Source organism: Cyanistes caeruleus, chromosome 2, assembly GCF_971803275.1.
Source record: "Cyanistes caeruleus chromosome 2, bCyaCae1.hap1.1, whole genome shotgun sequence".
NCBI classification, from domain to species: Eukaryota; Metazoa; Chordata; class Aves; order Passeriformes; family Paridae; genus Cyanistes; species Cyanistes caeruleus.
The window spans coordinates 52,135,813-52,424,170 of NC_141702.1; the positions used below are offsets into that span (position 1 = coordinate 52,135,813).

General features: G+C 41.1%; 4 protein-coding genes, 3 long non-coding RNA genes, 1 other non-coding gene and 1 pseudogene across 37 annotated transcripts in view; 5 read left to right on the forward strand and 4 right to left on the reverse strand.

Moving 5' to 3' along the window:
- Nucleotides 1-21,196: 21,196 nt before the first annotated feature.
- Nucleotides 21,197-154,520, reverse strand: LOC111927223 (uncharacterized). 4 transcript variants are annotated; one of them, XR_015283184.1, is made up of 5 exons: nucleotides 154,314-154,520; nucleotides 141,870-142,032; nucleotides 138,169-138,300; nucleotides 97,296-97,348; nucleotides 21,197-24,882 (listed from the first exon to the last, which is right to left on the reverse strand). It is a non-coding gene; the product is annotated as an uncharacterized LOC111927223 (long non-coding RNA). The 4 variants fall into 4 exon arrangements; XR_015283183.1 differs by lacking the exon at nucleotides 21,197-24,882 and adding an exon at nucleotides 92,969-96,502; XR_015283182.1 differs by lacking the exons at nucleotides 21,197-24,882; nucleotides 97,296-97,348; nucleotides 154,314-154,520 and adding exons at nucleotides 135,554-137,040; nucleotides 152,382-152,572; nucleotides 152,905-153,676.
- On the forward strand, nucleotides 48,997-52,155 carry LOC147654808 (uncharacterized). The gene is made up of 2 exons (XR_015282540.1): nucleotides 48,997-49,358; nucleotides 51,049-52,155. It is a non-coding gene; the product is annotated as an uncharacterized LOC147654808 (long non-coding RNA).
- Nucleotides 98,403-102,777, reverse strand: LOC147654809 (uncharacterized). Its single transcript, XR_015283185.1, has 3 exons — nucleotides 102,644-102,777; nucleotides 101,373-101,466; nucleotides 98,403-99,659 (listed from the first exon to the last, which is right to left on the reverse strand). It is a non-coding gene; the product is annotated as an uncharacterized LOC147654809 (long non-coding RNA).
- A 2,129-nt stretch (nucleotides 154,521-156,649) lies between the features above and the next one.
- HEY2 (hes related family bHLH transcription factor with YRPW motif 2) lies at nucleotides 156,650-168,175 on the forward strand. The gene is made up of 5 exons (XM_086876977.1): nucleotides 156,650-156,955; nucleotides 158,110-158,188; nucleotides 158,293-158,376; nucleotides 161,009-161,090; nucleotides 165,935-168,175. The coding sequence occupies exons 1-5, from the start codon at nucleotides 156,873-156,875 to the stop codon at nucleotides 166,612-166,614; spliced, it is 1,008 nt and encodes a 335-aa protein (XP_086733103.1). The 5' UTR covers nucleotides 156,650-156,872; the 3' UTR covers nucleotides 166,615-168,175.
- Nucleotides 168,176-179,177: 11,002 nt separating this feature from the next.
- Nucleotides 179,178-179,249, reverse strand: TRNAE-CUC (transfer RNA glutamic acid (anticodon CUC)). The gene has a single exon. It is a non-coding gene; the product is annotated as a tRNA-Glu (tRNA).
- A 243-nt stretch (nucleotides 179,250-179,492) lies between these two features.
- Nucleotides 179,493-262,306, forward strand: NCOA7 (nuclear receptor coactivator 7). Of its 23 annotated transcripts, none has more exons than XM_086876982.1 (16): nucleotides 179,493-179,603; nucleotides 204,410-204,541; nucleotides 224,211-224,464; nucleotides 238,442-238,521; nucleotides 239,349-239,456; nucleotides 240,220-240,318; nucleotides 241,319-241,444; nucleotides 243,583-243,767; nucleotides 245,156-246,222; nucleotides 247,558-247,726; nucleotides 254,028-254,175; nucleotides 257,409-257,537; nucleotides 257,665-257,817; nucleotides 258,337-258,432; nucleotides 259,072-259,145; nucleotides 260,026-262,306. In XM_086876982.1, exons 2-16 carry the CDS (start codon nucleotides 204,492-204,494, stop codon nucleotides 260,159-260,161), a joined length of 2,874 nt encoding a protein of 957 aa, XP_086733108.1. In that variant the 5' UTR covers nucleotides 179,493-179,603; nucleotides 204,410-204,491; the 3' UTR covers nucleotides 260,162-262,306. The 23 variants fall into 23 exon arrangements, with proteins under 23 accessions (XP_086733108.1, XP_086733121.1, XP_086733114.1 ...); XM_086876995.1 differs by having other exon boundaries at nucleotides 179,519-179,603; nucleotides 245,156-245,808; XM_086876988.1 differs by having other exon boundaries at nucleotides 179,519-179,603; nucleotides 245,189-246,222.
- A 2,158-nt stretch (nucleotides 262,307-264,464) lies between these two features.
- HINT3 (histidine triad nucleotide binding protein 3) lies at nucleotides 264,465-272,482 on the forward strand. Of its 3 annotated transcripts, XR_015283188.1 has the most exons (7): nucleotides 264,490-264,670; nucleotides 265,062-265,179; nucleotides 266,446-266,515; nucleotides 267,282-267,408; nucleotides 269,309-269,764; nucleotides 270,469-270,529; nucleotides 270,640-271,036. XR_015283188.1 is itself a non-coding variant. In XM_023924052.2 (5 exons), exons 1-5 carry the CDS (start codon nucleotides 264,533-264,535, stop codon nucleotides 269,354-269,356), a joined length of 501 nt encoding a protein of 166 aa, XP_023779820.2. In that variant the 5' UTR covers nucleotides 264,465-264,532; the 3' UTR covers nucleotides 269,357-272,482. The 3 variants fall into 3 exon arrangements, 1 of the variants encoding a protein (XP_023779820.2); XR_015283187.1 differs by having other exon boundaries at nucleotides 264,469-264,670; nucleotides 270,469-272,482; XM_023924052.2 differs by having other exon boundaries at nucleotides 264,465-264,670; nucleotides 269,309-272,482.
- A 2,236-nt stretch (nucleotides 272,483-274,718) lies between these two features.
- Nucleotides 274,719-276,070, reverse strand: LOC147654810 (actin-binding Rho-activating protein pseudogene; annotated as a pseudogene). The gene has a single exon (XR_015283189.1). The product of XR_015283189.1 is annotated as an actin-binding Rho-activating protein pseudogene (transcript).
- Nucleotides 276,071-276,598: 528 nt separating this feature from the next.
- TRMT11 (tRNA methyltransferase 11) overlaps nucleotides 276,599-288,358 on the forward strand; it is a 27,159-nt gene continuing 15,399 nt past the window's right edge. The window contains exons 1-7 of one of the 2 annotated variants that reach the window (XM_086876999.1): nucleotides 276,599-277,065; nucleotides 280,803-280,868; nucleotides 281,611-281,684; nucleotides 282,902-282,983; nucleotides 283,081-283,173; nucleotides 284,234-284,368; nucleotides 286,022-286,178. In XM_086876999.1, coding sequence (XP_086733125.1) covers nucleotides 276,841-277,065; nucleotides 280,803-280,868; nucleotides 281,611-281,684; nucleotides 282,902-282,983; nucleotides 283,081-283,173; nucleotides 284,234-284,368; nucleotides 286,022-286,178 — 832 coding nt within the window. In that variant the 5' untranslated portion in view covers nucleotides 276,599-276,840. Of the gene's footprint in view, nucleotides 277,066-279,010; nucleotides 279,289-280,802; nucleotides 280,869-281,610; nucleotides 281,685-282,901; nucleotides 282,984-283,080; nucleotides 283,174-284,233; nucleotides 284,369-286,021; nucleotides 286,179-288,358 lie in introns of those variants that run through there. The other variant, XM_086877000.1, reaches the window with a different exon arrangement.

The following is a 288,358-nucleotide window of genomic DNA, read 5'->3' on the forward strand; positions in this document are numbered from 1 at the left end:
CTTGGACAACCAAAAATTTCTGCTGCACATGAAAACCAATGAGCAAATGATGCTTCTTGTCACCTCTGAAAAAAAATACCAATAAGGGGAATATTGGGAATATTATGTGCTAATAACAGAATACCTATGTTCTTCTAAGCTGTAACGTACATCTTTGGTCCAAAACCTGTCAAATAAATATAGTCCATCTGTCAATATAGTTGTCATGCAGGGTTGACACTGGGAGTCCAACTGGTAGAAAATAAGCTCTGTGCATGCTAAGTGGCAGCTTTGTTTATGGTGAAAGTTTAGCTAAAAAGAGTTGGGAAAAAAAAATGTCCCAATACAAATTTATTATCCAAACAACTGTATTTACTGTAGAGTTTAAAGCCATTTTGGCATGGTTCTGTGAATAGGATTCAAATCCACATGGAAAAAAGTTCAAGACAAAAAATAGTGACTTTAGAGAATACATTGGGAGTGTAAAGTCATTGTCTTCCTTCAAGCTGTGGTTTCTCACGGCCTTCTGGAGCAAACTAGTAACCTGAAATCTGAAAAAAAAATAAAAATCTGTGTACTTGAAACATGTATCTGAACACTTGGGGGTACTCTGTCCTTTGTGCCAAGATTTTTTTTCACATGTGCTGTATGAGAATTGATTGTCTTTGTGATTTTTATCCTAGCTGAAACAAATGCACATGTTGCTCTTATTTGTATGAATAGCTAATCCATTTTAATATGATGTTTTGACACTTGTACATGACTTTTGCAAGTTAAAAGAGATGATTTGCATCTGTCATTCCTTCCCTTCTGTACATTTTCCTCTATGTTAAATGTTATTTATGTTAAAGATAAAAGGGAAATATATCCTTGTGCTAATGATAATGACATGATTTTTTATAAGGGCTGGTACAGTACCAGTAACCCCAACTGGCTTCCCTTTTGGGATGACCCTCTACAAAATCACCAGTGTATGAAATTCCTTTAGGCATTTTGTCTCTCTTCCTCAGCTTGCCTCAAAATGCCTTCTTTCTGGAACACTCTGTGTAGAGCTTAGGATAAGGGCAACTTTTTGGTACAAGGAATAGTCAGGGAGATTTGTGGTACTCTTGGTATTTTTTCTTGCCAAAAGGCAAGCATCAGAAGGGCACAAAGTGGCAATGAGGAGCAGTACTTTTCTGCTTTATTTGTGCATGTCTAAATAATTTATCTGAATATTGACTGTTATCTCTGAAAACAAACAGATGCCTCAGCAAATATCCCATAAGCTGGCCCATTGGTCATCAGAAAGAACCAAAGAAAAGAATTCACTTGGCTCCACTTTACACACCTAATTTTGGTGTCATTGCCAGATTCAAAGTAGGAGCCTGAAGTGGGTGCTGTGAATCATTGGCTGGAGAAGCAACTTTCATTCCACTGATTGTAAATGGAAGTCTGTGGAGAGTTTACTTTGGGCAAGACTTGGGTTTCTTCTCTAAAGAAATCAACAGTTCTATTGAGTGCAAACCCAAAGTCCAAGACTTGTAGTCAAGATGCTCTTAGGAGAAGAGGATAATCTTTTGCTGTAACAGATTGGAGAACATGGAAATAAGAGTAGTGAAACTCTAAGCTTTGAGGGAAAAAAGTAAATCTCCTATGGAAACTGAATATTTTCCTGATTATTTCCATCTGCTCTACACCCTGGCTATCCCATGCGATTTTAACCGATTAGCAGGGAGGAAGAAAATAATTTTCCAGAAATATTTTGCTGCACTCATGCAATAAGTACGTTCCGGTTCAAAATTGCTTCATATGTAAAAGCCAGGTCCTTTTACAGTATGTGTATGAAAAGAATTATCTAAACAGGGGCTGTGTACATTGTAGCTGCCAAGGTGCTGGCCACAGGAATACTCTGTGACATAGACTTGGCAAGAATGGGATTAACTTTGTTAACTTGGCCAAATTCCAGAATAAGTAACAAGAGTTGGATAACCTAATTTTCTCTCCATTTTAGCAGGAGATACTGAGTGTGATGCTGCTGCTTTATATAAAGGTAGTTGTTCTCTTTATACAGGGCGGATATAGAATATTGCCCTCTTGACTTCACATTTACCCCATCACTCCAGAAGTAGAAACGAAAATTAATTGTACCAGGCAACCACATCTTTACTTGGCTCTTCTAACTCTTTCCTAGTGCTGCTTAATAGCTGCTTTCTCTCAGTCACATGAGGGGAATATCCCCATACCCTCAGCAGGTTCCTATCTGTAATACTTCACCGACTTTCGGTGAATTGTCTGCTTGCTTTGCTGAAAGTGTCTCAGGAAAAGTTTGTCCCAGGACCATAAAGTCAGAGAAATAATGCGGAGTGTACTGAAACTCACAACTATTACCCACTCTACTCAATCAGGGGTCTCCATTTAAATTTTCCTTGGTTCTCTTGGGAAGCGCATGGCATCCTCTCCTTGCAGGGTGAGTGCTGAAGCAAAGAATTGATGTCAAAAAAGCTAAGTAGCTGTGACTGACAATAAGGGACTGCTGATGTCATGGTAGAAAGGCCTAGATGTCTACAAGAGAGATCTGGGGTTCTTTAGGCAAAAGGTCTGTTCCCAATGCACTCCCTACATGGCCTTTGTGGAGGCAAAGGCTCCATGTGAACAGCACACGCTATTGACACTGTCAGCTGCCTCAAGAGAGCTGCTGGATAAAGGGAGCTGGACTCAAACAAGGGAGACTCTGCGTTGGTCTCTGATTAGAATCAGTGCTTGAGACAATGCTGGTCTTGCAGAGAAGGCATTGACATGGAGTTAGGATTCCTAGGAGATGGAAATGACTTTTTCTCCCAGGGCTAACACTCCCACTAACTGGAGACATGAGACCTCGCCCTTGCTACAAATTTGACTTGATATCAGGCTCATTACTCAAGTTTTCTTCATTCAGGCAGTGTGACAGGCAGCAGAATACTGGCCAAACATCAAGCAATGGACATAGCTGCACCCTGCAGCGAAGATCCAGAACTCACTTGTCACTGTCTCTATACAAAAATACTTCTAAGATGTAGTATCATGTGTTTGTTAAAATGTTATGTAAATGGTGTAACATTTATATACATTACATTAGTGTATGTAGTAACCACTACACTGCAGAAATAGCAGACTACCAAAATATCCCCATCATTGCTGCTGAAGCTCCTCCTGCAGGCATTTCTAGCTAAAGTTACAGGTCACTTTGGGCTAACTAGGTTGTAGACCACCTGCTTTCGTTGACCTGTCAACATCAACAGTAAGAAGCACATTACTCAGCTTCTTTGCTTAATTCAGGGTTGATAGCAGCTGACAGGCTCCCTATTGGAAGCCATGTACCATTTTCCTGAGCAGGAAAGCCCCAGGTTATGCCCCAACTGGTGTTGTAATGAGCTGGGGGGTAAACACACCCGAGATGAAAACACAAAGCTGTGCTATTTGAAATCCAAATTGCCATTTCATGTCGAGTTACAGCACAGCATGGACAGGATCATTGTGCCTGCCCATGGGCCGCTGCTCTCTCCAGACCCCTCTGCCCTGGGGGAAGTGCACTCATCCCAGGGCAGGTCAGCAGCTGGTTCTGCTCCCTCCTCCTGTTAAACACTCCTGAAGGGAAGCGCTGTGCTCCTGCCAAGCCTCCCACACAAAGCATGCACCTGAACCTGAGCACACACCTGAGCTCAGCTGCTCTGTGCTGATGGCTACTCTGGGATCAGCAGCTGGGAAAGCCGGGGGAAAGCTCAGGGAGCTGGAATCGTGCAAGAGTCTGTTCTGAGTGGTCCAGTTAAGCTTCACGTTGACAGGGAGATTTTTAAAGTATTTTTTTTAATATTATGACTAAGAAGTACAGTGGTACAAGTTTACTTAACAAAGTGAAAGAAAAAGAGGGGTTCTGTTTTAGCATTAATGATGATGTGTCACAATTTAGCATGAAACTTTCCTAAACTTTCTCTGACATGAAACTAGGTATTGCAGAATAATCTCTATTTTAAATGCAGGCTCTAAAAACTTGGAAATGGCTCTAAACCAGTATGTTCTAGAGTATGTTACAGGCTTGCAGTAAAAAGCTTCTGCCATTACTGTAGGCATTTCTTAATATTAATTCAGTCTACACTCAGTCGAGGCTTTCATTGATATCAGTGGAAATTTTCCTGCAAAGTGATTTTGCAAAGCCTGTAAAAGGCTCTTTCATGTGATTCATTTTTAGTTACACCCTCCTCTCCAAAAAAATCTGCTAATTTCATCTTTGCCTTCATAAACCCTTAGTACTTCTCAATGCTGCTTAAACAGGGATCTAGATGAAAGTACTTTGTGGAATATGGCTTTTTTCAGGGTTAGTAGAACTGTTAAAATTCCAGCCTTTCCATTTTAAAAATGGCATTTCTTTGCAGGCTCATACCAAGTACCAATACACACATGCAAGTACATGGGAAAACAAATGAAACAAACCCCCAAAACTCAAACCAGAAAACAATGCAGGGAAAATGAACTGGATTGGAGATTTGAAAAAGGCCATAGACTAAGCCTGTCAGTTAATGTCCATTTATTCTCCCATCCATTTTCATTCATGTATTCTATTTGTTGTTCAGGCTGTATCCACTTATTCTATTTAATTAAATTGGATATTTTCTTCCAAAATGTTCCATGTGCCAAAAACTAACGAGAGCCAAAGATTTCAGCTATGGACAGAAAGATCCTATTTTCAATGGAACATATTCACCTTCTATTGGAAAGCCATTACAGCAGCCTTCCAGTACTTAAAGGGGGGGCTACAGGAAAGATGGGAAGAGACTCTTTATCAGAGATTGTAGGGGTAAAATGAGAGGCAATGTTTTTAAACTGAAAGATGATATAATTAGATTAGACTAGATTAAATTAGATTAGATTAGATTAGATATTAGGAATAAATTCCTTCCTCTGAGGGTGATGAAGCACTGGGCTGCCCAACCTCCCCCAGCCTCTCCTCCAAAGTCCCATGCCACAGCCCACAGCCAGTTTGGTGCCCTTTGCTGAACTGGCTGCAGGATGTTCCTGTCTCTCATGCAGAGGGGAGCCTGGGACTGGACCCAGCAGTCATCAGCACTGAGCAGAAACAAAGGATCACCTCCCTCAACCTGCTGGTGATGCTGCCTAAAGCAGCTCTGCACAAGGTCAATACCTACACAGGCAGATATAGAAAGCAAAGAATCTTTTGTACTGTTTGCAACACAAGTGAAATAACTCAGGAAGGGCAGAAAAGGTAAAGATGAAAGATGACTTCAACAACAAGACAGGGCAGGATTTCTGGAAAAAGATGCAAAACTGCATTTTCATAAAAAATGCATTTGGAATACTGCACTTCAGAAGAAAAGAAGTGATATGTAAGAGGGATGCTGTGGCAAGACTGAGACACACTGATTTTATTCTGATTCAGCATGATATTACAGGAGATCAAAGAGTGAAACTCTAAGGAAACTGAGATGACATTCGCTACAGCTGCAAAATTCACCAGTGTTTACATGGAAAATAAGGGCCAGCAAATGAGGGAGCAAATTCAAAGCAAAAATGTATAAAGCAAACCTGAAAAATCAAGAAATAAGAAAAGTGTATTTTCTACATATAAACAAGAAAAATACATGACTTTCCTTGTGAGTTTTACATGGGTGTATCAATTTTTTTCTGCTTCTTTTCCTGCTTTCATATAATAACATCTTCTGGGTCATCCCATTCGACTGTTTATGGGGTGTTTGCACTGAAGAGGTGTTCATAATAAATAAATATACAGGGTTGATTAAAATCCTCTTTCTCAAACTTCTGAATCATTGCTTAGAGAAATCTTACAATATTTTTTTCATTCATACATACATTTTCCATTCATACATATAAATCTTCAGGAAGAAAAATACAGTAATGTGAAAAATGGACATATGTAAGCAAACATATTTAACAAATATTTTAATGTTGATTCAACCATTATTTTCTCTCTTTGCCTCAGACTATGTAGAGTAAAGGAAGATGACAAATCTCTTCATCTCACTATACAGTGATCACTTCCAACTACGTCTCTGATGTCCTCCAAAAGAAGGCCAAATCCTATTAAGGCTTAGATAACTGAAAATCAATTAGAAGTATATAGGAGTTATTGAAATTGCTGGTAGAATCACCACACAAATTACAGAAGCTGAGAGTTCTCCTAGGACAGCTTGCCTACTTTCCATGAGATTTAACACTTTAACCAACTGTCAATGTCAATTACTTGCTGTTGCACCAACATAAAAACTGTTGGAACACTGTGTATGTGCGAGGCCACTGGGAGAAGTAAGGTCAGAAATTATATAGCAGATGTCCCTTATGAGGACAAAGCTTCTTTAAAGGGAAATGACTTGCTTGGGGTTAGGTAAAAATCAAGGGCAGGCCAGCTTCACTGCTGGTTGGGCCTGTGTGCAAGCCTCAGACACATATTTCTTGCTGAAGCAGCTCCTCAGCTATGGTCTAGAGACTCTTGCAGACTTTCTGATTCAACCAGTATGGTTACCCATGACAATTTCATTAAACTATTTCTGTACAGACTTTTGCTTGTTAGTCTTTCCCCTGGTAGAAGTCTGTATGTTCTGTGCTCCACTCCTAAAACAAACAACATGCAGATAAATATGGTGCAAAGCACTTACCACAACTGAAAAATAAACTTCTAACCACAGTGAGGGAGAGGAAAAGAGCTGGGTGTTTTGTGGTCCCCAAAGGAAATTGAAATCTGCTTTTTGGTGGAGACATACTTCAAAAGATAAAACCAACCAAATGGGGAAAATGTCTCTTTTTCTCGAATGTGTGTGCAGCAGCACATATTAATGGTTGCCAAAAGTTAAATGGGAAGCACTATTGATATTATTGTCTGTTTGTTATTAAATAAAAATCATTCGAGCTTTGTTCTCTTCTCTAGTGGATTAAAGAAAGACATCACCCTGAATCAATTGTGATCAGGTTTCCTTTTAGCATATCATGCCTTGTTGCAATACGCTTCAGACAGTGGCTGCTGCAAAACATTTTGTTTAGTGCCATGTTTATTATTGTTTTTCTAGTAGACTAATGGTCCCAAACATATTTTTTTTCCTAAAATTCCAATGGTCTGCTATAGTTTAAAAGAAAACAGATGATAAAATCTTCCTTTTAATTTTTATGTCTTTAAGTGATTTCATAAGTAAATTGAAATAATTCTTTAGAAGGAAAGAAAGAGAGGAGACAGGAGGAAAGAGAGAAAGAGAGAAAGAGAAAGAATGAGCAATGAAAGAATGACAAAATGAGAGAAGAAGGGAAGGGGAAGGGGAAGGGGAAGGGGAAGGGGAAGGGGAAGGGGAAGGGGAAGGGGAAGGGGAAGGGGAAGGGGAAGGGAAGGGAAAACATGTATAATTTGTGTAGTTAATGAGCTGGTTTGTTTTAAATGAAGATGACTAGTATTTTGTAGACTAGTATTTGTATAAACTTTCAGAAAGTCACAGAATCATTGAATATGCTGAGTTGGAAGGAACCCACAAGGATCATCAAGTCCAAGCCCTGGCCCTGCTTGTGCATCCCCAGAAGCCCTCTAAGAAAATAATTTATATATGTTATTGAAGCAGACATTTCCATGTCTCCACAGACTTGGGAATGATTTATGTCCTTTTCTATTGGCAATAATACAGTAGGCTTTTGACCACTAGTGAGCAGAGCTGGCTTGAGCTGGTGACCTGGAGATGAAATGTTTACTGCCAATCTCCTGGGCAACCATCTCCCCCTACAGGCACCTTTCAATAAATCTGCCCTTCCTTATTTTCAAAGGACACTTTGGAAATGTGCCATTTGAATCTATTGAGAATACTTCCAAAAATCTTTTTGTTTAAGGCTTGTTTATGTAAGTATTTTGTGTAAGACAGGCAAAGTTTCTTTCCTTAAATTTTAAGTAACTTGCAGATTTTACATGGTTTTATTCCATTCATTTCTCAATGTCTATTGCCTGTGGCAGGGCACTTTGCTGGCGAGCATTCCCGCATTAGACACTGGTTAGGCACACAAATCCCAGCTGTCATCTCTGCTCCTGGGAGGAACCAAAAACGCCCTACATGCTCCCTTCCAGCTCACTCTACCACATTGCCTTACACACCCCAGGTACCTCCACCTCTGCAAAACCTTTATTAAAACTGAATTTTAAGATAAAAAAGAATGATGGCATTATAGTCCTGATTTAAACTAAATCCTGGTCCTGATTTAAACTAAGTATCATTTTAGATAACGAGTATGAGAGTAAATTACTCCACCACAGCCCAGCACACATATGCAGTATTATATGTAGAAGCAGAGAAAATAGTACCTGACACATAGCTGTGTTCTTGGAGATTAGCCTAAAATCTCCATGTTAAATATTCCCAGAAGGCAATGCTTATTATTCCCATCAGTTTCATTCAAAGACATGCCCATCTCTTTGAGAAACTATCATATGAAAACTATGGCTCCTGTTCTCCATGCCTTACTCAGGCCTTTGTGAAACTAGAATTTTTATCTAGGTCAAGGAACTCAAAGCAGGACAAAATAAATTAAAATTTCATATAATGAAACACTCAGAATGGAAGTTAAGTGTAGGGGTTTTTTACATTATTTTTGTTACTCTAAGTGCTAAGAGGCTATGTCCACCATATTGGTAAATGCTGTATTGTAATATTCACAATGGATAGTTTCTCTCTTTATATTTCCATATGTGCAGAGTAAATTATGTCACTCTGCCTTCAGATTTTTACTGGTTTGTATCTTTTAAAGGCATGGATGAAATACTTAACTGGGGTGCAGAGTCAGATACCTTGTGTTTTGAATTTCAGCTACAATTTTAGTAAGCTTGTATTCTGTAACAAACGTAACAAATTCATTTTATAGGAGTGATCCACTCACAGCTTTTTCTCTTGAATCTTCTGTTCCACAGATGTCTAAATCAGACCAGTGTAACTCAGCATGTCTACGCTGAGCGCAGCAGCAATGCTCCTTCTGCCATGCGTCGTGAGCTAATCCCTTGGTGGAACAGATAAGACACTTCTCCTCTATGCTACAAACTTTGGCTCCCATTGCATTTCCTTTGCCAGGTCAGGACCTGTGGTCTGGTCTCATCATATCACTGCATCAGACTTACCCACAGCCACATCTTGGTGTCCTGGTCAAGCTTGTCTGGGCTGACGCAGCTCATCAGCCACTCGTGCACATGCCTACTCCGCACTTAGAGAACTTGGGCTTGGCTGGTGCCTGAAAATAAAAAAAAAATTATTTTATTTTCATTGCTAACAACCACCAGAGTGGTTCCTCTCTGAGGAAGGCAGGATCTCATTTTGAGGACATTTAAACTAGATCTTTAAAAAGATCTGACATTTCACCTCACATTCCTGTTGAGACGGATGCAGCCTCCCATGGGGAAGAGGAGAGAGCTTTTGTTCTCCAAAGCCTCTTGGTAACCTGGTGCTCCTTACTTGCAGCTGGAGGCTAAAATTGCTAGCCCAAGACAGCCAAACTCAAAACTTACCAACCGAAGTTAAGAGCACTGTTGCTAAAACAGGCAAGGGTTTGTACCCTATTGTGAGTAGGAACTCAGAGGGACCAAGGAGCAAGAGAACCAGGAGAACTGGGAAGAAGGGAAGGGATGAGGTAGAGCAAAGGGTGCTTGTTTTGTTGCCAGCAAGTGGAGACCAGGGAGAGCACCTGGCAAATGGGAAGTAATTTGGATGATCTGATTTTCCTGGAAAACTCCTTCTCCCTCTTAAGAAAGTGGGTGGTGATCTTCACCAGCATTATTATATGCCAGAAATATATGGCATAATAGCTACCTTTGTGAATTCTTTCTGGCTTCTTTGTGGCTTTCTTCCCCTGCAAGGGGAGCCATCAGCACAATAGAGGATCTACTACAGTTTGGGTGCTGCTTTCAGGAGGTTACAAAGCCAGCAGTGGTCTGGAGCATATTGTTTTTAGTATATGAATTGGATTTCTTGGTTTTGGAATAAGCAAATGTACCTAATGCCTTTGATAATAAATATTGAAATGGAGATAAGTGGAATACATGCAAACAAAAATTTTCATTATTAACTGCATAAGGATTGTTTCCATAGTGCCAGGTGACCAATCAATGAGCCAACTGCAACTCTTGATCAAGGTCCCATTTTGAATGAAATTTGTCAAACTTGGAGGACTTTTGCAGGTACAATAAACTGTGAATGCTGCTGAAGGAGAGAGTAGGGGACAGAGAGCAAGGAGGCAATGAAGAGCCCTGAACAGCTCTAAAATGGAGAAGATATACAAGTTGTTGATCAAGAAAACAAAGAGTAATATGGGAAGAAATTTCCACAGGGAAAGTGCACAGAAATCTGAAACACTAAAGATGAATGGATGGATTACAGGCAATTCTTCATCTTGACATGCCCATTTTCATATATGACAACACAGCCCAAGGAAAAAAAACAAAGAAAATCAAGGAGAACATGACTTGCAGTTACTGGGAGTAGTTTTTAGCTACAGTGAGATGGCAGTAAAACAGCAACACAATAAGAACTTTTAAAAATGAAATGTCTTAAATGCAGTGTGCCATGAAGAAGAGCAACAAAATGTGCTGGGATGCCAGCTTTGAAAGAAAGCAATGAATTTGAGAGGAGAATCAGGTATTTCATGGAACTGCCTGTGTATATCATGATCAGATGAGGAGTTGAGCAATGTAAAGAGCTTCTTGCTCCAAGCCAGATTTAAGAGGCTGGGGTTGTTAGAAATCACGTACTTGATTGCTCAACAATGCTCTTGTAATTAGAAGAGTAAAGACAACTCTATGGAACAAGAAAAAAAATGAGAATTTTATTCTCCCCAATGGGATGGTGAAAACTGATGAAGCAGAGCTTGCATTCCTTCTCACAGGGCATTCATATATGCTCTATTACAGTGTGGGACTGCAAAAACTTTTGAGGCATCCTCACAGACCCATCAACGATGATTCTCAAAGATGGTGATGGAACGGATTTAATTTTGAATAAGAGAGTTTGGAATCAGTCACATTCACAAGGAATATGAGGAACTCCTCTGATCAGATAACTCAGCAGGGATTGCTAAGCATGGAAGATACCTGAAGGATTTTAAGTGAGCTGCACTTGTGACAAACCATTTCTTTTCCACTTTTGCCTTTCTTTTTTTGAGCAGCATTACAATTGCTTCAGATTTTGCTAAGTAAAGAACAGGTCTGATTTGAGAGGCTATTAGAACCAAGACTTCCTACCAAGAAAAGGCACAATTTTTAAGAACCATCTTTGTGTTCAATCCTCAGAATTTAATAGATAATTTCCTTGGCTCCAAATTTAGATGTTTCTAGCAGTGCAGTAAGCAGACACCTAAGATTCCTCCTTTCTGCAGGGCACTTTTGATATTTTTTGGCAAGAAGAAAAAGGATTGATAAGACAGCAGAAAAAAGAACCTGAAATTTTAGGCAGAAGCTTGGGAAAAAAACAGCAGGGAAATATTTCTCTCCTAGCTGGACAAATCTGGTCAGGGCCTCAAGAGGAATTGCTAAGGTTTCCAAGATGGTAAACAGGAAGCATTAACTTTGTTCTTACTTTGTGTCCACCCATGACATTTGTATATTAAGACTGTACGATTCTGGCTGATTGTCTTGCTCTTCTATCCCCATGTATTCTATAAGATGTCTGTGGATTTTTTTGTATGTAGCCTTTTGTAGGTGGTTGAGTATAAGACAATACCAGACTCTTCCAGGGTGAAATAGATAATATTGGTTACCTATTAGCACTTTCTCCCTGCATCCAGTAGACACAGCAAAGTTCTGTGCAGTGACCAAGATGGAAAGGGTCTCTGATCCAGCACCACATGCGCCGTGGGTTTTCCAGAGAGGTGAGAAGGCTGCTGAGCAGCTTTGGAAAGAGCAGGCTGCTGCTAGAAACTTTACATATCTCCAAGAATGGATCCAAGAATCACAGAAGAGCAAAGCTGCAAAGTACCAGAGGGAATCATCTATGCCTTCCTTTTACTCGGAGGTAGGATGACATTTGCCAAGACAATCAGAATGGGAGGATTATCTTACTTCTTCCAAAAATCTCTGGTGAAGGAAGACTTCTACTCACTCTGGTACCACCTGTTTCAATGTTTCTTTAATAAGAATTATTTTTTCCTAATGCATAATTTAAATGTCCTTTACTTAATCTGATTATTTCTTGTCCTAAGACTAGTGAACATAATGAACCACAAATTAATCTTTTTTATAACTGTTTACACATTAGAAAACTGCCACCATGTTGTCCCTCATTTTCAAGCCTTCTAGACTAAACAAACTCACTTCCTCTGACCATTCTCATCGGTCAAATTTCCCCACCCTCAGCTCCTTCTTCCTTCTATTCTTCTTAGTACATACTTCACATGGGGTAGTGTCCTGGGGTCCCAAGGTCACTCCACTTCCCTAGGTAAGGTTTGAACTACTTCTCTTCAGAGGAACAGGAGGCAATAACCTCCTACATTTTACAAATGAAAGTTCTGAAGCTGCACTCCAGAAGTCTTCCTTCTTCTCTGTTACACTGTACATCTGCAATAAGTGAAAATAAAATGCAGGTGTGTATTCCAAGGTCCTCCTTCACCTTGCTGGTGGATGTAAGGATCTTGGTGAACTCTCCTCAAACTGAACTGTAACTGCATAATATATATTGGTCAAATTAACGTTTTGTTTTGGTTTTTTTTTTGACTAATCTTCAGTTTTGGTTGAGGAACAGAACTCTACTGTAAAAATATTTTTGCCTCCAGATGGGACAAGATGATAGAATGACACAGATAGACTTGTAGTACTTTGACAAAGTCAGTCATTCTTGTACTATGTAGAATCATAGAACTATTAAGGTTGGAAAATATCTCCAGAATCATCAGATCAAATCTTTGTACAAATACCAGCATGCCCACTGAACCATATCATGCAGTACCACATCTGCTTGGTTTTCTAACACTTCCCAAAAGGCTGACTCCACCACTTCCTAGGGAAGCCTTTTTCCATGCTTATTATTTTACTACCCTGTCCTATGCACCACCATCATAAACATGCTGCCTGGATTTGCAGTGATTTTTATTTTTTTTCCTGTTCTGTTCAGCAGTAAATTTAACAAAGAAAAATGCAGTCTGTCAGTCAGTTAAGACAGGAATGACATGAAATGTGGACTTCAATTTTCAGAAAGCTCATGTGTCAAAGAGCAAGAAATGGCCACTGATCTTTCAGAGTAACTAAGTATCACCACAAGAAAAGAAAAAGGATTTCCACAAAGAAAAGCCCATAAAAAAATCTGTGGTCTTTATGCAGCTCACCAGGCTACTTTTAAAGAGGTTTTTTTGGTAAAGGTTTCTCTATTGGAAAAATTCAGACAATTACACTCTAACGTAGGAAGCAAGTTCAAGACATAGCTACAAGGAAAGATCCTCAAGGAATATTTTTCAGAACATCATCAGGCAGTCTTATATCAATTACTTGGCTATCTCAGCAGAGTATTTTTTGCATTAAGAATAAAAGCACTCCCAATAAGTACAGGGATAATAATGACAGATATTTTTAAAGCAAACTGTTTACCAGAAACAGCCTATGAGAAAATCACATAATAGGCAAAACTGCCCCTCAGGCAGTTGCTGTGGATTGAAAGAGACTCTGAAGTTTTGGGTGGGTTATTTTTGTACTATTCTGTTCCTTTATTATCCAGGACGAAACTGAGAGATCCAAGAAAAAAGTTGTATTTTTTTTTTTACTTTTTGAGACCTCAAAGGACACCTTGTCTTCCCATTTAATGGAAGATTTTTTTGCCAAGTAATTTGTTTCAGACTATCATAGGTATTACAGAAGTTATCTTACCTATGGCAAACAGTTTGGGTTGGTTGTTCAGTTACTGACTGTCAAAGCCTAACAAAATGACAGCCCTGAAGGGGCTGGTAGACACAGAGGCAGAGGAAGAGAGAAGAAACTCTTTTTAAGTCTTGGGGTAAAAACAGGAAGTGTTTGACATTCTGCTCTGGCATCTGTGTAGTGTCCATTGCTGTTAGTTTAATTTTGGACATTTTGGTTCAATGAATTTTAAAAAAGGGAGGGAGGGAGGGAGGGAGGGAGGGAGGGAGGGAGGGAGGGAGGGAGGGAGGGAGGGAGGGAGGGAGGGAGGGAGGGAGGGAGGGAGGGAGGGAGGGAGGGAGGGGAGAGAAATACTCTAAGAGAGTATATTGAAGTAGTAGGAAAGTACCCCAGAAATGACAGGAAAACCTGTTTTAAAAGCAGCATATTAAAATGCACAGGATGGTGCCCACTAACTGCAGTTGATACTGGGTCTTGTCCTGAGCACACAGATGCAAATTTTACTTTGTGTGTGACCTGCAAAATTTCAAACAACGTGAACTAACTCACCCCAGCAACACATTGATGGAGGAAGAGGGGGTTTTGCCTCTTGTTCATAATTAGCTGCTTCGAGAACCTTCAGTAATTTTGGGTTTAGCTCTACAACATTGAAACCAGTAATAGTTTTGTCATTGCCATTAGTAATAAGAGAGGGGTAGAATGATTATTCCATAGTTCTGAACTTGGGCAATGCCTATGTGTAATAGGTACATTAAACAGGATAGAAAGAGGACAATCTGAAAGCAGTAAATTATTGAGTGCTATCTAATCCTGCACAATTGCCTTTTATTAGAAGCACTTTTTGGAAACTCAGGTATTTGTGACCTACTATGTAAAGGCATTAATTTAAAAGACATGAGAGTTGAGAGACTAAAGATAAGACCTTCAAAGGAGGTTGTATAGTTTTTTCCTCTGTACAAGTTGCTCTATGAAAGCAAAACTTACGCAGTTTCATGAGTTGAGTCTTTTTGAAGTCAAAGACATTTTCCACATTTTTCTGTGTTAGTCTTTTATATGTGTTATCATGATGTTTCTCATGGATGTTATTTATTAGTAGACAAGCTGCCCCCCCCAAAATGTTCTCCTAAAGAGACCAGCTCACCCAGTAGGAGCCCAGTAAATTCACCTATTTTTTCTAGAACCCCACATGTACATCATCACTGTTTTATCAGAAATTCACATTTGCATGTAGAATAGCAAGGGTGTGAACCTGAGTTCCAATGCTATGTTCAGGTTTCCTTCCACACTCATTAAATTTGCACAAAGGCAACACTGGTGTTCAGACTTAGACAATTCTGTTTTCACCACAGACATAATACAGTTACTAAGATTTAAGGTAATGTTATTGAGAGACATTTAACACCAACTGATTTAAAACAGGGTATGAAGGGACTACTAGGCTTTCATGCATTTTTAAATGCAGTTCATAGCCTTTTCTCTATGAAGAAACACAATGAAAATATAAATTATTCCCCCAGGGAGAGATATAAACAAAGAAATTTGGCTTGAGTATTAATTACAATGGTAAGATTAAAAAATAATTAGTGTTTGTAAATCAAGGGTGAGGTTTCATGACTGGCTTTGCCCAGTGTGTGAGCAAACCTGTGCCAGAACCATGGTCCCTCCATCAATACCTTCTGTTGGGCTGTTCTGGGGCTGTTCAGCCTGGAGAAGAGAAAGTTGTGTGGAAACCTCATAGTAACCTTCCAGTATCTGAAGGGGGCCTAGAGGGGAAAGCAGAGAGGGACCCTTCATTGGGATCTGTAGTGACAGGACAAGGATTTGGGTACAAACTGAAAAAGGAGGAATTTAAGTTAGAAATTAGGAGGAAATTTTTTACTGTGAGGGTGGTGAGACACTGAGCAGGTTGCCCAGGGACGCTGTGGGTGCCCCAAGCCTGGCAGTGTTCAAGCCAGGGTGGACAAGGCCTTGAGCAACGTGGTCTAGTGGGAGGTGTCCCTGCCCAAGGCAAGGGGCTTGGGACTTGGTGATCTTTAAGGGCCATTCCAACTCCGTAACATTCTGTGATTCTATAAAATCCCTTTGGGACTGCTGGTCTTCTCCATGTATCATGATTCTAATGTGCTTATTCTGGGTGTCTTTCAGAACATCAAGGTCATAAAGTCCAAAACATTGTGTTTGGCTTCTAAAGGATAACAGTGGGTTTCTGGGGGTTTTTTTTGTGTTTTGTAAGGAAGTTTGGGGGGTTTTTTAGTTGGCTGTTTGGTTTTGTGGCTTTGTTTTGGATTTTGGGTGTTGGTTTGCTTGGTTTTTTTAAAGAAGCTTGTTAAAAAGAAGCTAGAAGATGGTGCTAAGAATGTGATAGGGATAATAGTGCAGAACTGAGTGCTGAAATCTTGCTGTTGGTTCCTTATTTGTCATCTATTAGGTAAGCCTTGAAAAATGTTAACAGGAAGCTAAAATGATTAAATAGCAAAATTGGGCTCTTTATTATAGACAAAAGATATTCTTCTGAAAAGATGAAGTTGTATCCAGGCAAGGAACATACACTGTAATATGCATTCTAGCAGATGGAATACAAAAACATAAGTAAGCCAAAAAAGAACAAGAAGTAAATGCTGAAGGACTCAAAACCAAGACAAAATTATTCTAGCCTATCAGGAAGGTGCAAAATGCCCTCTAGAGAGTATGGAAGCTAAATTCCATATCATTGTGTGATGTAGTGGTCTCCTTTTAAAAATGATATATGAAAACTGTGAAAGTGCAATAAAGATGAGAATGGAGCAAAACATCTTCTCCAAGAGGAACAACTGAGTAGCAGTAGTAGCCCTGAAAAAGAGGCAACTCGAGTTGAGGTATGATAGATCTCTACAAAATCATGAGTGGTTTAAAGGGTGATTTAATTTTATATTGTCTACTGCCAAACACAAGATAGAAGCCATCATACAAAGGCTGTAAGATCCAGGGTTGGAGTAAACTAAAGGGGATGTTTTTTCATGGGACAAAGATCTACAGCTTTCTTGTCTGAGGAAAGAGTTCATATGGGCACAGACTGGAGAAGTAGTAGGAGCAAAGATCCATTGAAGGCTGTTGAGCAAACAAATTGCATCAGGTTCTACTCACTCTAAAAAAAGCTGGACATGGCAGAGGACTTAAAGAGGGAAGAACCATACATTCTTGTCCTGTCCTTATTTAGCCTTTATCACCCATTTATGGGCACTTAGGGAGATGGAAGACCAGGTAAAAGGGACATTTTCTCTCAACTACTACAGACATTCCTGTGGCTGCTCCCACATCCCATGCCTGTAGAGTCATATGAAAGTACTCCAGACAGACAAAGAATTTTTTATTTTTAATTTTTATATTTTGCTACACTAGGTAAAGTGCCTCTTCTTGGATTTGTAAGATGCAGAGATCTGCTTATCTTTTCTTATTGTGATTCTTGAAAAATAAGTTGATCCTTCTTCCATTTTCAAGCAGTTCACAGGGCCATAGGGTCTTGGACAAATACTAATTCCTAGTTCTTCCTAAGTACTTTCCTCATGTTTTCTTGCCAGGCTTTTGAAGGGATTGGGATGGGGGGGTGGGTGTATCACATTGTTTTTGAATTTCTCAGGAGACCAATTTTCTGTTTTGAAAATTTTCCAGTTCCAATTGACAAATGATATTCTATCCACTATCATTTTAACACATAAGCCTGTCTTCTGCTATTAGTTTCTTAGCAGTTAAGCCCTAAAGATCCTAACAGCATAGTTCAAGAGGTTGTTTGAATGTGTTCCTCCTCTGAATGAAGGTTGAGTGTGTGCACACATGGCTACGTAGCTCCTCAGGAGAATATGCACTTCCGCTCTTGCAGTAGCAGCTGGTTAGTGCAGAAACATCTGTAAAAAATGTCAAGGTTGTAGACTGTGAGATAGCCCTCTGCCATTCTATATTTTAAAAATAATTTATACTCAAAATTCTGTGTATTAAAGACATTTTTCTCACAGGTTGTCTGAACAGAAAATACCAACTACTCAAACGGTGTCAGTCAGGATGTGTATTTTAGGCTAGATTTGTCAACAGCTCATAAAATCTAATTCCTAAGCCTGATGAATTATATTGTGGAAAAACACCAATGAGTTAACTTGGTACACATGTGTAGGCAGAGTACTACTAATGTACACTGCAGGTAGGTCATGAAGAATACAACATGACTATAGTGGCAAATAAATGGAAAGGGCTTTTAAAAAAATTAAAAAGGATTCCAACTTCACATAGTGGTTCAGGTGGTTTTGTTTTCCCTTTGCTCTTGTGTGTGTGCATGAACGTATATTTCATCAGTGCTGGAGGAATTATTTTTTAAAACAGAATACTATAAGCCATCAATAAAAGAACATGTATTTTCCAGGAAAAAAATGAAGATGTGTAGAGCTTTAAATGAGGGTGCCCTGCCTTTCCTTCTCTAGCACTAAAACCCTTGCTAAGAATATCAGAGTTTTGCCACAGAGGCAATGACAGTATAAACTAGGTAGAGTCAGTAAAAGCCTATGCATGCAGTTAGTTGACATCAGCAAGAGGTATCATGCTGAAAAGATGTGCAAATAACATGTATAAGATTGCACAGACATCTGGTAGAGAGAAAATTTTTTACTGAAACCCAGTACTGACACAGACACTAAGTTTGCTGTCTTCAGAGCTATAAAAATGCACTCATATGGTTATGCTGAGCATGTGGCTGCTCAAGGAAGATGTTTCTCAAGGACTCGCAGGAAAGGGAAAACACAAGCAGGACTGCTTTCGTATTTCCATGTTTAGTGGTTTACAGCAGCGGAATTCAGGGTCTGCGATCTATTATAGTGGGAGGGAGTATGTAAGTCATAGCATCATCTGGTTTAAAAGGCCCATAGCTGTTATTCTTTTCCATCTAGGATCAGACAAAGCGGCATGAGGCTCCACATAATTAAGAGCAACTATCCCACAGTGGCAAGGAAAGCAGAAAAGGTTTCATTGGGAAGGAGGACTGACTACAGTACTTTAAAGACATGATTATAAACAGAAGAAGCAAACCAGAGCATGTTTAACAGGAAAATAGCACTCTGACCCTCCCTGGATTAAATGCTATCAATCAAGTTTAAATTTAGCTCCTACATGGTCCCACATGAAGAAAAGGCAGTAGGGGCAAGGAAAGCTTAACGCCTGAGAATATTTGTATTGCCTGGCAAGGAAAACGAGCCTAAAGTCAACAAAGAACAGCCTGTAAAAACAAATAGTCCTGATGAGAACAGCACTGCCACCCGAAAGCTCATTAGCAGCCAGAAACAGAAGAATTGTCTCTGTGCTCTTTCTTTGCTGACTGCCCCCAGCCCAGCGCTACCGCAGTGCTTCTGACTCAGCTGCTGCCTCCCTCCTGGCATAACCCCTGAGCACTTGCCAGCACCCACACAATGCATGCCCTCAGCATGAAGCGTGTTTCCCCAGGGTGGGCTGGGCTGGTCTATGGTGGGAGGAAGGAATGGAAAAAAAGCAGGAGATATCTGAGGGTTTTTTTAAAATAATAGTAATGTATACATACAAGTATAGTAATTGTCTTTATCTGTTCTGAGATAAACCAGCAGAGGGAAATTTTGGGTGTAAAATGATGAGAAGAAACGCTGTCATGCCCACCAGCAAGCACATGGGATTTCAGAAATCATGTGAATTCCAAACCCAACGTCCCATCTGTCATCGCCTATTCACTGCTGGTGGAGTCACAGCTGCAGGGCAATGAGACGCTCCATTTCCTCCTGGTGCATGGGAAAACACAACCATGCATTTGGACAGAGCTGAAATGTCTGGTGATCAGTAAGGAGCACCAAATACATTTTTTGTGTATGGCTCTTGAGAGCCAAGACGTAATTTTAAAAAACTTGCACTTAGGTACCTGGAAAAAAAGCAGTTCAATAATATCAGAGCCCATTTTGAGCCACTTTGAGATTTTTGTGCCTGTAGGTTTTACACTGGTCACAAGACTGTTCTGTAGATTAAGTTAATCTTAATATGACAGAGTTTAAGGTCTCCTAGGAGACAAAGTTACATCTCCAAGTGTTATAAAGGAGGTTCAACACTGCAGTTTTATTTGCAAGTGCCATTTTTTCCTTTTCTCTGTTCAGACCACCAAGCTGCAGATAAATGGACAGAAAGGAAAAAGAAAAAAAAAAAGAACCATGAGGGAAGTTCCTCAAATGTAGCAAGTTGAAAGAGGATATCAGTCATGCACAACAATCTGATTACTTTCCTGCATTCACTGCAGCACCTTTCAGCTTCCCCATCCTGCTGCACTCTTTGACTCCTTTCCTCTTCCAAACCTGCAGATGCACATCAAGCAGCAGGGCAGTGCCTTGGTGCCCTGACTACTGGTATGTATTTGGATACCTGAATATGTGACCACACACAGTGTGTTTATAGGTTTGTCTGTTTGTCTTTTTGTTGTTTATGTATTTGTCTGTCTGCTTGTGGAAACTGAGGTCAGTAGATGCATTGCCGACACCAAATGCATTGGCCAAGTCACTATGTATTGCCCCATGACAGAAACCACTGGATTGTGTATAACTTGGAATATGTGGCAGAGCTAGACCCTGTGCAGTAGGAGGGTTCAGACATGTTGCTTGCAAAATCAGGAGCAAAGTTCCAGTCAATTCAGCAGAGAAGTCCTTGCTCCAAGCCTGACTCTCCAGTTCCTTACCTGTTACCATCCTCTCAGGATGCAATGGGAAGATGATGTTCAAGACTAAAAGTCCTGCATTTAAAGCCCCTGTATTTGTATAATACACTAATACACAGCTTTGAGTTGGGTTCACTTCCTGATGTCTGTATCTTTTTTTTGTCCAGTTATATACATTCAAAGTAGAAAGGATATCCATCAAAGCAGAGGACTCATATGCCATATACATGAATTTGAAAATAAATTTTAGCACTCAATTTAAGAAAAAGCAGTAGAATTTAACCACTTGAAAAACACATTTAAAATGAAATAGTAAGAACATAGATTGATCTTCTGCATGCAGTTTTCATTTTTTAGAAGACATTGAGCTACAACAGTAAAATTACGATTATGCAGGTAAAGTATCTAGTTTTTCAGACATAGAATAAGAATGTCTGGTTTTCAAGAATTTTTAATTACAGGCATAAATCTACCACTTCAGATCTTTGATTTAATAACTCTGTAATCTCCAATTGGATTTTCTGAAGAGTAACTTTACCCTATAGATTCGGCTGTTAAACCAATTTCTTCCTCACTCTTTTCATGTTCTGTTGGGTTTTTGGTATTGCCCTCACTTGCAATTGGAACTGTAGCAGAATTGCATTTTCTTTTGCAGGAATTTTGGGAAAATTCAAAACAGACACAAGTACGTATTATGCTTTTTATATTGAGATTACTTTTAATGCATAAGAAAGAAAAAAACCTATATCTACAATATTAATTAATTTGTTCATGAAACAACCTGCCTCACAATATTTGCATACTCTTGCATCAGGTTTAGAACAACATTTCCATAAAAATGAATTTGAGGCTCTTCCCCTAGAAAATGATAATAAACATAAAATATGAAATTAACAGGGAAGAAAGGTTGAAGTTTCCCTATTTTTCTGTGAAGAATGTGGGAAAATCACGGACACTTTTAGACTGACATATTATTTTCCAGAAGTATTTAAAATAAAGTCCCATTCGAATCCCATAATAAACACCCTGTCCTTGTATGTTTTAGTGGAAGGAATGCTGGCAAAAGTCTTTGAAAAGTCACACAAGTGGTGAAATGTCCATAGGTAAAAGCATTGAGTGAATCCATATTCTCCTTTCCAGCTCTGCAGCATGACAGGTATTTACTTTCAGAAAAGTGCTCTTTTGACTCGGTAAATATGAGCATGAGGAGGGAAGAAAAAGGTTCCATCTACATGTCGAGTTTACTCCAGCTTCTGCATGTGTTCACCCTTGATTGCTCAATAGAGGCTGTGAGCAAACGTGCTGGCTCATCTCAATGCTGGTGGCAAAAAGGGTGACAAATGCAGAAAAGCATCTCCATTTTTTCAGGGTTGTGACCGAGCTCTGACTGTCCTGGGTTGGGCAGGCACTGCAAGGTATGGTGTGGAACCACAAGAAGCACCCCCCGCCTCTCTGGTTTCGTGACATTGCAGGGTGCCCCCTAGAGAGCTTTACTTTTCTCTCTGCCTGAAGACTGAATGGGAACAGAGGAAAAAAAAAGGGCAGAAATCTCAGAAAACTGGTGGCAGGCATTCAGGATCTCACATGGTTTTACCAATGTTAACCAGCCTTCAGACAGGCCTGCCAATAGAAGCCTTTGAAGGTCTGTTTGGGTGGAGGTGTGCCTCCATGGGGTGCCTGAGACCAGCTGCAGGAGCTGAGCTGGTGGGTCTTGACCTTCCTCTTCATCCTTCTCCCAAGGGCCTGAGCAAGGCTGCCTGACTGCCCTCAGGAGCTGGGTGGCTTCGGGAGCGTTTCTTGTATCAAACCCTTGTCACAGGTCAGCTGCTTCCCCCAGTTGTACTTCCTCTAAAAATACCCATGTCTTATGGCTTCTGTAGTCACATAACTTCATGTCTCCCTTACTCCTTCCCCAGAGGAATGAAGAATGTTGAGCTGCTGGCAGCTAAATTGTATTTAAAGACATTTTTATTTTCTGAATCATATTCAGTGTGATGCTTGTTTTAATTATATTTTATGCCGAGTGCTGTAAGATGCATGCATGAAAGCCTGTCCATAAATAAACATGTCTTTAAAAGTCCTTATTTATTTTCCTTGAGTCAAGTCCTGCTCCTCTACCGATGTGCACAAAAACTGGGATATATGGTCTGCAAAGCCCAACCACGGAACCCAGACACCACACGATGCCAAACAGCTTCTTTGCACCACTTGTGTGTGGGCTCACCTGTGCTGTGCCACCAGGGGACACCTCCCCTGGATGGCCACTCCTGGGGCCCAAAATGGCCATGACTGCCTGGGGAAATCAGCTACTGTGCCTTCTGGAGAGGCAAGCACTCTCCCAAAGCCTCTCTTAGGGCAGTTGTGGGGTGAAAGAGAAGAAACTCACCAGGAGGTGCTGTGACCTGGCTGTGCCCCTTCTCGGGGCTCAGACCCCCTCAGGGCACCTGTGGGAGGAGGGAATGTCACCTGCCACTGGCAAAGGGTTGGCTCAGCAGCGGGGGATCAAACAGCGATGGCAGGCGTGGGCCTGCCCATCAAAGAACCCTTTTGAGGCCAATAAAGAAAGGATTCACGTTCTGTTCCTGGCTGGATTCTGTGGATGAGGCGAGGCTGAGAACAGGCCTGTGAACAGCGTGGGTTGGAGGGCGGCCAGGGGAGGCTGTCCTGCCAGCTTTCACAGGACCTCTCGCTGCCACCGGTCACCCGCACGCGGCCTCAAGCCCAGCTCCTGCTGCCCGGCCATGGCAGCCCTCCCCTGCCCCGCACCCCAGCACTGCCGGCAGAGCCCCTCCTCGCTCAGCTCTGCCAAACCAGATGTCTCCTGACGGGAGAAAATAATCTGGGATCAAGGACAGGAAACTGGATCCGCACACGCAGGCGAGATGAGAAACTCATGTTTTGTGGCAACCCCCCTCAATCAAAGTGCTCCACCTCCCTTTCCCACCTCCAAGCAATGAGAAATCAAAATGAAAGGAATGGAATAAAAGCAGGTACACCTTACTTAATTTTTTTCTAACCTTTGTGTGGGGAAAAAAAGGGAAAAGAGAGGAAATCATCTAACCGCGGGTTTTTTTCTGGCATCAGCATGCTCTGCTGCTCCCATTCCCATGACAGCTCCTATGCCCTCACCACGGACATGTGAGACTGTCCAATTACCTAGGGTTTTATGGAGAAGTGTCCCATACAGAAAGCCACTGGCAAAGACCAAGGAGAGTAGGGCAGCAGCCCTTTATGGCTACAAGCCCCAGACACCGTCCGCCTCTTGCTCCTGCCCCTCACGCATCTGCGTTTCAACACCCCTGTGATCCCTCACACTGCTGCTGCAGCCCTCGCTGCCTGGAAATGTTTCGAGTGACTGAATGTGTTGCTTAGAAGAGGAAAATGGCCTTTGATATGTTTCCCGAAAAGAGGTAATTAAAGAAAAGCAGCCCACAAGCCTTCTGAACTGGCTGTCCGTCTGGAAAGCGGCTCCCAGTCAGCCCTGCACAGAGCGGTGGCCAACCGCTGGGAATGAGTGGAACCATCTGGTTCTGCTGCCCTCTGTCCCCATTGCCCTCGGGGGGTGTTTAACAGGGATGTGTTTGCTACACCAGCACCATTGCCTTAGCAACACAACCAAAGTGTTTGTCAACATGCAAGCAACATGAATGACGGCGCCTTGTCCGGAGAGTCTGTGTTGCATGTGTGGTTCTTCTTCACAAAAGCCAGTTTCACCACTCGCCTCACAAAAGAGCCTGAGCGGGAAACTGGGAGATGGGAGGGAAACTTTCCTGGGAGTCAAAAGCATATTTTTCTTCTAATTGTGTAGGAACTGCCTTGGCCTTTTGGAATAAGTGGCGTCTAAACTAATAAATAGTACCAGTCTAAAGCTGATGAGAAATAGCTACATTTAACAAGTGTTTGCTACTTTTAAGTAGTAACAGATCTTCTGCAGAAGTGCTGGGAGCCCGCTATGACCTGGCACCGGACTGCATCAGCCTTCTGAGGGCCTATTTCCTTCAACCTTTACTGAATTGAGTCTAAGGAAACTGCTTATATCTCCCTATTGTACTGCTGTCAGTAGGTTTAAATGGAAATCTTTTCACTGAAATCCTTTTTCTCATCAGCCACTTTTTCCCAGATCAGATGTCAATACAGTCTTTATTGGGAAAGTGCAGAGTCCTGCCTGAAGAATGTTGTGTTCTTTTAATGAACAACGCAGTTTACTTTTCATGCCCTCCTGTTCTCAGGAAAAAAAACATCAGATTCCTTAATGCTATCACTTATGACACTTTCCTCTTCTTCTCTCCTTTTCTTCTTCTGGTTCATGTCAAAGTGTGTGTTCTCCCATGACCAATTCTTCTTGACGCACATCTCTGCCAACTAACAGTGCAGTTGCTCTCTGTAAAAGAGATTGCAGAATAAACTCTTCACCAAAAAGGTACAAATACGTGAAACCTTTCCATTACCTGGAAGAAAAATGTCACAATGGATGAACTCTGCAAAACTTCATTCCTTATGCAAGGCATATCCCAGTATTTCCTCATTCAGTGAATAAATCTAAAGTTGATGGATCTAGAGGGAGAAAATAGAAGTTGAGACAAAATTCATCAACTACATGGAAAGATAAAATCCTAAAAGTGTTTTCGCACTTTTAACCTAGTCCAGGTGGCTCCTAAACTTAGAGAAACTTTATATCCTAAAAACAGGCAGTCAAGTTCCAACTGACTTCTAAGAGTGATCAAGCTCTTCAGAGATGCTCAATCTAAAAGTTTTCTTAGAAGAGTCTCAAATATCTGCTATGACCAAACTACTTAAAGACAGCATCACTGATTTTCAGGGTTAGTTTTCTTTGGTTTGGTTTTTATCAATCCCTTTAAATAATAACTTCACAATGAGATTATACAGCTAGACAGTGGATGACCTGAGCTTGGCTTTTTTCCTTTCAAATCCCTGTATCCTATGAGGCTGTTCTGACTGCCAGACTATATCTTAGTGTGAAAGGGGCTCTCTCTACCTTTTATGTTGGTGCTGGATTCAGAACACAGGAAAAAACAAAGAGCAATTGGAGAACAGCTGCTGGTTGCTGCATCAAAAATTGTATTTTATGGAATGGATTTCCAAGGCAGACCCTCTTTTCTCTAGCTGTAGTTGTAGGCTAACTTTAGGTGATCCTTTTTTTGGGTACCACAGGGTGGGGAAGCCAAGGTGCTACTCAAAAGTATCTTGCAGCAAGGCTGATGTTGAATATGCACAGTATGGGGAGTCTGAGGGACCACACAGGAATTTTGAAATTCCTGTGTTGTAGAAAATATAGGCATTATGAGGCTCAGATTTTTATGCATGTAAGGACAGGACTTATGTATGATAGGACAGGACCCAGTTATAATGGGCTAACCCCAAGGGCAGTTTAATATCTTCTGTGAGGATGAGTGACCCACCAGCATTGCCTGTTTTTATCTGTCTGTGGTTTTATCACTCAGCCATAGAGCTTTCTTCCCCCACCTTCCAGACTGATACAGACCTGTGGCTCCCAATGAAGTCACCAAGAGCCAGGAATCTTGTGCATAAACAGCTCCTTTCCTGCAAAGAGCCCTGAGTCTCTCTGGGTCCTCTAAACACTCCTCCAGAAGTTTCTAGCGTCGCTGTAATTTTACACTGTAAACTCCCTACAGTGGAGCAGAGAGCTGAGCTGAATGCAGAGGGAGAGAGGTCAGAAGAAAAGACTGTCAGTAGTATTTCTTGGTAGTCACCAGAGTGTGACATGAGATGTTCCCCATACTGTCCACACCAACATCTGTGTACATGAAACATAAAGAGTTGCAGCCACAGAGGGAGGCATGTTTTATGTGATGCACTTCTGGTTGGAGTATGCTATTCTGGATGACTTCAGTGCATTTTCACAAGCAAACAATGTTCTTGTGTTTGTATTAAAATGTTAATTCTTCTTTTTCAAGTTTTAAGCTACAGTTTTAAAGATATATGAGAAAGACCTTGCCCCCTGCAGATGTGTATCAATCTACAAAAGATGTAATATGACTTGCCAGTAGGGCTGGTGTAGATTCTTTGATGCTTAAGCATGGGAATTTATGAAGCGTATTTAATGTTCTCCCACGTGGTCTAGTAGAAATAATGTCAAAAGAGGGATTGAAAATGGGATTTTGGTAAATATGAGTACAAAGGAGACTCAGGTTTTCAGGACCACCAAATTATATAAACACATCTCAAAAACTGCTGCAGTCAGAAAGTACTGTAGAAATGTTGAGGGGAAGTGTTGAAGAAAGGAAGAGCTGTGTATCATGAAATGATGGCACTGATATAGGATGAAACAAGAAGAGTAACACAAAGTCTTTTGATGCATCCAATTTATTGAGGCTGAAAAATAAGGTGTTATCAAGGCGTGGAGAAAGCACAGTTTCAAAAATGTTTTACCCTTCATATGAGTGGGCAATCTAGAGGTAATAGAGCAGCTGGAAATTTCCAATCATTATCTTTCAACTGAAAAATAGAATGATAAGTATATAGCTGCATGTAAAAAGTGTATTATTCTAAAAATGTGAGCATTTTGTAAAACAAAAACAAGGTAAAAACCACAAGCATTGTTATGGTTGGGACAAAAATATTTGCTAATCAATACTTGAATACTTTTAGGCCAAAAGTGCTATATCAGCAAAAGAATATTTTCTTTCAATTTTAAAGTTTTAAAACTTGGTGAATGTACTGGAAAGCTGCCACTAGATTTTATTAAATCTTGTATAGGATTCCAGGCTAAATAGAAGGAGGTGAAAATAATGAAAATGCCATCATGTTCTATTTGTCAGTCTTGCTTTTAGTGGTATTTGTCAGTGGTGTATATAAACTGAGTACATCTGCATTTCTTGCTTTGTCCAAATGTTTTTCCACAGACAAGGTGCAAGTAGAAATCATACTTTTGGATGAGCTGGCATGTGCTTCAGGAGCTTTGCTTCTGTAACTGAAGCATTGTAAGAGAAGAACCAGATCATTAAAGGTTAATATAATTTTGTTTTCTGTGTGCAAAGGATGACTAGGGCTGACACTAGCCATGACTCACCATGAGAAAGATAAAGAAGCATTTTGCTCATTCTCTCAAGGGAAAGACAAGGAGAAGTAAAGCCTGAACTAGGAATGGAAGTGCTGCTAGAGAGATGAGTCAAACCAAGAACAAGATGTTGTCACTATGTGATCAAGAAACAAATTTATTATGAGTCCTCAAGAACAGTAGCTGAAGATACCTCTTTGATCAGAGAAGTACCTCTCTGCTGTCTCCATACCCTACACTTTTTTGCCTGGATTTTCAGCTTCTCTGTGCACTTTATTTTTCTGAATGAAGCTATTTTCTCAGTAAAATGTTCTGTCACTGAGACACCAATTCTACTCTCTGTATCACAGTTTTGAACTTCTGAAGCTACAAATAATTTTAAAATATAACAAAAAAATCCTTGTCTTAAAATCCTTTTCTTAAAATATAATAGAAAATCCTTATCTGAATTTCTGATGCTTTTTCTGAAATGTTAACAGGTTTTATCTCTGTAAAAATCCTTTTTGGTCACACCAGAATTACTTCCTGCATCAGCTACTGTAATTCTCATTTTAATGGACTCCTTAAGTCGTACTCACTGAACTTCAAAGTGCCTAGAAAACTGCAGTCAGACCACATGGTATCTGCTAAGAAGCTTCATCTCTCTTAACTTTATTCACTTACTATCTCTCTGCTCACAGAATTCAAATCGGCTTCTAATTCTTTTAATTCACTTTTGCCTCACTCTGTATTCAGCTCTTGGCCTAAACACAATTCAGTTCTCCTCTTCCAAATTTTGCCTTTATTATCATTCACACAGATCAATTTCCATGAAATACCTACAAGCTAAAGTTAGGAAAGTGGAACTTTTCAAGAGTTTTCTGTGAATTTTCCCAGCTGAAGAGGCAGAAGTTAGCATTTGGCCTTTGAAGAAAGATTTCTAGTTTGAAAAGGAGGCTACCAAAATACCCTACCTTTTTTAATTCTTTCCTGAATTTTTTGTAATTCCCAGGCATAGAAAAAAAATCAGATAAACACAGTGTTTGAACTCAAGCACTCCTTTGCCTATGTCTTTCCCTTTCTTTTACTGGGCCATTATCTTGTAGAAGCATAGGAATTAGGTCTTACTTTCATCTTGCTTTTATTTCTTGCTTTTATTTTAACACTCCCAAGCTTTTTAGACACTGTATTCCTAGTTTAGGGTTGTCCTCAAAACAGATGTCCACTTTTTGTGCTCCCAGGAGAAAGTTCTATCTTAGCAAAATTGGTTTTCTCTTTTGCCAGGTGGAAGTAAACCCGTATACAATAAAATCTGTCTTTTTTTTTTCCATATGCTGTCTTAACCCTCTCATTTGTACCACACCTATTCTTGCACAGTAATTACTGCCTCAGCTTCTAATGCATGGCATAATGAAGACTGCTATAACCAATCAAATCATTCTTTTTAACTAGTAAGTATCTATAATCAAGAGATTGATTTCTGGGTGAACCACTTAACAGTGGGCTCTTACATTTGCTAATGTTCATGAAACTATAGCGCTAAATTCTTATTCTTGGTTTCATTGCTCCGGCACATCAACCATATGTGGTTGGAAAACTTTAAACTTCAGAAGAGTAAGGGAAAGAAAGTTTCCTTTTGCCTCTCAAGAAAATGCATTGTTTAATTCATTCAAATACAAATGGAATGCACATTCTAAGCCACTAGGATGTGCTTAATTTCTTAAAGATGTTTTTTCATCTGATGAAGTATCATCTGACCCAATAAACCAGCTCTAGCCTGGGTTTGTAGGTTCACAAAACATAAGCATTGCCCAACAAACTTCCCACTTCCTTTTCTTTTGGTTTCTGTATGAAAGAGTCCCTTTCAGGGGAAATGTAGAATGATATTTTCAGATATCCAGACAATATAAGACCAGACCACAGAATTAAAGTATTTTCTTTGTCTTAAGATAGTTTTCTTCTCTAAGTATGAATAAACATTTGGATCAGATCAATTGTTTCCTTTGAATTATAGTAAAAGAAATTTAAGTGGTTAAGCATACAGTTTACTGGTATTATTATAAAAGGCTAACATTTTCATCTGATCAGTCTTTAGATTTTATGTTGATTAAAACACATTCTAAAAATTACTGCTTATAAGGAAGGTCACAATGTGCTTGGAGTTTTATGTAAAATGTCAAGTGAACTAATAAAATGTCCTTTATGTAGGCAGTGCAAATGCTGTAATTTATAAAAAATACCCCTAAAAAGACACATTATCTTAAATTTTATTTTAAATTTTACGTAGAAAACAGAAAACCATTCAAGTGACAAAGAAATGCTGTTATTTGAAACAATAGCATGTTTATTTTAATGCACTGTGACTGGACAAACAGTGCTTTCCTAATAATGCAGGTAAGTTAAATTGCTTTGTTGCTTCCATTGTCATGCAGCTCTTGTGTCATCGGCCGTGGAAATAATGAATGCTCAAATGCATCTCACCACTTGTGTAGCTTTTTTCTTTTTTATTAGACAAAGGTGTATCCCTGACAAAAATGCCCAGGAGGTACTGGCCTGGGGAGACCAAAGGGATCCCAAAATTTTAGAATTTTTCATTTATAAAAAAAATAATTTAATATAATTCATTCTCAAAATACAGGCCCTGATTTTTAAAATCATCACTCTAATGTTTCAATGAGTTTGTACCTGATTTAAGTAGATAACAAGAAGGAGAGTCCCTAAAATCAAGGTATCTGAACTCAAGAAACATTTTTGAGATCTAAATGGTGAGGCAACCTTTCTACTAATTTGTGCTTCTCTGTATCATCAAACTAATGTGCCCTCTTGTCTACATCAAACACACTTTTATGTTGCCATCAACCTAAAAATCATACAATGTAAAAATAATGACCTATAGAACTGTATATTAGACATCATTACTTATTCATCATGGCCCATATTGCTCAGTTTTTTTATTAAAAAATAAACATTTTGTATCTAACTTTTGGCATGAAGAGCTTGGCCTCTGTCTGGAAGCCTGTCTTCGATGATGGCACTATGCACAACCCTGTGGAAAATATAAGAATCACCCCAGTAACAAGAGCTGGGGTTATGCTTCTTCTTATCACAGTGCTCCAGACCCAAGAAAATATGGGGCTTTCAATAAAGCAGGAACTCCAGAACAAGGACAAGTCTCCTACCTCTGTGCCTTAGTAGACCTAAAAAGGATCAAAAAGTCACAATGTGGCCAGAGTCTGGGGGAATTTAGCCTTCATTTCACCTCCTTGCTTCCTCACCAGCCCTGGGAAGGAGAGTTCTGTGGCTGGATGGGACCCCCAAATGTCTCTCCTCGTCCCATCCTAACTCATGCAAGAAGAACAGACAACTTGAAAGGACAGAAGCATAATGACTACAATTGCCTTCCCTCAGGAAAAGCTTTCTGTTATCTCCTGCCTCTCTGCTTGTGCCTGGTTCGTTCTTCCTCTGGAGGCAGAAATAAGAGAGATGAACCATAACAAAGAGCTCCTCTTGGCCACCTTAGAACTGTTTGAGATCTAAATCAAGAGCAAGCCACCTCAGGTCCTCAGGAAAACATGGTAAAAGCTGGCACCAGTGTGCATGGGGTTGGTTCTGGCAAAAGCTTCCATATGGGTAAGAGGTGCCTACTCCAGCAGGGCTGACTGGCCCACGTGCTATTGGTTTTCTGTGCTCACAAGGACCAAATGTTGCTTTAAAAGTGGCAGAGGAATGAAGAGCATTTAAAATAAGCTAATTTAAAGCCTGGGCTTTTGCTGAGCTTTTATAATCTGCTATTTACTGAAAATATCTCTGTGTGTGAGATCTTTTCCCCTAAGAACATATGTCCTTCCTGCTTGCTCAGACTCTGATCCTAATCTCAATTGTTTGATGTCATAATCTGTAGTATGGGAATGCAGAGAATTGCCTGCAAAAAAGACCCAGTGCTAATTGAGAGAAGGTGCCTTCTGGGGCTTTTCTGTGTGAAATAGTTTCAGGAATTATTGGAAAAAAGCATATTAATCAATTTTGCAGATGATTTGCAGTGGGAAAAGATCACAAAACACTTAAAGGCTGGGGATAATACAGAACACAGTTTTCATGAAACAAAGGAAAACCCTAACATCACTTGGAGCATACTGGACATTTAGATCACTTCCCACAGCTACCCAGCCAAAATTTTTGAAAGCATTTTGAAAACCAGCATACATGAGAGAATGAGTCAATGACAATGAAAGAAATACACTCATGCCCTAGCCACTGGAAGCACCAGGAAGAAACAGAAGTGTTTTCAGTATCCAATCTCACTCTCCTAAACTCCAGAAAAGATAATATCAGCAAAATTAGTGCTGTGGTACCGTGTTGCTATTCTAGCAAACAGGATGCCATAATAGCAATCTGATATCCTGTTCAAACACATTGCATTGTGAGTGCCATTTTCTTTTTGCTGACAGTAACAATGAGCATCTGTAGAGTGCCTTTTAATGTCAACCCCCATAGCAAGATTTAGTCTTCACCCTCAGAGAAGATAATTTTTTCTAACAAACTCAAAACAGTTTTTCCTTATATTCACCAGCAATTCCAGCAATGTAAACAAATCTCTGTGTGACTGCAGAAATGCAATTTCCCTGTGTATGTTGCAAAGATCAGTAATTTGAAGCTTCCAGCAAGTCACATCAAACATCATGGATTTTCATCAACATGCAAATATTAAATACACTTGCTAATTTTGTTTGTTACCCATTAATTGCTTTAGATAGTATTAGCATCATCTTGACAGGGTGCTTAGAGTTGGAAGAGTCCAAGCATAAGTAAGCACAGCAACAGGATTGGTAAAACATGCTTTGAGAAACCATCTCAGGCCTCCAGACAAATTCATCTGAACATTTTCATATTGCCTTTGATTTACAAAATATGGAATCATTAATATAACTTTTTCTGTCTGTTTTAATATTTTTATGCCATTATCTCATTATCTTTTTTTTTTTTGACTGCTCACATTTCAGAAATTGATAAAGCACGGCCCTAGTAATTGCTGTGATTTCACTGTGGAAAACAGAAAATGTGCATTACACAGTATGCTTTACACAGGTCTTTTGATTAATAGTCTTATCATCCGGGGGGATGAACAAAAGAATGAGACTCAAGTGATCTCATCCTATTATGGGGTTCCTAGTCAAGCTATTTTACATTTTGCTTAAGTGTCCTGACTTGTAAAAGGAGAACTAAAAACCAATTTGCCTTAAAGAGATATTATATGGGAGATAATTGATAATGTCTGTACACTGCTTTGAACATCTAAAGAGCAACATGTGAATGATAAGTGCTGCTTTCTCTTTCATTTTTTAGTCTATGTCTCTCAGCTTTTACCTCTCTTCTCTGAACTCTTTCTACAGTTATTTTACATTTCTACTATTGATAAATCCTGAGTCAGCTTCTTGAGTCAGTCTTATTGGACCTGGAAAAATTCTCCTGTGGGACCATGTTGCTTTTTCTTTTGTATTCCTTGAATACAGAATAAAGGTGAGATGAAACCTTTGCCTTATAATAGTTTTCTCCTGATTTCTCCTCTTTTCTCTGAATCATTTATTATTATTTCTTTTCTGACTGTTCATATGCAAGAGTTTTCTGAATATACAGTATGTAGGACCATTCAGAAAAATCAAGTCAGTTCTAGCTTATGCATTTGCAAGACTCAGAGAATTTTGCATTCCTAGTGTGTAAGAAGATTTCCTCATAAGTTAATTATGGTAAACAAGAAGGAGGAGGCCAAATGAAGAAAGGCGGAATGTTTTGTTTTCTAATGAATTTCACGCAGACGTAGCAGTTTCTCTCGTGCTGGCTTAAAACAAGGAGCACGCAAGTGGTATGAACAACACTGTCAGCAGCAACCTCATTTGCCTAACCTCAGTGCATTAAAAAAAAAAAAAAAAGAGATGAAGCTTTTTGGAATGCAAATATTATTGTGAAATGGAGGGAAAAAGAGGAAAGGGAAAAAATATAGGTTACACATGGCTGCTTTTAATGGAAATAGTATGATGTCGTTTCTCCCTTTCTTCACGGTTTGAAGTCAGCGATCCCCAGAGAGAAAAATTCTGAAGTTGTAATGAAAAGGGATCATTTCAGAACACATAACAGGCAGTTCCCTCTTCTTTTATGTACTAGGGAGAGAGAATGTTTCCATTGTATGTGGCTTTTTGATATATGACTTTGAAAAGAATACTCAATCCTTCCATGAAAAGGTTGAATATTCTTCTTTGCTTAGTTCTCATTCCTGAATTACATTGAAATCCCACTCCCTGGTTATTCATAACTTGCTAAAGTTTCCCTGTGAGGCTTAAAATTGCAGCGGTCTAGTCAAGTGAAGACATTTTAAAAAGAAATACCAAGCTAAAATAAATAATGCATTGCAGAATAAACAATATCTGAGACATAGCAGAGGGAGAATCAACACCATCCTTCCCTTTTTCTTTCCCTCATGGTGACTACAGAAAAATTTATGCCAGTAGAAGGTTTTGCTTACATTAAATTGTGAGGCCATTTGTTGGTGCAATGCATTTCAAACTCAAAAAGTACTGGAAGGCTGAATTTGAGACATTCACACTGTGTAATAATTGCTCCACTTAACAATTAAATCTTAAGCAGTTCTGTTACTGGATTGTTCTTTCGAAGCCTGGCCTGGAAACCAATCCAATAGTCCTATAACAGTGTCAAAAGGAAAACCGGAGCTTCAACAAATCTGTGTTGGATGTTTTTCACTGTAGTTCTTCCTGAGCTGCCAACACAGTTAAATGTTCCACAGTATGAAGGATTTCTAAGGACAACTGGATTAAAAATAGATTTGAAACAACAAAAGGTGTTGCAAGCAGAGGTGTGTGTGGAAGTAGGGCAATATGACAATATCTATAAATATCAGCTGAAATTTTTAATCCTCTTTTAATTAGACTTCTTAGAATTAATTTCACATGCTAAAACTTGAAGTAAGGAGTCAGACATGATGCTGCTGCACATTTTCCAGCTGACTGATTAGATGTTTTCTTTGCAAGTGTTGTGTTCTACTAACCTGAAGAGTACCCTGCTCATCTTCCCTGACATTAGACTAAGAAAAATGTTAGTAACCTAAATATGTATCCACGTATACTTTGTAGAAAGGGCTTGCCAGTTGTTTATGTGCTTGTTTTGGATTCTCTCTTTGATTTCTTCTTTCTATTGACCTGAAAAGGAATTTAGGTGACCAGCCAAAACTTACCTATTATTTCAATGTTAATTCATGGAAGAATTGTATCTCATCAGATCTCATGGGACTTGGAATACTGCTTAAAAAGTGTTCTCAAATAATATTAAAAGAATACATACCTCACCAAAAAATCTGGGTATGGTGTGAACTCAGTGTTTGATGGCAGGGATATAGATTTCATTCAACAACACCAGGGAGCACAGGGAGTCACGGGAGTGACTGCCTACAAAAGTTCTAGTCCACAGGCTAAATGACTTTTATGAGCACACATCTCTTTTAATGGATCTGAGTAGTTTTGTGAGATTTAACTTGTCTTTTAAATAAAGTATGCAGGACTTAAAGTTTTAACTGACGTGCCCAGGCAACTTACATCTACATTAAATATTTCGGGATTTTCCAGCAGTACCTTGTGGTATTCATTTTCCATTTCTGTAATAAAAAAGACAGTGAATTTTACTAAGTAAGGCACATAGGTTTAACTCATCCAGTAGGACTTAATTCAGGGTAAGTTGTTAACTTTTTATTGTATGTGTTGAAAAATATTAATTTCACAGTAAATAGTTTCGTGAATTCCTGCTTAGAAATGCAACCCTCTCCTTTCCAGCACACGCTGTAGCTTCTGTAATTTCTCTTTTGGGCAGGATTCAGCTGACCTAATCCAAGACATAAAAGGTTAGCACCTTGCCTTAGTTAATTGTCTTTACAAATTCTAGAGACACAGGTAATCCCATTTTAAAGCAGACATTTCAGATAGGTGCACTGAATTACTTTCCTCAGGTGTGGCTATTCCTCCTTCCAAAGGAGCAGAGGTGGCAAATGTGGACAAGACACTCAACTTGAAGAGAGATCAAATGAATTCCAAAACAATGAAATCCATATTCTATATTTTCTTGGAGCAGAATCTTGTTCAGAGAAGTTTCATGGAAGATGATAACTAACTCCAGGCTTTTTTGAGAAGAGTGTCTACTGGAACAACATTGTTTTGCATAATAGAGATGATCTTTTCCCTTTAGTCTCCATTTTTTTTTCATCTCATAAACCCCTCTGAATGCATTCTGATGGTGTCCAAAGTGCCCAAAGCAAGTTGAGGAAGGGTGGTATAGACACAGGCAGCCTGAGCAGAGACAGCAGCTCAGAGGGAAGAGCCTGGAATTTAGGTGAGGCTCACATGCTGCTGTGCCAGCGAGGGCAGCAGTGGAATGATGGAATTTCACAGCTGAGACTGAGAATGACTGGGACACCAGAATGATCCTGGGTGTGACAAGACTATAGTGGGAATGACTTGGATTATCAGTTTTGAGGGAAAGGACTTGTGTAGGACTACTGTTTCCCTATATCACTTTACACTCTGGCCACAAACACATGAAACTCACCAATAGCACAGGTTTAATTCATCCCCAGACAGTAAAATGGTATGTTTTTGCAAGACTCCACTTAGCCTGATATACTTCAGGGATGGATCTGTACTTTATATAATGTATTTTCTTGCGTGGTTTCTACAACCAGTTCATTTTGGTCACTGTGGTTTGAAGATAGACTTGACCAAATCCAAATCTGTGTCACAGCCATTTTAATCACAGTGTAATTATAGATTACAGCATTTTTAAATAGACCATATTCATGTCTAAAATCCAAAAGGCTCATGCATGAAAATCTGCAGCAATCGAGTGCTTAAGCATCATTCAATAAAATCAGCTGGCAGTTGGGTAATGAAAATTTTAATCAACACGCTCTGGTAACCAGTAACCTTACACTGAATGCCAGCTGAACATTTAAACTGAAAATGCAAAGCAGAGAAGCACAACAACTCGATTACCAACTTCCTATCTATAAAGAAAATATTGTTTCAAGTGAGCTGTTCTGATGATCAAGTATACCACAGGAATGTGTCAGCAATTAGAGCATGCTACATAGAACACTTTTTTTCGACTTCTCCTTATCTAGCATCTTCTAAACACTAAGGAGAGATGTATCTTTTGGCCCCAGACTATATGTACAAAAAAATGCTGGAAACCAACTTTAAATAATTACTCCTTAAGGAATGCATATACTCACTCTGTGATCTTCCATCTCAAGTAATACTTGTTTTATGGAAGAAAGATGCAGAGAGAACTGAAATAAATCATACCTTTTGAGCTAAAACTTGAAGCTGATGACTAGGTAACAAAAATCAGTTCAAAAGTCACCTGTAGTATAGACAAAATTGATGTCTGCTCCCCCATACATGAGGGTTTGTGCTAGGCAGGGTCTGATTTTTCCATCCATGGTCAAAAAAAGAACAGAGGTGCAGGAAGAGACCAGGTGGAGCAAAATAGGTACATCAAGATAGGGGGTGCTAGAATTGACAGCAGAAACTGCCTTGCTTTTCAGCACCATCTTCCTCCTGGCTTTCCAAGCCTCTGACACTGGCAAAGCTTTGCTGCCCTGTTACAAGCAAGATTTGTAGCAACTATTTTGAGGTGTGTAGTGGAGCTGGGTTTAGCAGGATGATGGTAAGAGAGCAGAAAGGAAAGAGGAAGAAATAATTCCTTAGGAACAAAATACTCTGGGGCACCCTGTTAGCACAGTGCCTGATAAATGGTGCAACTTTATGCCAGGTTAAATACTGAGCACCTGTACATGCTGGAGGTGCTTCACCTTTGTAGCACTTTGTTGGAGTGCTAGAGAACACCTTTGTTCTAGGTCCAGTGACCGTGCCTTTGGCAGCTGCAGAACAAAAATTGTGATCTATAGCAATTATTTAGTGCATGTATGACACATTGAACTGGAAATTTGGAATGATTCGCTTGCAACTTAATTAGGACTGGAAGCCAGTTGTTATGCCACTCCCATATTTATTCTATGTAATCACTTATGTATTTCCACAGCAGATCTGTCTTCATAATTCACTGAGTAGCCTAGTGCTTCACTGACCATGCTCCTGAATTCTTTTAATATAACACAACTTGAGCATATGTTTGCCACCTGTCAAAAGTCCGGGACACTTTGAAATGATAGTCAGGATACTTGAACAGCACTAACTTCGGATTCTGAGTCAACCAAAAAGGTAGCAATTCAATAATTCTTCCCTAAAGACAGAGATACAAAAGCAAATACTTGAACTCCACCAAAGGCAACAAGAAAATCCTAGTGCAAATGCTTTTATATAAGCTTTTATATTTGCCATTATTTGTGTCCCACGCTTCATGACTTTATGAAGCTTAACAGTGTGCATGATTTTAGACATGAGAGGATTTTAATATGTGAACAGGCTTGCAGATGAGAGAACAAACAGATGGCAGGTATGCCATTGTAGCAACTGTGAACTGTGGGTATTTCACATTTTTACCACAACAGTGCTGAAGTGCTGGGAGATGTTCCAGATTACCTCACTAGCTCATCACAATTACATTTTTAAAAACTTGGGGAAGATGACATGAGCCTGGGGCAGTAGGCAAGAAAGAGGGGAAAGAGACAGATGGGAAGGGAACATAGAGACAGCAAGAGAGACAATGAAAAAAGAAAGAAAAAGAAAGAAAAAGAAAGAAGCCTCAGAACTGTTCTTTCACTTTTCAAATGTTTTTCAAAAAGTATCAAGATGTATTGAGCCCTAAGGCAACAGCCTAAAAGCTCATCTAAGTTGTACGTGGAGAAAACAGGAATAATACCACAGGTTTCAACCATGATTTACAATAACATGAATGAAAGCTGATTCTGGCAGAGCTCCATCTACTTAATGAAAAACTTGTTGAAGAGGAAAAAAAAAGTCTGAAAAAATACTGATAGAAGATTAGCAAGAACTAGCATGAACATGATTACAGCATTTGTATATCTGTCATTGAACACCATCTGATTAATAACAAATATTTTGTTTCCAGTTTTTTTAATTGCACTATTCTCATTTTGAATCTCCAAAGCCATGATTATCTGCAAGTTCCTTGTAGATGTCCCAACACATAAAAATTTTGGACATGGATTCGAAATCTTCCGCTGTTATTCAAGGACAGTATCTTTGCATGGTGGTGTAGCAGAAAATACAAAGGTGGCAACATGGAAAGTGGAGCCCAAGGGACACTAATAAACACTTTGCTTCTCAGCCCCTTGTTGCTCTATCAGTGTTTGCCTCTAACCCAGCATTTCAGTTTTGAACACTTCAAAGAAAACATGCGAGGAAATCAGTTACTTGATTATCTCCTCTTTTGTATCATTCCTTCTGAGGCTCAGACCTCTGCTTAAGAAGGCAAATAGCAACATTATATCCTCAAAGGCACAGAAATAAGAGCTGAAAAGCCATCTCACATCACTTAACACAGACTCTGCCAAGGAGAATTGCTCCCTACAGTATATTTATAAGTGTTTCCTACTATGCAGCTCTAAATGACCAAAGTGATCAGGCTTCCGTTGTCTCCCTAGGGAGGTTTCACCACAGCCTATTCATGCATGCTGTTTGGAGAGGAAGAGACAGTGATCTCATTGTGTATCACATCTCAGGGTTTCTACAGAGAGGTTGGCTCCATGCTGCACCTGGAGCAATCTGAAACATTTTGATGATGCAGTGGTGAAATTTCCTGTTCACTTGTCATTGTGAACCTGATGGGCAGCACCACCATCAGCCAAGTGCAACTGAGCCAAATTCCTAGTCAGCTCTGCTTGAAATAGATTCCATGCTAGGATATGACCCTCAAGTGAAAACATCTTGCTACTCTGCTTGGCTTCAATTCTTCTCCCTTGGAAGACCATGGACAAGGGACAAAGCTCTTTGGGAGAGTGGCTACAGTGTGCAGTCACACTACTGTGTGTGCTGATTATCATAAGTAAACAACAACAACAACAGGTGTCAGAATTCGATATGTAGAGTTCTTCTAATAAATTGACATGATATATAGCTGGGGCCAGAGCCAGGAAATTCCTAACTCCCTGCTTATGAAAGAAGTGGAATTAGGGTACTAGCTATTTTCAAGAGATAATGAATTATACATTGTGATACAAGGTCTGATTCTGAGCTAACTCTCCCTATCTGCTAGGGTAACTCAGCTGGTTCCTGTGGGGCTCTGCTTGACTAACATCAGTGCAATGGAGCAAGCTGACTACATTTGTAAGCTGTGAATTTTTGGTAGCATATACAGTGCCTGTAGCATTCCTTTCTGAGAAACAGCACAGATGTTGGTAGGATGCTGGCACCAAGTATTAACCACAGTGGTATAAAATATTTGAAACCACTAAGTGGCTCGTCTTTCTTCTATTGGATTAAATATGGTCTAAAAAATTCTCTTTGTAATTTATTTAAGCTGCTACTTTTTGCCAGGCAGATAAAAAGAACCTTAGCTTAATAACATATATTGTTATGACACTAGGGTGTTTTGAGAAGTACCTTTAAGGAAAATGGCACAGGGAGAAGATGTTATTTAGAGGTTATTTATTCTGGAATCAACCTCCCTGAACTCCTGGTAACAGTTTCTAAAACATTTCTGTAGCTTCAAGGATGAAATGCTCAGGATTTTCATAAGCTGCTTCCTAGTGCTGGTGAAACACTGGCGTCACATTAGTTCCAGCCCTCTGCATTTCTCAGAAGTACATATTTTCAGAAGAGCTGATTCTGTCTCCTGTGATGTAAGTGAAGATTTCCTGCAAACTTCAGCAGCAGCAGATAGAGGCAAATGCTGAGCACAAAGTCTCACCCTTGGTGACTTGCCCGTATTGCAGCTAACTTTTAGGAAAGCCAACATCACAGCAAGTGTGTTGGCTGTTTCAAAACTACTTTGCTTCTTTCATTTGTACATAAGATCTATAAATAAATTCAGGCATTTTTGTTCCAATAAGCTCTATTCATAATGACACTATCCTTAAATAGCAGGAATGCACTATAGTAATATAATGAATTCTTTTCTGTGTTTTGTTTGCAAGTTGATTAAGTGCAATCACAGTGGCTTAGTTCAGAATTCTTCCTTTATGGAATACATTTAAAAATAAAACAAAACACAGTCACCCATGAAGGACTTCATAAAATGTCCCGGCTGTGAAAGGCAGTCAGCAATCTGTGCAAGTCACGTTCAAAACCTTTGTTTGACAAACTTTCCCAGAAGATTGGCAAAATGTTAAATAGCAACTGTACATGGAATTAGAAAATGAACAGAATCAGCTGACCTGAGAAAGATCTGAACTTGTAGTTCTTCCCACAGCCAATTCTATCATACAATTTTTTTCAGAAACATTATGTTGATAAAATCTCCCAGGCTCTGAATATTTACTGCTCAGTCATTTATTGTCCTTTTTAATAAACAGGTCAGGGGAGGTATTTGTGAACATGGCATATTTTTTTCCAAAATCATCAGGCAGCCAATATTTTTCAGTACAATAGCCTACTTGTCTTGGGCAATTTTTTCGTTCTGAACAGGGGCATAAATGTTTCAAGATTAGCAGGACAAATGACTTATTTATGTTTATCCCTCTTTCTGTTGTACCATTTCTTTAAATACCCTTTATTCCATTCAGCTATCCTTACCTCCATTAGCTGTTGCAGATAGTCTGACTTGTGCATGGATTATTTTAGTTTTATTAAAGAATGTCAGACTCTGAGTGTCCCACTACAGTAATAAGACCACCTTAATGCACAGATTGCCTCTTCTTGCAGGTTAGTGCAGTGCAAAGACATGGATACGCTCCCTTGGGTGATATATTCAAAGCTGCCTACAAATTAGCTACTTACAGCAGGCAAGACCCTCATAGCTATTTGAACTTCTTTAGCATTAGTTCAAGCATGAGCTCTGTATTTCTATACTCATCAAAGTCTGCCTGTTTCAAGCCTTTTCACTTTGACTTTTCTAAACAAATTAGCAATATTTTTGTCCTCTTGCCGTTTGCATTACTTTTGGCAGTGTTTAGTGTTCTTGCCCTCCCTCTGTCCCCCATAGGACACCTGTACCACCCCGTGATCCCTGGAATGCAGCAGGGCCTGTGACGCGCTGGTGGAGATGAGAATGCCAGAACAGGAAACTTGGCTGTGGCAGGACACTGCAAACGCTCCTGGGTGCATTGGCTAATGCTGTGAAAGGATGGGATGTCAGAGTAAAGCATTTTGTTATTCTTAATGACTTCCTCCTGGAACAAGGACTCAGGGAACCTTAGATGGAATGAGCAGCTCTGTAGTTTGCCCTGAGCACCACTGGACTTGATTCATACATGCTATTGTGGAACAGGCACTCTGTAACAGGAATCAAATTAGGCTCACATCCAACAGCCTAGCAGAACCAATAAAAACACTCAATATCTATGTCATGATGCCTAATTTCAAAAGGTAATAATGAAAAAATGTGTTTAAAACTATGTAGGATTACATAGAAAAGGAAACCTCCAACTTTTGAAGAGTAAAGTCTTTGCAGATGGCATGCAGATAATTCAGAGATAGCTGTCCTGGTTTTGGCTGGGATAATTTTTTTCCTAATAGCTGTTTGTGTTGTGGATTTAGGATGAAAATAACATTGATAACACACTGATGTTTTAGTTGCTGCTAGGCAGTGCTTTCACAGAGTCAAGGAAATTTTAGCTTCTCATACTGACAGAGAGGAATCTTTGGGGGACACAACCAAGGACAGCTGACCCTCACTGGCCAAAGGGACATTCCATACAGTCTGGCATCATGCTCAACATATAGAGCTTGGGGGTGCTGGCCAGGGAGTGGCTGCTCCTGCTTGGGGACCAGCTGGTGAGCAACAATTGTGTTGTGCATCACAAAATGTGCAATATGTTTTGCATATTCGTCTATTACTATTACTATTACTGTTACTCTTACTGTTACTATTATTATTTTCTTTTCCATTCCTTCTCTGTCACATTAAACTGTCTTTATCTCAACACAAAAGTTTCACCTTTTTTTTCCAGTTCTGTCCTCCAGCCCAGTGAAAGGAATGAGTGAATGGCTGTGCAGTACTCAGCTGCCTGCTGGCTTATACCGCAATGATTGTGCATTAGAGGCACATGGAGCAAATACATGCCACATCCTTAAAAAAAATCACAAATAGACCAGAAGAAAGCAGGTGTGACGGCAACTGAATGAGGAAAATCTCAGAGATCAGAAGATGTCTCTAAGAAAACATCATTAGATCTGGAAGGTTAAATGGAATTCACCCAAAGGCCGAAATTTTGAGAAACTACTTGCAAAAGACATGTACGTGCTCAATAAATCATTTTTAAAACATGTTAGGAAGAGGCATCTTGCCAGGGAATCTGTAGGGCAAGAGATTATTCAGTCATAAAGGCCAAACAACATCCTCCTTAAGAAGACCAGTACAAAATTACATTTCCACTGCAACACCTTGGGAATGTTATTACACTAGGATCCTTCTTTGTACAGGGTGCAGCAGACTATTTGCTTCAAATTGGTGCTAAAAATTACATGAAACTGCAGGAAGACTTTGTCACAGCCACTGGCAGGTGGAATTTGACACAGATAAATGCAAACTCCATTCCTCACACCTACTAGGATATGTTCTGAGTTGGTGCTAATGTTGAGGTATAAAGTATTTATCTCATAACAAACAGATATGAGAAATTATCATCTTAGTGCTCAGTACTGTTCTGCTGAGGCCTTTTTCTTTGTTCTGGTCTTTTTATGTCAGAAAAGACAAAGAGAGGAGGAACAAAGATGATTGGCAGTGCAGAGTGGCTCCAACACAAGACCCAAATAGTTTAGAAACACTCTTACACCTGAAAAAGTAATGAGGGATGGCATTACAACAGACATCTCAAAGGACACAGAGCTCAGGATGATAATTGGAAAGGCTCTTCCAGTGCAGGAACTGGAAGGTGTCAAGTAAAGGCAGAGCTTCCAAAACAAAATTCCACATAGCTGACCTGTGGATTTCTTTGACACAGGATGCTTTGGGCAATCAAAGTTTATACAGGTTCAAAACCAATTGGACAAAGTTAAGAAAATTCTCTCAGGGCATTTATTAAATATTATTATATCTATATATCTATATGTCCATATATAGCTATATCTATATATCTATATATATATACCCATATATATATACATATTATAGCTAATAAATATTTATTAAATGTAAAAATGCAACTTTTTTTTTGAGAAAAATTAATCACTGGAAGCTAGGAGAACATCAGGTGATGTACCACTGCATACTTATTTTGCTCTTATACTTTCCCTACACGCCTTCTACCCATGGCTGTCAAAGGCAAGATCCTGGGCAAGGCAGGCCTTTGATTTGGTTTTATTTGATCCCTACTTTCTTATTGCTTTTTGGGACAGTTTGTGTGCACAGGAGATCTCCCCCCGTGCTACTGCTGGCACTGCAGCTATGTTGTTGCAGGTGGTTTTCAGGGCTGTCTCCCCTCAGTGTTCTTACTGAAGAATTTCTTCTGCCTGTTAACAACAGACTGGAGCCTAAACACAGCCCAGGAGGGTGATCCCTTCCTCCCTCCCCACCTCTGCCCTGCTGCTCTTTGACACGGCACACCTGTGTCAGTGGAGCAGATTTGGAAGACAAACAGCATGGGGAGGGGGCATTCGTTTTTCAGTAGCTTAATACAGAGAGACACCAAGATAAATGGAACTGGTTTCCAGTGTTTCCCTGGAGGTGTAGAAAGCTCATAGAGATGAGCAGTCTTTACAGAGTAAGCACAACTATTGTTTTATGACTCAATACAGTTAGATTTTCGTTAATTTATTTTTTATGTTTAAAAAGCTCCTTAGGGAAGCCTGTGAAGCATAATACACATGATTTTTCAGCTTGTTGTGATATCTGAGTTTCTACACCAGAATGTCACTGGGTTTTTCTAGAGGTGCTTTATTTCCCACTCAGATGAGAAGCAGACAGGTTGGTTGCAATTGGTTACCCAGCCTGGCAGTTTTCCATTCAGCCATACCAAACTGGAAAGCCAGCTGTTAATGCTAAACCCAAACATCAAACCCACCCCTGATGGGTGCTAGAACCTGGGCATGAGGAAGGGAAGCATGAGGGAGGAAAGTGGTACAAGTTTGTGCAATCTGAAAGGTCAGAGAGGCAAGACACAGAGAAAGGATGGCCTTGAGTAGGGTGGGCAGATGCAAATTTCTAATCCAAGGGATTAAGAATGTTTTCACTTGTGTTGCTTTTCTCACAAAGATGGTTATTCTCATTTACAGCTATAAAAGAGATCTGCCAGAGGTGGGGACCTCTGGAAACCTGTCTGAACTGGTGCATGCATGGACAAGAAGGTGGATAGAAGAAACACACTGTGGGAAAACCTCTAATGACTGATATATTTCCTAGCAGTCAGCAGGTTTGAATTAGGTAAGAAATACTGAATGTAGATACATGATGACACCACAGCTATCCAAACCACATAGCCAACAAAATAACTGTCCACAACAAGAGAGCAGAGAAAAAGGGAAGTTTTCTGCTGTGTTTTGTGGATTAACACCCTGCAGAGCAAATGGTAGGCTGGCAATATGGATTGTTTTTATTCCTTCTCCAGCCTGTATCTTTCAATTACTGTGTCTCACCATTATTCAAGGCTAAACTTCTTTCAGCAGATTATTGGTACTTGAGTACAGACTTTTTGTTACAAACATCGAGGATTATGAGATCTGTTCATGAAGAACACAGCAGTACAAATAATAATACAACTGTAGGTAGAAAAATAAATTTTAAACTACCTTTAAAAAAATTAAATAATAATTATATAAATTATATTTATTTTTAAAATTTATTTTTATAATTAGATAAAATTATATAAGGGGATGGTGATGCAAAGGGACTGAATATCTTATATTGAAAACTTACAGTGTCTGATTCCAGACTTGGAAAGAAATTGCCTGTTAGAAGAAAAATACCTATTACTGTATCATTCAAGGAATTCAAAAGTGGGATAGGCAGCCAATGAAGACATTTCAATGCGAGTGTTTATAGGAAAAAGTAATATTACCTTGCCTGATTTGCAAACACCCTCATTTAAAATTCTCTGACATTCAGTGTTAGCAGATTGACATTGATTTCAGTATTCAGCTCAGCTAGAAAAGGCTTCTGCTATATATAACACAAATGGTACAGAAGGTGCTGCTCTCAGCAGGCAAACGTAAAGCCAGATGAAAGAGTAATGATACAGAAGTACAGCCTCGGTGATCACAGCTAATAATGAAAGCATTTGACTTCAACCAAAATTTTAAGGGAAGAAACTTTCTACCAGTACAAATAGTGGTGATGCAGGTGGACCATATCTAATAGTTCTAACTGCAGAAAATGATTTTGATGCATCTGCACATGTCTGCCAGTTTGGCAATGGAAAATCTTAGATTGTGTGTGAGAAACAGAGAACACGGTTCCCCTTCAGCAATACAGTGAAATAAGCACAGATGAGACTTTAGACATGCTCAGGTCTAAAGAAAGTAGGAAGCTGACTCTGTGATAGACAAAGCACATCCATTCCCAAACTTTATCTTTTTTTGATAATTTGTAGTGAGCACTGCAGAGCATACTGACCATGCATGTTGTCAGCCAACATCACAGCATTGGAACAGACAAACACAACCCAAATGATTTCATTTTCCTTGGCTCTGCCAGTGTGTGCACCCAGAACTCTGCAAGAAGCAAGACTTTCTTCTGCATTGATAAATACCAGATTTACTGAAGTTTTCCTACTGCAGAAAGAGTACCAGCTAAGGCTTCCGGGATAGATTTCTCTCTTTTGAGGGGAGCCTGGGGACATAATATATTGAACAAGCTTAAAAATGAAAATAAAGTGTTGCAAGTATTTTCCTTGACATGTCAGTGGAAAGTTGCTGAGCTGGTGTTAATCTGCAAAAATTATTCTGATTTTTCCGAAAGAAGGAGAAAAGTGTGTTCCTGTTGTGGAGAGCTGTGACTCTTTTACAGCATACCTCCAAAAGCCTGTCTACTCTACTCATTTATAATGCAGCCCAGGTCTCCTCCTACACATCATGGGAGAACAGACAAGTATTTATTCCACTTGTACTTGCTTAAAGTAGAGGAAATGGTACAATTTCGTAAGTGTTTTTTTTTTTGTTTTGTTTTTTTTTTTAATATGTATTGGATGAAAAAAAATAGACCCAGACCTTTCTTTAAATGGATTTGTGCGTCAGCTTCTAAATTCCACCAGGGATGGTAGTGGCAAAGCAAATTAGAAAATTGAAAAAGCAGTAGGTGAACAGGAGTTCATACAAAGAAGGTTGGGAAAATATCCAAGCAAGCGGCATCAGCAAGAGAGTTTATAATTTAATTAAATTATGAAAAGAGTAATGGGTCAAGTGATGAAAACAACAATACAGCCTTTCAAGGCAATAAGTATTAGAGAAGCCATCTTCCAACTCACAAAAAAATCAGTCCTTCATTCCAGTAACACAGGAGCAATTGTAAATTCTGTTGATTAAGTTTGCATGCAGTGAGATATTAGATTTGCTCTGAGCTCTGCAATGCCTACTTTAGCAACTGTTCCACAAGTGCACAGTGAATATTCTGAATAATTTTATGCCAATAGGATGCCTATGGACCACAAGTGTGAGTTGGGGTCACCGTACAAAAGTGAATTATGAAAATGTTAGGATTGTCCAAAAGTTTCATTTTTCTTGGTCTTTTTACAGCATTAAGATACAGGGTGTCAAATTTTACAAATTTGTAACAAAATTTGTAAAAAGGTTACAAATTTTACAGAGGCCAATAATCTCTGTATAGACACCACAGAAGCTAAACAATCTCTTATTTCTAATGGCACCTTAGACTGAGCCCATTCTGTAGCTATTCCTTCCCTGTCACTTACCTTGTTTTCCCCTTCATCCCCCATGAGCAGTAGCTTGCTCCTGATTGCTCCATACAGAGTTTTAGGAGTAGTTTCTTTTGGTATTCAAAATAGTTTTCCATTTTCTGAGTTGCTTTATACCTGTTGTTTGTTTTGCTTTATACAGCTAAATTTTGTCACATCACCACAGCTTTGGAGAAAGTATGCAAGAAGAAAGCAAGTGAACTTTTAGTGTATGTACAACAGCATTGCCTGATCTGAGGTTTTAACGAAGCTTAAGTGTCAAGCCCTCTTCCAATGCCATCTTAAAAGGCTACCAGTGGTGCAGAGATTCATTGGAGTTTTATTATCCTGCTCACAGTAATAATACTATTACTGCACATTATGATTAATAGAATTACTCAGCTATTTGGTTAATAAGCCTTTAGTCACTTTGCGTGTTAGCAAGATGGCGCTGACTGTCCAAATCACTGAGATATTTGTGATCAAATATAAATTAAATGTTTGTGTTTGATACAATACAAACATTTTTATATGTTTGTATAAAATCACTTGTAAAACCTAAGCAATTGCCAGCAGTTTGTGTATGAGATAGTAATAATAATAACGTGATACAATGAGGATTTTGAGCTTGGAAACTCTATTTTTAGAAGAAAGCAGTAGGATAGATCTAATTAGACTGTGCCAAAACAGGAAAGAGATAGGGATACTAACAGCAAATATCTTCTCCTATAGCACACTGACTTGAAATCTGGGATTTAATTAAGGAAACCAACTCATCATTGAATGAAGCAAATGAACCTCCAACAGAAGATGAACTGATTTTGTGTGTAACAGTCATGGGAGATGTTTTGTTTTGTGTCCACATGGTAATGCTGGGCCATTAAGCTTCCCTAAACCTTCTTTGGGTTTGCAGTGCTATCGCAGAGATATGAAAAAAGGAAATAACCCTGTACTGATCTTTCTCACATCTGCAGCCCTATAAACCTTGTCACTGTCTTTGGCAACCCTTGGTTGGTGACTACTGGTGATGAAAAGACCTTGAAGAATAGTTATCTAACCACCTGACCAAACCATCTTAGTTAGATCAGCTAAAATATAATAATAATGATGGTGATAATGATGATGATGATAATAAATAAATAAAGAAATAATAGAAATAGAAATAGAAATAATAGAAATAGAAATAGAAATAATAGAAATAGAAATAGAAATAGAAATAGAAATAGAAATAGAAATAGAAATAGAAATAGAAATAGAAATAGAAATAGAAATAGAAATAGAAATAGAAATAGAAATAATAACATACCAGCAGTAGTGGTTTAATTTATATCATTATTTTGTTACATTTTAGCTACAGTGTTAAAATGTTTTATTATATAAAATTATATATATAATACAATTATATATAATTATATTTTGATCATGTAATGCAAGAGGCTGCATTATGTTCTTCAAGTGTTGTAATAAGCTGAATTGTTAAAATCCTTCACATTTTTACTATATCTGGACTGCAGTGGTTGATAGAGAAAGCTGCTAAGACAGAAGAACAAGACATTCCCACATGAAGAAATATGAACAAGTAGCAGAGGACTGTGTTTGGTGCACGAAAGAGCTACAAACACTGAACAGATAAAGTGAGGCTTATTATCTCTTACTTTGTGCTTCAGGAGTTTGAATATGCTAAGAGACTCAAGAGTTGAAGTGCTGTAGCAGGAGTAATCTGGAGAGCAAGAAACATTGCCTAAGTGCCAGGGCTGCCAGGCTGTCACATTCCTACCTGGGCTGGCTCTCAGACAGAAGTGTGGCCAGAGATCTGCAAGTGTCTTGAATACTGTGCATACCCCCAACAAACTCCAAAAATGTTATTACTCCAAAGGTTGGTAATTTTTAATTTTTTTTATTTTTTTTATTTTTTGTAACTAAAATTTCAATCACTGTAGTTAATATCCAAGGTTTAGGGTGACTTCTTTTGCCTGTAATTATAAGATGTCCAGGCTGGAAATATATTACTTGAGGAATGGGGGTGGGGCAGAGTGTCTATTTTTTCCTCTAAATTCTTAAGTTTCCTGTTGCTTAGTGCTAAATACTGAGCAAGGTGGGAGCCAGTATCTTCTGTAGTTTGAGAACAAGTAACTTTTCTCATGGTGAGAGTTTTCCACAGCTTTCCCATGAAAGCAAGCAAGCATCTTTCCATGGGTAAATGGGTGCAGTTCCTCTCAAGTCAGTGAAAATCTGGCTTTAAGGAATTGTTTAGCAAATGTTTCTTGTTTTGAGTATTTTCCTTTTTTAGACCACTTGTCACGACTGGTCAGTCAAACACTTCCAGCAAGCCAGGAACACTCTGTTACAGAGCCACTGATACAAATACCCTTGTCCCAGCTAATGCAATATTAAATGCAAAAGAACTTTACAGTTCTGTGATACGTTTTCAAGTCTGAAAGAAGCTCATTTTTGTTAAGGAACATGCCAGGGGTCTGGAAACTGTTATCATATGAGACTTAAAAATATGTTGTACAACAAAGATCTTGACTTTTCAGAGTTTGGGATGTTTTGGAGAGTGGCCTAGTACTTGCCTGGTTTTTTGTTTTTGGATCAACTACCCTTTGTTTGGTGGGACTTCTTTCATTTCTAAAGCTACTTCCAGTTCCATCATTTTTTCTTTGAACCTTCCCACTTTTCTAAGACCCCAAGTTATGTTATGTGCTCCCGACTAAATTCAGGATATATGTGTGGAGCCAAGCCTGTTCTCCCACATGCTGCTGTAAAAAGGTCAGCTTTTTGTCATTCACTTCTCCCCTTCCTTTTCTGTTTCAACACGAATCACTTCATTGGCAGGCTATAATTTATAGTTTCCTCCCTGTAATATAAGTGCAAATGGTTCATTTTACTGACATAAATTATATGCAAAGGACATGCTTAAAGTTGATCAGGCTTATGAGCCTGCTCTTACATCCTTAATTTGTACCTTATACAAGAAGAGAAATAACAAATGGAAAAAGAATGGCATAAGGGAGTGTGACAATTAAAATAGGTGGGAAGAGAGGAGGGATATGTCATTCTTGGACGTATTTTCCTTGGAAACTTAATTAACTCTAGATGAATCCCACAAAAAATAAAATAATTTGCAATTTTTCTCTCAATGTGTTAACTCTGTATTTATGGTGAAATAAAAGAGAAATAAGTATATAGCCTTCAATAATTATACAACCACCCTTCTGGACATGAAATTAAAGAAGAGGAAAGAAAACCAGTCAAAAGACCCTAAACAAAAAGAAGTGAAATTTATAAAATGAGAAGAACTGTATTGAAATTTGGGATAGGGAGCCAGCAGTAGTGCAGCAACATGTCTGGGTAAAGCAGGAAACCCCAAATCCAGTGAGCTGCTTTGTAACTTAAGATGCTGATCTCAGTGCCTGTAACACTAGTAATGTGTCATTTCTGGAAGCTAGGATGACACAAAACCTGTGTGGGAAGGAGGGAAAGCAACCTGCAATGTGGGATTGTTTGCCTTTTAATGAAGGATAGCTGAGAAGTTAATTGTACCTACGGTTTTTTTATGAATGCAGGTAACCTGATCCTGTGAAATCTATGGATGAAGTTCACCCTTCAGCTTCCTGTGAAGCTTGGCATGGGGGCTGCTATTGTGTACAGAATCACAGGAGACATCAGTGCCTGGGAGGCAGCAGCCAGCCCTTGTTTGCTTTCATCAGTCAGCTCCAGAGCTGTGATTAGGGCTCTCCCCAAATCATTCATGCTTTCCATAGGAATAACCAGCATCACTATATGATACATCTTTCTGCTAGTAGATTAGCTACTCTATTACTTGAAATTCAATTCTCTTATTTTAGGTATTGCTTGGAATCTTCAACTCATGTGCTTTAAGGAAAAGCAGTTACTGTATTCCCCCCCTACCAAAGTGAATGCCCTGGTGTTTGATTTGACTGTCCTGTTTAGTGCCAATGTAAGTAACTCCAGTCCTGTTGGAACAAGAATCTTGGAGATCTGTGTGAGAAACCTCACAGAGGGAAACCCTAGGGACTACTTCTAACAAAAGCATAATTTGCTTCACAACATCATCTAGGGGGTTTTTTGTAACCCAACTGAATCCTTAATTAACCTAAAAATACCTTTGGCAACTCCTTCCCAGATGTTTTAAAACAACAGGGAGAAAAATCTAAATTGTCTTGCTTTCCAAACACCAAATTAGAAAGTGGTGGGTCATTTAACAAATAACCACCACAACAATAAGAAAGAAATTAGTGCTAATTATAAGCATTCTATACAATAATTTTCTCTGAAATAATGTTCCCAAATATCTATTGGAAATCTGGCGCCTTCTCCAGACATAATGGACTCAGTTTGCTCCCTGGTGTTCATACCCTTCCATTCAGGTTGGTGGCCATGAGATTTATGACATGAATGTACTCTGCCTTTTCCCATCATACCTCAGAACTATGAAACTGCAGAATATATTCAAAAATGTACCCACAACAGAACCTGCCTGCTTAGTTGCCAGAGTTAGAAAAACACTCCCAATGTAGACAGAACAACAATTAGCACAACCTGTCTTGCAGCAGCCTGCATTTGAAGGACTCTTATTAAGCAGAGGAATCTGAAAATTTGACTTAAAGTTGTGGAAAACAAATAAAGTATTTTTCTGCTCTTCAAGTTTATTCCTGTTGGAAAAAAGCCAAATGGTGCTTCTTATGAGCAGTTCCCTCCCAAGTGACCCCAGCCTGCTGATTGCACCTGTTTTGCCCTACAGCATGATGATGAAGCACAGTTTCTCTTTTCTGAAGAAATTCCTAAAAATCCCTCCTACTAATGCTGTTTAAACATGAAAACTGGACAGTTATTTTCCTGCAATTTCTAAAATTTCACACTCCCAGCAATAGGCACAACACATCTGGGTTTCCAAAGGCTGACATTGGTGTGTCACATCTATAAAGTGGATTATATAACTTGCTTAAAGGAGTAACTACTACTAAAATGTAGGTACTATTAAAATGAAGTAGAGATCTTCCTCCAGTAATATCAACACTGTAATGCTTTCCTTCATTTTCATTTACTTCTGCAGCATGAATGGAGAAATTCCTGTAAATTATTGATCTCTTTCAAAGCCACTTTAGACAGAACATCACAATCCTGGGTGAAATCTTGGCCAGAGCCCATCAGTGGAAAAACTCCCAAGACAGCACAATATTTAGCTGAAGGTCCTAATTTCTATAATCTAATGAGCTCATTCTAGATGGGATATAGCTACTGTAGCTCTGAAGCTCTTTCTTCCTTTTTTGACTCTTGTTAGCATGGATCAAAGACAATCTTCACATACGCTAGTTTTCTTTTATTATTATTCATTGAAAATAATATTGTGCTGTGGAGCCAAAGTCAAAATGAAAAGAGGAATAACTTCCAATCACTTATACTGGAAATTAGTTCAGAATCTCCTTTGTGACTCAGTGAGGTATAGTTCTAAAGTTCACAGTGAACTTATTTTTTTAATTTTTAAAAATAATTCTAAGAAAAGCAGCTTAAAATAGCTTTAAAAATTTCCTGCCACCAACCACGTTCAAAGCACTGTTTGGCTTGATATAATATTTTTAAACTAAATTGAGGTCTTTCCTTTACAAAAAATTTGAAGACAGTTTATTCAGGCTGAAACACAAATCCAGATTGAAACGAACTGAAAAAGTAGATGAACTTTATAGAATCAGAGAGGGAAAATTCATACTGAAACAAGCTGACAACATAAATAATAATTCATTAAAGATTTTGGTTAAGCTGAATGCACTTATGTTTTAATCAGAGAGCATTGTCCACTTCCATACTGATGTCCATTTCAGATTGTAGTCTCCATGGACAGCTCTGAAAACAGCACTGGTTTTTAGCCAAGGGTAGAATAACTGAGTGCACTGCTCTCTTGATTTACATGGAGTCACAACAGTGATGTTAGATTAAGTTAACTTGGAAATTTAGCCTATTTAGTAGTGATCAGCTATGTGCATTGCTCAGCTTTACTACACTGCTCATGATTCAGAGGAAATTTAAACCTCTGATTCAGTTGCATGCTATTAAAAGATTAAGTTTCATCCTTCCTTCCACTAAACAAATATAAAGTCAGTTTTTATTAGCAGTGCAATCGTATCCTTTTGCATTTTACCAAATAGCAAGCATTTTCAGTCAGTCATTAATGGGCTTGCTGTTCTAACTGCTACCAACTATCTTGTTCAACCAGTCAAAACCAGCATTCAAATAATGCAATTTGCTTTCTCCAGTGAGCTCAGGAGCTCTGTCTCATTATGGTGGGAAATTATGTGCAGCTACACCTACTTTTGTCACTTCTTAACAGGACCAGAATAATAGCCAGGAACACAGGACAGGAAAGGACACTCCAAGTTATGTTCATCCCACTGCTCTCCTTGGAGCCACTTCATACAACCTCTTCCATTAACTTGTCAAGCTGCATCTTTACAACAGGTGACCTGGATGGGAAGTCAGCCAGCCCTCTGGGAATGCCAGCTAGTGCTGGCTGCTAGAGCACAGCCAGAAACACGCCATGCCCATCTGCTGGTGCTGGTCCCAGAGTCCCACCAGAGCACATCTAAATCAAATCACCCATGGCACCAATTTTTCAGGCCAACAGATCCAGTTCTTGCAGCATGAGCAAGGCCACACAATGTACTGCTGAGAGCTCTAGGCTGAAAACCTTCTCTGGAAATTGGGGTTGGTGGTTGTCCTGGTGCTCCTGAAAAGAAATCATGTGAAGGAAAGGAAGTCCCTCGAGGTTTTTGTGGTTTTGCAAATACCCCCCATGACTCCCATGGCTTTCTTTCCATTCACACCACACTTTAAAGGTGAGAAAACCTCTTCCAGGAGTACCTCCCATTAGAATTTAATAGTTTATGGAGGACAGGTAGGCTCAGACCTGGACTTTGATTTAATGTCTACTGGGATCTTACCCAAAGAGCAAAAATTACCTGCCTCTGCTAGATATTTCCAATGTTATTTTATGTATCTATCAAAAGTACTTTTTTATCTGAACCTACACCAAGCCAAATTCATCCCACCACTGAAGCAGTGTCACATCCAAGACCAAGGGGTATTACAAGGAAACTTTCTACTGACTTCATCCTGTGCTGGCCTGACCATTTATTTGGTAATTTTCCTGAATGATGAAAAAGGGAAAACTGGCATGTGTCTTCTCCTGGGAGACAGAAAGCATCTTGTCTGCCTCTCATTCAAGGTTTCAAACAATAATTCTCCTTTATGACTATGTATTGTTTTTGGCAATAATTATGGATATAAAGCCAGATAAGTTTGGTGTAAATTAGCAGCACTCTGTGAAGTCACTGGAGCTGTGCCAGTATATACCAGTTGAAGGAATGGCACATAATGTGATGTTCTGGAGCTGTGCCAATATATACCAGCTAAAGGCATGGCCCATAATTCTCTACATCAGCATCTTTGTGCTGCACTCCTTTATCAACAGCTGCTATATATTCTAAAAACAGAGAGTCCTGTCTTTCAAGGTCTGTGGAGCACAGGCAGTTTTCTCATTACAACTGTTTTACAGGGTCTTTGAGAAACAGACACCATATGTGATTAATGTTTCTGGGCCCTTTCCCAGTGCAAAATAAAAAAAAAAATAAAATAATTGCATTAGATCCATGCAGTGCTTTTGCATATCAAAGGTGGTTTGGTCCAAGTGATCTGGTAACCTAAACTCTAAAAGATGCAGAGAGCTGCTCTCTTCAGCTCCTCATACGCAGGCATTTGGTATACAGGGGGCTCTGACCCTTGTACTGCACACAAAAGGTACAAGCAACTCCTACCTACATCTGAGCTTCACTAGAAGACACGTGCTCGGGCATAGGGCATGTTTATATTTATTCAGTTATTAATATAATTTCATATGTAAATGTTTGATGAATTTGACTGTGTATGTATTAAGACGATTGAATGGGTTTTTTCTTGCTTAAAGGTTAACCACCAAATTTTAAGCTCCAGAAGGTATAATTAATAATATTTGTAGTCTGCAGTTATGGTTCTGCCCTGTGTTCTAACAACAGACGAGCTTTGCTCCAAGGTATTTACAGCTTAATGTTCCCACAGGTAGTAAAATTTTTGGTTTTTTCTTTGCCTCATCTAATTTATTCTAAAGTCAACTACATAGCTAAAGCCTGTAGCTGCCACCCTCAGATTAATACTTGAGCTAGACCGCCTAAAAGCACTTCTCTTACTCAAACACAAATGAGGACAATTGCTAAGGATCTGTGTTTCCCAGCTGACAATACAGCCTTTGTTCAGTTGATACATGCTTGGGTTTTGCTGGGTGTTTTTTTTCCTCTGAAAGAGTGGTAGCAAAAGTACAGCCTTCCCATTTTTCCTTGGAGCCCCGGATCAGTAGACTGTTGAGTGCGATTTCTTGCCTTATCTAAACCTCTCAGTGATGGTCACTCGGGAGCAGACAGGCAATGCCACAGACGTTCCCAGACAGGAAAAAGTGGCCCCAGAGGAAAAGATTGAGCAGGTCTCTGTTTAAATGGATCTGACAGCTTTGCTTAGGGAAAGATGTTTGTCCCTGTTTATGGACGTGTCCTTTTCCCCCCTTACGATTCCCAGGACCAGAGTTACATTTACTGTGTGTCTGACTGTCTGCTTAGGGAGCCGGAGGTCATGTGTCCCACAGGCAGTGGGGATGGGTGAGAAATAAATCCACCAAGGCTGCTATTCACAAGGGGGTTGAGTCCTTTCCATAACATTTCCATTATCCTATTTAAAGTTTAATACCCAGTGATGGAAGTCTCTCCCTTTATACCACTGGAAGTACAGTCAGTGTCCTAACCTGCACATGCACAATATTTTCACATGAACCCTCCTCAGGCTGGAAGAACAAAAATGTCAAAAGTGTTTTACTGGTATTTAAGCTAGAAAGTGAAATCAATTGGTAATCAACTGCTTGTACAGATTCACAGTTTTTCCAAGCCACATTTTCTATTCTCTTACTTGTCAGATAAGATAAAGACTTATTTTTAAACAAAAATATTTTATAGACTTTTTTTTTTTGCTGTCAATATTTGCATTTTGAGGACATCTAGCAGAAGTAAGAGAATCTTCAGCCAGAGTTTAATTTTAGAAAGGAAATACGGTATCATGCTTGAAGATTTTCTTAATCAGTCGGATTTGTCCTGACTTTCAACTTTAGATAAGAAAATAGACCATTTTATCACAAGGTTTTAGTGTGTGTGAGGTTTAGTGCCAACCAAAAATGGCTCCCAGTATTTTAGTTATTAAAGTCACATTTGCTGGTGATTATAGCTATTTCCTGCATAAAATGAAGTTTCCACAAATACTTAATAAGTCAAAAGAAGTCAAATAAATGCCATGCCTCTGGAAATATGAAATAAATTAATATTTTTCTGAAATTTGAGTATCCCGTCCACTGGCTTAAATTTATGTAGGAACTTATATTTATTCCTGATAATGTCTAAAACATCTCACATCTAAAAACTTCACCAAGTTATTATTTCTATCTTCCAAGAAGCTTTCTCTGCATTCTCTCCTCTTTGGTGCAGAGGAGCCAGACACTTTCCACCACCAGACAGAATTAAAAAATAGCCTTCTGCTGTGATCACATATCAATATATGAACTTTAACCTCTTGTTAAAAATTCAGACTTTTATAATGTTTTCAGTTACTTTAGTCAATGGTTTTGCTGAGATTTTTGCTATAATCTTTGAGATATATATATCTATATATATATTTATCTATCTCATAGGGGTTTTTTAATGCTCATCTAATAAGTTTTTTCTAAATAGTTATCTAAAAAGTACTATATTTCATAATGTTGCTCTTAATCAGAGCAATATGGTTATTGTAAAATTATTGATATTGAATTCAGTCCACATATTGAAGGAATAATCTTTTGAAACTGCACAGGGCCAGTCAGAGATATAAGGAACTTTAAAAAAGGACAAGTCAAAACAACACAAAACAAGGCAAAAAGTTGTTCCAATGTTTTTTCTTTTCTTTCCCACAATCTTGTGTTTCTGAAATAAGTGCCTGAAGGGCTTGATCCAAACCTCTTTGAAGATGAAGGGAAAATGTGCTGTGGAGCCTTTGTAGGTGCTCCTGGTGCTCCAGGTTTAGCAGCCCACCGTGGCTGCCCATGCAGGGTGGCTACACTTGGTGTTTGCAGGACACTGATTAACACAGTGCATTAGATCCTGACAGTCCTGTGCACTTCAGTTTCTTCCATAAGAACAAAAGAGGGTGTCTTTCTCCTGATTCCAGAGAGTAAAGTCAGATATAAGAAGAGTATTTTGGAATAGCCATAATAGCTGAAGAAGGAAAATAGCCATAATAGCAAAGAAGGCACAAAATCTAGTAAGACAGGGCACTATTGCAGTTCACAGACAAATGACAGAGAATGGAAGGAAAGTCCACAGTCAAAAAAATAAAAGGCTAATCCTTGATGCAGACAGAAACAATTATTTGCCTGCAGCTGTTCACTGGAAAGAACCACAAACTTGTGAACACTCACAGCTCATGATCTGTTTAGTCATTGGTGTACACACCCCACAAAATAATGGCAGGGTGCTAATTATATTGAACCATATACTAAGGATCTAGTTAATTTTTAACTCTGGAAAACTGTCATTAAATTAATCAAAGGTAGAAGCTGAAAGACTCTGCCGGTTGTAACTTACAAGCAGGCCCCTACCACATAATTCTCTGACCAAATGGGTTTGGGCAGCTGCAAATTAGAGTTTTGATGGTTTATTCTCCTTAATGAAAATCTCATTAAAAATCCCAGAGATACAAATTATTTGCAAAAGGCACCATAGTCAAGGCCCTTAGTGTCCACCCGACTCATCTTTTACATCTGAAAAATCTTTCTTCTCAATTCAACCAAGCTTCAGCAAATGCTGTGTACACAGATGAGTTTGACAATTACTCCCAGGAGTGCAACTAAACTGGGCATCATCTTGTAAAAGCATGACATGCTTGCCTTGAGTATCAGTAGAATGAAAAGCAAAGATCCTTGTGTTTGCCCCCAAATTCCAGCATTTTCACAGGCTGCTCTCCTGCCCATGTATAGTATCTTCACATCATATGTATCACTGCTTCTTGTTGACTGCAGGAAGAAGACAATTCCAGATGGATTTCTGCACCAGGTTGCTCTCTACAGAGAATTCAAGGGTTGAGAGCGGTTCCTAAAGAGGACAGGCAGGATGCATTGTCCTTTGGCTACAGATAACTTATCAGCTGACCCGAGTATGATTTGTCAGAAAACATTGACCTACTTTTTCCCTGCTGTTTCTTCCATCAAAGAATCTGAAGGTAGTTTATCATTGTCTCACATTCACTCCTGGTGAAGAAAAGCTCCTACATTTCTAAAATGCCTTGTACAAATGCAAACATCCCTATGTGCAATGGTATGCTTCACCTCTGAAAATGGGATTGAGGCAGCTAATTTCAGCTGCTCTCCCTTCTCCTCAGTGCAAGCCTTTGGACTATTGGGAAGGTAAGACACCTTGAAGACTTCTGACATTGTGACACTCAGTTTCCCTCCTCATTTGCCAGGCACACACAAATACACCTCGAAGTTTCTGATCAGCTTCCCAGTGGCTTCAGTGGGTGTGTGATTTGGCTTGCAGGTATAACTCCAAATCTATTCCAGTGAGGCAGTGTTTCTGTACCTGTAAATTGGTAATTTGGGGTTCTCTTCTTTTTTCCAAACCTAAAGGCTCCAGCTATGGCATACAAGGTGTTTGATCCATGTCAAGAAGCCAGCCAGAATAATTTTCTTCATGAGAGCTAATTGTGTTAGACTGTGTGCCCTGCTCTGAGGGGTTCGATCACAGAGACAAGAGTGAGAGAAGGAGCCTGGCTGGTTTGGCAAGAGCAGCACTAAGGGCTGTGAATATGCTGGTCTGTGACAAACCTGGGGCTGGCGAGCAGGCTTCACATGAAGTCACCTTTCCCCACCTGGGAAAAGGTTGCAAGGACCTGCGGCAATCCTCTCAGAAAGGCTCGGTCCTGTTGCTCCTGGATTCAGAGCGTGTGGCTGCCTGGGCACACACCTCATCAGGGTGTGGGCAAGCAAAGCCCTCCCCAGCAGCGTTTATCTCACGGCACAGAATGCCGCATGCCCCCGCATCAAAGCTGCTGGGAACAGATGCTGTGAGCAGAGCAGCAGCCGCACTCAGATCCTGTCCACACCCTTCCTGTTTGCAGTGGCCTACCCAGGGGCTATTATGTTCCCAACAGGGCGATGATTGCCCCTCCTTCCCAGCCCTGCTGCCACTCTCCAGGGAGGGTGTACTGGCGCTCGCCTCGCTGTCTGCCTTCGGGTTCTCATTGTTTCTCTCGGAAGGTGCAGATAGTGGGCTAGACACTCCTTGGCTGGTGCTGTGATAAGGGCCTGGAAATTGTTCTCATGTGTTACACAGAAGCTCGATTGAAAGAAGGAACTCTACCCAAAATAACAAAACTGACCTCAGGGCTCATTATTTTCTTTCAAGTAAGGAGCTTGAGCCTGTCCAGACTGGAAAAAAAGAAAAGGTCAGTGTGGCCGGTGTATCTTTTACTGCACTGCAGTAAGGTGGTATTGCGTTAGTGATGTTATCATGCTTTCTTGCAAGTGCTCTGGAGACTGCATTCCAGCTCTGCATGCAAGGAAAACTCTATTTCCTCACTGTCCTGATTTGACTGCTGTCCAAGTCATTTATATCAAGTTTGGCTTAACCAAAATAAGTGTAACTGCGAGCAACAGCAGTGTAATCTTTGTTCGGTAGGGTGGAGAGAACTGCACTCACAGTAAAAGGAGGTGACTGGAAAGCAGATGTTCAACAAGAGGAGCTGGGCAAGAAGGAAGCATGTTCCTTTTCATCCTCGCTGTCTAATAACCTCTGATCTGTCCATTAGCTTATGTTTGGTTCAACCCATAAAGCACAGCAGACTTGACTCTGATTTTTCACTTGTGAAATTTTTCACTTGTGAAAATCAGGAATACTTGCCAAAGGTAAGCCCCGGGTAACTGGGGCTAATCAATGGAATTTGGATTTTAAAATGTCTTCTGATTTGCATCTGTAGCAAGGATAGACATCCTTTGGCAGCTTTGGTCTGGCATTGGCAAGCAGTAATACAAATGTTTCTACAGGTAAAACATTTCCTATCTTGCTTCCAGTGTGAAGCCTAATGAGTTCAGAAGAATCATCATCTTCAAAAGACCATTTTAAATGCTAGCAGTGACAGTTTGTGGTTTACTTTTCCATAGTGCTTGCAAATTCAACAGCCGATCTGATACAACTGGATACAATCTAAAGCAATTTCTCTCAGAATAAATGGGATCCTTCCCTTCTACTGGGCCATACTGAGACCACATTTGGAGTACTGGGTTAAATTCTGGTCTCCACAGTTCAAGAAAGACAAGGAGCTACTGGAGAAGATCCAATGGAGGATAGATCCAAAAGGATGATTAGGGGTCTGGACCTTCTCTCTTACAAGGAGACACTGGGCCTTTGTGGTCTGGAGAAGACTGGAAGGGGATTTTATCAATGCATATAAATATCTCAAAGGTAGGTGCTGGGAGCATGGTGCCAGACTCTTCAGTGGTGCACGGCAACAGGATGAGGAGTACTGGCCATAAACTAAAACACAAGTTCTACCTCAACATAAGGAAGAAGTTGTTTGCATTGAGGGTGACAGAGCACTGGAGCAGCCTGCCCAGGGAGGTCATGGATTCTCCCTCTCTGGAGAAATTCAAAACCCGTGTGGACTCGCTGCTGTGTAACCTGGTCTAGATAGCCCTGCTTTGGCAGGGGTTTTGGACTAGATGATCTCCTTCCAGCTCTAACCATTCTGTAATTCTGTGATTATATCAAAATTCTTAGATTAGATTGCCCACTAACTTAACTTCTTCAGACATCTTTGTTTGCTGTCTTACTATATCACAGAGGTGGAAAAAAAGCAGCAACCACACTGATGGCAAAAAAGTCAATTGCATTACCTCACACCAAAGAGAATCATAGGATGCTCCAAGTGACCAAGCCAGTGAATGAACAGGCAAAATAATGCTAAAAATACAATGGGCAGATAAAGATTTAAAGTGTTTTGCATTTTAGGATCTCTTTAAGAGAAGAGGAGATATAAACTACTCTTTAAAGACCTAATTTGTAAGTTAACTCATTCAGAAAGTGACAAACCCTTGTGGACTCTCAGGATCGTGTTGGTTAAATGCTTTCCTCTCACAGTTCTGGTTCTTGCCCACTCTTCAATACAAGAAAGTGAATCACAGAGCGTTTGCCATTTCCAATGTCCCCAACATTATTATACTTATCACAATTCAACTTCTGTCCTTACTACCCACCATCAAATCCCCTAGATGATGATTTTAATGGGAGTGCAAAATGCATTGGCATCCACAGCTGTATCTGTGATGATAAAACATACTGAGATGTTTTACATCATACAGGAACTTGTCCTCAGTCATGAACATTTTTAACTTTCTGAAATGTCCCTGACACAGTTTAGTCATGCCAGTTAAAAATTCTCCCAAGGCATTCCTGGTCACAGCTCACATGGGGCCTGTTCCCAGCAGGCAGCCTACCCATGGACACCCTGCTTTGGAGGTAAACTGAGTTCAATAGCTACAGAAGTGGCCAGGCTGTATCTCCAACTTTGGAACCAGACAAAGGGCTGTTTAGTTTACTATTACAGATGTAGCCAATGGCTTTAAAAAAAGCCTCTCAGTGTTTCCCTGATTAACTGTTCCCTGAAATAATACTGCAGAGGGAAACTCCCTGCTTACAAATCCTAGATCAGGCTGTCTCTTTCCTGGGTGTTTTCTCTCTATTAATTTGTTATTTTCCCTGACATCTTATTTGTTTTCCCAGTTGTGCTTTCCTATCTGCCTATTTGTGCAAGTTGCACTGTCCTTTCCTATTTCCTCTGCCTCTGGTGTTTCCTTTCCCACCATCATTTTACACTATGGCATCTGTGGGAGGGGCTTTCCTTTCTCCTCACCGAAGTTTGTAAGTGCTGTCTGAAGCCTGGCAAGTGGGAATGGGGAGGTAGGAAGGCAGCTCTGCCTGGTGTTTGGTGTTGGTCCCTCTCCTGTGCAGACACTGTCCCATGCTGCTGCTACACCTAAGATGTGGGTTTTGATCTCTGCTGTCAGGCTCTGAGTCTGGCTCTCCGTTTTTTCATCCAAAGTCTCTGTAAGATAAGAAGCAGGTCTCTGTCCTTCCTTGCTAATTTGCTCCTCTGCACAGGCACAGCATCAACAGGACAGTGCAAAATATCCCCTGGGCACAAACACAACAGGCTGCCAGGATGGCATGTCCAGTTTCAAATGCCTTGAATCCCTTCCTACTGTGGAATGAGTCCCCTGGTTTCTATTCCCTGAGCAATGTGAGTAAGAGAATCATTTAAGCAACAGAACTGTCAGATGTAATGTAGCAGTAACCACAATGTGCCTATCTCATTTTGGTCATAGGAAATGCCCCACACAAGGATGGATTGTCTCTCCTCTCTGGGCAAAGACATCTTTGCAACCTTAACCTTGTTTCTCTGACAACTGGAAGTGGGGAGAATTTCCAATGCAATTCCACATTTTTTGTTTTCTATTAGCTGATCATAGATGGCTTTACAGTCAGGGTACTCAGGACACTTTGCAAAAGCAGTAGGGGGACGTAACTCTGACCTTCAGATTACATTCTGGGGGCCAAGCACACAGTTTGTAGTTGTGCCTTTTTCTTGATTCTAGCTCCAAAGAGCTACTAACTGTGAAATACAATTCAGGGAGCTAAAAGTCACAGAAGGAAAGAAATAACACATATTAATGTAATTGCTGCCTTATGACTGCTGTCCCTACAGCTAGCCCAGCTCAAGAAACCAACAGGAAAGAATGTGTGTTATAATACAGCACAACTGAGCAGTAACACCAAGATATTTTGGAAGATAGGTGACCATGGTGTGCATGGCTGAACGTGTATGCACAAGCGGCAAATACAGGCACAAGAACACACACACACACACACACACACACACTCTGCAGAAGGCATGAGGTGCCAGAACACTGCAAAGTCTGCCTGCAGGGAAGTGATGTTTGTGTGTGTTTTCTACTTAACAAATTTTTAAGTCTTTTTTTTATTATTATTATTTTCTTATACATCATTCAGGATCCCAGCATAAGCCAAGAGCCGTTACATATATGTAGCTGTGTGTTTCATCCTCCAAACCGCTGTTCCTGGCAGAATGGCAGAGAATAACAAGGTGTACAAAAGAAAAGAGAGATACTTCATATTCATATCTCTCTTTTTCTTTTTTTTTTCTTTTTTTTTTTTAACAGTAAGGTTTCTGAATAACATACAATACTAATGAAATTAAATTTCATGCTGGTGAAGGCTATGCTGGGACCAATCTCTCCTAGATTTCCTAAGAACTACTGCTGCTGTAGGTTCCAGGAAGAGTTTGATGCAAAACGCACCTGTGTTTACCAAGAATCATAGTATTACTGTCATGGGAACTGATACTGAGAAACTCCAAGACTGAGTTGATATTTGAAGATCTTTCTGTGCTGCTACAGGTTGAAATAAAAAGGAAAGTGGGCTACAAGACTCTCCTCATGACAAGAGAGCTGGATGCTCCTGGAGCTCACCTTCTGCTTATCTGGATCCTTGACCCCTGCCTGCACCATTTGATCCACATGCCTACGACTGCTGGAGACTTATCTCTTGCAGGAGGAATTTGCCTGTGCCTCATGCACCCATCTTACAGCCCACTTACAAAGTGGATTATGGGACTGACACTTCAACGCTCACAAGTGGGAAACCTGAGAGCAGGTCATGGTCTCCATCACAGGAGAGGTGTAACAGAGTCAAGTGGGAGGTCAAGCAGAACTAAATGGGTGAGGCTCAGCATGTTTCATGACTCTTCCCAGCCACAGAGGCTCTAGGTGTTATCAGTGCAAAAGGATTACCAAAAGATAATTTAGTAGCTAAATAATTACTTATTTCATTGAATATAAGTCATTTTGTCTTCCTGCTCTCCTTCCCAAATTTGATCTTTCCAAAATAATGTTGTACAGGTAATGGAATACTCCTTCCCAGGGCATCCTGCAGCCAGCAAGACTGCTTGGGCTAGGGAAACCAGAAGGAAGAAAGAAGAAAAACCTTCTCCAAAAACGCTGGCAAGTTGCAGAAAAGGAGGGAAGGGACATACTGTAAAATTAAGAGTTGTTTGAGAAGAGACTTGTCTTCCATCCTAAGACAAAATATGAGCTAGATGACAAATTTTTTTTGTTTGTCCAATACACTATATTTTGGTCCAAAATTGTTTCCCCTTCTTCCTCTCCCATACTGGTATATTAGTAATTTTCCATATATTCTATATGTGACAGTCCCAGCTTGGTGTTTAGGATACATTCATTTTTCAGAACTTTTTTGTTGTAGTTGAACATATTGATTCTTCCCACTGCCCCACTACCCATTATTCCAATATTCTAAGGGAAAGCTGAGAGTTTGCTTTTGGTTATGACTTTCTGGGCTTTTTATGGAGTGCGCTCTTTTTTAAGGCTTGTGCTGGGCCAGTTGTGTCTTCCAGCCTTTTGGCTAACTGACAGCCAGTGAAAAACGTTCCTTAAAAATGGAGGACTTTCCTGAGGAACTTCTCTAGCAACTTCTTGAGTCGTTAACTGCTGCAGGGGAGAGAGGCAGGAGGCTGTGATCACTGCGAGCAGGCATTCGGTTTTGCCTGGTGACACATGGCTTTCTAAACTAGAGGGCTCTGAATAAAATAAGAAATATCAAAGCCATGTGTCTGCTTGTGGGTGCCACATTCTTTAGGATCACAGTGGCCATCCTTCTGCACGAATGTCACAGAAACGGCTCGGTTTCATCCCGCTTGAATGATGTGGCAATGTTGTGAAACAGGGTGGAAAAGCGTCCCGAAAACCGTCAAGTGAAGAAACCGCCGGAGAGCTGGAAAGCGGCTGTGGAGACCCAAGTGCTGTCACTTTGAAAGGGTGATCGGCCTCTGTGCCTTTGAAATTATTTATCACAGAAGCCGTAACATCTGCCACCATCTTGGATTCATTCGAGAAGTGCGTCTCAGTAGCCATTTTAAATATGTTTGTTTTCAATTCAAAACACATAATTAAATACAGGCTGGGGTAGAATATATGCCTTGAGCTGCTTTCTCTCACCCTGGTTCAGAGCATGGCTTTTTCACAACTATGTGCTTTGAATGGAAAGCTTTTTTTTAGGGTTTTTGGGGTTTTTCTGGTATTTTTTGTTTTTTGTTTTTTTGGGGGGGAGGGGGTGTTTAGGGTTTTTGTTGGTTTTTGTATTTTTTTTCCTGCAGGGAGTGTTGTTTCTCAATAATCAGTTGAAAGTAAGGCTGCAGATTTAAAGGAGCCCATCTAATAGGAGTCTCCTGGGACGCTGAGCAGCTCCTTCCTCCAGGATATATGGAGCTTGGCCCTCACAAACTGCAGCTGAAGCCTTGCTGTCAGAAGGCAAAGCTATGCCTTGTGTTTAATTTAGCCGTGTCCCACTTCTCAGATGAGGGACACCCAGATGACTTTTTGTCATGGAAGGAATGAGCAACCTTGTTACAAGTGAGGCTACCAAAAAGGTAGTTGTGTCCTTAACATACTGTCCTTAATAAACTATTCACATCCTTTTTCCAGACTTTCCAGGAGGCACTTCAAAGGGACAGCGTGAAGACAGTACTTGGCTGTTTACATTGCCTTCAGCTCAGCTGACTTTTATCACCATCACTGACACGTTGCAAACAAGCCTGGGGAAAAGACAAGCAAATGCTCAGGAATGAGCCACTCCAGACAGACAGGGGATGGGTTGGTCCTGCAGTTCTAACATTATCTCCTAAAGAGACAGAAAGAAAAGCAAGTTGCTAACACAGGAATGAGTCAGAAGCATAGGTAGTGCAATTCTCTGTCCACTCTCCCAAAGAAGAGGGTTTTGTGTGAGGCTGGGACAACCCATCTATCTGAAAATTCAAGTCACATAAGTTTTCTGAATGACCAAGGTGCTCACATGCTGGGGCTATGTGTGCTGGTGCACCATCCCCTTTCCTCAATTCAGGCAGGCAAAACAGGGTACTTGGGAATTCTTAATAGAGACCTGCTTCCCACCCCTCTGGGTACTGTGAGGAAAATCAGGTCTCCAAGTGGGCCAGGATGTGCAGCATACTTCAACCAGCAAATATCAAGCTGAGATGGCTTCTAAATGATGGGTGAAGACATGGGCTTTGCAATGTGTCATAGTGAGCAGGTATGTGCAGCTCACACTAATGAAATACAGGAATAGATTATCTCAGATTTCAATGACTCCACATTTTTAAACATGACAACTTAATTTTAAAACATAGTGTATATGAGGCAGTTTTTCTTTCCTGAAGTTGCCTGTCAACACCTGAATTCAGAACTATGCAAACAGAGAAGACCCTGTCATATGTCTGCAGTGAAATGAAAAAGCAGAGAGCTTTTGCATAATTTATGCTCCAGATTTCTATATGAGATACCTACAACAAATACGTTCCTCGGATGATGAAATATATTCACTATTCTGTCAGTGTTTCGACTAAAGAGAAAGGAAATGGAGAAAAAAAAGAGGAAATTAATGAGAATACTACTAATGATAGAATCCCTGGAAGAGACTTCTCTCTGTGGTCACAGTCTTGTACAAAGGAGATGGGATGCATGTGTGTTGAAAGTAAAAGTATCTGCTTGGTATGCGTGCTCCTAGTGCGTGTTTGGGAATAGATTATAAAGCTGATGTGGGGAAACTGAGAGCAGAAAAAGCAAGATACCTGCTGCTACTTGAGCTAGTGCTTCCGAAACTTGAAGCCAAAGCATGCTTTTAATTTTCTACTCCACCCATCTTTTTGAAGTGTCTCATATCCATACGCGGGGGGGTGGGGATGGGGGGGTTTTATAGATTTCAAGGAGGAGAAGATTTGCTTTCTTTTTTCTTAAAAATCTGTTTCTCATGGGCTTTCTTCTTTGAGCATGCATTCCAGCACTACAGATGAGTGCTGAAATTACAGGGGTGAGAATTCATCCAGGAATGAGTAACATGCAGCCATACACACGAAACAGACAACATCCTCCTTGACTAGGTGATAATTAGAAAGGCTGCCACATTGCAGTGTACACAAACAAATCACATTCCCTTTGGAAATGTATCTTCTTTCCTCTGATGTGACTTTTTTTTTTTTTTTTTTTTTGGTGGAGGACAGTTTTTCAACTGCTCACTGACATACTTTAAAACATAACTTCTTGTTGCAGCAGCTTCTTCCACATATAGGCATATGACCACTACCTAAATGGGTCTAGTTGGTATGCTGGAGAACAGAACTAGTGTCTGATTAGAAAGGATTGATAACTTACCAGCGCTCTGTGCTACCAGACTAAAGCCAATTAAAGGTGTCTTGGAAATAAGCTATTATCTCCTCATCTCTCCTCATCAGCAGAGGCACAGACTGAAAATCCCCTAGCCACAGCTGGTGACTGACAGGCTGAGCCAATTATGAGCAGCTGACTTTTTCTTCCACTAAAAGGCTCCTCTTCTCCTAATCTGTTTCCCTTGTATTCAACCCAGAATGCAGGGGCTTTCCTCCGGATCTGACCCGTCCTCTGCATTTCCTCACCACGCTCTGACTGTAACTCCATCAGCCTAGAATGACCTTCCCAGAAAAGCCATATCTCCCCATGCAGGCTATAAAGGAATAATTTATGAGTAGCAAACAGATGTAAATATGAACTTTTTGGATTAAAGATATGACAGATATGACAGGTATTGCAGTGACACATCCTTGAAATCTTTTAGGGAAAGGAAGTAATATACTTTATTAGGGGAGGGAGGGAGGGAGGGAGGGAGGGAGGGAGGGAGGGAGGAAGGAAGGAAGGAAGGAAGGAAGGAAGGAAGGAAGGAAGGAAGGAAGGAAGGAAGGAAGGAAGGAAGGAAGGAAGGAAGGAAGGAAGGAAGGAAGGAAGGAAGGAAGGAAGGAAGGAAGGAAGGAAGGAAGGAAGGAAGGAAGGAAGGAAGGAAGGAAGGAAGGAAGGAAGGAAGGAAGGAAGGAAGGAAGGAAGGAAGGAAGGAAGGAAGGAAGGAAGGAAGGAAGGAAGGAAGGAAGGAAGGAAGGAAGGAAGGAAGGAAGGAAGGAAGGAAGGAAGGAAGGAAGGAAGGAAGGAAGGAAGGAAGGAAGGAAGGAAGGAAGGAAGGAAGGAAGGAAGGAAGGAGTATTTCTTATAATATCCTTCCTGTGTGAATTGTCTGCTTGAAGAGGTGTAATCATATTCAGAACCAACTTCCTCTTGCTGGAGTGCTTCACAGGAAGGCTGATGGTGTTGACCTCTAGCTAAGCTTGGCTACTGTTCTCGGTCTACGTAGAAGCAAAAATATCACAATACTTACAGTGTCAGGGAAATCAGACGTAAATTAAGCTATGAAATATGTGTAAGTAGTTGCAGTTCTTTATTGTGGATAACTTTTTCAATTTCTGTGTGGTCTTCAGGAAAAAGGAGTAGTGAATTCAAAGCATTAACTAGCGTACAAAGGTTCGTACAGTGAGGAGGACATTATGGTCAAAGCTGAAACTTGATTTTGGTTTTATGTTTTTATTAAGACTTACTAGATGTTCTGCCTTGTATTCTACAAAGAAAAGGACAGAGCCTCATAAAAGTTAACAAGTGTTCTTAAGGTTGCTGTTATCAGCAAGGGAAGAAATGCCAAGATATCATTTGCTTCCAAAGTGCATCACTTTCAATATTTGGATGTGATTTTGTATTCAACCAAAGCAAAAATAAAAGATTGTTTGATGAAAAGGTTCAACAGAACTTAAATGCAAATTGTGTAAGAGAGCAAAATGTTTTCTGCCTCCCATGTACAGTGATAGCAGCAGGCCAATACTAATGTGTTTAAATGTATTCAAAACATTCCATTTACATTTTTCTTCAAAGTTTTAGGATATATGCACACAGCTTTCAAAAGGAGCTTTTGAACTGAGGTTTAAGTAGGGCTCACAAAACCCACGCTTAAATGAGCGCAGTTGAGGAACAAAAATTTTGTGCACAAATTTCCAAACTGGCTGTAAGGCTGTAAATACCATTATATTCCAATGCATGCAAAAAACACTCATGTAGGAAGCAGGTGGCATCTTTAAAGATATAACAAGATGAAACAGAGTCTGGGTTTGCAACAGGTTTTATACTTTTTGATGCACATATATGGTATATGCAACAGCATTTCATATTTCTGCAGTGAGACATGTTTCAGCACAATTGGGTCCTGGTTCAACAAAATCTACAATGACATACCCAAAATTTGGTATCTAGGAGAACCCACCAACACAAGTCAACCTTCAGTCCCACTACACTCAGTAGGTCACCATATATTTAGAGTCAAGCTGAGGCTAAGGTGATGTGTTCAGGACCAGAGCCACCCTTCCTCACCCTGTATGGCTGGGGTTTGAATTAGCTCCCTGCCTGCCTGCCCCAGCTCTGCTGGCTGATGTTGGTCCTCAGACAAAGGGCTGGGACCTGCTTTGGCTCACCATGGAAGGCAGCCAGGAGCACAGGAGCACTGCCAGGAACCCATGCCCTCTACAGAGGCTGTCTAGGGCCATGGCACCTTGCCCTGCCCCTGACACAGGTCCACCAGCTCAGGGCCAGCTGCAATTGGCTTTAAAGGAGCACAAGGTTTTCCACAGATTGACAGGAGCAATGGAAGCAAAGCATATGTTTTCATCTGAGTCAGAACAAAATATGGAACAAAGACCTTTTCCATCTTAAAGGTGTGTAAGTAAATTCTTGGCTAATATCTGTGTGTGAAGTAGAGTTCTCCCCACAGTAATGCCCCACAGTGGTAGTTTTAAGTCGTAGAGAATCCAAGGGCTTTCCAAAGTTTTTAAAAAAATTAAACAAAACAGGGCAAAGCTTTGTCACTGGACTGAAATTCCTTTGACAGATGCAAAGGCCTTGATGACAGTTATTTTCCAGGTCTGCAGCTCAGCAATCCTGCCCCTGAATGGTTTCCCACATGAAGTGTTTGAAGAAGCGGTTGACGTGTGACTGATCTCCAAGGCCCACTGCCTGGTCTTCTTTAAGGATAGGGCAGGGGCAGAAGGAAAGGTAAGGCTGATAAGGGAATCTGAACCAAATGTTGTCACATTCTAGATGTGATTAGATGCCCTTGCTGTGACTTATTATACAACGTGAAAAGTGGAAAGGGAAAATCTGGGGTGAAATGCAGTCACAAGTGGGGGACATGCTTTTTCAGCGAAGAGCAAAAGCCAAGAGAGGTGCCTAAACCCAGTCAGATATCAGAGCTCCTTCTGTGCTGTGGGATAGATGTGATGCTGCAGTAAATTTCCCCCCAGTCAGACCTATTGTCATTTGCATTTATACCTTCACAAGCTGCTGATTATATATAAAAGGGTTTGTCTTTAATAAAGAACAGGACAATCCTAAAGGCCACTTTTATAAATCTGGGTTATTTCAGGTGTTGTTTTTTCCTTGCATGCTTGAATGAGTTAAAGCTTTGAAGCCTAATGTAATAGAATAAAGAGACTTAAAATTGGAATGCTGTCTAAATTTCCAGAAAATGTTTGTATATTTGCTTCTAAGAAAATTTATTGATTCATAAATTCCACATTCTTAATATTTGCCGTGGCCTATGAAATAATGAAATTGTCCTCCATTTTTCCCAAAACATTTTTATCAGATGTCAAGACCTTGAGGCAAGTATTCCAGGATTTAATATGTTATCACTATGCATTTTTAGGTATGCATTATTTGTAAATATGTGTTGTTTGCAAATATGCATTATTGTACATGTTGATAAAACAAGTTGTTGTGCAAATACAAGGGAAAGTAAAAATTTTCCTAGTCTAAAGGAAAAACTGGCAATCTCCTTAACCAGATGACACACTTCTCTCCAGTCTCAATACCTATCACATATAGCCTGGGTTGGTTTCACTTCTGGACGACATGGTGACTACTAATTATCTATTATTATTTAATTGTTAATAGCTTATTATTAGCTGTTATAATAATTGTTAATTGTTAAGAGCTTATTATTTAATTGTTGAAGTCCTGACTGAGGATGGCAGCTAAGGTGTAATACAGAAAAACTGGCCACTAATACTTACCCCACATATTCAAGGTTTCCTAAGAAACTTTGCAGGGTATGAGGAAGGATTTGGTCTAAACTGGATTTTAAGTCCTGTTGATTTCTATCTGGTCTGGCTCCCCATGTTCAAAACAGGCCTGATACAACACATGTCTGCTGTGCCTGGTGAGGCCCCTGGCTGCCCCTGAAGTTGAAGGGTAATCTGCATAACAGCTCAGGGCCAGAAGGACCTTGCAGGAGACAGCAGCTGAGCAGAGGCAGCAGCTCTGCTGTGACGGTCTCAGCATCCTGTTGTCTTTTCCTGATGTGGCTGAATAGCCATTTTAAATGCTAGCCTTTATCAGGCCTGCATTTTCCTAAGTAATGTCCCGTGGTGTAAACACCATCATGTAAACATAATGAACAGAGAAAATTCATAGTCTGGGAAAGATTAAAGTATATTCTCTCCCTTTTACCTCATTTTTATAGATAGAGGAACTGTGATGAGACTGTAGTTTTTCCACAATGTAAATTATTGGTTTGGGTGTCCCAAAAAATGCATGTCTGGAGGCAGCCAGGTGGTGACCACTGCTTTGAAAGCAGTTGCTGTGCCCTGTGGAGCTGCTCTTTGGAGTTGAGTTTGGCAGGAATTTGGGTCAGAAGTGCGGCTGTGACAGAGAGGATCTATGGGTCAAAGTTTCCCATCCCTCTGCCACATATTTGACTCACTGTGTCAAGAGGTTGTAGGAAGGAAAAGGGCAACAAAGGGACAAAGAGGAAAAAAAAAAAATCCTTTCCCCTTGGTTCCTGTCTCCCCCAATGTTATAATACCTTAGCCATTTGAGAAATAAATCTTTTTTATCTCCTTCCTCAAGTCTGTGGAATTTAAAAAGGCTATCCATGCACTACCTTCATACCTTCTTTTACTCTCCTATTTCCCTACATCACAAGCACTTGCCCTCAAATAACTCTGAGCACATTTGTATTGCAGCCACTGGCAGAGGAGGACAGCTGCCTTCAGCATACCCTCATTTCACCCCCATTCTGTCCTTCACCACTTCTTCAGCCCCTGCCTTACCCCATCTCTTTGCTGACAGCCTCACAGGGGTTTGAGTGGCTCATCCCTGACTTTGGGCCAAAATACACCAGGGACACAATGAAGGGTGCTGCCTTTTCTTTATTTTCTGCTCCACCAAGAAGCAGGAAGCTTTACAATATAGTGTTGCAGCACAGATACTTGGTTTGCAAATTCCTGCCACATGTTCATAAAGTATCTGCCAACCAAGAAGTCCAGCCCATAATAATAACCATACCGAAGCCTGTATGGGCTGTTTGAAATGTATCTACACGTAGAATGAGAACAGTGGGCCTGCAGAAACTGTTATACTGCTTTGAAAGATGAGTTGGGCAGCTTGCTTAGCTCTTTGTGTGATGAGCAGAGTGAGGTCCCTGTCCAGATGTCAGGAGGGCCTGGCTGAAGTCTGAGCTCAGCAAGAGGCCAAGAAGGACACAACAACGTGTGACAGCAGGGTGCTGCAAAAGCTCTGCTCATAAATGCACACCAAGAGAGGTTTACCCTCCTTCTCACAGCTGCCAGCTCATTTAGGTATATGGCGTCATCCTGCTTTATTAAATCAAGGCTTCATCTTGCTTTTGCCAAGAAGACTAGCTCAGCCCTGTTTTCTTCCTCAGACATGCTATGCAGTTGTCTTTCTGGTTATTTGACATAGTCTCATTTCCACAGTCACTCTGTTTAGCGAGGAAGTTTCAATCCCGTTTTGCAGGTGTGAATGTGAGGCACGGTGTGCTGAGAGACAGCACCATGCAAGGAGCTTTCTTCTGTTTCATCAGCTCTCTTCAATCTGTGACTTCGCTCTTCCTGAAAGCAAAAGGGGATGCTAAACTTCAGAGGCAGTGGGCACAGGAGAGAGCAAGCAAAAAGGAGAAAAAAAGGAAGCTTGGCATTGATTAAATGCTGATTGCTTGTCATGCTTTGCTGCCTCTAAGCTTTTATTTAGAGGGGAGCAGCTGAAGGTCCCAGTCCAGGCTGTCAGAAAGTGATGGAGAAGAGTGCATGATAATCTACAGGAGTGAAAAACTCAGTCAGAAGGTTAGTGCTGAAATCACCCCAAGTGAACACATTTGGTCCACTCCATATTCCCCAATATTTGTACCAGAAAAGGGTGCAAGAGAAATTTTCCCACACACATCCCTTCAGCAGAGATGGTGGACAGGGGCAGGAGGAACTCTTTTGCCTCTCTGTGTCTCTTGCAGCCTTTCTTTCCCTTTTTATGCAACCAGGTACACCTTTCTAAAGGGTTAGAGCCTGCTCTACCCTTTCAGCTGCTGGTTCAGCCCTCACTTTTGGGGCCACCTTATGCTGTAGTCTGGTCTACCCTAAGGACTAGGATTTTTTTACAGCCAAGCTTGCAAAAGGCTTACATAGTGAGGGTGTCAGCAGCTCCTTGATTGCTGCTGAAAGATGAGCTGCATGGCCCCACAGAGGGCCATGGCTGCCCAAGTCTGGGCAGAAGCAGGAAGAGATGAAAGATGAAAAAGTGGGAGGGAATATTTGCTGTGTCTGAGGAAACTAGGACTTTACTCAAATTCAGGTTTTTGCATCCCTGACCCCAGGGTGACCTGCTGACCTCTCCTCCTTGCCTGGCTCCAGCCCAGCTGTTTCTCCTGAAGGAAAGAGGCCAGACTCACCTCCTGCACTCTGCTTGACAGCGTGTCCAGGCAGACTGCTTCCTGCCACAGTAAACACAACTACAGAGCGTCATGCACAGCGTTTGGGACACCTAATACCAAAGAGGTCAACAGGATAGGTGCCCCAGAAAGCCCCAAAGTGACAGTGCCATCATAACAAGTAAATAACTGCACATGTGCTACTCCTCTAAGTTTGTTGGTTGCAGAGGTAAGAATTGTTGGATGTTGCTTGCTCTCCAGACAGATGTAAAAAACTATAAATAAAGGTCTGAAGCAACCCATGAGGTTATGTATCCAGCTTAAAAAGGCTGTTCACTAATCACTTTCCTAGTCAAAAGACCCTAATAAAACAGCTGTGGTAACTTGAAGCATGAGGGCTAAACCATCATGGTTTAGAAGCAAGAAGCAAGAGATGTAGGGCTAGCTCCTGACAGAAAAATTATGTGAGAGGAAGAAGCAATATTTAAAAAGCAGTCGAGAAATAATCTAGTCCACAGTCAGGACCAAGCAACTACAATTATGTGTGCTTGTAATAGGAAGGAGCAGTGATTCTGTTACTAAACTCCTTCCTCAGGCAAGAGATCAAAGGAAATTACACGCGTAAGAAGAATTTCTACAATGCTTCACTAATTAAACAGCAGTTGTTTCATATAATATTGAAATAAGAAACCATGTAAACAAACCTTGAGACAGGTTTGAATATTTTTCATTCAGACATGAGCCTGAACAAATTTTGTCTTGCACTGTTCCTGACTTTTGAGAAGTTTGAATCCCGAGATCAATGGATTCAATTTTTGTGATCTGGACTTATCTTCACTTGGTATTAAAAGAAGTCAAATCCTTAACAAGGAATATACAGTAGCTTGAAAGAAAATGCAGAACACAACCAATGACTGACAAGAAAATGACGAATGAATCCAACTTCAGTTATGTTTCAAAACTAAAAATGAGCCTGATTGTCACATACTAAAGATGTAAGAAAGACATTCAGTAACTTCTAAGTGGTTAAGAAAAGGAATGAGCATTACAGAAACACAACAAGTAGCAGCACCTTCCAGTATGACTGAAAAAGTTCCCAGGCTGGTGGCAAGGCAGCAACAAAGACCAGCAGCATCCTACTTTCACACTTCCCCTCTGAGTCAATTTACCTCCTGGAAAGTTTATGAGTGCTGCAATGTAGGTGGTGCTGAGCTAGTCAGAAAGGCACAGAATAATAACCAGAGTTCACCACACTTTTTTATACCCAAGTCTATGAACCCTGGCTCTGCAACACCTACAAATCTCTTCCAATGGAAGTGTTTTGAAGGGACTATCCCTGCAACCACATCTGGGCAGCTAAATTAAAAACCAGATAACTAAAACCAGGCATCTGAGGATCGATTGGCTCTTTTCCTTTCCATTACCATTTTCTTCTCATTCATTTCAGACTTATCTGCAATGCTTCTGTCCATCAGAGTTCCTACTGGGAATACTGTGATCATTTCTCCTCTCCATGACAGAGATCTCTCTTTTTCAAACTAGCTCCTGCATGCAGGTTTTGCTCTGGCTATGCCTGCTGCAGTGAATTCAGCGAGACAAGGCAAAAGGCTTAAGCACCAGCCCATGACTGCCTCTGACATTTGGCTGTCAGCAGGCTCCTGGGAGCTGTGCCAACAGCTGCCTCTGAGCCTGCTTGCATTGCTTGGGCATGGCTAGCAAAGGCCAAGAACCATTTTCTCACACTAGAGGTAGCCCTGTAATAATCCCATCCCTCTCAGTCACTGCCCCTTCCCCATACTCAAGAACCACAGCTCTTCATTCATGATTACTTTCATGTTAACACGGCTCTGTACATATTCACACAGTGTCCTACCGCAGTCCTCTGCGATTCCTGTTTTTCTCTTTGAATCATAACCCTGGAAACCTGCAGCTCTAGGCAGCCAAGTTTCTTTCGGAAAGAAGATTTACAAAATGAGAATTTCCTTCTCAAGAGCTCATCTGTTTAGTCCCCACCTGCACTCCTAATCCTACCAGCGACATCAGAGGGAACGGGCAGACATTTGAATTTTCAGTAAAAGGCAAAAGTGACTGGTCTCATATTCATTGTCTCCACCCACATCCATCTGTTCCCAGAAAAGCAAAAGAAGTTTTAAAAATAAGAGAATAAGTAGAAACAATAGCAAAAAGACCTGCACACACAGAAATATGGCAGAATTTAAAAGCAAACACTTCTGAATTTCCAGTAACAACAAACTGGATTCACAGTTCAAGTACCCTTTGGATGTGGTAACCAGGAGCTGGAGCAAGCAGCCAAATGCTCAGCGCGGATGTGGCCTCTCGCCAAGGGCAGGGTAGGAGATTCACAAGAGCCACGCTTTCTCTCTCTGAAGGCAGAGCACCAGGAAAGAATACCTCCCTCCCTGGCAGCCAGGGTGGCCACAGAGCTGGCCCAGGTTCATAGGCAGCCTCAAAAATCCTCCCATCCTTTATGTTTCTACAGCAAAGGATATTCCTTTTCCAGCTCACCTGTGCCAAGTGCTTCCCTCTCGGGGCAGCTCAGAGCTCTGCTGCCTACCACAGGCATCTGCAGAGGCTCCTCTGTAAACAGCTACTTCCAAACAGCTTAACCCACACAGATTTTTGCTTTGCTGGAAAAGGACATTGCAGTTCACTGCACGTTTGAAAAGCTCTTGCACACGCGTGGACACTGACACACACATTCACAAATGGTGGGGTTAACAGCTGTCGCCTGGGGACAAGCACATTCAACACTGGCTTAAAGCATAACTCCACTCATTTGATGAAAAAACTTAACAGTAAAATGTCTCAGGAGAAGCCACAGGGCTGTTATAGCTTTAACAGACCCCAAGTGCTTATCTCAAGCCGAGAGAGTGATTTCATGGCAATAATTTGTTTAAAGTGTTGCTGATTGCTTCCTATTTCTTCCCAGCAAATGACTTTTACACCTTTCTACTGTTGATTTTATATGAGCTGTTATGGCAATTACTCTGTGGGAGGCTGTATAAACATCACACAGACCCTTTTATCTCCCTACCAAAGGCCATAGAAGACACTCCTGAGACCAGATAAAAAGTATTTTCATACCTTTTCTCCTTTCTTGAAAACAAATATTGTTAAAAGTTGCTAACAGAGTTTTCTCTTGCTCTCACAGAACGTGTTCAAATGTGCTTCCAACAGAGACTGCCTGATCCCTGTATGTAGCCCCTTTGAAAGGACTTTATTTAAAGTAATAAATAAAATTATAGAGAGTTCATGGGGGCAAGGAACCACCCCTTCTCTGATAAAAGGAGAATATCTCTGAAAAAAATATTTCAGATTGGATTGACTCTTTCAGAAGATCTGTGGCTATACAGGAAATGATCAGGGCTAATCTGATCATCAGAGGAATCTCATTCTGGTACCTCTGGTGCATCCTCCTATTCTTCAGTGCCAGTACTAAGTGTTAGCTGTCTGCTTCTCTCATCCCTGCAGAGAACTGGTCCATGCAGTGAGTTTTGGAGTCTGGCCAAGGCACTTCGCATGTTTGACAGGAGCTCCAGCCCAAGGATTTGGTTTGGCCCATGAAAATTTTCTTCTCAATCCCAACTTCAAAGTTTCTGCAATGTCTGGTCAATAGCTCTCAGAGACATTCACGCCATCAGATCACCCATGAAGCCCAAGCTCCATCCCCATCTCTGTCAGATTAACCAGAGTGCACTACAGAGTCTGTGCCAGTTTTAGGCCTTTTTCTGCCAGTTTTGTTTCTTAAGAGGACTTAAAATAGCTGAACCAGCACAAAGTTAGAGCAGCACAGGAAGATCGTACAAGATCTGACATAAATCCTCCTGGTGCAAAGTTGGATTGTCAATAGGTTTTGGCACACTTATGCTGATGATGTGAATTTCTTCTTAATCAGCATTTCGTGTCATGTGACCATAGTGGTGGGTTTTTTCTTGTCAAAAAAATCTTTATGATATCCATGAAGAGTGAGAAAGACACCCTGATAGTAATTGATAGAAAGAGAATGACAGAGGATTAAAGCTTACAGGATGATTAACTCAATAATTCACTATTCTAGCTAGGTTTGTGATGCAAGTTCCATTTTAATGCTCAGTTTTCAGTTGTATGGGGGATTTGATAGTTTCACTGCAACTTATTTACAAAAAGAATTATTGAAGTTCTACATGCTTAGCAACGTATTATCTTCCTTTCTACGATTTAATGCAACATAGTCTAATATGATAATTTTTTTTCTGATACTCTGTGTGAATGAGATGTTTCAAATGTCTTGTGGATGAAGTCCCAAAATGCAAAAGGAAAACTTTTTTCCTTTTGCTTTTATAGGGGAAACACTTTTCCCCTATAGGCAAAATGGGGAAATCTTTGTGGTGTTATCATAGATCCTTAATCACAGTTTTCTATTTTGTATACAGTTTGCATTATTATTCCATTTCACAATCTCTGAACTTGTAATTACTTTGAGACAAGGTAAATTTGAAAGCAAGCACATCAGTTTGCTTCCACAAGCTGCCACTGCCATTGTCTCAGGGATGAAGAGCACACATACAATGTTGTGAGGGGGCACTCTTAGTTTTGTCCAGTTGTGTTCTTTACCTTTCCTGAATTATGGGTCAGATTGGTCTTGCAGAACATTCACTGCCCTGCTGATCCCTCTGCTGTTCATCCACCCCTGCTGATACTCCATTAATAGTACACAATGGTAGATTCTTACGTTAGCTTCCCACAATAAGTTTTGGGTGGAGTTTTCTCAGTGTTTAAAACACATCATCAATAATATCAGAGAACAGGACTCTAGTGGATTAAACTCACAATCAAGAAAGGGAATAAAGGTTACAATGCATATCCTTACTTACATAGAGTTCTCATCTCTATTTGCACTTCTGGGCAGCAGAATAACTCCTCAGCTTTAAGAAAAAGCAGGTACTCATCAATAGGCTCTACAACATCTGTTGAAAAACATGCTGCGTGCAGCATGACACCAAACAGGGGAGCACGAGCTCGTTAGGATGTTATGAAAGGAGTTCCCTTGTTCCTTGGACTGAAAGCCCATTGCTGTCTCCAGGTGGTAAAAACATTAAAATAAGACCAACTGTGCAACTCTGTTTATTTCACACAAGCATGAATTGGTCTGGTACAAGAACTGTCTGTCAAGTAAATGAAATTAGATAAGCAGGACTAACACAGTATTATGCTCTTGGCATAACAGTAACTCCTGTAACATTATCTAGATGGCTCCATAAATTGCTCTTAAGTACTCCAGGTGTTTTTACATGCATTTTCTTCACAAGCAGGCTTGGTAACATTGTTCTTCCCAACCTTTGCACACGCCTGTACACTCCCCTTCAGCCCTCAGAAAGGAGAACTGTGTGAAACAAAAGCTGAAGTGTTTATTCACAGCAGTACTAATTGAAGTAAAGCCTTCTGAGATCTATTTGCTGTATATGCCCATGGGTACGTGAAAATTCAATGCAATGCTGCCCCCTATTAAGTGAATATTCATTTGCCCAGCATGGAAAATCCTGGTTCAATCCCAAGATGTCCACAAGAATACCACTTAGACCAAATAAAAAGGAAACTGCTGTACAGTACCTGATGATCGTTTACAAGCTAACACAAAACTAACTAAATAGTCCCTTAATACTATCATATTCAGTCCTAAGGCCTCCTTTGGTGTGAATGGTGGCACTATTTCAGCACAAAAACTTGTTTCAAATTTAAAAAAATACAGTGTCTGTGTCTGGTCAAAGTTGCTTCCCAAATACAGCTCACTTCAAGCCATTTTATACAAATAGGACTATTTCTAACCTGTTTAAGTGTAAGAGGAGAAGAACTCAGAAAAAAACTCCCACTTTCCCAGCTACCTTTAGCAATTTAACAGCCATCTGGTATGGTTAAAGGGCTCTGGGAGATGTGCAGGGCCCTCAGGCTGCCTTACCCACCCTGGGTGTAAGGGACATTGGAGAGAAGAAGATCCCTGTGAGGGATACCCTGGCTGCCTGTCCACAGGCACAGAGAGGTGTTGGAGCCCCCAGGACACTGAAGACAGAGTGGGAGAGAGGTGGGACCTGTGTGCTGTGGACCAGGAGTGTGAACAGTCTGGGTGTCACTGAACATCAGTGCCCATGCAGGAGGTCCCAGGGCAAGGACAAGAGGAAATGGCCACGAGTTGCCCCAGGGGAAGTTTAGATTAAATATCAGGAAAAATTTCTCCAGCAAAAAGTTCTCCAAGCTCCCAGGACAGGCTCCCCAGGAAGGTGGTTGAGTCACTAACTTCAAGGGATGAAAGAAGTCCCGGCTCCTTTTTGTTCACTGGTATAGGTGCAACCCTAGGTTTCCATGGTGACATTTCTCAAAGGACTTCACCCAAAGGGAGTGAAATAATAGATACCAAATTGTATCTAATACACTAATGTCATTACAGCTTACTTACAAAATAAATATCCAGATGTCAATTTTCCAGCCTTCTTTAATCACATCTGACTAATCACAAATCTCTCCTTAAAACAGAAAAAGAAAGGAAATAAAAGAGCACACACAGAGAATTCAATTCTGCTCTTAGACAGAAATCTTTTCTGTCTAAGGTATTTCTATCACTTCTCTGAGATGTTTAGGATTATCTGTTGCTTGCTTGTCCCTCTCCAACTGCCCTTTCAGAAGCTCTGGATGGAAACCCCTAACAGGTTATTGTCCCCAGGATCTCTCCACCTCTGCACTCAGACTCAGCTGCCTCACAGCCTAAACCAGTCCAGGTTAACAGGGTTGGCTGGGAGCAGCTGGAGAGAGGATTTTTCAACTGTCCTCACATCCCTGACAGAAGTGCAGTCGCTTGTTGCTTCTAACCCAAGGGTGGCCACAGGGAATGTTCATGGGACTTGGGCTCCTAAATCATTACTGTGAAAGCTTGACCCCAAATCTGGAGCATGATGTGTAGCTACCAGCTGCGATGTGAAGAGACTTGGATCTGTCTAGTCTTAGTGGTTTGACTGTGGCTCTTTGCTAAAACAAACTTTTTAACGAGTTTGTCTCTGGAAGCCTTTGGATTTATTATCCTTGCAATGTTTGTTCTTAGAATGGCCTGCTGCAGGAAACACTTAGTGTTTTGCATTCTTCTTGTATCTGGTAACACACAAACTTCAGGCCTGTAATTCTATTCTTTAGAGTAATTGTAAATCATTACATCTTCTTTCACACTTCCATTTCTCCATTACTGCTCAGATAGCAATTGTTGTAATCCACAATTTGCGAGATAGATGGTGAAGTGCAGATGACAACAGCAGAGCCAGCAACATTGCTCCTTGTGCATCCTTCTAGTCTATGCTCCTCTTCCATTTGGAAAGAAGAAGCTGAATTTTTTTTATATAGGTTGTTAGCTCTGCTCAAACGATGCAGTGGTTGCCTACAGTCTGTGAACACTTTCCTTGAGACCCCATGGACCATATGGTCTCCAAATAAGTCATTCTAGGAGATATTTGCCTTATTCTCTACTTCTGCAGAAAACTACAAACCTGAGAATGGAAGAGGCAATAATTAATTATATTCTTGATTCCTGCTAGCAAGAAAATTTGTAATGAATTTTCCAGTGTAGCAAATTCTCCAACCTAAAAGCAACTCCTGTAACATTTTATATCACTTTCTGCTAGGGTACTTCTCAATTTAGTAGCTTCAATGTAAGGGGTTTTTTTTCAGTATAATAATAGAAATTTGCCATGTAAATTTATTTCCTATTGTGTAAGATTTTTTATAACTAAATTTTATTATCACAGGATCATAGAATCATTTAAGCTGGAAGAGGCCTATAAGGTCATGAACCCAACACTGCCAGGTCCACCACTGAACCTAAATGCCTCCTCTGCACATCTTTTAAATACCTCCAGGGTTAGCAACTCAAAATCTTCCCTGAGCAATCTGTGCTTGAACACCTTTTTCATTAAGAAATACTTCCTAATAGTCAATCTAAACTTTCTTGGCACAACCTGAGGTTGTTTTCTTTTGACCTATTGACTGTTACTTGGGGAAAGAGAATGACACCCTTAGTGCAGCCATCTTCATCCCAGAGCAATTCTTGAGACTGCATATTTCTGGCCCTTGTAGGCAAATCTATTCATTCTCTGTCATCTTTAGTCACCTGATTTCTCACCTCATAAATGTACAGCACAGCTGTCAAAGTAGGAGCATTTTCTGTATTTCAGTATTTACTTACATTCTCATGTCCCAGTTTTCTCAGGAATTTAATATCATGCTATAAATCTTTATCTCTTGAGTATTTTAAAGTCATCACATGCTTTAAAACTGAATCACAGGCAAAAGTATGTGTCGCACAGAATGGCCAAGTTAGTGGCATTTCTTGAAGGAATGATGCTTCATTTTAGTTTAGGAAAAAAAAATACTGGAAATTATTCAATCTGCTTATCAATGAATATGATAACACAATTCTTACCTTTATGTAAATGAAGAAACTCCCTAATTTTATATTCAGTGCTGTTACTCTGCAGATTGGAAGTAGATATCTGTTGAGAAAAATGTTTTCTTTTAAAGGCACAAGCTCTAGAGGACTCAGACAATTTGGCAGTATGTCTGGCAGTAGATAACATAACGCCTTTTGTTCTTAAACCTCTTTGAAATATGAATGAAATCCAACAGAGAGTTAGCAGCTCGACTGACTTCACTCATCATGAGTGGTATCATATAACCAAGCAACAGTCAAAGTCTGAATCCTGCTCCTGGAAGGAAATGCCAGTTACCTTGAGGCAATTCCATTCCTAGCAAAACACAAAGCTCCCCCAGTTGCAACGATGCAAGGTCACAGTGAGTGACACTACGGAGAGCAGACAAAGACACCAGATCTTAACTGAAAGAAATGAGACAGGAATAAAGAAACAAAGACTAAGTGAGGGTTTTTTTTTTGTTATGAGGGGAAACTACACAGGTGCCTTAGCTGCTGTTCTCCATGGGAAAGAAGAGGTGGGGCTGAGCTGGGAGGGTTGGAAACAGCATGTTAGCAATAAATGGATTTTTGCCTAGAGTGTAGACAGCTTTGTCCAACACATAACCAACACAGAGATACTTACATTATTGTTCTATCAGACTCTTGGCTGCTTTAAATGACATCAGGCTTAGAGAAGGCTTAGGGAAGCAGTAAGTTTCTGCAAAGTATCCTGTGCCCATGTTCGTTCTTTAACTCTTCAGGAATCCAGCTCAGTCTACAGGAGCTTTTTTGTCTGCTTCAGCATGTTCTGACATATTCTGACTCCTACTCCTCTGGCATTATCAAGCAGGAGATCACAGTTATCGCAGCAGCATGTGTCATTTTGGGATGGAATGCATCTTCACAAGCTTTATTAATCAAATTATAGGCCCTCATCTGTTCAAAGTTCAATTTGCAAAACATTTTTCAAAAGCAGAGACATATTACATGACTCATTCCACATGATACAGCAACTTTAGTGTCCTACAGTAAAAGCTCCTCAGAGATGATCCATGACATATTGCCCAGAACATTAACAAAATATGTATAATTTGCATTTTATCACTACCTAGCTTTCTTTTTTACCTTTCTCTTTTTGTGTCTTATATTTTTGGTAGACCAGTAACATAATACTGAACCTTACAAAGAGAGGAACCTTCAGCATCCTGTCCCTAAATTTCAGCGTGAGCAGAAATGATTTGCAGTACAGTCCAGTTACCCTGCCTTCATGTTGTGCAGCTGAGGAAAAATGGGGAAGTTACTCCAGCAGAGTAACTCTGAGTGTTCTTTGCTGGAGTTCACCAGTGACATCAGTGACTTTTAGAGTGCAAGAGTCAGTTTCTCTGACAGAAAAAGATGCTTTCCAAATTTTTTATATACTAGTATGGCATTTTCAAATAGGTTAAAAGCAAGTTACTTCTGGCAGGACCTTCACCATAAGCTTTCTCTATGTTTCTGATTGCACAGCTCTGTTAATCAATTTTACACCACTAATGTTCCTGATCTACTACCCAAATGTGCCCTCCAGAGTTTCTGTGATCTGCTGTAAGCCTGATAGTATATTTTTTAAATTAGTTTGCCTTAGAGGGGAAAAGATTAAGGCCCTCTAGACCCTTGACTACCTACTTTTAGGTCTTTGCCAGAAGATGTATCTCTTTTATCTCTCTTGCAGAGAAAATTTCTCTCATTTTGTGGCACTGGAGGTAATACTTCAAAGCCACCCACTATAAATTGAAGGACAGAAACTTGAATATCATTAGCTCTTGGAAGCCATATTATTGGCTCCAGGGGGGAGAACTAATTCTGATACGATCATGGCGCAGCTTTTCTTTGCACTAAATCTCTGCCTGCCTCAGAGAATGTTTTTTAGTTACTTCCACTGCCATTGCTTTTGGCATAATGTGCAACAGGTTTCATATCCCAGAATGCATAGTGGTTTATTTCTGTCTTGAATTTTCAGTTTGCATGGAGATGTAAAATACAAATGGTCACAGATATTTTCTATGGTCAGTTAGTTAAAGAGAGCTCACAATGTATTGTGTTGCTTTCTGGAACTGATTTTCTTCTGCAGGATAACCCCACTATTTTAAAGAAACATTTCACTGAAGTCATATTAAGCATAAAGAGATGCAAAGGAGAAGTGAGCATTTGACTGTATATGTGCATAAAGTTCCTCGTTGTTTGTTTCTCTTGCAGCTTAATACCAAAGTTCTCTGCAGAACACCAAGTATTTGTAATGCTTTTCATTTTACTGTTCTATTTTTATATTTTGTCATAGAGTTCTGCTAAAATTCTCTGCTGCATTCCTGTTCATGTAAATCTCCATATGGCCAATTCAGAGAAAACAATGTGCTGCACACAAATAAAAAGAAACAAACTGAAAGCACACACCAAGGACTGTTTTGTCTGTCCCCATGATCTGAAAACCATAGGAGTTTATCTCAGATATGAAGTTGAAACTATATCTATAGTCTTAATTAAGCAACAATGCCAGACTCTTTACAAATTTACCAGCTGTGGAAGCTGCAAACATACAATGTGGAAACAAATCAAATGCATATGAAACCATATTTACAACTACCACTGAGTAAGAAAACAACACAGTTTTTGAAAGTTGTTACATAGTTCTGTACTATTCATTTTAGATTTCTATATATTTCTGGTTTCATTTTTTTTAAGATAGGGATTGCCATTTGTTAATGACATCAGAATTTCATCTCTTCGACCAGAATGCCACTCATTTCCAGCAAATCTATTGGAAAGCTGACCCATCACGATTAAAAAAACTCAAGTGACAACCAAAAGTCTGTCCTGGTAATGGAGAGCCTATGAGGTACATCTGCTACATGCCCCCAGATTGTCAGGTAGTGAGCACCCTGCAATTATTTGTGAGATTATCATCAGTATTGCCCTGCTAATGACTTGGGACCCTGAGAAAGTGAGCCCAAGATTCTGTCTATGATGCAGCTTGGGCATCCCCTTCTTTCTGTAGTTGTTCTGTAGTTCTGTAGTTTTTCCTCTTATTCTGTCATGAAAAAATGCTCAGCTTGCTAGAATTAATATCATTAAATATTAACCCCAAGCATTTAATGAAGCCTTCCAAAATACGGATTATATATTCCACGCTCCATCTTATATTTTTTCAAAATATCAGTTATTATGAAGGAATTCCAGAATTCATCAATACAGTTATTATTCCAAAATATATTTATTATATCCCAGGAAAACACAGGATTTATTGCATAAATTTTACTGCACAAAACACTGGTAAGATATCAGAAAACCTTTTGGAATTTTTTTTCTCAAAATTGTCCTGTGCCAGACTGGATGAGACAGCTGAAGGGAGTAAGCCTTGTTCTGCCTTGTTCTGTATGCCACAGTGACCCAAGCGTATTGCAAAAGTGACCCAAAGTCCTCACTCCTGGGTTTGTCACAGGGATGGCTGGGAGGGATTTCAGGAGGAGATTGCAGCCAAAATAGTTTTATTCAGGGCTATTTTATACCAGAAAAAAAGTAAGTTTATAAATTAAACCCAAACACTTTACCTAGTGATCTGTTTACATTTAAACTGTTTCTGATCACATTTAAATTGTTTTTCATGAGCAGCTGTCAAGAGAAGTTATGTCCTTCTACTTTTGATGTTTAGATTGTATTTTCACTACAAATTTGACCTTAATGCTTATGTTTAGTATCAAGAGCTAAACAAAAATCAATATGTTCAAGATCATATGAGATTAGATAAAGCAAGAAAATACTCCCAGGCTTAAAACTTATTATTTATTCTCAGATAATACCTTTTTTCTTTCACAGGTTTGCCTTATATATACATACATATACAAAATAGCTATTGCTCTTCAACATTTTTCTAACTCTATACTTCTTTGTTGGCATACAGCTTCTTATCCAGAATTACATGAGGGTTTCTGCCATGCAGTTGCAAGTAGAATTGTAGATACAGTTTTGTCCATTGAGACCACAGACTCACCTGGATCAGTGAGGAAAGTACAGCATAACTCCACAGAAAAGTCTTTTCAATGAAAGTTTAGATAGCAGGTCTTAAACTCGGGAAAGGATTCCAAGAGCTTTTTGAATGGTAGGCTGGACCAGCATAGGAAAGCTGGCCTGAGCTTTTGATATTCACCACTGATATATGAGTGTTTGGGAACAGTATTCATTAGCAGATATTTATTAGTCAGTATTGAGTCATTCACTGCCTTACATGAGCCTAACAAATGCATAGATGAATAGGAACTGTCTACCTCGTGTTTCTCAGGGAATAGAAACCACAGCCTATTTTCTTCCCATTAATATATATAATTAATATATACTGCATTCCTACAAAATAAAGAAAAGCTCATAAGCAAATTCCCAGCCTACTTCCAAGGTATTTTAGCAATCTCTCCTAAATACATCTCTGTGCCCTCTTCTGCCCAGTGTTGCTAGAACCTGACCAGGAATTTCCCTAGAGAGAAACATAAAGGTCTACATTCTGCTGTCAACAGCATTTACAGAGCTATCAAGAAAACAGCTGGGGATGGGGCCAGCACCATGCCATGCATGTGCCACTCACTCTGCAGGATGAGGGTGCATCCTTTGCCAGCCAGCACTGGTTCGGGAGCGCTTTGATTCTCCTTTACCATTTCCCAGCTCACCTACTCAGTAGCCCTCCTCACTGTGAAGTAGAAAGGAAAGAGAAAAACTGTTTACCCTTTTTCTCTCTTCATCACAGTCATGGTTAACTGTTGTTTCTGTGTCATCTGTAGTGCTCCAATGAATTACCAAGTTTTGAGGTGTAGAGGTTGCAGAAGGACAGTGTATTAAAGACATGATGAGCAAAGGTCCACCTTGCTGCTCTCCCTGTGCCTATCAAGGCAGGAGACAGAGCAGTCTTATCCATTCCCTCCCAAAGCTGTGTACCAGTGGGAGAAACAGGAGAGGGAGGGAAGATGAAATGGAAAGGAGATAGAAGAGAGATAAATGGCAAGAGATCAAATATGTAAGGGAGAGAACAGCCTTGCATAACCTTAGGATTTGGTGCAGCCTGGTCACACTTCTTTCAGTTGCAAGCTTTGACAGCTTGCTAGACCATTCAGAAAATGTTCCCACAAGAAAGGGATTTAAATTTCAAAAAAAACCTCTTATTTTTACTATTGTTATATCCTGATAATTTCCAGGATTTCTGACAACATGCCAGTTTCCAGGGAGACACAGAAATCCATATAAGAAATTATTCAAACTAGAAACGCACATGAGAAATTAATAAAACACTTGCTGTTTTGCCTCTTGCTTCCTTTGATAAAGGAGGCCATTAGCATCTTTCAGCTGAACAGCTTCCACCCAGTTCCTGTGTATGAGAGCACACATCAGGAACGTGTCTATGTGAGACTGAGCTGTTCCTCAAAACTCCCAAAGCACGCACAGTGCACCATTGGCTGGTACTCCAAGACCGCAGTTTTACTACTAATTTTACGTAGTGAACAGGAAACACACACTACAATACTCTCTGTCATATCAATTAAATTGAAAAATCCTGATCCTTCCTTAAAAAGAGAAGTCTACTCATTTCCCATGCATAAAACACTACGTCAAGAAAGTCATGAGTCATGGATTAAAAATGGCACCTTTAGAATACTTCTTCAATGCTTATGATTTGAGGACCTGCAGCCCACAGTAAGCCACTAACATGCAGAAAAAATGCTTACACCTCAACACTTGTATGGCAGAGTCTCTCAAAATTAACCTCTGCCCTTCTGTGACAACATCTATTTTTTTTTGTATAGAAATAAAAGCAAAGCCATGCTGGATTGTCTTTCCTATTCCAGCCCCCTCCCCATCTTTCTCGTTTTTAAGTATGGGTTAAAACATTGAAGAAGAAAGTTTCATATCTCTTGATCCAGAGCTTTAAGCCTAAAGAGCAGGAAGGAGAAGGAACGGGAAGCCCCAGTGAGCGCAGATCATCTTCCGTAGCCTGTGAGTTCTGTGAAGAAAAAGCGAAGATGGAGCCCAAGCACACTATGGCGTGCTCTCCCTGTTTACTCTAGAATATCCCCAATTTACTGACAGCACAAAGCAGTACCGTATTGTTTATAATGTCATTTCTCAAGAATGCAATGTCCCACCCTCTCCCACTCTCAGCCTTAAACTTGTTTGATGAACAGAGTTTTCCAGTAAAGACAACATGATATTTGGCCAGAGTGGTGGAATAAGAAACATGATTCTTTTCATGTTGGACACTTGCGTAATATTTCTCAACATCCAAAGCTGGGTTTATGCAGGATTACAGCAATCCTTTTATTATTCATGAAAGATGACAGCATGCCGTGTGATAATGTTTAGGTTAGTCATCATGCAATTTACAATAGCTTATGTGGAGGGAAATATGAAATTTTAGTTAGTAAAATGAAGTCTTTAATTAATTTCATCTGCCCAACATTTGCTCTATTTTTCTTTTTTACTCAAGCAGTAAATATCTTCCAAAAGATTCACAGAGCAGAGACTTGTCTTACAGCAACAGCTAAGAAAAGTGCTTATTAATGCCCTGAGCCTGCCGTGCGTGACACAGCCAGGTATGTTATGCTGTGGATCTCCGATCTGCATGTGAAAAACAGGTTTCACACAACCCTTTGTAGCTACTCCAGGCCTGCAAAGGCTTGCATGTCCTGTGCTGGAGAACAGCATTCCTCCAGTGGAAGAGGAAAGGAGACAACCCTCAGCCCATCATCATCACCGCCTTCTCATGTAGGTATTGCTACTACCTCCACCAGAAAAGGAGAAACATATAGTCATCCTTCCAGGGAGAGGTAAGGAAAAAGCAGGGAAAACCAGATGTGAGACCTGCTGAGATTAACTTTTCCAAAAAGTCTCCATCTGACCCTCTGGGTGTTATCAGTAATGTTAATCGCAAATGATCGTCTAAAGACAACAATATGAGACATGGACGGGCTTCATTGCAGTGCAGCCATAAATAATTAAATACAATGTAATAAATGAACCTGTCAAAACCAGCTGGCATAAAGTTAGAGTGACTAATCTGATCTGACTGCCAAAACCAGCACACAAGAAAATCTCCATCTGTGAGCTGAACACCCAAGGTGCTCAGGGGGCCTGTTGTGCATGCCTGCCTCAGCTACCCAGAGCAAAGATGATGCTCAGAGGTGCCCTGTGGGGGCAGGTGGGTGTCCCTGAGGACAGAGAAGTGTGAAGGACAGTACTTAATTGCTACTGCATGTCACCACGTGTCATACATACAGCCTAGAACTGGATTCTTAATTTTTTTATTTTCAAAATGGGATAAGACACTTCAGGGAAAGCTGACCCTCCAGTAAAAGTTTTTTCTTGCATGTACGCACAACACTTTTTTACCTACATGAACTATATTAATAAAATGTCTCTGGTTGTGTGAAGATTTACTCAGAGCCAAGAAGTTAAAACTACACCCTTAACTCTGAGGCTTGAGCATTTTAAAAATGTGACTTTTCTCCTCTTTTCATTGTGAAAAAAAAAAAAAAAAAAAATTAGTAAAAAGGAAATGAATCTGCAGCTGACCAAAACACACTTCAAAACACATGCGTCATAAAAAACTGGCATTTTTGGAAGATGACTGTTGGCCACACATTGGTGATGTTATTGGAGTTTTTCCTTTAAGGTCAGACATTTAATCTAAGTATTATTAACACTTAAATAATTTGCCAATTTTTTTCCCTTACTAAGCTTTTTTTCAAAATGGTTATTGGTTTGTTTCCTTTAAAACTGTGTTTCAAGTGTGACTTTTAATGGAATTTCAATAACAATATCTCTTTAAAAGTAAAACACATTTTTGGGAAACTAAAAATATTTCGGAACAGAAACCTTTCAATTTCAAATCAGCCTCATCACTTTCTATGCTGCACTCTCTTATTTATGGCTGACTGTCCATTTCATTGAAGCTAAAAAATTAGACAGTAAGATATTTTTGCTGTGTCTGCACACGTATGTACATGTAAAAAACATATAAAAATACATACACACGTATGCTATTTGACCAAGGCCAATTTGGATAAACAAAAAGTCAGAAATGCCTGAAAATGGTGATCTCTGGTGGAATAACTCTGTAGCTACAATAGGCATCAATGTTACCAGGAATTTGCTTTCTCGATCTAATTGCAATTAACATTCTAGCAGGGCCTAGAGATGCTGCTGTAATTGTAATTTATTAGACTGAGACGATGATTTCTTGATAGTCTCTTCCTTCTGTTGGGGGAAACATACTCACTTTTTTAGAATTTATTTATTGATTTATTTGCAGTTGGATGTATTTTTGGGAGGATCCTCCGCCCCATAGCAAGATCAGGGGTAAAGCCGATGAAAAGCATTTCAGTGTTTGAAATTCTTTGGTTGACACACAACCTCGTCTGCATCTCTCTCTTTTACATTAGGAAAAGAAAGAGAAAGGGGATATTATCCTTGCACAGGCTGATACAACATAAATATTTTGAAGTTCCTCGCGTAGATAAGAAAAAAATGTTCCCGATTCTGCCTCCCTTTCTGCATCACATTTTGCCAACAGCTGCTTCATTTAGCTATTGTCAGGCACGATGTATAAAACAATGCGTATGCTCCGAGCAGACCTTATGTCTGATGACGCTGGAGCCGAAGTCCGAGGGATGGGACGTGGGTACAGCCAAGGAAGCTGCGACACTCTCTGTCACCCAAGGCGCTTCAAGGATCCTCCCGCTCGCCATCAGATCACGGTGGCGGGACCTGCAGCTCCAGAAAGGCCTCCCCCTTTGACTTTAAGCAGGTGTTGAGGCAGGTGCCAGCCCGGCATTTCCCCTCTGGGCCCGCTTTTGCGGCGGGCAGGGCTCTCTGCGGCGGGCCGGCACCCCGCGCCTCCGCGCTCCTAATCAGGCTTCCTGCAGCAGCGGCAGCCGGCGGCACATTCTTCTGCCGGCTACCTGCCTCAGTGGAGGCCTTCTCCTTGGAACTGCCGCCCGCAGCCAGCTGGCCGGAGTGGCAGAGGAGCTGTGGGGGCTCGGTGGGGAAGTCTGGGAGGAAGGCAGCCCCGTGCGGAGAATGGCAGGAAAGCTGTGTCTGTGCCTGCTGCAGGCAGCGCGGCGCCGGGAGCCGCCCGCCCTTCGGGCGCGTCCCGGCATTTCCGAGTCGCAGCCACGGCTCTCGCTAACAGCCAAATATTTCACTCTGGAGACATACTACACTTCCTGATATAGGATGCACTTGCATGTCTCCCGGTGACCTTAAACACTAATAAAGGAGTCATAATACGACCTAGACGGGCCCCGAGAGCCAGCCGGCGCACGGGTGATGGAAAGGGAGGTTCAAGGGGTGGGAGCGCTTGTCTGCTCTTTGTTCGGCAGCTTTCGTGTCGTGTTCCTTCCCTTTTGATTATGCAGGGGAAGGAATTTTCAAATACATTTGTGTTGCCCTTCTGCCAACAGCAGAAATTAATCCGGTGTGCCGGGAGAGAAAAAGCTGCCTGTGCTGACGGCTGGGGCTCAGCAGCATCTCCAGCAGCTTGCGTCCGACCGAGGATCCCTCTCGCCTCTTGCTCCCCACAACCGCGGCCAGCCAAGAAAAAGGGCATCACAAACACTGACCCTCCCACCGATCCTTCTCACTTATTTCCACTGCCTGGCCAAGGCGAGAAGCTGTTGTGCCTATGCATCGTGGACATTTTAAGGCTGCCTTGCAGTTGTAAACTCGGAGAGACATCCACCTCCTACCCAAATCACAGGCTGAAGGGATGGTGAGGTTCCCGATGCTGTTGGGTCAGAATTTATCCTGCTGACCACAGACTTACCTGCACTCAAAGGAGTGGAGAACTTAGCCCCTTCAGTGAAAAGAAATACAGAGGCTATTACGTGCTGCCTCCTGCCACACGAGGAGTTTTGTACTGCCTTGGCTCTACAGCTAAGCAAAAATAAGCAGAGAGAGGTTAATTTTGGACCATGCTGGCAATCTAGCTATCAACCATAAAATGTGCTCAGACTTGCTAAATAATGAGTGAATGATGACTTTGTTACCAGCAAAATGGTATAGTGTCACAGTGTTAGAGATCAAATGCAAGCGGAGGAGAAACAAGAGACCACCAGGATAAGAGGCAGACTTTCTCATCAGCAGAGAAAACTATTTTACTCTTTTAATAGCTCTAAAAATACTCCATTTGACCGTGAACCTATGTTATTTAGATCTGTTTATTTGTAAAAGGAAGGATAACAGTCTTCAACTCTATATTACATAAGATCAGCTGACATTTGCTATGATATCATAGACCAACAAAATGAAATAACTCGCAGAGAAAATATTGACTTTCTTTGTCTGAAATTAAGCCAGCAGAGAGAGGAGAGATGAATATAAAATAAGAAAAAATATTAGAGCAGTCATATCCAAACTAAATTTAGATACAAGCGATGCATGTCCTGATTTAGGAAAGTGCAAGAAAAGATGTTAAGCATTATTTTCTCTAATAGAAAAGCTTTAAGTTGCATAAAATAATCCTCGGCTAAGAAACAATGTATTGAGACAATTCTCACATGTAACGAAAAGTAAAGTGCACCGTGCTATCATCCTCCAACACTTTCACAGAATTCCCAGTGATTTTTACAGGACCTATGTAGGGATTTTGGAGGGAGGCCTTCAGCTGCATGGAGAAACAGGAGGGTGAACCTGTACACATGGAAATTCTTAATGCTCATTTTCACTACACAGCCCAGCAACTCAAAACACTTTTAAGTCTGCTCTCAGCTAAGACACTAATCAAATAACCTCACATGTGACATGCCCTTCGAGTATCAGTCTGCCTTCAAGACTCTTTCCCAGGATCTGACTGACAAGGGCAATTAATCAGGGCTGGGTCCACTGTAGCCAACAATGTGACGTCAGTGCAAAGTTGGTGAGAAGTCCACACCAGAGTTCTTTTTTTGCATCAACTTTGTTCTTAACATCGTGCTGTTGCTCACTTACACCTCATTTTTTAAAAACAAATACACATTTTTGAAGCTTCTGGTAGAATACATTTCTCAGCTTAATTCAGTAAACTAACAGAAATTTCTACAAAATCCTATTCACTCACATTCCACTTTTTGCAAAGTGGAAAGAAGCAATCATGACTGTCTGAATACTTCTGTCACAGAGACTTTTCTAACATTTCTTCTGAACATCCAGAACAGTTTCCTGAGCAAGTTTTCTAGGGTCTGATATGCTCACTTGTTTTTTTCAATTCACCATCGTGTGTATGGAGAATATTCTCCTGACTTTTTCCAAATTCTTCTGTTTTAATCCAATGCATCTAAAAAACAACTCTTATCTCCCTCAAGCTCTAGGCTTGGAGGGGATGAAATGCTGTCTCCTGTATGCTCTAGGGTTTTAGGATGGCAGAAGCTTTGAATGTCAATCTTTTTTTAATATTTACAGGAATTGATTCATTACACTACACCCTCAGTACCGAGTTTACACTTGTGTTCATAAATCACATCAGGTCAAGAACTGCATTGAGGACCTCATCCATTCAGCATCTGGCCTTTATGTAGCAAAATCAGGTTTGGAAGACTTTGGAGACCTTGTCACTTCTTAGAGAATCCTTGTGTTTTGCGTTATTTCTGTTTTCCTATAGTGCCTTATTAAGCAGTACTTCTACCTCCCATTACCCCTTGCTAGTTCTGTCCAAGCAGGATTTTTAGCATCCCCCTGCAATGTTCCAGGCCTCTCCACCTCTTTCCTTCTTCCTCTTGGCCTTTTGTTTGCTGTTTCTGTTGAGTATTTCTGCACAGCATTTCAGTTGCTTTAAAGGCAACCCTATTGGTGCCTCAGCTGATCTCAATTTGTATGTTACACAAGAAAGAAAAAAAATAATAAAATAAAACCAGTCTGAAATACCATTTGTTTTTTACTCTGTAAAATACACCATAAGTTCACCTCATGCCATGTCTGTTTCCATTCTCCTCCGCATCGATTTTTCCATGGAAACTTGCACCAGCGTCATCCAGGACAGGAACGCCCCGCACCTGGGCTTGCCCTGCGTGACAGGAGGAGGGCACTGCTGGGAAGGTGAGTGTGACTGACAGACAAATGGCCCGAGGCTCTTTGGCACATGTGTTTCTCAAGCTCCAGTTGTGAGTTGACATGTTTACATTGCAAACCACTCACAGATTGCAGTGGGTGCAAACAGGCATCTTCAATTATTCGTGCGGCCTCTTCCCCATAAATAAAATATTAAGAAAGACAGAAAACTGCCTGCTAGCCTGTTTACTGCCAGGATTTCTCCCATCTTGTGGTACTCAAGCAGAGTGACTGGGACAAACTCCTCGGCTGTTGTGGAAAAAAGAACGAGCCCAGATGACAAATGAGCCCAGACAATGGTCAGGTGAAGGGCACCGTGGTGATGGGATGGCCCTGCAGCAAGGGGGAGGTCAGCGCCCTGGCTGACCTGTAGGCACACTTCAGCACGTCATCCCAGACTTGCTGTCACCCCACAACAGGGAGCTGTTGGCCACACCAGTCCTGCTTGCCCCAGAGGTGGAAACAGCCCTTTCAGCCTCCCCAGCTGCTGAAAGAGGGTCACCAGAGCTACATAACAGGTTTAACCCAGGTGGTACCTCTGTCACATCCACCCCTACGTACCTCAGCAGAGCTCCTAATCAATGCCAAGGGAATTTCATTTGGGCCACAAAGCATGTTCATGTGTTCAGTCAGACTTTTCTCCAATATTGTTGACATGGCACAAACAAAACCACAGGCAGATACACAGATGTCACATGTGAATCTTGTGTAGATGTAGAAATACTTTTGGTCTAGCTGTATTTCAAGTGGAATTTTTTTTTCCTAAAGAACCTATCTGAGTTATAATCTAAACACTATTTTTCAAAGTGACCTTAGGGCCTGCCTCCCTCCAGCTCTTGGTCAGGCTAATTGCTTCTCCAAGCTGGAAGTTGGATCACTTCACATGTGGCTGGGCTTTGCACACCTCAATCCACAGATATCCCTCCATATGTTTGGCATATGGCAATGGAGACAGGAACACGAGGTCACAGGTGCTGTGCAGGACACTACCTGAGTCCTATGTCACTGCCTGGCACACAGGAGAAAGCAAGAGCTTCAGTTCATGCTGGACATGTTAGCAAAGAGTGCAGGGAGCAGTTTTTCTGGAACTCTTTAAATTTTGATCTTTTATAACTAATGGAAAAGGAATTTATAAACAAATAAATTAACCAAAGCAGAGAAAATACGTTTTGGAAGACCAGTCTCCAGCAACAATCTACAGAATCGTTCAGCAGTGGTTCAGCAATGCTTTTCTTTTCCGCAATTTCCTAGGAGTTGTATTCATCCTGCCTTCAAGGATTGGTGCTCCTGCTTAATCAGATTTATAATAAGCCTAATATTTAGGTTCTCAAGAACAATTTGAGATTTCCTTCCAGTGAACATTAGAAAATGATAGTGTGATTAGCCATGATATCTCTCTGACTGGGACTGTTAAAGAAAACAAGCAGTTGGCACAACTATTTGATTTGGGAAGAAAGAGAAGGAAGAGTAATGACAGCCAGTTTCCAGGTTTTTAATAGAGGAAATGTTTTTGATACAGAAGTCCCATCCCAGTTGTATTTAAGTTCACATACTAAGTAACACAAGTTTGTTTTTCAAACATGGAAAGGTTCAGAAAAGCTGATTAAAATTATTTTTTGCAGCCCTCTATTCACCTTTTTCTTTATGCAGCCCCTGAAAGTTAAAAGAGTTATGACATGTTAAGATAACCAAAGGGTCAATCCTGCCTAAAAATATATTAGTCAGCTAAGACAAGAGCAGTTTATTGCCCAGCTCTGCCTTTGGACCATAAGGACTTTGTTAGCATAAAAGGAGACATTATTTTTCAGAGAAATATGATGTCAGTAGAACTCTTGAAGAATAAACAAATCTTTTCCTTCATTGTGCATTTCAATCTTAGAAAAATAGTGAACTGACTTTCTTCTCACATTTTTTACCATGAGTGATGCACAAGGCAGAAAAAATCTTCTCAATAGATTATGAAATTTCAAGCTGAACCTAAAAGGCTTGGAAAAAAGTTTTAGATTTAAGGACTGTGACACTGAAACAAGTGGCAGAACAGAACTCTGCAACTTTACATTTTTGTTTTCTATGATTCAGTCTGATCCCTTCCAAAAACAGAAGACTATACAAGGCATTGACTAGAGAGCTGTTTCTTTTTCTTCGAATTTCAAAGTGCTTTTTTTTCCCTGGTCTGAAAATGTCTTAAAAGTAAACATCTGTCTTTCATCTGCTGGATGGCAATTTAAGAACATCTACCATTAACCCCCCAGGCACCTCTGCAGATTTGAGGTCACTCATAGCAAAAGATGCTCAGGGCTCTTGGGGGTCCTTGGCTGCAGAGTAACCCAGAGCATCTATATCTCTTTCTGTGAAGAGAATAAGCATCAGGGATCCCTTTCTGCAATACAGCTGGGGCATATGAAAAAAGTCATAAAAAAGATCCTAAAACAAAAACATCACTTACAGTATATGATGTCTGTTCCTACATGTGTTCCCAATAGTGTCTTCAAGACAGGCCTGCATTTAAAAAAAAAAACAAAAAAAAAAAAAAAGGAAATATTAACACCTATTACAACTGAACAAAAAATGTACTCTCTGGGATTTTTATGTCTAAAAACACAGTCTTTCTTTCTCATCTTTAGCTCCCAAGTCTATCTACTGCTCTCTTCTGGAGTTCACCTCTGATTAAATACTTGCGCACATTCAAGGTGCAGGTACTTGACACTCTAGAATACATCTGATCTGTTAAATGGGAAGGAAATTCTTTGCCTCCTTTGTCTGATATACCACCTAACATATTTCAGGAAATATGAAATCAGATTGAGCCTGAAATGCCATGTCTCACCCAGGGACTCCTAAATGGCATTTCCCTGTGCTTGGGATAAGTGCTGGACACCATTTCTTCAAAGAACAAACTGATCTTTATCCCACCCCAAACTGGCTACCCCAGGACTTGGAACAGACCTCATGAAATTCAAACTAATGTCTGCCAAATGACTGCTAAGCCACTAGAGCAGTGCTAGCCCATTCTGGCACTTCTCAGCCAGGACAGCAAGATGCCTTTGAGCAGGGAGTAAGAAAAAAAAGTGATGGTGGCTGGGCTGGGGGAGACCAAGGTGCTGTGACACACTGCTAGAACATTGCGTGTGTTGCCTCCAGCATTTAACACAAAGCATAAGTGTTCAAGGGACTAATGCCTAAATATCTTTCAGCCTATTCTGTTTTGTTTTATGAGGATTACTCTGCCTTGCATTTCACCACAGTACCCAAGCAGTGCGTTTCCAGTGGTCCACAAGACAGCCTACCACTAGACCTGTTTTTAAAAAATGGGATTTCACAAGTCAACTAAGCACTTTTGAAAATGTTACTCCCAGTCAAACCAAGCTCTTTGGGCTTCCCCCCAGAGAAGCTGCTGGGGTGCCTGGGACCTACCAGTACAGAAGCAGTTAATTTCTGTGAAGAATCTGAGAAAAAAAAAAAAAAACAGCCTAAGAACAGCCCTGTGTTGGGAGGAGAGCTAGAAAACGAGGCTGTTGCTGTTGTTTTCATTGTGTGCACTCTAATCAGAGAGAGTAAGAACAATAATGCATGTAATGCTGATTTTGGACCGTTTCCATGCAGCTTTTCCCAGGCTAGGCAGCCTTGGGAACCACTGATAGTGTGGCACACCAGGGGCACAGCCTCAATCACCAAGCACAGGGCAGGGCAGCCTTTTCTGCGCATAAAATATGTGAGGGATGACAAGAATCTTCCCAGCATGGGAAGTGGCAATAACAAAAAAAAATATACAAGGGGCTGAAGCTGAGTGCAACATCCACTGCAGAGCATGCCTGCAGGCAACACTCAGATTTGAAAGGTAGACTGCTATTTTTCATTTCCTCCCCCGTTTTGTGCTTGTTTGTTTGTTTGTTTGTTTTCCCTTCTTTCATTAGATGCCCCCCTCCCCCTCTCAGCACCACTTTGAAGCCAAGATGAAAGAATTGCTGTGGCTGCTGGCACAGAGCACACACAGGGAGACTGACTGAAGTGTGCTTTAGTTTAAGATGGCATGGCTCTTTTTTTTTTTTTCCCCCCTAAGTAGGGGAGGGACAGGGGGAGGGGAGAAGAGGAGAAGAAAGTTATTCAGCTAAAAACAATATATTACACTTCATTGAAAAGCATATTGTACAGCTTGGATTGAAACATGGTCCTAATTTTTCAAAGCTTTGCTCTTCAAGGACAGAGGGTTTTGGGTAGCTAAGATGTGGCATCCTCCCAGACAACAACTGCCCATATTTTATTCATAAAACCTGCCACATCAGTATATGATGAGAATTGACACAACAAGCTTTAGCTCCGTGACCTGTTTTGAATAAGTCGGTCAAATCAATGATGTTTGTCCCTTAGCAGCAGAAATTTATGTAGCCACTGAGGGCTGGAAAAAAGTCACTTGCTACCATTTTTGTCTCTGAAACAAAGAGACGCTTTTGAACAGTAACAATAAAAGGATCAACTTGTTTTCTTTTCTTTTCTCTAGCAATTGATTTCTTCTGACATCCACTTTGAAAAAAAAAAAAAAAAAGAAAGAAAAATTTGGCAGAAGAAGGGATAGAATTTACACACTTCTTTCTTGACATTGGAAGATGTGTTTATCTGTTAGTGGCTGAAATATTCAGTTATTTGGGGAAATCCTGGTGTCAGTGACATCAGCAAGGGATTGTCAATGACTTCAGCGGATCCAACAAGTTCCAATTCCACCAAGTTCATCATGTGCTGTCGAAGTCTGCAAGGACAAGGCCCTTCCACCAACTCAGGCTTGTCCCGATGATGGGAAAGTTGCGCAAAGACTCTGTAAAATCCAGGGAAAAGGGAAGGTCACCATGGATGGTTGCAATATTTTTCTCCTTCCTTCAGCTCCCAGCCCTTGCCCCAATAAAAGTGTCATTCACCGCCAGAATTTCATGCTTATTTAATATCTGTTAGTCACTCTTAAACTGCCAACAGCTAGCTAAATTCACACTAATGTTCTTTTAAATATGCAGCAGTCCTACCATTTACAATCATTATGGAATTAAACTGTAGAATTAAACTCTCAGGTCAAATGCCTTAACATATATCTAAAACAGCATTAATTAGCATGTCCAAGGATTTTTTGGAAGCCCTTGAAGAGAGCAATTACAGCAATTGGTGAATATCCTTTGAAGGGTGGATTGCACGCAGCTTAGCAAGTTAGAACTTCTGACTATTAATTTATTTTGAACTAATTCTGACCCCGCTTCTGTCTGCTAACTGCAAGCCAACTTTCAAAGGCCAAATATACTGGTGTACAAAGTAAGCCAAGTTTCCTGAAGAATAGAGAGCAGCAATCCAGCTTCTCAGAGGGATGGGGATGGTTCAGTATCAAAGATTAATGTAGAAACAAAAGAATGACAAAATAGATGTTATAATGACCTGTTACACAGAAAAATAATTTTATAGCAATATGTTTTGTATATGGCACAACCCAGGGCCCGTGTTAGGAAACAGCACAGCCATTGTAAGAATTTCTTGTCACAGCAGTAACAGAGGGGACTTGTTTCAAATTAAGCAGTTCCAAAGCAAGTAGCAAACAGGATTTTGTGACTGTGGCATCACAAGAGAGTCATGAGGGGACCTTTAAACAATAGACAGACCATAGGACTTGAAAAGGTTTTCTGACTTGCTCCAAGGAAGGACCAGTTACGCCTAAACTATTCCAGGCATGCTTATGGAATCTTGTCTTTAAGATCTCAAATGATGGAGATTCCTCAGTTTCCCCAGGTAACATAATTTGGTGTGTAGCTGACTGCACATTAAAAAATAATTCCTAAGATCTACCCCAATCTCATTTATTACTGTTTGGTATGCATGCATCACATTCTTCTGGAAGGCAAAATGCATTACACTTCAGCATTTTCATTTGGGCTGCCTTTATCCTTATCATGAATATGTCCAGTCAGGTCCATCTTCCCTCCTAATGGCTCCAGCATGGTGAGATTAAAGCTGGAATATGCTCCATTACTTGCAGCACTTTGCCTAGCCAAATTCTAATTGTAGGACGCCCTTTTGGGAGTACTGTGATACACTTCCTATCACTATTTTTTTAAAGGCACTGGCCTTTTCAGAAGAGCAAGCAGGAGGGGGTTGGAAAAGGAAATGTCCAACATTTAAATCAACTGCAGTAATTGGGTGCCAAGACATTGGGCAATGAACTTCACATATCAGACAAACCCATGGATCTCTCTCATTGACTGAATTGACAGGTCAATAATAATGAAGAAAAAGTAATTTTAACTGAAAGAAAAATAATCAAATAGAACAATTCTGCACATGGTTATTCTCCTGGTACTACACAGAATCCAGCTACAAATTAAAAACAGCAGATTGAGAAAAAATCTAGGATCTATAAAGAGGTATTTTTCAATGTGGTGATATTAACAATGTTCTCCAAAATTCCTTCTTCTCAAATCAGTGGATTAGATGTTTCCTTGAGATAATTTCAAAGTAGTGACACAGGAAAGGCAGAGCAAATTTTAATTCTTACCTAGCATCCAAAAAATTCACCACTTATTTTAACAACTAGAATGAAGATTCAGGTAAATTTTGAAGGGCTTCAATAAAGTATCTATTGGTTGTTCCTTAGAGACAAAAAATTTAAATTGTTAGTGCTGTGAAAAAGAGATTGGACAACTACAAAGGAATAAAAATATCAGAGATAATGCTGAAAAAAAATCTAAATTACACATTAAACTCTTTACTTTAGGATTTAGATAGCTTTGAATACTGAAGAGGAGAACACAAATGCGTCTGCCTTGTAAGGCAAGGCTTTGCCACAAAGTGTCTAGTGCTGACTGTGTTTTTTAAGGTAGAATATTGAACAGAATGAGACACATTCTGGTCTGATATGAGAACTACCATGTTCCTAAAAGGAAGAGATATTGGAATAATTCTAAAATCAGCCTCAAGGTAACATCTTTTCCCTTTTCACCATCATATCTGGAAAAAAAAATATTTATCAGGGCTGGTCACTGCTAACCTCATTCGCTAACTTATTCTTTTTACCAGCTGAGCTGCAACACTTCAGCACATTTCTGACTTAGATTTTAATTACAGTATCCAACTCTCACTACACCTGTGCGCTCTCCAACCATGAGAAGATTTTTCTGGCCATGTCTCTGAGCCCATGAGACTCTGTGTGCAGAATTCCTTGGGAAAAAAGCAGCACCCCTACCTTTATCCCTTCTAGTATAAGCCACTACACTGTCCCACAGTCACAGCAACCACAATTTCACTGAATCCTTGGGTTTGTCTAGTTTATTTGGCCTAAAATGCCATTCATTCTGTCAGTGAACCGTGAGCTACATTTAGTATCCAGCAAGTGGTTTTCTGTCTCTGCTCCATGGTCTCTGCTCCATAACCAAATCAGGAGCCAGACACAGCCCACACACTTGTTCTGTGGGGATCACTCTTATTCATGAATACATTAATGAGTGTCTAACAGGAAAATATCTGCTGAAGACACTTTTTTTTCATTAAATAATTAAATATTTTTCATGAAATGACACTGACATACTAAGTTAATCTTCCAGTCCTTAAAAATGCCTTTGACAGGCAGCAAATGTGAGCAAATCCATGTGAGTCACTGACTCCTGCAGGACAGGGCAGACCCCTTTTGAAAGGTTACAGAAGAATCCTGGTAATGATTAACAAATTCATCCTCTACTGTGTGTGACTGGTATAATCAAGGGACAATGTGTCATGAAACACTTGAAAGAAAAAGAGTAGGTGTGTTTTAAAGTGCAAATAAATCTCTACCTTTGCAGTCTCTCAGCAGATCACAGCAGGCAGATTAAGGTTTTGTGTCATCACTGGTGGGCTGTTTGTAACAGGCTGGAAAACTTACTACCCTGACATTAGTCCCAAACTAAGGCTTATTAGCCAGACCAAAAGCAGCTGTGTTGCCATGACCCACAGCTTTTAAGGAAACAAAACAATTAGTATAGTTATAAATAACTGCTTTTGAAGAGCATAAGTCATACATTTCTGGTTTTCTTTTGTGTCACTTATAAACAAACTAGCCCTTAAAATAATTGTGTTAAGAGCAAAGACATATGAGATATATGACTGTGACAAGTAATAGCCTCTTACAAAAATTTGGGGGTTTGGGGCTTTTACACTCCTAGAGTAATAAAGAATATTGTAAGAAGGTTTTTTTAAGGAGTGTAATGACATCGGAGAGAAGAGCTTCAATTGCCTTGAATTTTGGATCTCTCGGTCAATTTTGACCAGACATGTATCAAAGCAACGGCTACACTATCTTCTTCTCATTCTGCCAGGAGCAGAGAGAAGCTTGGAAAGCAGGGTAGCTCAGCCTCTGGCCTCCTGAAGCCAGGGATTTTACTTCCAGCACAGCAGAAACGACAGCAAGCAGGGACAGGGAGAGATGTGGGACTGATTGAAAGGAAAAAAGGCAGTGCCACCAATTTGGTCAAGAGGTCAGATCTTCGCTGTCTTTCCCAGCTGCTTTTACTCACTGAAACTTTTCTTTTCTTGTACTTTTCTTGTGTTTTTTAGTTAAACCTGCTATGTCAGTGGAGTGCTTATCTAAGTGAAGGCTGTTATGCTTTTTGTCATGCTACCCTTCTTTGTCTGAAGCTCCTGCACAAATCACTGTGTTATTCTGGAAAAATAAGAGGTTTAATAAAGCAAATAAATATATGGAGGCAATAATACTGTATCTGAACAGATACTTCCAGCAAAGGAATGCAGATTCAAAACTTACATAAAGTGGCAAGCAGAACTGTGACCTCTTCTCTTGCCCTTGAGTCACAACATGGGCGTCATAGGGATGGAATAGTGGTGCAAGAGACCAGAGCACCCTTTTCTAGCAGCAATAACAGCAAGGATACTCAAAGGTTCCTTGAAACTGGCATCAAAGAGTTCCCTACATATGCCCCAGCATTACTGAGAGGGGTACTGATTAACATTGGGTTTCTAGATGATGGAAAATTTTCTTTTGGCTCTTTGGGCTTGTTGACTATGGGAATGAGAGATTCCTGAGCAGGTACTAAAAGACTGCCACAGTACTTTCTAACAGGACCTTGTAACAAAACTTTGGATCTCACCTGTAGATGAAATTGCTTCTGTGGAAGAGTCCCAGCCATAATCCGAGAAAGGAGTATCGACCACATTTTTATTTCTTCGCTGGGCAACAGCTATGGATTCCAGCATAGTGTGAGGCAAGGAAGTTTTTTTGGGTTTCAAAAGGTGATGAATCCAAAGTGCAAGGCAAAATGTGTAACATCCCTGCTGCTTGAAAACCACCAGGGCAGAGATGTTAATTTTAACAATCTGTTACAGATGTTACAGATTGCTAAACTAGGCACTTGGCTATGAAGTCTATTTTTCAGTTCATGGAAATAATTTAGTTATCTAGTCTAGCCCTAACCAGCCTACTGCTCCTCTTCTCTGGAAGAATGCATAACAGGAGTGTAGCCTTGAACGTGGGGAGACCAAACTGAAAATTATAACCATTTTCAGCTCCATCAGAGACTTCTGCTCTGAATTTGAGCAGAGCATTTGGATGTGTGTCAGAATGACAGGATGATAAATACCTCAGCCCTCCAACTCAAGGCTGGTTATGAGATCAATGACAAAAACATTCTGAGCCCAACACACTTTGTTCAAACATGGATTTCCCACTAGCTGCACATTCCCATTTCAAGGCAGCTGCTAAACCCCTTGCAGCCATGGCTGGCAGCCTTGGGAGGATTCAGTCAGGATGAAGCCCTCTCTGAAAGGCCAGAGGTGCCTTCTTCTGCTCAAGGAGCTATTGGGTTGACCCTAGGCTGCTGTTAAACTGATCACCCACCATGACCTTTCATGTGGAAGGTGACAGGTTCTATGGCAGCACAGGATCATCCCAGCAGCAGCATGATGGGTTGTTCTTCTTGGACCATATAATCTGACCCTCTTATGCTCTTCCCCAGATTCTTACATGGAAGCAACAATGACAGTAGGGACAGTGACAGATCCTGCTTGGCTCGCTGTCAGTCTGAGAGCAGACAAAGCTTGTCTACTTTTATTACACCCTTTTGCCATATTAGGTCATGGAACACAGATGAGGAGTGGAAATGTTCATCCTAAAACTATAATGGCTATTGCCTAGCATAAGAGAAATCTGTTACTGCCTTTGCTTTCAGTATAGACAGTCTCAACAGCAGGGGAGCATCCTCCTGTGCTGATGTGCTGGTGTGTGTTTAACTTTTTCTCCCTGGCATTCTTGCTGTGAGCAAGAGAGATGGTGTAGCAGAGAGACTGTGGCTCAAAGGAGAAGAGGTTTTCTGATTCTGTCTCTGTCCCTTGTCTGTTATCACACCGTGACTGAGTTACAGCAGTGCAAAGGAGGCTGTGAGAACATGCCCATCCACTGGCCACAGAAACAGAGAGGCCCCTCCAACCAGAGCTACAGAAGTGCTATAGATGAGCAAAGGAGCCCTCTGCCTTTACAAGCCCAGACAGCTCTGCAGCAGCTGTGATACACAACATGCTATGTCTGGCCCTCTTGCCTTCGTGACTCTACCCCAGGAGACCAAAGTTTTGTCTTTTCTTCCTAACCTGGTTTCTCACATATCACTTCTTCATGTGGCATGGCTTCAAGTGGCCCTTATCTTGCTAGTGCCTATTTTAAAATATATTAAAGTAGACTGATTTTCAAGGAGATTTTACCAAGGCCTGTCACTAGTGGTGCTCCTTAAGGTTTAACACTGGGTCCAGTATTGTTTAATTTATTCATCAATGACTTGGATGAAGGGGCAGATGCCTCCTCAGCAAGTTTGCTGATGACACTAAGTTGGGAGGAGTGGCCAACCCCAGCCCTTCAGAAGGACTGCAACAGGTCAGAGAGATGAAAAGTGAGGAATTGCCCAAAATTCAACAAAGATAAATGTGGGGTCCTGCACTTTAGGATGAATAATCCTGAGCACCTGTAGAGGCTGGGGGGCTGATGTGCAGGAAAACAGCTCTGCAGAGAAGGACCTGGGGGTCCTGGGGGACAACAAGCATCTGTGAGTCAGCCGTGTGCTCTTGAGGCCAAGAAGGCCAGTGGTATCCTGGGGTGCACTAACAGAGCATTCCCAGCAGGCTGGGGGACATGATCCCGCCCCTCTACTCAGCCCTGGAACAGGTTGCCCAGAGAGGCTGTGGAGTCTCTCTCACTGGAGATATTCAAGATCTGTCTGGATGTAATCCTGTGCGATGAGCTCAGCATGATTCTACCTGAGCAGGGAGGTTGGACCCATTGAGGTTCCTTTCAACCTGACCCAATCTGTAATTCTGTGATTTGCAGACTAAATACATTAATTGCTTTTACATTTGTACTCAGTGTGTCAGGAGACAGTAAAAGCCAGACTGAAGGCAAGTCCGGAAAAAGAGTGTATTTCAAACTCATAGGACCAATTCAGCAGAGTGTAACCTCCCTAAATTCCACTATGGTCACAACCTCAGAGGTATGTCTTCTAGGTTCTATAATGGTCATATAGCCAAAACAGTATATTTTTGACAGAATATTTACAGCCTGAGGACTCTAGGTTCAGTGGCACACTGTCCACCAGTGCTAAAGTCAATAAAGACCGTATCTGATCCAGCCTTGGTGGTGCCTCATGCTGGACAAGTATTGCCAGAACATGATCAATTTCTAGGGTTAGACTGAAGAATATTGCAGGAGTTTTGGTATCTGATAGTTCTACAATCAAAACTATTAATTCCCATGGTTTTACATGGCAGTCCTATTAAAAAAACAAATATCAAACTAACAAAATAACCCCAGTACTATAAAAACACAAATCACTTAGAAAGACATTGTTATTTTTTTTCAGTTCTCCTGTGATGAAAGGTCTGTCAGTTTGCAACCTGGCATGATTTGCCTCTTGGCAGCACTTAACCCTCTCATACTGTGAGAGGGTTAAGTTAGCTGCTGTGAACTCCTCCTACTTCTTCAATGTATGTGCTCTCCCCTGGCTTTGTCATGGAGTCTTCACCATCTGTACCACATCAGCAGCACTACACCTTACAAACTGGAGAAAAGGCCTTGCTCTCCACCTATAACTTCCTTACCCATTGCTGGGATTGCTCCTTCAAGACTTGTTTAGGAAGACAAGAAAATAAAAGGAAAAAAAAGAAGACGTGAGAGGAGGGGAGATAAGATAGGAGAGAAGAGCAAAATGGAAACAAGTCCTTAAAGAATACCCCATGAAACATCTTCTGAGCTCTGCTTATCTGTATATGTTACTAAGAGAAATTTCTCTCAATTAACTTTGATGTATTGAAAAGAGGGAAAAAAGAAAAGAGGAAGAGGAATAGAAAAAAACCCTGTGGCGTAATCCTCACGAGAAGACCATGTCCAAGAGTGACATTCTTGAGGCTAATCTTCCCATATGTCCTCTCTAAGAAGCACGGTAAGAAATAATTGCAACCATTCCTGCTCAAGTTGCATATGCTGGCAAAAATTATTTCACCAAAAGAGCATTCTTTTGTACAACTCCCTGAGCGCCCGCGCGAGGCTTCAAGGCTCTTTCTCTCTCTCTCTCTCTCCAACATTCCTGTTCTTGAGAGTGTGGCATTCAAGTACGGTGTGGATTGAGCTTTTGGGTATAGTGAGCAAAGGTGACTCTCACTGTTACTGTAAATTAACCTGTCAACACCAGCCTGAGAGCCATGGCCAATAAAAATAATGGGCTTGCGAGTGAAGAGCTGTTGACACAGCATTTCAGAAAGACAAGTTCAGCACTTGGGGCTGCAAGGGCACCAAACGTTTTTGTTTTGGTTTTCAGTTTTTTGTTTAGATTTTTTTTTCCCCCAAGTTTGCTTGGAAAATACAGAAATGTGGAAAGCATTCAGCATTATTTCCAGATTGCTAGAATAAGGGATGGTGTGGATATCATGAGGATTTTCAGCCCTGGACGCCACCTGAGATTGTATTCTTAGCTTAAATATCTATATTGCACGAGGAAATCAGAAGCCAGAGGGTTAAATGTGTTACTAAATAATTTTCAGCCACAATGATCCTTAAAGCGGGCTGATAATAGAAAATTGAGCCCTCAGTTTTCTCAGCCTTTGCAAAATCGTCACATACATTCACGCTGTCTCCTTCGGGAGAGGCACTCGTGTATCTTCATATGGAGAGCACTGACATCTTCCTTTCTCTTAAAACTCCCCTTCGCTACAGATCAGAAGTACAGGTAGACTTGAATGTGGGAGAGCACAAGCACTTCTTTGTTCAGAGTGGTTTTTAAGTAGCCATTGGTCTTCAAAGCTGTTTGTGTTCCAGCAAGCTGAGTTACAACTACTGTGAAGTGATTTTAAAAGTATTGTTTCCAGTACTCAGGAACAATTCATGCTGTGCTCCTCACCATTTTCAATTACACCAGTACATGCAGAGCTTGTCCCGCCGGCCCGATCAGGGCAGTCCCTTAACCAAAGGGAGCAAGTACAAAGGAGCCTGCAAGCAAGCTGTGTGGGAGGGAGAGGAATAATCCCCTCTGCCCTGGTGGCTGGGACAAGAGAGACTTGTCATTCAGTCATTCTTGCTGTTCTGGTGTTCCTCTGAATCTTCCTGACACATGGCTGCAGGTCAGAGCACTGATGCCCAGGTGCTTTAAACTCAGTCTCTGCCTCAGCTAGAGGCTAAGTGAAATGCTGGGTGAGACAAGAAATCTAACACAAGAGGAATGAAACCACCCAGTATCTAGGCTATTGTGTGTCATAGTTGTGGGTCCCCAGGCCAGGAGTGCCTCTTTCCCTGTGTTTATGCAGTGCCTTCCACAGGGACAGAAACATTGCTGAGGGCTGTATGGGAGCCCAAAAAAACAGCCAGACAGATGCCCACATATGACTTACATTTTTTTATCTTTTAACAATAACTGCTACCGAGCTTAGAATTATCACACTGTGCTGCCATCCTCTCTGGACAATTACTTGCAAAGAGGCAGTGCTCTCCTGCTTCTTTTTCTTTGCTTTGAGTTCCTTTGGTTTCCTCCACAGGAGTTTGGCAGACTCACCATCACAGGCAGAAGTACAGCTTTTTCCATAGGCCAAAACATCCTCCACAACTCATTAAGGTTTTACAACTATTTTACTGCAAAAGAGTTGCCCAGCACTCACGCAGAGCTCTGCACCAGTGAGGTGCCATCTGTTGCAGAGAGAAGTGCAATAACATGATTTTCATCTCAAAGAACCTGATAGCTCACCCTTCACACACTGCTAGCCATCGCCTTTGCTAACGTGTAGAACAGCTTTAATAATAGAAATTATTTTAAATTCAATGTTTTACTTAGAGCTCTTTTTTTTTTTTTTTTTTTCCAGAAGCAGAATGTGATTTTTAAGGACTTTAACATAAACAAATTAGGAAAATTAAGGCTGGATTTAGCAAACTACTTTAAAAATCTTGAGAACATGTTCCTTGAGGCCTATATCCTTAATCAGCAAAGTTTGCATGCTGCACTATTTACCAAGGAAAAAAAAATTCAATACTCCTCCTTGTGACTCTACTGCAGAGAGCATCAGGCTTGATTTTGGGCACTTTATCATTTAGGAACCTGTCTCAACACTCAGAAAAGGTGAACCGGAGTGCAGCTCACCCAGTATTTCTAACTGAAGCTTCATACCAAATTATAGAAAGCAATTAATTACCCACTCAGACAAGTGCTGTAAACACCAAAATATAGTTGCAAGGGGGAGGATGTGCAACCATCTCTCTCTTCACTGCATTGTGAAAGTTGCTAAGTTGCCCCCAGGATCGAGCCTTCCAAAATTCAATGTTTCCTTCTGAAAATGTCGAAATGAACCAGCTGGGCATTTCCAGAACTTTGTTCGTTTTTGCTTCAGCCAAAAGTACTTGTCCTGCTCGACCCAGTGTCACAAGCCTGAGCTTTTTGGGTGAATGCTCGATTTATTGGGGAAAAGAGAACAATTGCACAGTCCTGGTCTGTGGCAGCTCCTTCCAAGCCAGGTCGAGCAGCTGGGGAGCAAGAGCCCATGCTCCATCCCGCCTGGGCATGGTGGGCAGCCTCTGACCGGCTGCAGGAGGTTAGCTACTTGTGTGGCAACATGTGGCATTTCTTTTTAATAAAAAAAGAAATCACCAAAGCAAAAACAGATGATAGAGAGTAGCCGTTGCTGAGATACTACGAATAAGTAAACAATCCTTGGGCTTTGTGCTGTTGTTATTTTTCTTTAATGAGGACTGTGGGTGGGAGGCCCTGGCGCCTCTTCAGTGCACCCAGCCTAGTAGAAGTGCTCTCTCCTACCCTGATCAACTTGACAATGCAACAGGAGTGGTACCTCCCGAGCAACTCAGCCCACAGCTGGGGACTAGTCCTCCACTTTGAAGGTTTCTCTTGCTGACATCAGCGTAAAATATGAAAACCCTGTCTCTTCCCCTGGATCAAATTGTGCAGTTCTGCTCCCACAAGAAGAAGCTGCTGTCAGGGACTTGGCAGGCTTCCCAAAGCTCAGTGGTTGAGTGACAAGGAACAGAGAAGGGCACTGTACCAGGGCTAGTTATGATTTTTCAGCTTATTATTAGGTATTAAAAACCATAGAGAAGATGTCCTCGGAGGTGCAAATCATCTCAATTGTAAGCTGATGGCATAGTGCATGAAATCTCATTTTGAGGGCAAACCAAACTGTACCACAGCAGTCAAAAAACTTTTGGGCACGCTTGCAAAATATTTTCCTGCACTCTTCAAATATTGTTTGTCCACTATGAGGCATATTCAAAAAAATACAAAGGTAGCAGTGGGAGTGAGGTACTGGAGTTGTCCCTAGAAACATCTTCGGCCTTCAACTTCGATATTCAAGTGTTCTTCTACTTCAAGAAAACTAATACTTTTTAATTTTTTTTGCCAAATGCAATTGCACTTATACAGGGGTTTAACAATTCTTCTCTCTCTCTCTCTATGTCTACTTTTTTGCAACAAAACTGGCCCCATTACTGGAAAAGAAAAATGAGATGGTTATTTGAGATTCCAGCTGGACACCGGATGGATTGTTCTTCTCCATGATACAAGCCCATCCTCATGGGAGCCCACAAAAAAAGAGGGCAGCATTTCTTTTTCATTCCTCCTGTACACTGGGGCACTGCTACTTCTTGTGTGTCTTTCTGCATGTATTGTCCTGATGTCTTATGGATTTTTTTTAAAACTATCAATAATGCTGCTTACCCTCCTGTGGTGAGAGGATAGAGAATTTTGTGCCCACTTCAGAAGAGGAACTGTGCTGTGTAAGAGCTGCTTTCTTTGTCAAGCATGAGCTTGAATGTGAAGGTTTGTAGCTGCTCCTTTGGCATCCTGCATTACTCACATAGATTGCTTCCTCTTCCTGATTTCTCAGTAAAACCTGTTGCTGTCACTGCCACTTATTCCTTTCCTAACAAGTAAATGTACAAAAAGTAGGAGCTGCAAACATTAATGAATGTACCTTTATGTTCAAGGGAAAAGCAAGAACAATGTGGGCTGACCAGACCAGTCGGCTGCTGCCAGTCAGCTGCTGCCAAACCAGGGGCAAGGGGAGAAAACAGAAGTGTCCACCAAATGCGTCACTCCAGGTGCCAGCTCAAAGGACACATGGTTTCCCACAGAATTCTATTTCAAAGCCAGTGTCCTGAGAGGAGTACAATTTCTTCTTTGGAAAACTCTGTCTCCAGTGGATTCTCAAGTGTCTACTAGAGTTGTGTTCCCACAACAGTGCTTTTCTCAGCTGGTGTTATGCAACAGGCTTGTGTGATTCCACGAAGCTTGCAGGAATATCATTAACACCTTGTGATTCCTACCAACTTAAGCTGGCCAATTGCCAGCTGGTTTGAAAATTATCAAGGGGTGTGAGTATGAGCAAACACATGCATGCCACATTGAGTGGTATGGTGGGAGCTTTATTTCCTAGAAAGCCCAGCTAGTAAATAAAGCAAAATCACAAGTAATGTTGCTGGCAGTAGTGTCAACATCCCCTGTACCTGTCACGGTGTTAAGGGCACCCACAATCCTTACTGTTCCAAACCAGCCTCTCTTGGGACTGCCCCAGCCTTGCACACAGCCCAGGACCCAGTTTCAGTTCAGCCTGGGGTGGTCAGTCCCTGCCCCAGCAGTGCCATAGCAATGCTGGCTTCCAGCCCTACCTCCTGAAAGCCCCATGCCTATGCCATGAGCAGCCTGTCTCCTGGATAGGAATGGCAGCTTGTCTCCAGTCCTGTCTCTGGGCCTGGATGGACTTTGGAGCCATGCATTAGGCTAGTTCCATCTCCTCTTGCTTCTGACAGAAGCACCTGGATGGTCCCTGGCCCTGTTTTGTCACTTGCCATGTCAGGGTCTGTTGATGGTTGCTGTCACAGCCTCCAGACCTGCCCACTGTGACCACTGTGGGACAGCACCCATTGGTGAGGATGTGACCCATGCTGGGGTGCCCTTCACCCCTCAGCTCATCCACCTTCAGGAGCCAACTCTGCACACTGATGTTACCCACCAAACAAAAGGGCACATGGTGGAGCTCCGAAAGTTATTGAAAGATTCACACTAATTAGGCACCATAAAACATGCCTAAGAGATATATCTCAAGACAGTGAGATGTACAGGAGTCTCATCAAGGCCATCAAGATGATAAAATTTCAGTACATGTTTTTATATAGGAGATAGGGAAACCTCACCATCTCTGGCCAGGAGAATGATCTCCACCCATTCTGTCAAAGGAGACTTCTACAGAGCCAGATTGGCTCCCTTACATGTCTAATGTGGAGTATTTAGCCAATTAAAGGTAGATCTGTAAATATCACCTCTTGCAAGTGTAAAACCTTATGAAGTACTTTTATACAACCTCTCAATAGACCATTTGGAGCTTACAGATTTGAGACTAATGTCACAAGCTTTGGGTGGAGGAGACAGAAGGCAAAAACAAACAATGATATCTCTGCTTGTAAAGAATTTGGCGCTTCATGTGTAAAAAAGTCAAAAAGTACAAATGGTAGGTATGACCTTATACAACAAGCTGATATTCCTTGGGGCATTTTCCCTGGTGAGGAACTATTGAGATTGACTTACGTGGTGGGTAGGAGACTTTAACACTAAGATCTCTTATGAAAAAGGCTAAATAGTTTACATGCAAAGTCACAACTCTATGTATATAAGTATTATCAAATTAAGTCATAAACAATGAGGTTTTGAACACAAAAGTTTTAAATAATAAGTAGAGCATAATGGCATGTGTTAGTAAAATAATTACAATATTAAATAACTCCTACAAGGCTTAAGGTCATGTAAAAATCACTGGAAGCTTGTTCAGCTTCTCTGAAACGAAGGCATTGCAAATATTTTCCTCCTGCTGCAATCAAGATCACAAACGCTGGAATATTCCCAGGAGTGTGTTTATGGTTAGCTGCCTATATGATGCTTTAGCTTGGCTATTTGAAGCCATGAAGAAAGGGAAGAGAAGCTGAAGTCTACAGCTGATAGCGAAGAAAATGAAAGGGAAATATCACAGAAGTGGTCTCAAAAGAATTGAGGATGGAAGGAAAAAGGTGAAAAAGGATGGCACAAAGAAGTGTCAGGTGCCATTGAGGGAGTATTTGATAACTCAGCCCTGTTATGAAAAAATATGCAGAGGGACAAGTTGTAGCTCCAGCAGCAGTGTGCTTGGAACTACAGTAGGTACATAAGCTAGGGCTGCCACTGCCCTGAGAAACCAGAGCAAGGTCTTTCGCAAGGGTAACAAACATGGTATTCTTTGTATGGTCAGAAGCCAAAACATGTTGGGATCCTGCAGTGTCCTCATTCTTCAGTAAAGTGACAAACATAATATTCTACTTTGTTAGGACAAAATCAGTGTTAGTGTTTGGTTTGCTTAATCATTGTGAAAACATTTGCCTGAATGTCCTCAGTAATTCTATTGTAATATTTTACTCTCTGTTCTGTGACATTTTATAGGCCCATCCTTCAACAGCCCCTCGGTTTTGTCCTCTGTGTCAAAACCCTCTGTAAGAACTATCAAAGTCACCTGTGGGCCAAGCTAGAGGGGAGCAGCTTCTTATGGCACTTTCTTTCCTGGGGACAGTGGAGCTATCAAGATCCACAAGTTCAAGCCTTGTGCTTGTCTGGCAGTGCTCTGCAACATCCAGGTTTCAGCTGCAGCACGTGCTTGCCAGCAACTGCAGGATGACTCAAACATCAGCATCCACACCTTTTGAGAAGAAAATGTAGAAACATGGTGAACCCTTAATCCTCCAGCTATTCAAAGCTCAGAATTAAAACTGCAAGAGAAAATTCCTCTCAAAAAAATGGAGAAGAAAGATGCCAAAATCTCCGAGGAAGGTGCCGAAATCTCCTTCTGTTCATGGGGGCTTTTTTTACAAGTTGATGAGCTCTTCAAAACTTGAGATGAATAGCACAGTGAAAGAAGCCAGGAAATGACTGTTAGGTTATTTTCACAAAACCACAACCAGATCCTGGCCTTCTTTTTGAAAAATAATTTCTGCTGTCATTGGCTATAGATGATGAAGAAAATCTTTCCTCAGCAAACATGTGAAAAAAGGTTAGAAAAAGTGTCCTATTCCTTACTTGACATAATAGACTAAATAATAAAAGTCAATTCAAGCATGCAGTTTACACTTACAAACATTTTTATTCAACCAGACAGATACTTTGAAATATATATCTAGATGGATCTAGACCTTGATTCAACTTTTCTGGTAGTTATCTCAAGCTGTAAAAGTTCAACTATCTCCTTCATGCAGCAGGGTTATAATGGGGGCCCAACATTGTAATTAACAGAAAACTGAAACCAATGCCTGATGTGTGAGCACGCTGCTCTCTTCCCTCCTGGTGTAGTGTTGAATGACTAGTCTAAAGTATCTCTGGTTTATGCTGCAAAACTATTTTACCATTCTCAGCCCAAATCAGTGCCTTATTGTGAATGTTTTTTTCTCTTTTTCCAGCCAGAGCAAACTAGTGATGGCTCAAACTAGCTCTCTGTCCTGTAGAGTGTGGTGTGTCCTTTTCAAACCAGCATGTCAGGAACATAAAATTAATTTGTGAAACCTTCCACTCCAGCGCTTCTTCAGTTGTTTTTCTATGTGTCTGACTCTTCTCTGTGCAACATACAAGAACCACAGCCTCCAGCACTGCTTTGAGCGACCCATAGCTTTGAGACCGGGACTCTATAGGTACAACTGCAGTTCCCAGTTCAGGTCTCAGACCTCGTAGTAAGGAAGGAGGGAATATGGTGATTGCTTTCAAATGCATGTACTCAAACACCCAGAGCAGCCAAACATGAATGCTTCAGCTTTCACGCTTTGCAGGCCTAAAGACCTCAGATCAGGACAGCATCTATGGATGTGTTTAATTAGAAACACATGCTAAAAACACGGACATCAATTACACTAACTTCATTGCAACTTAATTGAAAATGTGCTTAAATATTTCCTGTTTGAGGCCTAAAAAAAACAAGAACACAGCTCTTCAAAATATAGGACATTTCATTGTGTGGAATTTTAAAGGACTTTATGTGCTGCATATGCTGGCAGTATTTTCTCTGAAAGGCGGCTGCTTCTGAGGTGGAACATTTTGTGTGCTATGAGAACAAACAGCAACACTGCAGCAGTGACAAACAGTGATTGTATCATGCCCAAATAAAACCAGTGTAGCAAAACAGACAAGCAGAGCATAATTTCTCCGTTTGAAATTTAGAGGAGAAACTAAGTGTTAAAAAAAGCTGTACTGAAGTTCTGTCAATGAGCATGAAGGTCTGGAACCCTTAGCTTCATGCTGGGACACTGGTTCATTTTTCACTTGCAGGGAAGAATGATCTCTTCCTTAATTAACTACCAGGAGAGCATTATTCTGTGTACAGCATTTAGTCTTCCTGCAAGGTGTCCCATGCCAAAAGCCATGCTTAGCTTGGAAAAATGTCACAGCCTGGCTATCTTGGACATAGGTAAAAGGCTGCCTAGCAGTTAGAAAATGTCATAAAAAGTTTTGTCACTGTTATTTGCTCCTGTTGCTGCCTTCCACTTAGGACACTTAATCCCTTGCACTTATTTTTAAAAGCCATTCTGTGCCATCACTTCTTTAACAAGTGCCTAAAAATTGATAGCACGATATGTTTCACAGCTATGTGCTTAGCCTCACACATAGCATGTGTCTCATTTGCTTTCAGCAGCACACACAGCAGCTGCACAGAAACACAGCTTGATGCACATGAGAGGTTCCTGGAAATGCAAGGGGCACCAACACAACGAAGGACATGCACTGCCTTGGTGCACACACAAGCTGCAGTACTTAAGCTGTTGTAGCATGGTGAAACCTCCAGATACAATTCTATTAGGCAAAAAAGTATTTTTGACAGTAGAACTCTTTCCTACATGGCTAGGATATAATATTGTCTGTTGCCTTTATACTGTTTAGATATATATGCAGTAGATCCTGTATCAGACCATGCACGTTATTTCTCTAAATTCACTTTGTTAACTATCACCATACTGCAGTCAAAAAATTACTTGTCTGAGATCTTTGGCTCAAAACAAGATGCTTGCATGATCACAACACAAATTTGTTCTGGAACATATATGCCAAACTCTGTCAGTCTAGAAATATGGGAAAAGAAATCTGTTAACACCATTTAATGTTAAGAAGAACACCATTTCTGCTCAGTTTTGTCTATGTTGTTTTTCTTCTTCTATTGCTTGATGCTCTCTTTGATGAGTGATATAAAAGACTTTTTAAAAGGACATTGGCAGCAGATTAGTCTATGATGTGAATTAACCCCACTCTGTGTTCTTAGAACATTTGTCATGTCAAAATTTACGAGGCAGCTATGCAGTAATCCTACAAAAGATTACTACATGGCTGAAATTACAATTTTACAGCACACACACACCAATAGACATAAAAGACAACCAAAAAACCATACTTGTTGCATTAGTATAAGAAGACAGGAAAAGAGCTGGACCACCATGTTGTGTGGAAGGAACTACACCACTTGACCACACAAAGGCAAAATACTGAACCTTTGCTTCAGCCCTCAATACAAGTATCGGGTGCAATCAGGCAGTTAACCAAACCCACATCAGAACTCAGTTCTCAGGCTAAGAGGAAAGCCTGACACTGGATAGAGAATATTTAAAAAAGTTAGCTGTTTAGTTTTGTTGTTTTCCAAATCAGCTTCCTAATTAATTTTATCCTCTGATATTTAAAGAATTTAAATTCCTTAATTTAAAGACCATTCACAGGACTCAGATGGACAAACACAGAATGGACATTCATGCCACCCAGTGAGGATCATCTGAAAGTCACACGTCATTAACAACCTACATTGCACAGTCATTGGAGACAATCATCTTCTCTGGAATGTAATTTCCCCATCCTAAAATGGTTCCTAAAATGAGTCAATTGAGGCACCCATCTCTCCCATAATTACAGAGGAATCCTTGACAACTATTTTAAACGGGACATTTTCAAACTGGACAGCGTCCAGTGCTCCAATATCTCACATCATGTAAACTGAATTGCCTTTTTACCTTCAGGAAATGGAAAAGTTATGGGATTGTAGGGAAATCACATTATCTCCATTGTAGGAAAACCACTAGAATGAAGAACCAAATAAACTATTTGTGAGTCACTGCTGTGTAATGAGGAAAGGCTCACAGTCAATTTGGATTTCAAACCTTCGCAGAGAGTACTGTGGCTGCTGGGTACAAGCTGCTGTGGGACAGGTTTTCTCAGCCCATCCTTGTATTTCACTTTGCATCTATAGTAAGAGGCTAAGAGCTGTTATTTTCCATGTGCTGTAACCAAGGAGTCATTTGTGAATGGGTAGCAGTGGCAGCTGGATGTGCAGGCAGCCCTGTTGGTACCCAGGGATTCCCTGGTGTCTGCTTGGGCAGTCTCCTCTGTCCCCGGTGCCCTGCATCAGAGGTTAGGGCAAGAGGGAGCAGTGATCAGCTGGAGGGAGGATGGACGGTGCTGGTGGTGCTGCTCTACCACCTCCTCTCAAACAGACACACAGATCAGGCAGCCAGCTCTATTTCACCCCTCCCTGGGTTTTGGCTACAGAAACTTATCTTGCTGTTTGGCTGTGTGAGAAAGAGCTCAGGCACAGCAGTGGATGGGGCAAGGACCCTGAGAGCTGAAACAAAGGGAGTAAAAGGAGTGATGCTTCTGCCAGGGAAGAGTATGAGTGGTGTCATAGGAAAAGAAGTTTTTATACAGCAACCCTAATGTCTCTTATTCAGACCTTTCTTGAGCAGCAGCTGCATTAAATGCCCATGATTGATCCCTCTGTCCTAATGTTTTGATATGGTACCTATGTAAGCCACCTAACTGTCATGGCTGTGTTAAATTTGCTCTGATAGTAGATAAAATTAGTGTCTGGCTTTGTTTGACACTCTTTTTTCCAGCGCTCGCTTTGGAACTTGCATCACTTTTCTGTTCCTTTTGCCTGTGCTTTCCAGATTCTTTTATTTTCAGTCATATTTTGGCCAGGCATGCTGCTGTGCATGAAGAAAACACTCCAAGTACAGCAGAAGCAACCTGCTTCCAACATGTTGTGTGTTTTAATTTAATTTTTTAGATTTTCTGTAAACCACATAATTTTCCCACAAGGTGAAACAGATGTAATAAATTTTCAGCTCTTGCTTTTATGAAGGGATTTCAATCTCTTAAATTTTGTGCAGTGTCAGGTCAAATATTCCCTAGAGAAAACAGGGCATAGATTACATTTAAAGCTATGAAAGGTACATGCTGACCTATATATATATATACCTCCAGCATTCATTTTGAATATACAACACCTTGAACTTCAAAGAACAGATCATTGCAACAGATACAAGAATGTACAGGGTATAGGACACTGAAACACAGCATTCACTTTTCCAGTTTTTACATAAAGAGGCACCAGTGTTTCCCCACATGACTATAGTAAAAAGGAAGTTTTTGTACACTTATAGGTGGTGGAGAATTTATCTCATTATACTGAAGAATGGGAAAGATAGTTTTTTCTGTTAGCTACAAGAAACTGAGCTTTTCCTTCTGTTTCCCAGAAAGTGGTCAATTAAAAAATAAATAAATAAGAAAATACAGATGTGTGAATAACTTTATATTAAAAAAAATCAATATAGTATATCCATATATATTATATATACTTTGTGTATGAAGTTCTGCTTTAGTACCTTGCCATTATTGGGGAAGTACTCTGTACTTTTGTGTTTCAACTAAACTCTCCCAACATTCTCTCCTGTACTTTAGTGGAGAAAGCCAGAGCTTATAGAGATAACGCATGTTTATATCCCACAAGCTGTGTTTCCTGCCTACTTGAACCTCTGGTGAAAGCTTCTCATCTAAAATAATCAGATCTTGTCAGTTCACTAGCTTCTCCCATTCTTGAAAGTACTGCAGAACATCTTGGGTTTACAGAGCAATTAATACTTTTTAAATATTTTTTCACAGTTCCAGTAGGGAGGTGGATTCTATGTGCTTGGATTGTTGGCAAAGGACTTTAGAAATAAAATGCCATAAAGATAGCCCAAAAGCAGCAAATAAAATCGACATAATGTGATTGGCACCAGGGATACAGGACATCACAGCAGTGAGACAAAAGATCCTTTAGAAGGGTATTTTAAGCCTCTAAGGTTGATTTAACAGAGACAAAGTTTACTGTGGCACAGAGAGAACCCCTGCTCCATGGAGGCGGCAGAAAGCAGTCATCAGGTCCTGTCCATGCTTCTGGTAGGAATTAAAGGAAAGGAAAAAACCAGAATCAGTCTATTTCCTGAAACACTCTCTCTTTCCACTTCTGTTCTTTAGTTAGTTTGTGAAGCTTCACCCCAAAAGAAGACAATGATTTAGAAGGGCCCACTAAGCCTGGTGTCGCCAGTCCCTGAGATAAGCCCTGGGAAGCTGTTCGGGGATGGCGCCACACCGAGCAGCCTGGGAGGGGAAAGAGCTGCCTGAGCATCCCCAGCTGCACTGCTACCAGTCTGCAGCTGGCCACCCTCGGGCTCCCATGAGCCCTTTAGACGCTGGCATCCATGGAGGTATCTCATGACAAATTGTAGGCTTGGGTCAAGACTAATTCATAAATATGGGGAAACTCAGTGTTCCTCCCCTAGGACTATTCCCCACATCAATTCTCACATTCCAGTACACAAAGACTTAGAAACAAAGTCCTAAGAAGATGATGGGGAATACAATCATGAACTCAGGCCAAGAAAGAAACCAAACAAGCACCCTACTGAAATACAGCAAGTAAGGTAAAAAAAGTACCTCTCTCATACTTTTCTTACCTTTCTAATGCCCTTGGTACTGACTTCTCTCACTCTCTTTTCTCTTGAATTGAGCATTGTGCCACAGCTGTACCAGGTTCACCACCTCTCACAAACCATGTCAAGGCAGGGCCAGGTTTCTCTTGGCAAGTCTGTCTCTAGTCCTTGGAAGACCATCTTGCCTAGACTATTTTGTGAGCATTACCCCTTTACTCAGTGCCCAGCTTCCCTGGTGGGGTGAAAGAGGTGAGGAAGGTACTACTGCCCTATGTGCCACATCCCACTGCAAGGTGACTCTTACCATCACCCACCATAGTTCAGTCCATTGCAACAGAGACCCCAGAAACGGGGATCTCTGCAGCAACCTTGAGCAGAATGTCTTGGAGCATGGAAATTAAGTCTTTGCTGCAAGAATGCACTTCTATTAAATTCCAAACAATTACCTCTCAAATTTCTCTTCTGCAAATGAAGCTGTGCATGACAGCACTTTGCCCTTTTCATAAATAGAGGGAATAGACATCTTTTTCTACGCTAAAATCTCTGGCAATGGGATCGTAGTTAGTTTACTGAAAGTAACAGTATAGCAATCCCTAACACCACAATATAGATTCTGACATGTCAATCAAAATTGAAATTATTTTATCTTGTGCATCGTGGCAATCCTTTCATTCCTGGCATAAGCATTGTACCAGCACAATGATCACAAGGACCACAAAGCCAGAGGTAAAACTTGTGGAGGGAACCCAGAGTTCATGAAAACCATCATTTTTGCCCAGCCCTTCACAGCACAACTCATGGAGCATGACCTAATTTTTTCATTATGGCAGCAACAAGTGTTTAAAAGTCCTTGGTAGCTATTTTGTCATCCTGCAGAGAGAAGTACTACTTTAGTTTCCATCAACTCTTTATGCTTCAGGAGAAAAGGAAAACTGTCCTTGTCTTCATTGATTAGAACTATGCAGCATCCTGAATTCAGTCATACTAAGATGGAGCTCTGTTAAAGAAGAATGTGATGAGCCACATGCTGCAGCTATATAGATACACTTAGCATCACTAGAAGACACCAAGGAGTTTCTCATCATAAGTGATACATAAAAATCTATGTCAAACAAATGAGTAGATCCTGAAGCCAGGCAGCCAACAGGAAATGCTTTTATCAGCTTCTTAATTCAAAACCTTATGGTGGTGAGACAGTTCCATAGGCCAGCTCCAGACAACAAGTAGTGACACTTGGTTTGCAAATCAGTGGAATAAGAAAAACATTAGCCTCCTTAGTATTCATAGCTTTTGCATTCTTTATTTTCTAATCCCAGAGTTTTGAAGACAGAAACTCTGTGGGACTATCCTCATTAAACAAAACCACCAGTAGGTCTCCCCATGCAGCCAAAAGAGTGGAGTTCAGAAGAAATTCCATCCTTAATTACAGTTCTGCACATACTTATCTGTGAGACAAAGTAACAGATCAGCATTCTCCAAACATATGGGTATTACAATGCTTTGCTGCTCATATATAAATGCAGCTATGACCTTATGCTTTTATACTTCTTCTTATCTGTTGTATCTTTTTTAGTTTCCTAAGCGTTGAAAATAAAATCCTTTGGTCACAATTTGTTGTCTTTATTGCAGCCAAATACTGTTTGAAATATGAGAGATCTGAAGCCCATCCAAACTTCTTTTGACATTGTTTTTCCAAGCATGGCCCAAACTTTGCCATGACTCAAGTGAAGTTTAAGACATACTGGTGCTGAACAAAAACTAAGGCATCATCCAAGAGTTTGCATAATGTGACTATACATGAGGTAAATATGAAATTAGATAGTGCAGGCATCAGTAAGAAAGGTACAACCATATCCAAAGTTTCGAGAAACTCACAGAGACCATCAGAGTTTTGCAATGGAGAATAGTCATGTGGTTTTCAGTGGTGTCAGAGATGAAAGATATTATTATGATTTTCAGCTGTTTGTAGTGGAAGCCATTTCACAAACTTATTTCAGCCCAGGAAAGGACACAAACATGTGCCAAATGATTCCATACAAAGCTTCCCATGTAGTCTGTACATCTATACGTGTCTACCAGAAGCACAACATTAGATTACCAGACAGATGGTAATTGCCTTTTCCACAAAATATCAGATTTCCTAAATGTACTGTGTGTGTTTGGCCCAGCCAGCCAAAGATAAGATTTTATTCCAAAGATTTTTTCTGTCATAGGCAGTAAACAAATCTGATGACCTCCATCTTGGAGATGGGAATGGGAGGGGTAAGCTCAAAGCAAAAAAAAAGTTTGTATTAAACTTCAAAGTGTTAAAACTGTCTAAATATGGGAGGGGAAAATGCTAAAGTTACATGTAAAATCAAGCCTTTGCATACAAATATGATTCTTATTAATAGATGTTGTTAATGCTTTCTTCATCTTCACTAAGTATGCCCTTATTTTCTTCCCTAAAGCTCAGTAGTGCTATTACATACTGATGTTTTCTTTGTCTTGATAGTCCCAAAATGACTCCATCTCTGCAGCAAGCCTCTCCCACTCTACATTATCCAGTGTTAGTAGCAATCCAAACAACTCCTAGACTTCAAATATTTCTGAAAAATTGGAAGAGCATTCATAGCTCCATTCTGCAGTGGGAAGAACCGCGGCACAGAGAGATAAAATCATCTGTCCTTGGCAGGAAGCCACCTACAGAATACTTGCTTTTTGTTCATTTTTTTTTTTCTCCTGCCTTTATAATCCAGATACTTCTTAGATATTTTTTGCTTTCTTTTTCTTGCTAGTATTCTGCTTGATTTTCTTTTTTTTTCTTTAATCTTCACCTCATTTATTGAGGTGCCTGTATTTTTAATTACCTCTTCCTACAGGCTATTTCATAAGAGCAAACTTCCCCCGATTGCATAAAGTCTCTACTAAAGCATCCAGCAGGACCAGGACTAAGCGTACTTTCCTCTACTTTTGTCCCACTTTTCTCTGTCCCTTGGATCCATTTATCCCTAGTTCTTTCCATTTTGCGCTAAACTTCTAACTCTCCCCCGCATTCCCCTCTGCCGCCTTCCTATTTTCTTTCTGTCTCTCTCTCCTCTTTTCCCACCAGCTGGACATAAAGGGACCAGGATTTGAAATACCAAACAATAGCTTTTCAGATCTTGGTATGTTTCCTAAGGACTTCACAGGACTGAAGTCTATGGGAGGGGGAGTAGCCTTTAAAAAAATAAGTAGATGTTCCTAATCATTGCCAGGAGATGCACTAAGGGGAGCCTACAAGGACTCAGTCACAAAAAGGGAGTGGTATTTTCCTTGCCATGAGCCCAGTTTTGCACTAGCCAGCACTCTGAGTCACTGGGGGGAGCTTTGCTGGGAGAAGTCATGCAGGAAGTTCAATCCAAGAAATCAATCTCAGAACAGCCATTTCCCTATTTCGGAGAGTATCAAGTATCAACGCAGAGTTTCAGGAAGGTTGTTCAAAGTAATATTCCAATATTTTGGAAGAGTGTCAGCTATGCCAAAGCAGAACAGTCCTCCTCAATGGTACCTCTCTGGTGTCCCTCTGATGGCCATTGTGACCCAGGGTCATCTGCTCACTACTGATTGGTGGCATACGTTCAAAATGTCCATACATTCCTTTAAGTAGTTCAACAAATATTTCTCTAATCTCTGTGCATTTTGGAGATACCAACTTGGTAATTTAAGTCAGTTCGTTCCACACTTTCGCAGCTCACAACTGTTGCTTTTATGTGTAACATCAGCATAGTTTATCCATTTCCACTAAAATTACCCAACAACAATCAGTTAAACAGAAACACTCCCAGGTATCTCTCTAAATCCTGCAGCCTGCAGCAGTGACACAGTTGGAAGGTTGGGGGAAAAAAAAATCTTTTTCTCAGAGTGCTCCCTTCCACAGAGATAGAAAAGAAGAGGATTATAGAAAATGTTGGGAGGGCTTTTAGCAAACTGGCACAAAAACTAAGAGACAAACGATGGATATTTTCTAGTCTCAGATGTCTATAATGGATTTCAAATCGAGCATTAACCATGGTGTATTTGTGTTGGAATAGATGTCCCACAGACATTTGAGACAGGTCCTTTGTTGCAAGAAATGCGGAAAATAAGAGCCAGCTTCCAAAAGACCTCTTTGATTTATATTTGTGTATCTTGCATGGAAAATGGAGTAATTTGGTACAGAGTCACCACTTGTCATTTAAAGTGTGATGTGCAAAGCAATTCACAGAAGAGTGACATACCATTGACCATAGGCCAGTTTGTCACCTATTGCTTTGCATAGGTGCTCTTCCTCACAAGCCCTGCTAAAACATCACATTAGCTAATCTATGTGATATAATGAGAAACAGCACAACAACCAAGGACATCTTTTCATATGCCTTCCTAATCATGGTAAGCCTTTCTGTTTCTGAAACCCATGTGTGGATGTTCATCTTGTGGCATACAACATGCAAAAATGAAGAGTGGGGAGACTGCATACTTGGTCATACAAAGGGAGAAATATGGAAGAAATCTCGATATCAAATGTGACATTGATGAGTTCATTGCTTATCTTATTTTAATTCTAGATCTGGGGATAAGGTTTTCTTCAGTCTGTCACCAGACCTATTACAGCTTTGGGATAAACAGCTGTTTTCATTGTGCTTCTGGTGCTCCTCCCTTAAAATGAACTGAACAAACCTAAATGACCACAAGATGAACTGATACTACTCATAGGAGAGAGCCTACATAGCACCAGGCTATGCTATTTGACCAGTCCTCCAGCACCAGCTCCACACCTGAGGCAAGCCCACAGTCCTCACTCTGACTTGGGGGCAGCCAAAACAAGACTGAGAAATGGAGCCTCCCTTCCTCTCTCCTGCCCTACATCCCAAGGCAAGGAAAGGCACATGCATTTTCCATGGAGAAGATGGCTCCAGCATTTTCCAACAGATCCCATGTTTAATGAATTAGCAGACCAGGACAGAAAGGGAAGAGAGATTACTCTGTACACAGGCATCCCTCTCTTCAATGGTAATTTAAAAGAAACCACAAAACAAGCCCTACAATCCCATTAAAAAATAAATAAAAATAAATTTAAAAAAAAATCTCAGAATCTTAAAAGAAGGACCAGCAAGCAACCAAGCTGATCTGACAAAATCTAGATGTACCAGATCATATGGCCCTGGACAGAAAGGAGGAAGGCATTTGAAAACCTGTTTAGGGAGTGTTGTGTCCTTTTGAAATATCTCAAAGACAGCCTTGTGCAGGCTTCACAATTAGTGAGGGAAAAAGAGGATTGTGGAAAAAAAAAAAAAAAGAAAGAAATTAAGGAAATGGAAGGAGAACACGAAGAGCATTTTAAGAGGTTGAAGGCAAACCCCCCACCACGGACAGTGGGCAAAAAGGGATCTAAAAATAGGCAGCATGAGACAGGGCTCTACGAAAGAGAGCGGGAAGGACACTGTGTTCTGGAAACTAGTGTGACCAACCACAAACAAATGTGCCAAGACTCTTGTACGTTTTGTTGGCATTTTGCTCAAGGCTGGCACGTAATCCATACCAGGAAAGGTATCACCAAGTAGTCAGTGCCCTTCTCTAGGGCATGCTTTGCTAGTACAAACTCCTCAGAGATCAGAGGAAAATGGCTCATCAGCCTGTGACAGAAAAATCATAAAATGAAGGCTTTCCTGAACTCTCCCTTATCACCAGAGGAATTGACAGAAGCACATTTTTATGTATTTATTTAACTCCATGAAAAAAAAAAAAGTTTGGCTTTTTTTGCTACCTACTTACAGTAAGTTTATACCCATTTGTTCTTATGCTTACATTGGTATTTAGTTTCTTTCTAAATTAGCTTTACTTAGCTTATCTTCTCCTCTCCAGTGTTCACAGAGAGTGATCATATCCCTCCCCCTCCCCCAAGCTAATACTCCAGCCTCTGCTATTTTCTTATTGTATACACAATCTTCGATTTTGTGATCAGCCTCCTTTTACACTTCTGCATCTACTCTGGTCTAATCTAGTTTCTCTTGAAGTGGGGTAAACAGAGTGAGAATGAAATTTCAGATACAAGCTCACAAGCACCTTGCAAAATAATACCTTTACCTCCACTGGAGTTGCCAGACCTGATAAAACCTCTGAGGGTAAGCCTTTTTCGCTTCCAAATCACACTCATGTTTCTAATTTCTATTACCTCTTACAGAGAACCAGCTTACAACAGATGTTTCAATGACCTCCTAAATGCAATGATTGTCTATTTTTGCTATAAAATTCTGTCTCATTTCTGCTCAAGTCATCTACAAAGTAGTCTTCAGTCATCTTCATGCAATGGTCTGATTTTCATCTGTATTGACATGCTTCTCTTTTTATTTATCACTGGCAATTTTCATCAGCTTATTCCTTTTTTTTATTCCAAATTCATTAAACAAACATATTGAATGACACCAGTGTCAAGGCAGGGTCTCAAGACACCTTCTAGCAGCCTGACAGGTTTCTTTTCAGCACAGCATGTTGTTCTGTCCCTTTTATGTACAACTCAGGTTTCTCATATTAATCTCTGCTGTCTCAAATCTGACAGTTTCTCAGCTGGTACAATATAAAATATTTCAGTACAGACCAGGAATATTCAAACTGTCTGCCCAGGAAAGTGTTGGGGTCACCAGCCCTGGAGGTATTTAAAAGATGTGGGGACATGATTTAGTGATGGACTTGGCAGCACTGGGTTAACATTGGACTCAATGATTTAAAGATCTTCTCCAACCAAAACATTTCTATTATTTTACTATATTTTCTTCAGTTAGAAAACCACTTATTGATCTCAGAGAGAAATTTTGCAATGCTTTATTCAACCAAGGTAATTTTTTATCATGTTTTCTATTTATCTCTATTTGCTTCATTATTCTATATGTCAGCAGTAAGCTGTGCTAAAAATCCTTGGTGCTAGTACTAACACTTCTCCAACTGTTCTCACAGGAGAAGATTGTCCAGCGCTTTAACTGGAGTACATGGAAAGGCTTTGGAGACCACATGTTCCTCACTGTCTCTTCCAATCCAAGGAGCAGGAGACACATTCAAAACACAAAGGAGGTTGTACTCCAATCAACCTGCAGGTAACCTCTGGAATTTCTTGTCATGGGATGCTGTGAATGGTTAAAGATAAAAACAGGGGAGGCGGTACATGAACAAGTAAATGAAAGGGAAAAACAACAGAAGGACAACACCTACAACCTTCCTCACATTTACACTAGGTACGTGAGGGCGACAAACTACAGGAGGCTCGGAAACTAATACTGTATTGGGAAGCATGGTGAGATGGATTTTCAAACAAAGCCAGTAAATTGATTCATATATTTATGAAATCTACCATATCTTATTTGACTGTCTTATTTCCCGACATTTCCTTATTTCCTGAGTCTTCTTTCCACCACACTCATTCTACAGTAACTACTCCCATTCACTTTCCCACTTTTTACCTCATGGACAATATCATTATTATTGAAAGCTGAGACAAAGTGTTTGTTTAGCTTTTTCAGGATATACAGATTATCTTTAAACCTTGTAATATCCTTAGGGCATACTACATGAACATTCTCTTTTGTTTTGCTTTACATTTCTTGCTTTGCCTGCTGCCATTTTTTTGTAATTTCTTTTGTTAAGAGCTTGACTTCTGAAAATTCTCGCCTTGTCCCTACTTTTTCTAAGATCCAAGAAAAGGCTGATTTAATGATAAGTCTTTTCTCCATTCCTTTTAGCCCTCAAGTTTCATCCATAAGTTCTTGTTTGACACAACAGATCATTAGGCCACAAGTGGGCCTCTTTCTACAAGTTGCCCCTTGCCAAAGATGAAGTAGGTTTTACATCTTTGAGGTAGATTATACATGTTTTACACATAGCGATAAATATAACACCTCTGAATTGAGGGATTCGAGCCCTCTGCTCCCTTTCACTTCTTCATGTTCTCTAAGCAATGAAAGTAAGGACAACAGCTCAGGAGAGAATGGAATGTTGGTTTTGGCATCTGAAGCCCCCTTCAAGCAGGTCAGGTACTTACCTTCAACAATTGCAGCCATCTAGTGGACAAATACCAGAAACAATCCCTAGTCAGTACAAATGTTATCTTCCCTTGCTTGCAATTGTTCACTGAGTGGACTGGTATTTGGTGTTTCATGGTTAAACAGGCAATACAAAATAAGTATCCCAAAATCACTTTATCGTGAGCTTGCATTACAGTGCAGTTGTCCTGCTAAGACAACTTAGGAATGAGCACACCTTGCTAACACAGAACATGATACTCCAGGGAGTTCCTTGTGCATACAGACTTATTCTCTTGCATTTCCAATACCTCAGAAAAGTTATGACTTTACTAATGCTGCCATACACTGACAGTGATAATGAATACATCACCAGAACAGTTTCTGCAGTAGGACACACCACTGACTTGCTTGGATACCTGACAAGTGAGTGTGGAGGCAGAGTTATGTGTGTCAAGGCCTTACTCTACAGCAGCGATTCCCAGCCTGTGCTACACCTACCTGGCTGATGTATTGATGACTCTGACAGGAGGAACATCAGCAGCTGCTGATTATCCCCGGTGCAAAGGAAACGATATAGACAATTACCACTTTTGCAAGCTCAATTAGCTCAGTCAGCTAGGTAATGGCAATCCAACAACATCTGCCTCTTGAAGTATGGAACTTCTGGAAAGTCAATAGGTCAGCTGGCATGCATTTGGTGGAGGAGAGGGTGCAAAGTTGCAGGAAAAGAAAGAAAGGACTGTAGAAATCTCTTGGCCTGTCAAGAGCCAGCTCTGAAGACAGAAATTGTTGCTATTGCTGCTCTGCTAATTACCTCTTTTAGCATCAGTTGTGGTGGCATCTACGTACTCTATGACCACCAACTGCTTCAATAAAGATCTTTTTATGCATATATGTCAGTCACAATTTGTACATCATATAAAATAATGTACTCCCTAAAGTCTGACCTTCATTATTTTTTCAAATGGCCATATTAACATAGAGTGCATAACACACAAAAAAAGCTCACGTCACAAAAATGTGCACTTGGCAACATGATTATGATTATGTCCTTATTTCCATGCCATCAGACCCAGCCAGAATGGATTTAGGAGAGGGAGGTCCTTCCTGATCAACCTGATCTCCTTTCATGACCAGGTGACCAGGCTGGTGGATGTGGGGAAGGCTGTGGATGTTGTGTACCTGACTTCCCTTTCCCATAGCACACTCCTGGAAAAGCTGGCAGCCCATGGCTTGGAGAGGAGCACCCTTCACTGAGTAAAGAACTGGTTGGATGGCTGGGCCCAGAGAGAGGTGGTGAATGGTGCCAGGTGTCATGGGTGGTGTTCCCAGGGCTCAGTGTTTGGTACAGTCCTGTACAATATCTTTATTGATAATCTGGATGAGGGGATGCAGTCCCCTCAGCATCAGCAAATTTGCAGATGATGCCAAACTGAGTGGAAGTGTCAATCTGCTGGAGGGTAGGAGGGCTCTGCAGAGGAGCTTGGCCAGGCTGGATCAACAGGCTGAGACCAATGGCATGAGCTTCAACAAGACCAAGTACAGGGTCCTGCACTTTGGCCATAACAACCCCCTGCAGTGCTACTGGCCCTGGGGGTGCTGGCTGATGGCAGAGTGAACATGAGTCAGCAGTGTGCTCACATGCCAAAAAGGCCAACGGCATCCTGGCCTGGATCAGGAATGGTGAGCCCATCAGGAGCAGGGAGGTCATTCTCCCCCCATACTTGGCACTGGTGAGGCCACACCTTCAGTCTTGCATCCAGTTCTGGGCCCCTGAGTTTAGAAAGGATGTTGAGACACTTGAGCATGTCCAGAGAAGAGCAACAGGGCTGGTGAAGGGTCTGGAACAAAAGCCTTATGGAGGATGGTTGAGGAAGCTGGAGATGTTTATCCTGGAGAAAAGGAGGCTCAGGAGAGACCCTATTGCTCCCTACAACTGCCTGAAAGGAAGCAGCCAGGTGGAGTCAGCCTCTTCTCCCAGGCAACCAGAGACAGGACAAGATGATACAGTCTTAAGCTAAATCAGAGGAGTTTTAGGTTGGACATTAGGAAGAATTTTTCACAGAAAGGGAGACTGGGCATTGAAATAGGCTGCCCAGGAAGGTGGTGGAGTCATCACCCCGGACGTGTTTAAGAAAAGAGTGGTGGGACGCTAAGTGCCATGGTCTAGTTGATAAGATCATATTAAGTCACAGGCTGGACTTAAAGATCTCAAAGGTCTCTTGCAACCTAGATGACTTCCTGATTCTGTGACAAGTCATCTTTTAAAATGCCGATACTTTAGGGCAAGGCATGACTATTCCATTTTGTTTGCTAGGAACTCACCAAAATCTTGATGATGTACCACTGATTCATATGTCTAAGGACTCTGAAGGAATGACTTTTTGGAAGCCTAGTAATTTTGTATTTTTTTTTAGGTATTGCCATGAAACTTAACTGAACCCTAGCCATTATTACCAAAAAAGAATCCCTTCCATTATTATCAATATATGATGCAGGTGCAATATAAAAATCTAGCTTTTCCACACTATGCACATGTGCTATGGGTGCTTCCAGGTGTCATCATTGTCATTGTATGTCTGCAGTATTCCTGGATGTTAGGAATAAAAAATTGTAAACAGCATTTTTCTAGCGACATTCAGTTATTGTGGTTCCTGGAGATCACTGCTATGAAGCTACATACAAAGGGAAGAGACAAGACAGGAGAGGATCAGACCAGAGGAAATGCCATGGTCTACCCAGTCCTCCATTATGTTTAGCAAAGCTGCTGAAGATCCTGGAGCCAAACACCATTTGGACACTACAGTAACTACCTGGCTGATTCAGCACCAGAACTAAACAAACTGTTTGTAGGCAACAACATAAAAATTCCAGCCTTTTTTCCTATTCATAGTTTATGTTTAAGCTTTCCATTGTTTCAATTTTTTTTCACTTGCAGGAAATTCACTGCAACCCCTTATTCAGGAATATGCTATTCATTTTATACCTAAGGTATAGGATATTATTTCTACAACCAGAAACTGAAACCGTTCATCAACAGACAGTGGAACTGAAGCAGTCACTTCTAATTGAATCTCTGAGCAAAATCATACTTATACACACACGCATACAAAAACCAGCAGCCAATGTTTGCCTGTGCGCATGGCCTGGGGCAGCAGTTTTCAGTACTGAAACTCAATGAGATAGGACACAAGAGAGAGGAAAACAGACATACCATGAAGTTCTCAGCATGAGCAGAGCATCCTCAGCTACACATTCTAGTGATCAATTCACCCCAAAGGGCTGACATCAAACTTGTGTTAGATTTATTTTAGATTCCAGAACAGCAGCAGTGATCCTAAATTATGTAGATCTACACTGGACTTTAGCACCTGACAGTCATTTGTCAGCTGCAGTCTTGCTCTGCATGTACTCAGTCCCTGCAATATTTTAGCATGTTGCCTTTTGGAAGGATTAGGGTACTGGACGTCCTCTGAGAAAGCCATAGGAAATACATATTGGTCTTGTGGTTAATTTAATGAAGCTCTTGATGTCATTATTATATAGTGGAAATGTAGTCAAACACTTGCTAAGCAGCCAAAATTTAAATAAACTCCCATGTTCTTAAGTGGTCATTTGAGTGTTTGACATAAAATGTACATCTGTGTTTAAGACACGGCATACACACATGAACTTACACATCACTGTGGGTTTTAACATGCTGAAACGATTTGCAACTCTGCTTTAAAGTTATTGGCTTCCAAAACCAGTGATGATAAGTAAAGTGAGATCTGGAACAAATTAATATATTTCCCAATAACCTGCAGGTTTCTTCAGGACTGCTTGTAGCACTTAATCGGCAGCCAAGAGCTCCCCATAACAACAAAATGTAAAAGAAGCAAAAACACTATGAATATTGATAGGGTGCAAAGTCAGACACTTAATATTTAGGAAGCATAAAACTATGATTCCCCACACAATGTTAATTTGAGATCCTCATATACATTTATTCCGATTCAGACTTGATATTCAACTTTTTTCCACAGGATTTGTCTGTGGCTGGGGCAGAATGGCAGACTAGGAAGCAGAAGCAAAGTGCTGCTTTCCAAGTAGGACAGCTGGCTGTAAGGAAATGCCATGACAATGACAGTTTCTCTGCCAGAGAAACAGAGGACTCCAGAGAAAATACAATGACTGACCAAGGTGCTTGTGCAGAGGCATTGGGTGTGCGGGAAACAAGTTATATCCTCAATTTCCCACCTTTTCAGGAGGCAGTTAGGAGCGTATATAACCCAGCTGGATTGCCCAGGAGAGGCATTTTCACCCTGCTGCCTCCTCTTCCCTCTAACCCCACAGCTGGAATTGTCACCCCAGTTGGGGGATAGACAGACCCATGCCTGAAGCTAGCAGACCCTTGAAAACAGAGGCTAACTAGGAACAGATGGCCAGAATTGCTCCAGGAGTGCATACATTTCCTTGGCCATCATCTTCCCAGCCCAGGGATCTGTGGGGAAGTGCCAAGTCGACTGGGCTAGTTCTGCCCCCAGCTGCAGAACAGCGATGGGAAAGGAGATGCTCTCAGCTGAGCACTTTCCAGGAGCTGGGGTACAGACACAGGAAACAGGTATCCCAAGGCAAAGGACCAGTAACAGCCTGCAGAGATCCTCAAATCACTTATAAATTAGCTACTGCAGGGAGGGAGATTTAATCCTGCAGGGGAGGCTTAGACTGGATATTAGGAAAAATTTCTTCATGGAAAGGGTTGTCAGGCACTGGAACAGGCTGCGCAGGGAAGTGTTTGAATCACCATCCCCAGAGGTAATAAAAAGACGTGTAGATATGGCACTTGCAGACATGGTTTAGTGATGGATTTGGCAGTGCTGGGTAAATGGCTTGACTCAAAGATCTTAGAGGTCTTTCTTTTCCAACCTAAATGATTCTATGATCCTATGATTAATGCCATACTGCTCCCAGACTAATGAGCTCTGTTTCTTAACCTTACAATTCTTCTCCCCCTCTGTGTTTTCCTCCATGTGGCTGTTAAATACTGGCCTTTTTTATTGCACCAATTTAAAATTGAGAGAAAAGGCTTTACAATTTGCACCCATTTTATTCTTCTTTTTTTCTTCTTTACAGATGAAAAAAAAAAAAAAACATCGAAAACAAAACCAACAAAAACCCCAAAAAACAACCCCCAAAAAATCAAAACAAACAAACAAAAACCCAAACAAAGCAAATCAACAACAAAGAAAACCGCAAACAACCTCCCCTGAAACAAACAAACAAAAAAACCCCAAAGCCCATCTCTGCCATTCAGTTTGTCCAGTTTTGTACTTGGGCACTACAGCAGTTCACATTAACAGCTGTAATATTTTTTATAGGAGGCAACTGGAAGTTCAGAGACACTGAGCGACCTCTCCATGCAAGAATAAACAAAAACCTTTATTTCCAGCTTCCTATTCTAACAGCAAAGCTGCTCTCCCACACTCCCTACAGTTTACCAAAAATTGTCCCTTCTCTTTGAAATGTTTACTCCAAAATACCACAATGTGTCTTGGATTCCCACAAAGCTCAGAGTAGCAACACAACAGATCCCAAATCTGTCAACACAGCTTCACCTCACTGTTGCTGTAGCTGAGATTTGGATTAAGGCACCTCAAGACTGAGGCACCTCCTGTATGGAGCACCCAGCCACTTGCAAAGGAGGCAACAGTGAGCTACAGGTGACAAACTCATATGGATTTGGGAACATAGAAGGACTAAGCTTTAAAATTACAACCCTGGGAGAGAATAGTGAAAAAAATTAGACTTACCCCATACCTAAAATGTCAGGGTTTTTCTTTCAAAGTCAGACAGAGTCTCATTCAAACAATATTGTTGCTTATGATTCAAATTTTCCACAGCCTCCACATTCCTAAGTACTCATCTGACTTCAGTATTTTTTAATGTAAAGCCAGATTCAAGGCTTCTCAGCAGTGTAGGCAAGAAGCAGTTTTGGATATGGTGGCAGAATGGGTCCAGGACAGGAAGGACAAAAACTGAGGGGCTTTGATATATGCTGAAGAACCAGAACAGCTTTTTTTGCTCTGTGAGAAGTGTGGTTCAAGTTCTTTGAGTCTGCTCAGAGCCTGATGCCAGAAAAGCATTTCTTAAAATCTTCCAGTTGCTAAGAAGGAAAGAGATTTCTGCCTCTTAGAAGGGTGTACTTTAAAAGGGGTACACAGAGTGGTTCTCCATCTTGAAGAGGGTATTTTCCTAAGTGGGACTGTAGAGCACAGGTTTTAATCCCTCACTGTGTTGAATTTCCTGGTCTTCTGCTAAAAGTGGCATCCAAGTAGTTGTGGCATCCACCATCCTAATGCAGGGATGGTGCTGCCACCACCCAGGGTGACACAGGGGTGGCACAGGGGTGACTCAGTCACTCCAGCTTCTCACAGGGTAGGCAATGGAAGGCTCTGCCTCTTGAGGGAATGGCTCACCAATGCCAAATCTGCAAAAGCAGCAATGCCATAGAGTGCTCCTGATCATTGCATTCTGTTCAGAATCTTGGCTTTGGGCTGTGGAGGGGTTTCTGTGTTTTACAACCAAAGTTTTACAACTCAAATTAAATTAGCCAATTCACTTAACAAAAACTGCAAACTCAATCAGCAATTGTTGCTTGTAGTGGATATGCCTTGCCCTAGTGCCCCATCACTCGTGTCCTGCAAAACATCATGTGGGAAAGCAGGAAGGAACTTACACTCAAATACTGACTGCTAGACCCTCTGCTGACACCCTAGGGGAGACGGTGGTGTCCCCTGGTTAGCAGAAAAAGCAAACTTAGTCCATTTCCTTTGTCAAATGTGTTAGTAGTCCTGCTGCTGCTCCAGGAAACTCAGGTTTCCAGGATCACTAGAAATTGCTCAATGAATCATCACAGATCTACAAATCCATGGCTGCCTCTGAATAAAGGTGCCCTTCCTGCATCATGTGCATGGGGAACTTCTCCTCAAGAGGCTTGTGCAAGACTCCAAGTCCTTTGCTCACGTCACAGAGGTTTCATGAGGTTAAAAATCAGGTTTTGCTTAGCACTAATATGAGCAAATATTTATCATTCTGAGCTGAACTAACAGGTAACTGTGCCTACCCCAGTTCAACAAGGATTTTAACCCGCTGCCTCCTTAAGGTGAGACATAGGCTTAAACAGCTAGCTGAATAAAAGCCAAAAGGAAGATAGATTGAAAGATTAGGCAGACATATATGATTACATAAAATTTTAAAGTAAACTTCAAAGTTTTTTCCCCTTTAATTCTGATGTTTTATTGGTATTGCTTTCCCAGTAGAATTTCAGTGCAGCTCTCATCTTTACAATAGAAAAGAAAAAGAACTGAAGCAAAATTTTATTTTCCCATTTAACTGAGTACCTGTTTTTAATGGGTGGAGTCAAGTTAAAACACAGAATTTCTCAGACAGACTGAATTCTTTATTTAATTTTCCAAAACCCTTGAGCTGTTCTGAAAATGTTTTGTCTTGTAGTAATTAAATAAAAATCAATCACTTCAATATCATTTCAAATGATACATGGAGCATACAGGGTTATTGTAAACACAGCAAAACATTACAACATCTGTTATTATTAATACTCTTTACTGTCTGCCAAGTTTATCCATGGTCCTGTCAAGTGAGGAAATCCTTCTGCTGATACAGGAATCAGATGATCAGAGTTAGGCTCACCAGGGAAGAGGAGACACAAGGGTTTTTGATGCATTTAAAGACAGTGCAAAGGTCTTGTTTATATTCTTCTTATCAAAGAGCAAGAGTGAAGGAGCTGCTGCCTGTGAATATGACCAAAAGGACCGACTGCCATATGAATTTCCTCACCAGTGTGTTGTGATCTCCTGGGTACCCTTAACGCTGGTGGATTTAATGTGGTGCACTGAAGATTTGCTCTCGATCCTCAGTGGCTTGTAAACAGAGGCGGCGTGTCCTGCATCACCCAAGTTCTGTCCATCAAAATGCCACAATCACACATATTTATTCCAGAGATAGCATTGTTCAAGTACACCCTCGATGGTGATGCCTCAGACAAGAAAAGTATTTTTACAGTGCTGAATACCAGGAAGTGACAGGAACCAAATAAGGAATCATAGCCAGGGTGTAAGATGAGACTGACAAGCTACTTGTATGTCAGTATACAGAAGGCAGGGCTAAAGCACACCATGCAAACATCTGCAGGAATGAACTGCAAGGTTTGAAACTTCATGTTTCTGAAGGCTTAAATATGTTTTCTGTAACATTGATAAAGATTAGGAGAACAAAAATGCCACTGAAATCTCCAGGAAAAATACATTCAACACACACACATATACAAAATTCCCACAATCTAAATCAGTTCAGACCTATCCCAGAGGGAGATCCTCATCCTTTCTGCCTATTTCCACCCCATTTGTTTTATGCCATCTCTTTCTAATACAACCAGGGAAACTGATCAAACACATTCTATACATACCACCCAGCCCACAGTCTCAGCATCCCAGCTGTATTCCTAACCTCACAAATCCACAGTGAAACCATCTCCAGGGTTTCAAAAGCATAGCAGCTTTCATGAAGGGAGGCAGTGGGAGCTCTCTTAATTAGCTCAGCTCCTTTGTGCATTTCTAGACACGTCTCCCTCTTTGTTCACCTTTAAGAGTTTAATGTCAGGGTAGAAGCAGAAGATTTGTCCTCCATAAAATAGTATCACATTCTTAAGGCTCTCCTTTTTTTCCTAGTAAAAGTTGTTACACACAGAAAAACAGTCAACATGGGGCCAAATATCTAAACAGAAAGAGGTGAATTTTAACCAGTCCTGGCATTTAATGAGGACTAAGAGAGGAAAAGCTGGAAATGCAGCCAGTCAGGTGAGCATTTCATTAACAAAAACTTATTCACATGTTGTCCCTACAACTCTGCAAAGGAAAATTCAAACATGAAACCATCACTAATGTAATTTAATCCTTCCTGGAAGTACATGAAAATTAAATTCAGTCTTGATAGCTTAATTATTTGAATACTTCTTCTGGATATAAATCTTACCAACCTGACAGTCATTTCTAGGATGCAGGGAAGACAGCAGAACGGCAAATTTTCTCACCAGTACTTTCAAGTATAAGTTTATACAGAAACGAGTTGAGGACAAAGCCATGGACAGATGGGTTCCAACTTTACTGTGTCCCTGATTTCATTATTCAAGGTTTGCAACAAGGAAATCACATGATCCCCCTAGAACATTTAGCTTGGGCTGAGAGGCCCTGGGACAACAAATCACTCAGAAATGTGTCCAAACAACACACAACGAGTTTTTCTAAGGAGATCCCACATAGATAAAGATAGGTAATTTAAATCATTACTACCATTCCTCTCTGGCTACTTAAAAAAAGGTTTGAAAGCAGAGATTCCTCATTAAAATCTGCATGAATTCCAAAATGTGAATTAGTACATGGCTTAATAAGAGGTAGCAGTCAATTAAATTTCTTTTAAAAAAAAATTTGTATCTTCTGAGAATTGTTTTCTCTTACATGTTGCAATATTTCTATTACTTGGAGACTGAAATAGAAAAGTTAAATTCTCAGTATTGTCTAATTTTTATGCATTATCATGATAGCTTAAAAGAAAAATGAAAACATTGATGAAATTGAGAATTTTGAAGAAGCCAAAAAATTCACCTCCTCCTGAAAGTAAGATTACAAATATCAATTTGTCTCCAGAAGTTTACTTGTTGCTATGAAGAGTCTGTCCTTCCTACTAAGTAGGCTATAATTAAAGTATTTTGTACAAAACCACTTCAATATGAAGAAAAGTAAACTAATTCTTGTCTCAGAATAAAGATAAAAATAAATAAAGATTAAATAAAGGAAAAAAACCCCTAATTTCCTCAGTTCTACCTCTCCTTCAAACTTCCCTGGACTAGTAGTGGCAAAATATTTTGATCCATCTAACCAATATCCTCAACAATGTCCCCTTTGAAGACTTGCTTATGTCTCCTGATAATTAAAAAGCTTTTCTGCAAAAGAGGAGTCTAATTAAGGACTACCTACCTTTTCAGTACATGCACATATGTACATTGTGCACGTGTACATTGTTCATCTTACTGCATGTATGCCCTCTGTTTTTCAGTGTAGTCTATCTCCTTTCTCACAGACAGCAAAGTTTAAGGGGGTGGGTGTTACCTAAAATTACATTAGAAATTACATCAGCATTGCTTTAGAAATCTATATTAATAAACTACTTCAACGTCTGGAACAACTGAACAACTCTCACTGCAAGGCCTTTGGTATTTTATTTTTCCCACGTAAAATATGGTCTTAGTTTTATACAAAAACTTTGAACAAGAGTTACACTTAAATGTAACCTAATTTTCATACTGTACAAAATCCTACTGGTTTATAATTCTACCATTTCAAAAGAGATATTTTGGCTATTTGGAGTTTTAATGTCAGCAAATGACCTTAGCAACTACAAATACATATAGTTAATATATATAGTTAGAACAAAGTGAAGTCTATATTACATATTCACACTTATTGAGCCCAAGGGCTCTGCTCATCCTCAAGATACCTATTTTTACAAATCAGTACCTTCACCCACATTTTTAATTCATTATAGTAAATATTTAGGTATTAGAAAGGTGCTGCATGGAACAGGATGAGCAAAGGTTCACAGGTCTATATCCACAGTCAAGTTTAGGCAACTAATCACATCTGCTCTGCCTGGATTCTGCCATTCATGGTAACTTAACACAGTCCCAAACCTCATCTCTCAACCACTCTGTTGGACAAAGGTCACAGACCTTGCGTTCACCACGGAAAAAAACAGGCTCCAGCTATTCATCCTTATTTCTTTTCCATGTAATATCTAACAGGTAGATATATTTAACAAAAATTGAAGGCATTAACACATTAGTCAATATACCAATATTGTTTGTTGATTAAGTTCTTGGGATTTTTTTCCCAGTCACAAAGTGATCAAACTAAATCTCAGGGTTTTCTTTTCCATTGCTTTACTTTCTCAGCTATTTTTTAAACTATAATTTGCTGTAGGTAATTGGGTAAAAGAAAAGGCTTCTGTAATTGTTATTTTTTTGGATGGTCTCTTTTACATATTCTTACTGTTTGAAAGAGACTGTGACCATCCCTTCTATTGAAGGGCTATACTCAAAGAAAACAATGAAAGACACAATTCTACAAGCACCATGTACGGACTTCTCTTTATTTGTCTGAATAGAGCTTGGTCTGCAGGATCCTGGAGGGTAATTTTATGACTTTTTGGACATAGCCTCACTGTCCTGACTAAGCACAGCAGATTGTGGGGCACTGTTCAGTTACATCTGTGCTAGCAGACAATGGCTCTGCTCCTGCTTCTAATGTAGTCCCTGAGAATTCTGCCATGAACTCATATTACTGTAATTCAGATGTGCTACTGAAATAAATGTGATGTATATTTTCCATGATATGATTACTGGATTCGGTTCTGGTCAATTAAAGCTGCCTGCCCAGGGCTATCAACAGGGTAATGATTAATGTCAATAAGCAACCCTTGCTCACATCTGCTGGCTGCCTATTAAAAAAACCCAAAACAAATAAACCAACATTAAAAATGGGCAGTGACATTAATTTGTTGCCTTCAGCCACGTTTAGACTAAGAATACCCAGCTGCATGGAGCTGAAGCACTGTGTCCATAAAGAAGCTGGCAGAGGGAGCATGTATTGCTAGGAAAGTGTCAGACCTGAATGACACTCTGAATGAAGCCCTGGTTCAAGGTGAAGAGTTCAGCTGCAGCACTGCCCACATCACCTGTGAAAGGCCATGCAGCAGCACTCTGCCACTTTGCAGGACAGACAAACTAGATGAAAGCTTCACAGCACAGCAAGAAGAGCCACAAAATGTAACAGAGATAAAAGTTTCTCTGTGTGTGTGTATGTGTGTGTGAGGACTTGAATGAATGCAATTACAGCAAAACACCCCCAGTGCCCCCCAGGACTGTGGGGTGTGTGCAGCGGCCAGGCCCTGAGTACCAGCCCCGCAGAGCATAAGAGCAGCTGGGCTGGATCCCTGCTATGGAGGGAGAAATTCAGAACAGAGAAACTCCCAGTGAGCTTCTTCTGGATCCCTAGCCCTCTCTGCTCTCCTTCCAGCTAGCACCTGGTACACCCACATTGACCCTCCATGCCCCAGCAAGCATGAAAGATCTTCTCTGTTCCCATCCTAGCTGGGCTTTCATCCCGTGGGTTACATATCCAAAACAAAGACACATCCTCACACTCCAGCTCCTCTCCTAGTTCATTCTCCCATGGTTTTAATGCCACCCTAGGGACTGGGCTAAGCAGTTCAGGGAGCAAAGATGGGCATCGCTCATGCTCCATTGTTTTGAAGCAGGAAATGGCTGCAGAAAAGCCTCTTCTCAGTGCACACAGGCTGATGACATGGGACTGGTGGGATCCCTTCTGGTCAGAATGTAACCCTCACTGGAACAATCAGCAATTTGGACATCCGAAAATTATTTCATTAAACAACAGTTGTTAATCAGTAGGAGGTCTTTTTCCACAGCCATTCTTTAAAGCCGAAACATTTCCATGTTTCCTGTAATACTTGTGCTTAGTCACACATTGACAAATACAAGGAAAAAAACTCAGATCTGTATGACAGATTTTTGGAACCGCCAAAATAATCTCTTTGAATTCTGAAGCCACTTGACAGCAGGAGTCCAAAGGAGAGTGTTGAAAGCAAAACCTTGTATTTAGTCACTGGAGTTTTTATTGCATTTTTCTCCCAGAGCAGGATACCTATCGTATTCTGCAAAAAATACATTATCAAATGAACAGTCCAAAGACCCCATTAAATTTTAAAATTTTCCAGGTCCACTTTTTGCTACCCATCCTGTAAGCCTGACAAAGAAAAAAGGGATTGTCCTTTACATTTCAGTGGGAATTTAACACAGTCAGCCAAAGGCTCTGCCAGAGGACATCTTCTGCAGAACATGCCACCATGTTGCAACTCACATATTCACATGTGCAAAAAGTCTCTGGCTGAGTCTGCTCTTCCCTGCTGTAATACATCACAAGAAAAGAGATCCCTAGGTCAAAATTCCCTAAAATTTAAATATTTGAGAAGTATTAAGTACTCTAATTAAGAGTTACTGCTATTACTTTCTAAATGCCTGGAGAGGAAGGATTGTGCTGGTTGGGCTCAAGGTGACTTGTTATTAAGTCATGAAAGTTTCCTCCTTCATGCCAGGCTGGCAGTGGGTCTCATTCAGAGTGATGTCCATGCAAAGAGGAGGTCTGCTCTTTTTTTTATTATAGCCATCCCAAAAGGCCATGACTTCAGTGGAAGTGAAAGTGAATATCCTCTCCCATTTCGATCAATTCTGAAGCATGGAAGGAACAAGCACTTCATCTCTAAGTAGATTTGTAGAGAAAGAGATAAGCATGGCTGTTTTCCAAGGGACTGGCTGTAGCACAGGGCTGGGACTGGGCATAAGCAGCTGAGAAGGGCCATGGCCTGCAGAGGATGGCAGCCCTGTGATCTGCTCTGCTGATGGCATGGGCCTGAGAAACTGGGTTTGCTCCTTTGCCTCGTATGACCAGCACCTATTGCTGGGGTCCTCACTCCTTGCACCAGGCAGTCATCCCTGAGCAGGAGGAGCAGGCTGGGCTCTCCCACAGTTCTCTGCCTCCTATTTCTACCTTCCTTCTCCCTCATCTCTTTTCAGGGCAAGCCCAGTCTTTCCACCACTCACCTCAGACCAGGCTGTCTGTGCTGTTGAAAACTTCGAGCATGGGATGCTTCAGTGTCTGCCTTGAGGGGAGAGCTTCAGTATGTGTCCCACAGCAGCCCAACATCAGCACCAGAGATCCAGAAAGGCCTGGAGCTTGGATATCCCCATGGTGTGTCCTGCTGGCCTGCCAAGGCAACATGTACACATCATTTACATCCACTACACATGACACTGCACATCCCACAGTGAGACTGCTGTTCAGAGGTGCTGTGCTGTCCCCATAACATGCCTGCATGTCCTTGGGGGCCCAATTCAAAGATGAGGGCTTTGCCAGCCAATGCTGAGAGTCAAAACTTCGGTGTGCCCTTGTGAATCTGTTCCTTAGGCCAACCCATGCCTAGCTGTGTAATACAAATAACATTTTTCACCCGAGAAAACATTTCTGCACCTTGGAGGCATACAGTAAATAAAAAGCACATTAAAATACTTAATGTGCTTAACTCTTTGTGTCTTTGGGGTCATTTTTCTATGATGGAGTTATAGGTGCTATACAGAAATGAGATTTCCTGCTGATCACCTTCACAGTGTACTCTCATGTGGCCTTCTTAAATGAAATTAAAAACAAGACTCTCCAACAAATACAGACTGAGAATTGAGACTTCACAAAGTCTCAGTCACTAAAATCACAAATAAACTCTCATGATAAAGACAGTGTTGGTGCTGAAAACTGTGTTTTAAATTAATTTTAGCCAGGTGAACACAGTGCTGGCCTCAAAGGAGTAAAGCCATGGAAAGAAATCTCCTGTAGAAGCAAATAACTAAATGTGCATGATGGGTGCAGCTGGGCACCACCAAGCTTTCATGGTGACCTCAGCAGGATGAGTAAATTCATCCAGCATTTTCCATGAAGCAGAGAACAATATTTTTCACTTCATAGCTTTCTTCTGAGGCTCCCAAGAGAGCAATTCTTTTTTCCAGGCTGCTTGAAACTGCCATAGAGCTTCCCCCCAAAACCTTGTAACTCCTGCTTTATCAATACAAAAAAAAGGAAGGAAACATGAAATGTACAGAGTGATACGTTCAACACTTTTTCTTCGTAACTAAAAATGTGGGAAATCTGTGGTGGTGGTAGTAGAAAGAGGTGAAAACACATCAGTGTGGCAAGGTGACGTGTCTTTGCAAGCCTCCTGCCTCTCACTCCTCACGCCCCACTTCCATGGGCACAGCCAGCCATCAACATGGGTGCAACAGCAGCAGCTGATGCAGATTCCCCAGCACGCTCCATTATGTCTTCTGGTGGTTTCTCCTGATGCAGACCCCTTTGATCAGTGATACAGGGAAGATTAGATCTGAGCTGATAAACAGCTCACTGTGGGACAAGGCACATGTGGCTCCTGCCATTCGGTGTTGCCATGTTCTGTGTCCATGGGGATACTGCATGTACATAAGAGCGGCCATGCTGAGCTCCCATGATGCACAAAACTCACGTACTGAATTTTCCCTCTTTGCCTCCAGCCATCCCTGTTCTGCTTCTTGCTAAGTCAATTAATATCTACCACACTAGCAGTAAAGGGCCCTTGGGAAAAAGGAAACCAGGGAGTAGGCTGGCTGTTCCTGATCTAGGCGTGCTCTCTGCCAATACAGCATATTTTCTAGAGTGTTTTTTACAATTCGGTTGAAATGACTCAGCTAAGGGGTTTTGTATAACTTCTGACCACAGCCTAACAGCTCTCACAGGAGGTAATATTTCCTAGTGTTTGGCATGAGCGTTCCTCCTTTTCATCTGAGCACTTGTGCTCCTTCAGCAATCCTTACCCACTTCTATCCTTTCTTCATGCTTACAAGCTACAACTTTGTAAGGGATTACTGGATCCCTCAACTTCCACGAAGCCCGTCAACTTGCGGCACTGTATACTACATTCATTACTGTTACGAAAGTATTTAGACAGACAGGCTTTATCTAGCTGTCCTAATCTTTCCCATAAACCAGTCTTTTAGGTCCAACAGTGGGTCATTTTATGAGAATTCCCTCCTGTTTGTCAACAGCAATCTGGAACGTTCTGATCTTTGAATCACTGGATTGTCGCAGCGCTGACAAGGTGTGACCATTTTCTTTTTATAAGTAATCAACTGCTCATTTGTTGCATGTTGCTACTGTACTTAATTCTACCTCTGTTTTTTTCCCAGTTTCATTATACTCTCCGTATTACAATGTTGTGGTAAGCTGCACCAGACACAATTGGATTCCTTAGTCTGTCAGCAGCAAAGGTAATTGACATAAATATTTAAAGCACAGCAAACTGTGATATATGAAACAATTAAAACCCTTTTAGAAGCATCCTCTCTCTAACCTAGTCTCCTGGTAAGATGGATTTAAGTGGCTGCAAAGCAACCAAACCAAAATATTGCCTTTCATTTCTATCAATAGGAAATATTCCCTCTCTCTGCTCCACATTCTTGCTCCTCACAGAGTGAGTAGATATTTGATTAGGTGCAGATTTAAACACAAAAAGATTTTCCAAGCCTTGGATCCAGTTCCAAGCAATTACACATTGGCTGGGTGTAACTCAATGCAGGATCACCCAACTGGAGAGCAAAACAGAGAAAGCTCTTTAAAAAGAAAAGAAAATTATTCCAAGTGTTCCACCTCACACAGAATTCTTGAAAAATGTGCTTCTCCCCAGAGGCCTGGGGTTGTTTGTCTCATTCGAGGGCAAAGAACAGTATTTTCCTGTTCTTTGTAGACTGGCCAAGAAGGCTCAAGACGCAGGTTGAATGAAGAGCTATCCTGAGCTGACACCAGATTTTCATGGGAACTCCTGAAGGCTGCACCTGTGCCATCTAATACCTCTGTCTGCTGGGCACTGGACCCATGTGTATCATCTCAGCTGCAGTTAGCAGGATGTACTCACCTGTCTGCTCTCCAGCAGCACTGGCAGCAAAACATCTTGGCAATCAGGGCAAGAAGCCTCAGTCATGTGCCTCTGTCTGCCCCCAAAGCAGCCTTTCTAAGAGGGAATACAGTTCTTAAGACTTGTAGTCTTCTGGTGATACAGCAATGCTGTCTCTGAGGAGCTTACCTGGAGACACTAAGAGCTGCTACGGGTCCTCTGGGTCTCAGATAATCAAGATTAAATGGGATTTTTTTTAAACACTAAAACCAAGTCTAGAACAAGAAACTAGCTCAGACTAGATGACACCAAGTGGTCACAACAAAATTTACATTTATTATTACTGGAATATTTTGCAAAATTTTCACCCTTTGAACTGCAGTTTTGCAGCATTGCCATTTGAACAATTTTATTTATTATGTGGGAGCCACTAAGTCTGGATATTTTGAGCCTAGGAAGAGCACTCAATCTGTTAAAAAGTACAAGGGAAAGTTCAACATGAATTGCTACCATAATTAAAAGCTGACTTACTGTATATTAACAAGATACAGATTTTAAAGCACTAGTTATTCAGTTAATTAGTGGTTAATAAGTGATTAATAGCTAGACTACGTGATAATGCTAATACAGAAATCAATGAAAATGTTCCAATTACCAGGTGGTAGTACCAGAGGTCTTTGTATAAGGCATTATGTAGTCTTCTCAAACCTATTGAAGTATAAAATAGCAGCAGATCGGTTAACATCATTACTTCAGAACAAGTGTTAATCATACCCTATGCTCTAAGGCTCATAATATCTCTCTCATAAGAGGTATTTGAACATATCTTTACTGTAAAACATGCTTATTGATGTAGGAAAAGAGATGTCAGTGGTGCATTTTCTCATCCATTACAATTTTGTATGTGATATAGGTTTATATGAGCAAGTACTAAAGCATATTTTTAAAAGTTAGTAATCTGCTGGAATGTGCTCTGTTAGGATGTTTTCTTTTCTTTCTTAGATGACTCTGTAAAATACTTGCCTAGTCATTTTGCCAGCAATCATGAAACCCCAGCAAAATATCAGAAGTCCAGCCAACCCAAGAATGAAAAACTGTCTACACTGAAAATTAACTCAACGGGTTCTCCCACTGTTTTTGAAGGGCTTAAATTTTTCCCAACTGAAGAGTCTTAACCTCTTCAGGCACACATTGAACAGGGAATGGGTGTGATAGGAAAGCAAACGCTCTCCATACCCACAGGGAAGGGGAAGGTGAGAAACAGCTGTGTGGACAAAGGTGTGTTGTGGACGTGTGTACTTTGTACTACCCCTGACCCAAGCAATGAAATTCTGTTGTACTTCTACACTGAGTTAACATCCCTCTAAATATTTCCTGTATTGACTCTGATACCTGCACAAAGAATGTTTTGAATTGAAAAACTGTGACTTGAACAAGAAGGCAAGGACAGCATGATACACACAAAGGAGGGCAACCAGTGCCAACCCCGTTTTTTCCTTCTGACTGGGCTAAATGGCCTGTCTCTGACACGACAGCATATGGCTACACCAGGAAGATTTATTCCCCTGTGCAGGCCTGATCAGTAAGTGCACAGCCATTTCACCAGATGAGCTACCATGGCCACTTTACAGACTTGCTATTCTAAAAATACTGTGCCTTTCTGCTAATTGGAATGCACCCCTCTTTCTCACAATTCACTTTGCTTTGGCTGTATTTCCTGATCTCTTCAGATTGCTTTCTTTCATGCTCATGCCCTATCTGCTGTTGCCAGATCTTCTAAATTTTAAATAAATTTATATGCTCTATTTAGCATCAGTCTTGTAGTCTCCTTACTTCCCATTTAAGATCAATACAGAAGAAATCAATGGGCTAAACAACAATTCCCTCAGACACTCCTCTCTAGACTGTAATGCATTGCTGGCACCTGGTCTTTATAGCAGGTCTGCTAGCTGTCTTTCTTTACTGCAGTGCTTTTATATGAGATCATTTTAGTTAGAAGAATGTTAAAATTCCTGGGGAAATACTGCGTGAGAGAGTGGTCCTGGAAATCCATGTGTTACTTGTGCTATGTTATATTTTACAGTATGAAACAAATAAGAGGCTGTTTTGTTAGTAGCACACATGATGGACTTCAGATGATGCCATGAACTTATAGAACACAAGGATTACTTTCTGTAACCACAGCAAAAATCTTACTCTATGCAAAACTGTGCCCTGAGCCCCTGAGCTCTGCAGGGTACCTGGTTTCAGAAGCAGAGCATACAAGTGACACAAGTGACACTCACCCATTGTGTGACCAATTCCAATAGGTAGGTGCTCAATAACTGCCTCCAGCAGGGCAATTGCTCTGCATGACAATTCCCTCCCCTCACTCAATACCAGAAAGAATATTTTTCCTTGTTCTCCTTACTATCAGCTCCCTCTCACAGCGGGAAGGTTTGTCCCCTCTGGCATCTGAGGAAGGGCAGCAGCAGGGAGGTTTCTGTAGCTCATCCCTCTCACCTCTCTCTTCCCTGACAGAGCCAGTGGGCTGCTGTGCCAGCTAGGAATTCCCCTATCAGGGAAGAAAAATCCCCCCTGATTGCAGGAACCCAAATCTCCCACAGAGATGGAAGGGTGATGGAGTTTAAGTGCCACTGCTCTGACATATCACCTCACAAAAAAACCTTCATGCATGCTGAAGTACTTCAGTGTGAGGTTTCCAGACAGAAAGAGCTCCAAGGCTGCGGGGAGCATTTTGACTTAGGGACATGGACATACCTAGTAATCCTGGGTGGTGCACTCGGGGTTTACAGCACCTATGCTGTAAATTTGTCAATTGTAGACAATTTAAAGGTAATAAAGGAGATAAACTAGCAGTGCTACTGTAATATAACTTGAAAAAAAAATGAGCTAGTCTGCACTGGGGAGAACCTGCTGAGCCTGGAAAATCAGTATGGCAAATCTGAGTTGATATCACAGACTATCACCACAGCCCTCATGTTGGGAACCCTGCACAGCCACTGCTAACCCTGAGAGTGTCTGGAAAATCTAACTAAGATCTTCAGAGACTCTGCACACACAAAATGGGGAATGTAAGTTAGGGTTGAGCAGACTACCAGAAGAAGGGAGGAGAGAATAGGGTACGAGAAAAGCAGGGGAGAGGGAGGGCTGGAGAAGGGCCAAGATGGTAAAGGCAGGGTGTCTCAGGCAGAGTAGGAATAAGTGGTCCAGAGGGAGTGACAGGAGCAATGTGGCCAGAGGTACTATACAGGAGGATGAATTGAACAACTTTCCTAAAAGTCCAGAAACAGAGAGAGAAGGTGTGTTTGGGAAGCCAGGCAGAAACCTGAACAAAGTTTACGCCACCTAGCAGAAAAGTCAGATGATCCTGGGCTTTTGTAGGAAGATCTGATACCTGCACTTGGAGACAACTTTCACATCAAAGCAAACAAGAGGGCAGAGAAGACACCAGCATAATAAGCTTTTCTCTCCAAGACTAAGAGAACTGATGTCCTCAGCCTTGTTCAAGGAAGCAGAGAGACAAGAGCTTTAAGAAGGAAGATATTCGATGTTGACTGTGCAAAGGACAAAGATGGGAGAAGGACATATGAAGAGGGGGAGTCTGTCAAAAGAGACATCATCTAAAAGCCATTCTGTGACTGGGAAGTCATTGCTAGAAAGTTCTGTGAGTCCGTAAGACATCATCAGGTTTTTCCCAGAGAAGGAGCTGACAAAAAGGAAGGGAGCATATTTCAGGAAGAGCAGTAGAAAATAAAGCAACACTCAGAAAGCGAGCTAAGGAGAAAGGGTTGCAGAAGGCCAGGGCAGCTTTCCAAGTAGGAGCAATAGCCCCGAAGAAGAGAAAGTTTCAGAGACCTGAGATTCAGCTCAGAAAATGAAGCTAAATTCTTCAGTTAAAAAAAGTGTTCCATGGTCAAAAACAATACAAGAGTGGCTAAGCTGGGGGCAAGAGGGAGGAAACATGAAATAGCAGCATCTGGTTTATCCTTTACACCAGGATAAAATCACCCAGGCACCTCATGGTGTCTTGGCAGGGGGAGTGTCCATTTTCTGTAATTGCAGAAGGGTTACAAAACCACAGAAAGGATAAGGTCTGACAGGACCATTGCATGTCATCCATTCCAACCCCCTGGAACAGGCAAGATCCCCTAGGGCGCATTACTTAGGATTGTGTCCAGACAGCTTTTGAATACATCCAGGGAAGGAGACTCCCAGGCTGAAGGCCTGAGGAAGTGCTGCCAGCCACCTCAGACCCTGTGATGGAGCTTGAAAAAGGAACAGCAAACGTCTGAAAATGGCACCTCTGCTCTTTGCAAAGGTGAGCACCAGCACGCACACAGAACCAGCAAGCACCAAAAGCAAACTGCTCTCACAGTAATTTTAAGTGTGCTTTGGTTAATGTCTGCCACAGAAAAATGAAACACAAGAAAAGAACCCACCAAGCAAAGGAACATTTAGCATTTTGGAAAGCCTTTGGTCTATATAGAATTTTTTATCTCTTTTACCAGAAAGAACAGTGAACACTTTTTAAGTCACTGACAATGAACACTTTTTTAAGTGAGAGTCTGCAGTTCTGACACATCCTCAGAGCTGCAGGGCTTTCCTCTCAAAGTCTGATCTCTCTTTGCTGTCGTATAACATATTTATTTTCAACCACGTATAACAAAAAATATACACTGAATAAAATTAATTAGAAAGACGTGAAAATAAAATACAACCAAAGTAATGTAATATTTTGAAGGAGAGAAAAATGTTCATCACTATAAATCAAAAATACCTTCACAATATTGTTTTCTTTTAGGAGTAAGAAGAAAATTGGAATTAGGCCCAGTTCCTGCAGAGAGAGCTTTTCAATTTCCTCCTTGAAGCAAAAGTCATATCCAGTCAACACAGGTTTTCCTGATTAGGCTCAGCAGGATCAAACATGACATTAACTAAAGAATCACGAAAATACTTGTTTAAGTGCAGGCGGTCGCAAGACACAAGGCTGATCAGAATGGAACAGAGACAACTTCTCTCCCTTGGACAGTGGTTGACAGAAGGGAACTTTCTCTAGTTCAGATGACCTGCTCTCTACATGGACATACATTCATGGCAGCATGTAAAACTCCCAGTTTGGGGAAAGCCAGTTTCTCTTTGGCTGAAAATTCTGATCCAAACTCTTCAGCAGTGTAGGACCCTGGCTTTTGACTGAATTTATGCCTGTTTAATTTGTGTACAAATTTTACCAGCTGAGTATTCATGTTGACCCTACGTGTTTTATTTCAGACACTTGGAAAATGTTTCCATTGATAATTTTTTTATTTCCAGAGATCATAACTTCTACTGGCAAGCAGGTGTTTAGTGTGTCTTTTTACTTAACTAGCTTTGCAGGATCTATAATTTCAAAGTCCCTTCCAAGTGCCAATAGGGACTACTGTTACTGAAGAAGTTTGCTAAAATACCATGCATCTATCCAGAGTACTTTATTGTTGCTTATTTCTACCACATGCACAGTCTATATAAAGGAGTATTTTTAGAGCATTAGGTGAAGTGCTTTATTATAACAGCTAGCTTTGAAGCCTGGAGATGATCCATTATTTTCTTTCCTAAATAAATCTTGGATAAAATCTTAGCACTCCCTTAAAACTGGTTCCTTCTTAACTCTCTGGAAAGCATGGGAGTTTTTTATTTTAAAGGAGCAACCGACAATAGAATTCAAATAATGACAATTCTCCAGTTTTTGGCATCCAAAAAGCACAAAAAAAAAGGTCCATTCAGCGTGAAAAACATAAAAGAAATAAAGGAAAATGCTGTAAAAAGCTGACAAGGAAGAAGGAACTGAAAAAAAAAGGGAAAAATAAAAGAAGAATAACTGCTTTATTCAAAACTCAGCAAGTTTTTATTACAAAAATTCAAGAAGTTCCCCATTTCTGACACAGGATGTGCTTATCTAGACTTGCCACAGTTACTTGTGAATTAAACCATGCTCCACCACTGTGAAAATTTATTTTAACAGAAATGAGTTTCAACGAGAATGCTGTGATTATGTGCTCATTTTTACAAGTACTCTATTTCCATTATAATAGGATAGTTTTATTCTTGATACAGATCTATGGATTTTAATAGCATTACCTCTAAATGAGATTAAAGTTCATAATTAATGTTGTGCAAAAAACTTTGAGGTTAGGTTCGGTATATTATTGTGAGGTAATTAAGTGGCCTGATTTCCACTAGTAAAGGAAGTGCCCTAGTTCCCTTTAACACCATTGAAGCCGTTCATTAAGATGACTGAAGTTAGAGAGTTCTTAAATCTTGGCCCATAGTCTTTGAAGAAAACAGAGAGCCAAATCCAAGGAGATGTTCAGTGAAAGTCTAAAATCCACAGTGATGCCCTAATTCTCCACTGCTGCGTGTCTCCCCTAGTCCTGTACATCTGGGTACAGTCGTTGTAAAATATTACCAGGCAAGAATTTTGCACATGTATAGAAAATCAAGACCTGGCTTTTGCAGAACATGTATGCTGAGTATCAGGCAAAATGCTTTCATTACCAAGATCCTTCACACAATGACTTTAAACTTCAGCAGGCAACTACTATTTCAGTTTTACTGATAGGAGCCCAAAACAGAGGCACAAAGCAAGCTAGCCTAGATGGAAATGCCCAGGAAAATCAACAGACTCAATATTTAGAGTGGATTAGTTAAACCACAAACAATTCTATGTAGACATCCATTCAAAATTAAAGCTGCTTTTATTCTATTCAATGTTATTTTATTCTGAAAGTGAATTAATTTAAATCAAATTGCAGCCAGTTCTGTTGTGAATAAGAGCATGCAAATTGAGTTTCAATACAGTTCACAGACACTTTTAATTTACATCTTTTGTTAATTTAATTAATTGTCCTGAGTGCCTGAGCTCACATAGGAAGTGTGCCAAGGTGCAAAGAGTTAAGTATGAGGCTCTCAACTGCAGGGTTTGTCCTCTCCAGCTGCCCTTTCTTGGGGTGCTGTTCAATCGTCCTTGTTATCACCAGACAGTGGGAGCCAGAAGAGGTGTTCCTGTGTTTCTGTGTCACCTACGATGTAGTGACAGCTCTCAGGGAGAGCATTTCATGCCCTGAATGGGAGGACTGGACAAACATGCAGCACCTATTGACTGGGGGCCAGGAGGAAGCACTCGGCCCAGGAGGGTGCATTCATTGACTCCTGTAGGCACCGAAAGCAGAGAAGTAGGTGACACGCTACAGGAGATGCAGAGTAAAGGGTTTTCTGTGATTAGCCTAAAAACCCAATAGTCAACTTCACTACTTTACAAAGATCAGATTTGTGGAGCTGTAGTTCAGTGATAAGCATTAAAACATTAAACATTACTTAGAAAGGTCTATAAATACCCACTGCATCTTCCTTCCTACTTTTTTTCCTCCATCATCTTCAACTTGAAATTCATTGTAGCAAGTCTTTGTGCACCTTTAATTCTTCACAAAATGAAAGTGATCTACGGGAGTAATTGCATCCATCTCAGGGCACTTGTGCAATTTCATCAGTATCTGTGGGGTTATTGTACTGCCACAAGAATCACCTGTGGATCAGGCCCTACTATTCAGGCAAAAATCCTACAACCCAGCTAATAGTCAAATACTCCTCCACAATGCAGACTTGCCTGGAATGTCATGCATCCACTTCCACCCGTGTGTAGCCACTATCTAGGCAAAACCACGTTTTAAAGTCTCTCCTTTTTTTTTGAGCATTATTTCCTTCAGCTGTTACACAGAGTTTCCTCAGCTCTCTGCTCTTTCTTCAGTCTGTCCATCCAACCTTGGTATAAATGTAGCCAGAAATCATTTTAACCATCTGTTTACAATCAAATCAGAAAAAAAAAAAAAAAAAAAATCAAGAAGGGTTTTTCTCTTGTTTTCCTGGCAGTTAGTGATAAGTCCATCAAGAAAAAAAACAAAACAAAAAACCCAGCGTCATGGTCCACAGTCCATGAATGGGAATTGCATTTCTCTCCTGTTCTTAAGAGTTTCCTAATAGTTAGAGAAAGTAGCTTAAAAGTAGTAGAACAGATACCCCCAAGAGGCTGCTTACTGAGTGAAGGATATGGAATGCAAATGTGTTTTTAAGCAGGAGAGAGTAAAGTGTTTAAAAAAATTGCTCTAAGACTTAAGAGTCTGAGTACCTACCGTGTTCACTAAATAAACTCAGGACAATCTTGAGTCCCCTTGAAGAAAGCTGCTGAGCTAAACTTCAGCTGTTTCAGAAGGCCACGCACATTTTTTAAATAGGCTTTAAACCCCCTAACTAATCCTAAACGTTTCACAGCGACATGTAAAATCCTAAAATCTCGGGGGTAGGAAATTTCATTTTCGGGGACGGAGCAGACGAGAGTCTCTTCTCTACGGGAGCCGGCTCTCTAGACGTTGCAAGAAATGCACTGCTTTGCTTATTTGTCAGGCCGGCTCTGGAAGGCTCAGCCGCTGTCGGAGGGCCCGGCCTGGCCTCGTGTGACCCGCCAGGCCCCGCAGCCGCGGCCAGCCGCGAGTGAAAACAAACAAACAAAAATCCCCAAACAACAAACCCACAAGAAAGCAGAAAGGAAGGAGGGAGAGGGAGCTGCCTGGCCTCCCCCCGACGCCCCCCGGCCGGGAGGGGAAGCCTGCGGGCCGGGGAGCCTGCAGGGAGCCGCCGCCCCGGGAAAAAGCTGCTCGGGGGCCTCCGAGGAGCGAGGGTCGCCACTCAGCTCTCCCTGCCGGCGGTGGGTGAGCGCCGCGGCTGTCCCGGGGCCTCCAGGCTGGCGGGAAGCGGCGAGCCCGCCCGGCTTTTTCCCTTTGGAAGGAAAAGGAACGGGGAACGGAGAAAGACAATTCTCTCCGGGCTTCGACAGCGTGGCTGTCAGCGCTGCGTGCTGCCAGCTGAGCGGGCAGTCCCGCCGCAGCAAGTGTTCCCGGGAGTCACGCTTTATGGGGTCACTGGAGGAAGAGCCAGGTGTGCCATGCAGCCAGGACCAGGGCACAGGGAGCTTGGCCTGTGGGTCGCGGTGCTGGTGCTCCGCCACGGAGCCCCTGCCTGTGGCAGCGCACCTGTCACAGCGACGGGCCCGAGACCTGGCAGGGGTGCAAGGGCCGACCCGGGAAAGCCCGTCATTTCTCACCCAAGGAGCAGGTAGATCCCTCAAAAATAATTAAAAACAAACTAAGAAAAAATACCTAATCTGGGTAAAATGAAAACAGAAGTTTCCCGGAGGAGGGACTTTAGCGAGGCTAGCAGGAGGATTTAACAGCCGGACCCACGAGAAACGACGCTGACATAAGCTCTGCTCGGGGAGGTAACCATGGGATAGCTCAGGTTTCTGTAGGAAAACAGAATGCGGGAGTTGTGCCCCAGGGGGGAAAAAAATACCATTAAACAGCAGGAGCTATTTCCAGAGTGAGCAGAAATTACAAATCCAGCGGCACCGACGCGTGACATGAAAGATTTCTGTGCAAGAGCCTGAGATAGCTCGGAAACGCACCCACATCCCCGGGTGATCCGCGTGCTTTAGCGAGGATTGGGACACCCACGCTGGAGCCCGTGCCCCCCTCCACACACACACCGTGTTCGCAGGCGTCTCTCCAGCAGCTGCAGCCCAGGCCGGCTAACACGGACTTCAGATCGGGCCTACCGAACCTCGGCCCGCTCTGAAACGCGGTGTCTGAGGCAGGGCAGCGTTTCCCGGCCCTCCCGAGATGTCCGGCACGAGGGTCCCGGACGGGAGCAGGCCCGGCTGTCTCAGGTCTCCCCGTGTCGTTACAGCACAGACAACGAAAGAGAATTTGGAGCAGGGGTTTCTTTTGTTTATTGGAGTTTTGAAAATATTCTAGAACCCCCCCCCCCCCCCCCACGTAGAGCACTAAAACTGCTGAGTTTAATCCCAGATTTCTAAAGCATTTGTGCTTCAAATTGCAGTCGGGCGCCACAGGCTGCTCCTGCTAGTCCACTTCTCCCGAGAGATCCTGATACTTTTTTGGGCTGTTTGTTCGTGGGGATCTTTTCGCGGGTTTTTGATGTGGGTTTTGTTTGCTTTTTTTCTTTCTTTTTTTTTTCTTTTTTTTTTTTTTTGGGGGGGGGGGGGGTGTATTTTGGTTCGTTTTGGTTTTTTGTTCAGATCCCATCAAAGGGGCCATTGTGGGGAATGCGTCCCAAGTTCCCTAGAGCTGTCTTCGCCATTCCCGCTTCTGTTCTGAGCGAGCAGCCGCGGAGCTTTTAGCAACTCTGCAAACACGGGCATGAAAAGGATGTCCCGGTAGGGCAATGAGGCATGAAATCCCGCTGTTCCTTTACATAGTAGCAACATCCACATGAAAGGGCAAACACCCGACGTGCCACCAAATATAATTGCGGAGATGGCGGATGTCGGCGTACAAAAGAGCTGGCGCCGGTTTCTCTTTCGCAATGGCCCTTTGCCGCACGGACACCCGCGAACGAAACAAGCCACCTGTACCTTCCACGGCATTTAACTGAGTGGAAAACTGAGTCACTGGTACCGTCGGCTGCTAAATATAAAGCAGCCGGGGCAAACTCCACCCGCAGGCAGAAGCGGCGAGCCGAGCGGGGCCGCGACGGGAAGGTGTCCGCTCCCTCCGGCCCGTCGAGCTCGCAGCCCGCCCCGAAGGGAAAGCCGGAGTCATCGGCCCCTCCGGCCCTTCTTTTCTCCCTCCCCGACCCGCCGTGCCTCCCTCCCTCCCTCCCTCCCTCTGTCCGGAACAGTATCGTGCTGTCGCCGCCTGGAAACCCGGAGAGGCGAGAGCAGGGCGACCCCGGTGCCACGCCGCGCTCAAGGGGAGACTCTTCGCCGCTCCGTCGTTTTGCGGCGACAGCAGCCGGCAGCTGCTTCCCGCGTCTCTTCGTCTCTTCGGCAGGTGCTGCTCCCCGGAGCCCGGCTCGGGCAGCCGCAGCCCCGGGCGGGGCGGCGAGGGGGCTGCCCCTGGCTCGACAAGGCACCGAGTCGTAGCAAGGGCAGCCCCCTCGCCGCTAGCCTTCAAGTCCTCCTGGCTGCTGAGCGACCGCGGCTCCGTGTGCCGCCGAGAGCCAGGATAAGGCGGCGGTGCCCAAGCTGGTGCCGAGCCCTCCCCGCCCCGTCCCGGCCCCTCTCGGCCCGCGTCCGACAGCAGGGGCGGGAGAAAAACCTTCCTAGGAAGGTGGCAAAGGGGATGGAGGGCGGAACAGGCACACAGAACACAGAGACAGTCACCACATTTGCAAGATTAAATTTCTGCGGAGAACATACCACTCCGAATGTATTTTGTCAGGAATCCGGAATTTGAAAACACAAACAAACTGGGTGGGGAAATCCCAAACAAAAGCAAAGTAAAACCCGCCTGCTACAGATCCTCCGGTAAGCGAGACGCTAAACTTCCTCCCAAGTCGTTCCCAGCAAGGATTATCGCCCTGCTTGGCTCCCGGCCCGGCAAGCGCCCGCTAGCCCTCAGCGCGCCCGGGGAGCCCGGCGGGACGGGGCCGCCGGGGCCGCTCGCCCGGCCGGGAGGGATTTCTACACTTCCCGGGATTTACACAACTCTCCAACGCGCGCTCGTGTGCCCGGTAACAACTCCCCTTGCGGCGCCGCAAGAGGGGAGACCGGGGCTGCTGCCACCGCCCGGAGCTCTGGAGCATTGGGCAGGGGGCTGATCCGGCTCGTGTGTTACGGGCGGGAGGGGAGCATGATCTTCCCAAATGCCCGGTGAGAGACGGACAGCGGGGCGATCCCGGCCGCCCCTCTTCGTCCGGCAGCACCGGAGGGCTGGGAACCCGGTGCCGCTCCTTCGCCCCGCAGGGCGAGCTCCAAGGATGCTCGGAACCCCGCGCTCCTCCCTCTCCGGCCCCGTGCCGGCTCCGCTCCCGCCTGCCGTGAGGCGAGGGCGGCGGGGCCCCCACCGGCCGGCCGCCCGCTCCTCCGCACGGCTCCGCGCCCCGCCGGTGGGCGGCCCCCGCCCGTCACCCTGGGCAGGGCGGGCCTTGCCGGGGGCGGGCCGTCGGGCTTGAGGCTGTGCCGCGGCGTGGGAAAGCGCCTCAGAGAGGGTTTGCTCTGCTGGCGGTGCGGAGCCGTGCCCAGCTGTGCCGTGCCCGGAGCCCCCCCGGATTTATTTATCTCTGCCCCCACGCCGTGCACACGATGAAGCGACCTTGCGAGGAAACTACCTCAGACAGCGATATGGACGAGACTATAGACGTGGGGAGCGAGAACAACTACTCGGGGTAAGTGGGACACCCCCGGGACCGCGGTCTCCGTCGGTGGCGCGGGCCGGGGTGCGCCCCGAGCTGGGGCAGGGCGAGGGGGAGGCCCGGACACCCCCTTGGGATGAGGGTGGGAGGGCGGCGGCCCCCCGAGGGCAGAGCTTATGTCCCCCTCAGGTCAGCTGGCAGCTCGCTCATAGCCCACCAAAAATTAGCCCCGCGCTCGGACTGCCCGAGCCTCGACATTACGCGCAGCCCTCGAGTAGCTTTGTGGATCACCGGGCTGCGGTTCATTAGCTCCGCTTAATTTGCCATTTGCAATCAGACTTCTTCCAAAATCGCTCCCGATCGGGCCGAACAACCTAAAGGAACGGGCGCCAGTGGGAAATGAGCCGTGGAAAGTGAGCAGGGATCCTCAGCAGCTGAGCTTCAGCAAACCCGCCGTGCGAGCCGAGGGCACGCAGTGGTGTTTGCCCAGGGAGGGTCGGGCTGGGCGCGCTGCAGGGACGCCGAGGGGCTTCAGGGTTGCTCCTGCCACTTTAGAGCTTCATGCACCAGAGCCCCATCTCATCCTCATCACTGGCTAAATGAGTATTAAAAGATACTAATTTTTTTATTTTTGGTGCAGTCATGATTAAATAAAAGCAACTTCATACTCGAGGGTAGTACGCTTTTAAAAGCAGATTTTGAATTCTGCTACTGGACAATGCAGAAAGCCAGGCTGGGCACCTGGCATCCTACTTGAGCATCTGCTGACTGCGTAGCAATGGGCAGACACGTCAAAACCCAGCAGGCCTGGCAGAGGTTGTGTCATCGGGTATGTCCACTTACCACTGCTGTTGCCACAAGGTTCGTGTGGATTTGGGCCTGGTTCTTCAGCCTGTACTTGGTAGGCAGGACTTTACATGCAAAGAAAATGAAATCTGTGCTGGACAGTGAGCTCAGAAAAGGACTTTAATTCCAACAGACTGCTCTGTCAATTCAAAATGTATGCTGGGGTAGTAAAAACTGAAATGTATCCCTGTCTTCAGAAACACTGTGCAATGCAAGGCACATCCTGGAAGCATTGAAAATGGCATGAGAGGCACTATGCATGCGTAGTATGGTGACCTAAGGTGTCTTCAAAGAGCAGTGTCAAGTTGTGCAACACCTGACATACTTTTGTTGCTTCGCAGGCAAAGTAATAGTTCTGTCATTCGATCAAATTCCCCAACAACAACATCTCAGATCATGGCCAGAAAGAAAAGAAGAGGGGTATGTTTCGTTTAATTATTTTTGCATCTGACAGTTTGCGTGTGTGCTGTGGTTTTGCCCTTAATTTTTTGTAAACTTAATGTGTTTTGTTTTTTTGGGAATAGATTATAGAGAAAAGGCGCCGTGATCGTATAAATAACAGTTTATCAGAGCTGAGGCGGCTTGTGCCAACTGCTTTTGAAAAACAAGTAAGCTTTTTCTTTTTTTAAAATATAAATTCTGTATCTCATCTGGCAATGTTAGTTCTCTTGTAAATCTCATTAAAATAATACTGTATGTGTCCTGATCTGGCACAAAGCAAGCATTTCAGTGAAATGCTTTGTTGTGGCAAAACTATTAGAAACATAATTCATTATAAGGCTGAAAAACATTTCCATTCTTTGGCTTGTTTTTCCCTTAAGGGTAACTGTGTTCATGTTGCCTCTGTTCTTTCGATGAATTCCAGTAGTGGTTTTGTTAAAAATGTGCTTTACTGCATATTAAATAAAAAATGAAAATACACAAACCCAACACAACTCCCCAAAGTTGTTGTCCCCAGTACGCAAATTAGCCTTCTGTCTAAATCTTCAAAATATAATTTACTTTGCTGCTACTTTAAGAGACCATTTTTTTTCAAATATATACTTTCCATTGCAAACTAATCAGTCCAGTTTCCTGAAAAGAGAGCATAGAGTCTGGATTATTCGTGTTTTAAGATGACCTTTTGGAACCAGTGCATTAGGAGGTGGAATAGGCCCGTGTTGTGTGAGGTAGTGAAGTCAGTGATATATTCAGACTTTCAGCGAGAAAGTATTTAGTAGGAAGTCTGGAAGGATGCAGTTAACTTTGGCTCAGCTTCTTGGTCATCAAATTACAGACCAAGAGCTTTAGAATACAATGTTTTGTAAAAAAAGAAAGGGCATTTTGGTTTCTCCATTCAAATTCATTTTTTTCCGTATCCTGAATTTTATTTTTTGGGCTTTGATTCACTTTTTAGCCTTGTTCCTGTTTTGCTAGAAGTGTCTGAAGATCTATGGATGTGTGCAAGTGACACTGTGTTTCAGTAAAAATGAAGCATCTGAAAATAAATAACCTGATTTCCTTGTAATAGTAAAATAAAAAAAACCCAGAAAGTAAAATCTGAGAGCAGGACTGGGAGGTGGTGAATGCAAGTGCTAACTACGTGGCAAGCACCGCACCATGTTAGCCCTGTTTCATCCCTGGCCTGAACAGGAGCTGGCAAAAAAACCACCAAAACTGAAGTATTGGTTGAAAGCACCACTTGTGTCACCTGCACTATGATTTTTAGTAACTGGTTGTTGTCACTGTGTCTTTGCATTGGTTCTGGCAAAACAGTGACAGGGATATTTTCAGCTAGATAAACAGGGGCAAGAGACAACAGTTTTTTGTCCCATTTTATTGTTTATTTCTTGAAAACCACAAACATTATAAAACAAGTCCTACAGAGCCTTTGGAAATTACCCAGCACCATGCAGTTTTTAGCTATTAGTCACTCTCACTGAGGCGGCTTTTACTGTGTCTGTGGAAAAGATGAAGTCTGAGAAAACTACAGGATGTAGTTGCATGTTAAATGGGGAATTCTGACCAAAAATTCACACGCGCATCAACCTTGGTATGAGGAAAGCGTTGAAAGCAATAAGCGGATTGAAAAAAATGTTAGTGCCGTAAAAATGAGCGTGTGCATTTTTTGAATCAGAAAGTCCCACCATTTTCCTGCAATATGCCAAGGACAAAGTCATCAGTCTTTTCCCAGCTCCTTGACATTCAGCTCACTGGAGTTTCCAAGTTGGAGGTTTAGTTTCGCTTCCGCCTCCCTCCCTCCGCAAGCCACGGTGCTGCTCCCGAGCGTGGCAGAGACGAGCACTCTGAAAAAGGGCCGCACAGCACCATGTAAGCTTTGCCCAACTCAAACTTTGCCAACCTGGGTGAAGTTGGCAGTAAGGTGGCCCAGATGATAACTAGGAGAAAAAGACTGGCTCGCAGGATGCGATCTGGTGATGACTGCAGCTTGCACAGCCCTGATTTTAACTGATGCCAAGGGATGATCTCTTGCACTGGAATTTGTGTCGTCTGGGTGTGCTCCAGATATCAAAGGAAATTCTACCAAGCAAAATAGTTTTATTTGTACATTGATACACTAATACTAATACTGTCTTTTGAATTGTTGTATTTCGTACTTTTCCAGTATCTCTTGTAGCTCTGTGAGCCACTCTCAGCATCAGAAAAGATTTTTACTGACAGAGGAGCTACACTCTTTCACACTATTTAGTCCTTGCAAAAAAGGCATCTCACTAACTTAAAATACTGTGGACCATGTGGCAGTTTTTTTCAGTCAAAAAATGAGAATGGAATATTCAACAACCAAATGACATGTTGAAAATTAATAGGCCATGAAGAGAGGGACAGTGCTGGGTGTGTGTCTGCAGGGACACCTACCGGTAATAGCACAAAAAATAACGTTTCAGCAGGGTCTTAATCTATGGCCACACAGATCCCTTCTGCCAGCTCTCCACTTCTGTTTGTTGTTAAAAAGGAAGTCCAGATAGTTGCGTATTTCTCTCATTTCATGAAAATGTCATCTCTACGCTACCTTCAAGGGCAGAGCTGTGCTGAGATATAGCCCTAATAAAGGGAAATTAGGGAGACGGTATTAGTTCTTAGACAAAGTCTGGGAAGCAGATGCTCACGAAAGAATTAAGCTGAGAATGTCCTAATGATAGGGGAAATTGAAACCATAAGGCTGAGCTCAGTGGAAAGTATATAAAATTAAAGTTTCTAGTACTCGTAAGCCTTTCTTTATATGTGTGTCTTATCTCAAAGGGATCTGCCAAATTAGAAAAAGCGGAAATACTGCAAATGACAGTGGATCATCTGAAGATGCTGCAGGCAACAGGAGGGAAAGGTAAGGAGCCAATGATTTTTTTTTTTCTTACAATATTTGGGGAATCTCATAAATAAAAGTGCTTTGAGGAGCTGTGATAGGCGTTTCCAGATTAAAGGAGTGGAAATCAATGCTAATGGCAGGATTGAACTCGTGGGAAAGAGCTACTGGGACAAAAGAAGCACTTGACCCTGGGCTTGTGTTTGCTTTCATAACACTGTGGGAGTAAAGGCTTCATTCACAGGCAGCCCAGTCAGAGATTTGTTTGGGGTTTCCAAAGAGCACTGAAATCTGCACAGGGAGACAAAACAAATACACAAACACCAAACATAAACAGGAGGTTTGTGGCAACAATTGTGTAGCAAAAAAACTGATGCTAAACCTCATTATTGAGCCGCTATACCAAAGGAAGTGAATGGAGAAGAACTTTAATTTATGTTGAAGTATTTTCTTTGTTCTGAAAAGACTTTCCAGTTCCAGGTTAGACCATCTCGTTCACCAGAACCAATCCCAGACTTGCTCTATGCAGCTCCAGGTATCTGATAAAGTATGTGGGCAGACAATGCTCTCTGCACTCACATTTCTGTGCTGTATTTGTGTGTCAGAGGCTGGCATAGCTCCCTGTTGATGGGTGCTGGAGTGACGCAGTGGCTGCACTTGCTGACCCATTAGATCAGCCAAGCACCGGGAGTCGAGCGTACCTTGCTTGTGCAAGCTGACAGTCCCAAGGCTGGAGGCCAAATGGTTTCAGCCACCCACAAGGTGTTCTGTGTAGTCATGATTTTGGAACTTGGAGAAAAAAAACTTGCTGGCATTCCATAAGCATGGTGCCACGTCCCGTGCCATCAACTGTGATTTTACTTCAAATTGTTGTAATGGAAACCAGCTGATTCTTCACTCACCCAGTATGCCGTATAGGTAGAAGTAGAGGCTAGAAAAGAAACTGCTGCTTTCTCTCTCTTGCTTTTTTTTTTTCAATCAAAGTTTTTAGTGCATGACTGAATTATGCTCCTTTCCATACCTTGCAGCAATTAAAAAATCTCAGAATCAGTGCATGCTTCACAGCAGATGGCTATAAGAAAGCATGTTAAAGGCTGGTGTTTTGTTATTTGTGAAAATTAACACCGAGCTGACTTACGTTTTTTCTAGGTGTGAAAGAGTTTTTTCTAGGAGTCCATTTAAGCTTAAAATTTATGGGTAACTTGTTTGATAAGAGATCAAAGGAATTTTTTTGCCCCTCAGGAAACAGATACGCCTCTTGATTCCTCAGAAAATGTACAAAATTTGAAAAGGAAGTTAATGTACATATATGAAAAGTCCTTGAGAAAGCACAATAGTTGACTAAAGCTATGCTCTTGAAAATTATGAAACACCAGAACTGATCATGGTCGTGCAGTCTGTATTCAGGTGATTCAGATCCTCCGTGTGTCTGAGTGGTGGTGCTGCCTTTGAAGGTGTGGTTGCCTGCTGGTGTTCCACAAGCTCTGTCTCCCTCACTGCATGGAGCACACAGTGCTCAGCTGCTGAGGGAAGCGGTGGCTGTTTGGCTTCATCCTCCCCACGCCTCCTGCGGCTCAGCTATCCCAGCCTGACCCCCACTTCACGCTGCACATTGTTCCTCTGAGGAGCTGCAGCAGCTCCCACCTCTCCGATGTTTGCACTGACAGCGGGACGGCCAGGACGTGAACCCAAATGGAGACCTAGTTTATCAGGAAGCTTCCTTCCCCTGCTTCCCCACCCCAAAAAAGTATGCAGGGGATTTTTTTATAAATGGGTCGGGTCAGGTGGCTGAGTGGGGCAGGGGATGAAATGCCTGGGATGAGAGCTGCGGGACATTGAGATGATGTTGGTGGAGCCCAGCCTCTGGCTGCAGTTGGATAAGCTGGGTGTTGTTAGCAGTCCCAGGTCTTGCGGTCTTCTCTCTTTCTTGGTTGGTCTCTGCTGCCATGTCTCTCCTGCCCCAGCTGACACCAGCATAGCTGTGGCAGTGTGGGGAAGGATGAAGTGTTGCGTGCGGGGAGAGGCAACGCAGGCTTATTTCTGCAACTGCCTTTCACACCATGATCCACGGTGGGTGGCCCATCACAATAACACCCAATCGCTTCGCAAATAGTACAACTTTATCTGCTCCTTCTGTCCTAGAGATAAGAGTAATCTCACTGCACAGATTAAGAAACTGTAAGAAAAAAGAGGTTTGAGAATTAGTACTGGGCAAAGTTTAAGCTTGCATTTCCTGCTCACTTAAAATGTTTGACTTTGCAATCTAACTAATAGTTTTTAATATAATTTCTTCTAGTATTTTTAAAGTAGATGTTTGTTTTATTTGCAAGTATAGTTACTCCCACTTTGTAATTCATCTTGTGAGCCAGAAGAGGTTTTTTGTATCAGCAAAAAAATGAGTTTCATCATTTTTACCAGGGTCAAACACTTACTACTGAAGAAAGGAGAAATGTGTTCTGATACTCATATGCTACCCTGCATTGAGATCTGTCCTATTCCTCACACAAAAAGGAGGACATCCATGATGGGGAATGGATGGGACTTGGCAAGTCAGGATGGGGTTGGCTGCTGCTCAGTACACTGATCCCGAAGTGGGCACAGCAGAAGAAAACCCGACACGACTACTGTCCCTTCTCTGATTTTCAGAGCTGCCTGGGCAGGCAGGCGGATGGCTCTGAGGTTCTGTGCAGACTCCGCGTTTCTGCCGCCCTGACGCAGGTGTGGACAGTGGTCTCCTGTTCACATTGAGTTACTATTTTGGCCTAAGGCCAAGGCTTTTTGCTGATGGTGCAAGCAAGCAGAGGGGAGGAGTGATTTGTCAACAGTGAGCTGCCTGCAGAGAGCTCAGTGTGGTTTAATTGCAGCTTCACTTCAAATGAATGAGTGACACCTGGGTCAGTGCATGGGTTCATGTAACTCAAGTGACCTGTGACCTGCATGCAGTTCAGGTGTGTTACCAGGACAGATGAGGTAAAACCAGGAGTTCCTGTTCACTACAAAACACTGGCATGTGCACACATTGTAGGATATTCTTGGGTTGAGAAAGAAATGAGAAACAACATTTTTAAGTCTCTCTCAGAAGGGGGAAGCCAGTGAAGGGGAAACCGGGAAAAGATAACCATCAAAACATAATGGAGCCTGGGAGTCCCAGCTCTCATCTACCCTCTGTTTTCATGTCTCGGCCACCATAGGAGACTGAAAGGGAGCCAGGATCACCAGGGCTTTGGGATGGCTTGTCACAGAGCCAGCAGCTCAGACTCAGGGGAAGCTGGTGACAACCACATCCCCCACATTTCTTCCAGTCCAGAGGGAGGGAGGCCGGCAAGCCCTGGCTTGAGCCGAGTGCTCTCAGGACTCCCAGGCTGGCTGACTCGTGGCCAGAGCTGGGAAGTGGTTTTGGCTGTGTGTCAGCCCCTCTGAAGCTGCTGGAGGTCCTGGAGCCTCCGGCACAGAAGCAGTCCCCACGCCAGGCTGACTGGCACCCAAGAAGGTACCCTGCTATCTCACCACAGCTGGCACGCCTGGCCTTTGTTTCTCAGGAGTTCACTCAAACCTTTGGTGGCAGTGGACCTGGCAGGAAGAGAGCTGTGAGGAGTCAGCGCCTGCGGATGGGAGTCCTCAGCTCCTCACACTCGTTGGATCTGCTGGCTGAGACAGAGTTTCTCTCAGGTTCAGATGAGCAAGTAGACCTGCAGCAAAAGTGCCATCGCAATTTGGCAAGATGGAGTGTATGGTGGGCAGGGACTTGGAGCCACATCGATAAATGTGCCCGAGTTAATTCTGTAATGTGGACATGCAGCAGCGGAAACACTTCTTTCTAGCTTGAAAATTGATTCAAGTGAAAAAAGCCATCTAAAGTGCTAGCATTTTTCAGCAAGGCGGAGATTATTTTATGACAGAGTAAAAGGCATTTGCTGCCACAACTTTATGCACTGACACACATCACAGCCATGCATACCTAAAAATTTTCATTGCTAGTGAGAGGCAAAACACAATTCCAGCTTGAGAGTGGATAGATACCGTTCCCCCAAGGAGACAACATTTAAGCTAAAATAGGAAAGTTCCAAAAAGTAGAATAGGTTTCTGTGGTTGAAGGGCTGCAACTTAAAGAACACAAGATTTTCTGCTCAACCCTTTTAGAAAGGGAGTATCTTTTCATGTGCATTTAATAAGACTTTTTTTTCAAATGCTTTTTTGTCCCAAGCCTGTGGAGCTCCAGTTGCTGTTTGTTGAAATACCTCATGGGCCATATGACTGTCAGTCTTCCATCTCCAAATTAGCAATGGCATTACATAAAACGTTTTCTCAGTAAAGCTTTTTATTGTGTGTGTGCAGAGTCATCACAAGATGTTTTTTGTTTGTAGTTAAGCAACACCGTATGTCATATTGTCTTAATGACTCTGTGAAGTAGATGGGACCCCAGCAGCAGCTACAACAACTATCTCACAACGTCAAGAAATAGTTTGAAAGCGTTAGGATGAATGCCAGTGTCGGGAAGAAAAGGCAGGGTAGTACATGCAAGCTCTCTGATCTCCAGCCTGTTTCTTTGTGTGGATAAGCATCTCATTCACACATACAGGATCAACACTGCACTGCAGCAGCTTGCTGAGGAATTTCAGGAGAGGCATCATGTATCTTTTTAAGTGTCTTACGGACTTAATTCTTTTCATTTGTATATTGTCTGCGTAAACAACTGCAGCTTATTACATTACAGGGATGGTCACAGAGATCATTTACAGACCAGAGAACAAACTTCTCCTGTTGCACATCTTAACCCATAGATGGCAAACGGGAGATGCGGTGGCCGAGGCAGGACTGGGTTGGCCAGCTCTACATTCAACACGTATTTTGCCCTCCCCTTGCAGGTTATTTTGACGCTCATTCCCTGGCCATGGATTTCATGAGCATCGGCTTCCGAGAGTGCTTGACAGAAGTGGCGAGGTACCTGACATCGGTGGAAGGTCTCGACACGTCCGACCCCCTGCGCGTTAGACTCGTGTCTCACCTGAGCACCTGTGCCTCTCAGAGGGAAGCTGCTGCCATGACCTCCTCCATGGCCCACCACCACCACCCCCTGCACCCTCACCACTGGGCGGCCGCCTTCCACCACCTCCCGGCCGCTCTGCTGCAGCCGAACGGACTGCACGCCTCGGATGCTGCCCCATGCAGACTCTCCTCGGACGTGCCCCCGCACGGCTCCGCCCTGCTCACCGCCACCTTCGCCCACGCCGATGCCGCCCTCAGAGTCCCCTCCGCTGGCAGCATCGCTCCCTGTGTCCCTCCTCTCTCTACCTCCCTCTTGTCCCTGTCGGCCACCGTTCACGCCGCGGCAGCAGCAGCCACAGCTGCGGCCCAGAGCTTCCCCCTCTCCTTCAGCGGCACCTTCCCCATGCTCCCGCCCAGCGCGGCCGCCGCCGCCGTGGCTGCGGCGACCGCCATCACCCCTCCGCTGGCCGTGTCAGCCACCGCCAGCCCTCAGCAGGCTGGCACCGGGGGCGGCACGAAACCCTACCGACCCTGGGGGACTGAAGTTGGAGCCTTTTAAGTCTCCCCCCACACACACCTCTTCCTACCGCAGCTCCCTCCTCTCCCTCTCAGCACACGTGCATGTGCTCACCCCCAGGAGCCCACACATCCCCGCACCCACACCCGGCCTCCGGGGCTCGGTGTGGCCTCCCTGCTCAGCCTTCACCCAAAGGGCCCGAGAGGTGCCGGCCAGCCCAGCCAGGAACGGCGCGATTATCCTCACTGCAGGTGTCGGAGAGAACATGGGGAGACACCTTCTTCTTCTTCGTTTGTCTTGCTGGGGGCACCTTGAACGAGCAGCAGTGGCTTTCAGAACAGTGTGACCATGCCGGCATGTAGAGGTTTCCTGCAAAATACGTAGAAATACGTAGGCATTAGAACTAATAGTTCTCCAGCTATGCATCCTTGTTTGGCAGAGGTGAGGGATTGCATCTACCAGGTCTCCCCAGGCTAGAAAAGGAGTTCCAGTTTCATAAGTGCCTGACATTGAGAAAATAATAAATAAATATATATGTGTGTGTGTGTGTTCTGCTAAAACAAATAACATTGCACAGGTATGGAAATGGTTTGGGAGAGAGGTGAAATTCTGCATTCAACTTCAGAACTAGGATACTTTTCCAGGGCACAGCATGCTCTTGAAGGGGAGAGGTTTTTCTAGCCAAAAGATTGCCGAGGAAGAATGTTTAGTTTGACAGGCCTAGTTCTCGCTTCCTTAGTTCACTTTCTTTGTACAGACTTGCCAAATTGTGACGTCTAGCATAGCATTGGTAAAAGCAATTATCTTATCAGTGCTGGGATTAATGAACGTTTCAGCATAGCCTGTGAGCCCTAAGGCACCCATTTTTATGGCTTAAACATGGTGCTAGCTCCTATCTGCACAAACAGTGAATTTGTCATGCACCCAGAAGTAACTGCCTGTTTAAAGTGTGCACACTTGGATACAGTTGATTCATGCCAATACAAGACACACTCAGTGTTGTAAGAGTTCAACTTAACTTATTTAGCTGTATTTGGACATTTACTTTTAACTGATTCAGTGCAAGATCCCTCTTCCTTTCACTATCATCTTCTGGGAGAATGATCACTCTGGGTATGAATGAAGTTATGGTAGGGACGATTTTTAAATTGGCTATTAACATGCCAACATTGTAATGTGGGTTTGATTCCAAACCAAAATGAATGTATTAATGGGATGTGAGTAAATTATTTTGTCAATACCCAGATAACTAGTGCTGCATAAAATGGTTTGCTTTCATTTTTTATTACAGTGACTTAAAATAACCTAAGTATTTTAATACAACCAGTCAAGAACTAGAGATTTTATGTAAAAAAAAAAAAAAAAAAAAAAAAAGAAAAAACACAGCATGTATTATTATGCACTTGATTTCTCTGCTGTGTGGAGAAAGCAATAAGCATTGAAAATGTTAAACATTATGCAAAATATACTTTAAAATATTTGTTTTAAAAATACTGTACCTAGTCGGTCTTTTATGCATTACCTTGTTAACCTTTTTTCTATGCAAAAGTCTTTACATATCACTAATTAAATGAAGTCCTTTTTGACTGCGTTTTATGAATGATTTGTTGCAGTATTTGTTTGCTTTTGAGGAATACTTGTGGACTCAGAGTTGTTTTCTGCCCCTGGTAGCAAGCCTGTTGGCTGCTCTGTATTCTTCTGCTCCCCTTGCTCAGCAAGGAAGGCCATCTTGTCCAGTGTGCCCTTGAATAGGCAGGGAAAAACAGCAAAACAGCATTGGTTTTCAGGCTTGCAAACTGGCTGTGCATTGATGGTATGGTTAATGATACAAGTTATTCTGTATCTGTTATTTAATTCTGTTAATTAATTCTGGAGAGCCCCAAAAATCATTGGGGTTTCTAGGTCCAGCTTTGCGAAGGGTTTAGAAGGTGAAAATGTTAACCCAATGACATAATTCATCCTTAAGTAAATGGAATGAGAGGAGGAATTTTTTACTTCAAGTTCTGGTCTTCTAATTTGAGAGTTCTCACTGAGGCAAGGGTTTGTTATGTTTCATCAGACCTGCTAAGCCCCTCTGTGGAAAGCGTGTAAAGCTCTGCTTATAAGGATGGGGACAAAGTTTTACACGTTTGAATGCCAAAAAAACGGCTGGCAAGATCACACTACAGGCAGACAGACACAAATGCCTCAGCAGCCTCAGTTGGGTGGCTCACTCCTTATCATCCTTTCTCCTAAATATTAAACCTGGAATCCATCCCTGCCTCAATCAGCTGGTCTCCGGCACTTAACTGAGGAGGGGTTAGCATTCACCTGAAAAAATGGACAAAAGAGGAGGAAGAAGGCTTGCAACCCCTACACTGTTAATCAACCTTGATATTCTTTGAAAGCTGTGTTGTTTGGGGGGAATATGACTTTTTTTTTGTTAAGGGCAGAAATCTGTTTCAGCATATTTAGCAGCATACAGATGAGGTATCATTTCACTTTCTAAATGTGTATTTTCAAGAAAAAAGAGGACATTAATGGCTGGTAGATAAAAAGTGGGTTTATTTGCATGAAAGAGTAGGTTGCAGCCCTACTTTAATGTAAGCTGTTAACTATTAATGTAACCTACCCTGAAAAAGCCTGGTAGGAGGTCTCCCAGGCATGTGTCACCTTAAAAATAGGCACCCACTGACTTGGTTCCACCTAAGGTCTTGATGTGCCTCAAAACAGCATTTGTTTCCCAAAATGCAATAGTCTGACTCATTCTTTAAAAATAGAAGTTTGAAAAGACACTAGACACACACCATGGATAGATTTGTGCAGCCTGTTCGTGCTTATGCCATTTTCACTTTCAAAAACCAGGCCAGATCCATGAGTTGCTGAGGTGTCCTGAGTTGCCTGTGTGTCCTGAGTGCCTTTTAGTCTCCACTATTTCTTGTTGCATTGTCTTTTGGTTTGGTTTGAATCAAATCACCTAGAGGACATGAGTAGCCCATCCTTCAAGCCTGCTTATTCCCATACTGTTGGGAATGTTACCTCTCTGAGAGCAGATGAAGATTTTCCAAGTGAGAAATTAATGATGAAGACACGTATTTCATGTTGGAAAGACATCAGAGGATAATAGCTTCTGATGACTTTGGTTGTAGCTGTGCTAATAGGTCAGAGTTGAAGGCATCTATGCAGTTTTTAAAATAGGGCAAGGGAAAGCTGTTTTCTTGGCATAACTACATGCAAAAGTTAGCACTCGTGGCTGTGCACATGCAACTTTACTTCAGCCCTTTTTCTATCTTCATTGTCCATTCAATGATGAATGAACCTGGCTGAAGAATAAAGTCAGAAATTTATATAATTTAAAAGTAGATCGTGACACATACTACAAGAACACAAGTCAGGCTGCTTGTTCAACAGTTAGCAGTTGGCTTTGACTAACTTTTCAATGGGTGGGTTTGCAACTTTAAATTCCAGTTATCAAGAGGATCAAAGCAGGTTATGCAATTTCCTAGAATGTTTTTCTTAAAAGGAAAAAACTAAAAACCAATTCTGTCACTCAGCATTAGCAGGCTCGAAACCTTAGCCCTCAGCAAGGCAAATAGAAAGCATTTAGGCTGCTGAGAGAAGATTATTACCCTAGAGAGGAGACAGCCAATTGAGAGGCGGTGCTGCCTGTTCTCCCTTTGCTGTGATTGCAAGTGGAGGAAATCCGGCATTAGGTATTGCCTAGAAGAAAAACCGGCTATTGTGGCTGAGGGCTGAATGCATATATTCAAAATAGAATAATTGTCTCCTGGCTGTGACTACCTCTGCCTGAACAACTGCCAGAAGGTGCCAGCTCATGCTGCTGCCTCCTTAGTGTGAACCTTCAAAATGTTTGTAGCTATTTTGAAAGATGGTAGTTCAATCAGGATATCATGAGGTAAGCCTGGCACATGGATTCTGGCAAATTCTTACGGCTATTGTAAATGAGGAATCTACAACAGGAAAAGGTCACAAGCATCTTTTAGTCAAAAGATACATCAGAAAATACGGACATGTGAAATGGACTTTTACCAGCTCTGTAGTGATCAGCCTCATTAGTCACCTGCTTCTGTAGGCATGGATAGCCTGAGATCACACAACAGAGGATCTGAGGGATTGAATTGGTAGTTTTGTTCAACTTTGAGAATAGATGAAAGAATTGGTATAGCTTTGTTTGCAAGCTTCATGTATCCAAGCTTCATTTGTGTGAGGCCACTTCATGAACCTGAGTTAGCTTTACTCAACACTGAACTTTCTACTTGTGCTCTGTTTCTCTGCTTCACCATTTTACACAGCAAATACTTGGACACTAGTGTGTGAAAGTCTCAAAGGAATGAGTGCAGCAGCACATCTGATCATAACCAGAAATGATAAGTAGAGGAGCACCAGGCAGGTGCTAGAAATGCTGAGATCTCCATTCAAGGGCAAACCAGACCTCTCCTGATTTATAAATGAGATAACATTTTGAGAGATTATTGACATAGTTCCCTTTTTTGGGAGAAGGTTTGGTTGGTTTTGATTTGTTTTTTTTATCCTGGTAATTGCTACTACTGGAACTTGTAAAGTGCTATGAATGTGCAAACACAATCACACAAACACACTTAGTCATCATTCAGCTGTCTAAATGTTTGCCATGTCCCAAGTTGGGCTCCAACTATCACTTTGGACGAGGTAGGTCTCACTGGTGTCCTGTCACCTCTGCCATTCCTGTGCATATGCCTGGGAAATCCAAGTTGCTTAAGAGGCAAGGCCAGGCAACTGAATTTCTCCCTATCTTGCATCATCTTTGGAGATATAAGATTTGAAGCTTAATAATATTTTCACATATGATCTAATTTTTTCTAAGAATCAGACTCCTCACCAGAAGAAACAATAGAACAGAATCAAAATAATTTGGTGATAATGCATTATCATCTATCACTCCCATAAAACTAAGACCAGTCAACACTTGAATCAACATTAATTTTAGAAGTTCTCTTAATGCTCTGACTTTAGCAGTGGTAGTGATTATAAGAAGATGTCAATATAATTTGTTTTTAAAAAGGATATTTTTCTGCATTTTTGGTGGCAATGTAAATCTGGGACACATGAATTAGTGTTGTACCCTAGATACTCAAATACCAGAAGCAAAAGGAAGTGATTATGGGAAATAAAATGAAACATGTCTTCTTGAATTACTTTCAAGGTCTGAAGAGGCAGACTTCTTTTTTACAGATATACAACTGCCAATATCGAATTCAAGCAAAGCTAAACGTTTTAGACAATGTTTGAACAGTACTATTACTTATTCTACAGGAAAGTCCTTCTGAGTTAGTGGCTGAATTTTATTTTCTGCTCAGTTCATTTTCAGGATTTTTCTCTTCTACAAAGAAAGTTTTCAGGATGAAAAAATACTTTGATGCAACACAGAAATTGTGGTTGCTAGGAAATTTCAAATGCTGCCTACATGAACTACAAGACCTTTGCACTCACTCCAGGAAACAGTGTCTCAGTGGAAGATGTAAAGAAAACTGTTTTACCTGTAAAGAATACCCATAGTTATTACTATGTGGTAAGTGAAAATCCAACAAATTACTACAAGGCAATATAGAAACCCAAGGAAACAAAATTGTAGTAATGTAAAGGCCTACGCTTTTCTCCCCTTACTTTTGATTTAACTCACAACGCTGTATTTTTTCAAATCTCAGAAAGAAAAGTAACTTTAATTTTCTTGAGAAAAAGGACTCTCTTCCTCGGCAAGTTTAAAACAAAAGTTAAACTTTTAAGGTACACTTTCACAACTTGGTTAACAAGACCAGGTCTGTTATGTGTGGATCACATAGCTCTTAATGTCCGTTGCCAGCACAACCCTTGGCTTTATTATACAAGCCCTAAAATAAAGTAACATTGTTTTTCTCCCCACCCCCTCTCCCTCTGTTGCTTTCTAAATGTATTTTGGTGGAGGAGAAGGAAGTTTATTTTTCTTGGCTTTTCTGGGGTTTGTTTTTCTGAAGAGGCACCGGGGTGGCAAGGGGGGAGCGGTGGTGGGGACGCTGGCTCCTTGGACACCAAAAGCATCTCCTTCCCGCTGGTTAGGCAAAGCTGCTTCCTCTCCTTTTCCCACCTTTGCCCTCTTTTTGGGCAGCTGTCCCACTGGTTGTCCCCTCCACCTCCTTTCCCAGAAGGGATGCAATCTTAGTGAAAGATCCTTGCCAGGCAGCCACGCCGGCAGGGGCTGGTGGCGAGGACCGGCTGCCAGCCTGCAGTTTCATGAGGCTGTTTCAGTCCCTCTTACCACACTTTTTCATTTTGTTGATCATAAAAGCTGAAGTGAATGTTTTCTGATAATTATCTCAGACCTTTAGCCGCAATCGACTGTGACCAATGTCTGTCTGCTTCCCTCCTCAGGTTATCAAGAATCTGATGCCTGCCCAACTACAATGATTTTGACCTTTCAATTTATTACTGCAGTTAGTGAATAAAAATGCTCCAAACCGGAATCTCAAAACAAAACAAATAGAACCATTTCTTGATACTGCTGAAAACTGACCTTCATGTGCCACCCTGTCCTCCTTCAAGGCCTGCTAAACCGACAAGAAAGATTCCCATTAGTAAATCACTGTTGGATCATTAAACCTTTTTAAGGCAGTATGTGCCTTACCAAGAGAATGAGGATTACAACACAGCAGTGGCTGCTGCCCACCGACAATCATGGGAACCGACCTCAGTAATAAATCCATTAATTATCTGGCTCACTTTGACCGGTTCTCACGCCAGAGCTGCTCCTTTGATGTGACCGTCAAAACCCAAGGATGTCCAATAGCAGTAGCCACCAACAAAACAAAAGAGAAGTAATAATTCAGTATAAATATGTAAGACCTGCTTGCCCATATGCCCAGCTTTTGCAGTGGCATGTTTCTGTGTCTGTGGTTCAAACTGGAGGCAAAAAAAAAAAGGGAAATAAAGCTCTATTTTTCCTATCTATAACCTCTAAAGTGAAGAAGAACTAGGCATGTTAGAGATATTTTTTAGCTATTGTTGACATGTGTGACTTTTTCAGTCTTATTGCTTTTCAAAATCGGTGTTACAGTTCATCACCAATATGACTTAGGACTTGTCCTGTGAAGGAACTAAGGGTGTACTTCTGAGGGAAACAGATGAACTATTATTCCTCTTCAGTGTGATTATTAGTATAAGCAAAATTCTTTACGCTTTTAAACCCCCTGCAAGACCAAAACTTTAGAGGATGCATTTTTGTCTGATTTTTAAAAGTTTTAGGTGTCAAGCTACTTTTGAGTGTTTTAATACATCAGAAATACAGCTTGTTTGTTAGATCACTTCTTAGCTACTCACCTGTAAAGTGGGAATAGTGTTAATTAATTCTTGTCCTTGATCTTGTCTAATTAGACCTCAGACCCCAGGGGAAAGATTAGCTCCTAACTCATCATCATCTTGGGAGCACTTTTAACTCGAGTTTCTATCCCTTACCATAAGCCTTTGTTTAATAGAAGATAGTAGCTCTCCTGGAGCCCAGATGCTATTGAGGGAGGCAAATTTCTGATGGTATAATAGATGGCACATAAGAAGAGCCCCTTTGAATTTATGACCAGAAGAGAAGTAGAATTCATTAAATTACATTTAATCATTTGGTTTTTTTGCTGTTAAAGGAGGATCAGCAAACTATAATAAACAGTAATAATAAATATTAAAATAATATAATAATAAAAAATGAACAGTATAATAAACAGTAGGTACAAAAGATTTTAAGATACCTGGTTTATCTTTAAGATACCAGGATTTTGCCACATCCACAGCAGAATCACCAGCCACCTGCCACTCCTTTCTCACCAGAGACTCACTTGGGGGGACCATGATGGTAAACCCAAGAGAGACCACTTCACAACTGGGTTTGGCATGTACACAGAGGCTCTTGTGAGCCTTGTAGCAGGCAGGAGAGTCATGATGATAGAAGCTCAGGAGCTCATATTCATCTTCTCACGTGCTTTGCACTTCGCTTCAGCCTTGTTACTTAAGGGAAGATGAGGCAGTGTGGTAGGAGGAGGCTACAGCAGAGAACTCCATTTTGATTGAACCAAGGCCACAGTCCCAACAAATCTGAAACTGAGACTTACTACCTGCCTTGCGGTTGAGAATGAACAAACTGCAAAACTTCATCCTGATAGAAGTAGGCAGGTGCCTAATTCTATGCTTTCTTATCTGAGCAGGCAGATCATTCCTGTTTTGTCATTTATTTTGCTGTATCTCTTGTGCAGAACTGCAGCTTACACAACACCAGTTATGCCAGTTATGGAATACAGAGGTGTAATTCCTGCTAAAAAATCCCTTGCAAAGGATGCAGGGGCAGTTTGGGTGGACAGCCACGAAGGCACCCTGCTGTGGCCACCCTCCATCAGCCCAGCTGCCTTGTCCTTGTCTGGGTTTGTGGCTATTCCTGCTACATGTAGCAGACAGCACCACCAGCCAGAGCATGTGCTGTAATACCAATTTATAGTCTTATATAAATACCAATTTATTTTCCTGCTTTGGGGGGGAAACTGGCACCTCCCAGCTCTGTTTTTCTGCTAGAAAAACAGAAATTAGGCACAGCATAATAATGTCAATATAGTTTACTAAAGTGTGATTAATCAAAAGAGCACAAGGGAAACAAAGCATGGAAAAGCAGAAGGTAATGATTGACTGTAGCCACAAGGCAGTATAAAAAGGATCTAGAAAGCAGATTTGCAGCATGCAAGAGAAAAAGTTCAGACTTTTAAAAGGATCAGAGCTTTCATAATTTCATGATCAGAGTACTTCTTAATAGGATGTGGCAACTGCTTCTGTAAAAGGACTTGTTAGAAAATGGTCCTTGGACAATATTATCTAGAATTATGAGTGGTAATTAAATCTGCATTGGACTTTCAATAACATTACCCTAAATAAACTGCCTTGGTTTGCATAAAATAATTTCTCTTAAAACACAATTCAGAGTAAATTTTCCAACAGTGGTTCTCAAGGAACAGTCCTAAGAAGATGTGCAGTCAGGTTGTCATATTTTTTATCTTACTGTCCAGAAGGTGTTTCATACACCTTCTGTATGAATCTGTAGCTTGGGAAGAGAATTACAGACATCGATGTTATATAGAATGTTGTATATGATGTTTTAAGACATCAATATTATATAGAAAAAATGTTGGGATAGATAATAGGAAGGGGAAAAAAGTCTGGAAAAAAGATTGTGTGCCTGAAAGCATCCTTTTGGTTTGTTTTTCCTTCCACCCCACCAGTTTAATAAACACTCTGCCTTGTTTGTGTCCTCTGACTGCCATGGTGACAGCAGTAATGTCATAGCACAGACTGCTCCCATGGCTCGCCAGCCTTGTAAATCCATGCTGAAGGGAAGGCAACGAAACCAGACCTTATCTTGTGTCCTTGAGCAGCTGATGCCCCGGTATCCTGACCTGGGACGCAGAAATCGTGGTTCCCTTCTTCACCTTGGCACAAACTTTCTGCATGACCTTCAGTTCAAAACCTACTCGTGGAAAGCAGAGGCGCTGCTCACCCCTAACAGAGTGGCTGTGGGGGTGAACATATTCAGGGACACATGGTTCTTTGTCACTCTGGTAATGTGTCATCACTGTATTAATGCCACAGACAGGATAGAGTCCAATTCACACTCCTGATTTTTTTTTTGATTTAATATATTAAGACTGTTTAATGACAGCTTGTAAAGTTTCCATATACAGCATTCAACTCAGAAACTAGGCAGTGATTTGCCTTAATAAAAGCTTCATTTGTACATGAAATTTGCTTTTTCAGCAAATACAAATCCTTCATTACTCTGTAGCTCATTGGAATGAAAGGGGCACAACGTTAATTTACGGAATTGAGTCTGAAACCTCCAGAGGAGGGGCTGCTCTGGGAACCGCGGGCGGGTGCTGGCAGACACAGGAGCTGAATGCCACCTCGTGGCGTGTTCCAACAATATTCATATCAATAGGCAAAGGCTCGCTGCCTTGTGAAGGATACCACGGAGTTGCACTTGTTTATGTCCACAATAAACCAAACAAAAGGGCAATAAGCGGCCAAGAGAATATCCTGGGAACAGAATAAATCTTACGACTTCATGGCTCTATGCCGTTTAGACAGAACTGAAATATGAGGGCAAGCAGAAAACATGCCTATAAAAACAAAGTGGGAAGTTTCATTTTCCAAAGAATTGCTAGTTGTAAAAGTCATACAGAATTTTATGTTCACTCACAGCCAAGATCCTTCCTATAAGATTGGGAAAAATTTACAAAGTGGAACTAATGTAGGGCTATAACTTAAAGGAGGTAGCAAGAAAGAAAAGTTGACTCAGCTGCTGAGTTAAGCTGATCTATAGTTAAGGTTTTGTCTTCCTTATCATTCTTATTTCGTCTGCAGTTCATTCCCATAAACCTTTGCTGTGACATGGAAAGCACTTGGTTACACTTCTGAGGAAAAACAGAAAGTGAAAATATTTGTGAGCCGGTATCTCAAAATCTACCACAGTGAGAAGCGAATTCAGCTACACTTTGAAAATGTGTTATTAATAATCTTATATTTGTTTGAAATACCTTTGCTCTAGCCAGATCACTTTTGTGATGTGCTTTTGATTGCACTGCCAGTCCTCTGTAAAACAGCCCACCTTTTCTGGGGCTTCAGCATGCCAGCATTATGAGTTACCTTTTGTGTAAAACAAAAATATCAACAAAAGCTCTAGGAAGGATGGTTCTTCTACCGGTTAAAAACAAGAACCTGGTTCCTTCCCTCCATCACATCCTTCTCTCCATCACTAAGGTCCAGGAACAAGGAATCAGGAACTGCTGTAACACTCTTCAACACATGCTCAAGGTGAACATTGATCTGGGCTCTTTTCATCCCACACCAGGACACCTTTAATCACAGTGCAACCTGAAGTGTAAGGACACCAACCAAGAGGACTGGTGCCTACTCTGTGCTGGGCGGATATTTGCTGTCTGTGCAAGAGCAGGTTTCAAATCTGACATTGGACTGAAAAGGGATTTGGAAGGCTGTTACATAATTTCTTCAGAGATTATGCAGCATTCCTAACAAAATATTGTTATATAGGAACATATAGGAATATATAATTGAATAGGAAACTATTCTTTTTTTGAGCACAAGAGCTATTCTGGGGGGTTTTACATGTTTCTAAAATCTTACATGTGATTATTTTTTCTCAGATTACTCTAAAGCTGGATTTACAGTGCTAAGAGCATGCAAATGTCTTACTGCAAAATGAGTTAAAGCAAAAGGAAATGCTTATTTTGTTCCTATTCTGTAAAACCATATATATGCCTTTTTTGGGAAGGAAGTCAACACCTGAAATTCATTTTAGCTTCTTCTAAAATTGCCCATCATTTTCTGACATAGAAAGCAGCAACTTCTTCCACCAACTTGGTAAGGTATTCACTGAGCTCAAAGAGGGAGAGAAGAATCTCAGAGCTCTACACAGTTCTAATTAACAGGTAAACTGGTAATTATAGGGGAAAGTGCAGGATTAAATTATATAATTGTGACTCTTGGGATCTTAGGAGATCCACTGGGCCATTCCCCTTGCCCAGTCTAAGAGACTTGATAACTTGTCCAGCCCACTCTTATGAACCTCCAGCCATAGGAATGCAGTAATGTGGACCTGGTGTTTAACTATAATTTGGCGGCACCTTTTCTTTATATCTAAAGGGTGACAACAGCCTTTTTGACTGTTTGCTTTCTGCCTTAGAGCAAAGGTGATCCCTTCCCTTTGCACCTCCTTGAAGCTTCTTTGTCATCAAAAATATAGTGGAGAACCTTTCCCATGGACACTCCTATCTGCAGTGGGGGGCAGCCTAGGCTCTGGCACTTACTGGGAAAGGCAGCCAAAGCCATTATTTCCAGAGGTGCTTTTCCATCAGGCACCACCAAGGAGAGCCTGGCTCAATCCTCTTGGCGCCTCACTTCAGGTACTTGTAGACATTGATGAGGTCCCCTCTCACCTGTCTCGTTCAGCCAGGCTGAACAGGCTCAGTTTTCTCATCCTTTCCTCGTAAGAGAGATGCTCCAGCCCTACTGGGTCCCTGCTGCCACAGTTCAAAGGTCTGTAATAGCACTAAGTGACCATTCACCTGTGGGGGGGAAGGTGTGGGAACACCCTAAGCTGTTAGAGCAGACAAAAAAAAAAAAACACACACAAAAAACAAAAAACCAAAAAACAAAACAAAACAAAACAAAACAAACCCCAAAAAAACCCCCAAAAACAACAACAAAAAAAGGAAATTATGTTATTTCTAACTGCATGTGGCCCTCTAGCAGGCCTATGCTGACTTCTAGGATCCCTGTGCGTGGGCATGGGATGTCTATAGGCACTGTTGTGACAGGAAGATTTCCAGGCAGATGCTACACCTGTCCAGGCTTCCCCGGCCCACCAGCACATGGCTCTGAGACTTTTTGCACTGCCTTCGTGCAGGGTTTCTCCAAGCTCTCAAGTGGGTCTTACAACTCCCGCGCCTCGGGCTCGCACGGCAGCCGGCCGATGGTCCCAGAATTGCAAGAGCAGAAGGAGAGGGCCGGAAAGAATCCTAAAACAGATGAAAAGTGAAGAAAATATGGCTTTCCCTGACCGGGAATCGAACCCGGGCCGCGGCGGTGAGAGCGCCGAATCCTAACCACTAGACCACCAGGGATCCCTATGAGCGTGCTTCCACTAATTCCTAAAGAACCAATGACAGAGTGCTCGCCTTCTTTTGGCAGCGTTGTGCCGCTGCTTTCTCCTTGTGCTCCCACTTTCCAGGCAGTACCAAGTCCTAGTAGCAGCTACGTGTGGAGAGGGATGCTCTGTTCCACCCCACGGAAGAGAATAGCGGCGGCGGGGTGGGGAGGAGAGGGGGCCGCCCAGGCGAGGCTGGTGAAGGGCCCTCGCCGTGGGCGGGAGGCGGGATGGTGGTGGGGGACCGGGCGGGACGGAGCCTCGGGCGGGAAGGAGCGGCCAGCCCGGCGGTGCCGCAGCGGGAGCGGGGGTGGCTCCCACAGCGCCACAGGCAAGAGCTGCGAGGCCGCGGCAGGGGCTCGGAGGCCGCCGCCGCCAGGGTCTCCCTCTCTTCTTCCGCCAGCAGGCGCGGGCTTCGCGAGGTTGTTTTCCCGCATTTCGTGTTGCCTTTACAAGGCGGTCGTGACCCCGTCGTCTCTGTACGGGGTGTCGCTGTGACGGCTGCAGGCGGGGCCTCGTCAGCCGAGCTCTGTGCGCCGCACAGCCCGGCCGGCGGCTGCCGGCAGGGCAGGAACGTGGCGCTGCCGCCGCGCCGGCTCGGTCGCGGCACGGGCGGGCTGCGGGAACACCTCAGCTTGGCCGGGGGCCGGTGCAAGGCCTGCAGGGGAGAGCGGGTCCGAAGGCCTCTCTCAGGTGGGAGCCGGTGGCTCCACAGAGGGGTTCGAAGTCGCTGTTTGCTTGCCTTGCGCTGCCGCGGCCTCCTCACACGATAGGTTATTACTTTGTGACCTTGTCTTTTTTAGTAAGATTTGCGTGAGCGGGATGAAAACGGCCAGTGCTGCGGATGACCTCTGTGTAAAAGCTCTTTCCTCTGGCATTTTGTTTTCATGAGCATGGAAGATCTGGGAGCTGTACTAGCAAGAATAATATTCCCTATTTAGGCAGTGTCCAGCGATTCAGGAAGGTTGGCTCTGCACAAGCAAATTTCTCTAGTTCTCAAGCCCTTTGCCTCTAAAATGCAAAAACCTCTCTGTGTTAACATAGATAAGCTTCAGACTGTGTGCTTGTGGACTGTGCAAATATGCATTAGCTGATCTTTAAAAACTTCAGAGTCTGAAAACAAACTTAAGGGGATAATTTTCTTCGGGGAGGAATGAAGGAGGTTGAAGATATTTGGCTTCCTTGTTCAGCCAATGGTTCATTTCATCACAAAACATTCACTGTAGCAGTCTTGAACAAAATGTGTGTCTTGATTGCGATGGAGCTTTCTTTGGTCTAAATTCAGCGATTTTACTGTGCAGTGAGGGAGATAACAAAATATGAGGTTAAAATCAGACCCTCTTAGATATGATTAATGTCTTGTATGTGCAGGAACAGCTTTTCACATGTGTAAGATCACCAGCATCTCCTTTGGTAAGACCAAGGCATTTCAGGCCTTGAGGCCAAAGCTGTGTCAGCTGGAAGCTGAGGTATCACTGTGGCCTGAGGCCACTGCAAAGAGGTGGCTGTGCTTAGATGAGACAGGTCAGCTGTCCCAGCAGTTAATCTATGCCCATTGTTGAGGAGAAAGGTGAAGTGGGACCTATTTTCCTAGGTTCTAGTTTCCACAGAGTGGAACCTGCAAGGAGCACTAGCTAGATATTGAGGTGGTTATACTGCAGAAACTGAGCTAGCCTTATGAGTTTGAATATTCCACTAGATCCACAGTGTTGTGTTTAAAAGCACAGGCTTCTCCACTCTGAGTGCTTCTCAGGTGGGTTCTGGGGGGGTAGTGACTTCTGTGGCTGTGATGTTAGCAGCACTGGAGACAGCTGTGTTAGAACTAGGCTAGGCCCACAGCAGCTGCATTGGCAGGATTGAAGATGTATGTTACAGATTGGTCATTGCAGCCCCTAAGAGTGTCTCTGTTATGAGGCACCACAGAGGAAGGCAGGAATGAGACCCTTGATTCTTAAGCTGCCTCAGTGATGGAGACAAAATACTCCCCCTAACAATTTCAGAAAAGTAGCTGAGCCTATGAAAAATGTGATCTTTTGCTGATGACATAAGATGGGTGGGCAAATGTATTTTGTCCATGCCCTAGGAAGCTGTTAGATATAGAAACAAATCAATCCTGTTCTGTTGACAGTTAGCAAATCACTTTCCAAATGAGTAATGTATCTTACTAAATTTCTCTTGATCAGATTGTTGATTGCAGCCACAGGAGCAGTGAAAATGAAGGTGTTGTACAAGAGAGATTTACTGAAATAGGAAATCTTTTCCTTGATGTTAACCTCAGAGGTGAGGGCTGACCACTACACCACCAGGAAAATAGCACTGAGAGTCATATGCTGCCTAGTTATTTTTAGGAATGGCTTTCTTTTCTGCACAAATCATGTGCACTGACAAAAGATTGTGCCTCTCCTCTGGCTTCCTCTATCCGATAGAGAAGTGCATCAGTGAAACTGTCAGCGATTCAGCCTCCTGCCAGCACAGAAGCAGCCAGTGCCTGTGCCTGCATCCCTGAGATGGTAGCTGGAGAAGAATGAGCTTCCCAAAAGCACCAGGAAAGGAATATCAGAGGCTGATGTTTCTTTTCACTTAACGCTGGTGTGCCTTGAAACTGTGTGAGTAGCATTCAGTGTTAGAGGCACCCCTGGACCACAGCTGTCACAATTTGGTAGGTAAGGCTGAATTTTGGAACCTGAAAAATCGGAGCGATTCCTTTAAATGAAAGCTGTTCAGCAGCGTGCAATTAACTTGTCTGTTCCATATGAATACATTATTATTATTACTTTAATTTGACACGCTGATTGATGTGTGACAGTAGGCTTACAATGTAAAAATGAGTAAGAATAACATCAAAGTAATGTGCTAAGTTATTGGAACATACATCATTTACATGCATAATTTGAGTATGTATGTATGTATGTACTATATAAGTAAAAATTTTCGTTCATACCTGGGGCACATGCTTCAGCTCTAGTGAAAACCCTTGATCTGCACAGAACCTGCATTTATCAGTCCTCTCTTTACTGTGCTTCATGTGGAAAGTCTTGGTATCAGATATTCTTCTGTAAGTTCGCCTGACTTATAATTGTACATCATCAGTTTCAAGGAAGTGGAAAGGAGAAGGAGGGAAGAGATGATGCCCAGTCTTTTGCTATTTTATGTTTCATTTCCATGTATGGTCAGACTGGTGACCTAACTGTTGGATTAGAACCATTTTCTGGGGGAAAAAATTACTATTGTAGTTTGTACTTATTATATCTGTTTTAACCGCAGTAGTGTTTTGATGGAAATACCGTGAGGAAAACCTGAAGAGGCCTTGTCCAAACGTTGCAGCTGCTGTGGTACTCGCAGCCCCAGGAGCACCCCGGTGCCTGCAGTGTGGCGCTCGCAGCACCAGGGGACGCGACGCGGGGACGGGCAGCGCCACGGCTCGGGGCCGGCCGGGCGAGGCACTCCCTGCCCTGGGCCGTGTTTGAGTGATCCCGAGGAACGACAGGCGGAGCAGCCAGCAATGTTTTATGAATACTTTCACACGTTCTTGTTCTCTTTTTGTTCGGTTTCCGTTCTTCCCCGGCACTGCATGACGTTTGACTTAGAAAAGCCTGGGTCAGCTTATTTTCCCTTTTAGCCCATGTTTAAATGCACGTGATTCTGGGGTGTGGGATAAAGCGTGGCAGTGAGGTGCTTCATTCAGTGCCCACTGAGATACCTTGGTTGAAACAAATAGATGACTCTTTTGTCATCTCCTCTTGTATCTCAGCAAATTCCATTCGTTTTTATAGTCTTTCTTCTGCTGAGCATTTTGGAAGATACTTCTGGTTTGCTCTTCTAGACACAGAAATAGGTGCACAGAATCAGTTATTATGGGAGAATTTCTTATAAAAGTTTCAAGCTGTGGTCTCTTTCTCATTTTTTTTAAAACTTGTGGAAAATTGCAATACCTCAGTCACATTGAGTTATATCTAGACAATCATTTCAAAGTTAAAGGGTGAGTTTGGGACACTCTGAAAATTCATCATTACATAAACTGAAGAAACCAGGCTAAGAATAGCCCTCAGTGCAGTAGGATCAAGCAGAGCCTCAATTATGTATGCATAAAAGTCTGTCTGTATGAAACCTATTTTGTGACTACTTTATGGTGAATAATGGTAGGAGTAATAGGCAAAAACAGAAGGGCTGATAATGGAGGAAAAAAAAAAAAAGATTGGTCTCACCTTTATATCTTTTCAAGACTGAACTTAGAATATTCAAGGTTGTCAGTATAATTCCTTATGGCAGGTTGTCTTAAATAAATGAGCTTTAAGCTAACAATTAGAGTTGTAAAAGAAACAACTACATGAACTACAGGAGCAATACAGTATTTTTTTCTGCTGTTAGTGTAAGCTGATCTGAGTGCAGGTCATAAGCATACTGTACCTCTAGCAATTTTTTCTCATGAATGTATGCAACTCTGCTAATGTACACTGAAGCAGAAGATCAAAACCCATTCAAATGCAGTATTTCAGTATCCCAATTCTGTTCTGTCTTTCATGTATGGTTATATATGTGAGTTCGTGTGAGAAATCTTTTTCTAGGGTAAAAATTCACAATTTGGAAGTGATGAAAATAGAAAATTTATATTTTATCTCCATCAAAATAATTCAAACAGTGATAACACAAATTTTCCCAATCCTGAAATCAACAAGCAATGTTGATATGAATTTAAGATTTTCTCAGGTAGATATTCTAAGCATTGATAGCACAAATACAATGAATCAAATTAAGTTAAGAGCATTTGTATTCAAATGAATTGGCAAGAAATATATTGCCATGGGAAAGAGTAAACCATTCAGATTGTCTGCAATCCCCTATACTGACTAAAACTAAATTTTATTTCAAAGGTGATGCGTATGTGTCTAATGTACCTATTATCTGCCTATCATGTTCATCATTGCAACAGAAAGGCAGGCATTACTTACCTCAGACTCGGTAAAAAGAAAGGGTATGACATCCCACTCACACAAGTTCCAATGACATCAAGTCTGTGGGCTGAGCCACAGGCAATAACCCACAGTGTCATAACCAGAACTGTTACGATGCTTCTGCCCCTGTCCTAGCCTGCTTATCTTGCTGCTCTGATAGGAATTTGAGTGATTTCTCCCCCATGTCAGCAGTCCAGAATATGTGTTTGTTATGCTCAGGGCAACATAAGTACTAGAGAAATGCATAGTTCCTTTGCTATATGGAAAGGAATGCATTGTCTTCATAGAGCTTTCTACACTCTACAAGAGAGGTGACTGCTTGGAATGATGATGGACAGCAAACTGGTACATTAGGACAGGGATAGCTTTCCTGGAGCTATAATAAGGTGTTAGTCACTGTCATTGTGCAAGTTGAGGTTTCCACCACTTTGATGGATAGGGCTTCGTAGCTTCTGCGATTCGGCAAAGGAGGTTGGGTGAACAGTACTAATATTCTTCTTCCTCTTTTTTTCCAAGTTTTGTTATCTAAGCACTGCAGGAAAAGTAACTGAGAGCAGGGCCCCTTTCTTCCATGTGGTAGTAGGGAACCCTTGTGACAGTGAAGTCTTCGAGATTTTAACCAAAGTAACTTTGGACTTGTCCATATTTGCTGGGTAATAATAAATTGTAGTAACTGCAGTGTGTTATCAGAACGTATCCTTTAAGAAGCAGACTACGTTTTAAAGAAAATCTGTCGCTTGTAAAATAAACTGTTTTGGTTAAAAAAAAATCAGATGGAAACTTCAATTTTAGCAGTAAGTGCAGCAGCAAATTTAGTGGAGGAGTTGAGACAGTTGTTGCAGCAGTGACACTGAGTGGTAGCAAGCATATGCTACAAGTAGGATAATGGCAATGGTGGGAGATGGCTGGGTCTGTATTAGAGAAGCATTTGATGCTGAAAACGACATGTTTTTAAAATTAATCTTCTAAGCAGCTGTTAAATTTTTTTTAAAAAAATAAGCCTCTGACAAATCTCAGATTTTTTTTAAAGCGTAGATAAATTCATTGCATTCATAACATTATAAGTAGCAAAAATATTATTCTTGAGACCCCTGTGCACCATTTGTTATTTTGATACACTCTTCTAGCATCTCTCTATATATGTGCACACTCCGTGTCACCTTTTCATTTGTGCAGGTATCTGCCTATCTTCAGGCTTGAGTTTTTGTCTTGCAGAATTTGGAATTTAATGGTGTTACAATCTCTTTGTCACAAGCCTGAAAGACTGAAATCAGAGCTAATTACTAGCTTAAGGAAGAAAAAAGAAGCTAAATCTTGTTTAGGCTAGCCACAAACGTCTGGAAGGGTTACCTGCAGTTATCTCGGGTAAGGAGTGGAGTTTCTGGTAAATATAGCGGGTGTTGTTTTCTGGGGATTGGATGAAGATGCCTACTGGCGGACAGTGTAGAAACAGCAGGCGAGGTTTCTAGGCTTTTCAGTTTCCCACGGATCTAAAGGCTTTGGTTAACCTCAATTTCCAAAACAGGTTGTTTTGTTTTTAGCATCGCCCTTGAGAAAACTCCCCTCCAGAGGAAGACCTCGGCGTTTGGCCTTGCTGACTCGTAGGACTTCTGTCTCCGGAGACCTGCCCCTTTGCCCAGGACAGGGCTCGCACCGGTGAAGCGACCCAGGAGCGCGGCCACCGCCCCCGGCCCCGAGGCCACCGCGGTCCGGCGGTGCCGTGGCGGCCGGGCGGGGCCGAGGGGAGGCGGGACCGCCGGGCGGGGCGGAGTCGCGGGGCGCGGCCGTGGCCGAGCGCGGAGCGGCGGAGGCGGCGGCGCTCCCGCAGAGCGCTCGGGGCGCAGCGCCGGGCCGGGCCCGCCATGCCGCCCGCCCGCAGGTCTGTCTGTGCGCGCCGGGCCGCGGGGCGGGCGGGGCTGCTCGGGCGCGGCCTTGTGTCCTGGCCGGGGGACGCGGAGCCCGCTGGGGCGGGGACGGGGCCGGCGCTGTGGTGGCGGAGGAGCTGGTTGCCCCTCGCTGGTGCGCGGAGCCGGCCCGGCAGCACAGCAGCCCGGGAGGCGCGGGGCGGCCCCGCGGGCGCGGCGCGTCCGTGCGGGCGCGGCTGCCGGGCTGCGCTCCCGCCCCTGCTCCTGGGTACCCGGGCTGTGCTCTGCTGCTGCCGCTACCCAGCCGCTGCAGCCGAGATGGCTTTCGCGGCTTCGAACCTCGTCTATTTCCTCCCTCTCAGGGTCTCGGATGAGTTACTGGAATGTTCCAGGCTCTCTCTATATATATTAATTTATATAGCCTTAGGTTGTCGTGATTGAGAAATTAATCAATTGAGAAAACCCTTTGGTTCCAAAGGTGTGTCAGGAATTGATTTTCGTCTCTTTAATCAGTGCAATGGACTTTCCTCTCTGTCCTTCATCATACACTGCTTCAGAGTTGGTTTAGGGGTGGAGTGGAATACTTGTATCTTGGATGATGTGTGTGTAATATCGTGGTGCTAAAGGATGCAGTAACTGTTCATCCCCTAGGTGATGAAATGAGATGATGAACACTTCGGCTCAGTAACAGGCTTTTAGAGTGTGTTTACCTTACATGCTACAATTATTGTTCTCCCATTAGGTAGTCATACCTTTCTTGTATTAATGCACAGTGGTGGACTTTTAAGATGGGTAGGTGCCCATTAATCGATTATGGTTTGCTTCAAATGCTGTGACCCAGTCTAAGGGCCTGTGTTTGTGTAATACTTAAAATGTGTGTTGATGAACTCTGCCAGCGTATTGTATCAGCCAGTGTTTACACAGTGTGGAAATAATAATTTCCTGATATTGTTCTATCTGATACTTATGTGTACACACACAGACTTTCAGAAAATTAATGGAGAAGGCAATAGAAAATGCCAAGGATATATGTATACGTATAAATACTTCATATACTTTCTGAATGAAAATTACTTTATCAGGAATATATATCTTTGAATGTAAGTCATGATAAGAAATATTTTGCAGATAAGATAAATAAGAATATTTTGCAGTGCATTTTGGACTGCCTTCTCTTTGATCCTTTTACTTGGAAAATGTCCATAAATATACACAAAATGTTCTAAGGACCTAAATAGTCAAGTAATGTTGATCCTTTGAGGAGTTGTGTTGAAGTAGATGCTTGTAGATAAAATACTGTCTGATGGCTTTCCTTTTTTTTTTTTTTAAGTAGTGCATCTAAATCCTGGGATTGAAGGGAAATTCTGATTCTTTTTTTTTTTTCCTAATTGCATATTACGTTATGAAAAAAACCCACTTCTGGAATACCTGATTATGAGGCAGTCTCTGGGTTTCATTCCTTGGCTTTGCCCAGTGCCCTGTTCTCACTGCAGCAGTAGCCACACTCCCATTTGCATGCGTCACATCTGCTCCTGAAATGAAAAGTGATTCCCTTTGGAGATGGAGTGAATTAGAATTGATTTGAATAGTCCTTGTCTTATTAGGAATATGGCTTTGTTGCTTTGTGTATTCATGATTTTGAAAGAGAAGGCTGGAACTGTTTGGAAGCTGGCTCTAGTAGATATTTGGCTACCTTATGGTTCTGACTTCAGGGGGCGACTTGCAAATCTCTTTAGGTGTTAAGGGAATAAGTCTTTCTATTCAAACAGAAGTGAATTCACTTGAGAGTGATTTGGATTGGAGGATAAAATGTCTTCAGAAAGGTAATTTAAAAAAATTGTGGGAATCCTGTGGCTACTTACTACAGCCAGAGTGAGTCCCTGCAGTCACCCATTTGGGTGGGTGTTTCAAAGGTGAGAACGTAGCGTGAGCTTCTGCAGCAAGATCTGACACAAGAAATTGCTGCACTAGGCAGCTGGAGCTGCTCACAAACAATAATTATGGAAATGAAGGACAAAGGGACCGAATTCCCCTTTGCCATCCAGTAGGCGTGAAAGAAAAGCTGGAACATAACCAATGCTGAGAAAAATGGTAAAGCTCCCTGTCCAGCACCTGGCTTGTGCCCTCTGGGTCTCAGCAGGTGCCCAGTTCAGCAGCAGGCAGTCACGGTCCTCGGCTCATATGGCAGAAGAAATTCAGTGTCATCACACAAAAAGCAGCTGACTGACAAACCTCTTCCTCATCATAATCAATAAGCCAAAAAAGTCAAAGGCTTTAGAGGTGTAGCTTTTGCTTTAGTGAGGTATCCACCCGCTGGCTGACTTATGGATGGTGGGAGTGGCTGCCTGCCACAAAGTTGATGGCTTCTCACTCCCTCTTGTGAGCGATCTGCACCATCACAGAAGAAAATGTCGAAGTCATGTTGCTACCACTTCTGCTGTAAACTTGTCCTGGGTGTTAAGATCGCTTTACCAAAAAAGAGGAAATGTAATGCTACATTAGATGAGTGAAGTCAGTATTAAGAGTGCTCACTCAAGTGACCTCCTTTGACTAGGAGTGAAAGCAGAGTAGGAGAAAGAAGTCTTCAGTTGTTTTTCCTTCTCTTCATTTTTTTTCTTTTTTAAAATTGTATTCCCTTGTCATTTCTCCCGAGCCAGATTTATGAAACAATGAGTTAGTGACAAAATTCACAGCAGGCTAGAGGAATTATATTTCCCTCCCCAAACAAAATGTTTCAAATTGATATATTAAACACACAGAGAGGAGTATATTTTTTTCTTCCCACTTTTCTTTGCAAACTCTTCTATTGTAGGTGGAAAGTTATATGTCTTTGTTCCTGGTCAAAATGTCAGGTGGGTTTGAGCAGTTGCGCTGGTGCTGGAAATTGTTTGTTGGGAAGTGTTAGTTCAGTTTTGGGGTGGGCAGCACTCTTGCAGCCTTGCATGGGACCTTGTCAGTGTATCTGCAGTCTCTCCCCAGCTTGCTGCAAGGGCAGAGTGCAGGCAGGCTTTTGGGGGTCTGGTGGTGCTTCCCAGTGGGTTGCAGTGCAGAAGGTTGTACTAATGCACTAAGGTCGTTGCAATGCTTTGCTCTTGCCCCTGCTCTGCTCCCAGTCTCTAACCAAGCTTGGAGAAAGAATGCCAGTATTTCAGCTCAGTACATACAGCGTCCTCCTGACCTCCCTATATGTACTTGAGAAATAATGACTTGTCATGGAACCACAGTTCATCCTTTAGGAGGACTTCTGGACTAGACTTGGATTTTTTGATGTGTGATCATAATCTCAGTAAGCCTTTCTGATTGTTATTTATTATAAGAAGTGAACTGCACTTTCAGTTGCATGCCTCAAATTCTTGGTGCTGTGTGGTCCAATGCCCCTGTCAGAGCTTGGCAAAGCTGTTCCCTGCTCAGTTATTCTGTGCCTTGTAGTACTCCTGAGCTGTAATTAAGCATTTGGCCTTCTCTTTGGTATGCTCTTTGTAGATCCCACCGAGGTGCCACTGTAGTTGCTTTTCTTATGACTACTCTGTATGTTTTGCAGGGGATTTTTTCAACGACCTTCTTGAAATGTGGGTTGTATGAGTACCCATGTTTAAGTCATGGTAATATCAAACTGATTTGCAGAAAACATGCAGGCTTAGCAGGGAAATTATACCTATTTATACAGGCAAGATATGTGTTTATCTTTTGGTTACAATGTCAAAATAGTATTGTTTATATTTCATTTTGTGTTCACTTAAGGATTTAAAAGCTTTTTTTTAATATTATTTCTAGAAAGGAAATTTTATTAGTGCACTCTCACCCATTAATGACTGATTAGGGGATCCTCTCATAATGTTTCTGAAGATATCTGAGGGCCATTTCCTCAAAATCTGTGACACTGCAGGCAAGGATCAGTTCCAGTGCACCAGATAGAGGAAATCACAACTTTGTTTTAGAGTTCAGTGAGAGCTGTTGCTTCCTTGAACTCAGCCTTATTTTAAGAAAAGGTAATGTATTCCTTGACTCATTTTTTTCAAGTAAATTTAACCTTTTCTAGCACTGCTCTCTCTGTCTCCTGTTACTCCAGTCTATTTTTTTCTGATTTCTGCCCCACATGCCATCTGCCTTACTTTCTATTTGTTTTATTTTTAAGTATTCTAAGGTAATGCAGTGGATAGAAAGGAAGTATGTATATCCACAAAACATCACTGCCACCTTGGTTCAGAGGGGAAGAGGTGTGAATGGCTTTCTGCCAGATCAGGTGATGCTGTGATTGCAGGAAATCCTTGGATCTGCCTAGGTTGTTACTTTGGAGGACATGCTGCTTGGAACAACTCGATGTTTTTAGTGGCTTGACGCTGCTTCTGTGCTGTGTCAGTAGGCTTTTGCTGTAGTTAACTGTCTCATGGTTAAGTAGTGCCCCAGTCTGGTGGCAAGGGCTTTATTTTACTCTCAACTTAAAAAGTATCATTTTTAGAATGCTTTTTAAGCTGCTGTACTGATGCCAAAGAGCTGGGTACTTATGATAAAGCTGGGTTTAATCTGTATGCAGATTTTGGTAGCTGCAGCAAACTCAGCAAAACTTGGTAGACCAAAGAGTGTCCTAAGTTCTTCCTTCATACTTTCTCACAAAGGTTCAGAGAATTCAGGGAAGCATTGAAGTGTATAATAATTTTACACATGAAGATTTTTTGCACAATATTTAGAATTTATATTAAAAAGAAGTCATTCTCTTACATAAGCAGTGTTTGATATTTTGTACTCCCTTTTTGCATCCTGGTTGCTTGATCAGGCCTTTTGTAGTGCAGCTGCTAAAGACTCCTAAAAGTAGGAGCTGTGGTAATCTGACATAAAATTTGGTCTGTATGTTCTGTCCCAGCTCCAAAAACTTCTGAAATCCAGGTATTGTCTGGTAGCTGTGTGGTGTAAGCAGTGATATCTTGGTGACAATAGGTGAAGAACCAAGGAGATGAAACTTTTACTTTGTTACGGAACAGTGCGCTGAAATGTGGCCAGGTATGTGGTGACAGATTGACCTTGTGAGCTAGTCACTTGTGCAGATCTGCCTAAATGATTAACAGCTGATGAACATGAAAGTCCTCTTGCCACCAAAATATGTGGGGTCAAGTCACAAGCAGCCTGGGTCATTGTCAGGCCAGTTAGGAAACAAATTGAGAACCACAAAGGAATGACAAGTGTGGCTTTCTGCCAGTGCCATGGATTGTTCTCAAGTCCTCATGATTAGGTGTCCACTGACGAAATTTCATTTGATTTACAGGTAATTTGGTTTTTGGTTTTGTTCTGTGCTATTGGGTTTTTTTTAGTGTATGGTGCTGGGCAGTGTTGGTTAGGTGTGCCTTTTAGTTAGGGGTGGATAGAGGGGTAGCATCACATCAGTGTGCAGAGGCTAGGCAAGAACTTCCTGTGACATCTGCATTTGTGTCCTGCTACAGTCATACTTAAAGGATGGAAAGGAAAATCTCCTTTGTTTGGCTTGTGCTGATGTGGTTGCTCACATCAAATGTCCATTTGTTTCCTACTATCAGGAATTCTAGATTCCTTAGAAAGGGTCTCTGCTACTAACTGCTCCCTTAGTGGACAAATTCTACATGGGCTGTTTGTTTTGAAAATTGGATTCTGTTTGTAGTGTATAATTTCTGTTAGTACAAGTAACACATTGGTTGTCATGAAAAGAGATTAAGGAGATGAAGATTAGTTTTCTTTTCTTCTGCACTGTTGACACTGTGCACCTGACCCCAGTGCATGAGAAATAAGTTCCAGTGTTTTGTCAACTGGTTGTGTCCTTTTTTAAGCCCTGCTCTAGTTCCCAGTCCCCGGCTGACCCTGGCAGATAATAGGCAGGTTTTAGGGGTAGGAGACTGGAGACCAATCTTGTAACCAAAATGATACAGCAAAACCAAGAAATAATGAATCTTCTACAGGGAGGTTGGAAAAAGCAAGGAGCATGTGCCCTAGGAATGAAACAGACCTTACACACGCACTGGATGTGGAGGATTCTCCTGGCCTCTGTGGGTGGTGAGCTGTGGGATTACACTGCATCCAGAACAGTTCCTGGTCCTTCTCTTCAACTATGAACATAACTCCAGTTTATGAGCAGAGCAAGGCAGGTGCATTCATTTCTTTGTTTTAAGGGAAGGAAAAGTAGACTCAGACCTGGCAGAGCAGAGCAGTGCTGCTCCTTGCAGAATGGGACCTTGCTCTGTTAGGAATGAGCCATGATTGAAGGCTGCTGTGGGTAGCACGTGCAAATACAAGTGGAAAGCCAAGGTGGTTTGCAAAAGGAAAGGTGGTGCAGCTGAAGGAGCTACTTGTAGCACCAAACCTGATTTTTAAGGTGCTTCTGTTTACTTTTTACCAAGTAAAATTTCTTTTTACTTGGTAACTATCATGTGTTCGTTTTGTTGTGGACCAGTGTAGAGTTTGGGATGTAAAGGCTTCAAGTTATAAAGTGCATTTCTTGGGAAAAACTGTTATCCTTTAGTAAATGATAGCAGTCCCTCAAAAGCCTCACCTCTGACTGTGGAGGGTTTTTTTGTTTGTTTGTTTTCTTTGGTTTGGTTGGGGTTTTGTTTTGGATCTAGAAGCTTTGTAATGAATCAGACTTCCATGGATGTCACTAGAATCAGGACTTCGCATTCAGTATGGAGTACAGTTTTCAAACCTTAACTGCTTTGCTGTCAGCATTATATTACAATTAAAATAAAAAGTTCTACAGTACTGTGTTTTACATCTGTTGTATAAATTTTGATTTCTTCTTCATGCCATGTACTGTTTCTTGTGAATTCTGTGATGAAAGACCTGTGAATAATTTTCTCGCTGAAAGGCTCTAGGATGACAGAATCCCATGTTATAAATAGGAGTTTACTTCATCTGGCCTTGAAATATATCTCTCTTCCTGCTTCTTCTCACTTATTTTTTGCCCCTTTTTTTTACTTCCCTGAGTCCAGCATGCAGATATCTCTGCTCTTTGACCTGTGGAAGCTAGACCTGTTCATGACATCAACCTGGCCATGTGTTTGGATGTATGAGTTTTAATGCTAGGCCCTTTCATAATTATTGGCAAGAACATGAGGAGGTTTATGGTTAAACTTGATGATCTTAAAGGTCTTTTTCAACCTAAATGATCCTTGATTCTATGAATCTAGCTATGAGGTAATACCCTTTTCACTAGTAATGTGCCAGTCTTTTTTAACTACAAATCACTAATCCACCCTGCTGGGGTAGGTGTAAACTGCTTTTTGTATTTTTATTTTTTTTTTTAAGTGTAGGTGTTTACACAGTTTTAACAGATTTTCAAAGACAAATTTTAAGTTTTAACACCAAAATGAAAGGATTATGGCCCCTCAAAAATAGGTGTTTTAACATGGAAAAAAGCAATGCTAAATCCAAAACTTGTTAATGCATTAGCTGCTTTGGCTGGCTTCAACTTGGGAAGGGCAAGCAGTTATATTGATGTAGCTGTAAACAAGAGAATACAGAGTTTTGTTTGAAACATTAGCAGCTGTGTCAGGTATAACCTGCAGTGCACAGAAATTTAGCATCTTTCATCTTTGGCCGCAGCTGTGCACGTGTGCTTAGGTGTCACAGACATAATCTGTTTGAGTAGTCCCTCTGAATACACTTAGTACAGGAGTAGAGAGCTCAGAGTCTCTGTTGTGGCATCTGGCTGATGTAGTTTTCGTGAAAATTTCATGAAAATGCAACATTGGAGCTATTTGTAATTTTTCTGACTTTGTGGTGTTTGTTTTTTTCCCCTCCATCAAAAGGAAATAACCTAGCTTTGGAATGCTGAGTTACTTTGTTGATACTATCAGTGTAAGATGTTTGAATTTTAGTTTCAAAATTCATTTGTTTTGTTCGGCAAGAGAACTTCACTTCTATAATAATGTTTAAAACACTTGAGTAATCTGAAAGTGAAATATATACTGCTACTGCTTCACCAGAAAACTTCTACGCATCTGTTTTTTATGCAACAATACTCAAGCTTAATTTAGGTGTATTTTTAACTTTTCTGTTGTTCAGTTAAGCCCTGAACCATCTCACTGATTGAACACATGCAGAGTTGAGCAAGTAAAAGCTCAATTAGATATGCCAAAGGAATGAAGTTTTGCATGAATCATAACATTGTTCTATCTTTTTTGCATATATAGACATAGGTAAATTTACTTACTTGAATAATTTTGAGGAGTTAGCTGTGCACAAATGGTTAGAACACAGAAAAATATAAACAACTTTTCTGTTTCTGGTCCTGAAGGAGCAAGCAGCTCTTCAAAGAGTCTCTCTAATTAGTAGGTAAATGTGACTGTGCTCTGGTGTATAGCAAGGGGAATTCCGTTTGAGAAGGGAGTTTTGCACTGCATATAGTGCAAGGTGACTTGGTACAAGGTCAGCAACTGTTTGTAGTGTTTATAGGAATCTGGAGGTGGAGGAAAGAAAAAAGGTAAGATAATAGAAGTTTTCAGGATGTTTCAGAAGGGCAAGACAGCTAAATAATCTTCTGTTACACAATGCCTAAAGGGATTTTGCAAGGAAGAAGGAAATAACTAGAAACATCGCTGCTTTTAAAAACAAGATTCAGTCTATGCTGTGTGGAGATAGTTTGATTTATTGTTGATCATTGTAATTTTCATGCACCTTACACTGCCAGCTTTAAAGCAGTTATGAAGCTGCATAGGTGTAAATCAAGGTCACACTCGACTGCAATAAATGTTGCAGGTTAAGCAATTGAAAAGTAAATAGTGAAGATGTCCAGTGTTAATTTTGTACATTAGAAATGTACAGGATTTTGTGTTACAGTTAAACTGTGTAACATTACTTAATATACACTGTAAGCATGTGACACGGTTCAGGTTGCTGTGGAAACCTGGCATTTTGGTTCTGTTAACAGTGTTTCAGATAGGAAAACATTTGCATTGCATTACTGCTAGACTCCTTCCTACCACACCACCACCCCCCACCCCAGCATCTTTGCTTCTCAGTTGTGAAGTAGATGACAGAAATGAAGTGATGACCTGGAATTTGCATGAATCAGGGTCAATTGTAAAAAAAAATGTTGAGCTGAAATTTAAAAACTATAATTTTATCTTCAAGCAGCTCTTTTGAAGTAATGAAGTGTTTTAATACTTATCTTTCACAATGCAGTGTCTCTGGGTTGATTTGAGGTTCTGTTGATTTGAAATTCTTTTTCTAAACACCTGAAAATGATGGGGTACTTTTTAAAAGAGAAGTTTCCAGTAATTTTCACAGCATGATTATGTATATTGCTGGAAGTGTGCTTTACGTAAAAAGCTGACCATTTCTAGTGCTTTCTGTTAGACTGACGGATTTGTTCATCATGGGCTTCTTGTTGCCTGGTCTTGTCCTGTAAAGCATTAAGAACGTGTTAATCAAGTCCCATTGAATACAATGGGAATATTTAATACAAACCTTTGGGACCTAAACTAATTAATACTTGTAAATAGAAGGCAATTTATGGTACCTGTGATTGACAATGTAGATATGCCAAGCATCAAGCCACATCTTTGTGATTTTTTTAAAGTCTTCAAACACCAGTCTCTTTCAGCTCTACCTCAGCTTTATTTACATTTCATATAAATGTCTTTCTTGTGTTGGTGAGAAAAGAGCTGAGAAGAGAGCAAGTTTGCTGTGAAGCTGAGGTCATGTGTTTGTCTTCTGTAGTCTATTTGTCATCCCATGAATGCTGGCACTCATTTTTCCTCATGTGTGCTTGCTAATGTCCACAGAACAAAGTCGCAGCTCAGGGAGTCACACTTACAGTTTTCTGGCCAGGCTTTCTGCCGCAGGTCTGTCTGATGGGAGGATGTGCTTGTAATTCAGCTGTGTGCAGCAAAGCCTGCTGGAAGGGGGTGTGAGCTGGCATGGTGGGATCTAAACTGAAATGCAGATACAGAGCCACTTCTGCTGAGTCTGCTGCGAGTCATTGGTGTGGTAATTTTGGGTGGAGGAGTGTTACCAAGCAGCTGAAGTGGGCAAAAGGGAGAAAAAAACTGAAACTGACATTTGATTTCTCCATGGAAAGGGAAAGCCCCCACATTCTTTGGCTTGGCACTTTGACTGGTCAGGGTCTCCTTGATCACCAAAGGATACTTGCTGTTCATCTCTCTGCTGTGATGCTGCTGTTTTGCCAGTGCAAATCCCACTTTGTGGCCTGTGTAAGCTTATTCACAGAAGGAACTCTGGAGTGTGGCCAGGCCTGCAGTATGTGACACTGTGGATCCAGTGCCCTTTAGCAGCATTCTGAGTATGGGAGGAGGGCAATCTAAGGAGGACTTGATCATGGCCCTTATAAAGCTTGTAAAGAATGTGTAATTCATTTGGTCTGGGTGTGATGTGGTTACTTGCATGTATCTTTCTTGACCTTATGAAAACAGATATGCAAGGCTTTCTTTGAAATATTAAACAGATCGTGAAACTGGTTGTTATGAACAAGGAACATGATAGTGTTGACTGACAAAATGGAAAGGTAGTGCTAAGGGGATTGTCTAAATGATAGTTGATATGTTTAATGTTCATTAGTCTTTTGTAGTTTAGAAAACTGCAAGTACTTGGTGTTTTAGTTGAATGCTGGGGAGCACATATATGAAAAGTGTTTTTTGTGTGTGCGTATATGTTCCAGGCAGAGAGGTAAGGGAACAGTGATATCCATCTTACCCTCTCTGGGTGTGGTAAACTTCCTCTTTTTGTGGTTCGTATAATCACAGAGTCATTAAGGTTGGAAAAGACCTCTAAGATCATCATATCCAATCTCCGACCAAATCTGTATTGTAAAGTGCTATGTCTGCTCATTTTTGAACACTTCCAGGAATGGTGACTCCACCACTTCCTTGGGGACTACAATCCAATCCTTAACCACTAATCTAGCGAAGAAATATTTCGTAATATTTACCCTGAACCTCCCCTGGCACAGTTTAAGTCCTTTCCTTGTGTCCTATTACAAGTTGCCTGGAGGAAGAGGCTGCCACCTCCACACCTCTTTCTTTCCGGTAGTTGTAGAGGGCAACACTGTGTATGCCTGTACAATGTGAGTGTGAAAAGCTGTGGGGTCAGAGGGCTTGGATTTGATGCTTAATTCAATTGGGGTAGGTTGAAACAGGAGATACAGTAAGATGAAGGTATTAATTATTTTAAAACATCCGCAGCAATATTCTTGTTGACCTAAAAATGAAAATCTTTCCAGGTGGCCTGATTTCCAGCAGCACTGCACTTTTACTTTTGGAATAGCATAGTACTATACCTGTTAATAGTTTATGCTGTGTTTTGTAACCAGTTTGTCTAGCAGCTGAAGCTGAGTTAAACAGTAAAATGCATTGTTCTGTATGGAAAATGCATCTGGTGATGTTCAGCTGCCAATGAGGGAAGATGAAATCTCAATGTTTTTGTCTCATGATAACCTGACTGGTGATGTGGAATTTATGGAAGTGCATTTGCTTCCTCTTAACTCTGTGTGAAACATGACAGCCTTAGTTAGTGGGTTAAAGCCTCTTCCCGAGTAAGGCAGAAATAATTTGTCTGGAGAGTTCTTTGGAGCTGAATCAAGTTTTGTTATTGTTCTGTTTCTGAATCAGGAATGTTTCTGCTACATTAATTGTCATTTATTTTATTTTAACTTTGTTCATGTGGACAGATGGTTTGAAATCCAGAGGGGGCACTGAAGGTGATCTAAGCTTAGCCTGTTCTTACTTCATTATTAGGGAATGAAAATGCTTGAACTTTTGGTTTACTGCACCACTGTAGGGGGGATAATAACTGCCTAAATATTGTTCCCTGTTCCTCAAGAGTGAGGGTGTTTGTTTTCTTTGCCTCTCTTATCTCCAGATCTAATCTTCACTATCCTTGTGAGCCCACGGCATGCAAACAGCCACATTGAATCTCCTTGTTTCTCTCTTTTTGGAGACACAGAAATTGTGACTGTTCCGTGTTTAATATGAACAAGAAGTCAGAAGGAATTGCTCCTGCTTACACACTTATTTTTCCGTCTCCTAATTTTTGTATTTTTGTTTTTTGTGAATTTTAAGAGTGCACTCTTGTCACAAGAAACATGGCAGGAGTAATACTTCAAAGATGGAAAGCATTAAGAAAGGTTATTCACCTGAGCAAGAGTTGAGTGAGCCTCAGGTGGAGTAGCTCTCCAGGGTTCGATTAGCATCCTCCAGTTATGTGTCATGGACTGGAACTTCTTTATAGAGCTTATTAATGTTTTAGAATTAATGGTACACTGTACATTATAACTATAATGTAACTATATAATTGAATTAAAATAATTCCATATTTCTGATAGCTTTAGAATAAGCCTTTTTTTGTCCATTCTACTGAATGTATTAAGTCTGTGCTGTGTTTTACTTCCTTGTGCTAGGTGCTTTTCTGAAAGCTTCCAATCTGACTTTTTCCTAGGTCATTCTGCCTAAAGAAAAGAATAAAAAAAGGTGTAGCTTACTCTCCTCTTTGCTGGCTGTGCATTTCTGTTATGTTTCATCTTGCAATGTTGTAGTGTTTATATAGAAACTTTCATCTTTTCTATTACACTTAGTAAAATATCCTAGCAGAACCTAAAAGCAGTAGAACTCAGCCTGGTTAGTCCAGTCAGCGAGGCATTAATGAAATGCTGCAAAGTTTAGCATTTCTCATAAAGTGTAAGTGTGCATTTACTTTCCTGGTTTTAAAAATGGGGGGTCTACAGAAAAGAATGGAAGGGTTATTATTAGTGTTTTGGCTTGTGAAGCTTAATAATAGGCATTTTTTTGACCAGTAGCAAGTTAAATCTCCTCTTCCATGTTGAACTGTTTCTGTTGCCTTATGTTTAAGGATGGTGTGTGTTTTTATTTATTTGCATTTGCACAGTGCTCTGGGAACTGCTTTGGGCTTTTCAGAGGCACAGCTAGCAACCCCAAGGGTTCAATCTTAGATCTAATACACTGAAATTCCTTCCCTTCTATCTGTGATTTGTTCTACAATTTCTTACTCTTCCAACTTGAGATATATTTTTAATATTGCTCTTGAGGTACTACAAACATACCTTTTGGGTTTTTTTTGGTCTTAGTACTGGCCTTATTGATGTAACCCTTGTCATCTCTCACACTGTATCTATATCATGTAGGTATCAGAATTGGCACATGTACCCAGAAGACTTGTTATTCATAAGAAGACACTCTGTTGCAGAGTTGCAGACCTAAGCTAGATCATAAGTAATGCTTTGTGTCTGAATATGACCAGTTTTGAATGTACTACAGCAGGTGATAGGAAGTGTGCAGTGCTGTGAACAGATGTGTGTGTTGCTTGTAGTCTCAGGAGCAGAGGTATAATAGAGAAGCAAAATAAAAAATTACTGCTGTGTGGGATGCCGTACCAGGGAGCAGATGAGAGCTATGTGGTGTGTCTGGGCAGCATCCTGTTCCCTTAGCACAGTGGGGTCTCCTGTTGCATCCTTGCTGCGGCCGTGTCTGCTTGGCTGTCTCACTTGGAGTCTTGTGGAATCTGCTCTGCCTTCCTAACTGGAAAATTTGTGTGTAGACCTCTCACCTTCCCTGCTGCTTGTTCACAGCATGATTGTTTCCACTGTCTCTTGCCTTACGAGGCTCCTGCTAAGGTATGGAATACGCTACCCCTGACTTGGTTTTCCTAAAGTCAGTTAACTTCATTTTTTTACATACTTGCTCCTTGCTGAAGGAACTGAGTGAGCCTGGATCCTCAGAGGAGTTAGGCTTTTTATTTTCTTTTGTGGATCTGAGCTGTGATTCTTATGTATATGCCTGCAGAGCCAGATAAAATCAAGGCTTTGCTATTGGTTTCCAAAGTTAGTTTAAATTTCACAGAAAATAATAACTATCTCCTTGTCAAAGTAATCTCCTTCCTCCTTCTCATTGCTGCTGTTAATTGAGGCTGGATTAAAGCTACTGGGAGGATACTTGCACACATTGCTCTTCCACTCTCATTTGAGCATGTGGAGGTAATCCTTGCAGTCCAGCTCACCATTTGAAAAGCAGGGAATTATGTCATTTTCCTGCCTCCTGAGAGGTTGAGAGATATTGACTCTACAGGATCATGAAAAATATGTCTAGAGAATTGCATGATCTTGAATGGTTCTTTTTCTCTGTATGTTTTTCCAGGACTTGCAGTGGGCACAGATGGCCAGAGAAAAGCTATCAAGTCCCCTGAATGTTCTAAAAATAATCAGATGCTTCATTGGCTTCTTCATTGCTGTGCTGTTGGATGTACTGTTGTTCATGTGCACAGTTTTGGAAAGTAATGCCCACAACTGAAGGATTGCTTGTTGATGCTTTAGAGCCAGCAGACAGGATTTCTGGGTGCTTAGCCCTGAGCACAGCAAGCAGGACTTTTTCTTGTTTTGTGGAAATGTGAACTACTTAACCTGCAAGTAGCAGAGTACTTTATTCTTTATGCATGAGAAGGGAAGGAAAAGGGAGAAAAAGAATTTTGAAAAATTGTAAATTTATCAAAGTCTTTAAAGGGTGCTCTCTTCATACACTAACTTACTTTTAATCTTCTATTCCCTTTGTTTATGCTTGCTCTTAGACATCTTCTGTTGCTGCTTTGAATGTACCAGTGCAGGAGGCTGTTGTCCTGCAGTGCCAGGTTCCATAGAGAACAGCAGGACCTGGAAGCAGGTTCTGAAGGTCTTGAGAGTGAGTGACAGTTGAGGTGGTGTGGCTATGTGGGCATCCATGGTCAGGAGTTCAGTCTGTTCCTGTGATTTTAACATTTCAATTTTCTTAATTTTTTTTTTGTAGCCTTGTTGGAGCATTCCCATCCTAATTACATACTTTCATTAACATCCCTGGAACTCCCTGGCAGCAAGACTAGCTAGACAAAGCAAGTATCCAGAAATGAGTAAATATAAATTAAAATATCCAGACCAGTAGGACTAAAATAAGAAAGAAGAGTATATGCTTATGTATTTTTTTCTTTATATAATTATCAGGTACTGACACAGGCTACATTTGGAGAATGGCAGTTTTTTAACAGGCTCCTTACTGAAAAGCATTGTTTGGTTTGCCTTGAAAATGCCTGGTAAAAGAATTAGCATTGCTGTACATATGTGATACAAGCTTTTCACAATGTACTTCTGTTCCAGTGTGTAGAAAAGGTTAAACTGGGCCTGAAATTTATATAAAATCAGCTTTGTCATCATTTGAGTTTGGACTGAACTCATGATATATGAGTAAGTTGTCTGTTTCTCGGCATATAAATATCCCCCAAATATGTACATTTTTAATAGTCTGCTGATTCAGTATTCATCTGTACCAGAAAGGAGCTGCCAGGAAATCAAGATTCATTTTAATAATATAGCCTTAACATTTTAAGCAGGTGATAAAGAATACCTTGGATTTCTTTTTTCTTGTAAAATATCAAAGGATAGATAGGGGAGAAGTGTGGAGTAGGTTTGCCTTTTTTGATGTAATTTTAAATTGTTAGTGACATCCTATAAAGTAAATGTGTCTTCTGTGCTGTAACTGCTTAAAAAACTAAAATTGAAAAGGACGTCTGAGAAGGCAATTACTGCAGAGCTATGTTCCTCCTAGCTGTCAGGTTTTCTCTTTTTTTTTCACCTTTAAGGCAATTAGTAGTTAGTAAAAATTCGCAACAGCACAAGTAAACTCAGAACTTAAGAAGTCAGCAATCAGTTTACTATTTCTAGTACTGTTTTAAAATTATAATTTTCAGACTTTATTATGCCTTTCTAGAGCAACACTGTTATTTCTTCTAAGAAGGTAAGCTAAGTAAGTTTTAGGTCAACAGAGTGGGATCTGACATTAAATTATGCCATTATTTAAATTTACTTTAATTGGTGACTGCATATTATATTGCTGTATATTTGTATTAGCAAAAGAAAAGACAAAAAATTGCCTGAATGCCTTTGCTGTGTCTGGTCAGTGGATATTCCAATTTTCTGAGTGACCATCTGTTATGAATACAATTATTTAATTTTTTAAAATTCTTTATTTATTCCTCCTCACCACATGAAAGGACTTGGAGTTGCATTCATTTGATGTGAGAAGAACAGGCTCCATACCCATGTTGGCATTGCTGGTTTTGTCAAGCACTGATGAGGGCAAACAGCAACCCTCACACAGTGCCTCTCTGGTTTGGTGCTGGCACTTCCTGCAGCATCTGTGGTTAGGTCCAGGCTTAACCTCCTCTCTCCTTTTTTGTGCCCCTTTTTTGCTGAAGTGGCTGCTCTGGTACTGGGCCTGACAGGGCTGTAGGCAGGCAGGGGTTTCTCCTGCTGGCTCCCTGGGTAGTAGCACTCTCTTCATCTGCCAGCGTGGAGCTGGACAGTTACTTGCCTGGCTGGGGATGTTAGATCATGGGAGAGGAAGAGAATGAATGGATAGAGCATACTGCTGACTCTTGCATGGGATTAGGCAGTGAGAACAGACCTCTCTTGCCTCTGTTTATTCCAGCTGATCTTGTTTCAGTGAGGTGAGGAACTCTTCCCTCTTCTCATTCCCATGGGTTCTGCTGTGGTTGTGGTCATGGGTTTAATACTGTGTTGATGCTTTGGGGTAATCAGTAGTTCTTGGTGACAGTGTGAGACTCGGCTCTGGCCTGTCCGTGCCCTCATGCCACATCACAATGTAGTGAAGGCAAGGCAGGTCAAGGGGGAAAAGTGGTTCCTCTTTCTTTCAACTCTTTCTGTAATTCGCTGTAAAGGTTGTAGTTGTATACTTGGAAACTGTAACTCTAAAGGCAGTGCAAATGAAGCCATCAGTTCTCATCCTCTGAAGCTCTAAGAACCTGCTCTAACAGGGTAGGTAGAGATGCATCAGAATTCTCAGGAAGTATGTGGTATCTTCATACAGACTTAACATCTGAGCAGGCCAGTTTGTTCTGATGCTGCTGTTATACTTCTGTCATGTAGGTTTCTGTGTCCAGCTGAAGACTGCATCATGTGTTACCTTGCAGAGGTAAAATAGTATTCTCTTCATAAAGCTAAAGATGTCAGCTACTTGCCATTTAAAGAGTACCCATTACTGTAAGACTACCTGATGTGTAAAAATGAAAGCAACTTGATTCTTTCTGACACGCTGGATGTATTCAAAGCTAATGAGCTAGAAAAAGTGCATTTTGGAGCAGTGGGCTTCATACGTTGTGGACTAATCATCCATAAATAAGGAGATAAAATTGTGGCAAGTATTTCTGATAGACTCTAGCATGATTTGTTATTCGGCATTTCAAGTAGATTAGTCTGTCTTTGCTGCATCATCTCTTTTGTTGACATCTGGCAGTTTGTAGCTTGTGATCTTTTAATGCAGTGAAAAATAATGGAAACTGATTAGGTCGCAGAGGATTTTTTTCTTCTTTTGCTGTGAATCATAATTTATGTGGCTTCCATTTCTTTGTTATACAGCCCATTAGACTAAATTGTTTAGTAGTAACTTCTGGTTTGAGTTTGTTATGAAATACTGATTAAAAACTTAACTTACTTTGTGCATGTGCACAAGCCATCAGGGTAGGTTAAGTGTATGTTGAAGAGGGGGAAATGATAAAACATCTTGGCAGTGATCTTGGACAGTAATATGTGGCAGGTTGTTAATTATGGTAATTATAAGGCAGATTGGAAATTCTCTCCAAGTGCCTTGGTATTGCATTCTGCCAAGAGATGGTGATTTTTGTGTCAAAAACCAGTATTAGTGGTCTTCCTTTTTTTTTTTTTTAACTTCTCTGATAACCTAGATAACCTTCCCTAGTCCTACCTATTTCAAGGTGATTACATTTCATCTGGAGAGCCAGAGAGTCCATCTTGTTTCTCCCTGTTGTCATGGTTGCTTGAACTGGTATATCGGTCACAACAGTCAAACCTTGTACAGAATGTAGACCACTCTTTTTTCCTTTACATTGTTTTAAGACTTTCATCTGTCTCACAATCTTACAGTATTTTTAGTAATTTAAAATTTAAATTCAAAGTGAGCATTGTATGTCTCACTGGTTCTTCTGTTTGTGCTATGTATTTCCAAAGCTTCTCTTGATCTGCCTAAGGAACGCATGAGACCTGGAAGATGTTTTGGTATAAACTTCAAAGTGATTTAATATTTCCAGAGCTTTAAAACTTGATGCTGCTCTTTGGGTTACCTGCTTTTCTTCCACTGCTGAGAAACTGGCCTGAGTGCATTTATTGGTTTGTCTCATTGTATATTAAATGGGTACTGCACTGCAAACATTGGTTAAAGTTTTACTTCGCTTTGTCACTGGGTCAGTCGTATTTCCACAACCTGTTGGGTTTTGTAGGTGTTGTTGACATGTTGATTTATGAACTTCCTGTTTTTAACTGTTATATGCAGGAGGCCCTGCCTGGATATGAGGTTCTGACGGGAAGAAGAGCATCACGCTTGGCTGCTCATCTTGTCCGTTTGACTGTAAATAATGGAGACCAAGGAAGAGAAGAAGGAACGGCGACAAGGCTATTTTGCTCGGTGAGCTTACAGGGCTTATTTCAATATTGATATTAAAATACAGAACTCTTTATTCTGCCTTTTTCACAAGGCTTTATGATTTTTCAAGTATGTATAAAAAAATTAAACATGCTGAAGTATGTATCCAGAATGTCTTTCCTTGCTGTATCCCTGATGTTTAAGTGGTGATTTTTTTTCTTTTGAGTAGTAGTGGAAACTTGAATTATTTGTAGTAGTAAACTGTTCTTATGTACTCAGTTAAAAATCACACTGCATTTGAGCTTCCAGCATCAAGTTCAAGGACAGTGTTGATGAAAACAATCATATCTGAAACATATGTGTGCCTAGACCTGAGGCTTTTTTTTTTATTTCAAATAAAGCACAGCTTAAGTAGTGTTATCTCATAGGGTAAGGCTAGCTAAGAAAGGGTAAGCTGGCTAAACCATATCATCTTGGTAAATAAAGCAAGACTTTTTTCAGTCCATCATTTTTATAATTTGAAATTCACAATTGGTGATTTTTAAGAAGTAAGTGACATTGCTTTCCTAATAACTTGTCTTTGTTAATTTAGCAAGTCTCTAATCATCTCTGAGCTCTGATGTACAAGAGGAACCGAAGCTCACTTACTCTTGGGAGGAGATAGGAAATAGGTTTGAAAAACATCTTTGCCTCAAGGATGTTTTCTGTTCCGTTGAAGAGGAGAATTGTATCCTGTCTCCACTCAGTACTAGATAACTGTAGCCTTAGTGCATTGCAGACATCTAGAGGCATGCCTGTCACAATATTTAGAAGTAGTGTGGGGAAAAGTTGCTGCTTCTTTATTGCTATTCAGGTTCTCTGTAATGGTGGCTAAAGACTGGAGGAAGTTTTGGTCATGTGTTAATGTCTGGTGACTTGTGTTCCATTTGGAGAAATGCATTTATGTTGATGTTGGCAGAATGTTGCAGTTTGGGATTCTGAGAAGGGGAAATGGATAATGGCACCTAAAACAGAGGATGCATTATGAAGGATAAAGCAGAAGTAGCTAAAGCGATTGTGCTAAGGAGCAAGTAATTTTGTGTTAAAGAAGACTCAGGCTTTGCTGGATAAGATGCTTTATATTGAGAATATTTTGTGTTAGTTCTAAGTGCTGTCTGCTAAACAAGTAGAAAGCTTCAAGAGGCTTTCAGGAAAGTCCTTGACATTTGTATTTAATCCGCTTTCCTCTGTCATCTTGTGAGTGTTCTCTTTTAAAAATTCCTGCATGGACATGGGACATTGAGCAAGGTTCAAAAAGATGCAAAATCAATTTGTAGTATTAGCTGCTGTGTAACTTTGGGGAGGTTACCTGTCTCTTTCCCTCCCAGTTTGCATCTTTTTATTTATATAAGTTGCAGGCCCTTAAGTCCCCACTCTAAGCAAACTCGTAGATGACTTTTACAAGAATGTCCTTGCAGACCCTCAGGTCATGTGTTAATAGAAGCTGAAGTCTGTCAGTAGATGTCATGCCCAGCTTTCTTTCCTGCACATTGTCTGTGTGTGCAGTCAGGGACTAGAACTAGTCAGGGAGCAGAACTAAATTTACATTTAGCATCCTAAGTGTAGCACACTTCTTATAGTAAACAGGTGCCACAGGTTCTTACAGATGAGTGGTTTAAATGCTTTCCACAATGACCCAGATAAATATTATATGAATACCTGAAAATAACAGGCAGATTATATTATATTAATATAATATATTATAGTTCCTTTAGTACAAAGACAGTTCCAACAATGTCCCTGTTTTTTTAAAAAAACAGTTTAAAATTTTGACGTGATGTCAAAAGTAAGATTTTGACTTGACATAGAAGTTACCAGATTCGATGCCTTACATTGGGATGCAGATAATTTAATCAGATGCATACTTTGGTGTTGCTGTCAGTTTGGGTTGTTTTGTACCTTAGAATTTGTGGAAACTTGTTCTGTCCTTAAATTTAGGCACTAAGGTTTGGTAAATTCTGGCTTTTATGGAATTTTGTGCTGCTTCAAACAGGCTGCTTTACTTGCCAGCTTGGCCTCATGTTTATGGAGCTCAGAGCAACCTTAGCTGGTTCCCAACCACATTTGCCTCTGTACTTCCATTGCTGGACTTTTTCCTTTATGTCTTATTACTGTTACGTTTTGTGAGTCTAAGATAAGAGTAGTATTTACAGAATCTAAATTTATGTGTAATAAACATTCTCATGAAGCAAAGACTCTTTACCTCACCTTTAATCTTGTTGGTTTTGCATGTGATCAGATGCTCATGGGAGAAGACTTTTCTGTTTACCACGGAAGTAGCAGGAAATGGATTATTTGACTTTTTGCCAGCAGGAGGAAAATCTGTGCTTCTTGTCAGAAGGGTGGGGAAAAGGACTCCACTCAGGGCTGAGAAGAAGGATCCCTTTTGCTTATATCCTGGTTATAAAGAGGGAAATGTTTATATTCAATGCTATATTGAATATAATATGGAATAAAATATTTAACATAGTCCACTATAAATGAAAATACACAAATTTTAATAGAAAATCTCCTTAACGTGAGGGAAAAGCTTATAATTGTATTAACAAGGTTAAAAGCACTAACTGAAAAAATGGAAGATGATGCTTTTTGCTCTTAAGCTTCTGCTAATAGAAACCCAGGTTCTCTGTTGGCAGAGCCAGGGAACATGTGAACATGAGCAGCAGGACAAACAGTTTCCTCGCTGCCCTGCCAGCATCCCAAAGTGTCTGACTTCTCATCAGAAGATGGCTTTTGGCCTTCAGGGTAGTATAATCTTGGTGCCTCCTGGGCAGCTTTTGAAAGAGGTGGTGCTCAGTGTCTGAGTGGTTATGCTTGCAATTCTTGGAAGGGTTAACTTGAGAATCCCAAAATATGTGCTGACAAACTAGCTCCTGTATTGCAAGATGAAGATGAACATGAAATTGTCTGCATCTCTGTACCCCAAATTTAGCATTGTTTACACATTTATGCTTTAAAATATTTGAAATTGCTCTGTAGAAGAGACCCACTCAGCCATCATATTTTTCCACTACAGATAGTTATGGTCCTAGTGACTCAGTTTTCCCAGGTCCTTCCGCCTCCATGTGGCAAGTGAAGCTGAAATAAAAGCTTCCCCATCCATTTTTGCTTCTTACCAAATGCAATTTTATTCACTGTTTTTTGTGGTAAATGGCTTATTTTTGGCCTTGATTGGCAGGAAATGAAAAAAGCTGTTTTTTTCAAACGAAATAGAAATGTCTTCAAAACTTTCCAAAGAGTGATTTAGATTCTGTGTGATTGGAAGATTGGTAGTCTGGAAGGCTGAATGTACACCTTGAAAGTGGAATTGGTCTACATGTGCTGTTGTGTGCTACTGGATATATTTTGCATGTGCTATTATGTGATATTGGGTATCTTTGGACAAGCAGTTAAAGGATATGAGAAATCATAAGGGAAGAGTTTGAATAGCTCTGTGGAAGAATGGGGAAAGGGTCAGGTTCAGGCTCTCTGAGTGTCAGCATTCATCACAGCAAGTTACTGAGTATGTTCCATGTGTCACAAAACCGTGTCAGGTAGCTGTCTACTGCTGTCCTAGTATGCTTTATTTGAAAAAATGCTGCTTTTCAGCAAGTTGACCAAAATACTTCCATTAATTTTATTAATCATTATGTCTTCAACTTATGGTGACCTTAATCTCAACAATCTGTGTGGAGATGAACTGTAAAAGCCATACTTACGTGAATGATTTCTTAATAGTTTCCAGGGGAATTACAAATTTTAGTTTTCAGTTTCTTTTTGGTCACCACTGAGAACTGGATTTCTGAAGGCAAAAAATGAAGCACTTGTATTAGGGAAATATTCTCACTGGAATTTGGGTGCTTTTGTGTTTATTGAATTCACATTGGTCCTACTATGATCATTCTGTTGAGAAAACTACATAAATGTCTTGGACATGTTCCGAAGGCCATCCCAGTAGACAGAGACTCCCTCTAACTGCAGGTTACTTTTCAGAACCTGAAGCCAGTTTTATAACTTGATGCTCACCTCCTGTTTCCTTATGATGTCAATATCTAAGGGAAGTAAAGGAGTTCACAGCACGTTTTAAGTTCATTTAGGTTCTTGGCTTAGATGCCTAAATTTACATCTGTACAGATGAAGGTTTATACATTAAACCCATGATTTAAAGAAGATAAATGTGTTTATACTGCAGTTGTTGTTTAGTTGTTACCAGCTCCAAGTTACAGCTTTTTTTATCTTCTAATTATTTTTAGTACTTAAAAATAAAACAATTCAACAAATAGTGAACAGTTTTTCAGTCACACAGTTGGTTGTGACATAACCTTGACTTTCAAGTATTTACAACAGTTGCAACAGAAGGAATCATTGATACATAGCTACTGAGGTGTAAACAGCTGGAGTCTAGAAAGCTTAGCTAGGGAAGGCATTATATGTACTTGTCATGTTGTTATGGTTTTTCCCTGATCCTTGCTCTTGGCAGCTGTTGGAGGCAGGATGTTGGCTTTCACAAACCCTTGGTCTGACAGGCAGTGGTTATTCCCTTGGTCAGTCTTTTGAATATTGCAAACTATCAGATTTATAAGCATCTCATTTGGACTTTTCCTGTGTTCTGTTTTATTACCCTATTTAGTAATTGTGCACTTTATATTTTTTATTCCCATGGCTATTAAGACACAGTGAGATCATGTAATAAAAATGCAGTAAGCACAGAGGGACTGTGTGGGAAAAGGGCATTATTGATGGCTAGGACAGAGGAAAACTTAGGTAAGAAATATTTGCACAAAGATACTTCCTTGAGGATATCTCATGTATGTGAAACCTTTTAGTAAGTTTTTCTCTTGGTGCAGTTCTTGTTGGATGACTCATTATATCCATGTAACACATGAGTTGGGTGCTCCTCAGCTCACTATTCCTCCAGCTGTTACCTCCTTGCAATTGTTCTAATTCTGCTGAGCCAACATGTTGATGTTTATTCAGGTTTCCTGTAGCACCCATAACTTATTTTTTGCTTTTAGGAGGGAAAGTTTTCCACGCATTGTTTTTAAAACAAACCATCATAGAGATTTATCTTGAGCAGGAAGAATAGTCAAGCCGAGATCCTGGAGATGCTTAAATATTTTTTAAATGGCTCTAGGAAATACTATATCATTTCAGTTGAGCTGTACAATGAAAATATCTCAGTTCTGCTTCCAGATAAATAAACATTACCTCATAATCCAGTTACTGAAACTGAATAACACTGTTGCATTTTATTCACATTGTTTCAGGCAATATCATGTATGCCTAAGGGAGTCTATTTTGTAAGAAAATCCTGAATATATCACTACTTCAGATTTATGGGGTACAATGGTTATTATTTGCTCTGTTATTTAGGATGTATATATGTGTGTATATATGTATATGTTGATTTGCTATGGTGGATAGCTGAAAAGAAAACATGAAATATTTTCTGAAACGTGCTGTGTTATGATTTACCTGCTAGGTACTTATGCTTGAGGAATTTCAATGTTTTTAGCAGACTTTCTGTCTTCTATGCTGTAGGTCAATATTTTTGCTGCCCTTTGCAACTAGTGTAAGATGTTGCAAAATATAAGTAAGATGTATCATAGTGTAAGATGTTGAAAAATGTCTAGAATTTCACAGGCAGCATCACTGGGATCTGTTGGGTGAAGCTTTGGGAGGTTGGTCAGGTCCTTCAGGTGCTTGAGAGACAAACGTTTCAGTGTGCACATATAAATATGTATATAGATATATATATATATATGTATAAAGCTTTCTTTTTATCATAGGTGTAAATCTGGAGAATGAGAGTTGTGAGGGAAATTGAACCTGCTTTTTCTGAAGTGTTGCCTGGGAAAACAACACTGAACAGCTGTTTATCTTGGGAACTGTTTCCTTATCTCACATTGGAGTTGCTTTCTCAGTTCCGAGATTTCTGCGTTAGCAGTCTTGTAATTCTGTGGTGCAGGATAGAATTCAGCAAAAGAACATAAATCACCATTTTCTGTTTAGTCTTTAAATCACAGAATTATCCCCAATGTGAGTGTTTCCTCTGGGAAACATAAACAAGATAGTGGTTTCTGTAGTCTTGGTTCTTTCCAGTGCTTTCATCCTCAAGAGTAGTGGAGTCATTTAGGATTGAAGAATTTTGTTACCAGTAACAGAATTAGTGAAAGTATTTAATGGGGCCCTGAGGCTTTCCTCAGGCTTCTTTAAGAATTTCCAGTACCAGAAATGCTGTTTATGAGGATGCACAAAACTTGTGTAAGACAGGAAGCATGGTTAACCTCACCACCCATTCACTTCCCCCTGCATGTGAAGTGAGACTTGGGTAACAGTGTGGCCTCTGTATGAAGAGGATTTTTTTAGGATAGAGAAGAAAGGTGGAGTTTTGTGGTGTTCTTGTTTTCTTCGAGAGCTGTATTGCAGATTAGGCAGAGAAAAGAGTTTAGTTATTCTAATCACAATTTTTCATCTTGCAAGATTCTTGGGAGGCTGTGTTGTTAAACAGAAGCATGCAATGACCTTAAATTTGCTTTTCCCAAAGGGACCTTTGAGTGTCTCTTATCAGCCTTTAAAAAGAAACTTATTTAGCCTTCTTTATAGAACATAAATAGTTACACTATGAGCCTTTTGCTGTAGATATCTGTAGAGTTTTGTTAAGAGCTGCTGTTAATATAGTTGCAATGTAATTTGTCTTTCTCTACTTCCCTTCCCCACAGCCTACAGCTGGGAATGCTGGGCACTGAGGGGTGTTCTGGATGTTCCTGGCAGGCCATACCATTTACCTTTCTGCTCTTGGAGGGATTTAAAGACACATCTTAAAAACTTTAAAATTTGTAGGCTTCACAAGGTGGCCTTCTGGATATGTGAGAAACAGACTTCTTACTGTATCTGATATAATTACATTTTTAAATTGCACTGGCTCTGTAGTGTCTGCAAATACGGTCTTGTCCTTTCAGTCCCCTAGCCTGTGTTCTCTTCTGCTTTTAGGTGCTTTATGTACCTACTGCATAAAATTCTGCTTAACCTCAGTGAACTGTTTTAAAATTAAGTCTAGCTTAAACACTGCTGGAAATGTAGCATAATACTTGGCAGAAGTGTGGTTACATTTAAATTTAGATTTTAGATTACATTTACATTTGGATTTTAAAGTGATGTTGTGTAAGATGCTACTAAAAGGAGGTGGTCACACTCAGCCTTCTGGTTTTGCCATGTCTCTTATGGATGACAGAACTGTCATCACTGAGCTGCTCCAGCATGAAGGTGCCTTCCAGAGGCAGCCACCTAAAGAGGTGCCTAATGGTACTGACTTCTTAGTGGTGCTGTTAATCATCTTCTGCTCATGCTCTGAGAAACAGCAACTGTCTTACCTCCTTTTGGCAGCACTCCTGGTCAGCTCTCCTGTGCTTTGTACTATGGGTAGCAGGGAGTGGGCTGTGTGGAATTTTGAGAAGAACAGTCAGCATTGTGAGCTATGTTAGAGCTTGCTGGACTGAAGGAAAAACAAGTTGATAAGAAGCTAGACATGCACCCTTAAGGAAAGTGTTTCTGGCTCACAAATAAAATTGCCTGCCTACTGCTTGCTTTTGCCTGTGTGGTTTTGGTGTGTCCCATGCTACATTGTGTAGTCTATTTCTGGTAAGGGTGATGTATGTTTAAGGGAAAGGTATGAGTGATACCTGCAGGAAATTGCTTTTGCAAAGGGGCGGTTTTCCCCCTCCGAGAGATTGAAAAGCACTGTATACCTAACCAAGGGAATTCTGTTGGTGAGAGGAAATACGGTGGGTCCTCTGTGGGTACGCTGAATACCTGTCTGCTTGCACTGTATCTGAACTATTAGTTGCATGTTCTGCAGTTTTTGCTGCATGCCTCTAGGCATTGGGCTCCCCACTCTTGCCTCCCCAAGGAAATGAACCTTTTTACCTCTGCTCTGGGGCTTTGAACAAGGTAAGAGGCTGTGTAGATATTTCAGTTGGCCTTAGGTTCCCCGTGGTAAACTCTCATGCCCTCAGTGTTAATCCAGCTTCCAGACTGTGTGTGGAAGGGATTTCTTCCACCCCACTCTGTGCCTGACAATCTGATTATGCGGAGGTGAGTTGTTAAGTGTAGGGTTTTGGTGGTTTTTTTCTGTCCTACTCTGTAGTCTGAGCAAGGAGTGTTCCCTAGGATCATCTGAAATTTGAAGATGTATGTTACTTATGCTTTAAGTCTCTCACGCTATTCTGCTGGTATCTGTGGGATTCCTCCTGTTGATTTATGTGAGAAAATCCCAAGGAGAGCAGCAGGAGTGGTTAGGAATTTGGGGAGGAGGGAGATAATTGTCCTTATGCTGGAAAACCTTTGTAATGTAAATGAGCCATAAATCAGCTCTCTGGGTGTCTTAATACACTGAGTATTTTCCTGTGAGACAGCAGTTTCTGGCACAGAGAACTTGTCTTGTATAACGCTTAATTGTACTGCTAATAACTTCAGGCTTTTGATACTATTTTTCTGGACTGGCTATTTTTATTTCAGTAGGTGTAAGCCTAACAGCTAGCCAATCACTGGTAAGCTTAGTTTAAATTATATTATGGTTTTGGCATAACAGTGCATTTCTGTCATGGATTTCTGCTTTCAGTAATGCTTCTATAAATAAATGTCTTGAAGGTGTTAATCACATGTTTCAATCAGACAATCTTTAAAAGTCAAATCTTCTCAAGCAGAAGATTTATCTATATGTTCACTATCTGTTAGTGAGCTAAACGTTAAAAAGATGATGCTGCTCTTTCCACCTGGGCCACAGCAGGTGCTGCATGTAGCAGTTCTGCTTGTCTGAGGCTGGGAAGGATTTTTTGTTGTTCCAGAGATGTTCTGTGTTATAAATATATATATAAAAATTTTAATATGTTTTTTGGCAATCCTAAACTACAGCATATGACTCTGGTCCCATGGACAGATGCATTTGAGCAATTTTATGCCTGTGAAGAACCATACTGTTAGGTGTTACAGAACAGTGAAAGCTGCTTGTAGGAGCTGAGCTGTCCAGGCATGAGTGGTGGGAGCAGGTCCAAAGCACTATGGCTGCAGGGAGAAGTGCCAGAGCATCAGAGGGGAGGGGAAGCTAGCAGCTCCCTACCCACCTGCCATGGCAGGGGTAGGATCCAGCATGCCAGGAAGCTTTCCTTCCCAGCCCAGAAGGGAATGGAATAGTGGGCAAAATGGCAGGCAGCAGGACAGAATGTCACAGAGCAACTTCCTTATCTGGCTTGGGCTAGCTGGATTTGGTAGGAGCTCGTTGTCCTTGAAAGTACCAGGAGGCTGAAGATAGCTCCTGGCCTGCTTCTCCACCCTCCTGTTCTGCATCTGCAGGGAGGAGGCAGCAGCACTCAGCCTCCTGCGTGTGCTGCAGCCTGGGTGCTGCTGCAAGGAGCGAGGCCACTTGGTGTTAAGCAGAAGGGCTGCCTTACAGGATTAAATTTGGGAGCACTGTGACTTCATGGTTTCCTCAGCTTATTATTTTAGTTCAGCTACTGCCTCAAGTGCAATGAGACCTCATGGACTTTCAGGTACAGAGAACATTGAGATTGAGCAGAGCCTCTTGTGTCTTCCCATCTTCCATCATACTGACAGAGGGCAAGATTTACTTTTTGCTTTTTCGTTTTCCCTGAAGCAATTGCTTCTCTCCCTTCCAGCCATATACATTTTGATTGTAGGTTAAAAGTTTCAGCTGAAGTGAAAATGAAAAAATGCAAACTATTCTTCAGGTAAAAATAAATGCATAAATAATATAATACTTGATATAAAACCAACAGAGAGGTTTTAAGATATATTAATTAGCATACATTTTATCTCTTGTAAATGTAATTGAGGACTACTGCACTACTGTAATGGTATGGCTGCTGGAAAATACTAGACAATGTCAAATTCTCATTTTAAGGTATATGCTTGCTAGAAGTTGTACCTGCCCATGTGACTGTCCCATGCAGACAAGCTTTCCCTGCCTTGTCATCTTTATACCTGTGGATAATGGTCTTTTCACTACAGTATTAAAAAAGTGGTACCATATTATTTTGTATAGAAGATGATGCAGACATCTATTCTGGGTGTAGACTTATCATGATTCTCACTTATGAAAGATCTTTTGTATGAGACAGTATCAGCTATTATTCTAAACACTGAAACAACAGATTCCTTTTTTTCCCCTCATGTCAGGATGGCTGTGTGTCTTTTCAGAGCTTTAATCCATGTAACAAAATCTTAAGTGCACTTGAACATTTCTTCTGTGCTGCATGCCAGTTCATGGGAAATCTGTTCAAGAAAGTCATTAAACTGCTCAAAATAGGTTGCAAGTTGTTTGAGGACAGTGAATACAAACACAGAAATGAGATAGGCAGTTGGTTGGTTGAGATTTGTTTTTAGCAATTACTCTGAAATACTTGAAATAATTTTTTTTTTTTTTACTCATGTTGCTGTGCTTTTTGCTGTAAATTTTTTCCTGAATAGCTAAGTTTTCAACCTATTTGTAGGCCTGTGTAGTATCTCTTGTCCTGTGATCTCCAGCTGTTGCTAACAGAATCACTGAGAAATATGTGGTGACATTTGGATAATTTTGGTGTTATTATGAAAGTTACCATTTATTGGCTTTCTTTTTAGTGCCTTTTTTTAAAAGAAAAAAATTAATTTGATCTTGTGTATTAATAATACAATTTTATTATTTATTACTAATTATTATTTATTAATAATAACTTTTTTCTTTATGTTTTTGGTTTTTTAAACTACTCTTGTTTACAGCTGTATTAAATTGATAGATTGATGCCATAGAGATTGGTACAGTATGAAGAGCACCTCAACATTTAAATGGTAATTTGCAAAGTAACTTTTTTAGGAAGAGCAGAGGCTAATGCAAAGGCAGGTGCTTTAAATCCAAGTCCTCTCCCTCTCTAAGGTATCTCTGTTATTAGTCAATTAAATAAAGAAACTCTTGAATTTTTGACTTTACTTTGGTCTCTGACTTCTCAACCATAGCCAATTTTGGATCACCCCAACTCTTTTGGTGAGCAAACACTGACAGGTGAACTTCACTTACCGAGTTGTGTCAACTTACTCAGCATTAAGATCTTTTTTACTGAGAAAGCAACACTTTCTTCTCTCTCTGCTGCTGTTGGAGAAGCAGTCACTGTTTCCTTTTTGCAGCAGGGGAAGCTGCCCATGTTGCAGCCCTCGGGAGTGCCAATGTTTATGAGAATTTCCCATCATCAAAGCACCTTTTCTGGATAAATGGGAAGAATCTGCCATGACCACTTCAGTGCTCCTGTCCAGAGGTCTGTTGGGCATGGTGTGGTGTGTGCCTGGTTTGGCTTCCTGGCATTCTCTTTTCACTGATCTCAAGTTATATAACAGACAACAACCAAGGCTGCTGCTTGACAAGCCCTACTATCTCAGCAAAGTGCCTGCTTGGAGGAGCAGTCTTGCCTCTGCTTATGACCTTCTCCTTTTGTGTGACACCAATGGTAGCACAGCCAAGTGGGATCTAACGGGGGAGTGAATTTTGAAAATTTAATTCTAATTTTTAAAATTTAAATTAATTTAAATTTAATCTTGAAATCCAATTTTGAAAAATTAATTCATATATTGGTATTTTTGCTAGGTTACCTTTAACCTACATAGTCTCCCAGATCTGGTCCCTGTGCAGCTGCAACAAATGGGTTTGTGCAAGAATGGGGACAGCTCCTGGGGCCAGAATCAGTGGTGAGCAGAGAGAGAAGCACTTCAGAAGTGGCTTAAAGGTCCTTCTTTGAGCTACAGGCTTTGAGACAAACCTCCTTTCCCTCAAAGAGCATCCTGCTCTGGAGGTTTGCTGTGCTTTTTGCCTCATTACTGTTGCACTCACCATTCTTGATTTCTGCTGGGGGCCAGGCACAGATGCTCAAGAATGAGGGGAGTAGTAATAAAAAAGGGAGTGCATGCAGGTATCCTTTAAGAGTTTGCCCACATGTGTACAGTCTTCTAACAGTTTGCCATGTAGATTCCTTCTGAGAAAACAAACAAACCCCTAAAACCAAAACAAATTAACCAAACCACCAAAATTGAAAGACTGTGTCCCTGTCACTGTGTTCTCCATGGCCCTGCCATGATGAATTTTTGTATTTGCTCTTTGTACCTTTTTATATCTTTGGCAAAGATATAAAAAAAGCATGCCTAAGCTGTTTATTTTTATCTGCATTTTACTTTTATCTGAATTTCTGAAATAATTTAGTTTAGTCTCTTTAGTACTTCTCATATAAGAAATACTAAGATAGCACTCCTTGAACTTTTTTTCCTGGAGGTGGGTTCCAGCTACATTACTGCTGCATGGTGTGTGGCACATTTCCTGTGAGCTTTGCTTTAAATGACCATTGATTTTCACCTACTGTTTCATTGCTTCCTTGCAAATTTTTATTGCCTTTTGAGTGACTGAGCACTGAATTTCTTTCTGACTGTTCTCAGTCAGTTTAATCAATACTAAAACTGCTTTCTGTTACCAGGAAATTTTGTTACATAGGTGATCTGAGAAAGTGGGTATGGAGCAGCACACATCCCCCAGAGCTTTCCATGTACCCTATTGTTGTCTTCAGGGTTGTTCTCAATTCTTGCATGTTTCCATATGTTAATTGAATATTAATTTTAAAGGACCTTCCTCTTTTTTCATGGAATTTGAGTTTTATGAAAAGTGTTCGGTTGAGGCAGGGAGTGAGGAGTTTATCAAAGTTTTGGACAAATGTGAGATGTGTGTCAGCCAGCCTTATGAGCTTATTGTCTTCATAAAAATAAAAAGGTTTTACAATGGTGTGACTCCTTCTGTGCAGCTTCTCCATAGCATCCTCCTGTGCTGTGTAACTGTAGTTCCCTTTTTCTTGCAGTTTCACTCAGCTGCTGTGGAGGGGAGTGGTGGCTGGAGGGGCTGGCATGAAGTGGGAGAGGATGGCTGGGAGCCAGCACTGTCTGGAGGTTACAGGGCAGGGCCATCCTCCCTTGCCAGGGCTTCAGTGCAGGGTGAATGTCATGTTGAGCCACTTTGAGAAGAATTCCTGGCGTGTGTTTGGGGTGATGAATGAACACCACAGTAGGTGAGAGTATCTGGCATTGTCAGCAGAGGAAAGCAGGAGAAGCATGATGGGAGTGTGTTAAGAATCAAGTTGGTATTTGTGACAAAATCATTCTGTGGTGCTGCTCTGATTGAATAAGCCTATTAAGTGAACTTCTGGCAAAGTTAAAGGAATCATCCAAAGGGAAAGATTTCTTCATTTTGCCTTCTGCCTAAGGCTGTTCTTTGACAGCTTGCAGTAACTAAGGTTGTAAGGGAGAGAATCATGTCTAAAGCAAGTAAAATAGCTTTCCAGAATCCTTTTCCTATGGAAAAGATTTTATTAAATTGTTGCCATAGCAATGGAGTGCTGAATGCATCATAAATTTTTTTGCAAAGTAAACACAAAAGATGGGGATACTTTTGTCTTTGACAATGGAAAGTTTGTTTAAGGTGTCTGGGAACATTGTAGTCTTAAATTTAGGAAAATAAAAACTTTATGACAGCTCAAAACCCTCTTGAGTTTTACTCAGGGAAACAGGGATTATTCCCACCCCCTAAGTAAACATAAAAGATGTTAGATGGGATATTTAAAATTCTCTGATCTAAGTCAAAAAACTGGGGAGGGGAGATTAACATATTTTACTTAATCTAAGAAATAATTTTATCAGAAAGTATAGTGTCTTTAAAATTCTTGAACAACTGTACTACAAATCCTTCTCTCCACATTACAGATGATGAAGCAGATGTAGTGACTTGGTGTTTAAGCTAATGGCAGTACTGGGAAGAAAACAGACATACCCTGGGCTGTCAGGACAGCACTTCACTCTCTGGAGCATGCCAGCTTTCTTGAGCATTGCTACTGGCTGACCATCTGTGAAGTGTGGTGCTGGTACTCATTGTCAATCAGTAACAGGAGTTCCAATAAAAGTGGAAATTTCCAGCTTTGACCTGTGCTGCTAATATCAGAGCTTCCAGGAGTTGTTTTTTGTCCTTTGGAGTAACCAGGTTATGGACACTTCTGAGTGTCTGCAACTACTGTATTGGAACCACTCAATTATCCTTGATAACTTTTTCAGATTTTTTTTTTTCAATAATATTTTCCTCCCTGTGGTTAGTTCTTTAAATATCTGGCAAAAGATGTATTCTCTCCCTTAAATTTGCCTTAATAGTCTGTTTTAATAGTAAACATACAGCCTTGTGGCTTGCTTGTTTCCAAAACAGGACATGTGCCAGCCTGCAATGGCTGGTGTTCCCTGGAGTGTGCTGCCTTGTGGGGTGGATGCTGTTCACTTGTAGGAAAATTTCTGAGGGTGAAATGGCTTTGTATTTGTTTCTGTGCTGAAGTGAACGTAGCCACACTGGGGAGGTCTGTGTAAAGTGTTATGGTCTGGTAAGCAGTCTGACTTCCTTTGGCTTTGCAAGCAGCAGTGATTTATTTTGTCTGAGATTTGCTTATTCCTCGGGTTCCATCGGATGGGATGAGAGCACAACCATGCCAGGAGCCAACTGAGTCGTGCTGGCTCTGAGCTGGGTGAAGGGGAGAGGGGAGATCTGTGCAGGCCAGGAGAGAATGGCTGATTAAAATCAGAGCAATGGGAGCCTAATGGAGATTTTTACTGTAAGATTTCTGTAGGTAAATATGGGGGATTTTTTGGCATGAGTTTCATTTATTTAGGTCTTCCAGATGGGTGGAGAAAGGCATGGAGGGTAGAAAGAATCTAGTATATATTGTAATCAGTGCAGAGATTTAAATTAAGATTAAAATGATTAATTCTGAAGTAAATAATTGGGTGCATATCATTTTTATATAAAGGAATCTTAATGAGAACAAAACAGATTAAGGTGTTTGAAGTGTTTTGAAGGGTTTTTTTGTAATCTTATTGTACATATATGCATAAATAGATTAAAAAAAACCACGGTATTTGAAGGTCACGATCTGTTTGTGCTCTGCAGGATGTTAAGATGATTGTATGCCAGGTATCAAGGCACATTTCAGAGGATACACATTGTGGAAGATTTCCAAAAAGGAAAACTTCAGTTTGTCAGTTGAAAGATAAAAAAGATTTCCCTTCTCGCTTCTTTTGTTTATATTTTTGAGGGCCACTTTATTAGATGCTTTTGTTTCTAAAGCAAGAGTTGTACATGGTGTATGATCTTTATTAATCTAATACATCATTAAAAAATGTGCCTTACTATCACAAGAGTTTTTTAGAACATCCTATGATATGGACCTAGTGCCCTTTGACTGTAATATTTTGTAGTGAATGAGATGGTATTGAATTGTCTCTTAGACACTTCTATTAGATAAATGTTAAGCAAAACAAAATGAAGTTTCTAGGAAAAAAGTTGCTGTCAGATTTCCATGTTTTTATTGTCTCAGTGTCAGAGTTGCTTTACTGGTTGCTTGCAGTTTCTTGTGGAAGTTGGGCAGATACCATCACCCCTCTTTTCTCTGAGCAGTTTTGGTTTTACCCTAACCACCCACCATGTAAGTGTAATGGGAAATTCAGGCTGTTTTATTGTAAAAACTAGTTACTTGCCTTTCATAGGCAGTTAAATGGAGTTGGGTCTGGAAGATGAAGTAGGCCATTTCTTAGAATCTTACCTAGCTCTTTTCCTCTAAGTCAGTGCCCAAGGTATTAAACAATTAGTTGCAATTAATTTAAGTAAGCACTGCTAACCTTGCATTTTACCTGCCTCCTCTGAGACTGTCCATTTCAGATCATTAGTCTGTATTAAATTAAATTATCTTTGTATTGCAGTACGTTTTGCTTTTGCTGGTAAACTTTGTATTTGGGCAAACTTAGAAAATGGCTTTCTGATTGTTGCTCAGAAAGCACTTGAGGGGCTGGAAGAGGATCCCTCTGTATAAACTCAGAAGAAATGTTTTGCCTGTCAGAATCAATTGGCTTGAAAAATGTTATCTGGTGTCTAAATGAAATTACAGATATGTAAGACTTTCTTCATAAACAGGAGTGTTTTCACAGGTAAAGATGTCTGTTTATCCTGCCCTCCCTGGTTTTTTCTCCCACAGCAACTTTCTTAGTGGAAAGCAACATATCCATCAACTGATACTGAAAACCAAGCATTTTCTGCAGCAACACTATGAATTCACTTTATGCATCTTGTTTTGTCTGAAAGGCTGCTTTAATTGCAGAACATGATGCTGATCAAATTGAGGGGTTTCATTTTTTGGTGTTCAGCTCCCTTTTACTTTCATAACTATTTAACATTCAAAACTAAATGTTGGATTTGTTCTCCTTAGAAACTGAACAAACCGACTCAAAATCCTCCAAAGTAGTTGAAAAAAGAAATAATTCAAAAAATTGTGTTCTTAAAACAATTGTCCATAGCAGCTCTTGTCATGAAGGGAAATACCTGAGAGCTGGGAGAAGAGTAGATTAGACTTACAGCCCCCACCTTCTTTGGGGGGTGACAGGTTTGAAATCTGAGAAGGAGTGGCAGCTTGTGTGGGATATACAGATCAGTGTGTCCAGTCTATACAGGTCAGAGAAAAGGGTGAGTGGAGGCTGAAGGAGGTACCTCAAGGGGATGGGGTTTAAGATGCAGTAAGCTCTCCAGCTGTGCTCTTCATAGCACAATCTCTGCTGCACTCTACCAGTGTGCGTTAATAATGAATTGTCTCGTGTATACAGGGCTTTGCATTACTTAGAGGGTGAATAATGTCAAAAAGCATGGTAGGTTTGAGGATGCCATTATGGCTTTAAATGTTGTTGAAGGGTTGTTTTGGTTCCTTGGGATATTGCAGGCAAGGCTTTTCAGGAGTGGTGAATTGGAGGGGTTTGGGTAATTTTTACCAGGCTTTAGAAAACTCTGGAAGAAGCCTCTTACAAGCAGAGATCATAACTCTAGACAGAGTTGCAGTTACTCTGAGTCCTGTCTGGAATGTCATGGATGCTTGGTCTTAATTTAGTCTTTTTTTACTATGCCAGGGTTAGCATTTTTGGAGTTGGATGGTCATGGCCTTGAAACAGAGCAGTGGGCAGGAAGCTTGGCACCATCTGAAAATTTGATGCCGGCCATGGGGATGGAATAGAAAGTAGGGAGTGCCCAGATTGTTGATCACTTGTACCTGAAAGATGCTGGTGGCACTGTCCATTCACAGAAGCAGCAGCAGCTGTGTGTTGGGAATGCTGTACGTTGTGTAATGAGCCCCCAGTGTGCTGTAGTAGTGGGAATGCAGCAAGATGAAACGCTGAAGACAAGAACCAGTCACTTGCATTGCAGTCAGTTCAGACTCTCCTTTCTGCTTTTGTTTTTTCTATCACTAATGGACCAGTTCTGTTTTAGCTCTCTATTCTGAAAGTTGCCAGGGGCATCTTTGAAAACTCCAGTTCAAATGAGAATGTTTTAAGGAAAGTACAGAAACTGTTCATGTTGTCACAAGGACTATTGACATCTAGAGAAGTTCTTCTCTGCTTTTTTTTCACCCTGCCAAAAAGGGTTCTGTGTTTCCATTAGTGGCTCTTTTGTTGTTTTGAGATATTACATTAATACTACAGAAAGCTTACTTAACAGAGTTTGTGATCAAAACAAATACTGTGAATCTGAAGACAGAAGTTTCTGATACAGTGTGAGTAGAAATGGGGTGCCAATGGATGCTTGCTACTTCTCATCTCCTGAGGCAGATGATTTGGGTATCCTGTGATATACACACACACACAGGAAGGGCATTGAATTGCTGGAGCCAAAAGTTGGGAATGTGGCTCATTTAGAAGTCTGGAATTGGGTATAACTGTGGTAGGAATATGCCATTTCAGTGTAGAGGGCTGCTTTGCCAAGATTTACACTAGAGCTAAATATACACATTGTGCATGCAAAGTGTTTGTAATGTTCCGTGATCGCTACAGCAGCCTTTCATAAGGGCTGTGGCTTATTAGTTAAAAATAGGCCTCCTTTGCATATGCAAATTTTCATTAATCTAGTTTAACACTCAGTCAGTTTAAACATTTCATTTGTTATATAGATGTAGTCACTTTTATAAATCCCTGTATGATGTTTTCATATGTAGTTAGGACTGAATCCATAATTTTCATATGCACTGTCTCTTGCTGGGTAGAGCACGAGCTTCTACTACTACTTGTCTTACAGATCTGTGGGTTTGAATGAGTGGGGAACCACAGCATCCTCACTGGGTTGGCTGCAGAATGTGAATCTTCCTATTTTGGGAAGCATTAAACAAATATGTATACATACATGTGTGATAGACGCAGTTTGTAAGACTGTATTTTGAAGTGTTTCACTGGAAAGTGTTGGTCACATGTAGTCTGAGAAACTGACCCTTCTGAGTCTAAATGTTTTAAATTTGGAACTGGTTTTAATATTTTAATTTTTAAAAAAGGTGTGTAACCTGAAACATCTTTCTAAAATTCTCAGTTGCTCTATGTATTTATTTTTATGTTGTAGTCCAGAAGAATACATGAAAAGCATATAAACATAAGTGGTGGAAGAAGGAATCTCTGAAATTTCCTGCATTATATTAATAACTTAATACATTAAGTTTTCACTTATGTAAGCTACTGCTGTGAGCTCATGTAACCTTTTCCCATTTGTCGTGACTCACTGTATTTCCTATGCGTAATTCTTCCTGTGCACAAAACAAAGGTTTTGGCATCAACAAGATAAATATACTACTCACTCCCTTAGGTACCTTGTAACCAGTAAGTTAATGTACTGAAGAGAGGACCATTAGATAGATTAGTTTTTCACTTTGTATTGTATGAGTCAGTGATTAACTGGGAACTATTTTAGTGACAGTGACCCTCAACCCACAAAGTCAGTCTTCACTCTCACTAAGCTAACTCAGTGCTATAGATGGTGATTTAGCAGAAAATTGTGTGTTAGGATTCCTGAAGCATCCATCTCACTTGAACTGTGCTTTAAGAAGTCTTCTGAAAAGAAAATACTCTTGTTGCTATAGTGATAAGTTGGATGATTTATAGGCAGCTCATTAAGATTTCTCTCAGAAAAAATCTAGGCAGCTGGAAAATGTTCTGGCACAAGCAGTTTGTGGCCACGTTGATAATGTTGCAGAAGGAGCTCCTGGGTGACACTCGGAATACCAGTTAGTGTGGGTTGTGCCAAAACAGCTGTGGAGTATAAAGAGATAACCTTGGACAAAATGGAAAAAAGTAACAAGTTTATATGAGAACAGATGGTTTTATAAAGCAGGGGCAGTGGACTGTGGAATTGTTGTTAGCTGTTGTGTTGTAGTACATTGTGGTGTGTGGTTTTATTTTATACCAAGCTTCGTCTTGAAAACATGAATTCAGTTTCTTATTTTTATATTTAGATGTATGGTCCTTTTAAAAGCCCCCAGCTTTTCATTGGTTTGTTTGTTTGTTTTTCCTTGTTCCTTCTCCTCAGTAAACAACAGTAAAAACTTTACTGCCTTTTTTATTATTCTTGAGAAGGTATCCTTGATATTACAGTGTAATGGAAGGAGGAGTATGAGGTAGGATCATCTTAGTTACCAAGTTCCTGATGCCCAGTGTGTGATTTTTAAAGGGTTGTAAGGAATTCTGATATGAAATTTGTTTTTAAAAAGATCAGTTTAGAAAGTGAGTTAACTTGTCTCTACAATTTGGCTAAATCTTAATAGGGGTTTCTTTTCTTTATGCACAGGTTGAAAAAGAAAAGGCAAGTCAAACAAACCACCGAGGCTGTCTCTGCTAATTCCCCTGGATCTCTTGTTTCCAAAACACCTTCTGAGAAAGATGATGAAAGTAAAGTTATTTTGGAGCAAATCAGTTCCTCTGAAGAAAACTGTAAATTTCCTGGGGAAAAGGAAACTGCTCCAGACAAGGAAAAGAAAAAGAAAAAGTACAATCAACTGAAAGACATCAGACGCACAGAACTTAAGAGATACTATAGTACTGGTGAGTTATGTTAATGCTGTAGTATTTTCAAATATGTTTGTTTTGATAGCTTGCTAATGTTTCTCATAGTCTGTAGGCCTTTCTTAAAAGGATAAGTAATTTGGATATCCTTGCTATAAAAGCAAATAGAATTATATATTTCAAAATAACTGCTACTTACTTAAAATTTGCATTCTCACAAAAATACTTATATCTTGTTTCTCACTTCTAAAATTCAGTGTTGTTATAAGCAGCAGTTAATTTATTACTGGATTTTATTTTAGTTATTTTTAAGATTATTAAGATAATGTTTTATGGGGTTCAGTTTTCTTGGCAGGGCTATTTCTTTCATAAATTGATGTATATTGTTTAAGGCTTCTGTCTTAATTCATATTCATGTATGTCTGTTGAAGTGTGAGGAAGTAAGTAAATTAACTACATATTTTTAAACAAGATGTCAAAGGGCTTGCGTGATGGCTTGTTTCCCCTTCACCTCCCAGCTGTCTAAGTATCCCAATTAATTATAAATTCCTTTTTAGATTTTCTTTTTGCAAGCACTTCAGAAAAAAATTGATTGTATATTAATATATGAGTCATATACACATCTGTTCGCAGTTCTGGATTGTAATTAGTTAGATACTCTTAATTGATTTTAAATATGATTTATGAAATACTTCTCATTCCAGATTTTGTCTTGGTATTTTGTTGGAAATGAATTTTTAGATTTGGAGAACTCTGGTTCCATCTTATAAGAAATCCTTTCCCAAAGAGAAGAAATTGAACAGAAAACTGTAGCTATCCCTAAAGCAGACTTCTTTACTGCTCACACAGTGTGTGCATGGATGGAGTCCTTAGGAGAAAAAAAAGAAATTTGCAGCGAGAATGTTATGTACTGAGTGGTCGTGCAACAACCAGAGTGCTTTTTATGAGGCACTATAGGCCTTGCCATAAGGAAGATAAACCCTAGGTAATGCTTCCTGGCAAGCTGAAGGATTTACAGTGATTTATTGATCAGGCACTTGTGACAGATTTGAATGTGATGAGATCAATAATTTGAGAACTAAAAGAAAACTTCCTTCTCTGTTTGAAGGTCCGACTGTTGTTCTAGAAATCTGTGAAAGGAAAACTGGACAATTGTTAATGAACAAACCTGTAAATTTTTTCTGCTTTGGTAGTATGCTGATATGAAAAACCCCAAACATGAAAATATAAACTTCTTCTGCATTCCTAGTAAAGTGCTTCTGCTAGAAGTACATGTTGTTTTGTACCTAGAGGAATTTCGGGGTTTGTGAGGCAGCTGAATTTTGTTTCTCACGTTTTTCAGGAGTTACATTTAAAAATTCTGCAACAGTTGTTACTTGGGGTGGTGAGATGGGGGGCAATGGGATCACTCCCTGTCGCTGAAGAATGTGGCAATGCTAGCTAAGGAGAATGTAAATATGTTTTTGATGTCTTTGAGTTGTCTTTGACTTGTGATCCAACAACCAGTACAAACTCAGGTTTTACTTATGTTGTTTTTCATAACTGCTCCTGGTTTCATGTGGACAAGCATCATTGATGAGTGGGCATCATTACAGACTGACTTGAAATGCTACTGATCTTCATGTAGGTGCACAGAGTTTCTGGGTTCTGCAGAAATACAGATTTTTTTTGAGAAATAGTTTAATGCTGCTGTTGAGCTGAGCACAGACCAAACTGGCAAAAACATCCTTCTTTTTTAAACGCCTTCTTTCGGTAGTTCCTAAAGGCTTTTACCCAACCGGAGCATCAAATTGCAGAAGTGAAAGTTTAAATAGAGACAGAAAAGAGTTGATTGTGAAACAAGTGCAGTAGCTCCACATGCAGCTTTCAAAATGAAGTCTTTTCAGTAGAATTGATAGTTGCCCTGACACTGGACTACATGGCTTCTAGTTCCTTCACCCACTGCAGCTATGGCTTGCAGCACTAACTGCTTAGCTGTTTGTTACTGCTGCTCTCCAGAAAGCTGCCACCTTTGCCAACATCCTGAGTAGTTTCTGAGAGCTGTCTGTGCAGCCACAGCAGTCTGAAAGAGCTGGACTTGTTTAAGTAGTTTGCCTTTTACGTGCGTATAGCGTGGCAGAGGACAAACCATTCTGTCTCTCTGAGCTGAGTTCTGCCAGGCGTACATTCGGCAATTCTCTGCTGGAAGATGTGTCAGCCGCAGTGGTGGGAAGGTGCTTCCAAATCTGTAAAGACTTTATCTTTTCATTGTTGATATACTTTAATATGAAAGTGTCTGAGAGGGATTATCCATGTATATATGTCTTAATTATTTAATGTCAGGGATGCATATTTCTCATTTCCCCCTCCCCCCCTTCCCTGTCTTTTTTTCCCCTCTGACTTGTCCCATTATTGATGTTTCTGAAGGGCTTGAGAGTTTTGGTGTCTGTTTCTGCCCAACTATCCAGCTTTGACTAATGTCTAGGACATAGCCTACGGCATGGGGCTAGATGATCTTTAAGCTCCCTTTCAACTCAAACAGTTCTAAATTCTAACTTGATGAAAACCTGATACAGGAATTACTTCTTTTTTTTTTTCCTCAAAATGCTTTCTGTACTTTATCAAAATGGTTTTTTCAGAAGAAAAATGTATTAAATCCAATAATTAAATCCAATTAAATCTGCAACAGCCTTGCAGATTTCCATGATACGCCCAAGCTTTGTGGCTTAGTGGAAGTTCTGTCATTAGATGATTTGAGGCCAGAGGAGTTGTGTCTGTCAGTCTAACAGAATGAAGGCCACTGTCCTGTGAATAATCTCCCTTTCATATTTCACGGGACAATAAATCCTTCTTTATTTATTTTTCTAAAAGGTGGGGGAAGGAACATAACATCTCGTTATAATTTGTTCCTTGCACACCACGTCCCTTCATTAGAGGCTTGTGAATGTGTTTGCCTTTTTGAATTTTTAAGTGCAGTGGCATCCTGACTCCCACTTTGAATGCTGTGCTTTTTAATAGATTCCCACAGGCACCAACGCTGTCAGGAAGATTTTGTTGACTTAGTAAATTCCTCTGCTCCGGTGGAAGGACTAACACGGCTTCTGAAGGCTGTGCAGAACTGGAGGCGGTTATCCCTGCCAAGAGAGTGGTTAAAAGACTTGGGTTGAGGAAGGTGGAAGCGCAGCGGTGCGGCGAGGAGCTCCTCTCCTGCCTCCAGCTGCGGCGTTGTGTTAACGCCGGCAGCCGGCGGGTGGCGCCGCCGAGCCGAGGAGGAGGAGCTGCGACTGGCGCATCCTTTAGGAAGGGCTTCTCCAGCATCCCTCTCCCAGCCAAGACTGTTCAGTACAGCACATAGGCTTGCTAATCTCACAGGAGTGGTGGCACCCTTACAAATAACCTGAAGGTACACAGGAATGATAATTTTTTCTTGAGGCACTGTTAAGTGGCTGAATAGGTCCTACTGCCAGAAAGTTTCTCCAGTGTAGTCTCATAGCTTCCTTTCCTCTTAGCACTTGCACCGCTCTTCAGTGCAAGTTCCATAATAATTTGCAACATTCAGTCTCCAAATCTCATCCTATAAGACATTGCCTTGCAGATACAGCCCTTGTTCTCTTGCCTTGAAACAACAGAGGTGCTAATACTGATTGTTGTTTTCTCCTGAAGATCAATGGAAATAACACTCCTTTCTCCGTATTTTTGGCACGTCTTTTGGCTTATGTGGTAATCTGCTTTTTAACTTTGTCTTACTCTTTCTGCTGTTGTTGCTGCAGTAAACAGCTTTCAGACTTTGGAAGATATGTCTGTCTGGCACATTACAGTGGTCATGTAGATGCTCTGGCTGCTGTACTCGGTGCCCAGGATGCTCTCCCCTTCTTATTTGGATAACTCAGCTGGCCTATTTTTGCAGCTTGGCTGCTTGGTTCTGACATGCTCTCTCTAGGAAGCCTGTTTTGATTGAAAGATGTTGATTTGACTCCTGTGAGATTAGGAAACCACAGTTCCTGTCAGGAGTTGCTGAACTGGATGAAAACATTTGTGTTGTGCCACTCAAGACACTGAAGCAAGTAAAAGTGTAAACTTCTGAAGACAAGCAGTGTGACAGTGGTCAAAGACTACGCTGAATTTTATCCATATATTTATTCCAGCATGATATAATGTGTCTTTCTATCAGATGTGCATAATATTCCACTGATTCTGCTTGAAAATCTAAGCAGGTGACATATATGAGGAATCAGTCTCCATTAAAGAACATGTCATAAAGAAAAGTTTATTTTAGGTGGCTTGTTGCAAATCAAAAAGTTACTTTTGTCAACAAAATAAAAGCCAGTTGCTTCTGCTCTGTAATTATAAAGCCATCCCTTCCCATTTACTGCATGGTGCTCAAATTATACAGGAGTGGGAGATGAGAGTAACAAAACCCCCTCTGTTGTAGCCCTGATTTATATAAAACGAGCAGGACTCCTAAACACCATGAGAAGGAAAGTGGTATATGTCCATTTAATGAGATAATGTATCACATGTTGAGCAGGAGGTGCCCTAGGGGCAGAAAGCAGATATCTTTTTTTTTTACTTGTTCTCCCTGCCATCCCTTGAGCAGGGAGTGATACAGGAGCAGTGCAGCATGTGTGCAGTTGCCAAGCTTCTGAATGTTATGGGCAAATGACCAAGAACAAATTTTAGTAAGTAAAGCAGAGAGGGCACAGCAATTTTCATTACTCATTACGTGGTAAGATTGGCCCTGACTGGCACAGAAACAGCAGAGGCAGCTCCCATAATATCAGAAGTACTTTATTTCAAAGATGAAAGTTGCTTGCAACGCAGTAAACATTTATAGAGAATTTAAATGGAATGGAATAGAATGGAATGACATGATGCGTACTGAACACACGTCGCATAATAGTTAGGTCATCTGCTAGGTAGGCTTAATCTGAAGTGGACTTTTCAATAAATATTGAGTTAAAAATGGAAACTTCCTTCTGTTTATCAGTCCTGGCTTTGTCTTTTGTATTACCTGATACAGAACAGTAAGATGTGGTTAAGGACCTAATTAAGGTGCTACTCATTAAAAAAGAAGAAAGAATTTAAAAAAAAAGAAAGTCCATACAAATTTTTGCTTGTAGATAGCTAACTGTAATCAGCCCTAATCCCTGGGGGCTTGATTTGGTCAGCCCTATTTGTGTAGCAAAGTACTTTCTATTCTAAGTAATCCAAGTGATTTACAAGTGGGCTACTCAGTGTTGTGTTAAGTTGCTTAATACAACAGTAAGAACAGGATCTAAATTTTCCCAAGTTCTGAGACCTTGCCTTAATGTTTGTGTTTCAGGCCAGAAATGACTGTGGATTTAACGAGGGGTGAAAATGGAAATAATATTTTTCTTTCAGAATGAAGATCTCAAATAAAATTGAAGAAGCATAGGAGGAAGTCAATTTGGTTATAATTGCCTGTGTAGAATACCAAAGGGATTGGAAAAACTTGCAGATGAGCGTAAACTGAAGGTACTGACTAGGCAGTGGCTGGTTGGGAAGCTTCAGGAAGCTGGTTTATTAGCATTGGTTATAGAAACCATGTGGGAAGAATAAAGTGGACAAATGACTGAAAGGCAGCTGTTTTCAGGTGACCTGTTCTGGAATGAGAACAAATGGTCTTGAATTCCAGTGGATCAGTGTTAAGGCCACCTGGTTATATTCAAGCTGTGCTGTTAACAGATGTTTGCTAGAAACAGTTGCACAGAGAAGGGATGCCTCATCCATAGGCAGGAGAATTCAATCTGGAAAGTAAGTACCAGTAATAATGTTGTTAGCATTTAAACTCTGAAAATTTGCATGGAAATGTCTTAACATTGGCCAAGCTCCCCATGGCACACATGGCAACTTAATCTTGAAACAGAAGACTGAACTGTTTTTAAGTCTGCTTTTAGAAGGAAATGAAGCTATATGGATATATAAAACCAACTTGTAAACTCACCTGTTGATAGTCAGTAATCTAATGTATGTTTCAAGTAGGAAGCAAGGGAATTGAATGGGAAAGTAAAGGACAGAACATGAAAGCTGTCCAGGAACATAAAAATTAAGAGATTTCTTAACTGTGTTAAGAACAAAAGAGAAACTAAAAATAATTTTAGCTCAGTATGTGATACTAGCAGTTGAATTTTCAGTAGTTTTCTGGTGCTTCTGACAGCAAGGAAGATGAAAGAGTTGTCATATTTCTGGGATAATGAAAGGAAATATGTCTTTGTGGTTAACAAGTTCGTCACTTCCAGGATCCACTGGCTTATCATGCCTGGGGTAGTCTGGCTTTCCTAGGTTGTGCCAGCTGCCTGCTGAGTCTTGTGCTTGCTGAGCACGGGTGTCCTGTGAAGTTAGTCTTGATTACCTGCAGGGCACGTGCAGCTCTTCAGAGGCAGTCTTGATAGGGATCCTGTGCTGGGATAGAGTTGGACTTTCACATGTCTTTCTCTTCCCTGTTTTCTGGGAGGGCTATCAACCAGGCAGATTGAATCCTTTGCCTCTTCCCCTACACAGGCTTCCAGAGCCCGTACCCTGAGTGCCTGTGGAGCAGTCCTCTGCAGCATCCGCGTGTAATCAGCTCTCTCCCATTCCCAGTGACTCACCATAGCTCTCTTGGGACTTCTGCCCTTGGGGAACTGGCAGAATAGTCTCATTTTCATTTCAGACATTCTTTAAGGCAGCTATATTCATTAGCCAAGTATATATTGAGCACAATATAGTGCATTTGAAATCATGTTGCAGACCTTTTGGTCTCCAAGCAGAGGCATGAGAGTCATTTTTAGGGTGTCTGCATAACTCGGCCTGGTATCCTCAAGGCAGGCTTTTAATTTCTCTTCTTCACAAAGTTCCCATATTGTACTTGAAAAATACTGTTGAAAGTTAATATAAATGCTCTGAAAAGCACCGTTGTCTTCACCTACATTTAAATAATAACACAAAGTTGAGCCAGATTCTTTTGATTGTGTAACGCCTTCACTTCCAGCTTTCTCTACAGACATTTCCTAATATCTTCACAGTCTATTGTGACGTCTCTGTTGCAACTTGTTGGGTCATGCTTGGGATCGGTAGCATGTATAAACTGAATTGCTCTTTTCTATGGCTTCTGTGGAGCTGCTTGATGAAGTGATGACAGTCAGCAGTGCGTCAGATGCCAATGTCATCTCCAGACACAAAAACAGGGTGTGTGTCCTGTATCTTTAGAATCTTTTTGATTTTCATTTCTACATTTATCCTATGACCTTGTAAACACCAATCAGTAGACAGGACACTGCAGTGCTTGATTTTAGGAGACATTGTCCTGGTTACTTACACGGCAAGCTGTGTTGTGTTCAAGCAGCAAAATAAATGAAGAAAACCAACATGTGTAGTGTTAACAGTTTTCTAAAATGTCCACATTTTCTCTTGTGATGCCTAAGTATTCCTTCTCTCAGACCTGCTTTGATGACAGGCTGATTTTCCTTACTCTGTATTGTCCTTGAGTACCTGATGTAGTGGATAGTCAGAAATTTTATGGTGATACTTCTGCTGAAAGATGTGTTTAGATGCTGACATGCTCCTGAACAGGTTTCACAAGTAATGCTGTCAGACCACAAAGGAGCTAAAGCTACTTCTTGGGGATTAAGTAAATAAAGAGGAAATTTAAGTTTCTTAAGTGTTTCTAGTTTTTCATGTAGAAGCTGTAGTATGTGAATATTGCATGAATATCAATAGTCAAATTTTTACTGAAGTGTGCCCAAAAATACCTGACAGCAGGAGGAGTTACTACCTTTTTTATCAGTTCTTTGAACTGATTGTCATTTTTCATTGAGGCTCTGTATTTTTTGGTGATCTCTTTATTCCTTTGAGAGAATTGCATGGAAAATAATTAGTGGACAATCAGTTTTTATTGAGAATGGAGAAAAGTTATTTCAGGCATAGATACTTCGGAATCATGTGTCTGGATCTGATCAGGGAATTGCTATTTTCCTATGTCAGGAGAAGTCTCTCTAATGAAGGAGCACAAGTGTGGTTGTGATGGATGACACCTGCCCTTCTGTTTCAAGTGGCTTCAGCAGTACGAAAGGAGGAAGCCACCTGATATGATTCAGTGGAGTAAAAATACACAGAAGTAAGGGTGAAGGAAATTGGGGAAAGCAGGAAGCAGAAAAGAAAACTATATACCTGAGTTGGTGAGAAAGTGTAGCGATGTTTTTATTTCTTTTAACATGGAAGTAGTTATCTGAGTCCAGAATGTTTCTGTCTAGCTTGCTGGTTTTCTTCACGGAGATAGGTCTGATCAGATAGCCAAAAAACCTTTTTCTATACCCCCTAACTGCTGCACCTGGCTAAAGGAGGGAATGGAGCTGAAGTGCCTTTCTCAGAAGATGCTGCAGCTAAAACATCAGTGGGTGGAAGGTGTCCCAAACCAGGAATTTGAACCCTTTGGGGTTCACCCACACTTGACAGGACCCAAAAGAAAGAATGTTTATTTAAAACTAGTAATTTTAATGTGAATGCTGTTCAGTTCATCACTTTGAGAGTCATGAGGAAAGCTGGAAAGATGCTTTAAATCACAGTTGCATCATCCTGTGCACAGCTTTGCACATAGCAGAATTGCTGAAAGTTATTAAAAAGTCATGGTAGAAAGTAGGAATGGAAAATATTGTTCAGATAAACTGATTTGTCTTCCCCCTCCATCGTCCCGAGAAGGTCTTTCATATTCTTGAGATATCTGTGTTTAGAATCACTTAAGTGATACTTACTGTACTCCATCTCTGTTACCATAATTGGTATCAGTCCTCATTCATTGATAAGGAAACTACCTCAGGAAGTCTTGTTTGCTTGATTTCTTATCCATACCCTGATTAAGTTACTCTGAGGGATAACTGTTCTCCCCCAAGTTTATTGTGTTTCAGATTCTTTTAAGCTACCTGTAAGTTTTCACTCCTTTGTCCCGGTGTTTGGCTAGGACAAAATATAATTCTATTGCTTCTAACAAATCTGTAATAGAGATGTGGGTCTGGAATGTCCTGAAACAGCAGTGACATACTGAGCAGTGTGGAAAAATGATTAGTGTGTGATGTGGAAAAATGACTAGTGTCATACAGGTTTAAGGAAACCCTCTTTTCTGTCACCAGCACATTGGTTTTTTTCAAAACATACTGGTTTTTTTCATAGCTTAAAATCTGTGTTTGTTTTTTACTTCATCTCAAAAAGAATGTAGTAGGAGAGGGAAAGCTAACAGAAAGGCTAACCTGTGTGATCAAAGAAATAGGAGAGTCCAAAGTATCATAGGATTAGTCAGCTGGAAAAAATGAAGTAACTAAGAAAAGATGCTAGAAATCTGTGATATCATTAATGGTATGCAGAAGGTGAATAATGACTATTTATTTGTTCACTCTAAAATAGCATTAATTAGGATGTTCAGTGAAATTAAGTATGAAGTACAAGAAGGCAAGCACTGCTTTATGAGCACATCATGTTAGTGTGGGTTCATTGTGTAGTTCATTGGCATAGAATTGGTGTGGAGCTCTTGAAAGAACAGAGGAGTTCAGTTACTGAACAGTTACAATTCAGTACTGTTACTCTGGGAAATCTGTGATTTCTAGAAGCCAAGGAGCTAATCAGGGGAAAGATTTCCCTACTTACATGTGGCCTAAATCTTTGGTAAGACAGAAATTAATGAGTAAAATGGACTTTTGCACCAAGTATGCCATTGCATCTATCCTCTCAGGCTACTGAGAGTTTGTTTGCCAGGTGTGGAAAGTGGTCAGTCCTTTGTCCCCTTACTTGCTTCAGCATTCCTGCTAGCACTACCAGCCATGAGGCTGACTGGTGGCTGAGGACCCCTGTGGCAGGTTCAGCTGTCACTGTCAGCATTGCCACACCTCACATTGATTTGGGCTGGGCAGGTTGGTCTGTAGCATCGGTGCTGATGGAATCATCCTGCAGGGGTGATGGCCTCTCCTCCATGTGGGCAGCCCAGGGGACTCCTGATGCTCCTTGACCTATTCTATCTACTTACAGAGCTATTTACACAGTTGCAGAGGTGTAATTCTCCTATCATGCGTCAAGGTCTTTTGGGTGATAAACTGATTGACCTCTTTATCATACTCCTTCAATAGTTGCTTTCCAAATTACTCTTGGGTAACTCTTTTTTGTAAGGTTTCTTGTAATACTGCTAAATGAAACATCAAGAGTCTGCTAGGAAACTGTGATACAAATATATCATTAAGGGCAGAAAAATTCACATTCTAGACCTGTTTTCAGTAAGCCTGTATTTTATTGCCTGTTCTCACTTGGCATTCTTTTTCTCACTGCTTATTCTTTTGCTATTTTTATATAATTCTTAAATTTTCAAGTTTTCCAAAACCAGAAAGGTTCAGTCCACCCACTCTGCCCTTTGCCTAAAAATGCGGTGTGATCAAATTTGCATTAACACCTAGTCACTTCTCATGGGTGTGCAATCCTATCTCCAGTGTACATGCAGTGCAGGAAAATTTGGGAGGCAGAATCGTGAGTCATTTCACCACTAAGCAAATGTTCAAGTTCAAAAAGTAGCCACAGGCAGTTGTTTAAAGCCTGTGGAGCTCTTCATCTAGTTCTGACTGAAAGAAATGTGGCTCCTGAGGCTTCCATCATGCCTGCATGTGGTGTGCATGTCTTTGTGGCTATGCTAGAGGTACCTGCCTTCAGGTCATGTCAGAAAACATTTGGCTTCCTGGAGGAGAAATGAGAGAAAGTGAGGGGAACTGGAGAGACAGAATATTGTGGTGTGTTGTTTTGCCAGACTTTCCAGTCACTGCTGTAAACCGTTCATGTGGAGCATGATTTGTGACCTCAGCCTCACCACGTGTGCAGTATGTGGGCTTAGCAGTACCTGTCAGGTTTAATGGTTTCATTGCAACTTTTTCTTCTCAAGATGTGAAATTTTTAATTTATGACTTTAAATCTTTATATGCACAATTAAAAACATAGACTAGTTAAGAATTTACACTATTCAGATAATTAGGATGTGGTTTTGAATTGCCCAAACCTGTCTAGTAGTTAGGCATAATATATGGACAGTGTTCTCAACCCGTAGTTGCTGGCGTAGAAAAAGAAGGGCAATGGGGGTTGAGGAAAAAACTATCCAAACACAAATCCAACAATATCCAAATATGACAAAATGTCAGATTTTGGTTTCAGGAGACAAATTCACAGACTGTGACTGCTTCTTTCAGCCTGTAGCTAAACAGACATACAACACGTGTTCTTGCACATAGGTGTGAAAGAAAAGTGTCTAATTGTTCAAGTTATTTAGGATTTATTAACATTTTTTGACAAAAAAATCACGGTATTCTGTTTAATCTGAACTCAGCTTTTCTTTCAAGCTTCTCTTTCTCTTGTCTTGCAGTTAGAGTTTTTCAACTATGTGTGCATATTTAGTTCGCTCTTCTCTCTTGTACCATGCTTGTGTTCAGGGCCCTACTAAACAAACAGGTTCACAGTCCTGTCAGCCAGGAACTAGAGTATATTATATGTCCCCTGTGAATACAGTATTTCAGGTTATAATATTTTCCTGGATAGTATTTTTTAATCTCCAAACTTAGCAGCAATGCAATTGGGAGGACCTGGAAAATACTGATATTTTGCAGGGGGAGAAAGAGAGGTGTCCTACTTCCCAAGTAGGAAGCTGCAGGGGAGAAAGTTGTCTGTAGTGCTATTTTGTGGTCTTTTGTGCCACAGTGGTGTGGTGGTTGCTGTTATGGTCAGCTCAGACAAGGCTTTGGAACAAAAAATGTTTAGTTAATAACAAATATTATAAGCCTTTCAGAGAAACTGCTTTTATTGTGTATTGCAATTTCTCCCATCCAGACTTAAACTTTTTCCCATTCAACAGGTGCAAAATCTCTTTCTCTCTCTACATCTCTCTGGTCTACTTTATTTTTATTGCCCCCTCTCTGAGGTCTTGCTGGTGTATGTCTAGTTAGTGTGAGCTTATTGCTCTTAATTGTTTCCTACCTTGTGTAGAGAGATAAGTAAGGGTAAAATACCTGAAAACTTGTCTACTTTTTCCAGCTAGACCAAACAATTAACTAGAAGGTGAAGTCTGCCTTTCTTGTGTTTCTCCAGTGGAAGGTCACAAAAAGTTCAAGTTGTTTGCTTACATGGGTGTGATACATAGTTGCAATTATAGTTATCCTGGTCTAATTGAAGTGGTATTTTCTGGTAGGACAAAACAGCTTGAGATCAGTAGTTGGCAGCGTTTCTTCAGGCAGGATTGTACCATATTGGCAGTTGTATGTAGGAAATGGATAAAGAAAACTTCCAGTATTTCTCAAGTTTTTTGGCTGTCATGTCACAGTTGTCACTGTGTTTCTGATGGTTTAATACTGTGCCCTGATAATGCTGCCATTGACTATTTTTCCACACACTGCTTTCACTTTGATCAGCAAAACGTGGTCTGACAATGGTGAATACGAATGGTCAGGAAAACACAGTAAGAAAGCTAATTTAAAAAGTTTCAGTGTTGGTGTTCAGCCTCAGAGATGAAGTGTCTGAGATCATTGAGTGATGCTGGGTTTCAAAATGCTATCAGGGCAAAGCCAGCAGCATCCTGATCTTCCCCTCCCTCCTTCCCACTGTCACTCATGCCATCTACACTATGTGCATGTACTTAAACTGTGTTTGGTTTCTACACACTTTCTGCCTCCATTGCCTTATCTGTAGTGTTCCTAACCAATGCACTTCTCATGACTGCATCCCTGGCAGGTTATGGGTGGGATATGCCAGCAGTAACACCTGGATGCATGTCCAGGGCTCTTGGGAGTCTCTTCTGACTGAGGGAGCAGAACCACTGAGGCAGCCCCACAGCATTCATCTTGCTGTGGACATGGGCCAGCTGAAGGGTCAGGTGCAGCACACTGGGCCCCTCCTTGTTTCTTGTGTACATTACAGTGTGGCAGGCGAGTCCTCGCCCTTCCTTTTACTATCTGCCTCCTGCTCTCTGGAAATAGCAAAGGTTGCAGCAAAGCCCGAATGCAAGTCAGAAGCCCTGCGCTGCCATTCCCAGTCCTTTCCTCCCTGATCTTCCAGAGCTGCTGGCTTGGACCACAGGAAGAGTCTTCCCAGGAGGACAGTGTGTCCCTGCTCCTGGCTGCTGGTTTTGCTGGGCCCAGCCTTGCCTTGTGTTCTTGCCTCCCCCCACTTCATCTGGGGTGCAGCATCCTGCCAGCAGCAGCAGGACCTTTCTACGGTCTTGGGGACAGTCAGGCAGGGAGAGCCATGAATTGCCTCCTGGCACCCCATCCGCACTCCTGGAGCTGGGGCTGCATGCTGCCCTCACCCCCCCCAGGTATGCGGGTCTGGGCTCAGGTTTGGAGGGGAAGTCTCTGGGGCTTGGGCTGGCTGGGCAGCTCCATCCTGCTGCTGTCATAAGAGTTCTTATGGTAGGAAATCTCTACCATGCTCTAGTAGAGAGCTCTGGTGCTGACAGCTCACAAATGCCTTTTGGGTCCTGCAAGGGTTTCTGCAGCTGCAGTGAGTTCCGTGTATTTTAGCTTATAGAAAAAGTCTCCGCACAAACTTTCTGCTTTTTCATGCTTGGCTGTATACGTGAATGCTTTGCAGGACTCTTGACACACTTTTACCTTCAGAGATTAGTGTTTAAATAGAATGTACTTGTGGTGAAGTGGTGATTAACCAATATTTGTTGTGGTTGTACCAAGGCAGTAGATGTGTGTATATTCACCTGATGGTACAAAGTACTTGTACCCAGCCAAGGGTAGGAATCACAGAAAAAACCATGGGAGCAGTTGTGTATTGCTATAATTGTTAATCATATATACATTACTCTTGCAGAGTTCCTGAACAATTACTAAACCTGCTGTACTTGATGAAGTTTTCTTGTCTTACAGTTCAGTCTTATGGCTAATAGGCATTTTAATGTGTCCTCTTGTTGTTCTTCACAGCTGCAATTTGTACATACTGTAGATCTCTTTCAAAACATACTGAAAGGTAAACATCTTGGCAGTCAATTACTTGAATTTTTTTCTTTTTGCTCTTTAGATGACAATCAAAACAAAACCAATGAAAAGAAAGAGAAGAAAATGGTTTCTCAGAAGCCCCATGGTACCATAGAATATACAGTAAGTTCTGGTGTGTGGTGTGTTTATGCCTGCTTTTTGAAAGTGGAGTTGTTGACACTGAGAGGGAGGCAGTGGCACAAAACTGTAAGCACTAAATCTTTCTCAGTTTGCAGCTATCTCAATAGGGATTGCGCCTATTGATACCATTGAAATACCACAGTATAAGGAGAGCTAGGGTCACATATTGAATCTCTGTCCAACCCAGGATCTCTGCCTCTTGCAGCTGCCAGTTCAATTTTTACTTCTGCATTATGGCTCTCTAGTAGAGCTATGGTTTTGTTATTCTGAAAAATATTCCCATTCTGCCGTGTTGCTTAAGTCATCAAGCAGTTGACCTGTGCTTGATGAGATTGGTTTCTCTAAGCTGGAGCAGGGCAGCAATGTCCTAGCTCTGCCCAAAATGCCTGTGTGAGCCCTCAGGTCCCTAAATGCGTTCCACTCTCTACCAAACAGAGCCTCTGTGGAAGGTGGTGTCCCAGCTGGGAACTGCACAAATGCCTGACATGCTGCGGCTGCTGGAGGTGTAGTGAACTTTGCAGTGTATGACCTTTTCCCCCTTGCCAGACCAGTTCTAAATACACTTGTGCTGCTTTAAAGTTTTAAGAGAAAAGGAGAGGGGCACCTGTAACACCTCTACATTTTATCTACTGTATGGTGTGAAAGAATATTTCTGTCCTTTTTTTGATACTGGTTTATCACCTAAGTTATTAAATAGATGGGGTGTTGAGGTTATCAAGTCTATCCCTGCAAACAGTCTGTTGAATGGGTTTAGTTCATGTGTGGTGCTGTGTTCAGTATGGTATCTTAGTCATCAACTCTTTCTTCAGGCTGGAAATCAGGACACCATAAACAGCATAGCATTAAAGTTCAACATCACCCCAAACAAGCTTGTGGAGCTCAATAAGCTTTTCACACAGACAATTGTGCCAGGCCAGGTAAATCTTTTATTTATTTGGGGTTTTTTAATACCTGAAACATAATTACTTGCTGTGTATTGAGAAGTTTTTAACTACTTATGTGTGTCTTTTAGGTACTTGGATACAAGGATAATGGACAGTAATTTAAAGCCCTCCCACAAACTGAAACTCAGTAGATTATTACTTGGAATTGGTGTGAAAGGGAAGCTTTGTAATTGCCATATCTGACTTGTTATTTATGTGCTGTCACTAAAGCTTAAAGATGACTCTGAAGCTCAAGAAAATAATACAGCTGTTACGAGGGAGTTGGATTATTGGGAAGTCTGGATAAATGCAATCTATAAGGCATTAAAGAATTAGAGAGAGACAGAAACTGAAATGGCTTTGTGCCATTATGTTGGGTATGAGTCAGTCTCCTGTAAGATGAGAAATAAATGGAGAGAGACTGTTCAGGAGAGTCCAGGACTGGAAATGTAAGTGTGAAGATTAACACCGGGTTCATAAAGAGCAGATCTCTACTTCTGCTTCACAGCCATGAGGAGGTTGAAGTGTCTTGGTTTGCAGATAGGGAAACTGAGGCACAGAGCGATGGTGTGACTTGCCTAAGAATACCTAGCAGACAAAAGCTGAAATAAGGAAATCAGTTTCATTTTTCTGAATGTTTTTAAGGTGTACATTGCAGATATGAGTGATCAGTATTGTGCTGTTTTTCTAATAGAACACAGTTAATAACCTTCTAAAGCTTTTGCCTCACTGTTTTGAAATACCTGTTTGTATTTAGATTCTCTTTGTGCCAGATACAAGTGCTGAGAGGCTGTCTTCAAGTCCTGGTGCTCCTGTTTCTCCTTCATCATCAGATGCTGAATATGATAAACTCCCTGTAAGTCAAACATGGTTCACTGGTCTTAAACTTTCAAAATATTTTCTGATTCTGAAGCTGAGAATCAAGGCTGTAAATAACACTGTTTTGAGTTTACGGACCTTGTAGGTAGTGTCTTGTGTTAAATTAGTTTGCTGTACTATAAGATTTACTGTTGTCTTAAAAGTACTCCAGATTTTAGGGAATTCAAAATGTGGAAACCCATTGCAAGTTCAGTTGGGCCTTAATCTGTCAGAATTACTAAAAATAGTGTCTTTAAAGAATAGAAAGCAAAATATGAAAAATTATTTAGTGTTTCCTACCGGTGATTTTTATGCTGCTCTGCTCCAGACCCTCAGTCCTGCACTGGCATTCTTGCAGTTTAGTCTGAGCAGTCAGTTTCTCTTTAGTTAACAAATTGTGCTGGTACCCATATACAGACTTGTCTTTAGACAAGACTGCTGGATTTAATCTTTGTAAAAGGCCTCGGCATAGTTGATATTTCATTTTCTTTAGAAGGGTGATTGGCCGTGATGACTTTTAGGCAGTTTATCTGTCTTTAACATCTGCTGAGGTTAAAGTAATTAGTCATTTCAAATACATCACTATCAAAAGTGGAGAGAAACTTGGAGTGTATAATTGTGTTTAACCTTACCTGATGCCATCTGCTTGAGGAATCACACCAGTGCTTTGTGAGTAGAAGCCTTCAGTGTAGATGATGTCTCAGGGCAGGCCCTCTCCCTAATGAGAGCTTATAATTCAATTTTGGTGAGCTGGCCTGCCTTGGTATATTTTAATTTCTTGCCTGTTACTTCTATGGAGTTTCTTGTAAGATTCCAAGGGTTATTCTTTTTTTCAATACAGGATACTGTGGGAAGTGTACATGTGTATCTACATACATGACCATTGCTTTTCTTCTTTATGCAAATGCAAAATGATTGTTTGAACCTGGCTTTTTAGTTTTCAAAAATTTAGAAATACAAGATTCTCATCCTGTTGCTCTGCATTGAACTTTTCTAAGGATGCTGATTTGGCAAGAAAGGCTTTCAAACCAGTGGAGAGAGTCTTGTCCTCTACTTCAGAAGAAGATGAACCTGTGGTTGTCAAATTTTTAAAAATGAATTGTCGTTACTTCACAGATGGTAAGGTAGGTAGAACCTGATTTTTGGGCATTGTTTGAGATGCTCTTTGGATAAATGAGAGATGAATACTGGGAAAGTCAAATGTGCTTCCTGCTTTTAAAGAATGTAAAAGTTACATTGGCTTTATCTATAGCTGCTATGTTTGTTGATAATGTGATATGCTGTATAATTTTGTTCTTTTGCTTGTGTGTTGCTAGATACACAGAGAGAATTGCACTTCAGAGTTATGACATGTCAGGATTAGTTGTCCAGTTCCATCAAATTGAGCAACAGCTTTATAAAATGAGCATATGTTAATCTATTTCATTTATGACTTGAAGATAAATTTTAACTGTTTCCAGAGCAGTGTTTCCATATAGGTCTATGTTGCTTCTGCACTTGCTAATGAATGTTGTGCAAGCCTAATAAAAGGATAAATATTGCATTATGCAGTCTTCTCTTTCTGTTTCTTGTAACATATGCTAGGACTGCAATCCTAAATTACAGCAAGTGTTTTAGAAGTAAAGGCACAAAACTTGGGTAGTATTTTAGCCCCTTTCTCAAGGTTGCAAGACACTGTCTTACTGAACTGCCTTTGATATATCTGTCCTTGTTGACTCTGGTTTCAGTTAACTGTCTGTCTGTTTGGGTTTTCAAGTTCTCTGGAATTTATTACACTGGAGATGCTAATCATTGTCGTTTCAACATTTTTTCCCCCCCTTTATCCTGATTTTTGTAAGATGGATGTGTTTACACCTACAGTTTCTGGTTTCTTTTTGCATTGAGTGGATGTAGACTGTATTTAACAATTCTGCAATTTTACAGTCTGCTGTTCTGTAGAACGTAATAGAGAACTACTTGATGTCTTGCATGTAAATTACGGCAGTACTGTCACTTGCTATGTGATGCTTGTTAGGTGCAGAGGATACAGATTGCCAATTTTATGGCTGCAGGATGGAACAAGTAATTTTCAGTCAGAGCAATCAAAAATGAGACAGCTTCTTTGTCAGTGTAGCTGAAATCCCTTGTTGCCTGCAGTGGCTGGGTGGGAGGTACGGTCTACTGATGTATTGTCTTTGGGCTTCTGGGAGAAGCCTTTGCACTTTGTTTTGATTCTGGTATCCAAACACAAACCAAGCTTGTCAACTGAGTCATACAGGAGAAGCAAATGGGAAATGTGAAATCTTTGCTTTATAAAGGAGGAGGCATTAATGTACTCATTTGCCACTGCCAAGCCCATCAGCTTGGTATCTTACTGCTTTAAAAAAAAGCCCCACAAACCAAGCTTGTGGTCTTTTACCTACCTATTTATGAGCCTTGCCCTGCAGATGACCTTGGGTAATTAGTATCTGCAGTGTGGGTCATTCCAATTGATCTGTCTCCCATTTGTCAGATGTCATGATTTACACACAGCTTCTGAGTTGGTGAATTTTGTAGTTCATCTGGAGGAGAGGGTGCAGAAGCAAGACAGTGGAAATCTTCTTAAGTCTTGAAAAATGATCAGTTGCCATGGATTGATGCTGAATAATGGTTGATTGTATCAAATCCATTGCTAGAGCACATTTTGGAGACTTAAGTAAGTCCTCTGCAGCTGTGCAGAATATGCTTGGACCAATCACAGGAGCTGTTTCTAGGTGGGGAAGAAGCTGTCTCAGATCACTGTATGGAGAAGCTTTTTGCATGTACCTCTGGGAAAGTAGATCAGGGGGACCTCTGATGTGAACTTGGCATAGCAACCTGGATGTTTCCATGAGTAAAACTGTATGCAGGTGTTGGTTGCATGTAATTTCATGGATCAAATCAAAGTAGCTGCATCCAGAATAAAATGCTAAGTGTTTTTTAAAAAAATTAATCCACTAATCTGTTCATCTGCGATTGATTGACAATCACATCTTTAGCTAGTAGCAGCCAGCACTGAAAATTGAATAGTTCAGATGTTCTTCCTTACCAGCCAGGAACTTGGATGTTACTAAGAATTTTTTACTTTTCTCTCCTTACAATGTCTGACTTGATGCAATTGGAAAGCAAAGTATTTTGCTGGCAAACACTGCATGCCACAGTATAAAGAGACAGGAAAGTGGTTTTGCTTTTTAGGATAGTAGCCTAAAATCCATTACCCAACGGTAAGTGCATTACATGTCATGTGCCGGCTCTTCTGTTTTAGGGCGTCGTTGGAGGAGTCATGATAGTAACTCCAAACAACATCATGTTTGACCCACATAAGTCTGATCCTCTGGTAATTGAGAATGGCTGTGAAGAATATGGGCTCATCTGCCCCATGGAGGAGGTTGTCTCAATAGCTCTCTACAATGACATCTCTCACATGAAGATTAAAGATGCATTGCCATCGTAAGGAGTGTTCTTCCCTGAACTTACATTTGCAGATTTTCAGTAAGGTCATGGAAAGGGGGTGGGGGAAGGGGGAATGGAAGGAAAGAGTTTTAGTGCAGCAGAGTAAAGTGCCAGCAAAGGAATGATTCACTTGTGTTGTTCTTTAGAACAGTAAAGTGGCATTAAACACAATTGGGTCATGAATGTGAGAACCAAAGTGCAAAGGAGATCAGTACAAACCAGTAATTAATAAAACCATTTGTAATATGTCACAGTTGGGCTCTTCCACTGACCTCTCTCTAGAGCTCTTTCAGTGGATGTAAAGAGGTTTAAATTTCAACCATTATTGTTTTACCAAGACTGTTCTCAGAGGAGTATTTGAAACTTTTGAAGATAACAGCACCTTAGCTGTCATTTTCAGGAGTTACAGAAACACCAGACTGTGGAATACTTCTATCCAGAACCAGAAATGCATTGATAGTTACAATCTGTAACACATAATAGACTTTCTGGGTTGGGCTACTTTCACTTTTGCACAGACCAGACACTGCTTATCCATTTGTTCTAAGTAGGGTTTTGTTCTTATTGGCAATACCTGTTTGAACAGTGAAATTCACTGAATTCTCTCCTTTTTCTCATTTCAAGAAAAACTTTCTGGATACTTGCTACACTCATTTCTGGAGTGTTTAATAGCTTCTTAGCAATTCTTGCATGATGAGGATCTTGTATTCTCATTCTCTTCAGAGTTTTAGCAGTAACAAACAACTCAAGTTTTATGCTGATACGTTTTTTCAGGATTTTTAATTTTTAAATGTTTTATGATTGTCCTGCTTTAAAAAGAAACATTTGAGAAAGCCTGCATTCAAACAGTATGTTTGAATAGTGGAGACAAATAAAAGAAGAAAGCTACTGTGTTACCTTTTACTGTTCTGCAATAAACATGTTCAGACAGGATTATCTCTGATTTGTTTTTCTCAAAAATATATTTGTACTGACTAGGGAAGCATGGATGGTTGTAGATGTTGACTCATTGTCAGGTGTGGGAAGTTACAATATTACTATGATTTGAATTAAATTGCAGCAGCTAAATACATGTCCTGTGTTTTTTTGCTATGGAACTTCTGATGACTTGCACATTCTTATTACATGTGTTACATTTCTTCACCCACATGGCATATTCTGCCAAGTGGTTTACTCATTTTATTTTGGTATTATACTTTCAGCATTTTTCTCCATTGTCTTTAAAGTCCCTTATTTTCCAGTACTGTATGTTTATTTTGGAGAAAGTTATTTTTCGTTGAGTTTCATGGTTTAAGTTAAGTTGATGTTTAGTTTTTCTTTTCATTTTTTTTCTGTTTCCATTTTGCTTTTAACATTGTATGTACATCCATCATTTCCCCTGACAGTGACATACCAAAGGATCTTTGTCCTCTGTACAGGCCAGGAGAATGGGAAGACCTATCCTCTGAGAAAGATATCAATCCTTTCAGCAAATTCAAATCCCTTAGCAAGGAAAAGAGACAGCAGAATGGGGATGCATCTGTTGCTCTGGGTGCCAAAAAGATAAAGCCTCCAGACAAGGAAAAGTCTGCTGATTTTGAAGTTCTTCAGTCATCAGAGAGTACAGGCTCAATCAAATCAAAGTCTCTGGAGTTTCCCAACAACATCACTGCCACTGAACATTTGGAAAAGTTTGATGCAGATGCATGTACGAAGGACCCTTCCAGGGAAAAAAATGCTTCAGATACCAAAACCAAAGAAAAATCCCTTCTAGGAGAAGGAGAGGATCACTTTACTGAGCTGGAAAAGACATCATCTCATATGGATAGAGGGTTGGACAGGAAAATATCAGTAATGGAAGGCTTGCTGGCTGACCCCAGGGACTTGGGGAGAACTAAGCAGCAGGTAACCAAACCTACTACAGAAGTCCCGGAGCACTTGACAGTTGATTCCTTGGAAAAAAAGGACAGTGTTGAACCTAAAGCTGACTTAGACTTAGAGCTGTGTGAAAAGCAAGATGTTATTCCAGAAGTAAACAAATGTGTCAGTACCCCGACAGGTAAGGTGGAGACTGAATTGGACACTAAGAAAGAGCTAGAGAAAGATAAACTTATTGAATTTTACCTCAATAAAGATGGAAATGGGTCTCAGTCATCTGAAGACTTACACAAGGCTGAAATCCAGAAAGGTGAAAACAATAAAGCAATTGGCATAGACCTTACACTTAGCTGTTCAAAGTCCCAAGCTAATGAAGTCCATACAGTTAAAAGTATGGAGCTTGATTCCTGCTGTGTTGAAAGGAAAGCACCTTCATTAGAAATCAGCTCAGCAGCAGCAGAGGAAAAGGATCTGAAAGAGTCTGTGGACTCTTCATTAGTACCAGCTGTAGACAAGACCTGTCAAGAAACACAGTTAGACAATCAATCAGAAATCAGACTGTGGCTGCTGCAGAAAATTCAAGTGCCAATTGAAGGTAGGTCTCGTTATCCTTGTTTCCTCTGAGACTTGGACAGCATTATGACGGTAACCTTTGAATTGACAACCTTCTCTAAATTTCTTCTTTCTGTAATACCTGGTCTCTTTTTTACCCTTTGTGTATTTGAGTTTTGTATTTCCTGCTATCTTCAAATTCTCTAAGCTCGTAGTTTGATAAGTAGCTTGTGTGCTCTTTCCACATTCAGTGATCACTGCTTATATAATCTTTATTTCTGTTTGCTGACTTGAAGAAGGATAGTAAATCCAGTTTCAGTATTGGCAGGGACACTTCATGGCCTAGGAATTGTCACTCCTCATTGCCTCATATCTGTCAGTTATGTTTCTGATAGTATCCAAGCTGTGAACAGGGGCACTGAAGTATTCTTGACAGTATTTGCACGTGTGGTGTCTCTCATGCTATGGAAACCCTTGAAGAAGTGATAAATGGGAATACATGTATAGTCATACTGACTTTTCTCCTTATTGGTCATTGCATTGTCAGAAATAATCCAGGCTATTTGCATTGTCAGAAATAATCCAGGCTGTTCCAGGAAAGCACATACCAGAATGAAATCTCTCTTCAGAGCATGTGCACACATATTACCATTTCTGTGGCAGCCCAGTGCCTCTAAGCACTGGTCTGTCCTGGGACGTAGATGCTCCCCTCTGGGTAATTTAATGAACCAGTGGACATACCCTTGATTTACCTCAGGTGGTGGAGGATGAGTAAAGTGGAAGTCTTTATTTTAAGAACAGTTGTTCTTTAAATAATTTTTCCTTTTTTTCATAAGGGTTTATATCTTGCTGGTGATATTTGGCTGTATGTGTGCACCTAAAACAAAGAAGGCAGCAACTTCAATGTGATTATAAGTGTTCAATAAGCAGGTTTTTTTGTCACACTAACAATTCAAGGAGCTTAAACTGCTTTTAGGCTTGGCCCTGTCTTGTGCAGATAAAAGGTGCTTGTATGGCTGTGTGACTGACCGAGTTGAGAAACTGATTGGGCTTTTTGTGTGTGTGTGTGCATGCAGGATTACCCTTCAGCCTGGATGGGTTTTCTGGAGTCTAACATGTCCCCTTTATTTGCCTGCTTTGTGTTGCAGGCAGCACTCAGCCTGCAACTGCACTGTGACAAAATGGGAATAAACGGGCTCAGTTTAGGATGAACGTTGTTTTACTAAACTAGTTGTGCTGTTGATGTCAGGTGTAATTCTGTGTATGGTGCCTCTGAGTATTCCTTTGCACAAGATTATTAATCTTTGTCACAGTGTTTCATCAGCTGCAGTATTTGTACTCTCCTGTAAGCAGACCATTTCTCTTGTGTCTTGTTCAGATATGCTTCCTTCAAAAGAGGAGAAGAGCAAGACTCCTCCAATGTTCCTGTGCATTAAAGTAGGCAAGCCCATGAGAAAGTCCTTTGTGTCCCAGAGCATGACCATGTCTCAACAGTACAGTAAAAAGATAAAGCAACCAGAGTACTGGTTTGCTGTTCCTCGGGAAAGGTAAGCTGCACTCCCTTTAGCACAAAAATGTCTGTCTGATACCTTTTAAATACATAGTGCCTTCTGAAGCTGAATCCTACATTACCTACATGGTCCAAGGTATGAAGTGCAACAGGGATGCTGAGGGGTGCCCTCATTTCATTGTATGCCAGTGACATAAAGCAGTGTTTGTTGCTGGTCTAATACGGCTCTCAGTGGGAAGGGAAAAGGGCTCAGGTACCACTTGAGGTTAGAAAGATGTATATATATGTAGATATATGTGCAGCTAACATATGATGAAAGAACTGGGAGATGATCAGGGTTTCAGCTGTAATCTAAGAAGTGAGGGAAAGTGGAGCAGTGGTTGGAGTGGTGTGGAATCCACTAGGGTGTCAGTGCTAAAAGAAGTAGGTATTTCACATGAGCAAAGGGCATCATGTGGGTAAAGGGAGATACTCCAGACTAAACAAGTGAGAGTGTTTCTGTCTTTTCTCCCATTAAAAAATAGTCCCATTGCAGTAAAATTGAGGAACATAAATGTTTTCCTTCAGGTGTTCATTAACGCATAAATAGTACTCTAGAAAAAAGCAAACCAACAAACTAGAGAAGTGGAGTTCTGTGATTTTCCACATAAATCACCCAAGAATTTTTACTGGAATCAAATATGTGATCCTTTTCTTGACAGAAGGCAACTAGAGGAACTCTCTGGTCTGTTGATGAGCAAAAATCAGTGATTCTAGTAAACTAGATGCCGGGAAGGAGGAGTCTGAACTTGTGATCCATCTCAGAAGTGTCTCTTTCAGATGCACTCAATTTTTTAAAAATATTTTTTATTTAATGCATTTAATTTCAAATATGTAGCATGTGTGTTGATTTAAGTGTTTATACGTTTTTGCTGAAAAGGAGTGTTTTGATTGTCTGTAGTAGTGTGGAAGTTGCTGTCCTCAAACTCTTCCTGGAGGAGAGGGAGAGGTTTAATCCAGCTGGAATGTGGTCCTTGGGAGAGCAGCTGGATAGCTTTTGGTTTGCTTGCTATCTGAGGATCCCAGTCCTTGACTCTTCAGGGATTGCAAAAGGGTAGGTTTAGAAAATTCTAGGTTGAAGTTAGTAAATAGTAAAATAGTTCAAGGAATTGGAGTAAATAGTTTAAGGAATTGGAGTGATGCTGTACAGTGACACAACACAAAGTCAGTTAGTGCTTTAGGGATAGTGCAGCTAACAGTGAATAAAGCTGCTGAGCTGACTGAGGTCATCTCTAATCACTGCTGAGCAACAAGTAAATCTATCAAGCTTCTAACCACAGACCTGGAAAACAGCTTTTCTTCTTGCCCTTTTATGAGCAGAAACTTTCTGAATGGTGTCCAGACCTAATCCATATATATACTGAAGTGTTGACAAGTGTTCTGTACTTCAGTTTTTATAGTGAGTAAAAAGTAACTTCCGCAGTGAGCTGCTGCAGCAGCACCTGGCCTTGCTGGCTGACAGACCAGATCCCTGATGTCACAGCTGCTGTTTGGATCTCGATCAAACAAAGCGGTGAATGATTGGTTGTAAGTCTGGGACTTTTTGGTGCTATTCATGCCTGTTTTAATGCCCCAAAATTGTGTGACAGATCAAGTAGAACTTGGAGCAGAAATTAAATGCAAGACCAACTCCTTTGTATTAAAGCCAGGCATGTCTTTGCCTCTTGAACAAGATGGTGTTTTCTCCAAGATCTTGGATGCTTTCCCAAAGCAAAACACAGCACTTCCTACCTTCTGGGGATATTCTTGCATAGGTATTGTGTAGAGTATAAACATAAGTGTTACATCTTAAGAGAGCCATGAACAGTAGGTTGTTTGGGATAGCTTTGCCACGTATTTTAGACAAGATATGAGATCATTTACTAAGTTTAAAACTACTTGGAATGCAATTTATATTCATGTGTGAAAATACCAAGAATACCACTCTCATCTTGTTGGCCACAAAACGGTATAATGAAACAATTTCTCCAGTCCAGTCACAGTAGCATGTGCAGCATCTTAATGCTTTGTAGTAATTAAAATCAAAAAAACTGTCCAAACTCGGAGTGAGATTGTGAAAAAATTGGTCTGCATGTCTATGTTTAGTGCAAGTTAAATCTTGTTCTGATTTGTTTTTATTTATTTTTTCCTATGATCATAGCATTTGCTGTTAAAACAGCTTCTGTCATTTGTTATGAAAATGGCTTCAATTTCAGCCTGGTCCCATAGCCCACAGCTCCCAACAGAGCTGTTCTTCCATGTGCAGGCTGCTGCTACTTTCTGGAAACTTTATTAATACAGGAAGAGGACTTTTAGGCTGATTCTCTTTATAAAGGCACTAGATCTTCTGTCACATTTACTGTAGGTGTTCTCTCTCTATGTGTGGCTCCCTGGGTGGTGCGTGTGTCCCGGCACACATCGCCCCATGACGAGCATGGCTGAGTTAATCAGTGACTGCAGCACTGCTTTGGTCACAGCAGTGCTCACCTCAGCAGGCAGAGGGGGTGCTGGGCATCTTGAGGTGCCTTATATACAGATTACTCAGTCTAGGGCAGCTTCTTGCCAGGTTCAGCTGAGCAGAGGGGCACCCATGCTTTTGGACACAAATAGAGATTGACTATTTTTCTGGAAAGTTTTGCAATGGGTATAGCTTACAGTATTAGAGGGTAAGTCTGTGTGTGCTCTTACTGTGTGGATTTATGTTTAAATGGTATGTAGGTTTCCCATCCTAGTGGATTTTGAGTAGTAGTAGCTCAGTAATTAGGTCACACATTTCCTCAAGACCTTTTACAGGAAAGTGTCTTGCACTTAGACAGAGGTAGTAATGCAGAATTTCTTTGTTTGTAAATAATAGCATTGACTAGTTCCTCAGTAAAGAAGTAAATCTCTCTAATTTTCCACAGTGTAAATTTTGCAAACAGGTTTGGTTTATGAATGTATAATTTGCACTGAAGTTGATGTAAAAGACATTGCACTGAGATCCTGCTGCTGAGAGGGCATCCACTTTTTTGCAAGATTTAGAATAGTTTTGAATTAGCCTTTTATAAGGAGAATACTCCTAGACTCCTGATAATAAGATATCAAACTGTACAGAGGAAATTCATGAAAACCTGTTTTTATCTGTAGCTTAGTGTCTTATACTGAGGGCTCATAGAAGTCTCTATAAGTTCATAAAAGCATATGAGGGCTTACAGTAACTCAGTCCTCAAGATTTGTGAGGAATCATTTAGTCAAGCACATTTGTCATAGGATCGCTCTGGGTTAATGTCTTTCTCTCGGCCAGGAGGAGTGGTTGGACTTAGAGCCTTTTAAATATTTTCTTTCTGGAGTTACTAACTTCAGGTTTCTATAGTTGTCTTTTTCCAAGTACTTTGTTTTATTGATGTTTCTCTTTTAGTGTATGATACGCTCATAAGCATGTGATCACCAAAACAGCTATTGAGTTTTAGGATAAATTTTCTCACAGCTGTCAAGTTGGCTGTAAGAAAGTTCCTCAAGAAGTGGTTTTTCAATTTAAAAATTGGTTCAAATGTTTTCAGTTTGGTAGCTTGGAAATACCATTGTAGCATAATGTTAGAATTTTTATTAGAAGAGTATCCCTTTTCAGAATGACATCATCTCTGTAATCACCTATTTCTATTTTATGCTGCTGCTGCTTAAATCTGGACTGTCTGGATTTATTTATCAACTGTCCATTGCAGAGAAAAATTTAGTTATGTACTACTTAAAAAAACTGAGCATATACAAGTCCATGGGGCCTGACAGGAAACATTCTGAGTATATTGAGGAAGTTGGTTGATGTTACTACAAACCTGCTTTTTATCATCTTTTGAAAGGTTTTGTTCACTGGGGAGTGTTCCTTAATAATTGGAAAGACAAATGCTGCAACTATTGCCAGAAAAATTGAAGAAGTATCTGTGGGAGTACAAGGCAGTCAGCTTCACCTCAGTCTCTGGGAAGCAAGTTCTTATAGACACCATTTCCAAGCATACAGAGGGAAAGAAGTGATCAGGATCAGCTGTCATATATTTACCGAAGGCAAATCTCATTTCTGCTGACCTAATAACTTTTCTGTTTGAGATTGCTAGCTCTTTGAGCAAGGAGAGAGCAAGGGATTGTTGTTTTACCATGACACTACTAAGGTTTTCAACACAATCTTCCATAATATCCTTTGTAGCCAGACTGGAAAAATATGACCTGGACAGGTCGGCTACAGGTGGTTGAATAATGACTGGACCATTGGCCTCAAAGGGTTGGTAGTTGGTCTGAGTGGCAGTGAGGTACAAGTGATATTTTTGGGGACTGATACTGCTTAATGCCTTCACTGATGACGTGGACATTGAGACAGAACACACCTTTGTCATTTTGGGGAACCACAGAAAATTTGGAGAGTGCTCATAATTGGAGGACCGGGCTGCTCTTCAGAGGAGTCTCAACACAACAGGCTGACAGAAATGTCAGGAAGTTCAGAAAAGGCAAATGCCAAAGTTGTGCACCTGGGATGGAGCAGTTCCTGCAGCAGTAGGTGGGGACAGGCAGCCTGGGGAGTAGCTTTGCCAAAAAGGAGTTGAGGAAGCTGAGAGCAAACCAAACGTGTCAGTGGTGTCTCCTTGCAGTAAAGAAGGCTTTGCTTCTTGCTGACTGAAGTAAGGAAGTACAGCTAAATAACTTGGGTGGTCATTATTCCCCTTTTCATTTTGGACACTTGGTTTAAAAATGGAGGGCAGGGAACCAGAAACAGAAAACATAGGATGGCACCCGACTCGTCTCAGATCACGTGCTGCATGCTTTGGAGGAAATGGTGATGAGATAAAAGGGGGAAAAAACCAAACCCAGGAGACTGGCTACACATGGAGAACTTGTAGAATCATTGCTGGAGATTTTCCAACTCAAATGGACAAGAATGTGCAACCTGCTCTAACTTGGAAGTTATCTCTTCTATAAGCAGGAGCTGGCCTAGATGATTTCCAGAGATGGCTTAAAACATAAATACATTCTGTGATTTTGAGATATGAGTGTGCTGCTCTCCTTCATGCACCTGCTTAAACGTGCTTTCAAACTGATCTTAGCCAGACAGCAGAAACCAGTACTTTTATTATATTTTCTTAGGGATTTGTAGGAATTAAGTAGTTAGCTTTCCAGAGTAGGACTACTGTACATAAAATACACTGTGCTCAAGTTAGCTGTCTCTTTCAGTTAAAGCTCTAATTAATTAGCAAAGAGTTAATCAGACTGCTTTTTCTGAAACCTCTGAGAGCAATGCTAATTTATTCCTTTTTCATCATTTCCATGATGAAGCAAAGTAAATCCTTTGTTATTTTTGTAGACTCGAAAAAATCTGGAATTATACTAGTGATCCTAACAAACAGTTACAGGTCTGAAAGGGTATTTTAAGATTATTTGTGCATACATAAAAATCCAAGTAATTTGAAATATGGTGGAGGGGGGTGTGGAGGGGATATCTAAATTTCTGAAAGTTTTTTTTTCTGTTTTCCATTGATCTAAGAGCTACTGGATTTTCACTTTCTGGTGAAAAGCAGGAAAAAGATCCAGTGTCATATGCACTTACTATCTGCCCTCTTTACTGTGGGTCTGATTCTTTGTTGACAATTTAGCTTCTTGTGGATCCACTGTTATATTCCTGTTAGAAATTGCATGTGTTCATTTTAACTTAATACATAAGTTCCTTCTTAAGAAATTGTTTCATGTTTTGTTATAGATGTTGTCAAGAGATATCTTTTTAAAGGCAGTTGCTGAGAGCTGACTACATTTATGGAAGAGCATGTGCTGCTGGTACTATATCATTAGCAAAGCTGTCGGTAACAGCTTATTTTCATAATGCTAAGAGAATGAAGATTGTTTTGTGGTTAGCCTCTGTAACTTTTAAAGGGCAGCTAAAACTGTAGTGTAGACCTCACTGGTGATCTCATTGCTTGTTTCATCCTGGAGGTCAAACTAAATGGGTAAAGTGAAAGTTCTACAGAGTTAACTTTTGTAACTATGACCTAATATAAATCATTTTGACTTCTTAATACGAATTGTGTGGGACCATTGCTTTACCAAGATACTTTGGCTTTGCATATAGCAAAGAGAGGAGAAAAATATATTGTGGGGAGTGAAAGCAGAAGAAACTTTGAAGTGGTTCAGGCTGTCAGGTGGAGGGAGCTGTTGCCTTTTGTGGTCTGGGAAGGTGGAGGTATGCCGGTATCCTGTTCGTGTAGTTGTCCCTGCTTTGGCATTGGGCAAAACCTCTGTGCTACATGACAGTGTTGTGTTCATGGACACTGAGCAATGGTTGTCTCCTCCTCTTCTCTTCACAGGGTGGATCACTTGTACACATTTTTCGTTCAGTGGTCACCAGAAATATATGGGAAAGATGCCAAAGAGCAAGGTTTTGTTGTAGTAGAAAAGGAGGAGCTTGACATGATTGACAACTTCTTTAGTGAGCCCACTACTAAAAGCTGGGAGGTGAGTGCTTTCTGCCTTTACATGAAGCTTGTGTGTATCAAATGTGCATCCTCTGCTAAGAATCTCAGCAGTTGTTCTTTTGAGGATTTTTATGGTGTTTCTTTATAATAGTTGCTGCTTCATATACAGGGCTCGTTATGGTTTGTATCTATCTCAGAAATGTATTCATATTCCTTCAGTCTTCATTTCTTCTCTCCCTAGAAAGAGTAGGTAAACAACTGGGAGCTCTCTGGTGTGCAACCAGCAGAAGTTGTGTAAATATTTTGACCATGTGATATTAGTCTTTTGCAAAGCTATACAGGCGTATGTGGTCAGCACTGCTAAATTACTAATGTATTTATATACTAAAAATACCTTCAAAATGTATATATGCATGTAAACATCAACCCAGACTCCTGTGTGCTGGTTGAAATGGATTGATATGCCAGACCCTTGCTTCTCTGGTGCACACAGCAGTGCTGTTTGAATATTGGGTGTAAGTGGGATAAGTTTATCATTGGACTTTGGCTTTTTCATGTGTGGTCTTCTGCAATCTGTTTTAACCACTTGGCATGCTTGTGCTTGTTATCTCTTTCTTCTGCGTACAAAGCCTAGTTTCTAAGGGAAATAAGCTTGCATCATATTTCTCAATGCTCAAACACTTTCTGTGCTAAGGATATGGGATAAATGAGACAAATAAATTCCAAAGTGAGAAATATCTTGATGGTGATTAAAGAAGTTATCTGATTATTTGTCTTAAACATAAACTTGTTTTCTTTAAATTCTACTACCCTATTTTTTTTTTGAGCATTTTTTGAGGATTTTTATCTTCACAGTATGTTCTGTTGAAAAACGGAGCTTGGAAGTGGGACTTGTAGTTTGAAAGGTATCAACCTCTACTCCCAAGATAATATTTTTACAGTTTTGTAGCTTCTTAATGTTGGTGCTTTGTGAGCTGAAAGATTAAAAAAAAAATCCTTCCTTGTTTTGCTTAGAGCTGAGTGCAGTCATACATTGCTCTAGATTTCACTGTTCAGTTATTTGCATGCTATTTTCATAAAACCACAATGAAGGAAAGTCAGTGAAGATAGATGTAGGAGAGATCTGGTCACACTGGGAGCTTGTCTCTCATTGTTTCATTTAGATACTTATTGAAAGGAAGAAAAGCTGGAAACTGCTTTTAAAGGTGTGTCTCTTTTATTTGTAATATATTCCAGCTTCACCAATTTAAAGTAGGTCTGCCAGGAAATCTCTATTGAATAAAGTCCAAATTTGGGCATGATGACTGTGAAAGTTTCACTCTCCCTTGCGGGGAAACAGAAACTCTAATTGTAGAGAAGCATATAAGCAATTCCTTCACAGCATGCCATGGCCAGTAGCTGTCTGTCAGTCTTGAGGCTCAGAACTCTTGCCATTAGAGCAGGGGTAGAGTAGTGAGTACTGAAAATAAACTACTAGATGATGAAACAGAGACAAATGCCTTTGAATATTCGAATTATTTACTGTGCCAGACCAGACCAGGAGGAACCTTTTGTGGAGGTATGTTGAATTGTTTCTTGTTTGAACAGCATGGATCTGATGACAGAACTTCTGTCCTAGTAATAAACATGCTCTGTACTGAGGTGGGGGGCATTTCCACCTCAGGTAGCTTCCTTTCTCAGCTCTGTAAAATCTTTGAAAGACTTTGTAGGTCTGGTTTCTGTAGTGGTTGATTCTTTTAACCTGTTTTTGCTTTTGTGTGGTCTGTAAATACCTGATCTTGCAGATGCCTCTTTCTGCAGTTGTTGATGGAACTTCATTCACATGTGCAGTTCAGACACTGAATAAATGTGCAGGCAGAGAAGAGAAGCTTTTCTGTCTCTGGCACCAATTTTCAATTTACAACTGTATTAATACATTTTCTCTGGTTGCCTAAGTGAGTCTGGTTGTATTTTACTCCAGATACCTCTTGGTTGATTTGCTGTTGATACTTTTCCCCCACTCCTGGAGGAGAGACTATTACTAAAAAAAAGTCCTCAAAAGGGGAGTTGTGTACTTTTGATTTAAGGTCTAAAAGGTGTTAATTAAAAAAAAAATACATATACAAGAATGGTCTGGGAGATGAGAAGGGAAGGCAAACCACTCAGAAGGTGAAAAAAGAGCAATGATACTAGTAGAAAAATTGTTTTCTTTGAAGAGTTTGTTGTGGGCAGGTTTTTGGGTTTTTTTAATTACCCTAATTTTGTAGTGCAAACCTTTCCTGAAATTGACCATATGAAAAATTTTCCAGCACAGGATTATCTGCATTCTCAGAAGGAGGGGCTGGAGGGACAGGATGAAGCTGTAGAGCATTTGCAGTATCATGGGCAGGAATACCTGTAACTGCTCAGGTGTGCAGGAACATGTAGCAGTGTTTGTTCTGCAGGCTGCATTTTGCTTTGTGATCCTGACTTTCTTTCTTTTCCTGACCCTGCCGTGGAGTGCCAGTGCCCAGGTGCCCTGTTCAGCTCTAAGCATCTGCAGGGGAGCGTGGGCCAGACATGAGTGCATGCAGCAGAAGTGCAGCTCTCATCCCACTGGGGATGCCCGATGTGACTGAGGGTATTAGGGCTGTGTGAGCTGCTCACCAGCCCTGGTCATCATGCAAAACTTCTGTGCTTTGTTGTGTGCTTAAATCCACACCTGGAGTCAGTCTAGTGCATTTGCTTCCTCGCCTGGGGAGCAGGTGTGTGTATGACCTCCAGGCATCTCTTCCCAGTTGTATCGACTGTTGACAGCTTCTGCAAGTTCCAGCAGTGATCCTGAAGGGTGGAGGAATTATGCAAAACTTGATCCGTGTGTAACATGAAAGCCATTTGGAAGCTTTATTGGCAGCGAGGTGCGTAGCAGAGCACAGTGGGCTCTGCAGCTGCATCCTGAGATTCCTGCTCCAAGGATAAGACCACTGTGGTGATAAACTTGTGGAAGGAAAGGACGGTTTAAGGTTTCCTGTTTGTTTTGTAGCTAGGCCTCATTGCTTCCCCTTTTCTTTCTCATCAGCTTCATTTCAGAGCTTTTGCTGTTGCTTCCTGTGTGCCATGGTGGTACTGAATCCCAGCTAAAGATTTTGCCCATTTGCTTTAGGGTACCTGTGCTTGATAAAATTATCCCATATGGTGTTTTTTCTCCAAATAGTGTGACAGCTGAGGAGTAAGTTTTAAATGAATTGGCTTCAACAGAGGATTGATGGTGTTAAGAGCTGTGCTTTAGGTTGGACACTTGTTCTCTTGCCACAGATCATTACTGTAGAAGAAGCTAAACGAAGAAAGAGCATTTGCAGTTACTATGAAGAAGAAGAAGATGATGATACTTTGCCTATCCTAAAGCATCACAGCGCTCTCCTGGAGAACATGCACATAGAGCAGGTACGGCTGGGAAACCCTCAGGTTTCCTCCTTAGATGTGGTGCTGTTGAGTGTGAGAAAGAGAATAGGTTGGGGCACTGCCTGTGTTGCTTGTGTAACCTTTTCCCTCATTCCCTGCTCCTGCCCAGCTTGCCCGGCGCTTGCCTGCGCGGGTGCAGGGCTACCCGTGGCGCCTGGCATACAGCACGCTGGAGCACGGGACCAGCCTGAAGACTCTGTACCGCAAATTGGCTTCTCTCGACAGTCCAGTTCTCCTTGTCATCAAGGATATGGACAACCAGGTAAGGTTCTGTGGGGGTTGAGCAGAAAGGGCAGCATTTTGAAAAGTGATCATTATGAAATTAAGTGAAATGTTAGTCATACTATGAAGCGATGTCATACGAAAATAAGACATTGGTGTTTCCTCTTCTATTTTCTACTGCCTAAACTAGAGTTACCACAGGAAAGTGTTTCAGCATTAATAAAAGCTTTAGAATTGCAATGAGTGCAGTAGAGCTTTTGGAAATACCTTTCTTAGGTATCTCAGTTAAGGATCTATCACAAGCAGTGCCTCTCTGAAGGTCTCATTCTTCAGTAGTTGCTAGAGTCAGCAATGCTGCTGCAATTGTTGTCATTGGCTTTTACTTGCAGGATACAGAAGATGTGGGAGAATACTTGCACATCTGATGCACTTCACTAGTTGGTTCTAACATGAAAATCAGCTCAGTTGTTCTTAAAAAGTATTTTTAAATGTTTGGGGCGTTTTTCACTTGAATTCTGCACTTTCCACAAAAGTAGTGTAATAATTTTATTCTTGACAGATATTTGGAGCGTATGCTACACATCCCTTCAGGTTTAGTGACCATTACTATGGCACTGGTGAAACATTCCTCTACACATTCAGTCCACATTTCAAGGTAAGTAGGTGTCTGCTTTCTGAAATAAGGTTTTTGGGTTCCACCTCTGGAACATTTACGAGATTTTTATGAAGTTAACATGTTTGAGTGTAGAAGATGTTCCACATGTTGATGAATGTAGTTAATCATTCATTGCTTCATTGCAGTACCTTAAGCGAAAGTGTCTGCAATTATCTGAAGAGAGGACAGTCTGTCAGGATGAGGAGAGAGTTTTAAGTGAAGGGGGAAGCAGGAAGAAGGAGTGGACTGTCAAAACACTCACCTTGGAAGACAATGATACCATGAATAGGATATAATTTCATACATTCCTAGGATCCTAGAATAAAGAGTGCTACTGAAACACCCCTTGATGCTCATGGCTTATGCACTTTTTCCATATTGAACACATTTTTCTATTTTAAGAGGGTACCACTTGATTTAGGGAGGGAAGCAGAATTTAAAGGAATAATAGTTTTATTATGTATTAAATATGTAAATAGCTTTATTATATATTAAATATGTATTGATCCTTTACTTTCTACCTTACTTTTTCCCCTTTCAAGAAAAAGATGACCACACCTCTTAGCTGCTAAGAGCAAGTACCCAGTAGTTTAAGATTACTCATAGTCCAAATGTGTTCATGTTTTTTCCCCTCCTCAGGTATTTAAATGGAGTGGAGAAAACACCTACTTCATCAATGGAGACACTACCTCTCTGGAGCTTGGAGGTGGAGGGTGAGTGAGTATTTGGTTTTCAAACCATATAGCCAACTTTTTTTTTTTTTTTTTTTTTCTTTAATTTTAAGTGGGAATAGGGACAATGGTAGATGCAAGAAAAATTTCCCAGTAAAGTGGCTGATCTTACTTTTAGTAAGCTGTTCAGTGGAGATACCTCAGCAATTTGATTTCTGTTACAGACTGAGAGCAATTTTGTTTGCTTATAGGGACTGATATTAGGCAAGTAGGGTTTGTTGCAGAGTTGGGGTTGTTTTTAGCCAGGAAATGAACAGATGTTTTGGCTAGATACATTACTCATTGCTGAAGCGGTTTGTCACTGGAAGATAATCCCTAATGGCAATTTTGCCATCAGTTTCTAGGGTTTATCATGTGTGGTCCTTATTCTGTTGATGCACAAAGCAAGGATGCATACAGGGCATAATCAGGTCACGAGTTTCAAAGGTCAGTAGGTACAAAATCAAGGGCTAAAGCTGTACAACTAACTGAAGATTACTCGGAGGTTGCACCATAGGACAGCGGGGCATGGTTTGCATCAGGAGTGGATAAGCAGAAGGTGCTCTGTCCACATCCAGACAGCCAGGGAGGGGACCCCAAGGTCTGTGCCCTGTTGTAGCCACAGCTGGCAGTGTGAGCAGCTGGGTGGCCCAGGGCTGTGGGCCCTCTCAGGGTCCTACACGCTGCCCTGCTCACTGGTGCAAACAAAGCAAGGGGACTGCTCCACGAGCTTCTTGGCAAGTGCTTTGCCATGACTGAGCTCTTCACATTTGGCCTCAGGGTCACCTAGCTTCCTCTGTATCACTTCTTTGATTGTTTGGACAGCTTTCAGTGCTTTTACTGTTCCACCTAATACTAAATCTGTCGTGTGTTTCCTTTCTAGTGGCCGGTTTGGTTTATGGTTAGATGCAGATTTGTATCATGGGCGAAGCAACTCCTGCAGCACCTTCAATAATGACATCTTAACTAAGAAAGAAGATTTCATAATACAAGATGTAGAAGTATGGACATTTGAGTGAAACACTGACTGCCTTAAGGACTGGATCCATTAGGCACTAAGCTATCCAGAAGGTGCAGGCTGCCTCACAATGTTACACGCTTTTTCCTCGAGTTTGTACCGGAGCATGACTACGCAAAAAAACCAACCAAACAACCCAAGAATAAAAGAATTGGTTTTGAGAGGCAGTAAGAGACAGAACAGTAAGAGATTACTCTGAAGTGTTTTTTACTTCCTCTTCAGCACTCTTCCATTGAAGATACAATGCTTATGAAAATGTTCATGATGTATAAGTTGAAAACTTTTTATGTAACTGTGAAAAAGATCCTGTGGAAGAACTATAACTGTCTTGTACATTCCATGTGTATTTATGTTCAACATGCAAATGCTGACCAAAAATAAAAGGTTACTTTACCAAAATCTACAGCATACTGTTTGCCATGGAAAAAAATCAGAAATAGGTGTACACAGCACTTAAGGGAACATGTTTTTAAAATTATTTTATTTATTGTTATTGTATAGTAGATTTTTTTTGTAAATGTATTAGCTATGAGTTTTTTTGTTTAATGTTTCAAATCTCATTTTGATAATCACTGTTGAGGTAGGTTTCTTATGCATTGGCATTTATTCTGAATCAATTTATTTGATTTCTGAAGTTAATTTTTATATTTTTATTTTGTAAATGAGATTTGGTTTTCATTATACCCTAATTAGAGGGTTTGTTTTCCTTGCAGAAACACTTGAGTGCATAATTCTGTTTCATTTTCTTTTCCTGAAATGAGAGAGAAGGTGGATAGTGCTTCTTCTTAACTCTGCTGTCACATTCCTGTTGAAATATTACTATTTTGGCAATGTGTGGAGACATTGGGCAACTGCCCCCTGCTGTAGACTTTATCAGTTCTGCTGCAGTCCACAGAATTGGGATAGCATGCTCTGAGCACCTGCATTTGACTGCTCATGAAGGACATTTCTAAGAGAACTGGTTTTCTGTATCACCACCAAATGATTCAAAATAAGCCACCCACTGTGTTTTTATGAGCATTTCTGTACAAATTGGAGAATTTGTTAAGGAGAAAATACAATTGTGTCCTAACAGGCACATTAGTGTAAAATTTGTTTTCCTAATAATTAAATATATCATTTCCTTTAAAAAAAAAAATATTTGAAGCAGCAGTCTGGTTTAGGATTTGACAGGCAACTAAATATTGTTTCTTTTTAATGAACTTATCAGATATTTTCCCCTCCCCCTGTCAAAGCTGAAAATACTCTATATAACAAAATTTGTAAAATTTATTTTACTAATAAAATATATTACAAAATTATAAAACATTTGGTAAATGGGGAGAGTGTGAGAGAGAACTGGCAATCTTCACTGTTTGCTAAGGAATTCTGCTTTGCCATTAAGCTGTGGTTTTGTTTACACAATCCAAGCCTAACTAATACTAGGATGCTGTCCTGCCCTCAGACTTGAATGTTTCATTGTCCTGAGAAAGGCAGGTTTTAGAGAAAGTAGTGTGCATTAGAACAGTACCATCTAATGTTGGAATATTATTAACTGAGTAATACAACTCAATTTACTTACTGCTCAGTCCTTTTTGAATAGATTAAGTAATAAAAAAAAAAGCCAATTGCTTTTCTTTCAAAAGCATTTCTAAATCTTAATCCTGCACAGAAGTTGCACAGTCTAAAAAAACAGTGCTATACACAGTAAGCCTGTAACACGCTGCACATGAGCTTTTCACACTTCCTTTCTTTGTGGTCTACTATAGCCATAAATAAAGTTTGTATTGCTAGTGCTTTAAAATATTTTGAAAGTTGTTGACAGCATAATGCTTTGAAGATACCCAGAATATCTAACACTCTTTTCTCTTTTAAATGGTGGCAGAAGACCACTTAATAGTTAAAAAACCCAACCAAACACACAACAAAAAATCCCCACAACAAACAAAATGAAACCAAGTTCAACATTTTGCATACATTTCACTCTTGCTACCTACAACTTACTTCATTATATTATCCTTGTCAAAGCATATCTAAACGCTGTGGTCTATATTCAAAACAGTGTTGTTCAATCAAAATTCTGTGACCCTTAAAACTATGAATATTGAATATATGTAATGCAGTGCTATCACAATATTTTCAATAAAGGAATTTATGCATTCAGAAACTTGTTACAAATGCCTTCTCCTTTATTCACAAACTTTAGAACATTTTAAAGATGAAAGGATGCATCTTAAGTTACAGGTTATGCCTTATACCTGTGCCACCTCATAAAACAAGAATATCAGCAATACTGTATTTTATAAACAGAGATAAGGAGGTTGGAAATTTTGCTGGGGTTGGGTTTGGGGTTTTTTTGTGTTTAGTATGGTATGTCCTCAAAGAGAGCTGTGTTTTGAATTCACTCTGAGATGAACTGTCACAAAGGGCTAAGAAATGCCAGGAAAGAGCTAGCAGTTTACCTGGTAGTTCTTGCTGCTACTCTCAGCTGTAGTGAATGACATGTATCCCCTTACCTTTTTTGACCAACCTCTTCCCAGAAGTCAAAAGTCCGTATGCATCATTTTTGTGTGCACCCTTTTCGTATTTCCAAAGTGTTCACGTGTATTTTTATGTCCAGCTAAGCAAAGCAAAGATGTCTTAAAAGTACCTGGTTCTTGGGTTTTTTTGGCTTTCATTGTATACATCAGTGGTATTAAAAGAAAAGAAGCTACAATTATGTGTGGAATTGAACGAGTGTATTATCCGTGAGCCGTGCTCTGAGTGAAATGGCAGCAACAACTTTTCTAAAGAAACTGGAAAATTATGGTCACTAGTAATTTTTCTCTCAGGGAGAACAAGATCTTGTTCTTGCAACATCAAATATGTGTCCCTTCAGTGGTACTTGGACACAGATTTTTGATTCAGGACAGTGTTCAAATACACACAAATCAGGCTTGTCAGTAGCCAGGTAATTGCAGATGTTTTATTTGGTGGTGGTTTAAGTGCAGGCTTTGTGTTGGATGTTTTGCACAAAGGCTGGCTTTAGAGCAAAGGAAGGTCCAGTTATGTTTAGAACAATCCTCATTCATAAACTCTAAAGATTTGATTTGCCTGTTTGTAGCAGAGAAAAGGAGCAGGTTAGGTCATTGCAAAGGGGCTGCCCAGCACTCTGCAGGTTGGCACATCAGGCAAGTGAGCTGCTTCAGGTAGAATAGCCAACCATGTCCTGTTTGTACAGATACATCTTGCTTCAAGAAAAAACCAACAAAAAAACCAAACCATTTCTGAAAATCACTGTCTAAATTTTTCATCTCATTACCTTTTGAAACACTGTAGCCTGTAAACTGTGGGAGAAGTAGTTTGTGCCTTTTGAGCTGCACGAAGAGCACATTTAAGTTGCAGGGTAAGTGATTCCGTAGCTCTAGTCTAATGAACAGGGCAAATGATTTTAAATACAAACTATTAAGAGAACATTTTTAGAACTTGAAGGCTAACTACCACTTACCAATACCCTCTATTAGCTTCAGAAGTAGTTGATAGGAGGAGGGTGGCGAGGCACTGGAATGGATTGCCCAGAGTTGTGGATGCCCCCCCATTCCAGGAGTGCTGAAGGCCAGGCTGGATGGAGCCTTGAGCAGCCTGGTGTAGAGAAAGGTGCCCCTGCCCGTGGCAGGAGGGGTTGTCGGAACAAGATGGTCTTTAAGGTCCCTTCCAATCCAAACCATTGTGTGATTTTATGAAATATCTTACTTCGGCTGTGAATTAGCATATCTGTCAGGAGCAGTCAACAATTTCAGGGCTGTCAGCTTATGCAGTTAGAACAAACATCATATTTTAGCCCTCACTGCTGGGAGTGTAGAAGAGAAAATGTAGACTTGATTGGAAAAATATCTGGAATTAAATTAGTGACCCTGAACAAACTGCAACAGTGCTGAAATGGTGTTTTGTGCACATATAAATATCCAAGTAACTTGAAATAAGTAACTTGAACTAAGGGCAAAATGTTTCAATTTCTCGAAGGCTTTTCTTGGTTTGTGTTGATCAATGAATTGTTGGATATAACCTTCTGATGAAAAACGAGAAAGATCATATGCACTTACCCTTCTGTCAGCCCTCGTTACCGCGTAGGGTATTTTGTTGTTGGTTTGTTTGTTTGTTTTTCCCCGCGGCAATTCGACTTTTAATGAGCTCAGAATGCGTTCACATGGTTTTATGCCCCTCATTTCTTTATTATTATTTAATTTTTTTTTTTTAATTATTATTTTGGTGAGAACTTTGAGCGCCGCTTCCGCTCCGCGTGTGCCCGGCGGGAGGAGCCGGGCGGTGCCAGCGGCGGCTCCCGGGGCCGGGCGCTCCTCCCTCGGCGGGCGGGGCGCCGGCAGCGGCAGGGACCGGCAGCGGCAGCGGGGCCATGGCTGGGCCTGAGGCCGCGGGTGCTGCTGCCGCCGCTGAGGGGAGCGAAGCCGGGAATGGCGGCTACGACGGGAAGTGCGTGTTCTGCAGGATCGCCCGCCGGGAGGAGCCGGGCACGGCGCTGCTCCCCTGCGAGGTGGGTGAGGGGCGCCCGCCCTCCTTCCCCGCTCCCTCACGGGAGGGCCCAAGGCTGGGCGGGGGCGCGGCGGCTCTGAGGGCCCTCAGCTCCTGCATGGACGGAGCGGGCGAGCATCGCTCGGAGGGAAAACACCGTGTCTTCCCTAAGTGCTGGCACAGCAGCCGGGAGCCTCAGAGCTGGCGCCGAGGAATCCTGACTGCGGAAGGTCAGCAGCGGACGCGCACCGTGCTTGGAGGCTGCCACCAAAAAACCCTCAGCTTTTGATGCTAGTCGCGTCAGCTGTGACTTTTAGTATCGCATCGATATGGGGAATATGGACATTATGTGTGCCCGTGTCTTCATCCTAATCAATCCTAATCAATTTTAAAACGTTTGCATCCTTTTTTAGGACGAAGACCTTGCTTGCTTTAGAGATATAAAACCTGGCGCCCCCCACCACTACCTGGTGGTGCCCGTGAAGCACATGGGAAACTGCAAAACACTGAAGACAGAGCACATACCTCTAGGTAAGGCTGCAAGTGTGTGCTTAACCTAATGGAAAATCGTTTTTTCCCAGCCTGAAATAGGGGGCTGTCAAGTAAATTACAACTTTGGACACCATTTGTAGACATGGAAATAGCTGAATAGTGAGTGCAGATAGGGACTCACTCTTTCTGGCAACTTCTGTGTGCTGATCTAGAAAGGCACTATTTTTTTGTGCAGTTCTGGAAAAACATTGCAGTTTGCATGGAGTATAGATGCCTCTGCACTTTGTTGGAAGTACAGCTTTATTTTTAAAGCATTTATGTGCTGCTTCATTGCATTTTCTTGGATATGCATATGCAATTCTAAAAGCTTACAGAAGACTTTTATAAAGTGTACTTTCAGATGAGTGCTGCAATATTTGTCAGGAAAAAAAGGGAGTGACAGATGAAAAAGAGAAATGATGTTTCAGTTAACTTAAAAAAATTCTGAAGAAGTAATATTCTGCAATGTTGAAGCCATTATTTATTGTTGCTAGGCTTATTTTGGTTTTTTTTCCCCTTAAAAAAATCTGTCCTGGAATTTGTTTCACAAGATAGGGCTAGCTAAGTGTATTGAGTAACAGAAGAAACTGAAGCCATGAATAAATTCCACATTAGGGACATTTATAGGTGATGCAAGAAAAGAGTTGCATTTTGCAAATCTCGCATCACTGTATTTCTCTTGTAAATATAGGGTGGTTTTCTCCAGAAAAAAAACCCAAAAACTTCTGTATGTGTTTGGCTTCAAGGCAATTCCTCTGACTTCTGCATTGAGATTATTTATTGGGGTTATTGTATTGTTCAGTGATAATGAAACTGTGTGCTAGTGATAACAAAGACTGACAATGTTATTTTAATTCAAATTTATGTACCATCTCTGAAATGATCTCCAGGCTTTACAGGACCTGGAGATCAAAGTCCTGTAGCTGTGTAGAGATACAACACTGGAATTAGTGTAGAGTCATCATTCTGGCCAATCAGTACTTGTTGGGTTTTTTAATAAGGGTGTGGTGATAGCATGGCTTTGGCCAAAGTTCTTGTAATAATATCACACTGGAAAGCATTGCACGTGTGGGAGTTGGTATCAGTGGCAATTTTCAAGTAAATCATTGCACACACTCTCTTGATTGTCTTTTTTTTTGACTAGGAGTAATTACAGTGTTTATATTTTCAAAAACCCATGCCTGTGACCTGAATGTAGATTAGTCTATTGAAGATAATATTCTGAAGAATAGCTTTTTAAAATGAAATTTATTGGTGTTTTAATAGTGAAGAGAATGATGGAAGTTGGAAAAGCCGTTCTACAGAAGAATAATTTTAATGACTTCAACGATGTAAGGTATGTATGTAATAGAAACCTTCCTCTTTCTATTGAGTTTTTTTACTTTTCAGAATGTTATTTTAGAGATGGTGGCAGAACCTGCACTGTGATTTATCTACATTTCATTTACTGCATGAATTATCAATTAAAATCTGCTGGCATTGAATATAAACTATTTTTTTCTGATGGAGTTCTGGCACAAATTGGGTTCCAGCTCTGAGATTCTTTCTTGAACACATCTTGGAGTAGCGAGGGCACTTCAAACAACCTAGAAGAGATTGTGTCATTATGTGCTGCAATTATTCTCTAAATCCTAGATGCCAGAAGAGAGGTAAACTTTGGCCTGTTGAAGCAGGGCACTACACTGTGTTTCGGTCATACCAGAATTCACTGGATTTTGGTGCTGGACACACCAGTTTAAGGCCCTTGATAGCTGAAACAAACTGTAACATAATTTAAACATGAAGAGAAATAGGGAGCCAGCTCTTCATTGATAGTTGGCTTTCCAGCTGAAAACTAGATAGGATACATTTAGAACACTTTTTTCTTTTAACTCCTTCTTTTAAAAATGTGTCTTAAATACAGAGATGTGATGGAGGAGATTTATGAACTTTTGAAGAGCTTTTTGTGGTAGAAAGAAAGGGCATGTTTTTGTTCTTGCTTCTATGTACAACAAAAATGCGGTGAGTTGCTAGCCCTGTGGATCATGTTAAATAAATAACCTGTGATGTTCCACCTCTTCCTGAATTAACCACTATCTTGTACTTCTTTTCCTTTTCTGAAGAATGGGTTTTCACTGGCCTCCATTCTGCTCAATAGCCCACTTGCATCTTCACGTGCTGGCCCCAGCCAGTCAGATGGGGTTCTTATCCAGGCTCTACTACAGAATCAATTCCTACTGGTTCATCACTGTAAGTGTAATGCAGGCAAGCTTTGCCATAGGTTTTCAGTTGTGAGTTGAAAATGCCATGTCTTTCTAACCTTTTAGCTGTGTCCAAAAATTCTTTGACTAATTATTTTTGTTGTTACTTTAGTTCTCAGTTATGTATATTTTGTATAAAAGTAAAGGTAACAACTTTAATGTTTATGCTTATTAAGGGGAGTGGAGTGTTAATAACTAACAGCACTATTGTACTAAACGGTACTTCTGGATCTAAGCTGAAGCTCAGGCTCTGTGATGTGCTTCTGTGGACACTTTGTAAATATTTGGGGTTTAATGGAAAAGGCTATATTCAAACGAGATGGACTTTTCTGCACATAACCTGGTTAATCCTGTGTATGTGAAAACACATCCACCCAATGACTGCATTTATCACTTCATGTGTTTTTTCTCATCTTGTCATGTTTAGACTAAACCTAGTGCCTGCTTTACAAAAAGATTGTTTGTAGTGATTTGTGTCAGTAGAGGTTAGCAATGAGACTGAACTGACACTGACTAAAGCACTTTTAAAATCTCTCTCTAGAGATCTAAACTTCACTCTCAGTGCTTTGATTCAGCAAAGCACCTGTCCTTGCAGGGCAGCTGCAGCATCCTGGTATCATTGCACATCCCCAGATCAAGGTTGCTGAAATAAGAATAATAAAAAAAGAATTTTCTCATCTAAAGAATATAGACAGCTTCTTACTTGAAGAGAAGAAACATGGCTTCTTCACAGTGTGGCACCTTGCAGAAGTTCACTCCTAGCTCCAATATACATATGCTTGATATCTTGGCAGTTCAGGCAGATGTGTACTAAGTCTGGTTATCCAGAATGGACACACTTTAGTATCTTTCCCTGCTGTCAGGTTGGAAAATGTTCTTGGGTTGGTGGTGGTTTTATTTATTTATTTTTTAATTATATTGTCTTGAATGTGGTACTTGTTTAAGAACGCAAAACAGGATTCAGATAATACAATTTTCAGTTGCTGCATGCTTTATGTAGATTTATTTGTAAATAAACTGCAGTAATTACTGAAGTCCTCTTGAGTGGCTCCTCCCTGAAGTAGCTGATTGCATTTTTACCATCTGCATTTAAAATATGCCAAACTTGAACTTTTCAGCTTTTAATGTACTTCCTTTGGAAATCTTAATAAAGCCTCAAGCACTAGATCAAATTAAAAGATGAATTCAAAAGCATGGCAAAAAAAATCAGAGGCTGACAGTAAACTGATCTGTTTCAGAAGTGCCCTGCCCCTGTTAGCCTCCACAAATCTGTCCTGCTTGTTGGCAGACTTCCTCCTGCCCTGAGCCTTCTGGAGGGCTCTGTGAGCTGGTGCTGTTACATGTACAAGGTACAGCTGTCCCAGTTCCGCCCATGATGCATAAATAGCCATGTATGATGACAAAAGTATGTGTTGGTGCAGTGATGTGACCAAAGAACAAGGTAGTAGCTCATGACAGGAGCCACACACATGAATGTCCTCCGTCCCTCAGCAGCATTCGTGGCTGGTGGCACAGCTGGGTGGGTGATGAGAGGTCATAACATGCTGTTCTGGAGCGACTCACAGAGAATCCCAGGCCTCACCACTTGGATGTTCCAAGCACTGCTGTCTTCTGAGGTCTCTGAAGTCATGGTGCTTTAACAGATCTGTTGTTTATTTGTTCAAACCTGACCTCCATAGGTTATGTTTTCTCTTTGATCACCTCATGAGTGTTTGGTGGAAACTGTGAGTTGGCTGTTGAAAGGAATTGTTGTATTCTGCGTCTCCTGTACACTTTTATCTGTAAAAGTGAAAGGCATATGCTCTGTTAATGTCACTATTTTTAAAATGATTTTTTGGTAAACCAAAGGTCCACGGTATAATTAATGTATTGCTTTCTCTCTTTCATAGGCTGAACAACTGATCGAGAGACTGCAAACTGAAAATGCTGCCAGCTGAAACCTTGTGTTATCAGCCAGTTTGGTCTTTGAGCTCTGATTTAAGGTTGCACAGTTTGATGATGCCAGTAATATCCCAGGATAAAAAAAGCTTTAGTTCCTTATGAGGAAATACATACAGAATTTGTAGCTGCTAACTTCATTCTTCCATTTGGATATGTCAGTCCATATACTTCCTTGGCAATAGTGTCATATATTTTAGTTGTAATTTTATATTTGTGTAGATACATAAAACACACACATGCACACAGGCAGAGAAGTCTTCCTACTAAAAGGCAAAGTGTAGGAGCAGAATGTATTGCAACCAAGGCAACGAGTTACAACTAACAGCATGTGAATGGTACCAGAAGGGAGTATTTGTTGCGGAATCAAGCTTTCATTTTCAAGATGCATTGTTCTGGGATTGCAGGTAACATTTCAAACATTTGTTCCCATCTGCATTTGTGTGATGTGTTACTATGCCTAGTGATAAGTAGGTACATTGCTGAAAGTACTGACTTTCTGGTGCTAAACCACTTCAATGTTACCTGACTTGTTTGCAGCACAATGCATGTGCCCAAAATGTGATATTGCTGTGTAACTAGAATATAGTTTATATGTAAATAGACCTAAAGATGTTTTTTTTCCCTCTTATGTACATAATGTTTGAAATTAATTACTGTATGTTTACCAAGAATGTGAAGAGTTCAGAAGAACGGATTTAATATACTGCTCTTCTGCATGGCACTAGATAGAAAAGTCCAGATTTCCTGATCTTATTCTCACTGGAAGTCCCTTGCAGATTATTAATGCCTTGGCCAAATTTGGATTCTAAATGAAGTCATAGGAGAAGCTGGTCTGAAATGCAGTGTGTGTTTGTGTGTGTGTGTGTGTGTGTGTGTGTGTGTGGTTTGTGGCTCTTACATAAGAGCAATGTGATTTGACTTTGGGACAGCAGGGACTCAGCCCAAAATTGGAATATGCCAAGTTGCTTAAGGAACCTGCTGAACAGTTGCCTTTGCTGCATGACTCTAATCAGGAATGCTAGCACTTGTTTTTCAGTACCATAATAAGGCACACTGTTTGGCAAGCTATAACTCCAGAACACATGGAGTGGATTTTCTTTGTTCACAGAGCTTGTCCTGGTGCCGATCTAACCAAGTGCCCTTGCCTGATGCATTCAGATGCAGCTGAGGTGAGAACATCTGTTGCACCTGCAAGCTTCCCTGAACATAATATTCTGTGTTTTCCATGGATCCAGCACCTGTTGCCTTAGTGATACAATGTGTTGTAATATTTTTACAGTACTTCAGAGAGTCCAGACCCTTCTGAAGAGCTGCATTTTCTACCTGGCAGAGTTTATACCTCTCTGTCTGTAAGATGTTCTTCCTAATGTCGTGTCATTCTTTTTAGTGGGCACTGCATGCCATTTGCAGCCCTTTAGGGTTTTAATTTTTTACATTTGGTTGGAAAATTGTGACTTAAAGCCACTGAACTTTGACTGTGCAATAGATGAAAAAGTCTGAGCTGACTCCTAACTTAGTGAAATACCTGAATATTAAGGATTTTCAAGAGTTAATACTGTGTGTGTGTTCTGATCTGTAATTAACTTATGTAACTGTACTAAACATGTAATGTAATATTTAAAATATCAACCTGACCTGTTGCCAAAAAGGATTAATAAATGCTAATCTTGGGATGATTTTCCAGTGCAGTGGAATAGTTCACTGTGAGGGTTGACCCTAGATAGCCATTTGCTCACTCTTCATTCCTTAACCCAGTGGGTTATGAACCCAGAGCAAAATGAAAAAACTCATGGATTGAGATAAAGATAGTTTAATATGTGAAGGAAAGAGGAAGAAAAAAATAAAGGTAATCATTCAAGACCTCCCACAGTCATGCCAGTAGCCATGGCCCCCACCCCCCCCGCAAAAGAAAGCCCTCTCTTCAGCTTTTATTCCAGATATTCTATGTAATGGAATATACCTGCTGGCCAGTCTGTGTCAGGTGTGCAGGTTGTGCTCTCTCCAAGCTTTTTGCCCACTGGGAGGGCAGAGCAGGAGAAAGAAGGCCCTGACATTGTACACACACTGCTCAGCAATCACCAGAACTGCTGGGACACTTCCAGTCACACCCAAAACCTGGGATGCTCTGAGGGAAGTTACCTCCATCCCAGGTAGACTCTGTATGTTGCCAAATGTATATGAAAGCACAGAGGCCAACTTTTATATCTTTGTAGAAGGGCCCCACTAATGACAAGACTGGAAAGGTAAAAATCTGGGTATAATGTCACTTCCAGTGTTGTGCTGATGAAAAAGATGGGGAGAACCTGTGTTCCCTGATAGCAACAGACAGTCCTCAGAACAGCTGAAATAGCAAAGCATTAAACCAGAGGCACACTAATTACTGAGAGGAATGCTCAGCCTCTCGTTAGTGTTTTTCAGCACAGAACTGTGGTCTGTTTTCCTTCTGCACTGACAAGCATTCTTGGACTCTGCAGATAATTTTTTTAATTAGGTGAAGAAATACTTTCTGAAAAGCCTAACCTAATACTTCCAATATGTTTCTGAATTACTGGCTAGCTCCTGGAAGAGACAGAGTGCAGATCCTATTAACTTTGTCACTGTCTTCTATAGAAGCTTTTAGTAATTTTAAAACTTCAGAAATCATCTGCAGAGCTTTCTAAGGAGCAAAGATCAATAAGAAGCATGAACTCAGAAACTCTTACTCTCCAAGAGTCTGGAGAAGCAAAGGAAAGTTGTTTAGCCACTGCTGCTTGCTCTGTTCTTTGATCCAGTATTAGCAGTCTTGAGAAAAGCTGCTTTTTTGACGTCATGTTTAGGAATGACAAAGCTTTATTTGTACTGTTTTGCTCAATTGTTTTACGTAAACTCCCAACCTAACACGAACCCAGAGAATAATGCTGAAATTATCCTGAGTGATGCCTAAATTATGCTGAAAGGATGAAACAGGTGTACATAAAATACTGTTAAGAGGAAATTGTGCTTAAATTGGTCGTAACTCCTCAGACTATTCCAAAGTCTTTCTAAGTGTGAGTTGTAAATAAAAGCAGGAGAACAGGAACAAACCAGGGAAAATTGTATTTGAAATTTGGGAAACTTGTAAACAATAAAATGCTGCATAAAAACTCTCGTCATCTCAACCTAATGTGCAACATTTATTAAAATGGTGACAGTGCCTTCAGTGTTTGACAAAACAAACCACAGATAATCCCTATATGATAAACACTCTAAAACAGATGCAGGCTTTAAGTGGAAGGAGAGGAAAGACCACTGAGGTAATCTGTCACAAAGTGAAATTTAGGAGAGATTTAAACAGCTGAAAGATGCTCAGTAGGACAAGAACACCTTTTAAAAGGTTGGGGTTTACTTACTACTCCAAATAATCTGTAATACTGAAACCCCTCACATGCTACAATTTTTGCAAAAATAATTTAATAAACTCTGTTCCGTGTACTCTAATGGGAACCTGCTTTTAAAAAAAAAAAAAAGTTGCACGTTGAAAAGTTTAAATTCCTATTTCATCTGTAGATGTTAATCTAATCACAGATGATGCATATTTTTTTAAAACTTGTAGCTAAACTGAGTCATGTGCATTAGATATCAGCATTCATGACTATACAGGCTTCAGGAGTAATTTTTTATTCTAGAGTGTACCAGTGGGCAAGCTGACCAGTTCTATTATTTATCTTTTAGTCTTTTTTTTGAAATACTGGCTATTGTTGGAAGCACAAGACTGGATTTGTCAACCTGTGTGCTGAGCCAGTTTGGCAGCTCAGTGTTTATAATCACTCCATGGGCACACAGAAAGATTTCAGTCACACTTTCCAGAATGCTCATCTAAAGCTGGCAGGTTGGAAACATGGCTTTGTAATTGTTTAAAAAAAAATCCCTCTATAAATAATAATTTTGTTACATAGTAATCCTTGGTTCTATTTAAAATATAATAGAGCAAGCTCTTTATAGTTGCTCACAAATTAGGTAATACCATGTCATTAAGGGTTTTCTCTGCTTCTGTTTTGATCAGAGGTGTACTTAAAGTGTCTGTAGATGTGCTCAGGAATCTACCACTTACATGGCAGTTACAGTCTAGATTGCTGATAATCTTAATTAAAGATTAAGATTATTAATTAATTAAAATCCAGCCTTAATTAAAATCCAGTAAATTTATGTGAGCTGGACTTGCATCTTATGGTGCTCAGCCTACATAGTGCCTCACGTGTGTGTCTTGCAATGAATTATTTGTACAGTGTCCAGCAATGTATTTTTTTTCCTGATAGTGCCATCCTGTTAGTCAGCTGGTGACACTTGAAGTGCCTGGTGCTGCTTCCTGCAAGTTATGAACTAACACCGTAGTGGAACTGAGTGGATTTCAGAACTGTTAGAATGAAACAAAACTCATTCCATATCTGCACTATAAAAAGCTCAATTTGTGTTGAAATCTGAGTGCATGTAAAGACTGCCTCTAATGGGAGCTGAAATACCCTGTATTGTACCTGTGTGTACACATGTACTCTGTGTGCTCATGTCATTTGGCAAGAAATGCTTTTCCAAAAAGAACAAAGCATTTTAAATATGTTTAGATCACAAACTACATGTCTTCTTTTTCAGCTGCAAGATGTAGGCCTATTTAGAAAGAAGCAGTAGGTTTGAAACCTGAGGGAGCACACAGTATTGCCTGGTGCAGCATGTATTTCCCCTTTTCCAACGTGGTAAAATTATGTGGTGATTAAAACCCATTCTCTACCTACATTTGACTGCCCTGTTCCCCAGATATACTTATTTCAGCACATTAATTTACTCCTTTTTTTTTTTTTTTCTCTCTTTTCATTGTCCTTTCACCAGAAAGAAAAAGAAGGCAGGCTAAAATTGAAATCCTCAGCCAAAGACTTAGTTTGGTGCAAATCCCCACTGGATGAAAACATCAAAACAAAACCCCATTCTTTTAGGCTTTTTGCAATAGAAGTTCTTTTATATAAATAGCATATAATTACACATCACTTTTATAAAGTTCCTAATTTAAATTAAATTGTAATATGCTTTTGATGCAAGACAGTATCTTACTTTACAGACCCATCAAGTAGTGTAGTTAACACTACACAAAAGCTTCTGTTTGCACTGCTAAAAAATAGAACTTTAGATTTCTAATTATATAGCTTTATTTGTGGGAACTATTGTAAATACAGCTCCTGATTATTTTTCATAGCACTATGATAGTACCAATCCTTTATTTTTCTTTCTGAAGAGCTCACAACCGTGCTCTGAAAGCAGGTAAATGAGGTATGGGACTGTGCTGCTATGCTTTCATTTATGCATATGGCACTACAGTATCTCTACCCTCCTCTTGTAAAAAACATTGCTATATTTTGATGAAAGAAAAGCCTTTTATTTCTTTAGAAAAGCACAGGTGCTCCAATACAGAGTTTCTGTTGACTTTTGCATCTTTACACAGTGGTACTCTACCTTCTATGAAGGGGTATTGCTGAATTTGCCCAAAAAGGCTTCAGAGCTTTGTGGACTTCTTCTGAAGCATTAGAAGAACAGAAAAGGTAAAAATGGTGTGAGATAGGAAACAAAAAGAACAAGAGACACAGAAGGTTTGGAGAAGACATAATTGTAAGATTAGACTATTAAATACCAGAACTAATGCAACTGTCCAAAATCCAAGCAAGATGCAACTAATTTAGGAACCATCAAGTATCCTTGCTGTGGTATTTTTGCAAGTTTGTGAATTTCCATCTCCTTCATGAAAATAACTTCCATTTATTCAGTTTAACCATGTGAGATTGAACCTAAACTTTTGCTATATACCAGGCTCATTGTTTGAAGAAGTGTATGAATTCCCACAATAGTTTTCAATTCCACGTTTTACCAATCCCATTCTCCCATGCAGTCAGTATTTCACAACCTGCAGGAATTAGTGTTGTAGGATAGCAAGTTAGTAATTTATACTTTCAGTAACCTAAAAGCAGTAGGCCAGCAGAGTTATTTGAAGAGCACTCATATACTTGGTAGTAGTAGATGGTAAGGACATCCAAAGTCAGCGTGATGGAGTAGCTCATAATCTGCGATTTCTGTCCAAATCTCTACCGTTTTTACAAAAACATGCTTTATCCTTCTCGCCCATTTCCTCTCATGCTTGTGTCCCAGTAGGCAGCTGAGCTGAAATTCTGTAACCAAAACCTGTGAAGATGGTATCTAGATGCATTTTTCTAAATGGAACCATGCAGCAAAGTTCATTCCAGGACAAAGCCTTACTGTAGTAAGGTGATGACCACATCATCATCTTTTCCTTGCCAAAGCATTTCACCTTCAAAATGAACCAGACCGTGTTTTCTGGCTCTTAACAATATTCCCACTACTTTATTGGAGATAGTCACGTATGTTTCAAACAGCTGCCCGAATGTCACACTCACGTGTCCATCTTCTCCCACCTCTCCAGTTCTTCTGATGATCAGGCACAGCTCTTCTACTTCCTTCCCCACGTGTGAGTGAGCATCTTTCCCTCTCTGCTCTGTCCGAGACCCTTCAGGGGGTCTCCCATAAGCAGGGTCTCCTCTGTGAGAATGTGCAGGTTTAGACGCAAGCCTGTCGTCGCTGCTGAACGGATTCTTCCTCTGATACTCAATGTGATCCTCTGCCCAGGTCTGCCAGCTTTTCCTCAGGTCACCCACTGCACTGGAAGCTTTAGCACTCTGGCCTTTATCTCCTTCCATTTCTGAAAATGTTTTATGGCACTCAAGCAGGAAAGGAATGGCTGGCTGGCTGTAGCTGTGGTTCCTGTGTGCACTGTCGGCTGTGAAGGGAACACGACCAGTCAGCCTGGTGTCTTTTGGAAGCGATTTGCCCGGGGGAGAGGCGAGGCTGCTGAAAAAGAGGTTAAATATCTGAAGATTTTAAATCCACTCACAGTTCTACAGCAGCGAAGAAAGTAAAACTGATTGAGGTGAAATCCAGAAGTAACTCAGGAACACGGGGCAGTAAATCATGCCTGCGATGTCACACGGTGCTCCCTCCACCGAGCCCGCAGTTACCGCCGAGCTGCAGTACTCACTCTTCTCGCAATGACGCCTTCCCAAGAACTTTATCCCGGTGCTCGGCAGCCCCTGAGACTTCCCAAACAATCCGATGCAGTGCTGCCTGAGCTGCGGAGAGAGCAAACCATTGCCGAGCGGCAGCAGCGGCACACCAAGCCATGCACAGGGGTGGGAAGCCTCTCTCCTGCCGGAGCGCCGATTAAAGGTGGACACACTCACGCCGTGCCGACAGGGCTCCCTCACACTCTGGGAGTTACTACGCACAGAAGATATTATCTGCAGCCGAAACGCCAATACGTGGTGGGAGCAGGGGTATTTTCCTCATCAGGCACTGCAAGGAGAAGTAAAAGCCCAGTTGGCGAGCGCGTCTCTGTCTGCAACACCCTATTTAGTGCGGAAGACAGAGGCAGAAGAGATTGTTCTCCCTTAAAAGGCTGCGCTGCACGGCCATGTCTGCCGGCTGCGGCCCGCGGGCAGGCAGGCCCGGCACCTCTGCGTGCGGCCCACCGCCCACGCCACTCCAGAGATTGGCTTGTGGACTGGCTGTGCAGGACGTGGTTATTCTGAGGAATGAGGGACAGATTATATCCCTGCAGAGATACAAGTGTGCTATAGCCACGTCTTTGCTGGCTGGTATCGTTCACCTGTTGAAATATGCAAGCCGGAGTTTCCAGGTAGCACATGAGTAGAGCTGATACTCTTACCGGCATTTGAAGTTAAAACATAGGATTAGTGCTGGATTTTCTACGGGGGAATAGACAGAAATGCAAAATCTGAACAGTTTAACAGCTGAATTACAGATTGGGTATTTCTGTATTTGGAAACGGTTGTTTTAAAAGTAGGATTTCATGGGCATTTGCCCACGTACATATGTCGGTGCTGTTGCACATGAACCCATGAGCAGGGACAGGATTCCTTAAATTCCCCAGCAGAACCTCCAGGTCAGTCAAAAACTGCTTGTGTTGCCTCTGGGTGAGAGTGAGAGTGCACGAGGTGAGAGAAGAGTGGCAACACGATCGCCAGAGAAGGGAACTGGGAATGATAAGCAACAGCACACTTGAAATAATGGCTATTCATTCACGGCCTCTCACATTGAAACTCGTGATTGTTGTATATTACCATTGTTATTTTCTTTTTGTGAGAGGAAAGTCGTTAATTCTTGGTTCCTGGATAAATTTCAAGTTCAGTAATTACACTTTGTGTATATAAAATTCCCCTGAAGGCTAAAAAGTGTAAATTTTCTTCCTCTCCCTTCCTAGAAGGGTTATGTAATGTTTTTAAGATGACTCCCCACATCCACAGTAACAAACTGCTTGATTCTCTTCAGTGGCATTACAGGAATGTATGCTCCGTTTCCAAACACAGCATCTGAAAAGCATTTTGTTTTTATGTCAGAATCAAATACTCTGTAAATCTTACTTAGTAACTTACATTCACTTTTGAAGTAAGTAGAGCAACCTGTAGACACAGACAGAGATTTTGCATGGATCCTCAAATCAAAAGCAAGAAAAAAACCAGGGCTTTTGTTAAAGTCTTCTGTAGGAAACAGTATCAGTGAAAAACAGGTATTGACCTTGTGAGAACAGACAGCAATGCCCCGAAGGTAAAGCAGTGCAGATAAAGTAAGCAAAAGCCAGTTTCAAAGAGATTAAGCTTAAAAATAATACCAGCAGCCCCTTCTAAGGAGTTTCTAAAATGGACGCAATACAGCTAAGAAATTTAAAGTGAGACAGACTGGAAAAATAAAAGCAGACTTCTTTCACTAAAGCTCTCTCAGCAATTCCAAGATTTTGTAAGCAATCTCAGGCTCGCAGGGTTTCTCAGCAGTTCAGCTGGCTCTCAGCACTCAGCTAGTGAGGTGAACAAGCCAGATCCACATCTACCTCTTTTCTCTCTCTTCTAGAAAAGCTCACGTTTAGGTGCCAGGTCACTTTTGATTGCCTTCTTGTCAATCATCATTGCTAAAGCTTCACAGTAACCTCAGTTTTGATCACTGCATAAGGGATGACTGGAGAAGCTGCAGGATGAGATTATGGAGATGCAGAAAGAAGGTGTCCCGTGCAGTGCTCAAAGGTCATGGCAAAATCATAGCTATTTAGAAAAAAACAACAAAAAACAAACCTGTCCAAAAATCCCTACATAAAACACAGAACATGAGTTCAGTCCTGAGCTGGCCTGGTCCTAATAAACAGCTTACCAAAAATATGAGCAAGACAAACCTTTCGGATCAACCCAGTAGGGAGATCAGTGAGTAGGGATTACAATTATCGAGACTAGATATTAAAATAAAACATAATCCGCAATACAAACCCCTTTTTGCCCCTCTGCCGGACCGTCACACCTCTGCCCCTTCCCTGGGAATGTGTTCCTCCACCTGCTGCGACACCCACGCCGCCAGCGCTGACCTCCTTCCCACGGAAAAAGGAACGCGACTCCTTTGGCATCTGTTAATTCTTAATGTTATTTAATGCTCCAGATCCTTAAATGTGGTCGGGAGAAGCCGCAGCGCGCCCCTGACAGTGAAACACCGCTGGGAGAGCGTGTCCCCAGTGTACACGGAGTTATTTATAAACCACACGCAGGCACTGCTGCACTGACACCTGGCGTGCGTGATACAGCACACCCAAAATACAACTACAAGGAGGCTGAGAAGGAGATGAAACCAGCAGTAACTCCTGGAGAGCTGGCGCAGCCCCTCGCCCCGCTCCGGGCGCCGCAGCGGCCGCGGGGGTCTCGCTGCCACACGCCCCTTCCCGGGCTCCTCCCGCCGCTCCCGCCCTTCCCTGCCGGCGGCGCATGCGGGAGGCGGGCGATGGCCGGACATGGCGCTGGCGGCTCCGGCGCTGCGGCGCTATTTGCTGCTGCTGGCGCAGGAGCACCTCGAGTTCCGCCTGCCGGTGAGCGCTGCGCGGGACCGGGACCGCGACCGGGACCGGGACCGGAGCCGGGACCGGGGCAAGGGCTGGGATCGGGATGGAAATCGGGGCCGTGTGAAGCGCTGCCCTCCCCTCGGCTCGCCTCTCCTCCGGGCGCTCCCGGACAGCCCTTCCCCAGGGGAGCCGGGCCCCGGCGGCGGTCCCCTCCCTCCCTCCCTCCCTCCGGGAGAGCCGGGGGCTCGGAGCGCCCGGCGCCCCTTCCCTCGCCGCTCCCCGCGTTCTGTGGGAAGGGACCCTCAGGCGTAGGGTTCCCGCTTCCCCCTCCTGGTGCAGGCTCAGGGAGAGCCTCCGCGTGGTGGCTTTAAGGCAGCACTTTCCTTGCCGCTCGCTTTTCCAGAGCCTCTGGCGCTAGGAGAGGTTGCCAGCAGAGTACCCGGGGCGCCACGCGAGAAGCGGAAGCTGGGGTTACAAAAATGCTTTCAAATTTTTGGCTTTGGTGACTTTTAAAGTTTATTTAAAGATAAGTGGGCTTAAGTGTTTAAGCCCACTGAAAGTGTTGTTAGACGTCAGATCCCGCCAGCGCGCCCTGGGTGCAGGAATGGCTGGTGCTGCCCTGGGCACATGGCAGGGCCTCTCCCGATGGACTGACTGCCCAGGGAGCTGCACTGTCCCTGCAGTGTCCAAGGAGACACTGGATGTGGCACTCAGTGCCTTGGGGTGTTCCAAGGGGCGATGTTCCCTCATCGATTGGACTCTTACATGTTACCGAACGTTCAGTGTGTCTTGAATAATCTATTTCCCTTGTTTTCATTAGCGTTTTCTTGTGTGCATTGCTTTTTCCTATTTGCTTTATGGGACTGACACCTGGGTTTATGTACTTATGATCAACCCGCGTTTTCTTTAGGCAAGGTCATTTTATCATAAAAAGAATTATACATATATAACATAGAAAGTTTTTCTTTTTATTACCAAGGTTTTGGTGGCACTTGGTTGATATGGCTCTTGAAGAAAGTAGAACCATTTCTCATTTCTTGTATTTTGGTTGCTGCTCAGCTTGTTTGGTTTTGTAATGAGCTGTGTTAGGGACATGATTTGTCAACAACTTAATGAAACAAGCAAGGACAGATTTTTTAGCCAGATGATCTGCTGATCCTAGCCCTGGGTCAGTCTTACTAGTGAAACATCACTTTTATGTGAACTAGTCTGAAAAATATTTCAAGAAGAGAGTGGATAATATTGTAAGATAAATGTTGTTGTAAGAGTATATGATTGAACAGTAAAAGATTCCAGTGAAGGAGAAAATGTGAAATGGTGGGGTTTGATTACTGAAATTTTCCTGACTTTGCCAATGAAATTTGAGAAAGTTGTTTTTATGGCAGAGAAGTCTTAATTTTCGGTTCCTGAACAATACATATAATCTGAATTTACTTGTGAACTTCTGCCCTATCCACCATCTGCATTAGAATCCCTCTTCCTCTTCTCCTCATAACATTAGTTAATGATTCTAAAGCCTCACCTTTATATTTTCACTTTAGGAAATAACATCATTGCTCTCCCTTTGTGGTGGACAATTCAGTGGCGAGCAGGAAATACGTGTAAATGTAAGTAAGGACCAAATATTTTACTTGAGTATATGAGTGTATATGGTATGCAACTATGTTCTTTACAGTATTTCTGTTAAATGTAGGCAGCTGAATAAATATTGAAGTTTCTTAGGAAAATCGGGAATCTTCCCAAATCTGAGGACTTCTCAATTTCAGTGAAAACTCAGAACTGAAAAAAAAGATGCACAAAATGCACCTCAGGATGTCTTCTCTTACCAGCATGAAAAGAAGCACTGCCCTCTGCTGGGAGGCTCTCCTTGATTTTTAGAATGTCTAAACACTGAAAGCGCTCAACAGCAGTTTGAAAATTGTTGTTTGCCTGTAAATCAAAGAGGCAGAGGAGGGGTGCAGCTAGGAAACCATATGATTCTGGTCTTAGTGCTTGCTCAGAGAACATAATTGGGATTTAGTTACTGCTTGTGTGTAACAAACTGTTTCCAGTCTTTAGTAGATGAATAATCAAGAGAAGTGGGAACAATATTTTACCAAGTCAGTTATGTTGGGAAAGATAAATACGTAACAATTCCTCAGACATTCAAACTAAGTAAACAGTTTTGTCTCAAATCAATTATTTTATCCCCACATTCTCTGTATGATTAAAGTTATTAGATTTATTTTTTATTGTTTTTTTTGATCTTCAGTATGCATGTTCTGTTTTTATAGAACAAAACCGTGTAGTTGTGTAATTCGTGTGACATCCTCCAGCTAGGTATTTGCATCACTTATCTTTTGATTGCAGTCTCCATTTTGGATTCTCAATATTCCTTCAGAAGAGATGGCAAGGGGACTAATGAAGCGGACAGTATGTGCAAAGTAAGAGATGAAAAATCTTGTAAATAATGACATAGGCTGTGGGATTTTGTTATATTGTAGCAAATATCAATTTTGTATGGAGTTCTAAAATAAAGAGTCTCTGATTCCCTCCAGAATTGAGAAGGTGTTACTGGAGCCTGCAGGACTCCTGTAGGACTGAGTGTATGTAGCATGCCCATCCTCTTTACTCAATGTATGATCAATTCAGGGTCTTGAAATGGTGTTCTTCACTCCAGAGACAGTACTTGTAGTGTCACTCATGTTTTATGTGCCTTGTATAATGTTGAGTTAGTGGCTTGTTCTAAAGTATGTATGTAATTGAAAGATAAAACCAGTGATATGTGAAAACTGACAATCATGTTTGGAAGGGAAATGTTGCATCACCCTCCCTCAGTGCTGACACCTGAGCCTTCATCCCCAACTGCTGCAGCAGAGGTCCTTTCTAGGAAATTCAAGAGCACAGGAATATGCTGGAGTGTGATTGTTCCAGCTGGTCCATTTTAGAGGTGTCTGAATAGCATGCTTTCCAGAGAGGCACATGAGAGAGGCCTTGAAGTACGGTTCAGGATGAGAAGCAGCATAGGTGTGTTAGGTCTCTCTGACCATACTAAATTTGTCGTGTCTGTGTTGTGTTCTTCAGAGCTTGGGCTCCTCTGCAGAGTGTTGCACAGTCCCTGTTGAGTGCTTATTGTTTCAGGTGTTCAGTTTTACCTCCAGTGACTCGGGCTCTCCACTCTTGCCTAAAGAATGGAGTGCTGCCCTTAAAAAAGCAGCTGCGGGAAGCTAAGGGAGTAAAGTGTGACAAAACAGCTTGCAGATGTTCTGCACACCGTGCACTCTCAGCTGATGTATGCTAGTTCTATGTACAAATCATAACTAGCCCATGGCTTATTTTTCTGTCCTACTACTGGTTGTGGGGAGATGTGTTAGTTTTAGAATAAGATCACTGGAGTACCTCCATTGTACTGCTAATCAATATGAAAAGCTCTGAAGCTTTTGGTATGTTACCAAACAAAGAAAAGCATCAGTGAAATATCAGCCTAGGCTTAAAAATACTTGTTACAACAAAAATTAAAACATTTGTTGAAAATTAAATGCCACACTTTAATACGCCATGAAGTAAAGCTTAAATACATTGGCCAAGTAGGTTAAAAGGAATAAGTAAGTAATTTTCCTTGCTTAGTGTGACTGCACTCTCAAAAACTTTGTAATTTCAGGTCTATATTTGAACTGTGGGGCCATGGAAGATCTGCAGGGGAGCTCTATGCATCTTTGAAGAGCTATCCAACAGAGAAGATGGTATACATAAAAACAATCTGGATAACATGGTTGCTTAAGCCTACTGAATAGCACTGCATCTGTACTAATTAAAGTGTCTTTGCCTTTTTTTTTTCAGCTTCCATATCTACAGTCAGACTCTACTTACAAAGTACATATTCATACATTTAATAAAACACTGACCCAAACACAGAAAATAAAAAAGATTGATGTAAGTAAATAGTTAAGAAATCTTCATTTAGTTTAATCTATTCATGTTGTTTTTATTCCATGCTATATGTGTATTTAAGTTTCTTCAAGATCTTAGGGAAGTTTATGGCTTATGTCTTATCAGGTCTAAATGAGATTTTTGTGTCTGAATTAACATCCTCTCAAAGTTCACGACTTTTCTTTTTTTCCCCCTATAAACCACCTGTTTAAGGCATATACAAAGCCAAACAAATACCACTGCTGATTTCAGACCAATGTGCTGGGAAAACTGAAGCTTATTGCTGAAAACTGTAAGATTCAAATAGCAAGAGTTAGGTGCTAGATTCTTGGAAAATCTGTTACTTGGTCTCCTTATTAGGGTTTTATTGTTGCAGAATGTGGAACAAGTGACTTCAGCTGCAAGCTGTGGATTGTGTGCTGATCTCCTGTTCTGTCATCATGTTCTTGTCTGTACTTGTGCTCTCCTCCTAACTGTATGAGTAGTTAATTTAGGATTTTTTTTCCAAATTACTGTTTTTCTGCTCTTCTACATTCTATTTTGGCAGCTATTTATTCAATTTACTTCATTTATAGAGAGTGAAAGTATCTGCATTAAAAGTAGCTATTTTCCCCTGTTTGTTCAGTTTTTGTGTACATGAAATAATGATAAGTATGTAAACTGCACACCACTGAAATTTCACATCCCATTGTTCATCACCAGTGTTGTTTTTATAACTTGAAAATTGCATAATTAATATGCACAGTTAATTTTTTCTGAAGCTGAGTTCTGTTCAGTTAATAAGAAGTATTATGGTTCCCAATTTTTAATCCTTAATAATTTGAGCTATCTTTGTTTAGAAGAAAGGCATTTCAAAACTCCATTGAAAATTGAATGAACTTTTTAATACTAATATACTATTTCTCACAAGTGAAACTGTTGTTTGTGTACTTTTTTGCTGTTTTTTTGTTTGGTTGGTTTTCGTGTTTTGGTTTTTTTTTTTTTTCTTGGAAGGAGGGAAGGTACCTGTTTAAAAAAAATTGACCCTGTTTATTTTTTTACTCTGTTTTTCTTTATTGTATAGGCCCTTGAATTTCTGCCATTCAAAGGAAAAGTAAATTTAAAGAATCCAGAACATATCTTTTGGATTTTGGAAGATTATGGAATGAACCCAAATGATGTTCCAGAAGAGCCCATTCATCTGTATTTTGGTAGATGGGTGGGTGAGCATGTTTGCTTCAGTCCTTACCAGCTTGTTTTTTCAGGAGAGTGTACTTCAGTTTAAATGTAAAAGGTGTTTTGGCTTTTGAGAGAAGCAGAAATTACAATTGTCTCAATTTGTCATTGCATAATACTCTGAAGCAAGTCTTGGGAGTCCTTACTGTGACTAGGAAAAAGTGGCTTTACTTAACAATTCAGAGGTGGAAAAAAAGTTGTTTTATCTGGAAACACACCTTTGTCTTGCTGTCCACTGAGAGAACTCAGCACAGCAGTGAGACTGCACAGCTGGGGTGGTGTGTTACATCTTTTCGGACCTCGCTGCAGCTGAAAGCGCCTGTTTCAAACACATACAAAGATCTACAGAACTGTAGATGGCTTGTGGCCCTGCTGAGTGGCATCAGCCTCACTGGAGCATTCTTTAAGTGCTTCAGGTGATCCTGGCAGGCACATCCATGCCATGGAAAGGTGCAGACTGATCCCTGAGGCTTTGGACATCAGTGAGTCCAGCCTGAGGGAACACGGACAGCGCAGAAGGAACCAAGTACAAAAACGGTCTGGACCCTGTCATCGGTAGTCTCCACTACAAATGTTCTTGCCTGCTGGCCATATGCACTCTAAACCTGCTGCATTATTAGGCTATCCTGAGGAAATTTCATCTGGTCTTTTATGTTTTTGTGAGGAAAAAGTGGCTCCTCAAAGGATATCTCCCAGAATGGCACTAGCCACTGATAGGAATATGTGCTTGCAATGTCCTGGGTCAAGGGCAGCTAGAGAGAGGGAGAGCCACTGCAGAGGTTTTGTAGCTATAGTCAGTGGCTTGTGTACAGAGAAGTTAGAGATTCATGTGATCTGTTGGGGCCTGGGAATATTCCCCATGTCCATGATTAATGTGCGAGCAGCCTCTGTTGTGGCAATGCTGGAAAACATTGCAGCTGTTGTCCCATCTGTGGTGAATTCCTGAAGTGTTTAAAAATGACTAAACCAGCCTGAAAAAACAGGCAGGTGTATTTTCTTAACCCAGTAAGACTGATGCTGAGCAGAGGTGGGGGGATAGTGTTTGAATGTGTTTCGTTCCAGATTGCTTTGGTCTTCTCCAACATACTTTGAAAGTCTAATGTAAAAATGATAGTGTTTGGTCTTTGTTTGCTTTTCCCTTAAATTTTCATCTGTCAACACTATCCTAAATTTAGATTTTGAGTGGGACAGAAATGCCCACTCAAGAAGGGAAGAAAAGAAAAGAAATTCTGTATGACCTTAAGTGTCCGTGTGTGTACATGCTTACGTTAATGTGCATTTCTAATCCTCGTTTTTTTTTAAATCCTTTTAACTCTAACTTAATTCTGCTAAGAATTGTTTTTCTGATGTTTAGAATAATAGCAGAGTTACTCTAATTGTAATTTCTTTGAAAGAATTTTATCTCTAAAATGTTTGTACATTTTTAACCTCTGTCTTGAAGAATTTACCCAGGTGTTGAACCAAGATATCTGTTGCTTGGAAAGAAGTCTGTCATATTTTCAGACATCAGAAAGCAAGATGATGTGTTATGAAGTGAAGTTACCTGGTTTTGGATGGTGTCACTTAGCAAGTCTGTTAGCATATCTGTTTATATCTTGTATCCAGGACCTGACAGGGATTTTAAATGTTTCAACAGATTGCAGATGGCCAAAGAGAACTCATTGAATCCTACAGTGTAAAGAAGAGACATTTTATTGGAAATACGAGCATGGATGCCTGCCTCTCTTTCATCATGGCAAACCACGGGAGAGTAAAACCCAATGACATTGTATATGATCCATTTGTTGGAACAGGTATATATATATATTTTTTTCAGCTGGTGGGAAAAACTGGAAGATTGTGTTAGTGCTTGCACCACTCTTTAACCTGGTGTCATGACTTCTGGTGCCCAGCTGATATTTGAGATAGTACCAAAGGCAAAAAGGTGTTCATAAAATTAATGGTTTGTTAACCTGAAAGGGATTTTGGGGGAAGGAGAACAACTTCCAGTGATATAACCAGTTTATTTTGTGCATTTAAAAAGTGTGTCTTCACTGCTGTGTTTTATGCCACATGGCCTAAACACCAATCCTTGTGTGTCATGGTCTGCTTAAGATCAAAGTGACCAAGAATTGGAATTTGGCTAAGCATTTCCTTCAGTCACTTTCAGGACATTACAAAGATCAGCATTTTGGAGCTGGCTCTTAGGGGCGTGCTGAGGGCACTTCTGATCATACAACACAGCATAGCAATAGGGAGGTCATAGTGTTCCTCATAGTGCTGCTTTGTTTTTCCACTACAGCCTGTCTTCAGGATACTACTGCTCACACAAGGTACCCTTCCTCAGCTGAACTTTCCTTACCTTAGCCAGGAGGGGGAGCTTCTATTCCACATATTGCTGTGCATGGCATAGAAGTACTTTCTTGCCTCAGGGAAACTCAGCAGTACATGAAATAGCTGATCTATTGTGTCAGCTGGTGCCATATAATTATAGCAGAGTATATTGTGTTAAGCTACCTATAGTAATATCTTCAAAAATGTAGCAAAGTTAAACTCAAGTCAGCAGTGCCCTGGCAGCCAGGAGGGCCAACCCTGTCCTGGGGGCATCAGGCACAGCATGGCCAGCTGGGCAAGGGAGGGGATTATTTCTGACCTAGAACCATAGAATTGTAGAGTATCCTGAGTTGGAAAGAGCTCACAAAGATCATCAGAGTCCAACTCCTGGCCCTGCACAGGATGCCCTGAGAGTCACACCATGTGCATGAGAGTGTTGTCCAAATGTTTCTTGAACTCTGTCAGGCTTGGTGTTGTGACCACTTCCCTGGGGAGCCTCTTCCAATGCCCAGCCACCCTCTGGGTGAAGAACCTTTTTGTGATGTCCAGCCCAAAAGTCCCCAGACAGAACTTCAGGCCATTCCCTTGGGTTCTATCACTGTCACTACAGAGATCAGTGCCTGCCCCTCCTCTTCCCCTGACAAGGAAGCTGTAAATTGCACTGTGGTCTCCCCTCAGCCTCCCCTTCTCCAGGCTGACCAAATGTCCTCAGCTGCTCCTCATACATCTTCCCCTCAAAGCTCTTCACTCTCTTTGTTGCTCTTCTTCGGACACTCTAATAGTTCAGTACCCTTCTTACAGGTGGCACCCAGAGCTGCCCCCAGCACTGGAGCTGAGGCTGCCCCAGCTCAGAGCAGAGCAGGACAATCCCCTCCCTTGCCCAGCTGGCCATGCTGTGCCTGATGCCCCCAGGACAGGGTTGGCCCTCCTGGCTGCCAGGGCACTGCTGACTTGAGTTTAACTTGCTGAACTTTTATCATGGTGACCACATGTGAAATACGTAGATCTAAAAATACTTACAGTAATGGGAAGATGAAGAAAAATCTCTGCAGAGAAGTTAGGGAGAGAGAAGGCTACACTGGTAGGGTCTCTAGTAGGATAAATTCGTATTAGCTTGTCTTCTCTGTGCCATAGAAAAAGAGCATGGGTATAATATTTACAGAAACAGAAAGGTTTGGTGAACTCTCTTTTTGTCTAAAATTTTGTTCATATTGGACTGGATTTTTTCACGCATAGGAATATCTTAGAAAATTTTCTCCTCTTTCTTGTGCTTGTCCTTTAAAAGGTTCAGGAAATTTCTCTACTTACCTCTTAGCAGTTGTTTTCATTTTGGTGTCTATGGTTTTTTGTCTTACTATAAAACCTGCTAACTTAAACCACAAAATAAAGTGTCTTGAGAGCATTCTTTCTCTTGGGAGTGAAAATTGAAGAAAAATAAAAAGGAAGGGTAAAGACTGTACCCTAAAGAAAAGAAGAAAAGAAAAGAAGTAGAAAAATGACATAAAAATTACGAAGCTATAGAAATTCAAGGTAAATGTTGTGTTTCAGTTTAAAAGGTAACAGAAACAAAATTCTCCCCAAATTGCTTAGTAGTTTGAATTACAATTTTAATTTTTTTTGCTAGATATTTGTAATATAAAGGCTAGAGATTAAAGGGGAC

What these genes read in the sequence shown, in the direction of transcription:
- HEY2 (XM_086876977.1), top strand. Translation starts at nt 156,873, where the DNA reads ATGAAGCGACCTTGCGAGGAAACTACCTCAGACAGCGATATGGACGAG. An exon ending in AGCGAGAACAACTACTCGGG is followed by an intron (nt 156,956 to 158,109) that starts GTAAGTGGGACA and finishes GTTGCTTCGCAG; the next exon opens with GCAAAGTAATAGTTCTGTCA. An exon ending in CAACTGCTTTTGAAAAACAA is followed by an intron (nt 158,377 to 161,008) that starts GTAAGCTTTTTC and finishes CTTATCTCAAAG; the next exon opens with GGATCTGCCAAATTAGAAAA.
- NCOA7 (XM_086876978.1), top strand. Translation starts at nt 223,883, where the DNA reads ATGGTCCTTTTAAAAGCCCCCAGCTTTTCATTGGTTTGTTTGTTTGTT. An exon ending in AATTCAAGTGCCAATTGAAG is followed by an intron (nt 246,223 to 247,557) that starts GTAGGTCTCGTT and finishes TGTCTTGTTCAG; the next exon opens with ATATGCTTCCTTCAAAAGAG. An exon ending in CCACTACTAAAAGCTGGGAG is followed by an intron (nt 254,176 to 257,408) that starts GTGAGTGCTTTC and finishes CTCTTGCCACAG; the next exon opens with ATCATTACTGTAGAAGAAGC.
- HINT3 (XM_023924052.2), top strand. Translation starts at nt 264,533, where the DNA reads ATGGCTGGGCCTGAGGCCGCGGGTGCTGCTGCCGCCGCTGAGGGGAGC. An exon ending in AATGACTTCAACGATGTAAG is followed by an intron (nt 266,516 to 267,281) that starts GTATGTATGTAA and finishes CCTTTTCTGAAG; the next exon opens with AATGGGTTTTCACTGGCCTC. An exon ending in ATTCCTACTGGTTCATCACT is followed by an intron (nt 267,409 to 269,308) that starts GTAAGTGTAATG and finishes TCTCTTTCATAG; the next exon opens with GCTGAACAACTGATCGAGAG.